The 288,358-nt window shown below is 46.0% G+C and overlaps 2 protein-coding genes across 4 annotated transcripts; both read right to left on the bottom strand.

Moving 5' to 3' along the window:
- Window positions 1-5,098: 5,098 nt before the first annotated feature.
- LOC147710416 (myosin light chain 3, skeletal muscle isoform-like) lies at window positions 5,099-25,166 on the bottom strand. Of its 3 annotated transcripts, XM_086921098.1 has the most exons (6): window positions 25,124-25,166; window positions 19,002-19,191; window positions 12,880-13,070; window positions 9,813-9,986; window positions 8,253-8,348; window positions 5,099-5,705 (listed from the first exon to the last, which is right to left on the bottom strand). In XM_086921098.1, the coding sequence occupies exons 3-6, from the start codon at window positions 12,899-12,901 to the stop codon at window positions 5,701-5,703; spliced, it is 297 nt and encodes a 98-aa protein (XP_086777224.1). In that variant the 5' UTR covers window positions 12,902-13,070; window positions 19,002-19,191; window positions 25,124-25,166; the 3' UTR covers window positions 5,099-5,700. The 3 variants fall into 3 exon arrangements, with proteins under 3 accessions (XP_086777224.1, XP_086777223.1, XP_086777225.1); XM_086921097.1 differs by lacking the exon at window positions 12,880-13,070; XM_086921099.1 differs by lacking the exons at window positions 8,253-8,348; window positions 12,880-13,070.
- A 33,682-nt stretch (window positions 25,167-58,848) lies between these two features.
- On the bottom strand, window positions 58,849-261,955 carry LOC147710415 (uncharacterized). The gene is made up of 2 exons (XM_086919995.1): window positions 259,910-261,955; window positions 58,849-59,954 (listed from the first exon to the last, which is right to left on the bottom strand). The coding sequence occupies exon 1, from the start codon at window positions 261,874-261,876 to the stop codon at window positions 260,182-260,184; it is 1,695 nt and encodes a 564-aa protein (XP_086776121.1). The 5' UTR covers window positions 261,877-261,955; the 3' UTR covers window positions 58,849-59,954; window positions 259,910-260,181.
- Window positions 261,956-288,358: the final 26,403 nt, after the last annotated feature.

Raw genomic sequence — 288,358 nt, 5'->3', positions numbered from 1 at the left:
TTGTTTGGGATCCATTTCACTGTCGAAGCAACTAAACGCTGGATGGTGCCTGGTTGCCCAGGGTGGTCACTCCTTGGCCACAAGGGAGAGTCTTCAGTCTTCAGCTCAGGTGAATGTCGAAGGGCAAGGGACTGAAGGGCAAGGGACTGTGGGAAGTAGTGCTGTCAGAACCATTCGGGAACATGAAATGCCCCGTGTAGATAATCCAACCCTCTACAGTGCGTGGGCACAAGATAACATTTTACCTGGTAGTACTCATGCCCACGCTCTGATACCCACAGATCAGCCTGATCCGATTTCAATATCTTCTGCCTCACATAATCAGGAACTAACACAATCACAAGGCTCCTCTGTTGCGCAAGTGGTCACTCATCACGCTAAAATTAGGTCATTGGCCTCCAAATCTAAAACTCTACCCCTGCCCCCACCACATCTTCAACAGAGCCGCCAACACCATCGCACCCATGCTCCGCCAAACCATCAACCGCTCCCTGGCGATCGTCTCGTTCCCCGACGACTGGAAACACGCCGAGGTCAACCCCCTCCTAAAGAAACCCTCAGCGGACCCCTCCGACCTCAAAAACTACAGACCCATCTCCCTGCTCCCGTTCCCAGCGAAAGTCATCGAGAAAGCCATCAACAGCCAACTTGCCACATTCATTGAAGAACACAACATCCTCGACTCCTCCCAATCCGGCTTCAGAAAAAACCACAGTACGGAAACCGCCCTCCTCGCCGCAACAGACGACATCCGCACCTTACTGGACAAAGGAGAAACAGTAGCCCTCATCCTCCTCGACCTATCAGCGGCGTTCGACACAGTCTCCCACCGCACCCTAATACGCAGACTCTACGTTGCAGGAATCCAGGACAAGGCCCTCGACTGGATCTGCTCCTTCCTCTCCGGCAGGACGCAGCGGGTCAGACTCCCCCCTTTCCTCTCGGACCCCACACCGATCACCTGCGGAGTCCCCCAGGGCTCCTCCCTCAGCCCGACGCTCTTCAACGTCTACATGGCTCCACTTGCTCCCATCATCAGAACCTACGGACTCAACATCGTGTCATATGCAGACTACACCCAGCTCATCCTCTCCCTATCCAACGAGCCCAACACCGCCAGACGCAACTTTCGAGAAGGCATGGAAGCCGTCGCCAAATGGATGAAAAACAGCTGCCTTCAACTAAACACCAACAAAACAGAAGTACTCATCATGGGCCCAAACCCCGACGCCTGGAGCGACACCTGGTGGCCCACCGCCCTCGGAAACCCGCCAACCCCCACAGACCACGCACGCAACCTGGGAATCATCCTGGACTCCGAGCTCAAAATGGACCGCCAGATCAACTTTGTCTCATCTTCCTGCTTCCACACCCTCCGTAAGACCTTCAAATGGATCCCCCTCGAACACCGAAAGACAGTCACTCACGCCCTGGTCACCAGCAGACTCGACTATGGAAACGCACTCTACGCCGGAATAAACAAAAACCTCATCCGCAAGCTACAGAACATCCAGAACGCCGCCGCAAGACTGGTCCTCAACCTGCCAAAACACTGCCACATCTCCCAGCACCTGCGCACACTCCACTGGCTCCCCGTTGAGGCGAGAATCACCTTTAAGATGCTCACCCACGCACACAAGGCCCTCCACGGCACCGGACCAGCATACCTGAACAGCAGACTCAAATTCCACGCACCACAAAGGACCCTACGATCAGCCCAGCTTTCCTACGCCGTGGTCCCCCGCACCAGAAAGACCAGATCGGGAGGCCGCTCCTTCTCCTTCCTCGCGGCCAAAGCATGGAACGCCCTTCCGCTCCACCTCAGACAGACAACATCGCTCCCCATCTTCGCAAGAAACCTCAAAACCTGGCTCTTCGACAGACCCCCTCCTTGATGGAATGGAACCTGCACCCCCCCCACCCACCCCTAGCGCCTTGAGACCCTTACGGGTGAGTAGTCGCGCTTTAACAAACTCCTGATTGATTGATATGGGTGGGACCAGGAAGGGCGGTGGTTACACCCCCTTTCCTTCGTCCAGTTTTGGCGCCAGAGCTGGGGCTATGCATGGAGCACCTAGTTTGCTCCAGGCAGTGTCTGTTTCTTGTCAACCCTCCTTGTCCCAATACAGAAAGTCCAGTCTGGGGTGGTGCTCCCACCTCTCCAGGCAGGAATCCTATTGTCCAGGCCTCCCTTGCACTCACCCCCTCACTTTGTTTCTCTCTGCCTCTCCCTAACGCTTATCTCTCTTGCTCTACTCCACTTTTCAGTTTCTCTGTCTTTGCTTATCTGGCTGTCTCTCTGCCTTCTCTCATGTTCTTGTTCTTTCTCTGCCCCTATCCCTCTACCTCGGTTATTGGCTACTTGACTTGATTTGTTCTGTATTGCAGAATTAATGTAGCACTTTATACCACTAGCGATGATGTAAGATGCCCTCTGATTGCCAACACGGTCTAGGGAGGCTCTTTCTGTGTGCATGGCTGAAAGAATGTGGGATGTAATCTGGCTTTTACGGGAAGTACTGAGCGTGATTTGTGTGAGAATCAGAGACATTGTAAAATCATTGTGCGGCAAATATGTACCTGCCCTTAAATCTGAAATTCTGGAGAAAGATGTGAGTACAGATAGGGTCGTGCATGCAACTGCACAGGGACGTACCTTCAGGAGGAGGGGTGTTTGTGGTGCTACAGCTCCCTAATAAATGCATTTTCTGGTAAATAGTTGGGTACAGATGCTTTAAGTCTGGTATGGTGAGGTGTCGGTCGGATTTCACCAGGAATGTTTGCATACATGCAGACAAACAATACACTGTCTCCCTCTCTGTTTTAAAAGTCTTCATAAATGTTGGTTATTTTACAAAATATTGTGTTTTCTCTCCCTTAGTACCGCTACCCATCCTCATTTGTCTCCCTTTCCACTGCCACTTTAGCCCCTCTCATGCACCCTGCTTGTTGTATAATGTATTATAACATTAAATGCCAGCGCAATTGTTGGGAAATCTGAAGCTCACACCCCCAATCTTACTGACCAAACTACACCTCTGTGACTGAAAACCCGTGCCCCCTGTGCTTCAGCAGCATGCTGTCTCACAGCTTCAAGGAACTTTAACACCATCGATGCTAGTGTTATTTTCCTCCTGTGCTGAGTTATATTGGATCCCATTGTTCATGACGAGCTCAGCTCGTCATGAGTGTATGGAGGTGTACACCATGACGAGCTGAGCTCGTCATGAGCGTCGAAGGAGATAAACAGCCAGGTTTGAAGGCTTTCACAATTTGAGGTGGTTGTCAATTCTTCTTGCAAGAATTGAGTTTCAGAGGTGCCGCCCTGGACTGAGGAGCTTGCAGCAGTGCAGGACATCCTGAAGGAAGTCATCCTGTGTGAAGTTTATACATTTGTGGGTGGGGGGGTGTGAACTAGACCTGAAGGCATCAGAGCGCTTTACATGAGCACCAGTTGTGTTACAGACGAACACATTAATTGTTAGGTCTCGCTAAACCAATGCGTAAGCATTGTTCGGCGAGATTATAGTAAGGCTTCCGAAAAGTCTCCCCAAACTGCGGATTCAATTCAGTTCATGTGAGCCAGGCGCGTGCGCATCGCCAGCCACATCCCACACCATGCCTCGGCATCAGACTTGAAAGGAAGCCGCTCCCCCGCCCCACTCCGCGCAATGCCAGAGCTAGTTTTTCTCGCTTTTTTTTTGGTGTTCTTTGCGGCCCATGCTTCATTCCACCTACCACTTTACACCGACTTGTTCACTTTCCTCCCATTTCTATCTCCTTCTCTCAGTCTCCTCCTTCATGTATTCCTCTGTCAATCTCCCTGTCTCCCATTCTTCATCTTCGATGCATCTCTTATTTTCTTACATGCTTTGGTGTACTTTCTCCTTTCTTCCCCTTCCTCCATATTTTCTACAACTTCATCACCTGTATTCTCATATCTTCTTTATTACTGCCTTCCGTATTTGATTTCCTCTTCTTCATTCCACCTTCCTTGTTCTCGCTCCGGTTTTCTCTTTCTTACCTCATTCCTCGTTCTTTCCAACATTGCCCCATCCTCTTCAGTCTCTTTCTCTGTCCGTCTGCCTTTCTCCATCTCTACTTCTGCTCATTATTTCTTCTGTCCCCAATGTGCAGCTTCCAGTCTTTATTCCTTCCATTCTCTTCGTTCTATCCTGTTGATCTTTCCCCTCTACTCCTTCCACCCTGCATGCCCGCCTCTACTGCTTCCTTCGTTTTCGCGCTTTACTTCCGTAGTCTTTATTCTGTCAATCCACTTCTGTTCTCCTCCCTCATAACCCCCTCCTTCGTTTATCCCTGTCTTCGCCCCTCTTCCTTCTTCCTTATCATATTATTTTCTTCCTCCTCTCCTTTCCTCCCTCGTCTTCCCCGCTCTTTCTTGCTTCCTTGGTTCCTCCGTTCCTGTGTGTCCAGCCCCCTCTCCCTGGCACCTCTGACCTTTCCTGCTGCTTCCGGACCACCCTGACATTCGGGAGCTGGTGCCTGTGGGTGCAGAGTCTGGCTCGGCGTGATTTATGCCATTGGTATAACAGCAGACACACTGCAGTCCATCACTGCAGTCCCCCCTGATTAAAATTCAGCTCCGGCCCCGACTGCAGCACTCCACAAATGGAATATTCTACATAATTTCCGAAAATGCTTGTTTTTCTTGTTTAAAAAGTGACCTTGTGTGATGTAAGTAGTGTTCATTTAAAGCGCTGCAATACCTTCAGATAGAGTTCGCGCTAAATAAAAGTGCAGAAAAAACACAAGACAAATCGAACGCTTTAAAGCAAGAAAGGAACACCTCGGTGGGTGAATCACCCAGCTGGTGTCACAAGGCCCCCATAGGCAGAGCGGATGTTTCTTGCCATTCCCACCTCTGCTGATTATCTAGAGGCTACCAGGCCTTACAGTGACACCTCGTCACCCAGAATACCCTCGGCACCCTCTCCAATCTCACACCTCAGCAAAGAGCCTTTGATCAGCATTAAACAGGCGAGTGCTCCCCCCTGGGGCGCTACCTCCGGGCATAAAACACCACCTTGAGTGTACCCGTTCTTTGAGGTAGACAGTACCATATAGGAGAGGTGCAAAATAAGTGTATAATCTTGTTGTAAGCCTTTATTACTGCAGGACATAATCAGGGTTTCTTTGCTACAACAGCTTGAATTATATACAACACTACATTGGGCGCTAAAAACTGGAAAAATTCACATTGGAATGTTTAGAACTCCAACTGCTCAAAATTACTCAAAACGTAACCATGAACAAATCAATTTACACTGGAAGAATACTGAAGCATTTGCTGTGCGTAATATACTAAAAAAACAAAACATAAAACCGGTTTGCCCATAGGCAATTAAAACAGAAGTGGAATGCATGCAGGGTGAACGAACTGCTCAACTTTGCGGAAAATTGTTCTTTAAGTCCACCAATGCAGTGTGCTAAAGTGTTTGGTCTTTCAGGGCAGTTTCTCAACTAGTTTTCATCAGTGGTGGTTAAGTCCCCAGAGTAATCATTTGGGTCAGCAGCATCATCCGCATCTGCACTTTCTGCCTCCACATTATCTGCTCCTCATTTTCATCGTTTTCACCATCAATGTCCTCCTTTTCGTTTTGCTCATTGTCTTCATCATTCGCATCAGTTGTTTCCTCAACTACCGATTCTCCTGTTTGTTCAACGATTTCAAAGGGATTCTCACCCTAAAAGTAAACACAAGTTTTAAACCATCTTTAGCAGAATTTTGCAGAACAAATGCACACTAACTATTACAAAAGTAACAGCAAAAGTCTTGTGTACAGTGCAAGTAAAGAACTCAGATTTCATATCACAAAAAAGCAGAAAGAATGTATTATTAGAAAACGCATCTTACAACGGGGAGAACATATGCAGGACTTCTAAATTTTAGAGTATGTCCAGACAGGCCATAGGATGGAAAAATCCATGCCAGGTCTATGAACGCCCATGAGCTCCGAGGAGTCCTTGTACAGAGGGGGCGATGACTGGAATATTGAGGGTGGGCATCACATTTCCAAGAAATTAATTTCCTGCGAAACTACAATTTTTTTGGTGAAACTCAGTACGGAAGAAGTGTTATTTGCAAAGCTGAGTTAGGAGTAAACAGATCTGAACATTCAATATGCAGTGTGAGCCCTGGAGGCAGGAAGGGTGGAAGTGCATCCACAGCATTACAGGCTGCAAGCTAATTGTTGATGGTAATTAACTTATCAGTTTGCAGCATGTGTACCTGTTTGATTTAATTAATGATTTTATTTAATTTGTATAGCTCTTGAATCACCCCAGGGGGGTATCTCAGCGCTTGGAAGCACAGCATAGGTCATGGGTACTCACAAACGTTCTCTCAGGGGCCAAATTTACACTGTGGTTTGTGTCCGAGGGCCGCACCAGTGGGGGCGGGGTCAGTGGGGGAGGTGGCAGGGCTAGAGCAACAAAAAAAAACAACTGACCATGAGGTTGATCACTGGTCCCTGCAGCGGACACCTTCGTCCACTCAGCCACCAGACCCGGGATACACACATCTCTTGCTCTCTCTTTGTCTCCCTCCCTCACTCTCCCTACCTCTCCCATACTCTGTTCCCCTCCCTCTGTCTTCCTCCCCCTGTCTCCCTTTCCCTCTCTCACTCCCTCCCCCCTTTCCCTCTCACTCTGTCTCCCTTTCCCTCTCTCACTCCCTCACTCTGTCTCCCTTTCCCTCACTCACTTTCCCTCCCTTCCTTTCCCTCTCACTGTCTCCCTTTCCCCCTGTCACTCCCTCACTCTGTCACTCCTTTTCCCTCCTTTCCCTCTCACTCCCTCACTGTCTCCCTTTCCCACTCTCACTCCCTCACTCTGTCAGGGCAGTTTTCAGGAGTCTTCCGAATTTAAGATGGTCCAGACACTGTCTTAGGGCCAGCTGTAGTTGATTCCAGATGAAGGGTGCGAGAAGGACTTGCCTCCGGGTCTAGCCTTTTTTATGTTGGGGCTTTTGAGGAGCGATTGGGAGCTGGCGCGCAGAGTCCGAGCCGGGTAATAGCGGCGAAGTTTCTCTACTACATCGGGAGGGCCATTGCTCCAGATAGCTTTGTGTGTGAGACAGCAGATCTAGAATTTCACGCGCTGTCGTATGGGCAGCCAGTGTAGCTGATGAGGGAGGGGAGAGGAAGCTGATCTGGGGGGAGCATTCAGAACCGTGCAGGCGGCTGTGTTTGGTATCATTTGCAATTGGTTTAAGGAGGACTCATTTGCTGCAATCAATAGGGCGTTGCAATAGTCCAGCTTGCTTGGTATCAGGGCCTGTGTTAGGGTTTTCCTTGTTGTGTCGGGGACATAAGTAAAAGCTTTCCTTAGTAAGCCATGGGTGTGGAAGCAGGATCAGACTGTGTGAGTAACGTGTTTCTTCATGTTTAGGGACTGTTGAAGGTGAACACAGAGGTTTTTGACTGTGGTTGCCGGGGTCGGGGGTGTGCCTAGTTCTGGGGGCCACCAGGAAGGTGACCAGAGGAGGGGGCATCTCCAAAGAGCAGAACCTCAGTTTTTGCAGCGTTCAGCTGGAGGAAATTGCTTTCCATCCAGTGAGATTTCCAGCATTCCTAAAGAGAAGGTAGATTGGGCAGATTGAGAAGTTTTATTGAAAGAGAAGGTAAGCTGTTGATGCTTTTATGCCTGTGGCTGAAGGGTTACCCATGTGTGGTGTGAAATTCGCTTTTAAGTAGAACTGCAGAATGGCCATATTTCTGGTTGAATACAAGACTGCAACAGAAATATACTTACTAGAAATACCAATAAAGAATTTGCTGGATTACATTTATATTTAAAGCAGACATCTCCAACGGATAGCTCTGAATCTACTGGCAGCTCACCAATACCCTGGAAGATTGGGGGTTTGACAGTGTGAAAACACGAGTCAGGATACAGGTATCCTGAACCTATAGGACACATGGAGGGACCCCCTCATGGGCAATTGCTTTTTTTAAAAAACCTATTAAAATTTTAAGTGCTGACTTTTCTATGGTTGTGTGGGTAAAAATGAAACTAACGCCCCTGGAACCGTTGGCATTTTCAGTGGGTTGTAAAACTTTAATTGTGACAGACATCTGAGTAGTCAGAACAATAATTCTGGAAGGCATGGTCACTCACCATTGTGGTAACTCTCATAGAAAAAGTTGGACTGCCGATTTAACTGGCCAAGCAATTATTCAACTTGAGTCAATAGGTTCTATGTCTTCAGATATGGCTCCTAAAAATCTTACCGTTGCATACTGTTCGTACCGGGACTTGACTGTTGGGTTGTTTAGGATACTTGTAGCAGTGAGTACGCTCTCCCTTTTTATTTGTTCCTTGTAAGCCTGGAATTTTTTTTAGATAAATAAACGTTAATTTATACACATACTGCTAGTTCAACTACAATAACTTGGTTGGAACCTAGAAGAGAAGGCATTCAATGTGGACAGAAACCCTTTTGAAACTACTCTGCCACCAGGGTGTGCCAGGTAAGCGTTTAAAAAATACCAGGGACTCTTATTAGGGAATGACCCGCAATCTCGCTCCCTCCACAAGCAAGCAATCAAACCCCACCAAGCAGGCCGTGACCTGAAACCCCCAAGGGGAAAAGAGCACAGCCAAGAGACCAGGCGAGCAGATAATGTGCTTTAATGTAAGCTGGGACTCCGATGTCTGTGCTCTTTTCAGGACATGCCCTTTGAAGGACACAGATTGGTCAATGAGAGAGCCCAAGGATTTGGAAAAAAATGAAATAGGGAGAAGAGGCCATCCAATTTCAAAGACATGCCCTTCACATTGACAAAGCCTTTATTTGAGATACCCATAATTAATATTATAACCACCACACTGCCCAATTATTTCAACTATCAAACCAATGCCAAGGTGTTGGCGATGTGAAGGTCTGTAATTGTTAATGACGTGATGGGTTGCACTGACATTCATATAGAGCCACTCTCACACAGACAGAGCCACCCACACACAGAGCCGACAAAAGAAGCTATCCACACAGAGCGCTACACACAGAGCGCTATGCGCCACACACAGACAGAGAGCCACACACAGACAGAGCGCCACACACACACAGACAGACAGAGCGCCACACACACACAGACAGAGCGCCACACACACACACACAGACAGAGCGCCACACACACACACACAGACAGAGCGCCACACACACACAGACAGACAGAGCGCCACACACACACAGACAGAGCGCCACACACACAGACAGAGCAACACACACAGACAGATCTTCTCACCTGCACAAAGGAAAGGACAAAAATGCACACAGGCTTCGATCAAACACCTTCCAGATTAACTGCCAAGAATGCAGCAGCACGCACAGCTTCAGACCCAGCACTTACCCACCAAATACACTTCCGCCACAGAAGCAGCACTGGCTGGTGAGACTAGCCAGCCACCAGGGTAAAACCAGACAGAGCAGATGTTCTGAAGAGGCAGCTACCCACAAGACAAGGGCGCCACCAATTTCCAGGACATGGCTCACCAAGACTAACTATTAGTCAGTCAAAGCTCTAGCCTGTAGAATGGGCAATCCAAAAACCACTTGTAACCCAACCATGTCCCCGTCCTCCCTCGCCCCAAAAGAATGTACAGTTAAATGAGATTGATAGGACACTTTGTAAGGCTGAAACAGGGCACATTAACTGTAATATCCAGACGCGGGTAGAAATCTAAGCTCGGAATCAGAAAGGGGGGCCCTGAATACTGCAGGGGGGCTGGGGAGTTCAGCAGTCAATTACTCTCTGCCTTGAAAATAGTACTGTGCCAAAATGGCCTCTTACCCAGAGTGACTAGTACATGTCGCAGCTCAGCGCCCATCACAGAGCCATTGGCTTCTTTGTCGAAGACCCTCAGCCCCTCCACAAAGTCATCGTAGGTACCCTGGTCCTTGTTCTTCGCAATTGTCTGCAGCATGGGCAAGAACTCGTCAAAGCCAAGCTTCTTGGTGTTAAGCTCTGGGAAGGAGAGAAGAGTTCAGAGGAGCAGTCACCGGCTGCAGCAGCGTGCCAGGCTGGAGAGTACACATTAACAGTGACAATGTGATCGTCCAAGTTCCCCAAAAAACCCCAACCACCTCCAGTCAGGTTTTTGTCCCATCCCAGACTGCCAATGAATATTACTGATATGGTCCATCTAGCAACTGTGAACGAGGCAGAGATCTCCAATTCAATGTGTGGCACAGGGCAGGGTCAGAGCTGAGGGCACAGGGGTAAGAGCTGAGGGCACAGAGGTAAGAGCTGAGGGCACAGGGGTAAGAGCTGAGGGCACAGGGGTAAGAGCTGAGGGCACAGGGGTAAGAGCTGAGGGCACAGGGGTAAGAGCTGAGGGCAAAGGGGTAAGAGCTGAGGGCAAAGGGGTAAGAGCTGAGGGCAAAGGGGTAAGAGCTGAGGGTGAAAGGTGAGTAGAAATCTGGCGTGTTGGGAATGAGTAGAGCACAGGATACAGATTGCTTAGTGGGTGTGTGTGTGTATTCAAAGGATAAGAAGTATGTGCGGACTTCTGTGAGCTCCCCATTCCTATCGCAATACATAATGCCTTACATACTAGAGTCACATTTTCTACAGCGTGTTCCTCCTGTCACAAATCAATATTTCAACTATTTATTAAACAATTATTGCTTGAAATAGCCTGGAGGTAGGACAGCAAACGCGCATATATACCTAATTTACGAGACGGTTTCCAGTTTCCCTTTGCTGCTGGGGGGGAAGAGTTGCATCATAAATACCAGAAATCATGTTTCCACAATTTAATCGCCAGTAACTCCTGAAATATTTAACAATGTTAATACCAGATCTGCCACGATTGTCACATTTTATGTAATATCCTAAATCAGATACAAGCAACACGTTGCGTCCAAGTGAAAGAGGCCCATTAGACTCTAATGCAAGCCTAAGGTTTAGTAATAATAGCCAACGAGGATATAGTGAGCACTTCTGACTTGCCCCCTAGGTTCAATGCACCACAGACATAATGAGCCCCTGGGTCTCATCGTAACAGACTGTGCACTCTGAAATACACCTTAAAATGTAGCTCCTTCAGATTCACCCAAGTTAATTTTCAACTGGGGGGTGCTCTGGTCCACGGATGAGTGGCGTATGCTCAGATCCAGGGGTGAGTGGCGGGTGCTCTGGTCCAGGGGTGAGTAGCGGGTGCTCAGATCTAGGGGTGAGTAGGGGTGCTCTGGTCCAGGGGTGAGAGGCAGTTGCTCAGGTTTAGGGGTGAGTGGCGGGTGCTCTGGTCCAGGGGTGAGTAGCGGGTGCTCAGATCTAGGGGTGAGTAGGGGTACTCTGGTCCAGGGGTGAGAGGCAGGTGCTCTGGTCCAGGGGTGAGTGGCGGGTGCTCAGATCTAGGGGTGAGTAGGGGTACTCTGGTCCAGGGGTGAGAGGCAGGTGCTCTGGTCCAGGGGGTGAGTGGCGCGTGCTCTGGTCCAGGGGTAAGTGGTGGGTGTTCTGGTCCAGGGGTGAGTGGCGGGTGCTCTGGTCCAGGGGTGAGTGGCGGGTGCTCTGGTCCAGGGGCGAGTAGCAGGTGCTCAGATCCAGGGGTGAGTGGGGGTGTTCAGATCCAGTGTTTAGTGGCGGGAGGCAGACACGGTGTAGTTGTGAGTGATTCCTGCAGAGGTCCTGTGGTGATGGCAATGTCCAGTGTAGGGGTGAATGACTGGTGCCGAGGACCAGTGTGGGGGTGAATAACATGCGCGGGGGTGCATAACGTGTGCGGGGGTGCATAACGTGTGCGGGGGTGAATGAGGGGTGCTCGGGTCCAGTGTGAGTGACGGGTGCCGTTATCCAGTGTGAGTGACGGGTGTGGAGGTCCAGTGCAGGGTGAGAGATTCAGGTTCATCCCAGCCACTCGTTCGTCTAAACCTCGCTCTCATCCAGCACCGACTCCGCTTCTCACCCGCCCAGTATTACAAAATAATCCAGCGCCCACCTGTTCGTGAGCCGAAGGGGTGGCAGCGAGGGGGTGAGCTCTCCGTCCGCCATATCCCGGCTCAGGACGCCTCCGACAGACAAACACTCACTGAGTAATTACAACACCTGACTGCTGCGCTCCATCACAACAAACTTCGCCCAACCGGAAGTTGCATTCTGAAGGAATCCGAGCTCGGAGCCGGCCCGGCCGGGTCTGGCTCCTCTGGAATGCGGCTCCACCGGCGCAGCCTCGGCCCAGGCCTCGGGGGGATGGATGCGGGCGGGCCACGGGCGCCTGCTCTGGGCACCAGGTTCAGGCAGAAAAGGGAATGGCTGGTTCCGTCTGAACTCAACAGGAGGCAGTTCAGAGAGCAGCCGCTGGGCGGCGTGCCTGGCGTTTACAAGAGAGCGCCAACCTGCCAACCACTCCCAAAAGACAATGAGGCATTGCCCTGGCTGCCGTAGCCTGCCAGGGAGAAGAGCGCAGAAGAGCATGGCAGGCAGGGGGTGCACAATAATAGAGTGAAAGCCACAGACGTATGCCAGCTGCACCCTGGCCATCAGACCCCATCTCTGCCCGCCAGCGACATAATCTTCGAACGTCGCCCTCTGGTAGCAGCGCACACACCCGGTCTACCCAGCCCGTCATCATCCCAGGCTGTGCGCCTCACCCATCGGTGCCATAGATAGAGGTAGGGCCATAGATAGAGGGAGGGAGGGCGATAGATAGATAGAGGGCGATAGATAGAAGGAGGGCAATAACAGACAGATGTCCCTTCCAATGGCTAGCCTCCATTTACGGAGCTAGCCAATGGAAGAGCAGGCGGGACAAAGCACCCATACTGCTAAACAAAAGGTTTCGCCTGCGCGAACGCTGCTGCGCAGCAGATCGCCAGGCGAAACCTAAAAAACAGAAGCTGTCTATCTAGAAACATACCTTTTTTTGACCGCATTGCCATTTGATCCAGGTTTTCTCAATTTAGGTTTTTTGCCGACAAACGCCCCTCCAATGGGTTTATTAAGCGATTGCATCATCTTTCTTTTCATCCACCTTCCAGCAGGCCCACCAAATACTAGACTTTTCTGGTAGTCGACAACAATTCCAGGTCTCTGCATACCGCCATAATCCTGCAAATTGATAACATAAAATTAGCAGAGAGTATGCAGATAAGGCAAGTTACATGGTGTGCAAAAATGTGTTAACAGTTTTATAATAATGGCAGGCATAATCCAAGAACCAATGTTGGGTGGTCAAGGAATTCGTAGGCTAAGCAGCAGTTGTTGCCATTCTGGTAGGTGTAGATACTTCTTGGGTACAATTATGAAAACTGCAGTAAGGACACTGCTGTACAGGTTTTCATTTGCATTAGTGAGTTGAGAAATAAAGAAGATAAAATGCTTATAAACATGTGTGTGGTTGGGTCTGGTAGCGCGTGTGGTTTGGTTGTGTGTGGTGTGGTTGTGTGTGAGAGAACGGAGTTAGAGAAGGAGGCGGGGTGAAAGAACAGCAGATCAGCACAGTAAAAGAACAGGGAGTTAAAGAAGGAGGTAGGGTGGAAGAGAGCAGCAGATCAGCACGAGAGAAGACAAGAGAACAGGGAGTTAGAGGAGGAGGTAGGGTGGAAGAGAGCAGCAGATCAGCACGTGAGAAGACAAGAGAACAGGGAGTTAGAGAAGGAGGCAGGGTGGAAGAGAGCAGCAGATCAGCACGTGAGAAGAGAAGAGAACAGGGCGATAAATAGAGGGAGGGCGATAGATAGAGGGAGGGAGGGCGATAGATAGAGGGAGGGAGGGCGATAGAGTAAGGGAGGGGCGATAGAGTAAGGGAGGGGCGATAGAGTAAGGGAGGGGCGATAGAGTAAGGGAGGGGCGATAGAGTAAGGGAGGGGCGATAGAGTAAGGGAGGGGCGATAGAGTAAGGGAGGGCAATAGAGTAAGGGAGGGCAATAGAGTAAGGGAGGGCAATAGAGTAAGGGAGGGCAATAGAGTAAGGGAGTGCGATAGATAGAGGGAGTGCGATAGATAGAGGGAGTGCGATAGATAGAGAGAGGGAGGGTGATAGATAGAGAGGGAGGGCGATAGATAGATACAGAGGGAGGGCGATAGATAGATAGAGTGAAGGAGGGCGATAGAGGGAGTGTGATAGATAGAGGGAGTGCGATAGATAGAGGGAGTGCGATAGATAGAGAGAGGGAGGGCGATAGATAGAGAGAGGGAGGGCGATAGATAGAGAGAGGGAGGGCGATAGATAGAGAGAGGGAGGGCGATAGATAGAGAGAGGGAGGGCGATAGATAGAGGGAGTGCGATAGATAGAGGGAGGGAGGGAGGGCGATAGATAGAGAGAGGGAAGGCGATAGATAGAGAGAGGGAAGGCGATAGAGAGAGGGAAGGCGATAGATAGAGAGAGGGAAGGCGATCGATAGAGAGAGGGAAGGCGATCGATAGAGAGAGGGAAGGCGATCGATAGAGAGAGGGAGGGCGATAGAGGGAGAGAGGGAGGGCGATAGATAGAGAGAGGGAGGGCGATAGATAGAGAGAGGGAGGGCGATAGATAGAGAGAGGGAGGGCGATAGATAGAGGGAGTGCGATAGATAGAGGGAGGGAGGGCGATAGATAGAGAGAGGGAGGGCGATAGATAGAGAGAGGGAGGGCGATAGATAGAGAGAGGGAGTGCGAGAGATTGAGGGAGGGAGTGCGAGAGATAGAGGGAGGGAGTGCGAGAGATAGAGGGAGGGAAGGCGATAGAGAGAGGGAAGGCGATAGATAGAGAGAGGGAGGGCGATAGATAGAGGGAGTGCGATAGATAGAGGGAGGGAGGGAGGGCGATAGATAGAGAGAGGGAAGGCGATAGATAGAGAGAGGGAAGGCGATAGAGAGAGGGAAGGCGATAGATAGAGAGAGGGAAGGCGATCGATAGAGAGAGGGAAGGCGATCGATAGAGAGAGGGAAGGCGATCGATAGAGAGAGGGAGGGCGATAGAGGGAGAGAGGGAGGGCGATAGATAGAGAGAGGGAGGGCGATAGATAGAGAGAGGGAGGGCGATAGATAGAGAGAGGGAGGGCGATAGATAGAGGGAGTGCGATAGATAGAGGGAGGGAGGGCGATAGATAGAGAGAGGGAGGGCGATAGATAGAGAGAGGGAGGGCGATAGATAGAGAGAGGGAGTGCGAGAGATTGAGGGAGGGAGTGCGAGAGATAGAGGGAGGGAGTGCGAGAGATAGAGGGAGGGAAGGCGATAGAGAGAGGGAAGGCGATAGATAGAGAGAGGGAGGGCGATAGATAGAGGGAGTGCGATAGATAGAGGGAGGGAGGGAGGGCGATAGATAGAGAGAGGGAAGGCGATAGATAGAGAGAGGGAAGGCGATAGAGAGAGGGAAGGCGAGAGATAGAGGGAGGGAGTGCGAGAGATAGAGGGAGGGAGTGCGAGAGATAGAGGGAGGGAGTGCGAGAGATAGAGGGAGGGAGTGCGAGAGATAGAGGGAAGAAGGCGATAGATAGAGGGAGGGCGATAGATAGAGGGAGGGAAGGCGATAGATAGAGGGAGGGAGTGCGATAGATAGAGGGAGGGAGTGCGATAGATAGAGGGAGTGCGATAGATAGAGGGAGTGCGATAGATAGAGGGAGGGAGGGCGATAGATAGAGAGAGGGAGGGCGATAGATAGAGAGAGGGAGTGCGAGAGATTGAGGGAGGGAGTGCGAGAGATAGAGGGAGGGAGTGCGAGAGATAGAGGGAGGGAGTGCGAGAGATAGAGGGAGGGAGTGCGAGAGATAGAGGGAGGGAAGGCGAGAGATAGAGGGAGGGAAGGCGATAGATAGAGGGAGGGCGATAGATAGAGGGAGGGAAGGCGATAGATAGAGGGAGGGAGTGCGATAGATAGAGGGAGTGCGATAGATAGAGGGAGTGCGATAGATAGAGGGAGTGCGATAGATAGATAGAGAGAGGGAAGGCGATAGATAGAGAGAGGGAAGGCGATAGAGGGAGGGAGGGCGATAGATAGAGGGAGGGAGGGCGATAGATAGAGGGAGGGCGATAGATAGAGGGAGGGAGGGCGATAGATAGAGGGAGGGCGATAGATAGAGGGAGGGAAGGCGATAGATAGAGAGAGGGAAGGCGATAGATAGAGAGAGGGAAGGCGATAGAGAGAGGGAAGGCGATAGATAGAGAGAGGGAAGGCGATAGATAGAGAGAGGGAAGGCGATAGATAGAGAGAGGGAAGGCGATAGATAGAGAGAGGGAAGGCGATAGAGAGAGGGAAGAGGGAAGGCGATAGAGAGAGGGAAGGCGATAGAGGGAGTGCGATAGATAGAGGGAGGGCGATAGATAGAGAGAGGGAGGGCGATAGATAGAGAGAGGGAGGGCGATAGATAGAGAGAGGGAGGGCGATAGAGAGAGGGAGTGCGATAGATAGAGGGAGTGCGATAGATAGAGGGAGGGAGGGAGGGCGATAGATAGAGAGAGGGAGGGCGATAGATAGAGAGAGGGAGTGCGAGAGATTGAGGGAGGGAGTGCGAGAGATAGAGGGAGGGAGTGCGAGAGATAGAGGGAGGGAGTGCGAGAGATAGAGGGAGGGAAGGCGATAGAGAGAGGGAAGGCGATAGATAGAGAGAGGGAGTGCGAGAGATAGAGGGAGGGAGTGCGAGAGATAGAGGGAGGGAGTGCGAGAGATAGAGGGAGGGAAGGCGATAGAGAGAGGGAGGGCGATAGATAGAGAGAGGGAGTGCGAGAGATTGAGGGAGGGAGTGCGAGAGATAGAGGGAGGGAGTGCGAGAGATAGAGGGAGGGAAGGCGAGAGATAGAGGGAGGGAAGGCGATAGATAGAGGGAAGGCGATAGATAGAGGGAGGGCGATAGATAGAGGGAGGGAAGGCGATAGATAGAGGGAGGGAGGGAGTGCGATAGATAGAGGGAGTGCGATAGATAGAGGGAGTGCGATAGATAGAGGGAGGGAGGGAGGGCGATAGATAGAGAGAGGGAAGGCGATAGATAGAGAGAGGGAAGGCGATAGATAGAGAGAGGGAAGGCGATAGATAGAGAGAGGGAGGGCGATAGAGGGAGGGAGGGCGATAGATAGAGGGAGGGCGATAGATAGAGGGAGGGAAGGCGATAGATAGAGAGAGGGAAGGCGATAGATAGAGAGAGGGAAGGCGATAGAGAGAGGGAAGGCGATAGATAGAGAGAGGGAAGGCGATAGAGAGAGGGAAGGCGATAGATAGAGAGAGGGAAGGCGATAGATAGAGAGAGGGAAGGCGATAGAGAGAGGGAAGAGGGAAGGCGATAGAGAGAGGGAAGGCGATAGAGAGAGGGAGGGCGATAGAGGGAGTGCGATAGATAGAGAGAGGGAGGGCGATAGATAGAGAGAGGGAGGGCGATAGATAGAGAGAGGGAGGGCGATAGATAGAGAGAGGGAGGGCGATAGATAGAGAGAGGGAGGGCGATAGAGAGAGGGAGTGCGATAGATAGAGGGAGTGCGATAGATAGAGGGAGGGAGGGAGGGCGATAGATAGAGAGAGGGAGGGCGATAGATAGAGAGAGGGAGGGCGATAGATAGAGAGAGGGAGTGCGAGAGATTGAGGGAGGGAGTGCGAGAGATAGAGGGAGGGAGTGCGAGAGATAGAGGGAGGGAGTGCGAGAGATAGAGGGAGGGAGTGCGAGAGATAGAGGGAGGGAGTGCGAGAGATAGAGGGAGGGAGTGCGAGAGATAGAGGGAGGGAAGGCGATAGATAGAGGGAGGGCGATAGATAGAGAGAGGGAGGGCGATAGATAGAGAGAGGGAGTGCGAGAGATAGAGGGAGGGAGTGCGAGAGATAGAGGGAGGGAGTGCGAGAGATAGAGGGAGGGAGTGCGAGAGATAGAGGGAGGGAGTGCGAGAGATAGAGGGAGGGAGTGCGAGAGATAGAGGGAGGGAAGGCGATAGATAGAGGGAGGGCGATAGATAGAGGGAGGGAAGGCGATAGATAGAGGGAGGGAGTGCGATAGATAGAGGGAGTGCGATAGATAGAGGGAGTGCGATAGATAGAGGGAGTGCGATAGATAGAGGGAGTGCGATAGATAGAGGGAGGGAGGGAGGGCGATAGATAGAGAGAGGGAGGGCGATAGATAGAGAGAGGGAGGGCGATAGATAGAGAGAGGGAGGGCGATAGATAGAGAGAGGGAGGGCGATAGATAGAGAGAGGGAGGGCGATAGATAGAGAGAGGGAAGGCGATAGATAGAGAGAGGGAAGGCGATAGATAGAGAGAGGGAGTGCGATAGATAGAGGGAGGGAGGGAGGGCGATAGATAGAGAGAGGGAGGGCGATAGATAGAGAGAGGGAGTGCGAGAGATTGAGGGAGGGAGTGCGAGAGATAGAGGGAGGGAAGGCGAGAGATAGAGGGAGGGAAGGCGAGAGATAGAGGGAGGGAGTGCGAGAGATAGAGGGAGGGAGTGCGAGAGATAGAGGGAGGGAGTGCGAGAGATGGAGGGAGTGCGATAGATAGAGGGAGGGAAGGCGATAGATAGAGGGAGGGCGATAGATAGATAGAGGGAGGGCGATAGATAGATAGAGGGAGGGAAGGCGATAGATAGAGGGAGGGAGTGCGATAGATAGACGGAGTGCGATAGATAGAGGGAGGGCGATAGATAGAGAGAGGGAGGGCGATAGATAGAGAGAGGGAGGGCGATAGATAGAGGGAGGGCGATAGATAGAGAGAGGGCGATAGATAGAGGGAGGGCGATAGATAGAGGGAGGGCGATAGATAGAGGGAGGGAGTGCGAGAGATAGATTGAGGGAGTGCGAGAGATAGATTGAGGGAGTGCGAGAGATAGAGGGAGGGAGTGCGAGAGATAGAGGGAGGGAGTGCGAGAGATAGAGGGAGGGAGTGCGAGAGATAGATTGGAGGGCAATAACAGACAGATGTCCCTTTCAATGGCTAGCCTCCATTTATGGAGCTAGCCAATGGAAGAGCAGGCGGGACAAAGCACCCATACTGCTAAACAAAAGTTTTCGCCTGCGCGAACACTGCTATCCAGCGGATCGCCAGGCGAAACCTAAAAAACAGAAGCTGTCTATCTAGAAACATACCTTCTTTGACCGCATTGCCATTTGATCCAGGTTTTCTCAATTTAGGTTTTTTGCCGACAAACGCCCCTCCAATGGGTTTATTAAGCGATTGCATCATCTTTCTTTTCATCCACCTTCCAGCAGGCCCACCAAATACCAGACTTTTCTGGTAGTCGACAACAATTCCAGGTCTCTGAATACCGCCATAATCCTGCAAATTGATAACATAAAATTAGCAGAGAGTATGCAGATAAGGCAAGTTACATGGTGTCCAAAAATGTGTTAACAGTTTTATAATAATGGCAGGCATAATCCAAGAACCAATGTTGGGTGGTCAAGGAATTCGTAGGCTAAGCAGCAGTTGTTGCCATTCTGGTAGGTGTAGATACTTCTTGGGTACAATTATGAAAACTGCAGCAAGGACACTGCTGTACAGGTTTTCATTTGCATTAGTGAGTTGAGAAATAAAGAAGATAAAATGCTTATAAACATGTGCGTGGTTGGGTCTGGTTGTGCGTGTGGTTTGGTTGTGTGTGGTGTGGTTGTGTGTGAGAGAACAGGGAGTTAGAGAAGGAGGCGGGGTGAAAGAACAGCAGATCAGCACAGTAAAAGAACAGGGAGTTAAAGAAGGAGGTGGGGTGGAAGAGAGCAGCAGATCAGCACGTGAGAAGAGAAGAGAACAGGGCGATAAATAGAGGGAGGGCGATAGATAGAGTGAGGGCGATAGATAAGATAGGGAAGGAGGGCGATAGAGTAAGGAAGGACTTTATTTTTCTGACACCGAATCCGACATTGAATTTCCTGCCACCCCTGGGGACGGGAGCGATTAAGGTACACATGAAAACACCCAGCGAGCGGACCGTTCTGTTCCTTCATCCAGACCTGCAGGCGCAAGGCGCAGACTACCTGTCGTTCCAACCCATGACGGGGCGAGACCGGTGGACATTAGCAGGACCGGCAGACTGTTAGGACCGCCAGCTAAACTTAAGGACTACATTTGTGGATAGTGGAACCTTATGTTCTCTATCTGTTTCTACTGTTCCCATCACCCCCAAAGGAGGGGGATGTGTTGTGTTTATAATACTTGTGTCCCTCCTAGGACACCTTACTAGACGTGCTTCCCAGTGTCCCTGCGAGGACACCGTTTAGCAGTGAGGTCACCAGCTGATAACTGTCACATATGACAGTTACCAGCTGATCGCCGAGCTGACTGCCGCTTCGCTCCATGTTAGGAGCAAACGTGTTGGTCGGAATAAAGAAGTTAAGAACACTCAATAGTTTTGTATTCTTAACACACTTTGCCAGGGCCGGTTCTGGTTCCCAGTCCGGCCCTGCAAGAGCATCGCCAATACCTGCTTAAAATATGCACTAGATGCAGTGGAAACATCAGACCGACATTATGATAGGAATCACTGAGAGAGCTATGCCTCGTTAAGAATTTCAGGTTTTAAGTTCTTAGGCGCTAGGTGGTACACTGGTGAATGGCCGCCATTAAGTTAGGCTCTCACCGTCCGGAGATCTAAATCCAGCATTTATCCTTTCAAATCGGAGTATGCTTGCTTTGTCATGGGCAGGAGAGCATCAGAGCAGTACCACCGTTGAGGAGTATGTATCCTCCTGGGCGCGAGAATGTCTGGGCAATAGTACTATCGAAGAGTATGCAGCCTGCTAGTGGGAGAACATCTGGTACTACTGCTATTGACGAGTGTGCAATTTAATGGGCAGGGGCATGTTCTCGCAGTACCACCATTGAAGAGTATACATCTGTTAAGGTGGGACAGCATCTGAGCAGTATAAATCCTCATGGACACGAGAGCAGTAACAGGGTACCACGGGTGGTTATGCGTGTGTCCCTCCCCAATCCCACTTGCATCGCTACTATTTTCTTGAATGTCTCCCCAATTCCTAGGTATTATAAGTTGAGAGCAGTAGAGGTGGGATCAAATGCCTCCTTTAAAAAACAGAGCAAATGCTCATTAACCACATCAGATGAGACTTGCCTTTTTAATACGCAAATCTTTACCCATGTGGACAGCAGACTCCTTAATCCAAGTATATGCAGGGACAGATGGACAGTGACCTGGGCATGACCTGGGCAGCCCTCTGGGCCTGGTAGATGGACCAAGGGCTGAGTGGAGCATTATCGGGGAGTGTTTATATCAGGGAGGGATGTAAGAAATGGCGACAGGCTCAGTGGTTCTCGCAAGGTACTAAAATGGACGGCCTTGCAACCGACCGAGCAAAGAGACTTATGATTGACTGAGGAGCAGAGTGTGGACCCTAATACCCTGGTCTTCATTGCTTGAATTTGCTCGCGAGAAAGAGTGGCCGAATCGTGTCACTCATAATTACACTGAAATTTAAAAAAATTCACACATAAGCATTCTGAAACTTGGCATCTATCTGATGTAAATATTATTTCTCTCTGGTCTCACAGTCGTCCCTGGCATCCCAAATTCGAAGGCGAATTGCGACGCGATATCACAGAGAAGAAGGTGGTGGCCTCTGTCTGATGTCGTCGTAGGTATTGTGTTTCACCACTGCGGCGCACGCACGGTCTCCGCGACCTCAGTCCACTCCCTGGAGGGCGCGTGACCGCGCTGTGATGAGTCAGAGAGCAGGTGCCTTTCTCTTGAGCTTCAATTGCAACACCGTTCACCGCTCAGATTCCATATCATTTACCGCCCGCCTTGTAGCAGTAGCTCTTCGTTTATAGAAGATCTCAAAGACTTCATCAGCTACCAATAATCTCAAAGTGACAATCAGACCATCGTGGGTGACTTCAATCTCCACTGGGGCGCACCACAAGACTCCTCTGCGAACTCACTGGCCACCTTCCTCTCGGCAAATGATCTTATTCAACACTGCACTGAACCAACCCACTCTAAGGGCGCAATCCTGGACCTTGTTATTTCTAAAGCAGGCATGCTTTCTACTACTACCCCTATTCATGTAGATTGGTCTGACCACCACCTCATCCCATTCTCTCTTCAACTTTCACACTCTATAACTCTTGGCCAACCCAAGAGGGCCATCTCCTGGTTCTGTGATGCCAAAAACATTGATGTCGGTCCCCTCTGTGAATCAGCTTTGCTTTCACTTCCAAGGCTAGACCCGAACATAGCTGTTGACGATCTCACCTCCCAATGCCTCACAGTTCTTGAAGCTGAAATTAATAACGTCGCTCCACTCAAAAGCAAAAGGATAAGGCCCACTCCCTCAGCACCTTGGTTCAACAAATCCCTTTATGAGGAAAGGAAGCAGCTAAGATTCCTGGAGAAGCAATGGAGGCAATTGCCTTCCACTGACAATTTAGCCTTGCTTCGCACAGCAAGATCCAAATACCACAAGCACATCTTCCTTGAGAAAGCGACGCACTTCAAAACCCTCCTTGATTCCGCCAAAAATAGACCCAAAAAACTATTCGATCTCATCAAGACTCCGAGCTGCTCTCCCCCAACCTCCAAGGTGGAGGATTCTACAAAGAGAGCAGCGGATTTCGCTACTTTCTTCGATGGAAAGGTGAAATCACTTGTGGATCAGGTTGCTCATCCTACACCTCCAGAGGAGCGCAAATCCTTAGCCATTTGGCAGAGCTTTGACCCCATATCTGAAGATGCCCTTCTCAAATGCATACGCGAAACAAAGCCCTCCAACCACTCGCTTGACCCTATCCCCAGTGCCATTGCCTTTGACTTCTATGCCCATTCCCTCCCCTGTTGGACCACTCTGATCAACCTCTCCCTCTGGCAAGGCTCCCTTCCTGTCCCCTTCAAAACTGGGCAGGTCACCCCTCTGCTGAAAAAGCCCACTGCTGATGCGAATGACCTTTACTACCTCATGTATTGGTTGCATCATTCTTAAAATGCGTAATCAAATGAAGAAAAGCTATTTGTATATGAATTGTGTAAAGTAAACTGGTCGTAACTGTCTTAATAGCCTTTTTTAACCTAAATTTGTATAATTGAACATCTTATAATTAATATTAACTATGTACTGTATATGTGTTTTTAACTGTACACTTTTATGTTTTTTTCATGCAAAAATCGAATAAAGCTTAATTGAGTTGAATACACTTTGTACAAAAGATTACCAATTGTGGGGCAGATATGGAGATTTGCTAAATGATAGAAAGATTCACATTTGTAAGATGCAGATGATTTGCCAGCTTGTTATTTGAAACAATACCTGGATTTGGTGTTTTGCCCTACAGGCATTTTCATTTTTTAGCAAGAGTTATTGGCCCCAATTCATAAACTGCATTTTGTTAAAAGTAAAGTAGTACTACTTACTACAATGCAATTCTCAAACCTGCGAGTAGAGATCTTCACCTCTTCCGGCTTTTTCTGTGGAGAGATCTCCACACATGTAAGATTACTACTTGGTAGTAAATGTGGGAGGGATGGGGTGGGTGGGAAGATGGGGATTAACTACCGCAAAAATGTAAATAAGGGGTTTGGGGGCAGGCTACTTCAAACAGTCACCCACATAAGAGTAAACCCACTGCTGTTCAGAAACGACACATCTAAAGTTACTACTAAATAGTATTAAATGTACTCTGACACAGCCTTGTAGCAAGTCAAATACCACACATGCCATTCACAGGTATTGTTTCACACTCCCTTAGAAAATAACAGGCTGGGACTTAAAATAACACCCAATAGAAATAATGTTAACTAGATAAAATTTATTTGATTTTTAAAATGTATGTATATTTTGTTTAACGTTAAACAACTCTAGCCTAAATCTGTGGCCATCAAGAGAGCCAGATATGCATTAAAGGTTGCAAACCCTGGTGGGAGGATTACAGGTGGATATGTTGCTTTAAGTCCATTAGTAATGCCAAGTGTACTATATAATTCACCACACATTATGTCAAAGACTATCTGATATCTGCAAAATAAAAAACAAATGTTGTGGAATATTCCACTTTAAAGGCTTATATACAGATCTGACAAAGGGAAATGCTGAATGGAGCAATTAGCTTTGTGAAGGAAGTCTGGGAATCACTGCCCATGTGTGTGTAGAATAGTTTCCTCTCTTAGTGTGCAGAGTTGTAGTTGTGAGAGTAGATATTGTCACTGTAGGCCGAACACAAGTGGCACTATGGAGAATTCAACAATAGGTAATACAGACAAAAAGGTGGCGTTGTCTGTCAGACGTAAATAATCACAAGGTTAGTGAATATCAGGAGGCAGCAGGTGGCACTGCCGGAAGTGAAAGTGTGCATACATACGCACTTAAGGCCACCAGAGAAGATAACAGGTGGTTGCTAGAGGCGTGCCTTATACAGGTTCCTTTAACTTAAGGATTACTAATTGAATGTCAAATTGCAAAATATGGTATAGCTAACCGTAACTATTAATTGATGTCCATACTCTGACGTGTAATTGGGAATGTTTCAAAGCATGATAGATTGGCCCCAGACATAAACTACTCGTCTCTTCTGTACCACCTAGGGACGCATTTTAATGCTCTGGTCCAAATCTAATATTTACAAACCCAGGGATCCCATGAAGGCACAAGACAGTAGTTTGTTAGTTGAAATCTGTAATTTTAATGAGGCACAACAGGTTTACAAAGCATACCGCCATCAGCCGGGGAACCCAGTGACTACAAAACCTGTATCTGCCAATCCCAAAATAGTGATCTGCGCTGATGCAGCGGAGTTCTCTGATGTGTGAGCCTCACATAACACAATTCACCACAAAATGTGGCAAGCGCAAATGGGGTGGAGGTATATCCAGCAGAAAAAAAGTTGTTTTTGCACAGTGCGGTGTTCGCATGACTTGTAAGGGCTGACCACAGTATCTTCCCCAGTTCATTGGCCTCACCTGTTTTGTAAAGTCCGCGCTATATAAAAATGCATAAATAAATTTAGGACATCTAAGTAACTAGCTCCGCACCCCCGCACCACCCTAGTGACGCCACTGTGGCGTCTTCCCACGGAGCGCGACCTGCGAGCCTGTCGGATCTGCCACCCACGAGAGGCACCCCCGCACCACCCTAGTGACGCCACTGTGGCGTCTTCCCACGGAGCGCGACCTGCGAGCCTGTTGGATCTGCCACCCACGAGAGGCCGCGGCACTGCCTAGGGAAACGGGCCGCATAAGTACAAGGCCTGGAGGGGAGACCATCCTTACCTAGGCTGCCGCATTCACGGAGGAGCGTCCACCTCCTGGCAACGTAGAAAATGAATGTGCGCATGCGCATGTGCGCACAAACCTTAATGTGCGCATGCGCATGTGCGCACAAACCGGGGGTGCAGTCCCTGATGGGCGGGGTATTGAAACGTCATGAAACGTCATAAAATTAATGTGCGCATGCGCACCATTGGTGCGCATGCGCACAATGACAAGGGGGGCGCTCAGTCATGGGAGCAGCGGATTATAGAACACCGGTATTAGATCCAATAATGTTGACACTGTCACAATATTTGACTTCTATCTCTTAGCCCTTTTCTGATTCAACAACATTATGTCTATAGTGCTACAACTGCTCTACAACGCTAGCATGACCTGCCAGTTCCCTAATGGCCATCCACCATCAGCTGTACAGCCCTGGTCCTCCAGACCACTCATGGACAACAGCAATGGCTCAGACACCAGTTCATTGTAACAGACCGCATGTGCCGCAGGTTAGTGAGGAGGTCCAGAGTTTCCTTTCACCAGATCTCATTTGTCACCTCTCATTTCTGATGGCCTAACACAGAGGTAACCAGGCCGATCCAGTACTTGCTCCGCTTCTTCCTACTGCCTCCCTATTTTTTCAGGGATGGCAGGTGGCACTACTGGTTGCCTCTCTTTTGTTTGTTGTCATCTGCTTAGATTGTGAGGACCCACCAGATATGCCTGGCCCAGAAGTTAAAACCCCTATATGTAGGGTCCCACTCAGTGCCGGCTGCATGGTGCACGCTTACTGCTGACTGCCATTGCTGATACATTTCTACTACTCTTAGGGGGAGTAGAAATCATATTTCTTTGGCTGCCCCTTCACAAGCATCCATAATGCTGAGTATCCCCACCTCTATGGTATAGCACCTCCACTAACCAAATGCTGGCAGTGCGCTCCAAAAGAATAATGTTGACTGTTAGAAATGGGGGTCTCTAGTTGGCAGAGCTAGGTACCTTTGTCCAAATAGGGACCCTTGCTTCTAGTCAGGGTGAGGAGGATACACTCTTTGGATAACCCCTGCTCACCCCCTTGGTAGCTTGGCACGAGCAGACAAGCTTATCCCAAAGGCAATGGGTAAAGTATTTGTACCAACGCTCACAGCAGCACAGTGAAAACAACACAAATGTACACCACACCAGTATAGAAAAGTAAAATATCTTTATCTAAACCAAACAAAAATCCAACATACAAAAACTCAGTAAAATGTCTTTAGACAGGTTGTTGCAAAAATCAACTTGTAGATGATGCAATGCGACACTTTAGTCACAAAGTACCAGGGATGCGTAACGCAAAACAAACAAAAGGGTCGCAGAGAAGGCGGTTTGTCGATTATTCCTACGCTTCGGTTCCGATGTGACAAGATGGTGCCTCGATGCGTTGTGACGATCCGGTGCGATGCGAGAAAATGGCATCTTTACTGCAATGCGACAAAGTAGAGGTGATGCGTGCAAGCCCGACAGCCGTGCGGCGAACTCAGTGGTTTTCTGAGCCGCGACAGGCTCAGCGACACGCTTCTCCAGGGATGCAACGATACCCTCGGTGACTGAGACACGCTTCTCTAGTGGTGCGGCGGCGCTCAGCGGCAGTGCGACGGCCCTGCGACACGCTTCACCGGTGATGTGACGTGAACAGCGGCGACACGCTTCCTCTATGATGTGACAGCGGCTGTTAACCACACTAGAACATGTCCTACCTTTCATATACACTGCACCCTGCCAAGGGGGGTACCTTGGGCCTACCCCAGGGGTATCCAATGTGTAAGGAAAATGGAAGGACCAGGCCTGGCAAGTGTGTACACTGGCCAGGACAACATGGAAGTTAACAAAATGCTCACAGGCACTGCGGTGGCAGGCCTGAGACTTCTTTTCAGCGCTACTCATGTGAGTGGCAGAATCAGTGCTGCAAGCCCACTAGTAGCATTTGGATTACCAGCCCTGGCACTGAGGTTCCGTGACGATCGTAAGTGGTGTTTTGGACTCGCACGAATATGGTAGAGTCTGGTATCTATGAACCGCAAATGACAAGTTTGTTGGGTGTACGCGTTTTCGCTGTGCTAGCCTAAACCATTCGTTTGTTTCGTGGGTTTCTACATCTGAGCCCACGGGTTCCATCTTAGATGCGGCATCCATTTTGTCTCTTGCCCTCAAGTAGCCAGCGAACGGACTGTCCGCTTCGCGACCCTGGGATTCCCAAGACTCTTGCGGAAGACACGTTTCCTTTGAAAGTGTCTTTATGATGAGGGGGATGACACTGTAAGGCAGATGGCTCCGCTCGAGACTCAGCTTGCCGTGCCGCTCTATTGTCTCAGCCGTGCATCTCATTAGGCACGTCCCTTTGATGCCTGTAGCTCGTGTTTTCCGATACCACCCCTTTTACACCCTTTCCGATCTCCCCACTGTTTCTGTCTTCCTCTACACCTGTTTCTGTTCCTTCTTCGATCTGTTTACTGCCGATTGGAATGTACTAATGGTGGGAAGATGGGTTTTTACAGTTGGGAACCACCAAACGTTTTCGTACTTATGTTCCGGGCCTTGAATACATGAAAGCAACCCCTTATGGTTTTTATGATGGGAACCGAGTTATAAACCTTTGTGTACCATGTTAACCTATGAGGAAAAACTGTATAAAAGGAGCGACCCACAGTAGCAATTCGAATCAGGCTCCGTGAACTTACATGATATGTACTTCTCGTGACTTCTGTGTTCCCTGCAGTAATAAACCTCGAATCTTTGACGCCGAAGGAAGTGTCCCGTGTCTCTGTTATTTGTATGCCGGAACAGGTTACCCACGAAGGTTTTAGGTGTTATCCCTGGCACCGCTGGGTCTTAGCAGAACCCAGTCCTTTAGTTGGCGCCCAACGTAGGGCTGCATCAGTGGTACCGGTCCAAGCCCGACGATCGTGAGGAACTTCGTGTGAAATCTCCGAGGGAAGGTGCACCCCGCTTCATCGATCCTGTTGTCGAAACAAGTGGCCCGACGACTTTTCCCGCGAAGATCCCCGCCTCCTGACGGCTGCGACGGACTGCTGCCCTGACTGTAGACCTGTTTTGGCGCCTGGCGTAGACCTTGGTACAGCGAGACGATAGACGGGCCTTCCTGGTGACGCCATCGATCTTTGAGTTAAGTATTTGTGGGTCGCTCCCAGAGTCCTTAGTTGTGGGTGCTTAGTTGTTGCATGGTTCCATTGCATTTGTGGTTCTTAGTACTTGGTTCTTTGTTGTGATATTTGATGTCTGCAGTCGCCAAAAACCGAGGGTTTTTGCTCTTTGCAGGGACATTGTTAATCCTATAACCCTTGAAGTTTGTGAAACTCGGTTAGTGTGCAAGATGCCTGGCCGTAGTACTTTGTTCAGTTGTTTTAGACGTTGTGGTGCGGATTCCCAATTGGAGGACTCGCGTCCGATACCTCCGATTGGAACTCCAAATTATGAATTGTATAGCAAGCACGGGTTAGGTCCGATTACATTCAATGAGTGTTGGGTTCGCTATACTAAAAATGATGGTGCCCTTAGTTGGCCACCTCATGGTAGTTTTGAGACCCCGATTCTAGATAATCTTGAAGCCAAGTTGTTTCAGAAAAAATCAAGGCCGGCCATGTTTGATTCCTTTCGGTTGTGGCGTAAAGAAGCCAAACAGAAAGAAATCAAACAAATTAAACGTAATAAGAGGGAAGGAATTGTGACTACGGTAAGAAACGCAGAGCAGTTCCAGCGAGATAAGGAGGAAAAGGACGTTTTTGATAGATTGCAGCGTATGTCTATAGATAAGTGCTATCCCGCTTTACCAGCGGATACGGATAAAAAGGAGGAAGGTACAGAGGACCCTTTAATGTCTTATCTCATGAAGTCACCACCTCCGTATGTACAGGGTACCACTGCTCCTGTGGTCCCCCTGTCCCTGTTCCCCAACCAGCTCCTGTTCCTGTACTTCCAGCTGTTCCTGCTCCTCTACCTGCTTCCATCCCTACTGCTCCTCCGCTCGTACTTCCTCATACTCCTGCTCCCGCTGCCTCTACTGTTCTGATTTCTCCTGCTGTTCCCTCTGTTTCTGGTACTTCTCTTGTCACCCCATTAGGTTACTCTACTACCCCGTCTACTGGACGACGTGTCCCTTCTGTTGCTGCTAACTTCTTCAATTCTCTTGGTCCGATTCTTGAGACCGCTGATACCGATGGTCCTCAGAGACGAAGTCAACTTCCCGGTAGTCGGGAACGTGACTGTCTATATAATATGGCGATGGCTTGGATGAAATATCCTCTTAGGAATCCACCACGTGTGGTAATTGACACGTTCTCAGTTCAATATACCGACACAGAGGTTTGTCTTTGAGGAAATGTGCAAGGTTTTGCGAGACCAAATATCAGTTGATGTATCTGCAGAAACGATGTCTGCTCTGACTGACCTCCAGCTTCAGTTCTCGAGCGGAATGGTAGTGGGTAGCAATGTTCGACGTGCTGTCGAGCAGTTGCTGTCTTTTCGTCCTTCTATAATGCCTCGAGCATTGTTCGTAGAGGACATTGAGGGACCGCTAGAAGCGCCTGGTCAGTACCCCATGCGTGAGGTTCCACCAGTGTGGATGCCGGGTGATGCTACTCAAGCTACGCCGATCTTGCCACACTTTCAGAGAGTATGGTTACATCTTCCATGGAAACGATCGGAAGTTTTGCAGGTAAAACAATCTTTGCCTGACCCTCGCAAAAATCCTGCAGGGTACTATAAAGAATTATCGCAGCTTGTGGATGCTACGATAATGAATCTTGCCGATATCGATATGCTGTTTGGTAATGTCGTGCCGCAACCGGTATGGGCAAAGATTTGTCAGGAAAACCATGTGGCAGAATTAGGTGGTGATTGGGCTGCTCTTATAGCGGCGGAAACCCGTCAAATTGGTGGGGCTAAGCCTGAACAGTTGATTACAGCCTTACCTCAGAGAATTATCACTCTGATGAAAACACTTATGCCAGCTATGAAGGTGAATTGGGACAAACTGTCCGCTTGCAAGCAAAAGAAGGACGAGAGTGTCTCTGATTTCTTTACGAGATTTGAGGAGGCATTCATCGATCATAGTGGTCAGGATATGGGTACTGAGGGAGGACAGCGATTGTTTGTGGATAAGTTTGTCTCAAATTTGCTGCCTGACTTAAGCAACAAATTGCGTAATTCAGAAAGTGCTTGGGCTGTTTCTACTTCTGCTCAAATATTGGCCACAGCACAATATTATGAGAACAGAGAGAAAGAAGAAAATGATCGTGCTGATAAGAAGACGAAAGAGCTCAAAACGAAAGTGTTGTTGCAGCAAGCGTATCCTCCACGTTCGAATCAGGACGATTCGCAACAGCGAAATAGGCCGCAGTCTCAGTCGAGCAGATCGCAATCTCAAAATGACTCCTCTTCTGACAGATCTTCATTGGGGTACAATCAGTGTGCCTATTGTCGGAACGAGGGTCATCTGAAATTCGATTGTCCGGTTTTGCGTGATCGAAACAGCGGTAATTCTTCTAGAGGAGGTCGTAGCGGCCCCCAACAAGCATCACGTGGTAGAGGTCGTGGTGTTCAAACTGATCATTCCAATAATTCTTCCGATTCTAACAACTGTTTTGATCAACGTGGATTATCACAAAGCAGATCTGCTCAGTACAATGTAGACGATTATTACGTTGATCACAATATCGACGATAGTAATTACTAGGACAGCCATGTACAAAGAGAGGGAGTAGTATCAGTTCCGGTTGATCAGAGAGGGCCTTACGTCGCAGTTGCCACCTCGGGCGTTGTTGAGCCTTTTCTGTTGGACACTGGTGCAGCGAAAAGTTCTATCATGCATTCGAAACTCCCTGGCGCACCTTTGTCTGGCTTAACAAATGTTTCCGTTGGATTCTCTGGCGCCCCTGTTAGCAATCCGGTTTCGTGCCCTTTGCCCCTTACAATTGGGCCTCGTGAGCTGCAAGCTCCGTTGATTTTGACCACTGGTTGGGGTGAAAATGTTTTGGGACTGGATTTGCTAAAACGTCGGTATGCGACTTTGTATTGTTCTCCTGCGGGAGTAAAGCTTACGTTGGGTGAGAGAGTTGTCTCTCCTATGTACTTGTCTCTCGATAAGCTTCCACCGGAATTGAGTTCTCTTCCTGCATCTTTGTGGGTAACAGGTCCCAATGACGTGGGCCTGCTTGACATCTCCCCTTATGTTGTTCACTTGAAATCTAATGTGCGTTTGCCACGTATTCCCCAGTATCGTATCTCCCTTGATGGTGAACGGGCATTGTTAGCTATCATCTACGATTTGATTGAGAAAGACGTTATTGAGGAGACTCGGGGAAACGTGTGCAATAGCCCTGTACTGCCCATTTTGAAGCGCACTGATCCATCAAAACCCCCTGTTTATCGTTTTGTTATCGATTTACGGGAGGTGAATAAAATTGTGATTCCTCAGTTCCCTGTGGTGCCCGACATCACGGCGCTACTCACTCTGATTCCAGCCTCTGCATCTTGGTTCTCAGTGATCGATCTGAAAAATGCGTTCTTCAGCATTCCGATTGCTGAGGAAAGTAGAGATCTTTTCGGTTTCTCTCTTGGTGGCCACAGCTTCAGGTTTAAACGTGCTCCTCAGGGCTACTGTGAAAGTCCATCGATATACAGTCAAGCCTTGAAGAGTCAACTTGATGCGTTTGTGTTGCCGGCCGGTGCGGCCTTAATCCAATATGTCGATGACTTATTGGTGGCTGCAGACACTCAGGACATTTGCAGAATTGCTACGGTGTCGTTGTTGCAACATCTCTGTGACTTACATCACAAGGTGTCACCTTCTAAACTACAATATTGTTGTCAAGAAGTAACCTATCTAGGTCACTTATTGTCAAAGGAGGGAAGAAGGTTGACCCCAGAGAGAATCGCAGCGATTGCCCGAATGACTGTGCCAACAACTCAGAGAGATGTGCGTGCCTTTTTAGGTATCACGTCATACTGCAGGCAATGGATTCCAAATTTTTCATTGCTAGCGAAACCTTTGGTGGCTCTTACATGCAAGGATGTTCCAACTCCTTTGCCATGGACGGAAGAATGTCAGAAAAGTTTTTCTGAACTGCGTGACGCATTGTGTTCGGCTCCTGTGTTAGGTACCCCTGACTACAGTAAGCCGTTTACACTATACGTTCACGAGAGGGAAGGTTGTGCTTTGAGTGTTTTGACGCAACAATTCGGCGGTAAGCAGCGTCCATGTGCATATTTTTCCTCGACCTTGGACCCGGTAGCAAGAGCATTGCCGAGTTGTCTGAGGGCAACAGCGGCAGCTGCGGTGTCCATCCGACAATCTGCAGGGTTGGTCATGGATAATATGCTTACGGTGATGGTTCCGCATGCAGTTGACACTCTCTTGAATCGTACGAAAACTCAGCACTTGACGAGTGCAAGGTTGTCTGGTTATGAGTTGACGCTTTTGGCAAGTCATATTCAAATAAAACGCTGTAATGTCCTGAACCCGGCGACTTTGTTGCCAATCAGTATGGAATCAGATGAAGTAGCAGCTCATGACTGCTACCTACGAACTGAGGAGGAAACCAAAGGTCGCGTGGACCTGAAAAATACTCCTTTGGAAAATCCCAATGGGACTTTGTATGTGGATGGGTCGTGTTTTAAGTTGCCGAATGGTGATGTAACGACCGCGTATGCTGTAGTGACATTAAGTACGGTTGTGGAAGCTGCGAGATTGAATCAGAATTCTGCCCAGGCGGCAGAGCTGATTGCCTTGACTAGAGCGTGTGTGTTGTCGAAAGGGAAACGGGTGAATGTGTTTACCGACAGCCAATATGCTTTTGGCGTCGCACATAGTTTTGGACGATTGTGGCGAGAGAGAGGTTTTATGACGTCGCATGGCACTAAGATTCAGCATGGACAGCTTGTGAATGATCTTCTGGATGCACTTACATTGCCTGAGCAGGTGGCGATTGTTAAATGTAGTGCGCATCGTAAGGTGACGGATGATGTTGGCCGTGGGAATGCGTTTGCGGATGAGACGGCTAAGGAGACTGCCCGGAACCTTAGCACGAGAATGTATGTGACGAGTTCAGTAAGGTGGCCTGCAGAAACTGGTATGTGTGAGGACACTATTGAGAGTGTGAAAGCGATTCAGAACGAGGCCACCGAGACTGAAAAGACGAAGTGGAAAGAGAGTACGGGAAAGTTAGATGCGAATGGTTGTTGGATTGATTTGTCGGAGCATAAGAGATGGATGTTGCCAGATGCGTATGTACGGGCTGTTGTGACGATGGCACACGGCTTAGCACATATTAGTGCGAAAGGTATCTGCAAGTTGTTGTCCCCTGTATGGAAGAATGACGGTATTACTAAATGTGCTGAGAGACTGGTTAAGAATTGTATGATATGTATGATGTACAATCCTGGAAAAGGAACCCCTACACCTCCTGGCCATTTTGCTCCCCCTTCATGTCCCTTTGAAGTAATTCAGCTAGACTTCATCCATATGGAGCGATGCAATAACCTGAAATACGTTTTAGTTGTGGTTTGCGCATTCTCCCGATGGATTGAAGCCTACCCTCTCAAAGATAACACTGCTTTGTCCACTGCAAAAATCCTACTGAAGGAATACTTTCCTCGGTATGGAATGCCACGGATTGTATGGTCTGATAACGGAAGTGAGTTTGTGGGGAGTGTGATGAAGAATGTGTGTAAGGGCCTTGGAATTACTCAAAAGTTCCATAGCGCCAATCATCCTCAGTCAGCGGGTTTGGTTGAGGGTTACAATGGCACGCTCAAATTAAAGCTGGCGAAGATTCAGGCTACAACTGGTCTTTCATGGCCTGACGCTTTGCCTCTAGCTCTGTTGTCAACTAGGGCGACTGTACACTCCCGAGTAGGGCTCAGTCCCTATGAAATAGTGTTCGGCCGTCCTGCAAATGTTTGGGGGGTCCCTAGACCGAGTGTGTTCTCTGATCTTGAGTACCCAATGTTGATCGATTATCTTCATGATCTGACTGCTAAACTGAGGTTAATTCACCAACAGGTCTTTGAAGCACTGCCGACGCAGACGGAGGGTCCAGGCCACCAGCTCCAGCCCGGAGACTGGGTGGTGACTCGTAATTTTGGAAGAAAAAGAAATCTCGAACCCCGATTTACTGGACCCTACCAAGTGTTATTTGCCACGAGGACTGCAGTTCGTTTGGAAGGACGTAAACACTGGGTGCATGCCACCCACACCAAAAAGGTACCTATACCTTTATCAGCAGACTCGTGGGTGAGGAAAGGCATTGCTTCATCGGAAACAGAAGCTGCACAGACTTTCGTCCCTTTTAGCGACGCTCAACTTGTTGGAGAGCCCTCAGTGCAGCAGAAAGACATTGTTGAACCCTTACCATCGAAAAACTCAAGATCTGATCAATTGACTGATCAGCAGAACTCTGTCTCACCATCGGATCAGTTGTTTGATGAACAGACACGTCCCGGGAGAAGCCGATACTTTCTGCGATCCAATCCCAAGGACAAATAAAAAAAAAAAGCTTTTGCTTTCCCTTTTTGACATCCACATTACCCCATTGATACCATTCAGTCTGAACACACTCGTATGATTTCGGTTTTTGTAAATATTATGAGTTTGTTTCCACATGTGTTTTTGCTTCCACAGCTAGGAGATTTTGTATATACTTGTATATAAAATACCTTGCATTCGGGTGAGCCGTAGGGCCGCGCGTGTACTTCCTTCTGGTTAGTAGGTCTTGACACTAGGTCGAAGGCCGTCGGTTCCTGGGAACTCCTGGGGATTGACTACAGCTACACAGAACGAAGTGCGTCAAGAAACGTTGTGGACGGTTTTAGAGGATGCCGTTCTCTAAGCTAGTGGATTTGGAAAAAGCTCAGGCCCAAAGATTCAAGTTGCAGCAAATTACTCGTACTAAATGCTTCATGTTTCAAGTGTTCCTTCTGTTCTTAACTGTTTCTTCGCTATTGGTGGGTGGGGTTTATTATCTGATATTGACGTTCTTGCCTTTTGCCTCACCTACCCCTTCTCCTGAGCCTAAAATTACCTCTACTGTTTCTCCTCATTCCTTCCATATCTTACCCCAACACGAGCAGGCTAGAAGTGCGGAATTTATGAACAATTCCTTAATTCAGCTCCTTCATCAACATCAGTTGGTGGTTAACACTACCAATTGTTGGGTGTGTGGGTTGATGCCACATACCACCGATAAGGGAATTCCGTACTTGGTCCTTCCTTATAGTTCCCAGGGTTCAGCTCGAGCATTCCAAACAATGTTTCGAAGTGCACTAGATTCCTACCCCAATCGAGAGCCACGTCCTCCGCACTTTGGTCCCGGTCCGTACCACAAGCCTTTGGCTATAGCGATCGCTGATTTAGATAGGGATATCTATGAGCCGTCGCTCATCCCAGAGGAAGAGGTGCGAGCCTATAGGGATCTGAGTGAGGCTGAGTATAGTGCGCTCGTGGGTGAAAGACAGCTTAGAAGCTCGTCTCCAATATGGATCGTACCCCACCTTGGTAATTTCTGTCTAAAAGGTCGTGGCCGAAGACCGAGAGCGCATCTTGGAGAGAGTGCTTGCTCCGAGACGTATGTCTTACCGATGCTCTCTTCCCCTGTGTTTCTGACTGCCAAGGGTACGTACTTTGTTTGTCGTACACGTGGTTGCCCTCCGACTTTGCGGGCACATGTTACATTGCAAATTTGTTGCCACCGACTTTTACAGTCGCCTCCGATTACCACAAGACTCGAATTGTGAGGGGCGTGATTAGCGAAGAGGACACTGCCGGTCAAGAGGCAGGAGACTTTTTCAAGGGTTTCTTTCCGTTTTGGGGACCTATGGTCAATAGTAGGAACCTGAGACAGTTGACCCGAGTGGTGGAATCGACAGCTAATATCACTGCCAGTGCCCTTGGCAACATTACAGCAGAACTTCAGGCGGATAGGCTTATGACGTTACAAAACCGTATGGTTTTAGACGTTGTTTTAGCAGATCGAGGTGGAGTATGTAAGGTGATCCATTCGAGCTGCTGTATTTTCATTCCAGATAACGCTCCGACTGTCTATCAAGCCATTTCAAAGTTGCATAAGATCTCCGAGTCCATACACATGGACGTAGGGGATTGGACGCTACTTGGGTGGTTTTGGGGCCTAATGTCGACTTGGGGTTGGAAGATTCTGATGATCATCGGGGTTGTTGTAGCATTCCTGTTCACGTGTTGCTTTTGTGTGCAGTGTGGTCCTGCCTTATGTGGCCTCTGTGCTACAACGTATATAAGACAGCCGCCTGTTACCAAAGGAGCTCGGTTGGATAGAATTATGTTGCAGCAACATCTAGATGGTCTGATAAATATCGAGTATGATTCCGACTAGTGCTTGCCTACATGAGGGCAAAAGGAGCGTCTGAGGTTCCGTGACGATCGTAAGTGGTGTTTTGGACTCGCACGAATATGGTCGAGTCTGGTATCTATGAACCGCAAATGACGAGTTTAGTGGGTGTTCGCGTTTTCGCTGTGCTAGCCTAAACCGTTCGTTTGTTTCGTGGGTTTCTACATCCGAGCCCACGGGTTCCATCTTAGATGCAGCATCCATTTTGTCTCTTGCCCTCAAGTAGCCAGCGAACGGACTGTCCGCTTCGCGACCCTGGGATTCCCAAGACTCTTGCGGAAGACACGTTTCCTTTGAAAGTGTCTTTATGATGAGGGGGATGACACTGTAAGGCAGATGGCTCCGCTCGAGGCTCATCTTGCCGTGCCGCTCTATTGTCTCAGCCGTGCATCTCATTAGGCACGTCCCTTTGATGCCTGTAGCTCGTGTTTTCCGATACCACCCCTTTTACACCCTTTCCGATCTCCCCACTGTTTCTGTCTTCCTCTACACCTGTTTCTGTTCCTTCTTCGATCTGTTTACTGCCGATTGGAATGTACTAATGGTGGGAAGATGGGTTTTTACAGTTGGGAACCACCAAACGTTTCCGTACTTATGTTCCGGGCCTTGAATACATGAAAGCAACCCCTTATGGTTTTTATGATGGGAACCGAGTTATAAACCTTTGTGTACCATGTTAACCTATGAGGAAAAACTGTATAAAAGGAGCGACCCACAGTAGCAATTCGAATCAGGCTCCGTGAACTTACATGATATGTACTTCTCGTGACTTCTGTGTTCCCTGCAGTAATAAACCTCGAATCTTTGACGCCGAAGGAAGTGTCCCGTGTCTCTGTTATTTGTATGCCGGAACAGGTTACCCACGAAGGTTTTAGGTGTTATCCCTGGCACCACTGGGTCTTAGCAGAACCCAGTCCTTCAGTACACTCAGTGCACTTTATTAGGGACCTATTAGTAAAACAAATACACCAATCTTGGATAACCAATCACAATAACAATTTACACAGGGAGCACTTGCACTTTGGCACTGATCAACAGTGGCAAAGTGCCCAAAGCATCTAAAACAGCAAAAACGAAATCCAGCACTGTGTCAAAAATACAAGAGGTAGAGGCAAAAAGTCAGGGGAAACCACGCCAAGGATGCCAGGTCTAACATTGACACAAATACATCCAATCATTCATCTACCCATTCACAAACACATCCACCCATTGACTGATCTCTTCTTCAAATCATCTACCTGAGTAACAGCCCACTCACCGAGACATCCATCTACCCACTCACCTACCCATCTAGATGATTTCACACATCCATCCACCAACCCATTCCACCATCTGCCCACTCAGTTATTGACTTGCCTACTCACCAGCCATGCAGTCATCCTTTTAGGCACTCACTATGGTATTGGTATATTCACTCACTCATCCGCCTATCTATCCAAAGAGGCATCCACTCCCTCCCTACCTCCCTCCCTCCATCCATCCATCCAACCATAAACCCACTTACACGTTTGCAGACGGACCTATCCACCATCCACTCTCTTAGGAATCCAAACGTTAATCCAGTCAGTTGCCAGTCGCCTCTGACTCATACATCAACTGTTTTCCATGCAATCATCCATCAAGCTATCCACTTTAATTCATGCAGCCATTCATCCATCTGACAAATGCATATCTCAGCCAGTCATACACCAGTCCCCTCAGGCATTCACACCTAGACATACACACAAACTCACCCATAAGTATACACTTTCATTTAAACAATGACCCTGACCTACAGCCTTTGCCAATGTTTGATTGATAATGTAGTAAGTATGAGAGTGTAGAGCACTGTGTGAATTGTATATAGTGAATGAGTAAGCCGAACACAGAGGTAGCAAAGTGCCACCTGCCCACAAACAATTATAAGATACATCTGAAGTCATTAGAGATAAGTAAACAAAATCTAAAAGTCAATGGGAAGTAATGAACAGAATTGGATGTTACAGACCTCCTCCTCAATCAATCAGTATTTTTATAAAGCACGACTACTCATCCGTAAGAGTCTCAAGGCGCTGAGTGTGGCAGAGGGGTGGATCTGCAATTCAGTAGAAAAGCCAGGTCTTGAAGTCCTACCTGAATTGCAGTAATGATGGTGATTGCCTGAGCCGCAGAAGCTGAGAGTTCCAGGTCTTCGCAGTGAGGTAGGGGAATAATCTTCCTCCAGCAGTGGTCTTGCTGATTCGTGGGATGTTGGTCTTGGCCAGTTGGGCAGAGCGGAGATGTGTGGTCGGAGTGTAGAAGGAGAGGTGGTGGCTGAGGTATGCAGGTCCGGCATTGTGGAGGGCTTTGTAGGTGTGTGTGAGGAGCTTGAAGGTAATTCTTTTGTTGATAGGTAGCCAGTCAAGGTCTCTCAGGTGACTGGTGATGTGGCGTGGGATGTTCATTATGATTCTAGAAGAGGCATTCTGGATGTTCTGTAGTTTCTTTTTGAGTGTCTGGGTGGTGCTGGTGTAGAGTTCATTGATGTAGTTGAGTCTGCTGCTGACGAACACAGAGGTGACGGTTTTCCTGGACTCTGTGCAAATCCACTTGAAGCTTTTACGAAGTAGGCAGAGCATGTGGAAGAAGAGGGACGAAACAGCATTGGTTTAGTGGTTCATTGAGAGCAAGGAGTCCAGGATGATGCCAAGATATCGTGCCTGGTCTGTGGCTGTATGGGGGGTTCCAAGCACTGCTGGCCACCCAGAGTCATTCCAGGTGGAAGGGGTGGAGCCCAGGATGAGGGTTTTGTCTGAGTTAAGCTTTAAGCAGGTGTCCTTCATCCAGGTGGTGATTTCCTTCATCCCGTTGTGGACGTTATATTGGCAGCTATGTGAGAGAGAGAATCAGCTGGGTGTCATCAGCGTAGACTATGTTGAGTCTGTGGCTTCTGTAGATTGCTGCAAGCAGGCCATGTAGTTGTTGAAGAAGGTGGGGCTAACTGAGGAGCCCTGAGTCACTCCACAGCTGATCACTGTGGGTTTTTAGTTGAATGGAGGAAGACTGACTCTCTGTGTTTGGCCGGTGAAGAAGGAGCGGATCCATTCCAGGGCTGTGTCGCGGTTGCCAGTGTTGTGGAGTCTTGCACAGAGGGTGTGGTGAGCAACAGTATTGAAGGCGGCTGACAGGTCCAGGAGGATGAGGGCAGCCGTTTCGCCTCAGGTGAGTAGGGAAAGACACACAATTGATGGACGGAATGCAGAACAAATCAAAACATTCACCCCCCAGGTCAAAAGATCTAGGTTAAATCCATAATTCTTTTGCTCACCATGCCACCCCAGTTTAGACCTGGCCAAGTGTAAATCAGTCTTGACCCTTTGCCTCATGGGAACAGTCCAGCCCAAACTGCCAAGCCAGGTCCTCCCTGGACCAGAAACAAGCATCCTAGGACTGATTTCAGGGTTTCACCCCTCTTTAGCCAGGATAGCTTGATTCCAGTGGCCCATGAGCCCAGGACCCACGTCTGGACATACCTGGTGCACATAGGGCAAGAAAGCAAAAGACAAACAATTGATAGACGGAATGCAGAACAAATCAAAACATTCACCCCCAGCCAAGAGATCTGGGTTAAATCCATCATTCTTTTGCTCACCATGCCACCCCAATTTAGAACTGGCCATATGCAAATCAGTCTTGACCCTGTGCCTCATGGGAAAAGTTCAGCCCAAACTGCCAAGCCAGGTCCTCCCTGGACCGAAAACAAGAATCCTAGGACCGGTTTCGGGATTGCACCCCTCTTCAGCCAAGATAGCTTGATTCCAGTAGCACAGTGAGCCCAGGACCCACGTCTGAGTATACCTGGCGGACTTAGGGCGATAAAGCAAAAGACACACAATTCATGGACGGAATGCAGAACAAATCAAAACATTCACCCCCAGTCAAGATATCTGGGTTAAATCCATCATTCTTTTGATCACCATGCCACCCCAGTTTAGATCTGGCCACATGCAAATCAGTCTTGACCCTGTGTCTCATGGGAACAGTCCAGCCCGGACTGCCAAGCCAGGTCCTTCCTGGACCAGAAACAAGCATCCTAGTACCGGTTTCAGGGTTTTACCCCTCTTCAGCCAGGATAGCTTGATTCCAGTGGCACAGTGAGCCCAGGACCCACGTCTGGGCATACCTGGCGTACTTTGGGCGAGAAAGCTAAAGGCAAACAATTGATGGACGGAATGCAGAACAAATTAAATCATTCACCCCAAGTCAAGAGATCTGGGTTAAATCCATCATTCTTTTGCTCACCATGCCACCCCAGTTTAGACCTGGCCATATGCAAATTAGTTTTGACCCTGTGCCTCATGGGAACAGTCCAGCCCGAACTGCCAAGCCAGGTCCTCCCTGGACCGGAAACATTGTTCTTCATTCTGTCCATTAATAGTTATTTTTGCATTTGTCACCCCGAGTGGGACGGGTATGCCTAGACGTGGGTCCCGTGCTCTCCATGCCACTGGAGTCAAGCTATCCTGGCTGATGAGGGCTGACAGTCCGAAACCGGTCCTAGGATGCTTGTTTCCAGTCCAGGGAGGGCCTGGCCTGGCAGTTTGGGCTGGACTGTTACCATTGGGCACAGGGTCAAGACTGATTTGCATGTGGCTGGGTCCAAACTGGAATGGCATGGTGAGCAAACAAACAATGGATTTAGGCCCAGATCTCTGTACAGGGGTGACTGTACAACATTGTTCTGCATTCTGTTCATCAATTGTTCTTTTTGCATCAGGTGAGTAGGGTGCGGATGCCATTTGTAGAGGTGAGGAGAGTGGTTTCGGTGCCATGGTTGCTTCTGAAATCCGATTGGGAGAGGTCCAGGATGTAGTTCCTTTAGATGAACTTGGAGAGTTGGGCGTTGATGGCTTTCTCAATGACTTTGACTGGTAAGGGGAGCAGAGAGATGGGTCTGTAGTTCTTTAGGTTCGTTAGGTCGGCAGACGGTTTCTTCATTATTTGCTTGATCTCTGTGTACTTCCAGTCTTCAGGAAAGGTGACAGACTTGATGAAGCAGCTGATGGTCCCATCCATCCCCCAAGGATACAAGATCTACAGGAAGGACCGCCCCAGCCACCCAGGAGGAGGAATCGCCATCGTCCACAAATCCAGCCTCCGCCTGAGCACACTCCCTGATGAGTCCACAGAACTGATGGAACACCTTCACTTCAAGATACTGGCCAGCCCCACTGCCGCCCTCCGAGGAACCCTCATCTACCGACCCCCTGGACCCCGCGGACCCTTCGCCAACTCCATCACGACATTATCTCCCCGCAGGCCATCGCATCCACCAACTACACCCTGCTGGGAGACCTCAACTTCCACCTCAACAATCAACTGGACCCCAACACCACATGCCTCCTGGACAACCTCCAGAACATTGGACTCTGCCATATCGTGACCGAGCCCACGCACTCAGCAGGACACACCCTCGACCCCCTCTTCACTACAGGAAACTCCATCACCTTCAGCCACACCACCGAACTCCCATGGACCGACCATCGTTGCGTCCACTTCACCTTCAGAACACCCACCATCCACAGACCCCAGCACCTGCTTCAACAAAGACACTGGACCAAAATCACTGACGACCAGCTCATCTCCTCACTCAACAACTCCACCCCAACCATCGCGGAAAACGGCGACCCCAACACCGCAGCCCGAACCCTGCATAGATGGATCTCGGACAGCACCAACACCATAGCCCCCCTCAAGAAAAACAACAATACCCGTGCCAAGAAACCCAGATGGTTTACCACCGAACTTCGAGAGTCCAGGCGCACATGCCGCCGCCTCGAAAAGGCCTGGAGAAACACCAAATCCACAGAAGCCCACAACAACTTCAGAGCCGCCACCAACGCTCACCATCAACTCATCAGAGAAACGAGGAAAAAAGCGATTGAAGACAGAATCTCCACCCACGCACACAACAGCAAGGAACTCTTCAGCATCATCAAGGAGTTCGCCCAACCCACCAGCGAGTCTACCGGCATCCCTCCCTCACAAGACCTCTGCGACAAACTCAGCACCTTTTTCCACCACAAAATCAAGAGCATCTACGACAACTTCGACGAAGACAACCAACACACTGAACCCTCACCAACCACCCCCGACACCCGGAAACCAGCGATTGATGACTGGACAGCCCTCACCACCAAAGACACACTGAAGACAATGAAGTCAATCCACTCAGGGGCCCCCACGGACCCCTGCCCCCACCACATCTTCAACAGAGCCGCTGACACCATCGCACCCATGCTCTGCCACACCATCAACCTCTCCCTGGCGACCGCCTCGTTCCCCGACGACTGGAAACACGCCAAGGTCAACCCCCTCCTGAAGAAACCCTCAGAGGACCCCACTGACCTCAAAAACTACAGACCCATCTCCCTGCTCCCTTTCCCAGCGAAAGTCATCGAGAAAGCCATCAACAGCCAACTCGCCACATTCTTTGAAGAACACAACATCCTCGACTCCTCCCAATCCGGCTTCAGAAAAAAACACAGTACGGAAACCGCCCTCTCGCCGCAACAGACGACATCCGCACCCTACTGGACAAAGGAGAAACAGTAGCCCTCATCCTCCTATACCTATCAGCGGCGTTCGACACAGTCTCCCACCGCACCCTAATACGCAGACTCTATGACGCAGGAATCCAGGACAAGGCCCTCGACTGGATCTGCTCCTTCCTCTCCGGCAGGACGCAACGGGTCAGACTCCCCCCTTTCCTCTCAGACCCCACACCTACCACCTGCGGAGTCCCCCAGGGCTCCTCCCTCAGCCTGACGCTCTTCAACGTCTACATGGCTCCACTTGCCCCCATCGTCAGAACCTACGGACTCAACATTGTGTCATACGCAGACGACACCCAGCTCATCCTCTCCCTATCTAACGAGCCCAACACTGCCAGACGCAACTTTCGAGAAGGCATGGAAGCCGTCGCCAAATGGATGAAAAACAGCTGCCTACAACTAAACACCAACAAAACAGAAGTACTCATCATGGGCCCAAACCCCGACACCTGGAGCGACACCTGGTGGCTCACCGCCCTTGGAAACCCGCCAACCCCCACAGACCACGCACGCAACCTGGGAATCATCCTGGACTCCGAGCTCAAAATGGACCGCCAGATCAACTCTGTCTCATCTTCCTGCTTCCACACCCTACGCCTCCTTCGTAAGACTTTCAAATGGATCCCCCTCGAACACCGAAAGACAGTCACTCACGCCCTGGTCACCAGCAGACTTAACTACGGCAACGCACTCTACGCCAGAATAAACAAAAACCTCATCCGCAAGCTACAGAACATCCAGAACGCCGCAAGACTGGTCCTCAACCTGCCAAAACACTGCCACATCTCCCAGCACCTGCGCACACTCCACTGGCTCCCCGTCGAGGCGAGAATCCCCTTTAAGATGCTCATCCACGCACACAAGGCCCTCCACGGCACCGGACCAGCATACCTGAACAGCCGGCTCAAATTCCACGCACCCCAAAGGACCCTACGATCAGCCCAGCTCTCCTACGCCGAGGTCCCCCACACCAGAAAGACCAGATCGGGAGGCCGCTCCTTTTCCTTCCTCGCGGCCAAAGCATGGAACGCCCTTCTGCTCCACCTCAGACAGACAACATCCCTCCCCATCTTCACAAGAAACCTCAAAACCTGGGTCTTCGACAGACCCCCTCCTTGATGAAATGGAACCTGCACCCCCCCCCACCCCTAGCGCCTTGAGACCCTTACGGGTGAGTAATTGCGCTTAAACAAACTGCTGATTGATTGATTGATGGTGGGGCAGATTTTGGGTATGATGGAGGTCCTGGCTCTGTTAAAGAAGTGGTGAGGGCAGGGATCTGAGGGGGTTCCGGAGTGAATGCTTTTCATGATCCTGAGGGTGTCATCAGTGGTAAGGGTAGTCCAGTTGGGCAAGGTCTGCTGGGGTCTGGAGCCATTGGGGGTGGTGGTTGTGGGTGAAGTGGGTGGGTCTTATGTAGTGAAGACGTCATAGATCTCCTTGATCTTGCGATGGAAGAAGGTAGCCAGGCTGTTGTAGAGGTCTTGAGAGGGGGGAATGTCTGCTGTCTCTTAGCTGAGTTTGCCAAATTCTTTGACCGCGTCAAAGAGTTCTTTTCTATTGTGTGAGTTGGCGTTGATACGTTCCCGTATGGCAGCTTTCTTTGTAGTTCTGATGAGGTGGTGGTGTGTGGTGATGGCAGTTTTGAAAGCTATGTGGTCTGCCACGATCTTCATGCTCCTCCATCTTTCTCGAGCCTTCTCAAGGGATGTTTGTGCTTCTTCTCTCTATAGTGTCAATTTAGGCTCAGTTCCCTGTTTTCAAAAGCTAACTGGAGCTTACTTCAATCTAACTTGGTCTCTAAACTTCACTTCCTCCTACTTCCCTATTTAGAACAAGACATTATGCAGAAGGTGTTCACACCCACTGAGCCTCAATGTACCTGGCTGTTGCCCCTCCCCTATTACCACACTGCTTGACACAACATGCTGCTCACTTTCGGGGATGGTATAAACGCAGCAATGGCATGCGCAACAGAAGCCAAATGTTTGCTAGTGGCTGCTGCATCTTAAGCATAGGGCACAATATTATACAGTTCACTTAACGCTCTCTCATTCACTTAATAAGCAGATAGATTTTATTTTTTGCAAGTGGGATGCTAATATGTATTTATAAATCGTGCAAAATGGCCCCAATGCACATTATGAGCAGCCGCCACTGGCAGAACACCAACACAAGTCCCATCTACCGAAAGGATCTGAGAGTGATAAGCGAGTTTGTTGTCAATCCAGACTCCAAGATTCTAAGCTATAGAAGTTGGTTACAGTCTTCGGCCACAATTTGTACATTTCCTGGTCACCCATTTGCCCAAAGAGAAGAATCTCTGTTTTATCAGCATTGCATTGTAAATTGCTCGCTTGTAGCCAGATTAGTGAATTTGCAGGCATGAATGAACAGTGAGTGGATCCTATGTCTGCCGAATTGGGCTCAAATGTCAAGAGTGGCTTTGTATGATCCACAAGAGAGGTAATATTCACCCCAAAGGATTCAGTAAGTTTGGCAATGGGTGCCATATAGATGTTGAATAAATTGTGGCTTAGCGACAAGTCTTGAGGCACCCCAAACCTCAATTGCTTGCAGCCTAACTTGTAGGGTTGCAGCAATATATTCTGCTCTCTTTTGTTAAAAAAGGATTTAATCCACCTTCCGGCTGCCCTGTGATTGCAGCTCATCTACCCGCAAAAGAAGAATTACATGGGAGACAGTATCAAATGCTGCAGATAAATCAAGCAATATAAGTGTAGCGCCTTTTCTACCTCAGTAAAGTTGTCTCTGTAGTATGATGTGGATGATAGCCCGATTGAGTGTTAGCACAGGCCGGGAGAAGCAAACTAGGGATGACATTTGATAAGATCAAGGGTTCCGCTGATTCTTTTTTCAGTATGGGAAATACTTTTGCTCTTTTCTATCTAGGTGGCATCACCGCCGAGTCAACAGAGCTATAACAAAACTTAATGAGGAAAAGCAGACTAACTTCAGCTGAAGAGGCAGCAAAGCAGATTGTTATGGGTCACGTGGCGAGCCTGATTTGTGCTGTCTTAGAACTAGTTCAGTTTTAAGGTAGTGAATGGACCAAATTTGTGTAAACTGACTCCAGCCTTCCCGGCTGGTTCGGGCGCCATGTACCATAAAGGCAACGTGGCGAACTTCCAATCCTGCTGCAGCCCAGTGTGGATTTTTATCATCGAAAAAAGTGGCACATTTTTCGCTAAGTTCCACTGAGGCTGGTATGCTTGGAGTAATAGCGATGGGATTCATAAACAAGCATTGAAAATGCAACAGGTCTCGCCTTTGGTTAAGTTAAAGCCATTTGCTTTGCTAATGGTATTGCGGGGAATGAGATTTTAATATCTTTTATGATCAATTTTGATAACTTATCTCATTCGTAAATTTTGGATCGGTTGTTATCTGTCATTGAGTAAAAGACAACCCCTGCATAGATTAGATAAACCCCATAAACTGACGCAACTCTGAAGAACCACTTACAACTGATGAAGTTTAAAAGTTTTAATATAAAATTAAGAAAAGTTGCAAATACAATCCTCTCAGGATAAAATTCAGCAAATATACAGGAACTAGAAGGAACATATATTCCCTAAAGAACCTCAATCTACAAACGAATACAATTAAAGTCAGTTCCAGAATCATTAAATTAAAAAGCATAGATATGATGTGGTTCCGTTGCGTCATCTACAAAAGGAAAGAATACAAGTTAAATCTGTCCCGACTCTATACTAGGTGACATCCCTACTTCGCAAGTTTCTAGTACCCTAAAAAGGTGTCAGCAGTTTGACTCCCTAAGAAGTTCAAACTCTCTTAACCTCTAAAGGTAACTTAAGTTTAAGAAGCAGTACCCTCTCTGCCTACCCATCCGATCTCTAAGGGTCCTCGGCCTACTGCTCTCTTGCGCTCTGATCTCTCTCAGCGCATCTGCTCAAGTCATCTGCTCTTTCTAACTTGCCTCTCGCTGTTCTCGCTGAGCTCTTGCCATCTTCTCCCCGGGGTGCTGTCCCTAAAATACACAATCACAGTGTGGGTGGAACGCCCCTTCGACGCCCACCACGGACTTTCCCCCATGATGTCATTTTCTAGCTCTTTCCATGGCTTCGTCTCCTCGCGTCGTCCGTTAAGTTGACCTTTCTCCTTAGACGCCATCTTCGTCTTCTTACTGGTGACTTCATTTGACTTTACCTTTGACACTTTCGGAGCAAAATCTATCACCTTATCAGAACTTTACTCTTTACGACTATATACGTAACCTTTCTTGGTCTTGTGAATGGTCATTTCAAAACAAGACTCAAATTCCAATCGTCTCCTCTCATGTTTAGGCAATAAACTTCGTCCGACATTGTCACCTTAAATCTAACAAGAACTAGACTCTTCGGCTCGCACATTCAAGTGAAGGCTATTCACGACTCCTATGAGCCCACTAAATTACCAACAGCGGACTACACTCCTGCAAACCCTTGGTCAGTCAGGTTATAATCACAAATGACCTAAAACTCTTCTAACATTCCTACAACTTCTTCTACACAGTATAACCTTTAACACACATTTATATATGATCGCATTTAGCAAATCCCTTGCTTATAAGTGAATACATTTTACATAGAATATAAATTACATAGAATATAACTTTATATTCTCATTTGTTACATCGTTATATATATATGCTCTCTGCACATTTCTCCATGTTACACTTCTCGCCGTTTCTGCATTTAAAGTTACACACGTACATGAATTCTGCTTTGCACGTTCTTCTGTTCGTGAGCATTTCTACACATTTCTACATTAGCCCACTACGTATACGGGCCTTCTAAATCTAATACATTCTAAAGTGAATACAGAATACATTTCCTATATTACTTTGGTCACATCTGTTAAATTTATGCTATAAGGGTCAACTTCACGTTCGATATACATTTCATTCCTACGTTTATACGATATGCTTGTAAATATGACTCGGATATACATTTTATTCAAATTGCGCTCTCTCAGTTCCCCCCTTTGATGACTTTTAGGAGTCATCACTAAATGCAATTTGAATAGCACCTTTAAACAGAACTAGTTACATCATTTCCTCTTTTCATCATTTCAAGTGCTCTCAAACTTTTATACTGTTGATCTTGTAAAGCAGCTAATCTCCTTTCTTGTTCTCTCATAGATCTTTGTAACCGGTTCGTCCTATACCATTTATATAGTTTCACAAATCCTAACAATGTGATTATACAAATTAATACTATTAATACAGGTTTTAATATATACCATACAATGCTTTTACCAAGGTTGGCAAACCAACTTCCAACCTTTCCTACTCCATGACCTACTTTTTCCCAAACATTTATTTTTGTCAAATCTTCGATTTCTTGATGTATCTGTGTAATGTTTCTTATGACCTTCTCAAGTGGTTTTGAATTATCAGGAATATAAGTACAACATTCCTGGACCTTCAAAGCCTTGCAAACTCCGCCTTCTTTTGCTAATAGCACATCAAGAGCAAGTCGATTCTGAAGAACCATTGCTCTAATCGATTGCATCTCACCTTCTACTAGCATTAATGACCTTGCAGTACTTGCAGATAATCTATCTACGACTGTAGCTAGTCTCCTGATCTTAACATCGTTAAGTATTAAACCTAACATAGGAAACATCGCTCCAAATACGTCTCCTACTACTTCTGCATCTCCTACTTCTCTTTTCGTTCTTGTCGAAGCCTTGCCTTCTATGATCGCTAAATCCTTTGCATGATATATTTTGGGGAAGACAATTGCCAAGTAACACGAACCATACCAATTGTCAGGCAGTTTTACATAGGCATTTCTTCCGCATACAAAATATACATTAGGAATCACTTGCATCTCCTTCATGAAATCTTTCGTGTAGTACTCTAATCTAAAAGCATGTTCGCAATTAACTTCACCTACAAATACGTTCTCATAATATGTCTTGCTTCGAGTTAAACATAACTTTCCTTTCTGCGTTCTATCCAAAGCTATTGGACCATTACTCCCTTTCTTTTTATGTGCCTTCTCTTCTTCGGTCCAGTCAGTTTTCCACTGTCCTGACATTTTCAGAATCTTCTGCCTTCTGTATCGGTCATCTACTTGTCCTATGAACTTTTTCTCAACTCTGACACTTTGCAAGTCAGATTATTTCTGCGTGCGTATGATGTATCTAATGTATCCCAAGGAAGAAAGAATTTGGCTAGTCTATCCTCCTTTTTATAATAGTCCCACTTATTCATTTGTTTATAATTCGGAACTTCAGGCAGTACCGAATCATAATTCGAAAAGTAGTACTCAAATCCTTCTCTACCATAAAATATACTAAGCAGTAAACTACATGTTATCCCATAAGTCAGTGGGAGATGATGATATCGGATGCCCTCATCTACAGAAGCCGGCAATTGCATACATACATAGCAATCTTTGGCCTCCATGGCATCGATATATTCATATAATAGTTTGGCATATGCATTTGACCTAAAGTTTCCCTGTGACTCGTCTACGTGTAACCTACGAGCTTCATCTGCCAGTAACGCTTTTTCACGGATAACATTGCTCTCCTCCTTCTTCCCATCAAGAGCAGGTTTCAAAGTCGTTACAGGTTTTACATCCGCTATTTCTTTATCAGTTTCATGTCCTATTATGTATGATATTGTCACTACTGTAATTATGAGAAAAATTACTACTGCTATTAGTGTACCTATTATGCATTTGGCTTTTCGGTTTGGGTTGCCGTTCTCCATGTTACCAAAACAGCGTAGCTCCTTCTTTTGCGAAAAAGTTTTCTTTTCCTTTCCAGTCTTTGCTTTATTTGCTTTATTTTCTTCTCAGTTTGTAAAGTGCTCTTTATCAACAAAGTCTCTTTTTCGCAACAATGTCTCTTTATCTTTAACAACAGACAACCCTAACCCTTCTCCGTCCTCTAAATGTAATCCCTAATTTTATTCTTCTTTCCACTCGGCGCTAGGTTATCTTCTTCTTTATAACTTAACAAAGTCTTTACGCATCAACAATTATTCTCGTACCTGCAGCTTTCACAACAAGTTCCAATAGTTCAAAACGAATGACTTTTTCTTCTTCTTCCGGAATTTGATGACCAAAAGTTGGAAACTGTAATCGATTTAGCACTAGATCTTTGATCCGACTCAAGTATGGGGGTATGGGAAGTGTGAAAGTCAGTAACCCCTCAGTCTCGAGTCCAGGCGTCAACATCCATATCTCCACTGCCACAAATGGATCGAGATCGATTACTTTCACTTCTCTCACTCTCCCAGATTTCTGTCCCCAAGACATCTGCTAGATAAGTCCACTCTGGGGTGGCGTACCTTCTGCAGGGCACACGTACCCTTTTCGATCTTCTCGGACTCTCAGTTCCTGAGTCTGTAGTTTCCTCCTCTTGATCCGACTCTTCAGAGATTGGGACAAGAGTTTTCTCCTGTTGTGCCTTTAAGCTTGGCCTTCTCCTTCTCTCTGGCCAACTAGCTTCGTCACTCCTTGTCCTCCTGCTCCTTGTTCTTGGACTTGTCTCTTGGTCACTCTCAGCTTGTTCAGTATCTGATTCGATCTCCCAGTTACTTTCTTCTCCTGAGGCGACTTCGGTCTCACTGGTGTCCTGACCTTCATCGACCTGTTCTGACACAGATTCAGCCTCTTCGATCACCTCCACAGCTTGGCTTTCCCCCTCTGTGGCTTCTCCGTTTTCCGCTGGATTCTCATCCGAGAGAGGAGCTGTTTCTTCTAGAGGTGTCGGCACTCTTTGAGTGTGTGAAGCATGTATCCAATTTGGCAGGCCTCCACACTTCACTGCAGTGTTCGTGACAAGTATGACTTGAAATGGTCCTCGCCAGCGCACGTCTAAGCAGTTCTTCCTGACATGCTTTTTCACCAAGACCCAGTCCCCCGGACTCAGGTCATGGCACAAGTCTTGTGCTGATGGAACCTCTGCAGCCTGGACCTGAAGGGACACAGAATTAATGGCATCAGATAGTCCCTTGCAGTAGTCCAAGATCAAGTCGTCTGTGATGTTCAACAATGCTGCCGTCGGAACCGATGGCAATCTCATAGCTCTCCCCATTAGCACTTCATGTGGAGAGAGACCTGTTTTTCTATCTGGTGTGCTACGTATGCTCATAAGAACCACTGGTAGTGCGTCTGGCCAACTCAGGGATGTTGATGAACAAACTTTGGCAAGTCTGGACTTGATTGTGCCGTTGATTTGCTCTACAATCCCTGAAGCTTCTGGTCGATAACTGCAATGGAGCTTCTGATCGATACTCAAAGCTGAACATAGCATCTTCACTATTTCGCTGTTGAAATGAGTTCCTCTGTCCGATTCCAAAGAGGATGGCACCCCAAACCTCGGTATTAACTCTCTAAGTAATAGTTTTGCTACTGTAAGTGTATCGCATCTACGTGTAGGGTAAGCTTCAACCCATCTAGAAAATATACAGACAATCACTAAAACGTATCTGAGTCTGTTGCATTTAGGCATTTCTATGAAATCAAGCTGCATCCTATTGAAAGGCCCCCCAGACCTCCCAATGTGACTCAATGTGACTGGTGTTCTCTTTCCTACATTTAGTTGCTGACAGATCGCACATCGCTGACATACTGCTTCTGCCGCTACTCTAAATTTAGGGTTAAACCACGTTTGTCTGAATACTCTCACCATGGCATCTCTACCTATGTGTGCTGATCCATGCAATTTCCTTGCCATTGGACTAACAAGTTCATTTGGTAAAACTGCTCTCCCATCTGCAGAAATCCAGAAATTCATTTCGCTCTTTATACACCCAGCTGTTTCCCAGCCCTTTTTCTCCTCATCTGGTGCATTCTCCTGAACACTCTTTAGCTCATCCCACGTATCTACAGTGTCTAACAACATTGTCAATTCAGTTCTTTCTTGGATTCCCCCCACTTTCACATCAGTGTGAGAATATCCTTGTTCTGCGCAGTAACGCGCTACCTCGTCGGCATAGCGATTGCCCTGCGACACAAAGTCTACATTCTTCGTGTGCGCAGCACATTTGACAACCGCAATAGCTGTCGGACCTTGCAATGCATCTAACAATAGTCTTACGAATTCTCCATTCCTAATGGGAGAACCCGAGGAGGTCATGTAACCTCTCTGAGACCATAACTGCCCGTAATCGTGAACTACCCCGAAACCATACTGGCTATCGGTGTATATGGTGACTCGAATTTTGTTACCTGCTAAACAGGCACGCGTCAAAGCAATAATTTCAGCTACCTGAGCGGAATGTACTCCTTCCAGGCAAGCGGCTTCTACAACTCTGGTGATTGTACAAACTGCATAAGCTGCTCTCAGCTGACCGATATCGTCTCTTACGCATGAACCATCAACAAAGAAAATTTCATCGGGGTCAGTTAATGGCTCATCTACGATATCTGGTCTCGGTTTGGTGCATAGTTCAGTCACATCAGGGCAGTCGTGATCTGTACAAATTTCATCATCCACATCATTTGGAAGTGGCATCAAAGTTGCAGGATTCAAGACGGAGCATCTTTTTAGGGTCACATTCTCGGCAGCCAATATGACCTGTTCGTAGCGTGTGAGCCTGCTATTCGTCAGATGCTGAGTCTTAGTCCTGGTCATTAACAATTCCACAGAATGCGGTACATACACCACTAACTGATGTCCCATTACCACGCTTTCAGAACGTTCAATGCTGACACCCGTTGCAGCAACGGATTTGAGACATCCGGGCAACGCTGCGGCTACTGGATCTAATGTAGCCGAAAAATACGCAACTGGCCTACGCGCATCTCCATGTATCTGGGCCAAAACTGCTAAAGCGCATCCCTCTCTTTCGCAGCAGTAAAGCAAAAATGGTTTTGTGTAATCAGGCATTCCTAAAGCCGGGGCGCGACATAAGTCCTCCCTCAGCTGTAAAAACGCCATCAAACAATCTTTGTCCCATGGTACCGGATCACTCACTCCTTTGTGCGTCAGCTGTAATAACGGCTTTGCCTTCAGTGAGAAGTTGGCTATCCACTGTCGACAATAACCGACCATGCCTAGAAACATCCTGACTTCTCTCTGTGTTTTAGGCGCGTTCATTTTCATAATCGCCTCTATTCTGTCTGGAGACACCTTCCGTTTCCCCTTTTCAATCCTGTGGCCCAAGTATTGCACTTCGGTAAGACAATATTGCAATTTACTTGGAGACACCTTGTGCCCGTTCTCGGCCAAGTGATTTAGTAAGGTGATGGTGTCTACTCTGCAAGCTTCCTCAGTTTCTGACGCAACTAGGAGGTCGTCTATGTACTGGACCAGAACCGAATTCTTGGGCAGTACTAGACTTTCAAGATTTTTCTTCAATAGCTGGTTAAAAATCGATGGGCTTTCTGTATACCCCTGAGGGATACGACACCATGTTAAAACGCGATTTTCCAGCTTAAAAGCGAAAAGATACTGGCTATCTTCATCTAAAGGAATCGAAAAGAAAGCCTGGCACAAATCTATCACTGTAAACCATTCAGCTTGGAACGGTATCTGAAACAATATTACTGATGGATTCGGTACCACTGGACAACATGAGACAACAATATTATTAATCTTTCGAAGGTCCTGCACTATTCTATATTTTCCACTAGGCTTCTGCAAACCCATAATCGGGGAGTTACATGGACTACCCACGATCTCCTTCAGTATTCCCTGTTTAATCATGGATTCGATCACAGGCTTTATTCCTGCAATCGTCTCCGGTGTCAACTTCTATTGTGGTGTTCTTGGATACTCGGCATTGGGTCTTACCATGATCTTCACTGGTTCTACCCCTTTAATCAATCCTATTTCTTCTCCAGTAAAATCCCACACCTCAGCTGACACTTTCTCCCTCAAATCCTGTGGAAGTTCCTCCACTGTTAAGGTAGGATATAGATCCACGCATTCCTGCGAGTTTACAACCTTGAAATCGGCATCCTCATCGTTGGTCTGCACTTCTACTCCTTCAGGTGTGCAATGTATTGTGCAATTCAGTTTACACAACAGATCTCTTCCTAGTAAACACACCGGGCTAGAATCACAGATCACAAACTGATGTTCGTCACTGTAATTCCCTATCTTCACTGACACTGGTTCCGTCAGAGGATTCGTCATCCTCTTGTTTGCGACTCCTACCACCTGAATCATCTCTCCTGATATCGGCAGACCTGGGACTACCGCTGATCTCAACGTGGATCTAGTGGCTCCCGTATCCACCAAAAAGGTCGTAGGACATCCAGCTACTTCGGCTTCTTCGTATGGTCCTCTCTGATCTACTTCCAGGGCTGCTCCTAGAGTACAGTCTTCTTCCCTATTCACTCGTTGCCCTGTAAGAGGATCAACGTAGTAGCATTCTTCTCCTCCTACAAACAATGGCATTTGTCTATAGGTTTTCCCTCCATTTGCAATGCGAGGCGGTTGAGGAAACGGGGCTCGAGGAGTCTGAGTCCCCCCTTTGATAAACTTTCCCTTCGGGACTGTTGCTCCCTTAACCACGTTGTTCTGTACCTCTTCCTCCTCCTGTTCTAATTCCCCTGTCTCGGTATTATACGGACACTCGCGTCTCCAATGTCCCACCTCGTTACACTGATGACACCTGGTTGTCCTTTTCAGTGTTGCGATATCTATTCTCGGTCTCGGTCTTTCTTCCTCATCTCTGCTCTGATTATTCTGTTTCTTTGCTGGCGTTCCTTGTTGCCGCTGTCCACCCTTTCCAGCTGCTTGCATCTGTACTAACATCAGCTTTTCCTTAAGCTTCTTTGCCTTTGAATCTATCTCATCGCTACAGTATCTTGCATACCTCAGAATCTCATCTAAAGGTTTGTTCTGCCAGCAGATCAAATGCTGTTGAATCATCAGGCTTATGTCTGGTCTCAATCCGAGAACAAACTTCGACACAAACTGTCCTATGTCTTTAGGATCCATTACGTCCAATCCACTGTATTGTTTGAATGCTTTCAGTAATCTCTCATAGAACTCGTGAACGGTCTCTTTAGGCTCCTGAGTTGTTCGATCTATCTTAACCCAATCTATGTCCTGCACCGGTACTTTCTCTTTTAGCCATGTTATTACTCTCTCGTATTTTTCCATGACTCTGTCTGATGGACCGTTTGTCTGGGTATCTCTCGGAGGCTCACAAGTGGGCCATTCAATACTAAGTTTGCATGCCGTCCACAAATCTCCGGGTACCACGATATCGAACAAAGTGTTCAAATCGATCCACAGTACCTTAGAGATTTTCACGAATCTCTCTACCTGCTTGTACCACTCCACGGGGTTCTCTCTAAGTTTTGGGAAAGAATTAGTGAATGCCGCTAAATCCCCCCTACTCCAGGGTACATGAACGTAGTTTCCGTTCGCGATTTCTCGCAAAGGGAAAGCTTCCTTTCGCATTAGGTCTGTATCCTGGGACTTCACAAGTGTACTCCGTCTGACAGATCCCCTCTTGGACCATTTTTCCTCCCATCTATCCAGATCTCTCCATATTCTAATACACATGATTAGTTCCCTTATGTGTACTCTTAGCCCAATCGTTCTACGCTCATCTAGATCCCGATCCGTGCAATTCAGCCTATGGTTGGCCTGTAAGGCTTTTGTTCGTGACATGTCTATCATATACTTTTCTGCTAATTCGGATAACTTTTCATGAGCTGCCCTTGCTTTTCGAGTAACATCCTTAGATAAAAACAGTATTTCATCTGGATCGTACAGCTCTAACCTTTCTATTGCCACTGTGCCATCAATTATTTCATCCAAGTCTGATTTTAAACTCATTACATCTATGCGTCTTGCTTTTATTTCAGCTCTCAGTACGTCAGACCTAGGTTGTTCTCTTGCATCCCTCTCACCTCCACTATGCGCCCTACGCCTAAGCACAGGTGAGTTATGAGGAATTTTTCTTCCATCTCTTTGTTCCCACCTCTCTAGATCCCAAGCCTTTCCATCTTCCCTTGGGGTATGGTGGAACAATGCTCCATCCCTCAACCCTACATTCCGTCTTTTCGGCTCGGTTTCTCCAGATACGAGATAGGATCCTCCGTGCTGTTCTAATCCACTGTAACTTGCTTGCTGTCTAGTGTCACTCAACAAACGATAAGGACCTTCATGGCCCTCCATGCTCCCTCGATCTCGTTCGTGATCACCGGATGTATGGCGAGACGTTTCGCGACTCCCTATATTCTCATGACTTCGTTCTTGATCACCGGACGCATGGCGAGACCCTTCACGACTCTCTATGTTCCCGTGATTCCAATGTTGCATATTTTCATCCGGGGTATGGTGTGTGCATCTGAAAGTATTTCGGTACTCCTGCGTCCTTCGTTCTCCCTCACTAAAGGTGACGCGAGGCACTTCCCCACACCCTGCACTCCTGTCGTTGCACGTTTGCCTATTGCCACTAGTAGTAGGGCAAGTATCTCCCCTGCTTCCTTGACTCCCTCTCTCCCACTCCGGGCTGCTTTCGCCAGCTCCACAATGAGAGAGGATCTTGTTATCCTGGTCTCTCCACTCTGCTCCTATTTCTAAACTTTTACTCCGAGCCTCTTCGGCAGTATCCCATTCTTTCAGATATTCCCTTAATTCCTTATAGGATTTCGGTTTCGGTCCCCTCAAATCCATTGATCCTCTTTGACCCCCTTGTTCTATCCAGGGACCCGTTGCGGAATCTAATGGGGTACTCCGACTCACTGGTGCTAGTATCTGCCTCTGAGGATTTATCGTGTTATTCCTATTCTCCATCTCTGCCCTTTCCCTGTCCCATCTTGCCTGTTCCTCCTGCTGGACCCCCTCTGGGTTATAGATTGGCACTATAGGGCCTATGGTAACAGGTACTTGTAGAGCGTCTGGCATTTGGTACGATTGTGCATGCTGTATTTCTGGCACCTTCTGGACCACGAATCTTCCTACTACTCTCTGTTCGGAACTAGATTGAAGTACTTCCTCACCTTTCTTGGTATCCCACTCTGTTACTGGGATCGATTTATATTCCCCCCATCTAGCTCCGTCCTCTTGCTGTAGTACGGGGCTTGCAACTTCGCTGTTGTACGGAGGTGGTCTATCTGTTAGTAGTCTCTCTATCAGATCCTCCTCTGTCTCGCTATCCTCATCTTCTTCCAGAGGTTTCTTTTCTCCCGTAGCTTCTATCATGGTGAACAGTTTGTCTGCTTCTATCTTTTGCACTCTCCACTTCTTAGCTTCCTCATCCCATTTCGCATCCTGCACTGCCTTTACTGATCGTCTCACTCTTTCTTGGCGCCTCTTTAAATTTCTTTCGTGTGCTGCTCTAAACCATGCACTAAGTGCTTCGAACTGTGTTGGCCTCGGTAGAGGTCTCGCTGCAAGCATTACTGCTTTCAGTTGGTTCAACACTTCTAACTTAAATGTTCCGAATCTCGGAAACGTCAGTTCCTTATTCCCTTCTGTTAGCCTATTCCACTCGGAGATCCACATTATCGAGTGTAAGCCTACATTTACTGCCATATGATAAGCTGGTGTGCCTTCTGGTGGAGCTTCTTCTCCGGCATATAAGTTTCTTCTATTTCTCTTAAAGATTGCCTTTAAACTCTTAAAGCACTTCATTTTTGATAATCTACGATTTTTCTTATCAATTCTCTTCCTTATTTACGTCCCGATGACAAACCACCAATCCCTGTGCGACTCTCGCTAATCAGCCTATCCCAACGCGGTTCTATGCCAACCGACCAATCTCAGCGCGGCTCTACGCTGACGTCACTTGTCCCCTCTGCAGCAGTTCCCCTCCTTTCTCAACTCGTCTCGCGGTCTTGCATGCGTTTCATTCATACGCCGAAAAATGACTACTTCCGTCCAAGCGATTACTTTTCTCTGACTGTACGGCCACAGTCTAACTGTAATTGTCACCTCAACTGGCGAGACGTCTTCCTCTTACGGTCAGACGCTCACCTTAACTGATAGGTTACTTACACACAGTAAACGTACGACCAGCGTCCGTTACTCATACACTCACTCAAACGCTCCCCCTATCATCGGTCTGCGGGCGATCAATGGTACCTCATGACCCCCTTTAAATGGTAGACAAATTACTCTGGGTGTTCGATACACCCGAACCACTTAAGCCCTCTCTGGACATAAGATTTTATCCGGTTGCGCGCGCTCACAACCTTCCCCCAATCACACTACAGGCATTCAACTCCGCTTGACATTACAACACAGGAACAACATAAAACACCGCAATCTTACAACGCATGACCCTTATACTCACTCTCGACCGACTCTGCTGCTTTTCTCTCGACGCACAGTCAGCACCTTCTTCGGCAGGGATTCTTCTTCTGGTCGTCGATGACTAGGGACCTTGGGGTAATCTAACCTAACCTAGGTTGTCTTCCTCAAGAAGAAAACCATCTTTCTCTGCTACCAACTGCGGGGAATGAGATTTTAATATCTTTTATGATCAATTTTGATAACTTATCTCATTCGTAAATTTTGGATCGGTTGTTATCTGTCATTGAGTAAAAGACAACCCCTGCATAGATTAGATAAACCCCATAAACTGACGCAACTCTGAAGAACCACTTACAACTGATGAAGTTTAAAAGTTTTAATATAAAATTAAGAAAAGTTGCAAATACAATCCTCTCAGGATAAAATTCAGCAAATATACAGGAACTAGAAGGAACATATATTCCCTAAAGAACCTCAATCTACAAACGAATACAATTAAAGTCAGTTCCAGAATCATTAAATTAAAAAGCATAGATATGATGTGGTTCCGTTGCGTCATCTACAAAAGGAAAGAATACAAGTTAAATCTGTCCCTACTCTATACTAGGTGACATCCCTACTTCGCAAGTTTCTAGTACCCTAAAAAGGTGTCAGCAGTTTGACTCCCTAAGAAGTTCAAACTCTCTTAACCTCTAAAGGTAACTTAAGTTTAAGAAGCAGTACCCTCTCTGCCTACCCATCCGATCTCTAAGGGTCCTCGGCCTACTGCTCTCTTGCGCTCTGATCTCTCTCAGCGCATCTGCTCAAGTCATCTGCTCTTTCTAACTTGCCTCTCGCTGTTCTCGCTGAGCTCTTGCCATCTTCTCCCCGGGGTGCTGTCCCTAAAATACACAATCACAGTGTGGGTGGAACGCCCCTTCGACGCCCACCACGGACTTTCCCCCATGATGTCATTTTCTAGCTCTTTCCATGGCTTCGTCTCCTCGCGTCGTCCGTTAAGTTGACCTTTCTCCTTAGACGCCATCTTCGTCTTCTTGCTGGTGACTTCATTTGACTTTACCTTTGACACTTTCGGAGCAAAATCTATCACCTTATCAGAACTTTACTCTTTACGACTATATACGTAACCTTTCTTGGTCTTGTGAATGGTCATTTCAAAACAAGACTCAAATTCCAATCGTCTCCTCTCATGTTTAGGCAATAAACTTCGTCCGACATTGTCACCTTAAATCTAACAAGAACTAGACTCTTCGGCTCGCACATTCAAGTGAAGGCTATTCACGACTCCTATGAGCCCACTAAATTACCAACAGCGGACTACACTCCTGCGAACCCTTGGTCAGTCAGGTTATAATCACAAATGACCTAAAACTCTTCTAACATTCCTACAACTTCTTCTACACAGTATAACCTTTAACACACATTTATATATGATCGCATTTAGCAAATCCCTTGCTTATAAGTGAATACATTTTACATAGAATATAAATTACATAGAATATAACTTTATATTCTCATTTGTTACATCGTTATATATATATGCTCTCTGCACATTCTCCATGTTACACTTCTCGCCGTTTCTGCATTTAAAGTTACACACGTACATGAATTCTGCTTTGCACGTTCTTCTGTTCGTGAGCATTTCTACACATTTCTACATTAGCCCACTACGTATACGGGCCTTCTAAATCTAATACATTCTAAAGTGAATACAGAATACATTTCCTATATTACTTTGGTCACATCTGTTAAATTTATGCTATAAGCGTCAACTTCACGTTCGATATACATTTCATTCCTACGTTTATACGATATGCTTGTAAATATGACTCGGATATACATTTTATTCAAATTGCGCTCTCTCAGTATTGTATAGCAAAGCGAATGGCTTTAACTTAAGAAAAGGCGACACCTATTGCATTTGTAATGCTTGTTAAGAACCTGCAGCAGTGCATGGCAAATAAAACTCTGCAACTACCTGTTTGAACTAATAGGAAAGTTACAGCAACTGCATTTAAATAACCCTTTCAGTCTACCATTATATATCTTGCTGGACAGTATTATCTGTTTAGTTATTCGCTAACTTTAATTTATTTTAGGAAAAGGTATGCAATTACTGTAGTTTCTCCCTCTTTCGGGGGTAAAGAGATATATTCTAATGCACTCTGGTTTGGTCATTTTGAAATGTGAATGACTAGCAGGATGGAAATGCAACTGTGCCTGAATGCTGGCTGCTAAGGAATGTAACAAAGTAGTGGGTTGTCCTAAAGGAGCTAGTTGGTCAATAAAATAAACATCCATAAACCCCACAAACATTTTCCATTGTCCAAAAGTATTTTACCTTCAGCCTTTTCCAGCTAAAAAGGTACCACTTCTCTGGAACAGGAAGAGGCATGACTGCTTATTTAAAATTCATATCTAATGCAGGAACCCAGGGAAGGATCACTAATCTCTTGCTGTTCTGGTCGACTAAAGAACGGTTTAGCGAACCCGAAGCAAATAGCATTGCTAAAGTCCAGACGGGACTGGATAATTTAAATGCCACAACTACCCTATGGGCAAAAGAGAAATAAGCATTAACAAAAGCATGCAATAAAGTCACATTTAAAAGTAGACAGCTGCCAGACTGCACTCAGACTTTCTCTCATTACAGCTCAGAGGGTTAGCACCTGCTGCACAGAACCTGCAGGCCACACGTGTTTATCACAGGGACTGGACATGTGTTTCATCATTCCAATGTTGCCAAAAGCAGTTTCCTTGATTTGGGCAGTGCTAGTAGCACCTGTGCTTTGCGTGAGAAATCGCTATAAAGGGTATGTTACGAATTGTAAAGTGCTTGTTACGGTAATTACTAGCCGAACACCTGTCTGCTTTTAACCAAACTGCAAATCACTCGCCAACACAGCGCCCGTGCATTGATACCCGCAACAGAAACGGCCCATCACACTAAATAGAAACAGAGTAAAAGTCTGACCTTGAGATGAGCCCTGCAGATGCCCCAACTGAAGCTCCCCGCACTGTGCTCGTGCTGCACTTACCATGTCAGCACTGCCCAAGGTGTGAACTGTTGTGAAAGTGCTTTTGCTTCGGCCTTGCACGTGCCCCCCAGAGCCGTGTCATCTGCAGTGGGGTCTCTGCTGGCCACCGGGACCATGCTGCCCTCCCCACCCCCGTCGCAACCACCCGCCACTGCTGGCGACAAAACAGGTGTGAGGGTTGACCATCTGCCCCTGGGCACAAGGCAGGGCCTTATTTAAAGACCCACAAGCGTTTGTGCGAAGGCAACGAGGCTGCAAATTGTCATGTTAAAGGCCTGCTACCTGCGCTTTGTTAACATGACAGGTATAGTTGTAGAGCGCCATAGCCTCAAGGCGCTATTGAGATATAACAGATCGGCCCTCATGGTTAGGGACACAGGGCCCGATTCACAGAACTAACTTAAGACAAAATCCTAAACATACTACTTTTGGTATTCACAGAAGTTAGGATTTTGTCTTAAGTTTGTCTTAAGACAGACTTAAAACAGACTTAAGTTAGGATTTTGTCTTAAGTCTGTCTTAAGTCTGTCTTAAGACAAACTTAAGACAAAATCCTAACTTCTGTGAATACCAAAATTAGTAAGTTTAGGATTTTGTCTTAAGTTAGTTCTGTGAATCGGGCCCATCGAGTAGAGAAACGGGGCCCAGTTCAGAGTGGAAGGTTAAAAAAAGTAATCCGATTTCGGAGGGGAAGTGGTACATCCTCAGAGTCTGCCAGCGGGATATCTGATAGAAACAAGACCAAGTACAGAGAATGCAATTATACTATGCTTTTATCTAACGTTTCGGAACATGTTGCAAATAATACGCTTGTCCTTGCAGAAATTGGATGTCAAATACATTGTTCTATTACAAACCTGAAAATGCACAGACTAATCGCTGATACTATGATGTTGGATTGTAATGACTAGGGGCCAGATGTAGGTAAATTAGATTTACCGATTTTTAATTATCGAATTTTACCGATTCGGTAATTAAAAATCGGTAATTCTGAAGGGTGGATATGTAGGTATTTCCAGATGTGGAAATACCGAATCTGTAACAATCGGTATTTACCTTTGAAGCCCATAGGAATCAATGGGAAATACTGATTCTGTTTTTACAGAATCGGTAAATATCGAATTTTGCAAGGGTGCAGGGGGTGTCACTTTGACACCCTCTGGCACCCCACAAATAGGCATGTGCGCCATGTGGCACACAGACATGCCCTGTCTGTCACATGGCTAGGTGTGCATGCACACATGTGCATGCACACCTGAATTCGGTATTTTACCACACAATAGGATTGTGTGGTAAAATACCGATTTTGTAGGGCCTTTGGGACTCAGAAGAGTCCCACCTACATCGGAGATTTACCAAATCGGTAAAAATACTAATTCGGTATTTTACAGAATCAGTAAATTTACTGATTCGGTAAATTTACTGATTCTGTAAAATTGTGCCCCTACATGCCAATTCTTGAATACCGGTCGGTAACGGCCGAAAATACCGATTTTCGGCCGTTACCGACCGACCTACATCGGGCCCTAGGCATTGTAAACCCCTTAACTAACACAGGGGCATATTATCAAGGGGGTTTATCTCCGTTTTTTTGGCTTTTAAAGCCAATAAAGCGGAGATAAAATTATCTCCCTATTACATAGCTGTTGCTAGCACCAGTTAGCGACAGCTAGTAGGAGATAGCGACCATCTTGGGCCCCACTTTGCATGTCAGAGAAATTTATCACTAATGACATGCACAGTGGGCGTGCCAAGATGTTAGCGACTGGAAACAGTCGCTAACATCGCTATCTCCTATGGCAACAAAGGACAGGGTTTTAGGTGTGAGGGAAATACTGGGCGCACTGCTTGGGTTGACGCACAGGAGAATGCAGTGAGGCAAGGGTGCATACAGGTGAGGGGCAAGTCCCTGCAACCCCTCCAAGTGTGTCTGGAGGACACACTATAAACAAATAGAAACAAAACCAGTTGCACATTAAAAAATAAAGTTTAAAGCAATAAGATGTCTCAATGGACATAAAGTTCATGTGTTAAAGGCAAAGGATTCGATCATCAGTGTTTCAGATTTTCTTTTATTGATTCCAGAAAGCCAGCCGACATGTGTTTCGTCGCAAGAAAAACACACTTTTCCGCGACTCCTCAGGGCTGGGGAGGATACAAAATAATGGATGGAGTACATGGTGTATACAACAGCATGAGGTCAATTGTGACTGTTTATGGTGACTGGTGAGGGTAAGTGACTGGTGAACATGGGGAACAAAAACATATGAGGGGATGCACAAAACACCACCCTGGTACCTGTGATACAAATCTTGATACTTGTGGGGGGGGTAAAAAAGGGATGTGGGTCGGCAGTGATAATAAATGTGAGGAGTAAACTAGTACCTAATAAAGGTAAGGTATAAAACTGGTACTTTATGCATAATTAACAAATAAGCGTGTCGCAATAGGAAGGAGGGAAGTGACATTAGGAAAATCACAGAAAAGAGTAGTGGGATAGAAATAGCAGGAGGAGAGTAAGGCTAACAGGAAGGTGGTAGCAGTCGCTATAAGAGGGGGTGAAGTCGGAAGAATTGATGTGTAAGGAAGAGAGTAATCTCGCTTGTGGACCAGGTACAAGGTTTAAGAAGGGAAGTGCGCATCCTACCTGTAGATTAGAGAATTATAACTACAGGTCTGTAGTGCCACAAAAGGAAAAAGGGGAGAAAAAGAGACAAAGGTAGGGACTATAGAATGGAGTCCTACTGGAGATAAATACAAAATCACGTCTAATGTGACCCAGACTCAAGAGGGCACATTGGGTCACACGTAAGGATGAAAAAATACAAAAAAGGGCGAATGATAAGGGGGTAATCTCACTGCGGTGCCGGTGATAATTCCGACCCGGCTCCGCTCGAGACCGGGTTGTCAGTATCTGTAGGGTAACGAATCGTTGTTTCAATTGAGGTTCTCTCACATATGTGGTGGGGATCCTGTGAAACAAGAATTGATCTTTAAGAACCTTAGAGCGTTAGAATTACGTAGAAGGTACTGAGTTAGAAAAGCCTAATAGGGCTGGTGGTAGGATAGCATGTGACTCACCTCTACTCAGTAGTCATGCTGAGTTATTATGAAGCCTCGGGGTTTAGGAGACTGTATAGAATCCTCATATTTTAGTATGGAGGTAGTGTAGCGATTTTCGTAATAGAAAAGAAGAATTCCTGAGGACGTCATCGTGGTGTCGCAAAGAGAGTCCACGTAGTGGTGCATATAAGGAAAATGAAGGGGAGAGAGAAAAGGGGCCGAAATATCAGTTATGCGGCCTTCACGCATGTTAAAATGAAAGAAGTGGTATCTGACACTGAAAAATAAGTACTAGCCAGGATGGAAGAACAATATCTTTCCTGGCTGGAACTTGTGTATGAGCATAAGGAAAAGGATATTGAGACTCAGCGGATCGCCGTGATGTCCCAGTTTCACTAAGTCCAGTTAGAGAACTGTTTATTATTATTTATTCTTTTTGATACCTCGACTGTGACGATAGTTGGAGCCGAAAGGTAGTCGGCACTCGCAGTCGGGTTCGTGCTGTTAAATTTAAAAAAACAGGCAAAGAGAAACTAGTCCCCTCGAGGTGCCAAAAAACACTAAGTGATGAGAGTCTCAGGTTGGGTATATTTATATGTTGCAAGTGGTGGCCTGCGTATAAGACGCTAGTTGTTAAGTGCCATGTGCAAAAGTATCGGAGCCCACAATACAGAAGTCCCTCAGCTAATGTCGGGGTGGATCGCAACGCTATACGGGCAGAGGCGAGATAACAAGTGCCATGTGCAAAAGCATCGGTGCCCACAATTACATACGTCCCTCTGCTAATGTCGGGGTAGATCGCAACGCTACAAGGGCAGAGGCGAGATAACATGGGCGACAAACTTACCCGTAATGCGGGGAGTTGTTCGGCGGTGGTGCCGTTCAGATTTGCGTTCTGGTTCCGGGTGCGGTCACGTGTTTACTGCACCCGGAAGTAGGTTAAGTACTGCCTTCCTAAGACCCGGATTAAGGAAACTAGGAAGCTAACCTGTAGTTCCATGTTCCATTGTTTGAAGAGTATAGTGAAGCGTAAATGCGATAAGAGTTTAGTGGGTAGTATTGAGAAAAAGAAACTCGTGGAGAATTTCTAGATACAGGAATAAGAAAATATCCTTAAATCATGCACAAGAATAAAAACAATCAAACAATATATTGCAGATAACCACGTAATCCTGAAGAGTAATTTGATACATTGGTTAACAAACAGTTTTAGAGCTGTTACCACATTTTTAAGTTAGAAAGTTGAATTGCATTGTGATACTATTGATCTTGTTCCATGTTATTTGTGGTGGGTTGTCTACTAGTATTGATCTATGTTACTTGTAGTGGACTATCTTTGTAGGTCAAGTGGGAACATAAAAACAGCGATGTTGCCCATCAGGACCTGTTCAGTTGTGGAAGGTAGAGCGGATAAATGAGAACTGATGTTATTCATTGGGAACAAAGCCTCATGTAGATCTCATATGGAGTCCTGACTGTAAATCATTTTATGTTTCTATGGTTTCTGTGATTTACTGTAGACTAATCCAAAGTTCTCAGGTTGAGGGCAAAAGGAGGGGCCAGGATCAAGGCAACAGTAACCTAGTCGCCTAAAAAGTACTGCATTTCTTGATCAAAGTTCAAGCCGTGGTCTACACTCCGAAGGCGGAGAATCCACGTGGCTTCTAAACGTCTGAGTTTGAGTTCTTTGTTACCACCTCTTATTCCCGGCGGAACAGTGTCTATCCCATAAAAAGATACCTTTTTGTCCAAGCTCTGGTCACAGCATGCGGCCGCATGCAACGCCACTGGATATCTAGGATCCTGTTTGTGAATAGCTCTGATGTGTTCCGCTATTCTATCTTTCAGGGGGCGAATGGTACTGCCCACATATACTTTTTTACAAACACATTCAATAATGTAAACTACAAAACGTGTCATGCAGTTGATATTAGTCCTAATATTGTATTTGGTTCCTTTGGCGTCATAAAATTCTTTGGTTTTGTGTTTTGCCCAACGACACATGGAGCAGAATCCACATTTGAAGAAGCCAATGTTTTTTACTGTAAGCCAAATGTCAGTGAGTGTCTCTCGTGGTATTGTGGGACTGAGCCTGTTGCGTAGAGTCCTTCCTCTTTTATATGTAATTAAAGGATGTTCTCCTATGTACTCTTGAATGTTTTTATCAGCTTTTAGTATATTCCAGTGCTTAGTGAAGCTCCTGCGAAGTGTTCTGTTTTGGCTGCTGTAGTACGTGATCATACGAATTTTGGGAGATACGGTTGTTGTGTTTGTATGTTTACTCTTTAATGTATCTATTCCAGTGATATTCTTGACCCGAATAGATGCTTTATGTAGTAATTCATCAGAGTATCCTCTTTTCTTGAAGCGTGAGTTCATGTCCCTCAAATTGAGAACAAAGTCTTTGTCATCGCTGCAATTTCTGCGTGCTCTTAGAAATTCCCCATAAGGAATGGTGTTGATCTGGTGTGGTGGATGGGCACTGTCTGCGTGTAGAATAGCATTGCAAGATGTGCTTTTTCTGAAAAGTCTACTATTGAGTTTGTTGTTGGAAATGTATATTTCCAAATCAAGAAATTCTACTCTATCAAGACTTGCTTCTATGGTGAAACTCATGTCCCATGTGTTGTGATTCAAGTATTTGTGGAAATTCATCAAGTGTTCATGTGTACCTGACCATATTAAAAAGCAGTCATCAATATATCTTACCCAAAAGACTATGGAGTCAATAAAGGTAGCACCTTTGGGACCCCAAATAAGATCTTTTTCTAATGCGCCCATGAATAAATTTGCAAAAGAGGGGGAAAATTTAGACCCCATGGCTACACCTTTGGTCTGTTTGTACCAGGAATTATTAAACATGAACACATTGTTTTCGAGAATGAGTTTCATCATGAAAACCAGCATGTTTATATGTTGCCACATGGTGGCTGGTCGGTTCTGTAAGATTTTGGTCAGCGTTTCTAAACCTAATAATGGTTTGATGCTCGTGTAAAGTGCCACCACATCCATGGTTACAAGGATGTTACCTGGTTGCCACTGTAGGTCGGAGAGAAGACTGAGAATATGTTTTGTGTCCTGAATGAAGGAGGGAAGATTGCGTTCAAGAGGCCCTAAGAACAAGTCAACATACTCAGATAGTTTTTCAGTAGGCCCCCCTATGTCAGAAATGATGGGTCTGCCGGGGGGAAAAGGAAGGTTCTTGTGGACCTTTGGAAGTGTATAAAGCCATGGGTAGGAGGGTTTGTAGATTTTCAAATATAGGTATTCGTCTTCATTAAGAAGACCTTCTTCTTTTCATGTTAAAAGAAATTTGTTGATGATAGTGGTTAAAGAGGGGATGGGATTGTAGTCTAATGATTCGTAACACGTGGTATCATGTAGTTGACCTAGTATCTCTTCATTGTAATCGGTTTTGTTCATGACCACAATATTCCCACCCTTGTCTGCCTCCCAAATGATAATGTCATGGTCTTTGGTGAGGGAGTTTAAGGCTGCCCGTTCACCCGATGTTAAGTTGTCTTTGTATCTAAATGCTTGTTGGTCTTTCGTGGGGTCAAGTCTGTCTATGTCTTCCAAAACTCTTTTGTGGAAGTTGTCGATCGAATTCCCTCCTGGTAAGGTGGGAATCCATTTTGATTTAGATTTGAGTCCACTAACAATACTGAAATCTGACTCAATATTGAGTTCTTCCAGTAGTTTCTCCATATCGTAAGGCGTGTGTTCCTGGTCTGTTAGGGATAGAAGAAGCTGAGTAGTTTGAATGTCATTAATTGTCAAAACACCTGGTTCAAAGCGGGTTGGAATATTGGTAGAACTTTTATTAGAGTTATCACGATTTGAAAAATGCTTTTTTAATTTCAAATTACGTACAAATTTGAATATGTCAATCTTCAATTTACAGACATCAGTATTAGTGTAAGGATTAAAGTTCAAACCTTTACTGAGGAGGGAGATCATATTGGGAGAAAGTGTTTTAGATGATAAGTTGATAACTTGTACTTCCCGATCTTCTTTGTCACTCATTTCTGGTTGTTCCCTGACCTGAGTTTTCTCCTGTACTCTTCTACGTTTCCCCCTCCTGCCCCTGCGGGTTTTGGATCTTGTATACGGTTGCCTCTCCTGATCCGTTGTATCTCGCATAAAAAAGGATTCGTTTCACTGTCGGTTCTATTAGTCTCATCTTCACTTACACTGACTGTGCTAAGAGAAGTGGTGCTTGAAGAAGCTGAACTAGCATCTGTTTCATTAGGTTTATCTTTCTTTTTCGAAAAGGTTTTTTAATCATAAAATCATATTTTTTGGCATAAGTGAATATTCTGCCCTCGGTGTAGTCAGCCTCGTCTCTTTTAAGTTGTCTTGCCTTACGGTTTTTGATCTCGTTCTGGTGTTTGAGCAAGATTTCGTCTAATATGGTGTAGTTCTTTATAGTGGATTCAGGACGATTCAGATCTTTAATCTCCTGTTCTAGAGTGGCAATTTCAGCTTGAAGTTTGGACACTTTGCGACGAAACACGTGTCGGCTGGCTTCCTGGAATCAATAAAAGAAAATCTGAAACACTGATGATCGAATCCTTTGCCTTTAACACATGAACTTTATGTCCATTGAGACATCTTATTGCTTTAAACTTTATTTTTTAGTGTGCAACAGGTTTTGTTTCTAATCGCTATTTCCTATTACCAACTTTTGGAGATATTCACACTAAGCGCGAATATCTCCAAAAGCTAACACCTGCCCTGAGAAGTTCTTAGTCATGTTATCCAATGAGAGGTGGATAATTATCGCTATTGCTTGGTAATATGCCCCATAGTTCCTAATTGTTCAGCATGACTTGACCCTGCATAAACTCATTCACTACTGCACATCTATACTATTAGTGCAAATAAGAGTCTTATCATGCTAAACTCCTATGATACTCATTTTTTTCTGTCACTTCTTTTTTGCTAGAATAAGTTCTCATAGTTTTTTTCTTCTTTTTCAATTTGCCCTTCTTTTCCCTTTTCCCTTCTTTCTGAAGAAAAAGCATTCACATGGAAATGGTGATTCACGCTTGGCTCACTCCTCTTCTATTTTTGGTTTTAGGTAAACTCCTCTTAAAACTCTTAATCCAAAGGCACATTCTTTGTCTCTTTAAATTAATCAAATTCGTAAATTCCACGAGAAATACTCTCTCCCTTCTATCTTTTTCCATCACTTTGCACACCCTTCTGATGTCCCCCTTTCTTTTCTCTGGGGAACCCTTTGTTCTATCATTTAACATTCTCTTCTCTCTTTTCCAATGCTGCCTTGAGAAAGCCCTGGCCCTACCTGCCACATAGTGTGAAACACGTGTCGGCTGTTCATTTTCCCTCACATTTTACTTTATGAAAAATTACTAATGAGTGAAACGGACACAACAATGTAGTGAATAAAAAGAATCATCTTCACTCAAACCTACCTGGATTATTGTGTTGATTTAAAGCAAGGAATTATCCTTTTGATAAGAATATAACGCTGGAAAGGAGGAACACTTGCTCGCAACCCCTCCTACAAACCTGATCCCTGTATCTGACCCACGCTCCATCATGGTCAGCCTGAACTTGTGACTTTACTATGGTCCAGTGCGGCCAGATAACCACGAATGGTGCTGTTAGAAATGGGGGTCTCTAGTTGGCAATGGTGTGCACCTTTGTTCAGGTACAGACCCTTCTTCCTAGTCAGGGTAACGGGGATACACTTTTAAAATAACCTCTGCTCACCCCCTTGGTGGCTTGGCATGAGCATAGAGCCTTATCTCAGAGGCAGTGTGTAAAACATGTGTGTACATTAACAGCCACATGCATCAAAGGAAATTGCATTCGCAAACGTTGCGAATCGCAAATTTCGGCCGTTTGCGAATGCAATTCCCATTTTTGGGATGCATTAATATTTTTGTAATTTTCCCAATTTAAGAAATCGCAAAATTGCGATTTCTTAAATTGCGATTACATTTAAGGAATCTCAAATTGAGATTCCTTAAATGCAATGCATCAAACTCTAAAAATTTGCGAATTCGCAAATAAGGGGAGCAAATTACCATGAAGTTGACCTTCATGGTAATTTGCGAAACTTTGAAAAATGCACTAAAGTGCATTTTTCAAAGTTCCAAAATGCAAAATGCAAAATGTACTTGTAATGTACTTGTAAGCAGATTTCAGGGGTGCAACAGGGTGTCCTTTGGACACCCCTGCACCCTTGAAATTGCATTCTTAATTTGCGAATTTCTAATGGTGAAGTGCAAATTAAGAATGTCTTTCCATTCATTCCTATGGGCCTCTAGGCCCATAGGAATGCATGGGGAGTATTCCTTAATTGCGATTCTCAATTAGAGAATCGCAATTAAGGAATTTTAAGAAATCGCTATTTTTATAGCGATTTCTTGATGCATTGCAGTTTGCAATTCCTTAATTGCGATTCCTTATTTTTCGCAATTAAGGAATCGCAAAATGCAATATTGATGCATGTGCCCTATACAGTAATACAGTGCAAACACTACAAATGGACACCACACCAGTTTAGAAAAATAAGTAATCTTTATCTAACCCAAAGAAGACTAAAACGACACAATCAACAATACAGTATTAAAAATATGACTTTCAAATGGTAGAAATAGCTCAGTTCAAAGCACATTGCAGATTTCACACAAAGTACCGTGGATGCGTCACGCACATAAACAAAAAGGGTCGAAGGGAAGGTGATGCGTTGGTTCCTTACATTCAGGGAACGTGATGTGTTGGTTCCTTGCTCCGGGAGAGGTGATGCGTAGTTTACTTACTGCTGCGCAGGGGAGGAGATATGTTGGTTCCTTACAGGAAAGGAAGTGATGTGTTAGTTTCCTACTGCGTGGGGAGGTGATGCATCGGTTTCCTACTGGGTCCCCCAACGATGCAGCAGACCTGGCACCTCGAGGAGATGCGATGAGGGGACAATGTGTGGATTCTTGAAGCCACACAGCAGGGCTTGCGTCAGAATCGGTACGATGATCTCGGACTTTGGAGACAGGTGCACTTGGTGCGGCGATTTCTCGAGCCGCGGGCAGTCGCTGCTTCGATTTCTTTGGCGATGCATTGGAAACAAGTATGGATACGTCAGGCTTCTCATCATTGCGTTGCCCAGAACAGGTACAGGTCCCTCTTGGCAGGTCAGAACTCCCAGCAAGGAAGTTCAAGGGAGGTTGGGGTAAAGTCTTTGTGTCCTGGAGACTTCAGAACAGGAGGAAAGCTCTTCTTCAAGCCCTTGGAGATCTTCCTCAAGCAGGGGACGCCAGCAAACAACAAAGTATTTTTCCCTTTCCTTGGCAAAAAGTAGCCACTGCAGGCCTACCCCAGACAGCAAACAGCACAGGGGCAGTATTCCTCCTCAGTTTCTTCAGCTCTTTTCCTTGGCAAAGGTTCCTCTTGATTCCCAGAAGTGATCTAAACGTCTGGGGTCTGGGCCCCTCTTTTAATAATCCAAAATCTTTGTTCTCTGCGGCAGAGAAGCTCTTTGCCCAGTCAAAACCAGTTCTGTCATCTCTGGTGCACCTTCTTGGCAGGAGGTGGAGACAGCATTGAAGGAGAAAAGCCAGGACCATTCCGGTGAAAGGAAATCTCCTCCCCCTACTCCTAATGTAGCCATAGTTCTATTTAGCCCAGCCCTGACTCATCCAGTCTCTCTGGAGCCACTGCACATCCCCAGCCCCTGTCAGTCCAAAGCCAGTCAGTCAATACACATCCAAGCAGAGGCACACTGGATGGCTAAGCCGGAAAATAGTTCATTCATACTAAACATTATTTTCCTATCTTGTTCCCAGGGGCAGTAATACTAATAGGATGTTATGGGACAGATAGCCTTACAATAGTGAAAAACTGAGCTTTCTGAACATCTTGCAGAAGGTTCAGAATGCTGCAGCTCGGCTAATTCTGAATATCCCTAGACAGGCCTCGGTAGGGGCTTCCTTGAGGAAATTACACTGACACCCTATACAGGCTAGAGTCACCTTTAAGGCCCTGTTTTTTAGCCATAGGATCCTCAACGAGAAAGGGCCAAGATTTCTGCGCCCCCTTCTCACCGTATATAGGCCTGCTTGGAACCTGATGTCATTGGGCACGGCGAAGAGGATTGTGCCTAAAGTGCGGAAGTTACGGGCAGGAGGCAGCTCCTTTGGCTTCCTTGCGACTAAGGCCTGGAATGACCTACCTGTGGATTTAAGGACTTGCCCATCGGCGACTTTGTCCCAGGAAAATCTAAAAACCTGACTCTTCCAGTAGGCCTCTTACTTCTTAGGGCCATAGGCTAGGGAGAGTGGGGTGGATCAGGGCCAGTTGCTGTGGTTTTAATGATGTTCTAGTGCAGGGACACTCTGTTGGAGTAACCAGGCGCTCTACTAGCTTAATAATATTAATAATAATAATAAAAACGAAATTGGTAGTATTTCACTATGAGGACATTCAACACACATCAGGGCAGGTCATACCTTTCACAAACACTGTACCCTGCTGAAAGAGGTACCTTGGGCCTCCCTTAGGGGTGACTTACATGTATGAAAAAGGGAAGGTTAGGGCTGTACAAGTGGGTGCACTTGCCAGGTCGACATGGCACTACGAGACTGCACACAGGCACCGTAAGGACAGGCCACAGACCTTGTTGCAAGGCTGCATATGTAGGTGGCACAATCAATGCTGCAAGCCTACTAGCAACATTTGGTTTACAGGCCCTGAGCACACACAGTGCACTGTACTAGGGACATACAGTAAACTAAATAGACCCATCATGGAAACACAAATCCATATCAACAATTGACAAAGGGAGCACTTGCACTTTGGCACTAAACAGCAGTGGCGAATTGCACAAAGCATCTAGACAAGCAAAACGAAGTCCAACACACAGCAAAAACACAGGAGGCAAGGGCAAACATACAGGGGAAACCCACAACAATGATGCCAGGTCTAACACACGCTTTGTGCTTTTTTGCGCTACTTTTAAAATTCATATCTCCAGTTCGACTGATTGAATTTTTGTCGTGTTGTTGTCATTTTGCTTAGTAAAATTAACTCTATTTTTCTAAATTGGTTTGGGATTGTTTGGTGGTGTGTTTTCACTTTATTACTGTTTGAGTGCTGTATAAGTACTTTACACATTGCCTCTAAGTTAAGCCTACCTCCTTTTGTGTCATGCTTCCAGAAGGTTAAGTACATGTTTATTTAGTGACTTTTCAGGTTAGCCCTGACAGGGACTGTGTTTATCATTTCAGTGAGGCTTCCACCACTCTCAACTAATAACCTAATTCCATACAGTAGCCTATCTATATCATTGAGAAACAAATGGTAAAGGGTAGCTAATATGCAGAGGAAGGATCTTCGGCAGCTTGTTCATATTGTATTTCGTCCTTTCGGGAAAAATATGAGACATACAATCAGACTTATTCACCAACTAGAAGAAGATGTAGATGTTAAGAGGTGTTAAGAGTATTGCAATACAAATATTTATAATTACTTCCTTCTATAATACGACAGTTGAACAATCAAATTATCAGGATATAGTGTGCAAATGGAAAAACTTAAAGGGCAATTCAAAATGGTTAATTTAGGTTTTGAAGGAAAATAGATAATGCCTCATGTCATATGATACTAGAGTAGAAGAGTAAAGAAATCGCTACCAACCAATCCCATTAACTAAAGAAGGGTCAGTCAAAATTGATTAATCTTTTGATTTAACTATCATTATATATGTCCAAGGGATCTCACCATTAACGCTTGTGCGTAATCTAATATACACCCATCTCTGATCTTGGGTGAATGCATGTTGTTTGTGTTTCCCACCTGGTATGTTTGGTGTTGTACATTGGTACATATAGGTGTGACACTGACTCCTTTTTAGGTCGAGCCTAGCGGCAGCGCGGATGCACTGCTCCCTCTGCAAGGCATGGAGTAGTCGATTATGCTGTGGAAGCCTCGCCTTCTCTCTGCCCATATTTTTGATTGACTGGTGTCATTCTCCTTGGTAAATGCTGGCTTCCGATTTATAATGATACTTGTTAGTACCTCCTTGTTACCGGCATTTGTTACCTCCCATGAGGATTGGACCTTTTACTTGTGGCATTACACTGTCACCTTCATAAGTCGGAAAGCACAATTCTTTTATTTTTGCATCGCAGTCCACTTTTACTTTAGTGGCCACGCTTGTTTATTTAATTATTTTGCTGCATGGGTACTCACTAATCTAACAAGCATTTGCAATGCAATAGGTCTCGCATTTACTCGAATTTGAGCTATTGACATTGCCAATAACAATGCCTTTTATTTTTGTTAAATAAAAGGCATTGTCATTTACAATGCCAATAGATAAAACTCGCGTACATGCAAGACCTATTGCATTGCATATGCTTGTTTTTTATTTTAGCAGGAAATAACTGAATGCTATCATCTTTAACAGTGAGTATTTATGGTTGTTCTTTGCGATTGCTTTACTATCCTTTCTACTATGTACAACATATAGTTTAGGTAGGGAGGTTAACAGTCAGGGATCCCAATTCTAGAGGAAGGCCACCGACCCGTCTGAACTTCAATGTTGGTTGAAAGATTACAATTCTTTAGATGTGAGAATAATTATAATTCCTTTGCATCCCACGTATATGGTTTTTAATCAAATCAGGGCATCCCCAATAAATTTCAATTGGGTGACCCATAAGATAATTTTACTTGTATGTCTCTATATCCCTCAGACTATCTATAAATATAAATGTAAATGTTCGTTTGTTCAAAATCGCAAATCTCCGAAAGTGCTTCACCGATTGCGTTGACATTTTGACACAACGTTGGATTCGAATACATGTGTGTTTTTATATACACAACTTTGGATTCCAAAACGGGCGTGTCGAATACGCGAGTGTTTTTAGTCGAAAGCCCAAACAGACACAGAAAAATGTCAATGTTCGTTTGTTCAAAAATCTTAAATCTCCGAAAGTTCTTCACATATTGCTTGGAAATTTTGACACAACGTTGGATTCGATTAAGCGCATGTTTATATATACACAATGTTGGATTCGAATACGTTTGTGTCCAATACGCACAGGTTTTTAATCGAAAAGGCCGAACAGACCCTATCGATTTGGTTGCTGCACAACAACTACATGGAGCGCATAGAGACAATAGTCTACATATATTAGGATGGACAGTTGGTGTCAGGTTGGCAGACTGGGAAGTGGGTGGAGGGAGGGGGAGGAGTTGGTTCACTTTGCAACATTAAGAAAGGACGCACAGAGACAATAGTCTACATATATTAGGATGGACAGTTGGTGTCACGATGACAGACCGGGAAGTGGGTGGAGGGAGGGGGGAGGAGTTGGTTCACTTTGCAACATTAGTGCGCGTTTATAGATACACAACTTTGGTTTCGAACACGCGCGTGTACAATACGCACGTGTTTTTAATCGAAAGTCCTAACAGACCCTATCGATTTGCTTGCTGCGCAACAACTACAAGGGAGGCATAGAGACAATAGTCACAAAATCATATTGTATACCCACAAGCTTTGTGAAATTAAACATATTAGAAACGTGCGCTTACTCTTTTCTTTCTCTCCCATTTAACAAGACTGAGCCACAGCAACGCGTGGCCGGGTACAGCTAGTGTATTATAAATATATAAGAGCTCCCAATGTAGGTTGTGTCCACTCAGACAATGAGTCCCTAGTGTTGACTGGACATGATGATAAAGTAAGCCACAAAGTGTGGTTGAGGGTTATTTCTCCAAATATCTTTTGCTCTTATCCGGATGCATGCGACACTTGTCATGTTTTTCCTCTAGTTTGCTATACTTTTGTAAGTTGGCCATATAATGAGGGAGTGCGTAGCAGCAAAGCATTAATCTCTCGCTGCCCCTCCTCTGTTGTGAGCGGCAGCGTATCACTAGGAATATCTGTAGGCAGTGCTAGCAAGTATAGCAACATAAAAAGCTGTAATATATGTTTTGATCTCTCTTTTGTGTTGAGATAGGGACCCTAGCTGTATATCCGTTGCAAACAGAATGAAGAGACTGACCTAAGAACGGAGAAGCCAGAATTATTTTACCATGTTTCTGCTGCATACACTATATTATGTAGAGGAAAACAGTCAGAATGCACCGAGTGTCCAAGCACACAGTATGTAAGCTCAAACACACCACAAATAAAACGTGTTACATGACATGAATTTCCCCACATATGCAAGGGAAGTGGAGAGCTCCATTTAAAAGGCACTAATTGAATTTTACATCGAAAGACCATCGTCCATCAGGAGTAGTTAAAAAAGCCTCTAAAACTTCAACTGCCAAAGCCAGTCAATTCACTTACAGGCATGTAAGAGGGTGGTAGCCTTCCTTCACCTTTGGTGTGGCTACTCTTTCGGTGCATCCTCTGACCAACATTTGCCTGTCTGGGGATGGAATGACAGATGGGGCCCGTGATACACCTCTATTCATCCTGCCTTGTCCTCGCCTCATGCCAGGAGGCCGCCTCCTGCCTGGCAGCGATGCAGAAAAACAAGCCAGAAACAAACACTGTGGCACACACATTAATATGTACAAGTACTTTTCACCGCAAAGCAGCATTTGTTTAAGCTAATACGAGTCTAGATGTTTGCTTAAAATATTTACTTTGTATGTTGTATATCTGTACACGCACATAGAGACCGCCATAAAAATACCAGCTTCACAAATACCCGTCCCGCTGAAAGGTCGCCTCACCAATTTTGATCCATTATGTGCCCCTAAAAATCACTTCTAAGGACACCACTGCTTCCCAACAGAAACGTTTGCTCCTATGATGAAATATTTAAAAAAAAAACAGGGAATACCCTCTGTGGGATACCAGGGGCCTTATTTATGAAGGACTTGCGCCGCCGGTGCGTCACTTTTTCCCATGTTAAAAGTGACGCACGGGCGGCGCAGGTCCTTCATAAATAAGGCCCCAGATGATTAAGTACAATGAAGAACACAAAATAATTTAGGCAGGGCAGGAAAAAGTGAAAAAATGTAACGTGGCATTTTTGTCCCTAAACCTTACTCCGAGAATGGGCTGGCATCAAATGCCTGGATTAATTGGAGTTTTAATAAAACACAGACTAAAGACAGGGGCCAGGGCCATCTTGTTTGTGGCTCGGAGCTCGGCCTTCAAAGAAAGTTCTTAATGCACAGTAGTCAGGGGGAGTCGCGTTGGTCCTTCATCACTTTTGGCTGAATGAGTTCCAGTAAACTCATGAACTGAGTGATTGGAAGGCAATGAATTACCATTCGCTGATACCCACTGACATCATGTGCAGAAGAGACATTGATTCATTTCCTTCAATGATGGGAGAGGCACTAAAAGTGACTATCAGCACTGCACTGTGTGCTCATATGATTAAGGGTCAATATCTCACCACCTGCAGTACAGCCTGTGCTCCTTTGCCCGCTCAGCATTGTGCCCCCCTTCCTTCTATGGCACTTTTTTCAAATATAAGCTAGTCAAGTAGAAAGAACTACGCTATTTTGAGCCAGTTGAGAAATGTGATGCACACTCCTGGGAAGTAAGGGGTGCGTTATTTTAAAATAGTGTGTAACAATGGTTTAGCAGGCATTGTTCATTACTTCAAATAAGTGTCCTGTACATGATAATAAGGTATGTTGGCTTAGTGTCATTAAGAAGTCATTGAGCAAGCATGTCTTGATGCAATTCCTTCACTTTCTCTGGCCGGGGTCAGGCTTAATGTTGTATTTTAAAAACATATGAAACAGTTTCAACAAAAGGCAAGTTGCAGGTGTAAAGGTATGTGTGTCGTATGTATATAGGTAGTTTTAAAGAGCACTGAACTGCAAACAGGAGCCTTGGGACCCGATTCAGGGTATGTATGATATGTAGGTTCATATCGTGTAGGGAGGTCTTTACATCCATCATCTTTGTGCTTGCTCTAATTTTTATTTGCTAAGGATGCAAGTGCTCAGCATCTGGTATGTAAGGCAACAATGTCTTAACCGGTAGTCACTTAAAAAGGCAAATATCATATTTAACAGATCAATGTCAAGCACATAGAGAAGGGAGACCACAATACATTTTCAGCACTACATTACATTATTTATATGGTAACCCAAGGCACACTGTGCACAAAAGTGCTTGTGGAAAGGTGAACGGCACAAGTGACAAGTGCAAAGGAGAGATAACAGCGAAAAACGGCGCAAAGGGGACAATAATAATAAATGGTTACAAAAACAGTAGAAGAAAAAAACAGTAGATAGGACATTCTTACAGGATTTTCACTGTTTTTTGGAACCATGATGGCGCCTAGAGAAGCGCTCAATAGCCGACGGCGTTTCGACCCGGATGGGACAGGATTACTTAAAGTTGTATGGTGCTAAAGTGCGGGTAACCCGAATAACTTGGCACAAAGGCAATTTACAAATGGAAGAAATCCAGAACTCGAAGAAGTCTAGGTAGGTTTGGGTCAGTAGAATGCGGTAATCCACAGGCCCGGTATCGAGTAAATCCTGGGGCTCTAGGAAGCGGGATCATGTCAGAGTGGGCGAGGAAGAATATCAGTGTTTTCGGATTTCGTAGTAATCCAAGGAAAGGGAGTATCAATCATTCCCAGTAAATGGAGGTGGAGTAGGACCGATCTGTAGATCAAGTGAATTGAGATCCACACTACCTTTGTGGTGGAATGAATCCAGGTGGGCCGTGGAACCGGTCGCCTGAGTGCTCAACATCCGGCTGCTGGTCCAAATGTGATATCATCTTTCTTGGGTTATTTAACTGACATATAATGTGTAACCCTTAAAGGGCTGCATGTTCATGAATGTAGCCAGAGCGAGTGCAAGGTGGAGTTTGAACAAATCTCTGGGTCATTTGCTTCAGTATTGAAGATGTTGAGGGGCATATTTACAAGAACTTAACGCCGCCGTAGCGTACATTTTTTGACGTTACAGCAGCTTTTTTTATTGCCTTATTTACAAGTTGCCGCTAACTCCAGCTAGTGGCAATTTCCCGGCCTAAACTTGAATTTTCAAGATCGCCTCTGCTGTTAGCGGTACATGACAAAAATGAGATGCTAGGTAGGCATTCCCATGAAAAAAATGACGCTGAACACACAACGCAACATTTACAAGGAAATCCCAGTTCGTCAATAACCTTACAAACTGCCACTAAGTCCAAATAGAGGCAGTTTTTTAAGGCCAGAAAATAACTGGTCTTAAAATTGGAGAAAACATTTGGGCCCACATATAAGATGTCTGGGTGCTGGACAGTGCTCCAAGGACTATTGCTGCGCTGTCCTGCGCCAAAACAAAAGAATGTGAATGGGCGCTTTCCTTGGCCCCATTCACTTTGATAAAACAGAGATTGGACACTTTTCACTGCGTCCTCCTGGCGACACCATGTCTTCTCTGTATTTACTGTATGGAGCACCATGTCGAAATCAATGACAGATACATCTGGAATCCTGACGTATCTGTCAGCACTAAAGTCACGCATTGCTGAAGTTGTGTTGCAAGCATGTCGGAAATCCAGCAATGCATGGGGCCAGCCTATCCCTATGGCACTGCGTCACCCTTACTCCTACCATGAGGCAGGCGTAAGGTTTTGATGCAGTGGTGTCTTTGAAATGTGGCAGTGAAATATGATAGATTTCACTGTGCCACTCCTGAGAGGCTTTGTTGTGTAGGAATGCCCACCTTGCATACATCATACCTAACGCAAGTATGATGTCTCACAGGACTTCACAGGGTCAGGCATATACCTAGATGCGTCAATTTGTAAATACGGCGCAACATGGTGCAAAATTCCTGCTGCAAGTACGTCAAGAAAATGACGCACCAGCGGCGTTAAATTGTAGGAAGGGGCTCATGAATAAGCCCCCCTGTATTTTTCCCCTACGTTGACGCACAATGGCTGCCATGCGCCAATGCAGGCACTCTTGCGACATGGTGCAAGGATGACTGTGTTGCGAAGTTCATTGATGTTGTGCAGGAAGGGAAACCCACCTGCACAAAACCTATAATTCCAGGGTATTTCCTCTTTCGCTGTGTGCTGCAGAATGCTGCACACATAGAAAAAGTGAAAAAAAGCAGAGAAATGAAAACATGTATTCTCGTAGCACCTCCCAAACGTCACCCTTGGGGTTGTATTAGATTCTGATGCATTCCGAAGGTTTACGGTTTCTTATAAACATGGGAATGCTTCAGATTCCATTGGTTTGGCGTGGGAAAGCCCACAGCAGCACACATTGAACTTCCCTTTCACAAATTAAACAGTACAGTAAAGTGGCTTGTGTGGCCTTGTAAACATGCTGTGGCACATTGCGCAACATGAACGTCAAACATGTGATTACACACAGCGTTGCAGGAGTGTAGGTAGGGCCTCATAAATGAGGTCCTTGGATAATAGAACTCCCACAATTCATCCTTGGCAAGGTCAACAACGCTATGGACCTCCTGTCATTGCAGCTCGGAGCATCAAGGACACCACCATACCTGACATTCATCGCTCACCTGAATAACTGCTCCCTTCCCTTTGGGTGACAACTGGACCAGATCCTCTCTAAGTGCTGACATCTGTACACCAGAATTTCAGCAACAGGAAGCTGGAGACCAGGAACCTCAAAAAACCAGAGACTCTCTGGAGCTGTCTGTAACCATGGAAGACGGAGAGATGTATAACCAGTCAACATTAAATTAGGTTATCTGCCATCTGAGGAGTCACATCTGGGAGCTGTATGGACTCTGCACCGGATGACCAAGTCACTAGGGGAGCATTCAGGAGAAGTTTGTATAACCTGCTGCAGATTGGGGGAGGCTTGTAGTTGTGGCAGGGAAGCCTGCTCCTCCTATGCCTTCCAGTACGACTGGCTCCACAAATGACAGCTTGTTGCTCATTTCCTTCACTCCCTGTCCGAAGCACCAGGCAACCAGTAGATTGCAGCCAGGTCCTGACCTGTTCAGCAGTGTCAATGATTTGAGTGTCAACATGTGAGATCACTTGCAGCCTTTACGGGTAGAGGTGAGAGTATTTGATGCCCAACTCTCGGAGGCATCGCTTAACCACTAGAGACAAGCCCCTCGGCCTCTGCACCCCGTGGCGTAGTCAGGGAAGAAATTAACTGTGGTATTATCCACTTTCCCCTCCCTCAGCTTGCATACCTCCCTCAGGACAGCGTCATTATACCTATAGGAGGCCGAAGAGATAGGGTCTATGACCAGTCCCCAGCAGCGGACGGCTCACTGGCACTCAATGGACCTGCTCCACAACAAAGAATTGGGAGAGTGCACCTGCTGGCAGTAGGTCATGGAACCAAGTCTCGGTGTATGCCACTGCATCAGCCCCTTCTGCTCCATCAGGAATATGCAACACTCTCACATTGTTATGCTAGGAGCGGCCCTCGACATCCTGCGCTGTTCTTGCCAGTGTCTTCACATGTGCCATTAGCTGCTTTCAGGGCACTCGGGCGGACTTTAGCCAGTTCTTGCTCAATGCCATGTACCTTGTCAGTCAGCTTTAGATGATCTCTGCACTCCTGGATGATGTCGGCTGTGATTTTGTTTATGCTGCCCTCATAGGAAGTGCCCTGTTTGTTGGAGGGAGGTACCGAGTCTAGTTTGGAGTCCAAGCTGTCTGCTGTCACCCAGCAGAGCAGGCAGTGATCACCAGCTGCACAGTTCACTGACATGTAGGAGCAGCCAAATGTCGATGCCACTCCTGTCGGCAGCTGGGCCATTGTTGTGCCAGATGCCCAGGCACTATCTATGACATAAGTTGCAGTGCAGTGTGGCCAGCCGGCCCCTCTCCTCCAGTCAGGAGTATACTAGCCAAGAATCTTCGTTCGGGCGACACCAATGGAAATCCCCCTTACACTGAAGAGCTCACTGCCACGGGGTGAGGAAAGGCAGCACCACCCGGTCGCCTCCTCCCATCTGATAGTGGTGACCAAATTGCGTGTACCCAAGTGCCACAGTGAGAGATGGCTGATAACGTTGCATGCCCAATGGCCTGGGTCTGATCCGCCCCCGTACTGTTGGCACCTGCCGCCACCAAAAGCTGATATCAGCAACTAGAGCCAGTTAGTGGAGTCCCCCACCAGTCTTGTGGGTGCCCTCGGTGATGGTGGTCAGCCGCAGAGCAGGGACTGCTCAGGACACGGTGTGTGCTACTTACAGGCAGTAGGCCTGGGCCCGACTCGACTCCTGGGCCTGCTCCGCTCTGCGTCCCACCTTATCCACACCTGGACATCAACACCGGTGCTCAATCCGCTGTGCTCTCTCCAAATCTGTGACTCAGCCATCAGGAGCCTCAGCCAGGTGGGATTTCACAAGCCTAGATACAGCAGTCACCGGCAAGTCCGCTAGGGAACCACCCGATGCAGGTGATGCAACAGGGCCCCCGTAGGCTTGAAGTTGCAGCACTCCCATCACACAAGTTTAGTGCAGCTCCGGGGCCTCATCCTCCACAGCGTCCGGGCAGCCCCACATCATCCGGCCTTTGAGGCAGAGAGCCATGGCCCACCATGGCCAATCTCCTCCATGCACGCATCTTAGGCAATGCAGACCTTCCTACGTTGGTGCACAGGAGCACCTCTGCCGATCACAGCTCCAAGGGCCATCAGGCGGTTTTCTCACACTGATCAGCAATGTGTCTCAATGCAACCTGCCAGACTTCGCCACCAGGAAATGGCGATCGCTGATGCCTCAATGTCTACCACCACAGACCACAGGCTTAGGTCCGACGTGGACCGCCTCCACCAGCAGGCCGCAGTAAGTCCACAGCACCACGTCCTCCCACTCCGGGTCTCAGACACAGACCCAGCAAGGCCTCCGGGCCCCAGAGACGATACGCATTTCCTGGCATCAGCTGCCATGGTGTCGCAAGGATAGCACTATGCAAAATATTGCATCACTTTTTTACCTAGTGATGTGCCTCTTTTCATAAATGGGGCCCTGAATCTGCATTTCGTCTTCCCCTGGGACTCTGGCTGGTCACCCTGGCTGTTGGGGGGTTTGGTAGGTTTGTTGACCTGTGCTGAACTTGGCCCTGGCTGCTCCATTCAGCATTCCATTCTTTTTATTTTATTTTTTTAATTCGAGGTGTATTCATAGGCTATTTTTTACAGGCTGAAAAGTGACGTTGGGCTGACTAAAGTGAATCTTTTTGCCGCTAATTGGCGTTTCTTGACTTTTCTCTCGCTAACGTAAAATATTTTATCGCCTTGACGCTAGTGTTAGTGGCAGTTTTTGCCGCGGCTAGCTGATACTATCGCAATGTAACAACGTATTGTAAATACGTCGAAAACAGGGCGATAGTTGTCAGCGATAGTCAGCGTTGAGAAAATTGCTGCTAACTAACACAGCTGCAATTCTTGTAAATATACCCCTGAGTGTAATAATATCACACTTGTCCACCAAATACCTTTTACTATTACTGAAGGACATAATGAACCACACAATACTGGAGTGCCACAAAAATGTTATGAGCGCTAAAAGGCTGACTGTTCGTGCACGCGGGGGGGGCTTCTTTTTCATTGGGTACTTTCAGTAATTTTCTGGAAAACAGAGTAAACCAGTGAGTACAAAAGGCCCCAATTAAATTTAGATGGTAATATGGAAATCCATCATATTTCAGAGAAAGTGCTAAATTACGTCTGAAAATAAATCAGCTTAATTTATGAGACCATAGCGACATTATGAAGGAGGATATTCGACTTAAGATTTTGCCTCAGAATTCACACGATTTTCCTGAAGCTTCTTGCTCCAAATCAGGACCTGAAATGGTAGTGTTTGAGTATTTGTCCGTAAAAAATAAAAAACTGTGACTAAAATCATGATCTCCAGTAGACAAGAGTACTGACACGGATATTAAAATATCGAAAGATCTGGCCTTTGTCATGCTGGTTATTGACTTACTGAATGAAACAAAGGCTTCAATTTAGATACTTTTGGTTTGTTCACATTGTGCTAAGGATTGTATGAAGTTGCCTGTGGTACTGGGGCTAGGGAGCTGGCGTGAGACGAACACGAGTGAAGGAAAATGGTGGTTTTAGAAAATTATGGGGAAGTGAATTCTTTTGTAGGACATACCAAACAGAACAACAAATATAATGGAGAAACGATGAAGCTCCAGAAATAATATGCAATAATATATACAGTGTGTGCAGCTTAGACGTTTATAGGCTTAAGCCAGTGAAAACATGTCAATATCAGTAACACAGAATGAGAGTAAAAGTTAAATGGCACCGTGCCTTTGCCTAATTAATATCAACTAGCACGAGCTGGCACCGGGCTTCAGAAAAAAGTAGGTACCTATTCGCGTACTAGAAGCTGCATAGGAAGGCTTTGTTTTGTAAAAACAAAAAACATGCATGGTCCCAACACATTTTCTTAGGACACTGTGCTGTTGAATTCCTGGAATGCTGAATACCAATGCTGCCTTGTCTTGATTCTACCTCATGCCTACCTCCTTCACCACCCTACACTTCCTGGCCCTTCATATTGCTCCAGCAGCTTTTTTATCCATTCTTTCTCTCTTTTTCTTTGTTTTCCTATCTTCCTCGTTCCTCTTCTTTTTACATTTTCTGCATGTTTCTCTTTTGCTCCTGGTCAAAGTTTAATAATGAAAAATACGACCCTTCTCATAAAAGCAGTGCTGGTACCAGCCACCTGTAACCTCTAGCATACTGTAAGTGCTGGAGACATGTATGAAGCATACAAGATGCATTTCACGAAAAAAGCTACATATCTTACAAAGCGTCATTCATTTCATTGGAATATTCACATGAATCCATTACCCCATTGTTGGTTCATTCACAGTTCCTGCATATTGGACCCTTGACCACTGTAAGAGGAAACTGCTTAAAAGACTAGCCAATGTCTTGACCACGAAGAACTTCTGGGGGCATATTACCAACAGTTAGCGATATTTATCGCTAACTGAGCTTAGCGTTAGTTTTTTTAACGCAGCGCTTCGCCCAATATTATCGCTGAGATAACGTCCTATTACCAACGTTTATCTCAAAAGCGATAATATTGCAGGCGTTGGCGTGAATATCGCTGGAAAACCAGCGGTGTTCACGCATTAGCGTGCAAATGCTGTTAGCCATGTTATCCACCTCCCATTGGATAACATGGCTAAGAACTGCTCAGGGCAGGTGTTAGCGTTTGGCGATATTCGCGCCTAGCGCGAATATTTCCATTGCTGCGCCTTTCTTGGTAATAGGCGATAGCGATGTTAGCGACTTCTGTTTGTCGCTAACGGGTTGGGTACGCCCACTTTGCATGTCATTAGCGATAAATATCGCTGACATGCAAAGCGGTCACCAAACCGCTCGCTATCGCCTACAAGCTGTCGCTAACTGGTGTTAGTGACAGCTTGGTAATAGGGCGATGGAATTATCGTCGCTTAGCAGCCAAAAACGGCCGCTAAAGCGGCGATAATTCAATATCGCCACCCTTGGTAATATGCCCCTTAGTGTCTATTTCAGCACTCTTTTTTCCAGCACACCAAAGGAGGTCAATAACTGTGAACCCTTGATAACATTGATGTCACCAATAGCTAAGCACGCTCAATAGGATTTAGGTTTTACTGATAAACCGTGGTTATGCCATGAACCCGCTATATTTGTCCTATGAAGCACTCCCTCACATCATTTGCTGCATTTGCAAATGACAAAAATGCTTAGTGCAATTGGATCACCAGTTGCTAAAAATCACAATGAAAGTCAGAGACAGCCCTACAAAGATCAGTGCGCTCATACTGGTGACCTCCTCAAAAGTGTATCCCGCAGAACATCACTGGCAGACTTAAGTGGAAGGGAACAGATGTTCACCCCACATGGGGGTTATGTATCTGATAGCAACTTTCTCTGTAACAGCCTGAGTGATAACAAGAACTCTCTAGTGCTCTGTAAATCCCACATCTTTGGCAACATCTCTTCAAATTGTGTATTCAAGGCAAGGGTCGTGGCCACGGCCAAACTTTGTGCAGAAGTCGAATGTGCTACGAGATTCTTTAACGTATTCTACAATAAATTAGTAATATCAATGAGCAGTGATTCATGCAAACAGAAGTGCATACACAGTAACCACAGGCGAAATTCTAAGTAGAAATCAAATCAAAAGTTATCTAAGAAATCCAGTTTAGACCCTTCGGTGATGGTTGACTTTCACACTGCTCTACAAAGAGCTTGAACGTGTAGTAACATCTCACCTTCAGTGCCATCTTTAGTTGAATAGGAGTCTTGTTCCTCTGAAGTCATGTCTTGAACAGGGATTTGGGCCACAAAATAACTGACAAGGTGTATGGCATTTTAATGATCCTTGTCAGAAAGCAGTTTATTTAATCGGGAAGGAGTGACCCTAGCAACTAATAAAACACAACCATGCTAGATTACAAGACAGTCTAGTTAGAAAATTCTGTTCAATCTTTGGTACCTATGGTACCTATGGAAAAAGCAGTAGGCTTTTTCCAAGAGTAATGTATGATAGGTTCAAGTGCTCCTAAAAACACTAAAGCCAAGAACACAACACAATATACGGTTTTAACCAATTCAGAAATCAGGAAGAAATTTCTACACAAAATGTAACAAAAATGCTTTTAAAGAAAATGTCCCTAGTCACCTGGAACAACAGTAGGGTGTAAAAGTCTCTGCCTGTCCATCTTAATTACCGAAAATGGCCCCAGGGGTAGGGGTGGGTGATAAATTCCACTCCCCCGGTGGAGCTGGCAGAGTTTTGGCTGCTCCAAATTCCACATGTAATGTGGAGTTCCAACCAAATCCGCCAACGACCGTGTGGCGGAGTTTTTTCTCATGCATGGTTCGGCAATGGTAAGTTTGAGGGCGCAAGCGAGATTTGGAGTTTGCTAGCGTGATTTTCGATGTCTAGTAAGGCACCCTTAAAATATCTCAATCACAGGCAGTCACTGACAGTTGTGACCGTTCATGGTCAGAAAGCTGCCATTCAAGCAAAATAAACTCGAGAAGCAGCACCCTGCCGTGAATCTAATAGGCCCTGTGCACAAATGCTTCCATGTTGACATTTTCACATTTAAACTTGACATCTCTTTAGAATATTACTTTTAGCACATATTTGCTTGCATACTTGTACATGAAAGTGTACTCAGAAAGGGTTTGCCTTCAAATATATTTTCTTCGTAGACGCATTATGATATCCTCGTACATTTTGTCCAAGGCCCAAGTACACTGCACAAATTGCCCTTGTTTTCTATTCGGTGACAGTTTTGGGTGGGTAGAATCAACAATGACAGCCAGACCAGGGGGGAGTGTCCAAGGCTGCTAAAATGGCAACTTAGCTTTCTAATGCTCCGCCATCAATCCCCCGTAATCCGTAAATTATCCGGGATTGATTGGAACTGGACACGCAAAGAATGCTCCGCTGTGTAGGGTCCAGCACTGCAAGACAAACAGACTCGGCCGAGGTGATGAGACCGCCCTACGCCAAGATCTGTGCCGAAGTTGGGCCGGTCCTTGGAGGTGCTGCACGGGCCAGACAGTGAGTGCAAGCACTGAATCAGAGCTGTAGAAAACAGCACCAGAGTCGGACTGGGACCGGTTACAAGCCCCCATGGTAAGTGACCGGCAAGATGGTGCTAACTGTGCCAAGTGAGAGGGATCCAGCTGCGGTGAAGGAAAACAAAAAGGTGCTGCACATCCAAGACTGTGAGGGGCCGGCACTACCGGATGCCAGCGAGCGGTCGCTACAGTATGTGGTGGTTGCGTGTGGCAAGCTGGATACAGGCTTGGCTATGGCCTAGTCACATGCGCGGGGGCAGGACGCGCAGGAGGCAGCGACTCAGGCTCACACGTAAGGCCAGTCGGAAGTGACGTGCACGAGCACACGCCTCCCTTTTATTTAGCCCCGCAGGCCACGCCTAGCCTGCGGATGAGGGGATGCGTGTACGTGCATCAACTAGACTGTAGACAGCACTACATCCCTATCCAACTATATCAACTTTGCACAAAGTCCCAAAATTTTGGCACAACAGGATTATCAGTTCACAACATGACGCTCTGTACTTGCGTGACCCTTGGTGGTCGCTTCAAGGCCTCAGCTGAAAGGCGTAGTCTTTTAGTCTTTGACTTGGAGGTGGGTTGGGCCGCAGGTTATACCTCGGGGCGTCACCTCGGCCTCGCTCTATGGTGCGGGGCAGGTTCCTGGTGGGAGTTGACGTGGCGGGGGATCCGCACCCTGGCTCGGACACCGCCTCCTGTGTCCCAGCCGGTGAATTGTTCTCCCTCTCCGGTGTGATGGCTCTAGGCAACACGCTGTCTCCATCGGTGGCCTCTGGGTTTTGTCTCGGGCCAGGGGATATCACCTTGAACCAGGACGTGTTCCTCGATACCTCTTCCCCCTCTTTTCTTGCAGTTACCATGGTACCTTTCGTGGCTGTCACGGTCCACGGACCCGGTTCATAGTAGGTCTGGAATTTTCCCCCAGGACGTCGGTTTCGCATGACCACTTGAGCTCCCGGACACAAACGCCTTGGAGTAGCTCTCCGGCGCCGGCTTGCTCGCTGGTTGTTTTGTTGTCTTCGCTCCTGGGCGTCGTCCATGTTGTTCACATCCGGTACCGCCCCTGGTACGGCGGGAAGGAGGTCTCTGCGCTGGCCTTGGAACATGAGAGCCCAAGGACTCCGCTGGGTGGTGCAGTGAGGGGTTCCTCTGTACTCCCGTAGAAAGTCATGTAGTCTTTGTTCAGGGTCAGCATGCTCGACCACCGCTATCCGGAACATCTTATTGAGTGTTCGCATAAACCTCTCCGCCTCCCCGTTGGCTTGTGGCCATTGAGGTGTGATGCGACGGTGTGTAATTCCCCGGATTTTCAAGAAGGTGGCAAACTCTGCTCCCTGGAACGGTGGTCCGTTATCGCTCCCTATCTCCTCGGGGTACCCAAACATGGAGAACATCTTCTCTAGCACCGGCCCTACATGCGTGAAGGCCGTGGAAGGGACTATCTCAACTAGCGGGTACTTGGAATATGAATCGATGGCCACAAGAGTATGTCCTTCCCCCGGGAAGCTCCCAAAGTCTATGCTGACTTTAGTCCACGGGGTCGTACAGGCTTCCTCTGTGATAATCGGGGCCGTTCGCTCGGGATCACTCGTTAACTGGCAGGACATGCAGCTCTTCACATAGTCTTCTACCATTGTTTCTAGTTCAGGGAACCATACCTTCTCCCGCATGCGCGCTTTCATTTTCATAGCTCCTTGGTGGCCACCATGAGCAAGTTGTGTAGCGTGGTATTTGAGGCTCTGCGGTATCACCAGGCGTGACCCCCTCAACAGCACGCCCTCTTCCGTGGCGCTGAGTTCGTGCCGGACATGCCAGAACTTTGTGAGGGCCTCTTTGTCTGCAGCGTTCCAGGTGTTTGGGGGGTGTAGGTAGTTGGCCCAAGATCCTTCCTGAACGGCCTGTAGTGACCTCGTGTAGATGTTGTCCTCGGCGGCCGCTTCCTTGATCTCGTCAATCGTCATGCACTGGGGACAAGATGTCAGTGCTACCCATCGGGCGTACTCTTCACAGTCGTCATCTGTGGGCATCGGCTCTTGTGGTAACGGATGACGCGACAGGTAATCGGCAGGATTCTTGGCCCCTGGTCGGTATACCACCTCCATTCCATACGACTGAAGTTGAATCACCCATCTTTCAATGCGTGGCGGTGGATGCGGGGCGGTCCCTTTGAAGAGGGGCACCAGAGGCTGGTGGTCTGTGACCATGACGAAGGAGTGGCCTTGCAGGTATAAGTGGAAGTGGCCGCAGGCCCACTTGATTGCCAGAGCTTCTCGCTCAATTTGAGCATACCTGGTCTCGGTTGGGGTCAGGGCTTTGCTGGCAAAAGCTAGTGCTGTCCATTGGCCGGGTTCGTGCTCCAGGGTCAGGACCGCTCCCAGGCCCACCGGGCTGGCGTCCACGATCACCTCGGTGCGTTTTGCAGGGTCAAAGTAGGATAGTGTGGCATTTTCCAGAAGAGCATCCTTTATCCCCTGGAAGGCTTCGTTTTCTTTTGGGCCCCACTGCCACGTGGCGTCCGTCTTGGTTAGCGCACGGAGAGGTTCGCTTCGGGTGGCTAGGCCTGGTATGAACCGGCCACAGTAGGTCGCCATCCCGAGGAAGCTCCTCCCCTCCGTTGGTGATTTTGGGGCTGGGGCGTCCTTTATGGATATGGACTTCCTCGGGTCAATCTGAATTCCTTCCTGGTTAAAAACGTTACCGAAGAATTCAATGGAGGACTGAAAGAATTGACATTTGTCCTTGTGGAGTGTCGCTCCATATGTGCTCAGTCTTTTCAGGACGTCTCGGAGGTGTATGTAGTGCTCGGACGCGGTGGCAGAGTGAATTAAGATGTCATCACTGACATTGATTACGCCCAGCAGTCCAGATAGGAGTTCTCTGATCGTATTTTGGAACACCTCAGCCGCTGAGGAAATACCAAAGTTGAGGCGTTTGTAGCGCAGGAGGCCAAGATGAGTGCTCAATGTAGTAATAAAACGGCTTTCCTCAGCAAGGGGTAGCTGATGATATCCAGCGTTGAGATCGATTTTCGAGAACCATTTCGATCCGTTTACGTCAGCCACTATGTCGTCCATTGTGGGCATTAGGTGTCTTTCCCTCCTGATAGCCGTGTTTGGCAGTCGCATGTCGATACACAAGCGAATTTCGCCCGGTTGTTTGGGCTTTTCCACGATGACCATGGGTGAGACCCACGGAGTGGGTCCCGTCACCTTTTCAATAACACCAAGGTTCTCAAGTTTTTCAAGTTCTTTCTCCACCAGCGGCGGAGGTGGAAAGGTATCCTGCGGTGGCGCAGTGCTGTGGGGGAAACGGATTTATCGATGTGGAGTTTAATGGGTTCGCATTTTATACATCCCAATCCTTTGAATAGTTCAGGAAAACGCTCCAGCAATTCATCCACTTGGTGAGCACGGATGCGATTGGCAAATGCTATTAATTTTAAGTCTTCCGCCGTGTGGCTGCTTAGCAGGGTGTCAACTTCCCGGTCGATTATGTGGACTGTTGCCATGAGATCCGACTCATCCGCCCTGATAGGTATTACGATTTTTCCCTTGAGTGGTAGCAGAGTGTCTGCCCCATAAGCAAAAATTCTTGTTTTGGATTTGAGGACCTCAGGCCGTGGACGTAGCTTGTTGAATTGTTGCAGTCCCATGACGTTAACAGTGGCACCCGTATCAATGATGGCCTTTACTTCGTTTTGCCCCATTTTTACCACACATGTTGGTTGTGGCCGTCGTCTTTGCTTAAGTTCTCGGGCAAAAGAGATGACGTATGCCTCCTCATCTTCCGAGTCGGAATCATCATAGATCGTGGGTAGGTGTCTTTCTGTTTTCTCCGGGGGTGGGTCAGTCAGTGATAACTGGCGGACAGCTTTGGTGGGTGTCCACGCCTTCCTGGTGTTCTTGGGCTGGTTTTTCCTGCGGCAAACCGACGCGAAATGGTTTGGGATCCCACAGTTCGCACATGTCTGTCCCTGGGCCGGGCAGTCCTTGGCCGCATGTGGTTCATGGCCGCAGTACCCACACCGGGCTTGAGGTGAGTTTCTCCGGTATCCTTTCTGTGCCTGCCCTCGTGGTCGGGGTCGCACGGCGTCTGCGCGTTCCACTTTGACGGTTTCCGTTTTGACAGGGGCTTTGTGTAAAGCCTGTTCCATGGCCGTCGCTCTAACGTCTGAGAGCTCGTGGTTTCTGGCCAGGATGGGGATGTCTTCTAGAGAGATCCCTGGTTTGCGTAGGATATGTCCTCTTAGCGTTTTATCCCGACATCCCTGGATAAGTTGTTTCCTTATGGCCCTCGGTTGGTCTTCGTCGGTGGAACTGGCTAGTTCCCTGACACGGGTGTGGAATTGGTCCATTGACTCTCCATCGCGTTGGCGTGCTTGCCCCAACTTGAACACCTCAAAGTCTACATTTAATTGGGGATCAAAATGTCCGTTGAGGGCGGCCACGGCTGCCGTGTAGCTTTCGGCCGCTCCTGTGTTAGGAAGGTGTTTGAACAGTCTAAAGATCTCATCCCCTGCGTAATGGAGTAGTAACGACCTTTTCACAGCTTCATCCGTCTCCCTCGTAACCACGAAGTAGTTCTCCAATCTTTCCAGCCAAATTTTCCAGCGTGGTGAGGCCGTGGACGGGTCTATGGCTTCGCTGAAAGGCGGCAGCACCCCAGCTGCCGCGTGTTGGAACGGGATATTAATGACAGGCGCTGGTGCATCACCGTCCCCCATGGCGTTATTCCTCTACAGGTGGGGATGTAAGGCGCTTAGTTCAGATTGTCCCCTCCCAGTCAGCGGTAGCGCGTGTACCTTGGTGTCTGAAGTTCACCTTCCTTCCTTCTTTTGTAGCACCCCCGTGGCAGTAATGCGACGTCTCTCACGTGCACCTCGTGACTCGCGGCCAGACAGATGTAGAGAGAGGACTTGTGGCCCCTCCTAGACCACCTGCCAGCGTCCTCGTGTCCCAGCAGATGTCAATCCAGCAGTGGGAGGTGATTGCAGGACCCCAGCAGGCCGAAAAACGCGTTGCACGCGAGATGCATGGTATTTGTCAGGGTGCCGTTCCCGCCGCACACGCGAGATACGTGTAAAACAGCAGGGTGCAGCCGAATCGCGGGACACGCGGGATGCGTGTTAAACGGCACCTCGTCGCTGTTGCCGGTAAGGAGGTGCGGCGATGACGCGCTGATGACCAGCAGTGGTGAAGACGACCCCACGGAGTGGCAGAGGGGATGATCGTCAGGCCCCAGCAGGGGTGTGATGGAATGGAGCACGCCGGCTCCGATGAGGCAAAGCAGCACCCAGGACATGCGCGGTAGGCACCGCGGATACGAGCAGGCTGCTCCGTCGGGTCCCAGGTTCGCGGGCGAGGGTTGGGCCCCCTCCGCTCGTCGCCAATGTGGTGGTTGCGTGTGGCAAGCTGGATACAGGCTTGGCTATGGCCTAGTCGCGTGCGCAGAGGCAGGACACGCAGGAGGCAGCGACTCAGGCTCACACGTAAAGCCAGTCGGAAGTGACGTGCACGAGCACACGCCTCCCTTTTATTTAGCCCCGCAGGCCACGCCTGGCCTGCGGATGAGGGGATGCGTGTACGTGCATCAACTAGACTGTAGACAGCACTACACAGTATATGGATCTGAAGAACGGCGCTCAAAGGAGTGTAATCCTGCTGGTGGGCTGATTCCCATTGGGACCACATGAGCGAGGAGGCCGCATACCTAATGCTGCTGCGACCCCAGGCCTGAATAGCTGCAAAGTGCACGTAGTGGCAGCGGAATAAAGAGAATGGACCAGAAGCGTCAAAAGAAATAGGCGCAGGGTGGTGGTTGTGCATCACAAACAAATTCGTGCTGCAAGCAGAGAAAAATGAGCCAGTCCATGTAGGGACATGCCGGGAGAGCGCATAATCTGGGGAAAGCTGGAACCAGGAGGCAGAGACCTGGCCCCAGGAGGCTCAAGGATGTGAGAGGGAGTAAACATATGATGCAGCAAAGTGCAAGCAAACTGGAGACCTGCATGGCCCCCCACAACATGTCGGGATAAACAGGATGAATAGGTGAGATCACCGGAAAGGTGTTAATACCCTGTTTTCCACTGAGCTGGCCCGCCCATGTTACTATACCTTGTACAGCTCATACGTGCTGAAACTACACAATAAGACATAGAGCAAAATAACACAACAGTTAAACGGTAAAGTGAGACACAATAAGACGCACATCGCTCTGTCGTAAATATGCATTATGCTGTCACACGCCACTACTAGCATCAATGGCCTACTGCCTCTACTGGGCAGCTGCACAGCAAAACCACATGCACTGAGGAGATATAACAGTACTGTAGCCCCCTCCCCTTTAAGACACCTTTAGGTGTTGACAACCCTGAGTCGGAGCCTCCTCACACACCTGAGCTATGGTGGTCTCTACGAGGGGAAAAAAGGACTGGCACAACAGAGCCTGCAGACAAAACCATACAGAGGACATTTTTAGGCAAAGAAAGTTCAGGCGTCCATGTCAGGTACAATCGGTCACCTGCGCTCTGGCACTGAAGGCCACCTGGTCAGCCACAACCCACCCGAATCCCGCTAGATAAGCCAGCGGATACACTGCCCACCGATTCAATGAGCAGCAAACTGGATGCAGTACTCACAGTAGAAAAATTGTGGGCATCACTTGAGCAGATATGATCCTCACTGGGGAGCAAAATAGATGCAGTAGTAACAGACCTCAACGTACTAAATGCAGACCACCGTAAATTTGCAGATAAAACCCGCTCAACGGAAGACACCCTAGAGGAAATGACCCCAAAGACTCGTGAAGCAGAGATAATGCTGAGAGAATTAACGACCCAGGTACGCACAATCGAACGCAGGGCTGAAGATGCGGAGGGGCGCTCCAGATGAAATAACATACGAGTGGTGGGATTCCCGGAAGGAAAGGTGGGGAAAGACGCCACCGACTATGTGGAGAAATGGATCCAAGATATGGTCCCATCAGAGAAACTGTTGCAGCATTTCTCCATGGACAAGGCACACAGGGTTCTAGCGAGGGTCCCCCTCCAGGATCAAGTCCCAGGCTTTTTCTGTTTCGTGTCTTACACTACAAGGACAGATACACAATACTCCTGGAAGCTAGAAAGCTCCAGTCCATACAAGACGACAATGCACAGTTTATGTTCTTCCTAGATTACACAGTCGCAGTACAGAAACAAAGAAACTTATTTCTGAAAGTGAATCGCCATCTACGCAGTCTGGACCTTAAGTACTCCTTGATATTTCCTGCATGTTTACGAATCGTGGCAAAGGGGAAAATACACTTCTTTGACACACCCATAGCTGCTTGGTAATGGCTGGATTTAGCAAACTTGACTTGAATACCTGCATCCACAGGGGCACGAGGAGATGGACCGTGTGCAATGCCACGAGGGTACCTCTGCGGGAAAAGATGCAGGAGAACCATGAGGGAAAATCAGGACATGCGCCTGATATTGAGCAAATTATACAAGATTAACAAAGAGCACTACTGACAGCGGCTGCACTGGGGGGGGGGTCCCAGAGGGAGTCGGACTCTGGTGACAGTCCATCATATCGAGGTAGGTACGATGAATCTGTAGACGCTGCCTCCTCCTTTCCGGACTACCCCGCACCACCTGAAGTTACCCCGCAAAAAGCAGAGGATATCATATGAACAAAAAGAGACTTTGCGATAAGCTGTGTATAATCAACTGGACTCTGAAAACACACAAGTAGTAGAATTAGTGCATATTAGTGTAAATTTAGTAATGAAGTGTGTACTTAATATGTTCCGCACCACTTGGTATGTGTATCCCATATATAATGAAGTCCCCTAAAGTAACAGTTGGAAAATTGCCTTCAAAATGACACAGAAGTGGCACTGTGGTGGGGTGTATGTGGCGCACAGTCTTGCTCAATGCAGCATAAATGGGGGACTCCATTACCTGACCCACAACCCCCTGATACAAACAAGGCATGCCCCTACTATCCAACGGAGGCGTAGTGAACTGATTGATGGTTTCGACGGATACATGTTGCACACCCGCCCTTATGGGATTAGAAGAGTCAGTTGACTATTCGTAATGTTAAAATACGTTCTTTTGCTATGTAATGTGCATGAGTTCACACTCAAGTGAGGCCCCCTACACACTGGCATGGGATACCATGGTTATTGGGAGGTGAATTCAAATGCGTGATTGACCAAGCCCTTGACCGCTCCTTTCCACCGCTTCTACGAGTGAGAACAGTGCTGACTGCAAGAGAAATGAGAACAGTGTTAGAGCACTAGCAACTGGTAGACATCAGGCGACAGTGCCACCCCACTGACAGAATATACTCCTACTACTCGTAATACCCCCTTAAATATACAGCGATACTTCCGAGTTCAGATACATGCACCGCATGCCTGGACCCGATATGGATGCCTGGTGTTGGATCTCAAGAAGGCCTTCGATTCACTGGAATGACCATTCTTATTTACGACACTCCACAAATACGGTTTAGGGACACGCTTCATGCAACTGGTGCGACTGTTATACACGGAACCTCTCATTAGGGTGCGCACTGGGCAGTTAATATCTGAGTCTATACCAATAGGCAGAGGTACCCGACAGGTGTGCCCCCTTTCTCCCCATCTATTTTTGATGGCGATTGAACCACCAGCTTCAGAACTTCATAGAAAGGGGACGGACTGGGGCATTTGGCAGGAGGATGGCTTACATGTGGTATCTTTGTATGCAGATGATCTACTGTTATACCTTAGGGACATACACAATGTGCTCTGTCACATTGCTGAAACGGTACACCAATTTGTGAGTGTATCAGAACAAAGGGGCCGATTAGGATGGCGGAGAATCCGCATCCTCCAGGCCGGCGGAAGCCACCGCCAGCCTGGAGGATGTGGATTCACCGCCGCGGACATTGGAAACACCCATCGCCACATTAGGATGGCGGTGGGATCAGCGGCGGACGGCAAGTCCGTCCGCCGCTGATCCCCGGTGTATGCAGGCAAATATGGTGGCGGTGTCTGCAAGACACCGGCAGCCATATTAGGATGCAGGCTGAAACATGCTTTTCCGCCGTGGAAAAGCATGTGGTCTTTTGTGTTTGGGGGCCCGTTGCGGGCCCCAGGGTGTTGGGGGGTTTGGGGGTGCACAAAGCGGCAGGCACCGCTCGGTGCCTGCCGCTTTGTGAATGTAAATGCAAAGCATGCATTTTTTACCTTGCGGCGGGTGCTGCTTCAAGCCGCACCCGCTGCATGGGTAAAGATACGGGATATGACAGCCAGGGTGGCGGTTACATCCTAATTGGTATGGAGGGACCGCCGCTGCCCCTGCGGACAGTCCCTCCACCTCGGGGGTGGCGGACGGACGCAGGTCCGTCCGACATCCTAATAGGCCTCTATGAGTGAACTAGAGGAAATCCTCTCTATTCCCCTTCGGTCTGGACTTCCAAGACCCAGGTCCAGTCCCTAATAGCCCTGGCAGCCGACATTGTTTCGATACCTGGGTATCCGCATGTACCATTCTACAAATAACATACTTGATGGCAATCTCATGCGAGCAATATCTTCCATCCGGTCTCAAATGAGAGTTTGGAAAACATTACCGATATCAGTCTTGGGCCGTATTGCTCTATTAAAGATGGTGGTTCTAGCTAGATTACATTTCTCAAATTTGCCCACCTATGTCACATTTAAAATATTCCACGATTTTGAACAAACAACATGTTACTTTATCTGGAATAAGGGGTGCAACAGAGTAGCTTTATGGAAATTATATGCACCAATGAACAAGGAGGGTTGGGAGCTCCAAACATGGAAATGTACTACATGGCAGCACAATTGAAATGGGTGATCGAGTGGCTGGTAGGACTACCCTTGTCTGATATGGCCACCACGCTGCCGTCCTGGACAATGACCAACATTCACCACTTATTTCCCCTGATCACTGATGTTGCTGCACAAAGGTCCAAAGTATTGGCCCTAGCGTACTTCTGTTACAGGTGGAGCCTACACCTCATAAGATCGATGACCCCATATGCGCCTGCTTTGCCACTGCTTGGTACACCTAGGCATAGAACCATCACAACAGTAGTGGAACTTGTATCCTTGCATGCAGCCGGGCTGCATACACTGAGTGACCTGCACAGACAGTCAGGAGCTACACACATGGGAGGAGGGCGTACTAGCACTGTTTCCTATGCCTAGAAAACATAAAGTTACCTCCAGATTCATAGATCCAGGTCTTATAACCTCCAAGGGACTAATAACCCTGTGGTGGAAGAATCCAAACCCCCCTTTAACTAAGGCCTGGCAGCAGTCACTCTTGGAGTTAGCCCAGACGGAAAGCACAGCATTGCACAGAGAAGACATTAGGGCTGAGAAAATACCAAGTAGCACAAAGCTGGGATACCATACGTGTAGAACTTTAACTCACAATGCAAACCCCTGAAGAAGACACACATAAATGAGACTAGGGCCATAGCTATGGAGACATATACACATAATATGTCAAACACATGAGCACCAGGAGCAGGTATTCTGGTGGGATAGGGGGTGTGAACATGGTGGAGTGGCAACCCTTGTGCAAGCATGACCTAAAAATAAAAGTAAAGATATCGAGGGACTGGGGGGGACAAGGGGGGAGTCTAGGGCACAACACCACAATTGGCGCAAACTTAGCACAGTAGCAACGGTGAAGATTTTTTTCCTTTGTTAACCGAAAAGAATCAGGCTCGTTTTTTTGTACTGAACAAGATGTGGTCAATGATATCTACACTATCTGTACCTAAAATGCGGGGCTGTCCTGGGCACCAAGCAAACAACAACCTTTAAAGATACTGGCTCTATTTAGTATAGGTCATCAGTCATTTATTATGACGGAAATGTATATATAGTCGCAAAAAAAACAAATGACTGCTAATTATCTGTATTGTTATATGAACAGTAAATGCATGAAAATAAGATAACATTCAAGAAAAGAGATTAATAAAATTAATGCCAGCCAGAGCCACAGTACGAATTGATCCAATTTTATCACAGAAACTGTACCGCCTCTTTTTTCGACAGAGAAGCATTTTGATGGATGGTCGCGGTAGCCTCATGCCTGAATTCTAGCCTAGCTGAATCCCATCATTATCCTGAGAGCTACGTCCACCCGTTCTACACCAGACTGGCTACCAGGTGACACACAAGCAGGTAAATGTGGAGTTAGAGACAAGGTATTCTTGCAGAATTGCACACCCTATGCTTTCTAGGATAGGCAGCGCAAGTAGGAGTACAATTATATATATTCACATAATCAAATGCAAAGATATAATGGTTAAATTATTAATCTTTTTCACCATTCTTGAAATGCTGGTTGCAATCCTTTGATTCTTTCTATTAATCATTGCATTGTACATATTTTAATCAAGCTTCTGATTGCTTCAATAAATATTTGAAATGCCAATTTGTGTACTTATTGAGTCTCCCTTTTGGGCATGCCTGAGTTAATAAAGAAAGGGTAGATCTATTTCCACAAATTCCTTGGGGGAATTAGGGTTGTCATATTCTGAGGTTGCAGACACTATCAGGTACCCTGTATGGTTTAGGGGTCTAGATGTTGCACTGTGAGCTAGCACTGTGCACTGTGAACTAGGCAGGTACATATTATGATATTATGAGCGGATGTAGTCCCCATAGTTTTGATGCTTATGTTGCCCAAATGCACAGTTTTACTAAATTATTAGGAACCGTGCGACAGCCGTCTGGTTGGGTGTGGTGCAGTTTACATGGATTTTTTAGCGTGGAACGATCTCCCATCACTTAAAAGTCAGCACAACGTACCTAATTCCGCTCATTCATGGAACGCCATGGAATCTTGTGGAATTCCACAGAGTGAAACTCTGTGACAGCAGTTGTTCCTCCACTATGGTGGAGGCGCCTCGCCCCACTGCTGGAGCCAGCAGATGAAAGCATGTAAAATAAAATTATAATAAAGCAATTTAATTATCCTTATATTTTTCATGACGGAGGGAGCCTAAGTCTTGGGGCAGGGCCATTCTCTGACAACAGCAAGCTGGAGGAGTGATGTGCACTGCAAGTGTGCATAACGGTTTAGCTGACTGCCTTAGGATGGTCAAGCCGTCATGCGTACTGAGATCTCTCCAGGCTGCTGTGGGGAGAACAGAAGGCACAGGATCCGTACTGCAGGCACAAGCTCCCAGTACCTGTGCGAGTGTAAAACTAGCCCGCTCTGCCCAATGCCGGCACTTCTTGCTAGCTGGATATTACCAGCAGAAGAATAGCCTCTGGTTTGGTGCAGCAGAGTCTGTGAGCCTGTGTATCCGGAGCAGAAGACCACCGAGGTGGCTGACTGCAGGTAAGTGTCCTTTTATTTTTAGGTCTCGCTATAGCCATTGCATTAGCAAGGCTTGGCGAGGTATAAAGTAAGGGCTTTGAAAAGTGCTCCTAAAGTGCGGATTGGGTACAGTGCATGTTAGCACAACCACGCGCATTGTGCACAGCTTCCATTTGCCACCAGACACTTCGTGAGCGCGTGCCGCGCTCCGCCTCTGCTGCCACACGCATTCAGCTCACCAGGCTGCACACCCCCTCATCCCCCATATGCTCGCTCGCCAATGTCCCTCCCACCCTTCCTTTGATGTCTGCTTTTCTTTGAACTTTCAGCGTGAGTTCTCACAGGCTCCTCTCCGCCCAGTTCCTTTAATGGCCCTCCCCCTCTCCCAGCACGGAGCGCGCATCGCTTGTTTTTAATGGCCACACATTTTCTTTCTCAAGCGCCATCCTAATAAGCATCTACCTTGCTGCTCCCGCCAGTCTTTGTTTGGTGAAAACCACACATATCTCTGCCAGAACACATCCAGCCCCCCTCCCCGCAGCATGCCCTGCTCTTACAGGGCACACGGTTTCTACTCCACGCACCGTCTCTCTCCACTCTGCTCTCCCGTATCTCACACTCCTCCACTGCCTCACCTGTCTTTGAAGGAACCTGCCTTTCTAGCTCACCTGCCTTTTCTACTTCATCTCACCACTTACTTTTCTGTCCTCTCACTGCCCTCGCCCCCTCTCATCTATCACTGCTTCCCGCTCCCTCTCTCTTCTCTACACTCTGCATCTTCCCTACTGTCCCGGTCCACTGTTCCTCTCAGAGTTCCTTCTCCTTGTTTGTCTGCTCTTCTCCTGTCATGTAAGTACCAGCTCCTTCTTCCCTTCTGTCCAGCATGGTCCATTCTACCCTCAGTGCCTCTGCTCTCCTCTGTCTTTTTCCCTTTTTCCCACTATGCCGATTTTCCTACCCTCTCCTCTTAATTGCCTTCCTTCTCCTTTTCTTCTCGGTTTCTGTCGCTCTTTTACTTTTCTCTCTCTCCTTTCGTGGTTCTGTCCCTCGCATCCTCTCTCTACCTCATCGCCTCTCTCCTCATCCCTGGTCTTCGCCAGGCTCTCATTTCATGTTCTGGGTGTGTGAATATGGCGGGGGCCAGAGTACACGTGCTGTGACTCATGAAGCACACTATGTACATGACACGATTAATCAACTGGCGAAGTACCAGTACAAAGCACTGCTTGGCTTGCCATGGTAACCTGGTCTGTGCACTCCTGGGCATCAGGAAGACCAAGCTGCAGCCACGCAGGAAACGGAGCAGCATTCCAGGGCTGCAGTCACTCGATAAGGCAGAGCAGGGCGTGCACCGGAAGGGGCCAGCAACGGCTGAGGGGCTTGGTCAAAGGTCAACAAACCATTTGTGAAACATGATTCTGCTGAGGAGGTCCGTGATCTGCTTAAGTGAGTACTGTTCTCCACGGTCGGTGACTAAAGGAGATGGTTTCATGAAAGCGGGACTGGTGGCAGCCTCTAGAGGCAGGCAAGTGGCCCAGTGGGTGGAACGCTCGCTGCTGCTAGAGTTTTCCATGCACACATATTACAGAGGTGCAGTCATGCTCTGGATTTAAAGTTGCCACCACGCTCAATAGGAAATAGAATGCATCGTATCTGCATTAACCTTAGAGAAAATATTGTACACCTGTGCTGGGAAACAAATGTACCCTGCGTGAGGGGCATTTGTGTCGCCTGCTCTGTAAACCCAAACTGCACACCTGCGATCCTGTTTTTTAAAAACCATTTAGGTCATGCCACATACTAATATCATGTGGGTGTGTGTTGACCTAGCCCTGATCTTTTGACAATGGTAAGTTCTGGACCTAGTCCTGAACCAGGAGAGATACACCAATCACACTCTCACAGTGACTCACGAGACTGCCAACCTTAATGCGGGTTTCATGCCTGGAAGGTGGTGGTGGCAGAGTATCATGGTTGGTGAGTTATAGTGGCAGGCTTTTTTCTTAGAGACATAAATGTGCACTTCCAGGCCCATTCATATAAAGTTCCACTGCTCATGATGATCCCAGAATCCTGAAAGCGACATGCCATGCATTGTACATGTGCATGTGTGCTAAACGTGATAGTCTGTTGTGCATGAGTGATACAGGCCTGCATGTTCCATTTTGAAAGCCCACAACCTGGACCTGAATAGAAGATGGAGAAGAGATTGCTTTCTGCAGGCCGCAGCATATGTGTTTTGCTGGCATCTCCTAGATGGAAGGGGAAGCACTAGGCGCCAACCCCCCACACACACAAAACCCCACACACTTACACAACCCCCCACACACACAACCCCCCACACACACAACCCCAGACACACACAACCCCCCTCACACACACACAACCACACACACACTCAATCACACAACCACACACACAACCCCACACACAACCCCCAAACACAACACACACAACCCCAAACACAACACACACAACCACACACACAACCCCACACACACAGCCCCCCACACACAACCCCCACGCTCAACCCCACACACACAACCACACACACACACACAACCACACACACTCAACCACACACACACAACCACACACACAACAACACACAACCACACACACAACTACAAACACACACAACCTTCTATCTAACTATCTATCTATCTATCTATCTATCTATCTATCTATCTATCTATCTATCTATCTATCTATCTATCACTCTCACTCTATCTATCTACCTATCTATCACCCTCACTCTATCTATCTGTTGCCCTCACTCTATCTATCTATCACCCACACACACTCAATCACATAACCACACACACAACCCCACACACAACCCTAAACACAACACACACAACCCCAAACATAACACACACAACTACACACGCAACCCCACACACAGCCCCCACACACAACCCCCACACTCAACCCCACACACACAACCACACACACACACACACAACCACACACACACAACCAAACACACAACCACAACAACACACAACCACACACACAACTACAAACACACACAACCATCTATCTATCTATCTATCTATCTATCTATCTATCTATCTATCTATCTATCTATCTATCTATCTATCTATCTATCTATCTATCTATCACTCTCACTCTATCTATCTACCTATCTATCGCCCTCACTCTATCTATCTATTGCCCTCACTCTATCTATCTATCTATTGCACTCACTCTATCTATCTATCTATCTATCTATCTATCTATCTATCTATCTATCTATCTATCGCCCTCACTCTATCTATCGCCCTCACTCTATCTATCTATCGCCCTCCCTCTATCTATCGCCCTCCCTCTATCTATCGCCCTCCCTCTATCTATCTATCACTCTCCCTCTATCTATCTATCCCCCTCCCTCTATCTATCTATCGCACTCACTCACTCTATCTATCGCATCACCACAGCATCACTCAGCACCACCACAGCATCCCTCAGGGGCACCACAACATCACTATGCGCTACCACAGCATCCCTGAATGCCACAGCATCACTCGTCACCACCACAACATCACTCAGCGCCACCACAGCCTCAATCTGTGCAACCATTCAACATCAACTGGTTCAAATGTGTTCTTTCAATGTTTCAAGCTTTATCACAAAATGTCACAAAAAGATGTTAATATTTCACTTCTGTTTCTTCACAATAAAATACACTGAACATAATCTTCAAAAAAGTTATTTACAAAAGATTAAGCTATTGCCACTATAAATTACAAAAACTTTCATTTAAGTATTAATTATTAAAAAATAAAAAATAAAAGCCATTGTTATTTGTAATATCAATACATCTAAGTCACGTAAATACAACACACATTGCATTATAAATGCTGTAGGTGTCACATTTGCGAAAGTTATAACTATTGCCATTGTAAATACAAAGCTATTAATTTCGCTATTTTCAAAACCAACACATAAATTAAAAATGTGTCATTTACAATACCTCAAACTTTCCTAATGCAAGACCTATTGCATTGCAAATGCATGTTTTTATATTCTCCTCGCACTGTGTGCCAGCCAAGGCAACCTGTAGGCAAACCGGGCTCATACCTGAGAGCATGTGGTGCCGTTTGTTGTTTGTTTACTTTTAGCCTCATGGCTGGATCCCAACATCTACGGATCCAGCCTTGAGCCCGAATGCAAACAAGAGCAGCATTTCAGCAAAATGCTCTTACTTGTGTTAACAAAGTCATTAACACATGTAAGAGCGCCTTGAAATATGTACATTCAGTATAGGCGCGGTATAAAAAGAAACCTTTTTGTACGGAACACATCTTGCCGGTCGCCTATTTCAAGACACCCTCATATATGCTAATGAAATTATTGGTGCACAGTCAAAATATCGATTCCTAATTATCGACCTACATTAAGATCGAGTTGAAAATATCGAAGGCGAAGAATATCAAGGTCAAGAATATCGTTGGACAGAATATCGACCCTAAGGAGGGTAATATCTATTTTTTTTAAATCGATGTAAGTAATATCGAAGTTAGTCATATCGATATCAATTATATCGATGTTACTAATTTCGCTGTTACTAATATCGAAATTTGTTTGTTGTTATGAATTTTATTATGTATTTTATTTGTATGTGTTATATGTTTTTTTAAAGTATTTTATTTGTTTTAAATTATAAGTGTACTATTCTTTGAATATAAACATTTTATTTTTAATTTAGTTTTAGTACTGGAACGAGTTGTGGGTTTATAGGGGAATAGGGTGGGAAGTAATTTAATTATAATAAAGTAATTATTCATTTTTAGTAATTGTAAATTAATTTTAATTAATTTTTGCGTTCAAGTTCTGTAGCGGGTTGTGGGTTTATAGGGGAATTAGGTGGGAAGTAATGTAATTGTAATTAAGTAGTTATTTATTTTTTATTGGTATTGATAATTATTTTATTTCTAATTAATTATTAATTGGTAATTAATTATTTGAATTGCTAATTAATTTTTTAAATTGGTAATTAAGGTTTGTAATTGGAAATTACATTTTGTAATTGGCAATTAATTGGTAATTAAGGTTTGTAATAGGTAATTTCATTTTATGATTTGCAATTCATTTTATTTAATTGGTAATTAATTTTTTACAAGTGGTAATTGATATATTTTATTGTTAATTACTTTTTATTAATTGGAAATATATTTTATTAATTGGTAGTTAAGCTTTTCATAAAAAAAATTGTTTATCTAAAAATACATTTATTGTTTACCATTTTAGAATTGTTAATCAATTTTTAATTATCAATATGTTTTTTGATTTGAAAAATATTTTAGTGTTCAATATTTATTATTTGGTAATTTATATATATTAATTAATATTTATTGGTATTTATTGTTAATTTATTGTTAATTATTTATTCAATTGTAATTATGTTTTTAGTAATTATTAATGGGTATTTGCAAATGATAAAGAGTTATTTAAAAATTAAAATTTTTATTATTTTATTTACAACAATTATTTATAAGTATGTTATATTTAACTTCTACGCTATCCAATGCTTTCCCTACTGTTGCACTCTCTGAAGTGGGCGTAGTCATTTTTACCCCCACGCTATCCAATGTCTTCCCTACTGTTGCACTCTCTGGAGTGGGAATAGTAATTTTTACCCCTACGCTATCCAACGCTTTCCCTACTGTTGCACTCTTTGGAGTGGGAATAGTAATTTTTACCCCACGCTATCCAACGCTTTCCCTACTATTGCACTCTCTGGAGTGGGAATAGTAATTTTTACCCCCACACTATACAACGCATTTCCCTACTGTTGTACTCTTTGGAGTGGGAATAGTAATTTTTACCCCTACGCAATCCAACGCTTTCTCTACTGTTACAGTCTCTGGAGTGGGAATAATAATTGTTACCCCTACGCTATCCAACGCTTTCCTAACTGTTGCACTCTCTGGAGTTGGAATAGTAATTTTTACCCCCTACGCTATCCAACGTTTTCCCTACTGTTGCACTCTCTGGAGTTTGAATAGTAATTTTTACCCCTACGTTATCCAACGGTTTCCCTACTGTTGCAATTTTTGGAGTTGGAATAGTAATTTTTACCCCTACGCTATCCGACGCTTTCCCTACTGTTGCACTCTCTGGAGTTGGAATAGTAATTTTTACCCCTACGATATCCAATGTTTTCCCTACTGCTGCACTCTCTGGAGTTGGGATAGTAATTTTTACCCCTACGCTATCCAACGCTTTCCCTATTGTTGCACTCTCTGGAGTTGGAATAGTAATTTTTACCCCTACGCTATATCCAACGCTTTCCCTACTGTTGCACTTTTTGGAGTTGGAATAGTCTTTTTTACCCCTACTCTATCCAACGCTTTCCCTACTGTTGCACTTTTTGGAGTTGGAATAGTAACTTTTACCTCTAGGCTAAAAACGGTTTCTCTACTGTTGTGCTCTCTGGAGCGGGAATGGTAATTTTAAGTTCTATGCTAACCAACATTTTTATTACTGTATTGTTTTTTAATTATAGATTTTGAATAGTATTTTTATTTATTTAACTATTAATTTTTTTTATAAATTTAGATAATATAGTAAATAATTAATTTTAAAAATTTTAAAGGTATATTTCTTTTTTTAAATGTATTAAACGTAATTCTTTGCTTTTTATTTATTTTTTGTTTTATGTTTGTAAATGTATTTGTAATTTATAATTTTTTTAATTAATTTATAAATTATTAAAATAATTATTGCAACTTATTAAGTACGTATAGGTTATTTATTTTCTGTATATGTTTAATTAAATTATTATTAAATATATATGTATTATTTATTAATTTTAAACATTATTAGAAATTTTTTATTATGTTTATTTTATTTATTAGTGTTATTTACTTTATTTTACATTTATATTTTTACAGGAAAAAAACGATATTTTCAACATCGATATTTTACATTTATATTTTTACAGGAAAAAAAACGATATTTTTAACATCAATATTTTTAACATCAATATTTTTTTTCTTGATATTTTTTTACTTACCATGTTGTAGATAGGATGTCGATATTCTTGCTTTCAATATTTCTGCATCAATATTCCTGTAGTTCGATATTTTCTAGGTCGATATTTTGTCAGTGATCCGAAATTATTAGCACGCATGAGAGTGCCTTGAAATACGTGAGAGCAGGACAGGCTCTGTACAAAAGGTAAACCTTTTGATATGAAGCGTATACTGAGGTACAGGGCTTTAAGGGGGCCGGATCTCACCGGTGTTGAGCACCACCAGTTATTTAAAGGGGGCCTCGAAATGGGTCTCTATTGGACTCTGCATTATGCCCTGGCACAGGTGGTCCATGTTTTTTCCGAACTGCAGTGATAGCAGGCACATCGATGTGCAAGTGGTCACACTGCTCACTTCTCTCTAGTGGAGGTTACAACATGAGGTCATGCCAGGTGAGCGTTATAGGGGAAGGGAAATCCTTTAAAGAGAGTCATTTTCTCACTGGATTGCCCTTCTCTTTTTGAAACTCAGGAGCAGCAACATTGTTGTGGTGTCACCAGGGCTTTAAGTGGAAGCTTTTTCAATATTATTTACAATAAGCCGTAGTTGCTGCTTACTTATCTTCTGCAACTAACAACCATTGACAAAGCCAATAGTCCTGACTTGTACGTATGATGTTACTTGTATCATATTTCTGGATGCAATGACAGAAACAGCAAAATACATGTCGAGCGGCACACTGTGCTAAGCACAGATTTTTAGCTTACATGTTTTTAAGCCACGTCCTTAATAACATTGACCACGCCCCTTTGAGAGACCCCCCCAGTTTTTTCATCCTACTTAAAGCCATGCTGAGCTCACGTATTTCAAGACGCTCTCATATGAGCTAATGTCCTCATTTGCACACATGAGAGCGCCTTGAAATACGAAATCTCAGGATGGGCTCTGTACAAAAGTGCACAGTCTGGGCTCATGTTTTTCAAGGTGCCTCACCCCTTTCAAAGTACACCAGCCGCCAAAGCTCTGTGAGTTCCACCTACCTAGAGGGCGCACTAGGTAGGTATGAACAAAAAGTCCGGAAACTTTTCTGCCTCAAGGTAGCTGGAAGTTCAGATGCAGAGAAAACTTCCTTCCACACTGGTGCGCTCAAATGCTTTCCTTTGCCTGTGCTCTTCTGGGTGACTACAGCCACATTTCTAAGCATGAGACAGACCTCTCAGCCACTGCTTTGTGCTACAACTAACAAGTCACAATTTCAAGAGAATGCTGATAAAATCACTCCTGTCACAATTTTCCAAATAAGAGTAGATGTCTTTCCCAGCAAGGGCTTTTATTGGGTCAAGTGCAGTCGACTCCTAAGCGTGGCAACTTGTTCTTCACACAAGTTGGAGCACTTGTTTATCCCTCTGTGTTAGTGGTTAATTTATAAAAAAATAAGTGCTGACGCTCCCCGGTCAGGAGGTAGCTTGCACCAGCCCATTTCTCCTGTTGGCACCGCCTAAAACAACTACTAACCATGAAAGTGGGGAGAGGTTGTGGGTAATGTCCAGAGCTGCAGACTTTGGAGCTGGGGAACCAGGCTCACCTCTCGAAGTCAGCTCAACATCCTGTGATTCTGGGCAAATCACTTAAACTCCTTATGCCTACCATACATGAATGTGTCCTTAACTAGTGCTCATGAAAAGCGCCGGTGCTGATGATTAAGTGCTGGTGCTGACCAACGGAAACCACCAGCTCAAATCAAGCACAGCTTTGTGTTCCTGAAGGAGCTACCAGGAGAGTAGTCAGCTGACTCCTGGACAGAAGTTTCATTTAATGGATAAAAGAGGAGAACAAAAGTCCTCCAGTTAAGTTTCAAATAATTTCAAGTCATTCCATGTAAATTTGCATAATTATGTGAATTTTGCGCACCGCTAAAATTGACAAATGTTTATGAGATCTCTCAGGATCTCTCTGGGTGAAATTACTTGGTATACACCTGTTACAACGCATTTGTTACAACGCACTACTGTTACAACGCGACTTTTACAACGCATACCATTACAACGCATTGCGCTGGGGGGCGCTCTAGGATAGGGAATAAGTATAATTTACTATCCAACACCTTCCCTAGGGTCCACGGGGACTGGAGTTAGAATAGTAAATTATACTTACCACTATCCAGCACCTCAAAGCGCTATGCGTTGTAATGGTATGCGTTGTAATGGTCGAGTTGTAACAGTAGGTAGTTGTAATAGTATGCGTTGTAACATGGTACATCCAATTACTTTTAATTGCCTTTCAGGTGCTCTGGTTCTTTCTGTTGTTTTATGTTTCTGTCTCCTTCCAAATATCTCATCTCAGCAAAGTGATTCAGTATTTGCTACAAAACCGTTGTTGAGGCTTTCGATGTTGGTAGATTGTTCTTTTGCAGCACAGTATCCAAATATGATTAGGAATCTTATTACTTTTATTGAAGGAAAGGTACAACTGGTTTATATCTGCCTGGTTTCCATACTGCACTGTGTATACAGTTTAAAAAAATTAATTTTCCACTACTGTTATCAACTATGTACAGTCAACACTTAATTCGATTTTGATTACTTAGTAAAAAGAAGTTTTAAACAAATTTGTATAATTTATCAGAATTTAAACAAAAATGTCTTTTATTCACAGTCAGGTTCTCTCAAACGAAAATGCAGTTTTACCTTTACATTGACAAGCAACATTTGGGAGCTGGTCACCAAAGAGGCATCCTTTTCATTTGTATATAGCATGTCCTACCTTTATATAATAAACATTCAAGGTCGGTGGCTTACTTAGGAATGACGAGTTATTTATGTGGAAGAGCACTTTCTCTATCATGTTACTGCACGGTTATATACTGTAGCTAGTCAAAACACAATGCATGTCCCTGGAGCTTAACATTTTTAGTCATACAAGTGGCATTATAAAAATGGGACCTCTTTAAAAACCAAACTGCATGTAGTACCTTAATAGTACTACGAAAATACTATTAAAGAAGGACAAAATCCTATTCACAAACCTAAAAGGGTAAATCACCACCTCTGCTATCTTTTGGATAGGGAGATCCTAACACATGTAAGTTTATTACTTAGGGGTCGATTCCGATGTCGTTCAGAACACAGGCTCCCATTGAAGTCAAGGGGAGCCCGACCGAATCGTATCCGGAAGCATTCAGATGTATCGTACTCGCTTGGTCAGACTCCCCCGATCTGAGTTGTCAGGAAATCATTCCTTAACCAATTCAGTCGGACTGCTTTCCTAAAGAGATCGGAATCAGGGCCTTAGTAGTAAATGTGGAAGGACTGGGGGAGTGCCTAGAAAAGGGGCACACTAAATGGAAGGGGTTGAGGGAGGAGCAAGAAGGAGCTTAGGGAAGGTTTGTAGTAGGGAGGCAATCCTACTACAACATAATGTACCCATGTTAGTTAGAATATTTTGTAGGACTGACAAGTCACACCTGGTGTTTATTTGAATAATTAGTACAAAAGAAGGTTGGACTGGGCTATATGATCTTTGCACAAGAAGTTAACTTGTATCCCACTGTGCTTCAAAACAATTTAATACCCGAATTATGAGAACCCATACTGTATGTACACTACATTTTATTGGTAAATTGATTCAGAAAGGAGGTTCTATTAAGGGCTTTGTTTCTTTTTTTAAACATGGATTGTAATACCACAAAAATGTAAAACCTAATACAAATATGTTTAGAAATATTTATTAAAAAAATAAGTTAGTAGTACTGTACCATTTATATTTTTTTCTACATTGAAAATAAATAAAACTATTTACAATAAGGTTCAACAAGACCCTCAAGGGTATGATCGTCGGACTTCCAGAAAAGCTTAAGAGAAAATTGGATGTCTTACCACCCTGCCTTCTCTTTGTCTACAGAGAGGTTCCTCAGAAGTGGGTTGGCTACAGACCATTTGAGCTTCTGTTTGAACATCCAATTAAGGGTCCATTGTGTCTAGTGAAGGAGGGTTGGGAACAGCCTCTCAAACCTCCTAAACTGTAGTAAGGTTTATGGGCTTTTTTCTGCGTGCATGTTAAGTTAGCATGGCTTATTAGAAGTTTAAACGCCATTTTCCTTTTTGCTGCTTTTTGCACACGACAATGCTTGTCTGTTTTTGCTGAGTTAGCTTTCACGAAAGTCTATACTTGAGAAAAGGGGTGTTTTTCAACATCTCTAGACATACATCATGTCCCCAGTCTGTACAGTGAGTGCTAAGCCGCCAAGGTTATCATAACGTGCGAGCCTGTTTATCGCGTGTCCGTATAACACATTCTAGACACAACAATTTTGCAGCTGGAAGACAAGTAGGATTCTGGTGCCTTTATCATAGCACACTTGCCAGAATTGAAGACACTTGGAAGATTCCAGGTATGCAGAGAGACTAACCGATCCTGATGTAATTTACACTTACTGAGCGGACAGGTAAATGGGGTCCCTCTAAAAAAACTCAAGAGACCTTCTATAGTTTTATAATACATAGTTCCTAGATAGGGAGGGTGCTTTAAATTGGCGCTTTTATCACCTGTTTGCACTATCATTGTAATATGATTCCTCCTTATTATTATCCATATGTATGCTGATGTTGATTAAAATACTGCGCTTGAGATCATATCGTTAAAATAAACGTTTTAACCTTACAGTGTCTCTATTTTACTTCTGTTGTGGACTGGTATGAACGTATAACAAAAGAGTGTTCTCACTTCCCACCATTCCTGAGATGGTCCTAAGTTGCATGTTCTAGGTTGTCTAATCATTGGTTTCTTTGCTATAGGATGAAGAGCTAATGTAACACTGATTGCTAGTCTGGTAGGGGATTTTGGGTAGTAAGGTGAGTTTTGGCACACCCTAATTCACTGAGGTCCAAAGTCTCTGTGCACAGTTCTGTGTTTGCGCAGAATCCCTGTTACAAAGCAGGACATTGAGGACTATGTCCTTGGCCTGAGTTCATGCATGGCTGAGTACAGGAAGAAGGCCAGCAAAAACCTGGAAGCCAGCCAAGAACGTCAAAAGGATTGGCATGACCAAAAGGCTGTCTTGACTGTTTACCAGCCTGGCCATAAAGTGTGGGTGTTGGAACCCGAGGCCCAGGCAGCCCTCTAAGATAAATGGAGTGTCCCCTACACTATACTTAAACAAAAAGGTGAAGTCACCTACTTGGTGGATGTAGGTACGCCAAGGAGTCCCCATAGGGTACTTCATGTGAACTGTCTGACACCATTTGTGGACATGGCTGACATGGTCTTACTCATGGCAAATGATGAAGAACAGGAGGAAGAGAGTGACCCTCTCCCTGATCTCCTCTCTCAGAACCCTGCTGATGGGTCAGTAGATGAAGTACCCTTGGCAGGCAGCCTCACTGACCAACAGCAAACTGATTGTAGGCAAGTCCTTAATCACTAGAGACATGTTCTCCCTGACACCCAGTTAAATCACCTGATGTAACCATTATGTGTACACAGGTGCCAGCCTGCCTGTTAAGAGTAAAATCTACAGACAGCCTGACCATGTCAGGGTTTGTATCAGGACAGAGGTCCAACAGATGAATGAGTTGGGGGTAATTGAGCCTTCAGATATCTTCTGGGCTAGTCTAGTCGTCCTTGTGCCAAAACCTCACACCAAGGGTGGAAAAAGAGAGATGAGGTTTTGTGTGGACTATAGAGGTCTCAATACAGCCACTAGGACTGATGCTCATTCAATTCCCAAGGCAGATGAACTAATTGATACTTTGTCCTCAACCAAGTTTCTGAGTACATTTGACCTGACTGCTGGCTACTGACAACTCAGACTAGCTGAGAATGCCAAGCTAAAAACAGCATTTTCAACCCCTAGTGGACATTATCAACGTATTGTCAATCAATCAAGCAAGTTGTAAAGCGCACTACTTACCCGTGAGGTTCTCAAGGCGCTGGGGGAGGGGGGGGGGGATGCTGCTACTGTTCGTAGAGCCAGGTCTTGAGGAGTCTTCTGAAGGTGAGCAGGTCTTGTGTCTGCCAGAGGTGGGTAGGGAGGGTGGTCCAGGTCTTTGCGTCGCGGAAGGAGAAGGATCTGCCTCCGGAGGTCGTTCGTTGGATGCGGGGGCCAGCGGCGAGGGCGAGGCTGGTGGAACGGAGCTGGTGGTAGGGGTGTAGAAGTTGAGTCTGCAGTTCAGGTAGGCTGGTCTGGTGTTATGAAGTGCCTTGTGTGCGTGGGTGAGGAGCTTGAAGGTGATCCTCTTGACTATGGGGAGCCAGTGTAGGTCTCTCAGGTGGAGGTGATGTGGCTGAGGTGTAGTCATCGCAGGTGTTTGGCCAGGATTCCTGCGTAAAAGTGTGTTGCTGTAGTCCAGCCTGCTGCTGACAAGGGCCTGTGTTAATGTTCTTCTCGTTTCGGTAGGGATCCATTTGTAGATCCTGCGGAGCATGTGAAGGGTGTTGCAGCAGGATGAGGAGATGGCGTTGACCTGCTTCGACATGGAGAGGGAGGAGTCGAGGATGATTCCGAGGTTGCGTCCGTGGTCAGTGGGTGTTGGTGCTGTTCCCAGCATGGTCGGCCACCAGGAGTTGTCCCAGGCTGAGGGGGTCGGTCCGAGGATGAGGACCTCCGTCTTGTCGGAGTTCAGTTTCAGTTGGCTGCTCCTCATCCATTCGGCGACGGCCTTCATTCCCTCGTGGAGGTTGGTTTTGGTGCTGTGCTGGTCCTTGGTGAGGGAGAGGATGAGCTGGGTGTTGTTGACGTAGGAGATGATGTTGAGGCCATGCTGGCGGACCACTTGTGCGAGGGGGGCCTTGTAGATATTGAACAGCGTTGGGCTGAGGGATGAGCCTTGGGGTACACCGCATATGATATCAGTGGCTTCGGATCGAAGGGTGGGAGGTGGACGCTCTGGGCTCTGCCAAGGAGGAAGGACATGGTCTAGTCAAGGGCCTTCTCTTGGATTCCGGCTTCTTGAAAGCGTGTCTTTAGTGTGCGGTGGCAGACCGTGTCAAAGGCGGCTGATAGGTCCAGGAGGATGAGGGCTGGTGTATTGCCATTTTCTAGTTGGCCCCTGATGTCGTCTGTGGCGCTGATGAGGGCTGTCTCGGTGCTGTGGTTTCTTCTGAAACCGGACTGGGAAGGGTCTAAGATGTTGTTGTCCTCGAGGTGGTGGGTCAGTTGCATGTTGAGGATTTTCTCGATGACCTTCGCCGGGAATGGGAGCAGGGAGATGGGCCGGAAGTTCTTGAGGTCCTTGTGGTCTGCCATGGGCTTCTTGAGAAGGGTCGTTGATTTTGGCGGGCTTCCAGCTTTCCGGGAATGTGGCTGTCTCGAAGGAGATGTTGATAACCTTCCGTAGTTGGGGTGGGATGGCTGCATCTGCTTTGTTGAATACGTGATGCGGGCAGGGGTCCGACGGTGATCCTGAGTGGATGGAGTTCATGACCTTGCATGTCTTGTCGTCATTTTCATTGGTCCAGGAGGTCAGGCCGTTGATGCGGGTGGTGTTCGTCGGGCAGGTGGGGACTGGCATTGTCGGGGTGGTCGAGGTGATGAAGCTGTCGTGGATGTCAATGATCTTGCAGTGGAGAAGTGTGGCTCAATGGTTAGAGCGGCAGACCCTGATGCAGAGGTCTTGCCCGGGACCAGGGTTCAATTCCCCGCCTCAGTGGGTCTTGGGCTCAAAATTCCACGGACCTGATAATTCTCTCCTCGGTGCCTATTCTAATCATAAAGTCCCACTCTGCAACTCTGGGCAATAGCTTGCTTAATCTCCACAACGGCCCCCACAATGCTAAGGATGCCTGGCCTTCACCCTGGGGGTGCCCAGGAGTGGACGCCTCACAGGGAAAGCCAGGACAGGTTCCACAGCGGTATTCGTACAAGCGCCTTGAAACCCTTGCGGTCGAGTAGTGCGCTATACAAGTATCAATTTACAATTTACAGTTCTTGTGAGGGAGTGATGTCATTGGTGTTGGCGCTGGGGTTGGAGAGTTCCTTCACGATGCTGAAGAGCTCCTTGCTGTTGTGTGTGTTGTTCTCCAGGCGGGTTTTGAAGGAAGATCTCTTGGCTAGTCTGATGAGGTGGTGATGTCTGTGGGTGGCATTCTTGTGTGCTGTGTGGCTGTCTGGTGTTTGTTCGTGGAGCCATTTCTTCTCCAGTTTCCGGCATGCTCGTTTGGAGGTCTGGAGCTCTTCGGTGAAGCAGGTGGCTTTCTTGCTCGTGCAGCTGTTGGAGGGTTTTTTGAGCGGGGAGACGGTGTTGGCGCAGTCATTGATCCACTGTTTGGGTTGCGGGCAGTGGCGTCTGGGTCGGTGGGGTCGGTGGGTGGGTTTTGGGTGAGGGTGGTGGTCAGCTGGTCTTCAGTGACTTTGCTCCAGCAGCGGTGGGGCAGCTGTTGGGTGCGGTGGTGCATGGTGGGTTTTTTAAAGGTGAAGTGGATGCAGTGGTGGTCGGTCCAGTGGAGTTCTGCGGTGTGGTCGAAGGAGACGATGGGAGCTTGTGGAGAAAATGGGGTCAAGCATGTGGCCGGCTGCGTGGGTGGGTGCAGTGACGAGTTGTCTCAGGCCGAGGTTGGCGCGGTTGTCGATCAGGGTTGCAGAGTGGGTGTCGTTGTTGTTCTCGAAGTAGAAGTTCAGGTCCCCGAGGAGGATGTAGTCCGTGGAGGCGGGTGCGTGACTGCTGGCGAGGTTGGCGATGACGTTGCTGAATTGTGCCCGTGGTCCGGGGGGTCTGTAGACGAGTGTTACTCTGAGGGTGGTGTTGGGGTAGGTGTGGATCTGGAAGTGCAGGTGTCCGGCGGCGTTGAGGGTGTCATCTGAGTGGGTGGAGACCTTGAAGGTGGATTTGTGGACGATGGCTATTCCTCCTCAGATTCCGTTGTGCGGTCCCTGCGGGTGATCTTGTAGCCGTCCGGGACGGCTATGGCGATGTCGGGAGCTGAGAGGTCATTCCACCAGGTCTCGTTCAGAAAAGCAACGTCTGGGGCCGAGGTGTCGAGCAGGTCCCAGAGCTCGACGGCGTGTTTGAGTGCGGGCCTGGTGTTCAGGAGTAAGCAGCAGAGGTGGTTGGAATTGGTTCTAGGAGGTTTGGAGGTTCTGACACAGGTGAAGCTCAGGTGTAGCAGGAGAAGGGTCCATGGGTGCGTTTCGGGGCAGCCTGGAAGCAGCTGTGGTTTTGGCTGGTGATGAGTGCGTGGAGAGTGCTGGCGTCTTAGCAGAGTCTGGCGTTATTGTGGTTGTGGGTTTACAGTGGTTCTGGTGCTGGCTGCGGTCCTGAAGCGGATGGGCGTAGACGGGCTTGCCTCTGGCGCCAGGGGAGCGCCCACGCAGCGGCCGCCATTTAAGGCGAGGTGGGAGGGAGGAGCAGCTGGGAGGCGGGAGCGAGGCGGGGAATGGGCGTTGGGAGCATGATACAGAAGGCAAAGAAGGGGGCGGCCACAGGGGAGCATCCGGTGGGAACGGGAAACAAACAGCGAGGGGTACAGAAGGCAAAAAAGGCAAAAAAGGGGGGAAACTGGGATACGGGGAGAATAAAAGAAAATCAGGCAATGGACCGTGAACAATGACACAGTTACACAATTGTATTGTGGATTCCGGAGTTGGGAGCACACCGCTGACCTCTTCCGCCGTATCGCCCCACTGCATCATGGTCTGTGCAGTTCAAGTATTTTCAAGAACAGTTCTAAGTTCAAATTTCCAAAGTATTTCACCTCAATCGGTGCAAGTAAGTACTTGTATTATGATCATCTCTAGACACGAGCCTAGCTCGTGTTTCGGGATTGATTCCCTCATCAGTAGACATAGTTCTGGGGTTGCAGAACAGGTCGCTAAATATCCGTCACGGGCCTCGTTGCCCCTCTGGCGCGCAGGTGCATCTCCAACAAGCTTGTCACCTTACATGGCTACCGGGAGCCAAGAAAAAGGGGATTCCGGAGTTGGGAGCACACCGCTGACCTCTTCCGCCGTATCGCCCCACTGCATCATGGTCTGTGCAGTTCAAGTATTTTCAAGAACAGTTCAAAATTCAAATTTCCAAAGTATTTCACCTCAATCAGTGCAAGTAAGTACTTGTATTATGATCATCTCTAGACACGAGCCTAGCTCGTGTTTCAGGATTGATTCCCTCATCAGTAGAGATAGTTCCGGGGTTGCAGAACAGGTCGCCAAACATCCGTCACGGGCCTCGTTGCCCCTCTGGCGCGCAGGTGCATCTCCAACAAGCTCGTCAGCTTACATGGCTACCGGGAGCCAAGAAAAAGGGGATTCCGGAGTTGGGAGCACACCGCTGACCTCTTCCTCCATAACGCCCCACTGCATCATGGTCTGTGCAGTTCAAGTATTTTCAAGAACAGTTCAAAGTTCAAATTTCCAAAGTATTTCACCTCAATCGGTGCAAGTAAGTACTTGTATTATGATCATCTCTAGACACGAGCCTAGCTCGTGTTTCGGGATTGATTCCCTCATCAGTAGAGATAGTTCCGGGGTTGCAGAACAGGTCGCCAAACATCCGTCACGGGCCTCGTTGCCCCTCTGGCGCGCAGGTGCATCTCCAACAAGCTCGTCAGCTTACATGGCTACCGGGAGCCAAGAAAAAGGGGATTTCGGAGTTGGGAGCACACCGCTGACCTCTTCCACCGTATCGCCCCACTGCATCATGGTCTGTGCAGTTCAAGTATTTTCAAGAACAGTTCCAAGTTCAAATTTCCAAAGTATTTCACCTCAATCGGTGCAAGTAAGTACTTGTATTATGATTTTCTTGGCTCCCGGTAGCCATGTAAGCTGACGAGCTTGTTGGAGATGCACCTGCGCGCCAGAGGGGCAACGTGGCCCGTGACGGATATTTGGCGACCTGTTCTGCAACCCCGGAACTATCTCTACTGATGAGGGAATCAATCCCGAAACACGAGTTAGGCTCGTGTCTAGAGATGATCATAATACAAGTACTTACTTGCACCGATTGAGGTGAAATACTTTGGAAATTTGAACTTTGAACTGTTCTTGAAAATACTTGAACTGCACAGACCATGATGCAGTGGGGCGATACGGCGGAAGAGGTCAGCGGTGTGCTCCCAACTCCAGAATCCCCTTTTTCTTGGCATCCGGTAGCCATGTAAGCTGACGAGCTTGTTGGAGATGCACCTGCGCGCCAGAGGGGCAACGAGGCCCGTGACGGATGTTTGGCGACCTGTTCTGCAACCCCGGAACTATCTCTACTGATGAGGGAATCAATCCCGAAACACGAGCTAGGCTCATGTCTAGAGATGATCATAATACAAGTACTTACTTGCACCGATTGAGGTGAAATACTTTGGAAATTTGAACTTTGAACTGTTCTTGAAAATACTTGAACTGCACAGACCATGATGCAGTGGGGCGATACGGCGGAAGAGGTCAGCGGTGTGCTCCCAACTCCGGAATCCCCTTTTTCTTGGCTCCCGGTAGCCATGTAAGCTGACGAGCTTGTTGGAGATGCACCTGCGCGCCAGAGGGGCAACGAGGCCCGTGACGGATGTTTGGCGACCTGTTCTGCAACCCCGGAACTATCTCTACTGATGAGGGAATCAATCCCGAAACACGAGCTTGGCTCGTGTCTAGAGATGATCATAATACAAGTACTTACTTGCACCGATTGAGGTGAAATACTTTGGAAATTTGAACTTTGAACTGTTCTTGAAAATACTTGAACTGCACAGACCATGATGCAGTGGGGCGATACGGCGGAAGAGGTCAGCGGTGTGCTCCTAACTCCGGAATACACAATTGTATTGTAATGCCCTTTGGTCTGAAAAATGCACCTGCCACATTTCAGAGGCTGGTGAACAAAGTTCTCACAGGCCTGGAAAGCTACAGAGCAGCATATATTGATGATATAGCCATCTTTAGCTCCACCTGGGAGGATCACCTGGTCCACCTCAGAAATGTTCTAGTGGCCCTGCAAGAGGCAGGCCTCACTATCAAGGCCACTAAGGGCCAGATAATGCAGAGTAAGCTTGTATACTTGGGCCACCTGGTAGGCGGAGGCCAGGCTCAACCATTGGTGAGCAAAATCCAGACCATTGTGGACTGGATTGCTTCCACTACCCAGACTTAGGTCAGAGCTTTCTTGGGCCTGACTGAATACTACCGAAGATTTGTAAAGAAATATGGGTCTATTGTGGCTCACCTAAATGATCTTACATCAAAGAAAATGCCCAAGAAAGTTCAGTCAACAGTAAGCTGTCAAAAGGCATTTGATGACCTGAAGCAGGCCATATGCAGTGCCCCCATCCTGCAAAGTCCTGACCACTCCAAAACTTTCATTGTTCAGACAGGTGCATCTGAGATAGGGGTAGGGGCTGTGTTGTCACAACTTAATACAGAGGGCCAGGATCAACCAGTAACTTTTATCAGAGGAGGGTTGATCCCCAATGAGAAACTTTGGTCAGCCATTGAGAGGGAAGGCTTTGCTGAGGTCTGGGCCTTGAAGAAGCAGAGGCCATACCTGTTTGGCACTCTCTTTATTGTTCAGACAGATCACAAGCCTCTCTTATAGATTAAACAGATGAAGGGTGAAAACCCCAAACTTTTGAGGAGGTCCATTTCCCCTACAGGGAATGGAATATACAGTGGAACATAGTCCTGGGAGTAACCATGCCAATGTAGATGGACTCTCTATATATCTCCACTTAGAAAATTAAGACTCAACTGGGCAAGGTTAGTCTCATCTCCTTACGTTTTGGGGCTGGTTGTGTAGGAAAGTAGAATCTGCTTTTATGGTTACCCCCACTTTTTGCCTGGTGCTATGCTGTTTCTGACTAGTCTGACTGGGATCCTGCTAATCTGGACCCCAGTCTCTGTGCTTTCCCCCCTAAATTGGTATGGTGAGTACTTGGGTACATCCTAGATTGGACACTGGTGTACCCTTGACGGTCCCTAGTATATGGTACTGAGGTACTCAGGGCATTGGTACACCAGGAGATTCGTTGTGAGAAAAGATTATTTCAAGACACCACTTCTTTTTCAAATGTCTGGGCACTCTGGACTTTGAACTGGGCATCAAGGCTCCAGGGCCTGTGGGCATCCAAGACACCTGAAGGAATCTCTCTTGAAGTGAAGGAGTCACTTCCCTGCATCTGCAGGCACAGCAACTGAGCTGACCGGTCGGGTGATCCTGGGCTCCCATGGACTCTGAAAGGCTCAGCAACACAGGTGGTGGTACTTCACATCACTTGAGGCCTGCCCTGTCCTCTCACCAAGTTTGAGGCCAGTATCCCTCGTCAGAGCCGCAGGAACCAAACCCCCGTGCACAGCATTGACGTGCCTTTGCAAAGGCTGGTTGGCTTCCTTCCAACAAGATCTTCAGTTTCCAAGTATCCCCCCCCGTTCAAGCATCTCCTGGGACCAAGATCTTTGATCTCACCGCATCACTTGCCCTGTGGGCCTGCATCTTTGGTGGGCTACTCGAGGTCCTCTCGTGACTCCAGTTTCTCCGGCATGTGGGACCACTTGAGGGTCTCCTTTAATTTCTGTGTGCTCCCCTGATTGCTCGGGGCTTGCCCTGACTCCCCTGTTTGTGGTGAGTCACCTGGACCTTGCTGGTCCCGACACTGCATCTTCTTCTCTTTTCACTTTATTTGCAGTTGCCAAGGCTTGTTGGTGCTCCTAATGTACATCGACCCTTCAGCTCTCAACATCTTTTTATTTATTTATTTATTTATTGGAGTTTTATATAGTGCTGGCTTTACCCAAGGGTATCAGAGCGCTTTACATTGTAGGTATGATAGTTGAAAGAATACAGGACAAATGAATCTAAAAGAAAAAACAAAAGCAAACAAGTATAGTACACAATAATAACATAATGAGCGGAATGGGTATTGGAGAGATCAGATAAGGAAAGATCAGCAAGAAGATATAACATTAAGAGGATGTTGTAACATTATTATACTATACACATTCAGCTAGGTTAATTTAACAGACTCAGGCTGGCAGGTATGGTGCATGAATAAGGTGAGATGGGAGTTGAGTTGGGAAGATTAGGGTCAGGGTTATAAGGGGGGAGTTGGGATGGGAGGAGAGAGGTAGAGTTGGGAGGGGTTTTCTCGTAAGTTTATTTTGCCAGGTATATGTGGATTGGGGCGAGGGACTAGGATATGGGGTAGAAGGGGGAGAAGGAGGGTTATGGGGTGAGAGGGAGAAAGAGAAAAATTGGGGAGTGGGTGGGTGTAGTAAGTGCAGTACTCAAGATCCTACGAGCCCCAGTATTTGTAGAGCATATGTGTTTTGAGGTCCTTTTTGAAGTTGAGATAGGAGGGGTTTTCTCGTAGATTTTTAGGCAGGGCATTCCAGATGCTGGGGGCCTTTCCAGAGAAGGAGCGGGATTTTGAGGTTTGTTTTTGTTGAGTTTACTGGAGAGGTAAGGTGGGGTTTTTTGGTAGAGGGTATTATGCGTAACGCAGGCTATTTTATAGGAGGAACATTCTTCAATAGGAAGCCATTTAAGGGCCTTGAGGGCAGGTGAAATGTGATCGAAGCGTTTGCAGTCCGTTGTGAGCCTAGCCACGAAGTTGAGGACGGATTTGAGGGGGGTAAGGTGAATTTTGGGAGTTCCGGCGACTAAAGCATTTTCGTAGTCGATTTTAGAAAGGACTAAAGATTGGACAATCAATTTGAAATCTTCAGTAGGGATAAACGGTTTGATTTTTTTAGCTGCCGGAGTGTGAGAAGTGCCCCCTTAGCCGAGTTTTTTATATAGGGATTGAGGGTTAGTTCTTTGTTGATGGTGAGGCCAAGAGATTTAACTGATTCAGCAAGGGATAGAGAGCAGTTGAGGGCATTAAGGTCAGTGATCCAAGACTGAATGGGGAGAGGATTGTTTTTAGGAGTGAAGAGGATGATTTTAGTCTTGCTGGGGTTAAGTTTAAGGGGATTGGAGTAGAACCAAGCTTGAATCTTGATTAGGGCAGAGTTGAGGTTGAGAATATTGGCGTGTGATTTAATTTTATAGTACAGTTGGGTGTCATCAGCATACCGGTGGTAATTTATTCCGGCTTGTTTGAGTATGAGGGTCAGGGGTTCCATAAAGAGGTTAAAAAGTGCGAGAGATAATTGATCCTTGGGGGCCACCAAGGGAGACCGGTGTGGGGTAGGAGAGGTGGTTTTGTATTTTAACTTGTTGGGTTCTGTGTTGGAAGTAGGAGGTAAACCAGTTAAGGACAGTGCCATTTATGCCGAAACGATCTTGGAGCACCTGAAGTAAGGTTGAGTGGTTCACTGTGTCAAATGCAGCAATAAGATCGAGAAGAATGAGTATGCAGGATTATCCCTTATCCAGGGCGAGGTGGATATCATCTACTATATTAAGCAATGCTGTTTCTGTGTTGTAGCCTTTGCGAAAACCGGATTGAAGAGTGTCGAGTAGGTTGATGGAGTCAATGTGTTAAACTATTTGGAGAAGGGCACGTTTTTCTAGGGCTTTGGAGAGAAAGGGAAGGTTAGAGATGGGGCGGAGGTTATTAGGGTAATTAGGGTCGGCTTTGGGGTTTTTAGGGATGGGTGTAATTTGTCCTAGTTGGAGGGAAACTGGAACGCACCTTGTGGAGAGTGAGGAATTGATGATATTGGTCCAGTAGGGGAGATGTTATGCTTTAGTTCAAGGACGAGAGAAGATGGCGGTGGATCTTTTGTATGAAAAGATGATTTAAGTTTGGATACGATGTTAAAGACTTCAAGTTCTGATAAAGGGATTGAAATTATGCCAAGAGGCATTGTTTTTTAGCTGAGGTTTAGTGGGGCTAGCTTCAGGAGTGGTGGGTGAGGGGAGGAAAAGGGACGGTGTGAAGGAAGGTAGTGGGAGGGAGAGCGTTAGGGTCACGTCAGGAGAACATTGGGAGGTTGGGGCGCTGAGTAATCAGGAAGGACTTATCAGTTTTGGTAATTTTTTCGCTAAAAAAGCATGCAATTTCATTGCATTTGTTGGTGGAAGCCAAAAGGTTGGGGGAATGGGAGCGTGGATTTGGTTTCTAACAATGTTGAATAGTTCTCTGGGTCGATTTTTTAGCCGGGAGAATTGTGCACGGAAGAAAAAAGCCTTTTCAGAGAAAATTTGTTTTTTGAAGAAGCTCTAGCGTTTCTACGGAGGATTAAATGGGCAGGGGAGGGGTGATGTCTCCATGTTCTTTCAGCAAGTCTTAGTGAGCGTCTTTCATTGTTGAGGTCAGAGGTAAACCAGGATTTGGAGGGAATACTTTTCAGTGTTTTAGTTGTGAGAGGGGCAAGTTGGTCTAGGACCTCAGAGGCTGATAAGTTGTAGAGCTCTGTGAGTTCATTTGCATTGAGAGAGGGTGGGGTGAGGCGGAATTGTGCTTCGAGTTTCGACTCCAGTGTACCTGGAGGGATTTGCTTAAAATTTCTAGTCACAATCATGGTGTTGTTGTTTTTAGTCAGGGCGGGAGGGGTAGGCGGGGAGATTTTGAACAATATGAGGTGGTGGTCAGACCAATCAGCGGGGATGATGTTGGATAGGGAGGCTAAGTCCTCATTTGGGATGATAGCGTCAAAGGTAGCCCCTTTGGTGTGTGTCGGGGAGTGGCAGAGTTGCTTGAGGTCACTAATCTCCAGAAGATTAGAAAGAAGGTTGATTGTGGGATCGTCTGGTTCATTCCAGTGAAGGGTAAAGTCACAAAGAAATTGATTTTTGGAGTTTGAAAGTAGAGGTTCACCAGGAGGGTGGTAGATATTGTGTAGTCGTATTGGGGGGGAGCCCTTTAAATTAAGTTCTGCTCCAAGATATTCAAAGGTTGTGTAGTCAGTAATCTTGGATTGGGAGATTTGGAGTTCTTTTTTACAAATAATTGCTAGACCACCTCCTATTGATCAGATCTGTCTTTCCTTATAATGGAGTAACCCAGGGGGTAAGTAAGTCTAGGATAGGGGTTGAGTGGTCCTTGAGCCACGCTTCTGTGAGGAAGGCGATGTTGTTATCTTCGCAAAGGATGGTTTCGGATATTTCAGTCGCGTGTCTAACAGCTGAGCGGCAGTTCATGAGCATGCAGGACAGGGGGAAAGAGTTGGGGGAGGGCAAGGAGGGATGGTGGTGAGTTGGGGGGTCTAGGCGATTCGGGGGCTGAGTGGGTTCTGCTGATTCCTATAATAACAGGGATGTTAGATTGAGGTAAGGTAGGATCCTTGCAAGAGGGTTTATTAGGGTAAGGGACATAGATGTCATCTAGGTTGGATTCAGGAGAGGTGTGGTTTCTGCTGATCCCTATAATAACAGGGATGTTTGATTGAGGGAAGGAAGAATCCTTGGGGGTGGGATTATTACGGTATGTGTCATAGATGTCAGCAAGGTTGGAAGCGGAGTAGTGATTTAAGGTGCAAAGAGGTCTGTGTTAGCGGTTGAGAAGAGGGGTGGATTTCCATCATTTGGGGTACAGGTATTTGCTAGGGCCATAGTATAAAGATGCCCATGAGGGGGTTCTATGTTTTTGGGAGTTGAAGTTTTGGAACTCTTCCCTAAGTCTGACAAATTCGGTAGTCAAGATGGAGATATGGTGTTCAATGTTGCGAACAGTCTGGGTAAAGAAAGAGAGGTAGGGGCCGGGGGAGTGGGGGGAGAATGGTCATAATTAGTTGGGGTGGTAGGTTTGGGGTCGGGAGAGGGTGAGGGAACAGGGGGGGTGGTGTAGGGGCAAGAGAAAGGGAAGGGGTGAGGTGAGAGTTGTCTGTGGGAGGCGGAATGGAGGTCAGAGAGGGCGAAGGATGGGGGGTGGGGGATAGGGGTGATATTGAGCCTGAGGAGGCGAAGGGCTGATGAGGGGGTGTGGAGGATTGTGGGAGAGGGGAACTAGAAAGAGGGTTAGGGGTTGGAGTGGGATTCAGTGAGGAAGGAGAAGGGGAAGGAGGGGGTGTAGAAGCTAAGGGGGTGAGCGGGATGCTGTATGTTGGGATTGCGGAAGGACTGAGATGGGGATCATAGTTGGGGCTAGGGGTGGAGTTAGGGGGGTGTGAGATTGTGTGTGTTGAGATGGAGACAGGGTTGAAGTGGGGGTCAAGGATGGAGCTAGGGGCAGAGCTGGGGGGAGAGGGGAAGGTTAGGATACGAACAGGGGTTAAGGGGAGATGCGTATTAGTGGACAAGGTGATAAGAGGAGTGGTCATTTATTTAGGTGAGATGTGTGGGGTGAGGACAGGAGAGGGGGGAAGCATGGTGCTCGGGGGAGGGGTATTTCATTGAGGTTTGGAGTAGCTGTGTGGAGGTTTGGAGTAGACGTGTGGTGGGAGTTGATGTTGGGAAGTCAGGGGAGAGCCCTGAGTGGTCTTGGGGTTAGGCAAGTGAGGGAAGTGGAGTATGTATGGACATCTGGTGAGAGAGGGAGTTGAAATGATGTTCAAAAATAGTGAGGAGGTGTTCAGAGGCTTGTCTCAAGATGTTACCTGTTTTGAAAATGTAAATGATAATTTCACCAAGGAAAAGTGGAGAAGGGGTGGTGGATAGTTTAAATCCATAAGGAATCTTACACGATTTAGATATAGGGAGGTGGTGTAGGAAGGTGCTTTTACATTTGGATGGGCGTTTGGAGTAGAAGATATCATTTGTGTTAATGGGGGAGGTGAGGCTGTGGTAGTTGTCAACAATAAGGGTTTCAGGGTGCTGGATAAGAAGTTTATGTTTAAGCTTTTTCTTGGCATTTTTGGTAAGATTGGGGGGGTAAGGAATGGCCCAAGAGTTGGGGTCGTGTTTGGAGAGGGAGGGGTGTTTAGAGGAGAGAGAGGGAAGGAGGAGGAAAGTAGGAGCATGATTGTGGGAGGACATGATAGGTCAAGTAGTCGAAGGAGGAGTCTGAGTAAATAGGGGTGTGTGTGGAGGCGTAGTGGGCGCAGGTGGGTGTGGTGGGAGAGGTCATGAAGGATGGGGGTCTTGGGAAGTAAGAATAGTAGGCCTAGTTGTGAAACAGTGGAACTAAAGTATAGTTAGAGTGAAAGCATTCAGGCAACAGAACGAAGCAGCACAGGATTATACAAAGTGCATAACGGCCAAGTTAAATAGCATTAGGAGGTAACATAAATATCAGTCGTAGCATATTTTAGTTAGAGGTTGAGGCCTAGAGGTGAGAGGAGTAGAGCTAGAATAAAATTAAAGTGGAAGCATTCAGGCATAAAAAAGAATAGTACAGGTTGTCAAGTGCAAGCAGGTCAAATTAAACATTTAAGTAAAAAGTATTCAGGCAACAGAACGAAAACAGTACCGGGATTAAACAAAGTGCATAAAGACCAAATTAAATTAAATAGCATATAGGAGATAACATAAATATCAGTTGTAGCATATTTTAGCTAAATGATTAGGCCTAGTAGTGTGAGCAGTGGAGCTAAAATATAATTTAAGTGGATGTATTCAGGCATCAATATGAGCAGTACAGGTTATTTGAAGTGCAAGCAGGTCAAATTGAAATCAGTTAGGTAGTGTCTTCAAATAAACAATAATAGCGTATTTTAATTAAAGGTCTAAGTCTAAAGGCAGTAGATAGGTGGCAATCATAGTAGCGAAATTAAAGCTAAAATAAGGCGATTTGAGGGGTCAGAGGAGATGCAATAACGGCCACTAGATCGGGAGGTTCAAACTAGGCGTGATATATATATATATATATATATATATATATATATATATATATATATATATATATATATATATATATATATATATATATATATATATATATATATATATGTGTTGGAGTAATTCTACGCCACATTGGGTGAGCTGGACTTCCGGATCTACCCCTGCTTAACGCTTTGCTGTGACTCGGTGGGGGTGCGGTTTGGGGAGCGGAGGAGACGCCGGCATTGTAATTAATTGATGCCAGTATCCCGCAAAAGAGTTCATCACTTACCCTCGCAGATTTCCCAGAGCAGTCCACAGCATTCTGGGACATGGAGTACAGATGCATGGGGCGTCCTCCATGTTAATCAGCTAAGAACACGAACTATTGCTGCTTGAGGGGGCGGAGGTTACTGACATCATGCAGGAGGGGCCAGCGGCATTAAAACCTTGACCAACGCCCAGCTCCTGCTCAAACCATTTGGCGCTGAAGAAGGCGCCAGAGATCGCCGAAATGCATTCGCCTCAGAGATGAATTTGGTTTACCTGCAATAAAGGACGCCTCCACTGCCTCCCCTGTTGTGGTCTCTTCTTCTTGCCTGTGGAGAAGGTTCTTGCATATATATATATATATATATATATATATATATATATATATATATATATATATATATATGTGTGTGTGTATATATATATATATGTATATATATATATGTGTGTATATATATATATATATGTGTAAATCACGCCTAGTTTGATTTACATATATATATATATACATATATATATATATATATATATATATATATATATATATATATATATCACGCCTAGTTTGAACCTCCCGATCTAGTGGCCGTCATTGTATATATATATATATATATATATATATGTATATATATATATATATATATATATATATATGTATTACCTACTGGCGGTCGCCAGTAGGTAGTTATAGTTAGGATTATTTTGTATAGGGAATTCGCAACATTCTATTGGGAATAACTTTGGCGCCAGTTGAGGAATCTGCCTGAAATTTTCCTCAAATTTGCCTCGCGAAGCTCAGCTCCTTCCTTGAAAGTTTGGGGGGGATTCGTCAAGCGGGGGCCTGAGATAAAAGGGGGGTCCCAAAACGTGTTTTCCCCATGTTAATTTCCATAGGGCGGTCAAACTCACTTTTAGCCCGAACTGCTGAATGGATTTCCACCAAACTTGGCAAAATTGTAGGCACTGGTAGCCCGATGTGCCTTTGCTATGTCTCAAGATATGTGCTCCAGTGGATTGTGAGTAATTTAGGTTAAAAAAAATATATATATCTATAAGGGAGCCGCGGTACGCGCACCGGGGCGCAAACCAGCGCGCTACGTAAGTTCGTGCGCGGAAAGCTGATTGGCTATCGGGTGTCTTTCAACATTCCAAACAGTCGGGAGCGGCCGCCATCTTGTGTCTCGGTAGGATCGAGACACAAGAGGTGGCAAAAACAAAGGGGGAAATGAGCAAAAGGGGCAGAGTAGACCCCCCCTGACCTCCTAGGTTTGATGTGGGGGCCATAAAAGGGCCCCGCGGGGCAAAATATATATATATTTTTTTTCGATTTGCGCGGGGGAGCGCCCGGTACATGCACCGGGGAGCGTACCGGGGAGCGTACCATGGGGAAAAAGGAATGACAGAGTTCTAAAAAAATTTAGCTTTTTTTATAAATTGGAGGTAGTTCTAAAAAGAACTGTTTTTTTTCTTCTTTTTGTTGTTTTATATTTTTTTATTGTTTTTTTGAACATTTTGTACTTTTTTTGGCTTTTATGAACAATTTTATATTTTTTTGTTATTTTTATGGGGAGAAACATAAAACAGGGAATTGTAAACGGCTCAACTGGAGCAAAAAAAAACCTGGAAAAATTAACCACATGGCTGCTAGGCGTTTTCCCGTCCTGCGCTGAAGAACCAATATAACCATTATTCATGACGAGCTGGCCTTGTCATGAGCGCACGGCAGGTAAGCGCCATGACGAGCCCAGCTCGTCATTAGCTTCGAAGGGGTTAAGGTTTTTTGGGGCAATTGTGGTTGTCACCAGCACAGTTGATGAGCTTTATGCTTTGCTCACCATAGGTAATTGTTTTATCACAAAATATACAAGTGATCTTGTATTGCCCAAACTGGGGTTGTATGTTTGGGACCATCTCCCTTGTTTCTGGACCCGATGGAGTGGGTTGCTCTCTTTTGTAGGTGCTGGGTGAAGATTGGGGAGGGTTTCTGGCCAGTTCTCAGACCTCTGCCGCAGCATAGTTGTTAGGATGCCGGCGTTGCATGTGGCGAATCATGGTGTTATTGCCAAAAGAGTACTTCTTGTTAGGGTTCCCCCTTGAAAGTTCAGTGCCAGAGATTAGGCAAGTAACCAAGTTGCGCATTCACTTTTTGAGGTCCTTTGGGATGGAAAAAAACTTCCAGATAATGTGCTGCTTTGGCCTATATGGGGTATTATCTTCTGGCAGGAACGTCCTCCTCCCCTCCTCCTCCTCCTCCTCCTCTTCTTCATCTCCACCAATGTGGTGTTGTGGTGGTCCTCTTGGTAGGGGTGGCGGTGCCGGTGGTGGTGGCTGAGATGCTCCTGCTGCTGCTGCTACTGAATCCATTTTTCAGTCCAAAAAGGTACAGAGAGGTCTTTCAACAGGTCTTCTTCACTCAAAGTACAAAGTGAGAATGAGGAAAAAAGGTGGGGGCTTTCATCATTAGGAAAAAAAACCTGTCCTGAACCAATGAAAAGTGTTACTTTCAGGTCACATGACCAGGGCTTTCATCATTTGGAGACCAAAACTGTCCTGAACCAATAAAAAGTGTTATTTTTAGGTCACATGACCCGACGCGCTTATGCAGGGGCGCGCCCAGGCCACGTCGCGTAAGCGCGTCGGATGCTAACATTGCGTGATCGTATGTGCTCGAGTGCTTCCGGGTGCGTTTGCGCCGTGCGTATCATGTGGACGCGGCTACGCTATACGTCACGATGATGTTTTCGTTCGCGGCAATAGTGGTAACAGGACGCTCACCGGTACGCGCCCTGGGGTGCGCCGCAAGACTGCCCTTACCGGTGCGCTCACCGGGAAGCGCACCGGGAGCGCTCCAGGGCAAAAAAAAAAAAAAACATGAACAATATACATAACAAAAATAGTATTACATAAATATACAATATAGGATTCATTATAAAAAATATTACATTTCATAGCTGTAGAAATTTGCTATTAAAAAACCTTTGAAATTCACTGAAAAAACCATAGGTTTCACACCAGGTATAGTTAGGAATTAGCATTTAAAAACCCTATGAAATTCACTGAAAAAAACAGAGGTTTCACACCAGTTATAGTTAGGAATTAGCATTTAAAAAAACCTATTAAATTCACTGAAAAAAACATAGGTTTTACACCAGTTATAGTTAGCTGGAAATTTTACTGACATAAAACCATTGAAATTCCCACGTTATAGTTAGTTGGACTCACTATAACTTGCGCGCCTGCAATGCACTGCTGATGACGTCACATATTACATCACTCATTACATGGTCAGTGACATCACTCATGACATCACTGATGACACCATCCTTGTGACAGACTGACAGACCTCCTTTCAGTGTAATGTAACCCTTGAAACACATATTCAAAAATAGAAACTAACATTTTCAAAAAAATGGAGATACCCATACCAGTTACAACAACCAATTCAGTAATTCCAGCATCTATATAAACATCCTCTCATTCAGCAACAGTTCTATATAGTCACTCATACATATACTCACTCATCATATGTAGTGATACACATATACATCCTGTTACACACCGACAGTCATCCAAAAGTTACTCACACACATACTCACACATGCAAATAAACTATTGAACATCCATGTATTTGCATATACAGCTATACACACACTAGCACATTACTTCTAAGGAAACGTACACATACTTACTCTCTTAAACAATCACTTATAGAAACACATACTTATTTAAACAGGAACTCTTTCAATCTCTCACTCTCACATATACTCACTCATATTCATCAATACTCACATATACTAGATTAAAACATATGTAGTTACTCATAAAGACACTAGTGAGGCAGGCATTCACTCACTAACACACACATATATACACTCTTCCACCCATACAGTCCTGCACATATGCTGTCTTCAAAACACATACAAAGAGTGAGTCAGTCACCAACCCATGCAGCCACTTATACACAAAGTGAAACACTGATACATATATTTAAATATTTAAAAATTACTCGCTACTATATGTATTCACTAAGATACACTTTATAAGCCACTTAACCAATCAATATTTTATTAAAAAAACATCCATTTACACACTTATTTAAACATTTATTTGTCCATCGACCTTTACAAATACATATATAAAACATATTTATTTTTCAGAAAGACACTCATTCACTGGATGGTGTCATCAGTGATGTCATGAGTGAAGTCACTGACCATGTCATGAGTGATGTAATATGTGACGTCATCAGCAGTGCATTGCAGGCGCGCAAGTTATAGTGAGTCCAACTAACTATAACGTGGGAATTTCAATGGTTTTATGTCAGTAAAATTTCCAGCTAACTATAACTGTTGTGAAACCTATGGTTTTTTCAGTGAATATATAAATATATTCACTGAAAAAACCATAGGTTTCACTTCCGTTATAGTTAGAAATTAGAATTTAAAAAACCTATTAAATTCACTGAAAAAAACATAGGTTTCACACCAGTTATAGTTAGCTGGAAATGTTACTGACATAAAACCATTGAAATTCCCACGTTATAGTTAGTTGGACTCACTATAACTTGCGGGCCTGCAATGCACTGCTGATGACGTCACATAGTACATCACTCATGACATGGTCACTGACATCACTCATGACATCACTGATGACACCATCCAGTGAATGGGTGTTTTTACTGAAATATCAATATGTTTTATATATGTATATGAAAAAGGACGATGGAAGAATAAATGTTTAAATAAGTGTCTTAATGGATTTTTTTTAAAAAAATTGATTGGTTAACTGGCTTATTGTTAGCGAGTATTGTTTAAATATTTAAATGTTTGTATCAGTGTTTCACTTTGTGTATAAGTGGCTGCATGGGTTGGTGAGTAGCTACATGTGTGTGTATATGGGTTATTAGATTTTTTTTAGTATCAGTATGAGTGTCTGTATGGTTTGGTGGGGGTGTTACTTAACACATAGATGCATCAATGATTGACTCACTGTTTCTATGTCTTTTGAAGAAAGCATATGTGCAGGACTGTATGGGTGGATGTGTGTGTATATGTGTGTGTTAGTGAGTTAATGACTGTCTCACTAGTGTCTTTATCAGTAACTACATATGTTTTAATCTAGTATATGTGAGTATTGATGTATATAAGTGAGTATATGTGAGAGTGAGAGAATGTAAGAGTTCCTGTTTAAATAAGTATGTGTTTCTATAAGTGATTGTTTAAGAGAGTAAGTATGTGTAAGTTTCCTTAGAAGTAAGGTGGTAGTGTGTATAGCTGTATATGCAAATACATGGATGTTCAATAGTTTATTTGCATGTGTGATTATGTGTGTGAGTAACTTTTGGATGACTGTCGGTGTGTAACAGGATGTATAGGTGTATCACTACATATGATGAGTGAGTATATGTATGAGTGACTATATAGAACTGTTGGTAAATAAGTGGATGTGTATCTAGATGGTGGAATTACTGAATTGGTTGTTGTATCTTGTATGGGTATCTCCATTTTTATGAAAATGTTTGTTTCTATTTTTGAATATGTGTTTCAAGGGTTACATTACACTGAAAGGAGGTCTCTCACTCTGCCACAAGGATGGTGTCATCAGTGATGTCATGAGTGATGTCACTGACCATGTCATGAGTGATGTAATATGTGACGTCATCAGCAGTGCATTGCAGGCGCGCAAGTTATAGTGAATCCAACTAACTATAACGTGGCAATTTCAATGGTTTTATGTCAGTAAAATTTCCAGCTAACTATAACTGGTGTGAAACCTATGGTTTTTTCAGTGAATTTAATAGGTCTTTTAAATCCTAATTCCTAACTATAACGGATGTGAAACCTATGGTTTTTTCAGTGAATTTTATAGGTTTTTTAAATGCTAATTCCTAACTATAACTGGTTTGAAACCTATGGTTTTGTTCAGTGAATTTCATAGGTTTTTTAAATGCTAAATCCTAACTATATATAAGGCCCCAAACCTATGTTTTTTTCTTTGAATTTCAAAATGTTGTTAATAGCAAATGTCTATAGCTATGAAATGTAATATTTTTTAATATGAATGAATCCTATATTTTATTTGTTTTGAAAACAATTTTTTTAATGTATATTCTTTTTTTTTTTTTTTTATTTTTACCCTGGAGCGCTCCCGGGGCGCGCCCCGGTGAGCGCCCCGGAAAGCGTAGTCTTTTGAAGCGCCCCAGGGCATGCTCCGGAGAGCGTCCTGTTAGCGCTATTGCCGCAAACGAAAACATCATCGTGATGTATCGCGTAGCCGCGTCCACGTGATACGCACGGCGTAAGCGCACCCGGAAGTACTCAAGCGAAAACAATCGCGCAACGTAAACATCCGACGCGCTTACGCGACGCGACCCGGGGCGCGCCGCGTAAGCGCGTTGGTCATGTGACCTAAAAATAACACTTTTTATTGGTGCAGAACAGTTTTGGTTTCATAATGATGAAATCCCTGGTCTTGTGACCTGAAAATAACACTTCTCATTGGTTCAGGCCTTTTTGTTTTCCAAATGATGAAAGACCCCACCTTTTTTTCTTATTCTGACTTTGTCCTTTGACTTAGGAAGACCTGTTTTGCAATCTTTGAGGTATATTTTGTACTTTGAAATGGCTACAGTAGCAGCAGCAGCTGGAACATCTGCACCACCACCACCACCACAACCACCGAGAGGACCACCACAAGATTACATTGGTGGTCAACAAGAGGAGGAGGAGGAGGAGGAGGATGAGGAGGGGAGGAGAAGATGGCTGCAAGAACACAATACCCCATACCAGCCAAGACCACACATTGTATGGGAGTTTTTTTCGATCCCAGAGGGCAAGAAAAAAGTCAATGCGGCCAAGGTGACTTGCCTAATCTGTGGCATGGAACTTTCAAGGGGGAAAACTAATAAAAAATACTCTTTTGGAAACAACACCATGATTCGCCATATGCAGCGCAGGCATCCGATTAACTATTCTGCTGCAGAGATGAGGGAACTGGTCAGTAACCCTCCCCAATCTTTAAGCACCACATCCAAAAGAAAGCAACCCAGTCCATCGGGACCAGAGGCAAGGGAGACGATCCCTTGCATTCAGCCACGGTTTGGGGATTTCTGAATAACATGCATTCATTGTGGTAAGACCATCTCCTATGGTGAACTGAGCATAAAGCTCACCGTCCTTGCTGGGGACAACCACAAACGCCCCAAAAAACCCTCATTTTTTCTTTTTTTTTTTTTTGCTCCAGTTGAGCCATTTTCAATTCCCTGTTTTTTCGTTTCTCCCCATAAAAATAACAAAAAAAATATAAAATAGTTCATAAAGCCAAAAAAAGTACAAAATGTTCCAAAACACTAAAAAAATATAAAACAACAAAAAGAAGAAAAAAAACTGTTCTTTTTAGAACTACCTCCAATTTATAAAAAAAGGCTTTTTTTTTTAAAACTCTGTCATTCTTCTTTCCCGATGGGCCGCTCCCCGGTCCGCTCCCCGGTGCCCGTACTGGGCGCTCCCCCGCGCAAATCAAAAAAATATATATTATTTTGCACCGCGTGGCCCTTTTTTAGCCCCCACATCAAACCTAGGTGGTCAGGGGGGTCTACCTGCCCCCTTATGGTCATTTCCCCCTTTTTTTTATCCACCTCTTGTGTCTCTATCCTACCGAGACACAAAATGGCGGCCGGTCCGGAATGTTTCGAATGTTTACAGACACCCGAGAGCCAATCAGCTTTCCATGCGCACCTCGCGTGTCGCGCCCGCTGCGCTCCCCGGTGCGCGTACCGGGGGCGCGGCCATAGAAATATATATTTTTTTTAACCTAGATTACTCAAAATCCACTGGAGCACATATCTTGAGACATAGCAAAGGCACATCGGGCTACCAGTCCCTACAATTTTGCCAAGTTTGGTGGAAATCCATTCAGCCGTTCGGGCTAAAAGTGAGTTCGACCGCCCTATGGAAATTAACATGGGGAAAACACATTTTGGACCCCCCTTTTATCTCGGCCCCCGCTTGACAAATCCCCCCCAAACTTTCAAGGAAGGACCGGAGCTCCGCGAGGCAAATTTGAGGAGATTTTCAGGCAGATTCATCAACCGGCGCCAAAGTTATTCCAAATAGAATTTTGAGATTTTGCATTGAAAAAAATCCTAACTATCACTACCTACTGGCGACCGCCAGTAGGATATATATATATATATATATATATATATATATATATATATATATATATATATATATATATATATATATATATATATATATACATACATATATATATATATATACATTCAAGCTCCTGAACACCAGTACCACGAGTCACTCAGATAGCGGGTGCTGTTTCCGCGGCGGTGTCCCGCAGTAACAATATCAGCTCCAAATCTCCCACAATACCCAGCCGGGTTAGAAGAATACAGCATCCACGGGGTTTCAGCTTCAGCAAGGGTTTATTGCAAGAACAAACGCGTTTCGGGAAAGAATCCCTTTGTCAGTGTTTACAACCGAACGCACAGAGCGGCGCCATCATGTGGATTCACTAAGGGTCATTGAAACAAACATAGGACTGCAGCAAACATTCATGTTTGCGCGCCATCTTTAAGTGTGCATTTCATCTTTAACGAAAACATTTTCAAAATGTGCATTTTAAATCATGATTTTCTCACGACTAATCACACGTGATTCTACATAATGGCGCCGCGCTGTGCGTTCGGTTGTAAACACTGACGAAGAGATTCTTTCCCGAAACACGTTTGTTCTTGCAATAAACCTTTGCTGAATCTGAAACCCTGTGAGTGCTGTATTCTTCTAAACCGGCTGGGTACTGTGGGAGAATTGCAGCTGATATATATATATATATTCATATATATATATACGAACGGAATCTTCATATCAGCAAACTCCTGCAATGAAGACACGGACCCACAGCTGCAGTAAGGGAGATTTTATTCAACCTCTCAGGCGACGCGTTTTGAGCAACTTGTGCTCTTGATCACACACCATACACCTGGTCAGCAAACATTTAAATACATTTTTTTAGTACGTGATGCTCCACCTCCTTAGTGAATCACATGGTGCATAGACATAGATGAAATACTCATCCACACATCGAATAGGTGCAAACCCATATAAACTTAAAGGGCACGAAAAACAATATAACTGCATGAAAGCATAGTCCATTTCTCCATCATACTAGATATTGAATTCTGAAGTCATGAAAATAACATCATTATAAAAATAATCCAGCAAAAAATTGAAACAATGTATATACAGGTAAAAAAAAAATATATATATATATACACATATTTCTTATATACACAAATTTACATATAATATATCTATATACATTAGTAATCAAAATTTAAATATTTGACCATCCAAATTTCATAACTTTGTATCAATATACTCAACAATTATATCTATACTGGATTTCAAAATTCATGTATGAGAACGTAATTGATATTCATGTTCAATGCATCAAAAGTGCTTCAAGTGCCCATAATGCTTATCTAACCCTTAGTGATTACTAAAAGAAAATGTTTAAATGTGATAATGTGAAAAAAAGTGAAAGCAGAAAAACCTTTTTGTTATTTACAAAAAGTTAATACTCATCAATATGTACATGGTATTTTTGTGAGAGTCTAACAATTACGGATCATAATATCAGCTTTATTTTTCATCTTAGTTGAATTTTTCAACTGGTTCACCCATGGTGCAACTTGATGCAATCAGATTTTCTATATTTCATACGAAGTTTATAGTTCTGGAAGACCTTAAAGAATAGATGAAAGAAACATAAAGGTTTATTTTGTATCTACCTTTGATGTAGCCTGTAATATACACAAAATGAATTCATATCATGCGAATAATTATAACAAATGATGTAAATCTTCTGTGGTGTTAAGTCCATTAGGATATTTACTGTCAAGCTCCACTATATACTCTGTTTCTTTCTTCCTCAGTAATCTCTCTCTGTCTCCTCCCCGTTTAAGAGGAGCCACCACATCTATGACAAAATATGTCAAATTTGACAGGTCATTGTTGTGAGTTGACCTGAAGTGGCGCGCTACCGGGTATGTGTTGTCATTATTTACTATTGCCCGTAAGTGTTGCAGAATCCTGACATGCACCTGTAGTTTGGTACTGCCTATGTATCGTAGGCCACAGGTGCATGTCAGGACATATACTGCAAAATCACTATGACAATTGTAATTACCCCGGATAGCTTTTCTGATGGAACTGAAGGGTGTGCTGTAGTGTGGGGTATTTACACCAAATTTGCACGCCTACTTTGAACCTCCCGATCTAGTGGCCATCATTGCATCTCCTCTGACCCCTCAAATCGCCTTATTTTTAGCTTATATATATATATATATATAACTCCTCGTTCTCCCCCATTGTAGAGAGTGAATGAGCCACACTCGCTACACAGTTGCTTCCAGCATTTTATTTCTAGCAGTATGAGGCACGTGACGCGTTTCGTTTTTTCCCAAAAACTTTTTCAAAGGTCAGCCCCGGTCAGTGAGAGTTATGAGTGGGTCACAAAGATTGTTCTTATGCAATACCAGCCCTCTAGTGGACATCAACGATATGGCGATAGCTCAGCATGCTGGTCTTTGTGGTTCCACGTTTTGCTGTTAATATTAAAACCCTCCGTGAGGCAATGTCAAATTTCTTGCTGTCTCCAAGGAACGATGAAGTTTCCAGTTGTGTAGCTCCTGTTGCTGCCCTTAATTTTGGTGGGCTGCAGAGGGACCATACCAAACTCCAGTGTTTGGTGGCAGCCTGTTTCCCCAAAGTTCGTTTTGCCGAGTATTCAATGTTGGTCCGGGTCGGGGAAACATGGCGCTCTGGCTGGCGGTGTGTGAACTCTGCGACAGGACCAAGTCACTATGTATAACTCCTCGTTCTCCCCCATTGTAGAGAGTCAATGAGCCTCACTCGCTACACAGTTGATTCCAGCAATTTATTTCTATCAGTATGAGGCACCTGACGCATTTTGTTTTTTCCCAAAAACCTTTTCAAAGGTCAGCCCCGGTCAGTGAGAGTTTCGAGTAGGTCACAAAGATTGTTCTTATGCAATACCAGCCCTCTAGTGGACACCAACGATATGGTGATAGCTCAGCATGATGGTCTTTGTGGTTCCACGTTTAGCTGTTAATTTTAAAACCCTCCATGAGACGATGTCAAATTTCTTGCTGTCTCCCAGGAACAATGAAGTTTCCAGTTGTGTAGCTCCAGTTGCTGCCCTTAATTTTGGTGGGCTGCAGAGGGACCATACCAAACTCCAGTGTTTGGTGGCAGCCTGTTTCCCCAAAGTTCGTTTTGCCGAGTATTCAATGTTGGTCCGGGTCGGGGAAACATGGCACTCTGGCTGGCGGTGCGTGAACTCGGCACAGGACCAAGTCGCTATGTATAACTTCTCGTTCTCCCCCATTGTAGAGAGTAAATGAGCCGCACTCGCTACACAGTTGCTTCTAGCAGTATGAGGCACCTGACACGTTTCGTTTTTTCCCAAAAACTATTTCAAAGGTCAGCCCCGGTCAGTGAGAGTTACGAGTGGGTCATAAAGATATATATATATTTATATATATATATATATTTTTTTTTTATTAGTTGAAGAGGAGGTACAAAATGGGCGCCAGTCTCAGGGACAAAAAAAAATGGGGGTGAGTCATGCAACAAACATTTTCGAATATTTAACGAGTGCGAGAAACAGTCCAGTATACCTCATTGATGGGATGTTGGGAGTGTGTCTCCATTGGTAATTAGTCCTGACTCATCTTGCTAACTTAGGGGCCGATTAGGATGGCGATGAATCCGCATCTTCCGGGCTGGCGGAAGCCACCGCCGGGCTGGAGGATGCGGATTCACTGCCACGGACATTGGAAACACCCACCGCCACATTAGGATGGCAGTGGGATCAGCGGTGGATGGCAAGTCCGTCCGCCGCTGATCCGCGGTGTATGCAGGCAAATATGGTGACGGTGTCTGCAAGACACCGCCAGCCAAATTAGGATGCAGGCTGAAACATGCTTTTCCACGGCGGCTTTTCTGCCATGGAAAAGCATGTGGTCTTTTGTGTTTGGGGGCCCGTTGCGGAAGCCCAGGGTGTCGGGGGAAGGGGGTGCACATGGGGGGTACCTATGGTATCCCCCTGCATTTGCATGCACAAAGCGGCAGGCACCGCGCAGGGCCTGCCGCTTTGTGCATGTAAATGCAAAGCATGCATTTTTAACCTTGCGGCGGGTGCTGCTTCAAAAGCTACGGGATGTGACCGCCAGGCGGTCACATCCTAATTGGTATGGAGGGACCGCCGCTGCCCCTTCGGACAGTCCCTCCACCTCGAGGCATCTTAGTGCTGCGAGGGGGAGGTGGTATCGCCAGGAAAGGCTCCTGGTCTTCCGCAGCATCGCCTGGTCCTCACAGCTGCAGCTCCAAGGCCACTGTCATCTCTTCTGCAACACCTGACTTCGATGAGCTTTCGTCTTCCAGGTCGCCTGGTCACTTCCAAGTGGCATAGACTATGTCCGCTCTGCTTTCACGTGCTTCTCAACTTGAATACACCTTTGGGTTCCACCTGACTTGTTCACCTGCTCCAGCAGTTGCATCGTCCTGAAGACCTCCATTGAGTTTGAAGGCGGTTTCTGATGCAACTACACACCTATGCCCCGACTTCCCTGGTGCAGGAACATTGGTTCCTAAGGTATCCACAGGTGGGATGGCTCTCCATCCTTCTATCGTCCACAAGGTTACTTCAGGGTATACTGGGAAGGGTCCTTCTGCTTTAAAATTGTAACTGCGACTTACCCATCAACTTGCATTGAACTTGCGGTCGTGTTCCCACTCTGCAAACGACCTCTGAGGGCTCCTGGTTACTTACTTCGGTCGTTCCTTGGGTCCCAGGCACTTCTACATCTTCTGGGTATAGTCTTGTTTTGAGTCGTTGTTCTCATACCACTTTTTTTAGTATACGGTTTGGTCCCCTGGTGACCACTGTGCATTTCGTGCTACTTACCTGTTTCTTGTTAATAGTATTGTGTGTTTTGTGTATTTATTTGTCTAGGAGATATCTGTATGTATTAGTGAGTGTCTTATAATAAATACATATTTTTATAAATACACTGGGTGGTCTTTTACGCGTAATCTATATCAATAAGATTATGTTCTGGTATAACTAACTGCTTTACACTATTTCTGGAATAAGCCTGAAGACTGCTCTCCACGGCAACCACTTAGAGAGCTTTCTAAGGTTTGTTTAAGACTAACACAATCACCATAAGAGTTGTCTGGATTGGTGCAAGGTTCCCACTTACATAAGTGTACACCATGTACAAAGCCATCTTCTCACCTTTTACCTCCTCCTCCTAGGTCCAAACTTTACTAAGTACACATCAATCTTTTCTCACTCAACGCCCCTCTCTATTTCTTGCTTTCACCTACTCTCTAAAGTGAAAGCAACTTTACATTCTCTATCATCACTTCCACCACTTTCAACAGCCAAGGGCAATTTAGATGATTCACTAGCCAGTCTATTGGTAAAACATATTACTCAACGGTTTTATGTTTCTGCCTATTGTAAATGTTGTCCCTCACACATACACTCTAAAACAGTGCTTCCTAACTTGTGGTCTGGGAAAGCTGTGGCCCGTGAAGCCTACTCAGAGGGTATGCAACTTCTTTAGAAAATTAAGTAATATTAACAGAATAATAAAGTGCATATAAATAAAAGAGCAAAATGTAGAATTAAAAATTTGAAAGCGTTCTTTACATATGAATACATTTCAAATTGCAGACTAAAAATTACGTTAGTATCCTCAAATTGATTTGTGGGAGCAGTAGAAGTGAATCAAACAGAATACAGTATGGACGTTAAGTGGCCTCGATTCAATTTAGAAAAGCTACAACCTTCTTATTAAAATTAACATTTTAGATTTGTTCGTAAAATAAAGGAAATATTTCATTATTTGTTTCAGGAATGCTTATGACTGTATTTTTTGTGTATAGTGTTTTGGTTCAAATCATTGAAAGTGCTTAGGGATGGGTCCCTAGCTTCTAGTAATGACCACGTTGGGGTCCCTGTATTCCAATAATGATTCACCAGGGGTTTCCAGAAGTCAAAGGGTTAACAACCACTTTTCTAAAATGTTTAGATTCTTAGCACATGCTCATATTAAATTATGGAATAGTTTCTCTCTGCCAGTAACACCCACAAGGAAGGCCAGAAGTTCATATCTTGCACCTCGTGCTTATTGTTAGTTCGGATGCCTGTCCTCAAAATACGCTGGTGATAGCATAGTGGATGAGGGCAGTGAGGCAGTCCATACCTATCACCCACAGTTTGATGTGGCTGGCTAAAACCTTTGTGGAGATGTTGTGTAGAAAAGAAGATAGGTTCAGATTATGTCCAAATGTTGCACACCATGCTCTATGTTCCAGATGAGTGACTGAAGCCTTGAACAGTGGTGGTCTGGTTGCAAGAGGAATGGGCACAGGCATGTATGTGCACTTCTCACAAAAGGAATGTGTACAGAGAATTGCTATACACTTCTTTCTGTTTTGGTAGGTTTGGTGGATGGTGTCGAGGCGTGGTCAAAGATTACTCTTGTTCCCCTGATGCTACTGTGCACAGATATATGCAGCATGCTCTGGTGGTAGCAAGTTTGGTTACATGGCATAGCCAAAGGCCTTACACAACTGATATTTCACGCAGAGGACAAGGCATAGTAGAAAAAAAATCACTAAAATGTAACAAGTTACTTACCTTTGGTAACGCCTTATCTGGTAGAGACTCTATCTAGCTGCATATTCCTTACCTTAGAGTATTTCCCAGTTATCAGACTGGATCCTGAAATTTTTCTGAGCAATCCCATTTGTGCGCCAGTAGGTGGAGCCAATCAGCTCTGCGTCTGCGTAAAAAAGGCATTGCCTGCTCCAGAAGTGACATGCCTGGTCCCTATGTAGGTGCTAAACTAGTATGCTGACCTCAGTATCACAACTACTTTCCTACGCCAAAAGTACAGAACCATACTGAGGTAATGTGACCAGTGTGCCAAAGTGAGGTCCTCAAGAAGCTCTTTAAAAGGAACCCACATTTCGCAGAGCGGGAAGATGGTAGGTTCAGTAAAGAATCTGCAGCTACACAGAGTCTCTATCCCACAAGGCATTACCAAAGGTAAGTAACTTGTTCATCTGATCAAGACTTCGAGCTACAGATTCCTTACCTTAGAATAGATGCCTAAGCAATGCCTCCCTGATGGATGGGTCTGTAATCTGGTTAAACTAGAAAGTACTGCAGTACCAAACGGGCACAATGCACATCATGCCACACCTACGTATCTAGGAAATAGCACTATTTAAATGTGTGCAGTGATGTTTACGTGGCTGCCTGACCAAGAATGGGAACTCCTCGAGCTAACGCAGTCTTCGCAGTCTTGGCTCTTGTAGAATAAGCCTAAAAACCTTTAGGGCACAGCTTTCCAAACTGTGTGGCGCGACACGTTACTGTGTCGCGCCCCATGCGTAGGTCTGTCGCGCGATCAGCATGCTGAATAGATCACCCCCGTGGGCCTTCCAGCAACATGCAGAGTGGCGCTGCAGGGGCTCTAATATGAATAACAACAAAGCCTCATTAGCACGTTAAATGGTCTTTTAAAGACCTGTGATGTGCTCGGGTGCAGCTGTGTGTGTGCCCGGGAGCCGTCTGAGCCGGGGCTGACACACACGACAGAGGGGGGCCGGGGGTAGGGATTCATTTGTGGATAGTCCGTTTGGCAAAGTACCCTTCAATAGGTGAATACGGTGGGTTATTGGGTTCAGGGGGTTGGCCTGGGGTTTAGAGCAGCCCCGGGATCATGGTGCATTGGAAAGAAAAGCTGCCAAGAAGCTCTATAGAAGCTTTCACATTTACATCATTCTGCACGCTGCAGCTTGTAACCTTACGAAATCAAAAAAATGCCCTTGTGAGCCATGAACATGGAGGAATGCGGGGGAGGGAGTGGGGAGGGGCTCTGCGCACCTGCGCACCACCAATACAAGAAAATATTTTAAAAAATTAAGAATGAAGCAACATTTTTTCCTCTTTGTCACAGACCCTTATGGAACCCACAGAATATGTTGGTCAGGGGGAGGGGGAGGGAGTGAGACAGAGAAGGAGGGAATGAGACAGAGAGGGAGGAAGACAGAGAGAGAGTGAGACAGAGGGAGACAGACAGGGAGGGAAGCAGAGAGAGTGAGATAGACAGAGGGAGATGGAGGGAGAGATAGTGAGACGGAGGGAGACAGTCAGAGGGAGAGGGAGTGAGACAGAGAGGGAGGGAGGGAGTGAGACAGAGAGAGAGGAAGACAGAGAGAGAGAGTAAGACAGAGGGAGATGGACAGGGAGGGAGACAGAGAGAGTGAGACAGAGGGAGACAGACAGGGACGAAGGCAGAGAGAGTGAGACAGACAGAGGGAGATGGAGGGAGAGGGAGGGAGACTGAGGGAGACGGAGGGAGACAGTCAGAGGGAGAGGGAGTGAGACAGAGAGGGAGGGAGGGAGACAGAGGGAGGGGGACAGTCGGAGGGAGAGGGAGTGAGACAGAGGTAGGAAGACAGACAGGCAGGGAGACAGAGAGGGATTGAGACAGAGAGGGATGGAGGGAGACAGTTGGAGGGAGACAGATGGAGGGAAAGGCCACCTCCGCCACTGATTCCCTCACTAGTACCCTTTAACAGTGCCCCTCAAGTTTCTATATCCACTGTCTCTCATATTTCTATATCTGACAGCTGTCGAGTAGTCCTACTTTTATGTCGATGGTTAGTGCAAACCGTAGTCCTACTTCTATGTGGCAAGAATAGGCTTGAGTGTTGTGTGGAAAAGCAAACCTAGCTGAAGCCAGGATACTAGATCAAAAGTGTGGCCATGAAGAGCAGAGTTTTACGAGACAGAATTCCTCCAAGAACATGCAACATTTTGGGATTCTAGATCACAGAGATTTAGTTTAGTGCCAAAACTGGTGACCTAGTGATCTGGAACTTTTGGTTTCAATTCCAGCCCTGGCACTTGACTTTAAAATGTGTGATTTTGGGCAAATTATTTGACCTCACTGTGCATAAAATTGTAAATATGTGTGGAATGTAACGTGATTGTAAATATATAAAATGTAATATCACAAATGTGCAAATCTCCTGTTCATGCTCTGTTAACAACCTTGTGGGTTTTCTTCAGATCCATAGAAACATATGTACATTACCTGGGGGTGGATGTGTGTGGGGGTGGATGTCTGTGGGGGTGTGTGTGTGAGGAAGTGTGTGGGGGGGTTGTGTGTGGTTTTGTGTGGGTGTGTGTGTGGGGGGTGTGTGTGGGGGTGTGTGTGGGGTTGTGTGTGTGTGTGGGGGTGTGTGTGGGGGGTTGTGTGGGTGGGGTGGGTTGTGGGGGTGTGTGGGTGTGTGTGTGGGGTTGTGTGTGTGGGTTGTGGGCGGAGTTGTGGGTGGTTCGGGCTAGCTCGCTGCGCTCACTCGTATTACCGTGTCCCTGAAAAGAAATTCACAAAAAGGTGTGTCACCAACATGAAAAGTTTGGAAAGCTGTGCTTTAGGGGGTTGCATCTTGGCCAGGGCATAGCCGATCTTAATGCAGAGTACAACAATTTCATCTTGAGATGGATTGCTTCTTCACCACTTTGCCTTTTTAGCTTCTGCAAACCCAACAAAGAGTTAATAATCCACCTGGATCTCTCATGTAAGGTCAATGTAGAATGATAATGCTCTTTTACAATCAAGATGGAAGGGTGGAGTGGAGTAAAGAAGGTTGGTAGCTTGATGTTCTGACTGATGTCGAAGGATATTACTACTTTTGGAAGAAAGGAAGCTCGGGTATAAAGTACACGTTTGTCTGGAAAAAAATAGTGTGCAGTAGGGTTAACAGAGAGCACACATAGTTTGCTAATCATCCTGGCCAATGTTAGAGCCACCAAGAAGACAATTTGTAGGACAGCTATGCATGGGTTCAAAGGGGGAAGACATAACCAAAGTAAGGGCTAAATATATATCCCACTGGGGCATAATAATGGAGTATGGGGAAACAAATGTTGAAGGCCTTTGAGGAACCATTTCACAAAAGGTGAACAGGGAGGGTTGATCCAGGAATCACAAGAATGCTGAAAGGTACCCTTTAACTGTGTCCAAAGTAAGACTTTGTCATGATTGGTCAGCCTCAGCCCTCAGGCATTTCCCTCCTGTGACCAGAGCAGTAATGGTTTGTTACCATCATACGCATGAGCACCATGGCTCTATGGAATCTGTGTGCTTAAACTGTATTGCTTTAAATGACCACAAGACAATTGAGCTCTGCTGTGTTCTTGCACCTTTGTTTGGTTACCAGACAAAATGCATGAGCTCTGCTTGTATAGGAACAATTGCCTCATAGTTTAAGACCAATGACAGGAAATCCTAATGATACCTGTGCTGTGCAAGTGAGAGCACTGTTTACCCTCCACTAACTGTCTTGTTTGCATTCTAGCTTTTAATGCAGGACTGCGTGGCTCAGCGTTACGTGCAAATACACAACAGCCATATTGGGTGTGATCACAGCAGCAGTGTATAAAAATTTGCCCTGCCCATGTACAAGCGCTCGTGATTAGCGCTGATCCTGGGAGCAGCAGCAGCTCCTGTTTTCTAATGAAGACAACTGAATCGCGGTAGGACCCTGTGCATGCACCGCCCTCAAGTTACCAGACTTAGAGGACCCTCACTGAGAGATTCTTTTGACCAACCACGTTCTTTCTTAAAGACAGCATTTGAGAATGTTATATATGTGAGATTGGTTCTGATTAATGATGCAGATGCACCAAAACAGCAGAAAGCCTGAATGATAGCCCTTATTGAAAGTATGCACCAAAACAGTAGAAAATCTTAAAGGATTGCCATTATTGAAAGCGCAATATGACAGTTGAAAGAAAGGACATCATGCACATAATGTTGTTCTATTGCAGTGAAGCACTTTATGATTAAGCAGTATAAGGGCATGAACTCTGAAGGTGGCATATCTTCTTTATGGAATACAAAAGTCAAAAAGGCATGAAATCTCTGAAAACCTGCTCAAGTGGGCCGTGTATAAACTGTGAAATAGCACGATAGTCGTGATGTGAACTTTTAACCCAGAGAACAGTCCAAATACATTTATTGACAGAGTGTGAATCGTATTACTTGTGCTCATGACGGTGTGTGAGATTAACACCTTTGAATCCATACAGGTAAGAGGGGATGTTTAGTACTACAGATATTTTATATTGACACTAATCATTGTTTCTTTGCCATTTCAACTCAGCATTAATCATTGGTCATCATTGTTCAAGGTCTCCCTCCTCGCGCTACCCTCCCCAAAAATCCTTTCCCTCATCCAGCCACACAGATCCGCTAGTGTCTCTAATCACAGAGTCGGTGCTGCCAGAAGGTGGGCATTGAAGGATCCAGCTCCTGAGGAACACACTTCTGACAGAATCACAGGCCAAAAGGTATTTTGTTCCTCCTGAGCAGTATCATCATAATGTTGTCCTTAGACGATGTGTGTAGAATCCTGGCCTCAGTACAGAAAGAGCTCCCTGATAATCGGCTAGAGAAAGCAGCATTAGCCAGCCATGTAACGCAGTAACAGGGAAAGGTACCGGTGTCATCATCCCCATATACCAAGGCTACCACTTTAGCTCCAGATCAATCAGTTGAGTCAGTCACTCCTGACACCAGTCCCCTTGGCCCCACCTAAACAGTTCACTGGGGATATTACCAAGGGTCAAACATTCCTAACTCAAGTTTAACTCCATTTCATGGTGAGGCCCACTGCATTGCCCGATGCTGAATCCCGAATAGACTTTCTTATATCATATTTAAGTGGGTATGCAGCCGAGTGGGTGGTTCCACTAGTTAATTATGATAATCACTTGTTATATCACTGGAGAAATTTCAAGGCAGAATTTGAGAAGATATTTGACTGTATAACCATCACTGGATCTGCAGACGAGATCTCCTAGAACTAAGGCAGGGACACCAAGACCTAGTCACGTACTTAACACAATTCAACTGCCTGGTATTTGAAACCAATTGGCCCGAGGAAAAGTGAGCAGCTCTCTTTCACCAAGGCCTAAAGGACAAGTGAAAGACTTGATAGCCCAAGTCGATCTTGAACCACAAACAAGTGAAGACTTAATAGCTCACACCTTGCTTCTAGACCTTAGACTTTTGGAGTGCAAGGGGGATAAGAAAAGACCAGAGTTCCGCAACTATGTGCGAACCAGGGATAAGGGACCAGCTGGGGCTCTGGGTTTCAGTGAACCAATGGAGATAGGTGTAGTGAAAAAGCCCTTACCCAAGAAGAGCAAAAAGCATGACATAAGGGAAGTCTATCCCTTTACTGTCGGAAGAAAGGACATTTTGCCCAGGAGTGTCCAGTTCGCCCTACGACTGCAGGAAGCTGAGTGTTCTCTTTACAGATCCATACCAAGGAATTGGGAAACTAGCAGGCTCGAAGAAGACAAAGGAGGTTTCCCCAAGAATCCATGAATAACCTCCTGTGAGGGCTGATCACCCAAAGTTCAAGAAATCAGCAGCAAATACCTTGCAATGTTCAGTTCCTTACTTGATCTTGAAAGCACAAATACTCATGGACTTTAGTACCAAGGAAGGTGTCTTGAAGACTGATCATGGGGCAACGGGCAACTGTATTGACATCAATTATTGCACCAAACTAAAGATTCCAAGTGCACCAAAGGAAAAACCTGAAGTGTGTGAGCAGTGAATAGGACCCCCTTATTTCAGGCCTTATCACACATCACACAAGTATTGTGACCCTAGAGTGTCTTCAGGGTACTTTTGCACATCAAGAACAGATCAGATGCAATGTGATAGTGACCCCATACTTTTGGATCATTTTAGGAATGCCCTGGCTCACTCAAGATTCGGCCAAATGGAATGGTACATTTGACTCAGAATGGTGTGTCCAAATGTGTCTTTCTTTTGAGCAAACAAGTAAAAAACAGTTTAAGCTAAGCCGTTTTATAGTGTTCGCTGCTGCAAAAAAGAACCTGAGTCATACCCACGGTAAAACCAGAGAAGCAGCAGCAGAGTAAGAAACAAAACTTACCAAAGAGTATGCTGATTTTCTAGATGGCTTTAGTGCTACCACTGTGAAAAAACCCTACCTCCACATACCAATTATGATTGCCAAATTGATCTAGTGCTTGGATGTAAAATCCTGTGCAGAAGGATTATGCCCTCACTGAACAAGAAAACTAGCACGTACGAGAATACATGGATGAGTATTTACATAATGGTTTTATCCGCCCATCGAAATCGCCAGCTGCATCACCTCTCTTTTTCGTGCCAAAGACAAATAGCGAGTTAAGAACTTGCCTCAATTATCAGGCATTAAATAACATCACCATAAAAAACAAATACCCATTATCACTCATCCCTGTCCTCCTTGATCAGGTACGGTTGGCTAGTATTTACACCAAGCTGGATCTCAGTGGCATGTACCACCTGCTGCGTGTCCAACCAGGCGATGAGTGGAAGACCGCATTTGGAACACGTCATGAGTTACTTGAGTATTGCTTAATGCTCTTTGGTCTTTGCAACGCCCCTGGGGTTTTTCCATTTCTTCCCCAATTACATCTTGCAAGAATATCTGTATCTGGACAGATATCTGGACAGGTTTGTGATAGTGTATATCAATGACATACTAATTTATTCTTCCTCCCAATAAGAGCATGTAAGACACATACAAACGATTCTAGGCACCCTGCAACAAAATGGGTTGTGCTGTAAGCTCACCAAGTGTGAGGTCCACATCACACAGGTTGAATATCTAGGATTTATTCTTACGCCCCTAGTAGTCAATATGGCACACAGGAATATTCAAGCCATCAAGGACTGGCCAGCCCCTCAAAATGTGAACGAAATCTAGCAATTCCTGGGATTTGTGGACTTTTATCTCAGGTTTATAGCTGGCTTTTCTTTGATCAAGTTGCTATGCAAAGGAGTCCCTTTCCAATGGACGTCAGAAACTGATCAAGCTTTTCAGTTCCTCAAGGAAGTCTTAATTACAGCTTCAGTCTTACAACATACTAACACCACACAGCCCTTCCTTGTAGAAGTGGACACTTCTGAATATGTAGTAGGAGCAGTTATATCCCAAAGAGATGTAGACACAGGCCAAGTCCATCCAATGGCATATCTTTCCAAAACAATGATACCAGTGGAATTGAATTATTGTATGGCCGAGAAAGAGCTGCTAGCCATCTGTCTAGTGTGTAAGGAATGGTGCCATTATCTACTTGGAGCAAGACACACAATAACTGTGTTCACCAACCATTGCAACTTGTAGTTTTTATGATGCAACCAGGCCCTAACACACATTTTTTTTTTCAGAGTTTTATATAGCGCGAACTTGCCCCAAACCGAATAGGGTATCAGAGCGCTTTACATAGCACCAGTTACGTTACTTAAGGACACACATTCATTTTTGTTAGGCACGGGGAGATTAAGTGATTTACCCAGAGTCACAGGATGTTTGGCGTCGTTACCGAGTCTCGAACCCAGATCCCCAGGTCTGAGGTCGAGCGCTGGACTCTGTTCTTTGCAGAGTTCAACTACACTATCACTTATAATGCAGGGAGCTGATGCTCTCTCAAGACAGGAACCTGTGACATCTGAGATGGAGAGGCCACCTGTCTCCATGATACCACCAACACAATAATATGTGTACCTGCAACAGACAATTTTCTAGATAAAATAAAACCAAACACGTCTGCTAAAAGAATGGAACAATGTCAAGCATGAGAACCAACAAGACAAATGAAAGATGGATTGCCGTTTCAGGGTGACAGACTCTATGTGCCCTCAAAAAGATTGCCATGATTACCCCATGGCTAGCTATCCAGGCCAAACACGCACTTTAGACTAACTCAGTAGGAACTTCTGGTGGCAAAGCTGTGATAAGTGAAGTTGAGCCAAAAACGGACAGATGCAAGAAAGGATGATTATTGCAACCACTCCCTATTCCTCTTCGACATTGAGAAAATGTATCCCATGACCTAATCACAACACTTCCAAAGGACTAGGGGAAAGATGCCATTTTAGTGCTAATGGTTTGGCTGTCAAAAATGGCACATTTTGTAGCATGTTCTGGTACCCCAACAGCCTGCAGAGTGGGTGACTCTGTTTCTGACTAACATTGTCCGACTCCACAGCCTTCCAAAGACCATCATATCTGACCAAGAACCGCAGATAACATCCAGGTTCTGGAAAGCCTGGTGTTATGCATTGCAGAGTCAAAGTCATTTGTCCACCAGCTTCCATCCCGAAACAGACGGACAGATGGAGAGGGTTAACTCGGACTTGAAGCAATATCAGGGATGCTACTTATCAAACTCTCCAGGTTCATGAGTATACCTCCTCCGGGAAGTGGAATTTGCATATAACAATTGACAGCATACATCCACACAGATGTAGGTGGTTTTGTTTGCTAATTACGGCATTCTCCCACATTATCTGCCCTTCTCGACACCACAAGTGGAGAAAGATCTCTCAGCTCTCTCCCAGAGATTGCAGCAGATAGCCACACTAGCACAAAGGTTGCAGCCCATGTTCATATAACCCTTTCTTAAGACATTATCAATCCAGTTGCTATGTGACTTGTTCTTCCTCCATCTATGAAGATACACCCAGTGTTTCATTCTTTGCTGCTTAAACATGCCTCTGTCAAACTGCAGTACAACCCCACACCAGTGCTTGAATATAAGGATCAGGTGATTAAAGGAGTGCAATGCAGCAAGGGGAAGTTTTGATTTCTGGTTTCATGGAAGGGCTATGGTCCTGAGGAGGATTCTAGGGAACCCTTGCATTCGATCCATAGATCACACTTCCTCAGGCCAGTACCTTGAATCTGACTTCGTACTTAGCCTTGGGGGGAGGAAGGAGGGTATCATTGGTAATTGGTCAGCCTCAGCCCTTGGGCATTTCCCTCCTTTGACCAGAGCAGTGAGAGTTTGTTGTCATCGTGGGCCCAAGAACCTTGGCTCTATTGTATGTTTGTGCTTCAACTATATTGCTTCAAATGACAACCAGACAATTGAGCTCTGCTCTGTTCTTGCACCTCTATTTGGTTACCAGATCAGAGGCATAAGCTCTGCTTGTATGGGAATGATTGCATCAGAGCATATGACCAATGACAGGAAATCCTAATGATAGCCGAGCTGTGCACGTGAGAGCACCGTTTACCCCTGCCAACTGTATTGTTTGCATTCTATCTGCTCATGCAAGACTTTGTGGCCCAGCGTTACGCAGCAGTAGTGTATAGAAACGGCCCTCCTGCAGGCAAGTGCTCATGATAAGTGTTGATCCTGGCTGCAGCAGCTGCTCTTGTTTCCTGACGAAGAAGTCTGAATCACGGTAGGACCTTGTGCACGCACTGCGCTGCAGATATCAGACTTAGAGGACCCTCCCTGAGGGAATCCATTGACAACGCACACTCCTTCTTAAAGACAGCCTTCGAGAATGTTACAAATGTGAGAATAGTTCTGATCAGTGACGCAGATGCACCAATACAACAGTAAACCTGAATGACAGCCCTTATTAAATTATGCACCAAAACAGTAGAAAATCTTAAAGGATTGCCATTATTGAATGTTGAAAGAAAGGACATTGCAGACATAAAATTGCTCTATTGCAGTAAAACGCTTCCTAAATAAGCAGTATAAGGGGCTTCTTTAAGGAATACAAAAGTCAAAAAAGACTTCCGTATATTAAAAGGATATTACAAGTGACATCGGAGTTCTGTGACCTTCTGCCTTGTGCCTCTATGGTCATGTAACTCCTCGGAAACATTACATATTTTTATAATGTACGACAGGGGTACATTATCAGATACATTTTACAAGAAATAAACAACTTCATCTGTTGTAAACACAATAGTGTATGCACAAAAGTTACTAGTGAAAAATTATGGGACAGATTTATATTTTTTGCACAATGCCGCAAGGAAAGTTGCTGTGTGCTTTGCGCAAAAGGGAGAACATTGTGCAGAGTCATATTTATTAACCCTGGCCTGTGGCTCTTCTCATTCATTTCAAAGGAGGCCTAGAACTACACACAACCTTTACACACATTGTTCAGAGATGTGTGTGATGTCTAGTATAGCATTTGTATGGGAAACATGCCCTTAAAGTTCAAAATCCAATTCATAGACAAATTCGGAAACATTTCACACTTTGGATGTGTACCATAGAGTGCAACACATGTGGAATATGTGGAATGTTTAGAGAAGTGAAATTATTTCTCGAAGTTAGTAACCTGCTTCAAATAGACTCCCAATTGAAATTAGACTAGTAGCAAACTAAATGAGGTTCAGTGAGTTGTTAAAAACCTGGATGTTCACACAAGCTTACTGTCAATAACCTGATCAATCAATCAATCAATCAATCAATCAGGGGTTGGTAGAGCGCAACTACTCACCTGAAGGGGTCTCAAGACGCTGGCAGGGGTGCGCAGCTCCAGGAAGTTCATGGTGATTCGTCGAAGAGCCAGGTCTTGAGGTCCTTCATGAACTTGGCGAGTGTTGGTATCTGTTGGAGGTGGAGAGGGAGGGTGTTCCATGCCTGGCTGCAAGGAGGGAGAAGGATCAACCTCCTGTTCATGTCTGCTTGATGCGTGGCACCATAGCAAAGGAGAGCTGGGCTGAGCGGAGGGATCTTTGGCATGCGTCGAACTAGAGGCAGTAGTTTAGGTAGGTAGGTCTGGTGTTCAGAGAGGGCTTTGTGGGCGTGGATGAAAAGTTTGAAGGTGATTCTCTTCTTGACGGGAAGCCAATGAAGTGTTCAGAGGTGTTGGGTGGTGTGGTTGGTTGAGGCTAGTCTGGCAGAGGCGTTCTGGACGTTCTGGAGTTTGCAGTGATGTTCTTGTTGATCCCGGCGTAGATTTGTTGCTGTAGTCCAGTCTGCTGCTGACGAGGGCGTGGGTGACGGTTTTCCTGTGCTCGAGGGGATACAGTTGAAGGTCTTTCGTAGGAGATGGAGGTTGTGGAAACAGGAGCAGTAGACGGCGTTGATTTGGCGGTCCATTTTAAGTTCGGAGTCCAGAATGATTCTGAGGTTGCGTGCATGGTCATTTGGGGAGGGAGGGTTCCCAAGGGTGGGGGGGGCAACCAGGTGTTGTTCCAGGCATCGGGTGTGGGCCCATTATGATTACTTCGGTTTTGTCCGTGTTGAGTTGTAGGCAGCTGTTCTTCATCCACCTAGCAACAGCTTCCATTTGTTCTTGAAAGTTATGTTTGGAGAATTGGGGTTTGTTGGATAGAGAGAGAATGAGTTGAGTGGCGTCAGAGTAGGATACAATGCTGAGTCTGGGGGATTTGACGATGGGTGCAAGAGGGGCATGTAGATGTAGAACAGGGTGGGGCTGATGGAGGATCCTTGGGGGACTCCACATGTGGTCGTCAATGTGGGATCCAAGAGGAAGGGTGGGAGTCGGGCCTGCTGCATTCTGCCAGATAGGACTGAGCGGATCCAGTCAAGGGCCATGTTCCAGATTCCTGCGTCATGTAGTCTGTGGGTTAGGGTGCGGTGAGAGACTGTGTTGAAGGCTGCAGAGAGGTCCAGGAGGATGAGGGCCACAGTCTCTCCTCTGTCTAGGAGAAAGCAGATAATGTAATTTGCAGAAGAAAGGCGGTTTCGGTGCTGTGGTTTCTCCTGAAACCAGATTTGGTGGAGTTGTGGATGTTGTTTTCCTCTATGAAGGAGGTGAACTGGCTGTTGACAGCTTTTTTGATGATTTTCACTGGGTACAGGAGTAAGGAGATCAGTCAGAAGTTTTTGAGGTCGGTGGGACCCACCAAGGGTTTTTTCAGGAGAGGGTTGATCGCAGTGTGTTTCCAGTTGTCCGGGAGGAGGTGGTTAAGAAGGAGTGGTTGATGATCCGTCGATGCTCGGGGCGATAATGTCAGCGGCTCTGTGGTAGATGTGGTGAGGGCAGGGGTCTGTGGGGGCCCCGGAGTGGGTTAACTTCATAGTCTTCAGGGTGTCTTCGATGGTGAGGGTGGACCAGCTGTCAAGTGCATGCTGCGTGGTGTGGGGAATAGTAGGAGTAGGTTCCTCATGTAGGTTGTTGTTGAAGTTGTCATAGATGGTCTTGATCTTGTGATGGAAGAAGGCGCTGAGTCTGTCGCAGAGGTCCTGGGAGGGGGGATGTCAATTGTCTTGCTGTTGGGTTGGGCGAGCCCTTTGATGATGCAGAAGAGGTCCTTGCTGTTGTGTGCGTGGCCGGAGATTCTGGCCTTGAGTGCTTTCTTACTAGAGTATCTTATGAGCTTGTGGTGGGAGGCGGTGGCTGCTTTGAAGCTGTCAAGGTCTGTTGTGGTTTTGGAGTTCCTCCATATCTTTTTGAGGCGTCTGCAGGTTCGTCTTGATTTTCGGAGTTTGGTGGAGAAGCAGCTGGCTCTCTTAGTGTGTGGGTTGGTAGATTATGCGAGGGGGGCGATGGTGTTGGTGCAGTCGGTGATCCAGTATTGCTGAGTTCGGGTGGCGGTGGTTGGGTTGTCGTCCATTGAGGGGGAGCTGAGCTACTGAAGGAGGCGGTGAGCTGGTCGTCGGAGATCTTGTTCCAATTCCTGCGCTGGAACTGGTGTGGGCGTTTCCGGGTGATTTTCATTTTGAAGGTAAAATGGACTCAATGGTGGTCCTTCCATGGGAGTTAAGAGGTGTGGCTGAAGGTGATGGAATTTCCTGCTGTTAGATGGGGTAGAGGGTGTAGCCTGCTGAGTGCATGGGGTTTGGTACGAATCTGGTTGAGTCCGATGTTGAGGAAGTTGTCGAGGAGGTAGGAGGAGTTGGGGTCTTTGAGGTTGTTGATTTGGAAGTTGAGGCCTCCCAGCAAGGAGCAATCGGTGGAGGGGATGGCTTGCGGGGTTATGATTTTGGTGATGGAGTCGGAGAAAGGTGTGCTGGGTCTGGGGGTCTGTAGATGAGGGTGCCTCGGAGGGTGGTGGTCAGGTTGGTCTGTATCTTGAAGTGAAGGTGTTCCATCAGGTCCGTGGGTCCATCAGTGTAAGAGCTCAGTCGGAGGTTGGATTTGTGAGTGATGGCGATGCCTCCTCCAGAGAGACATGGGTCTGGTACACAAAAAATAGTGGAGTTTTTAGATGGCCCCAGAATGGTAGCTTTGATCCTGCTATATTAGATAATTTGGAAATGATTCTGTTTGGAAGAAAAGCCTGGCCGGCTATGTTTGACTCCTTTCGCCTTTGGCGTAAAGAGCCAAACAGAAAGAAATCAAACAAGCAAAAAAGGATAAGAAAGCACAAGACATGTCAATTTTACAGGCTGCTCAGCAGTTTAAAGACAACGAAGTAGATGATGCGAAGGAGGTATTAGAGAGACAACATCGTATGGCGATAGATAGATGCTCTCCGATGTTGCCTACTTCCTCTTCAGATAAAAGTAAGGAATTAGAAGAAGATTCCTTAATGTCTTGTTTATTGAATTCACCTCCGCCCTATGTTCAGAATGCTAATGCACCTCCGTTACCCCCTCCCGTCGCTCAACATGTGGTTGCTCAAATACCGATTGTCTAGCAACCGGCTCAGCCTCTTAATGCTTCTTTGCCTGCTTCTGCTCCGTCCTCGCAGCTTGTAATTCAGCCCACACCTTCTCCCGCTCCTACTCTTCAGTCTGCTACGTTTCAGTCTCCGTTGCCTTCTACGTCTGTAATACCTCCTATCCTCTCGAGGGATTCTCCTATTTCACAGAGGAGGATAGCAGATGCTGTTTCAAGTTTCTTTTCTCCTTTTGTTAGGTCTATAAAAATGTCTCCAGCTTTCTCTAGACGACAATCTCGTTGTCAACTTCCCCTTGCGGACGAGAAAGTAGTTTTGGGTTCTCTCGCTCGTAAATGGATTCAGCATGGACCAGAATATAGTACTGAAGATATCATGAGTTGCTTTCATCAATGGGGGGAGCCCACGCAGAGATACGTTTTCAACATTATGTGTCAAACTCTTATTAGAGGTTGGGAATATATGGAGTTAGATACAGTTCCTTCTGAACTACTGAAATTACAAGCTGATTTTGATAAGGGTTTTATTGTAGTACATCGAGTGGAAGAGGCAGTGAATAGACTCATTGAGTTTCGAACAATGTTTTTGTCCCTGTCTTTTTCCGAGGCTGATCCCGCCAATAAACAAGGTAGCAAGAATTATCCGATGCCTGAAGTTCCTCCCCTATGGAGAGAAGCGGTGCTTGGTCCACCTGCTGTCCCTGCTCATTTCCAGCGTAAATGGGTTCACGAACCTTGGAAAAGGTCTGAAGTATTGGCGCTTAAGCAAACTCTTCCCGACCCCCGTAAAAATCTTGCTGGATATTACAAAGAATTGTCCCAAACAGTTGACGCTTGCATTATGAATTTGGCCGACATTGATATGTTATTTGGAAATGTTGTTCCGCAAGGTATATGGGCACGGATTCGAAGGGAAAATCATTTGGCTGAATTGGATGGTGATTGGGCTGCTATTAGAGCTGCGGATGCGAATCAGGTGGGTGGTGCAAAACCCGAGGATTTGATTACGGCTCTTCCAGGTAGAATAATTGAATTGATGAAGACAATGATGCCTGCGGTACGAGTAAATTGGGATAAGCTGGCCGCATGCAAGCAAAAGAAAGATGAAAGCGTCTCGGATTTCTTCACCCGCTTTGAAGAAACGTTTATAGACCATAGTGGTCAGGATTTGAGTGTAGAGGGTGGTCAGCGATTGTTTGTGGACAAGTTTGTATATAATTTGCTTCCCGAGTTATCGAATAAACTAAAGAGTTCTGAAAGTGCATGGGCTGTCTCTTCTCCTGCTAAAATATTGGCTACTGCACAGTATTTCGAGAATAGGGATAAGGAGGAGAAGGAGAAGCAAGAGAAGAAAAATAAGGATTTGAAAACAAAAGTTCTTTTACAGCAGGCGTATCCGCCTCGCTCGAATCAGCATCAGCAAAACTCTCAGTTTCAGCAGCCTCCACAGTTTCAGAGACTGTTACAGAAGCCTGAGTATTTCACGCCGCAACCTTTATTAGGTCCTAATCAATGTGCATATTGTAGGGAAGAAGGACATTTCAAGAATAGTTGTCCGGTCTTATTACAGCGTAATAACGGGATGTCTGTTCCCGAGGTCGTGGTAATTTTCAGACAGGATCTAGAGGTAGAGGACCAAGTGCGTCCTCTCAGGAGCAGCGTTCTCTTACCCCATCTACTTCGAATTACTTTGATCAGCAGACAGTTCCGTCTACGCAGTATTACAATGATGATTACTACATTGAAGAGAGGGCAGACAATTTTCAGACTGAATAGGACAGCCATGGACGAAGTGAGGGAGTTGTGTCGATTCCAGTAGATCAAAATGGGCCTATGTCACTGTCAATACAATGGGTGTTTCAGAACCATTTCTTTTGGATACTGGTGCGATGAGAAGTTCTATCATTCATTCTAAACTCCCTGGGGCACCTTTGTCTGGCTTAATGAATACCTCTGTGGGATTTTCTGGTGCTCCAGTCCGTAATCCGGTTTCTTGCCCCCTGCCTGTCTCGATTGGTCCTTATGATTTGGAAGCTCCACTTATCCTAACAACTGGTTGTGGTGAGAATTTACTGGGTTTCGATCTGTTGAAAAGACTGCATGCAACATTGTATTGTTCTCCTTCTGGTGTGCATCTTACATTGGGAAAAAGATTGATGTCCCCCATGTATTTATCACAGGACCAGTTTTCACCTGAGTTACTTTCTCTCCCAGAAAGCCTTTGGGCCACGGGCCCGAATGACGTGGGTCATCTTGCGATCCCACCGTATGTTTTCACAGTTAAAGATAATGTTAGAATGCCACGCATTCCTCAATATCGTATTTCTAGTGACGGAGAGAGAGCACTGTTGGCTATTGTTGATGATTTTATTCAGAAAGGTGTGATTGAAGAGACCAGAGGCAATGTTTGTAACAGTCCTGTTCTTCCAATCCTTAAGAGGATGGATCCTTCACAGCCTCCTGTCTATAGATTTGTTATTGACCTAAGGGAAGTCAATAAAATAGTGGTACCACTGTTCCCTGTTGTTCCGGACAATACAGCTTTAGTGATAATGATTCCTGCTTCGGCGGCTTGGTTTTCGGTGATAGACCTTAAGAACGCTTTTTTTAGCATTCCTATTGCTGAAGAAAGTAGGGATATCTTTGGTTTCTCTTTGGGTGGCCGAAGTTTCCGATTTAAAAGAGCTTCTCAAGGCTATTGTGAAAGTCCCTCTATTTATAGCAAAGCTCTTAAATGTCAACTTGATACTTTCTCTTTGCCTCCAGGTGCTACGCTAGTTCAGTATGTGGAGGATTTACTGGTGGCTGCTGATACGGAAGATGTGTGTAGGGATGTGACTGTTGCGTTGTTGCATTATTTGGCTGTTTTGAATCATAAAGTATCGCCCTCCAAGTTGCAGTATGTCCGACAAGAAGTGACCTATTTAGGTCATCTCTTGTCGAAGGAGGGAAGGCAATTGACCCCAGAACGTATTCATGCTATTTCACAGATGTCTGTACCGACCACATAGAGAGAAGTGCTTGCCTTTTTGGGTATCACTTCCTACTGTAGACAATGGATTCCCAATTTTTCACTTTTGGCGAAACCATTGGTGGCATTAACGTTGAAAGATACTCCCCATCCGCTCCCTTGGACGGATGAATGTCAAAAAAGTTTTGTTGATTTACGTACCGCCCTGTGTTCCGCTCCAGTGTTGGGCACCCCAGATTATAGCAAGAACTTTACATTGTATGTTCACGAGAGAGAAGGTTGCGAGTTGTCAGTCTTGACACAGCAATTCAGAGATAAGCAAAGGCCATGTGCCTATTTCTCTGCTACACTAGACCCAGTAGCTAAACCTTTGCCCAGTTGTCTCAGAGCTACGGTAGCTGCCGCAATTTCTATTAGACAGTCTGCCGGATTAGTATTGGATAACACACTTATTGTTATGGATACTTTACTAAATAGAACCAAGACGCAGCATCTCACGAGTGCTCGTTTGTCTGGTTACGAGCTGACACTTCTAGCGGGCCATATACATATCAAAAGATGTAACACGTTAAATCCAGCTACACTGTTGCCACTCCCAGATGAGAAAGACGAACAGGAAAAGCATGATTGTTTTCTTCGAACAGAAGAAGAAACGAAGGGAAGGATTGATTTAAAAGACACTCCACTCAACGACCCGGATGGGATCCTATGGGTGGACGGTTCTTGTTTTAAGCTTCCAAATGGAGAAACCACATCTGCCTATGCTTCACCACCGTATGCACAATTGTTGAGACGGCACGTATTGGACATAATTCAGCCCAAGCAGCTGAATTTATAGCTTTGACTAGAGCGTGTGTGCTGTCGAAGGGAAAGAGAGTGAATGTGTACACGATAGTCAGTACGCCTTCGGTGTTGCGCATAGTTTCGCAAAGCTGTGGAGGGAGAGAGGATTCTTTACCTCCCACGGGACAAAGATTCAGCATGGTCAGTTAGTGACTGATCTTCTTGAGTCACTTACCTTACCTGCACAGATAGCGATCATAAAGTGCAGTGCACATAAGAAAGTCACAGATGATGTGGGCCGTGAAAATGCGTGTACAGACGAGGTAGCGAAAACTACAGCTAGAAACACCACTAGTCGAGTGTATGTGGCAGGTCCTGCAAACTGGGTGAGGGAAATTGGAATGTGTGAAGACATGATTGAGAGTGTGAAAACGATTCAGGGAGAGGCTACTGAGAAAGAATTGAGTACGTGGAAAGAAAGGACAGGAATGTTAGATTCAACGGGTTTTTGCACAGAGTTGTCGGAACATCAGTGATGGTTGTTACCGGACGCTTATGTGTTGCCGGTTGTGACTATGGCAAATGGTCCAGCTCACATTAGTGCAAAAGGCATATGTAAGCTCTTGGCTCCGGTATGGCAGAATGAAGGAATCCCGAAATGTGCAGAAAATGTGGTTAAGCATTGCATTGTTTGTTTAATGCATAACCCAGGAAAGGGCACCCCAACCCCAGCAGGTCATTTTGCTCCCCCGTCATATCCCCTTGAAGTGTTGCAGATCGATTACATTCACATGGATCGCTGCAACAACCTCAAGTATGTTCTGGTGGTGGTATGTGCCTTTTCCCATTGGATTGAGGCCTACCCCTTGAAAGATAACACTGCTTTTTCAACTGCTAAAATATTGATTAAGGAATTATTTCCTAGATTTGGTTTGCCGCGCATTGTCTGGAGTGACAATGGAAGTGAATTTGTGGGCCAGATTATGCAGAAAGTGTGTTCTGGTTTTGGTATTAGACAAAAATTCCATGCGGCAAACCATCCACAGTCAGCGGGTTTGGTTGAGTGTTACAATGGTACACTCAAGCTTAAGCTGGCGAAGATTCAAGCCAGTACAGGTCTTGCATGGCCTGATGCTTTGCCCCCAGCTCTTTTGTCAACCAGAACTACTGTGCACTCTCGTATGGGACTTAGCCCATATGAGGTAGTATTTGGACGCCCAGCTAATGTTTGGGGCGTCCCCCGCCCCAAAAGATACTCAGATATACCATACCCTCTGTTAATTGATTATTTACATGATTTGACTACTAAATTAAGTGTTATTCGTCAACAGGTACAAAGTGTTCTGCAGGAGGCCTCCACAGACCCAGGTCACACCATCTTGCCCGGTGACTGGGTCTGCGTCAAAAATTTTCAACGGACTAAGAATTTGGAGCCTCGCTGGTCTACGCCCACGCAAGTTCTGCTCGTCACTCGCACGGCTGTGAAAGTGGTTGGCAAGCGTAACTGGGTGCATGGAGTGCACTGTAAAAAGATGCCACTTCCATTACCCTTTGATCAGTGGATTCGCAGTGGTGTAAGGGAATCGGACACTGCAGCGGTTCCTTGTTTTGTTCCTTTTAGTGATGCTCAGATTTATGGGACTCAGTCTGAAAAAGCAGATGATGATATTCTTCATGCTGCTGTGCCTGTACATCGTCGAATAGACACCACCAACCCAGAAACTCTGTTCAAGGATCAGACCGTGCAGAGCAAAAAACGTTACAACTTAAGACCAAGAGCCAATGAATAGAACTGAATATTTTTTCTTGAACACTTTTTTATTATTTAAAGACATTCCTTTTTGGGTCCTTTTTGTCCCTTTTTAGTATGATATTAGTATTAGATGTGCCATCTATCTCCGTCGTGGGGTCACGGTAGGAGACTCAGACTGTAACCTGATTTTGTTCTTTTAGTAAGTGGCTAGTGCCTCAGGATATACAGAAGTGACTAGCTGAGTGATTAAGGAAGAGTGCCGTGAGCGACATTTTTTTTTAGATAAAGATGGATGGTACAACAATTGTAGGTAGGGAAAATAGGAAACAGGAAATGAGATCAAAATATTGTAAATTACTGCGTAGTCGATTTGGCATAACTTTGTGTGTTCTTATGTTTTTGTGTATTTTATTAGCTTGCACAGGTTGGATCGTGCATGTCTTGCAATCAAGAAATGTTGCTAATTCTACGACTTCTTTGCCTTCTCGTCTTTCTGACTTTTCACACAAAATGCATACTCTACCCCCCCATGAACAGATAAGGAGAGCCGAGTATATGAATAATACGTTTATTCAGTTCTTGCACCAACATCAGTTGGCCATTTATATGATTGATTGTTGGGTGTGCGGACTCATGCCACACAATACACAAAAGGGAATGCCATATTTGGTTCTTCCTTTCTCATACGAAGGTTCAGCTTGGGCCTATTTGACAATGTTTTCAGCCGCATACCACAACAGACTTAGAAGCCCTGTGAGAACTTCTGGGAATGGACTAGATTTTAGCCACAGCTCCTTGATTAAAGGTATAGTGGTAATGGCCAAGATTATAGAGAAGAGTAAGATTCCATTAGATGAGAAGAAAGCTTATGATGGATGGAATGTTACCCACTATGTCTCTATTCTTGGTGAGAAAACTAAAAAGGGTGAGTCTTCCCCAGTGTGGACTGTGCCCCATAAAGGTAATTTTTGTCTCCAAATCAACAGCAAGAAAGCCGACGTCAATCAGAAATGTACATACACATACATTTTCTCGTCCCTTGATTTCCCTCAGTTAGTTCCGTCTCAAGGAACATATTTTGTTTGTAACGATCGAGCTTATACTTGGCTACCTTCCAACTTTTCGGGAACCTGTTACATAGCTTTCTTCCTTCCCCCTATATATACTGCTTTGTCAGACCATCACAGAGTTAGACATAGCAGGGGTGTATTTGATGCCAAAGACACGGCAGAACAAGAGGGAGGAGATTTCCTTAAAGGATTCCTTCCCTTTTGGGGCCCGATGGTCAACAGCAGACACATCAGGCAATTGGTTCGAGTGGTTGAGACCACTATTAATGTTACTGCAGGTGCGATAGGTAACATTACAGCAGTACTTCAAGCTGATCGTCTTATGACGCTGCAAAATCGAATTGCGCTAGATGTGATCTTAGCAGACCGAGGAGGTGTCTGTAGATTGATCGGATCTAGTTGCTGCATTTATATTCCAGATGACGCTCCGGCAGTATACCAAGCCATTTCCAAATTGCATACTGTCTCCGAGTCAATTCATCAGGACGAAGGAGATTGGTCTTTTATGGGATGGTTTTGGGGAATATTGTCAACTTGGGGATGAAAGATCTTAACGTTCCTTGGAGCAATTTTAGCCATCATATTCTCTTGTTGCCTATGCATTCAGTGAGGTCCTGCAGTCTGTGGCCTGTTGGCTACTTTATGTGTTCCACGATCTGCTGCTCAGAAGACAGAGAGTATTAGAATGATGGTGCAGCAACAGCTTGAAGATCTCATGAACATCAGTGTTGATTCTGACTCAGATTAGCATGAGTTGGTTTGTTTTTGCCTGAATAATGGCAAAAGGAGGCTCTGAGGTTCTATAAATTACGAATTTGTTCGTGCTCAGCCTCCATTTTGTGATCGCCACCATTTTATGTTGCCCTCACTCAGGCAGCTCGGTGAACGCAATGTTTTTGTTGTTTCTGCTTTGCGTGTAAGGTGGCTTCCTCGCCTATGTTTACTAACAAGTGTCAGGGTCTGGCCGAGGACACTAATTCCTGTCTGAGCTGATTAATCCCCGTTCGGACTATGTGTCATTTCAAACCAGCAGGCATACCCAGAAGCAGAGGTCAGACCCGGGACAAGGGTTCAATTCCCGACGCGGCAGGGTCTTTAGCTCAAATGTCCATGGACTCGATAATTCTCGCTTCGGTGCCTGACCTAATCATGGGTTCACACTCTGCAACTCTGGGCATTAAGCTTGCTTAATCTCCACAACGGCCCCCCCGCGGCGGGATGCCTGGCTTTCACCTTGGGGATGCCCTGTAGGGGCTATCTCACAGGGAAAAGCCAGGACGGGTTCCCAAGGCAAGCGCGGAGATACCCCTTCGGGGGTCGATTCTGGCGCTATATAAGAAACATAATAATAATAATAATAATGACCATTGTTTCCTTTAAGTTATCTTATCTGCTGTCCTTCGCTACATGTCTCATGCATTCTCCTGTTTCACGACTGACCTTCTACAACATGCAGCTGTGTTTTCTCTGCTTGTAAATCAAATTGTGTGGATTCATTTGTGATTTACTTAAGGGGTCGAATGACAAACAGAACCGGGAACTTGAGTTGCTTTGGTCTATAAACATTGTCTATAACGTTTACCTATAGCTCATGCTCTTGTGTGATTGCATTTTGCATTGTATTGTATCGTATATAAACCTGTGCACCACGGAGTTAAGTGGCAGTCTCTTTTGAACCTCGTTGTACCGATGACTTCTAAGACCACTGTACTAGCTGCAGCTAATAAATACCATCTTCTACGCCAGACGAAGAGTCTGTGTCTCTGTTTTTGACAAGGCAGGTGAATCCCGGGTATTTCAGGCATACCCTGCGCCGCGGGGCCTTAAGGCTGCGGTTCTCCAGTAGTCGTAGCCTTGTAGTTGGAGTATCCATTTTTCTATCCCTGGGGGGGGGGGGGCTTCGAGGCGGACCCTTGGAAGATGGGAATTAGAGGCTTGTGGTCGGTGGACACTGTGAATGGGTGCCCATATACGTAGATATGAAAGTGCCGACAGGCCCAATGCATGGCTATCGCCTCTATTTCAATCTGTGAGTAGCCCTGCTCGGTGTCCGTCAGGGACTGGGTCGCATAGGCTACGGGGGCCCATTCTTTGTTGCGTTGCTGTTGGGTGAGCACAGCGCCTAGGCCGTAGGGACTGGCATCTACAGCAATGTTGGTGGGCCGTACTGGGTCAAAATACACAGCTTAGTGTCTGTCGAGAGGGCTGCTTTGGTGTCCCTGAAGGCTTGTTCTTGGTCAGGTCCCCATTGCCATGATTTTGCAGCTTTCATCACTTCTCAGAGTGGTTTTATGACGTTGGTCAAATCGGGGATGAAGCGGCCACAGAAATTGACCATCCCCAGGAAACTTTGAATGTCTGATATGTTAGTGGGAGCCGGGGTGTCTTGAATGTCGCAGACTTTGTCCGGGTCGGGGGCTACTCTTTTGTCTGAGAACGTGTACCCAAAGAAACTGATTTTCTTTTGTAGGAACTGACACTTCTCCCTATGCAGGGTGAGGCCGGCGTCTCGGATCCATTAAAACACATTGCAAAGCCTTCTATGGTGATCTTCTAGTGAAGTAGCATAGACCAGGATGTCTTCGCTGATCTTTAGGACTCCTGGGAGCCCGCTCAGGGCCTCTCTAATGGTGTTCTGAAACACCTCGGTGGCACTTGAAATCCTGAAGTTCAGCCTTTTGTATCTTCTCAGACCTTCATGGGTAAAGAAGGTGGTTATGTATATGGATTAGGGATGTAGGAGCAACTGGTGGTATCCTGATCGTAAGTGTATTTTTGAGAACCAGACAGCACCATTTAACTCACTGAGGATGTTGTCTATGGTGGGGGTTAAGTGGCGTTCCCTCTTGATGGCCACATTTGGCAGGCGCATGTCTATGCAGATGCGCACTTGGCCTGATTGCTTCGGCTTTCTGCCCACTACGATTGGAGATACCCAGGGAGTGGGCCCGCTGACCTTTTCTATAATGCTTTGCCGTTCCAGCGCCTCTAGTTCCTCTTCCATTTTTTGCCTTAGGTGGAAAGCTATGTGTCTGTGTCTCAGCGCCATTGGTTGGCCTGATTGGTCGATGTGGAGGGAGACCTCTTTACCCTTTAGAGACCCTATCCCTTGCAAGACGTCGTCAAACTCTTCCAAGATGGCCGCCAACTCTTCTTCTCGGATAGCGAGGGCGAAGGAGATTAGTCGCAGCTCTTCCTCTGCGTAGCCACTGACCAGCATGCCGCTTCCCTCTTCTGTCACGTATACCATGGTGGGGATGCTCAGACCTTGATGTCAAAGTTCAGTTTTGTAGCATCCCATCAGTGGGATGGGCGTCTCCTGCCCATACGCAAACACGCAGATTTTGGCTTCTCTTAGCTGTGGGCGTGGATTGAGGCTCTGTAAGCGTTTGTGGCCATTAGCTCTCTGGACAAGCCGGTGTCTACGGTGGCTCGCACTTCTTGGCCGTGGATCCTTATGCGGCATCTTGGAAGTTTGCACCTTTTCTTCTACATGTGGTCTACTGCGAGTAGGTAGTGGACAGAGTAGTCTCTGTCCACTACCTGCATACGTCCGTGAAGTGGTTTACCATGGCGCAGGCAGTACATTTTTATCCTTTAGCTGGGCAGTCCTGCATGCGGTGGGGCATGCCTCTGCAATATCCACATTCCTTTATTTTGCTTTGTGTGCGTTTGCCAGGTGATCGACTGGATTTGGCTTTCACCAAGTTCGCTTGCTCAACCTTTATGGGGCGGTGGAGTGCAGCTTCTATGTGCGATGCCCGGGCCTTTGATAACTCCTTCAAAATTCCCAGTGTGAAAATGTCAGATAAGGATTTGCTGGACTCCTGGAGAATGGTTTCTCTTAGCTTCTAGGAAAAGCAGCCTTGGATGATTTGGGCTCTGATTTCTTCTTGTTCATCCTGGAAACCGCACAAGCTGGCCAGTTCCTTCAGGTGACCATGGAATGTGTCTAACGCTTCCTCCTCTTCTTGTTTAGCTTGGCGGAAGATGACTCACTCATAGTCCTTGTTCGCCATAGGCTCGAAGTGTGCCTCTAGGGTGTTCAACAACGTCACATACGTCTTGGGTGTGGCCTCCACCATAGTCTTGCAGATGCAATGAATGTCCTTATGTCCTCGGTATAGGAGTAGAGCTCTGTGCCGTTCGCGGGTGATGCCTGCCCCTTCGAAGTAGAGCTGAAGGCTTTCTGTCCAGTCCTTCCATTTCGGGCGAGCGACGAGTGTGCGCCATCTACCGCAAAGGGTTTGATCGCCGGGATTGCCGCCATCAGGACGTTGCTGGAGTACACCACGCAGAACAAGGACTGCCACACCACAGCAGAAACAGCAGACACCTGACTGAGGGCAAATATGACCGGATAGCGCGCAGGCCAGACCTCTCAGTCAATACCTGTCAGTGCAGGCTGTGGACGTCCATCAGGGGCAGCGGGGGATCTGTAGCCACTTGGCAGGGGTGCCCCTTGGGCTGGGCAGGCACAGGTGGAGCGAAGTGGGGGTGGAAGAACCTCAGGGCCGGCCCCAGGAGGCATGTGGAGGCTTGGCACACTTCACTTCGCGATAGCGTGTGAATGTTACCGCCTTCGGCGCCAGTGTGATAACGCTCAGCTGGGGGGCTACGCGTGCGCACTGCGAGCGCTAATTAAATGAGGGACACAAGCGTTATGATTCTCAACGCGGTCCCGACTACCGCCGCCGGGCCCCGCCTTCTTTATTTATCCAGTCGCATTACGTCATGCCCCTGTGCGTACCGTGCGGCTCAGTGCGGCAGTGGACTAAAACACCACCCCGCACTGAGAACACTACACTAGTGGCTTTGCCAATGCAGGTTGCTATTGTTGCACCACATAGAAACATTAAAAAATAACTTAAGCAGAAGAAAGAGCGGCACAATTACATGACCACTGATGCTGATTGTCTCACTATGTAGGCATGTACGTGCATTACCACACATGTTCGCACCTACAGAATGATTTGAGCACCAAAAATGTAAAATACGAATAAAAACGTATTGCACAATGGGGGAACGACGGAGGAGCTTATGGGGTAGAGGGGGAGGGAGAAGGGGAAGAGCAGCACATGAAGACGATAGCAACACTTCCCTCCTTCCTGAGGGACCGCACCCAGGCAGTTCGCCTGGGTGACTTTACTGCGGACTTTCGGAAAGTTCAGTGCGGGGTTCCCCAAGGCTCCTCCCTTTCCCCTCTTTTTTTTAATCTTTATATCGCCCCTCTTATCTTTTCACTGCAGCAAATTGAGGTCGCCGTATTTAATTATGCGGACGACCTCCAGCTCGTCTTCAATCTGTCCTCTTCTCCCACTTCTGTTCTTAATTTCAAATCTATCATGATCCATATCCAGGACTGGATGAACCACAACCATCTGAAACTCAACCCAGACAAGACCGAGCTGGTGTTGACGGGTGGTTCATCCAGCCCCTGGTCTTCTTTATTTTGGCCCCCCTCCCTAGGCTCTCCACCTGTTCCCTCTACCTCAGTCAAAACATTAGGCATTAAACTCAACTCTCAACTCACCCTTCACTCCCAGGTTAGTTCTGTGGTTTCTTCCTCCTTTCTTTCACTGCGCACTATACGCAAGGTGTCCCGTTTTTTTTCCTTTGATGCTTTGAAATTGATCACCCTGGCTATGGTCGTCTCCCGCCTGGATTATGGCAATGCCCTATATGCAGGTATACCTGCATATAGTCTACGGCGTCTGCAGCAGATCCAAAACCAGGCGGCACGCCTGGTGTTCAAGCTCCCAAAGTCTCACCACATCACTCCCCTCCTAAAGTCTTTACATTGGCTCCCTGTTCACGCCCGTGTCCAGTTTAAGCTCGCTTCCATCACCTTTCAAGCACGACTGGGCACGGCACCGGCTTTCATCTCATCTGAGATCACCCCCTATGTTCCCTCCAGGGAACTGCGTTCTTCTACTCAGTCCCTTCTCACAGTCCCACGGTTCCGGAGAAAGAAATGGGGAGGCTCAAATTTGCGACCCTTGCCCCGCTCCTCTGGAACTCCCTGCCTCTTGAGCTCAGAGCCTTAACCCTGTATCCACAATTCCGGAAGCAGCTCAAAGCTCATCTGTTCACCAAATCCTTCAATTAGTCCATTAGCAGTTTGTTTTTCCTTTACTCAGCTCCAGCTCTTTCGCCCAGACCTCTGTTAGTTGTAGCGCCATGAAACCGCTGGTGTACGTGCGCTTTATAAATAATTTGATGGAAAGAACTCCAGAGTTCAGAAGGGTGGTTTTAGAATTGGGCAAGCGAAAAAGTACAGTAAAGGGAAAGCGAGCACAACACAAAGGAGAGAGTAAAACAGAAGCTGGGGAGAATCGTACAAGGGAGAGAGCAACATGGAGCATGGGGGCAGGTATTTTGCGGGTGGAGAAGCACACAAAAGAGACAGCTTGGAAATACATGCGCTCACATTGAGGGGCATATTTACAAGAACAGGCACATCCCTGCATATCGGCAGGGATGCGCCAGTTATTGTGCGTCAAGGCTCCGCCATCATGTATGCGCCGCATTTACAATGCGGCCCACCATGGGGCAAAAACGGCACAGATGCGTGACGCATCTCTGCGCAAAAGTGGTGCATTGCTGGAGTTGCGTCGCAAGCGCGACGCGGCTCCGGAATGCTCTGAGGGCCCTATCCAGTTAATGCTGCGTCAATCCTTACGCCTGCTTCAGGCAGGTGCAGGGTTTTGACGCAGCATGGGCCTAAAAGTGACTGAGTGAAATCTTGTAGATTTCATTCAGCCACTTTTAGGGGGCGTTCCTGCGCCGGAGCGCACCCCCCCCTGCCCAGGAACGCCTACATGTGGCGCAGGGCTTTACAACGTGACGCATCTCCCAGATGCGTCACGTTGTAAGTACCCCGCACCATGGCGCAGCACTTGCGCCGCCGCTGCGTCACAAAAGTGACACAACGGCGGCGTAAATAAGGCTCAAGGGGCTTGTAAATCTGCCCCCTAGTGCTTAACAAAAACTAAAAAAATAGTTTCTTAAAAGTGGGCAATGGATGGATACAAGTCAGCCAATCAAAAGGATAGTAAATAGGGTATGTTCCTGAGGATGGACAAACACAAGAAGAAGAAGGCAAATCATCGAATAAGAAGCAAGTAAATGAGAGGGACCATAAAACCAACCAATGATAAGCCATGGGTGGGCTGTAAAGGCACTGAAAGTTTACAAGCGATATTTAGCACCAGGTGAGATGTAAAAAGCCTAAGTACTGAAGTAATGTGCTTCTCATGGAATAATTTGTGATTAACTGTGCTTCTGAATTTTGTATCCGCTGCATGCACTTTCAAATATTTCTTTGAGTAGCAAGATAGATTGCATTGCTACCATCCAGACACAGCGGAACTAGTCTGTTAATCGAATGGATACACCACTATTGTTCAATGAAAGCAAGCACTTTCCTCAGGGCCTTAACTGAAGAAAAAATGTGTTCTCCGAGTTGGCAAATTCAGTGACTAGCAGACAATTTGAAGTCCACGTAGTTTCCCAGATTCTGGACTGATTTCGAGGGTAATGGTAGGGGACCCATGATTAGTGGCCAGGCCAGTTTTTCGAAGATGCAAACTTCTTAATTTTAGGCATCTATTATCAAGGGGGTTTATCTCCGCTTTTTTGGCTTTAAAAGCCAAGAAAGCGGAGATAAAATTATCTCCCTATTACCTAGCTGTCGCTAACACCAGTTAGCGACAGCTAGTAGGAGATAGCGACCATCTTGTGCCCCGCTTTGCATGTCAGTGAAATTTATCACTAATGGCATGCAAAGTGGGCGTGCCAAGATGTTAGCGACTGGAAACAGTCGCTAACATCGCTATCTCCTATTACCAACTTTTGGAGATATTCGCGCTAAGCGCGAATATCTCCAAAAGCTAACACCTGCCCCTGAGCTGTTCTTAGCCATGTTATCCAATGGTAGGTGGATAACATGGCTAAGAGCATTAGCTCGGTAATGCATGAATATCGCTGACTTTTCAGCGATATTCATGCATTTCGGCTGATTTTTATCGCTTAGGAGATAAACCTTGATAATAGCAAGGGGGCATATTACCAACAACTAGCGATAAATATCGCTATGTTGGCTTAGCGGCAATATTTTTATCGCCGAGCTGCGGCGATTTTTATCGCTTAGGAACCTTGCTATTATCAAGCTTTATCTCCTAAGCTATAAAAATCGGCCGAAATGCATGAATTTCGCTGAAAAGTCAGCGATATTCATGCATTACCGAGCTAATGCTCTTAGCCATGTTATCCACCTGCCATTGGATAACATGGCTAAGAACAGCACAGGGGCAGGTGTTAGCTTTTGGAGATATTCGGCTTAGCGCGAATATCTCCAAAAGTTGGTAATAGGAGATAGCGATGTTAGCGACTGTTTCCAGTCGCTAACATCTTGGCACGCCAACTTTGCATGTCATTAGTGATAAATTTCACTGACATGCAAAGCGGGGCCCAAGATGGTCGCTATCTCCTACTAGCTGTCGCTAACTGGTGTTAGCGACAGCGAGGTAATAGGGAGATAATTTTATCTCCGCTTTCTTGGCTTTTAAAGCCAAAAATGCGGAGATAAACCCCCTTGATAATAGATGCCAAGGTTCCTAAGCGATAAAAATCGCCGCAGCTCGGCGATAAAAATATTGCCGCTAAGCCAACATAGCGATAATTATCGCTAGTTGTTGGTAATATGCCCCCTTGAGTTTAAGAATGTTCGATGCCCAATTAAATGTGAAGGAAGTTTACATTTAAAAAGAGCTGTCATAGTGGTAAGGCAAATGGGGACTTAGGAAGTGCTCAATGTTGATCAGGGGAAAGAAATATGCCATGGACACAGGAATTCTGGTCTGTCCCCTGCCCTTGGGAGGACTGCTAAATTATACAATTATTTAAAGAACACATGCAGTCTAGTGCCTTCTTTTCTGCTTGCAATTAAACATAGGAAATTTCGACCATTGTTTCTACCTTCTATCCGGAGACGTCTCTCTCTGCCTTAGTTTTTGAATTGCTCATCCACTGCGCGTTTTTTTTTTTAAAAGAACACTAATGTGGGATTGTGTGAGTCATGCTCTCTTCTGAACCGCTGCCAATAAAACTGTCAACATGTTAAAATAAAATAGATTTATAGAGCAGACAGCAGTCAGAACCTAAAAATGGAAGGTCTGCTTCTGTTTGGATGTAGCCAAGTAGTGAATGGAAAGCTACATCCGTTGCTGAATGTTTCTTGACCTTCCTCTTGACTCAGAGCACAGTAGGTGGATAATTGTTGTTCTGCTTTAAATGCCTGATGTGTTTGTTGGGTTTGTGTTTTCTGGACAGGATGGCCAGTGGGCAGTGTTGGCAAAGGCTAAAACAAGAAGCATCTAAATCAGGTAGTTTATTTTTCTTCTGTAAGCAGTTGACCACTCAGCATAAGAACTATACAAACGGACTCGAGGGCTCATGGTGGATTCATGCAGTGTGATGCATGTGTGCAATACGTACACTCTACTCTTGAACTGTCTGAATTATGTGCCTGTTATGTTTGCTGGTTACGTGGTTAGGTCAAATTAGAGAGCTTTAGAAGAGTCAGGCTGTGTATGAAATATTATTAATTCAGAAAGCCAGAAACACTGTTTCACATTGTAACTCACATCTAATTCGATAACTCCAAAATGTTGTTTCAAATCTTACCAACTCCAGTAAACAGGGGCACAACATTGCCACCCATGGTCATCTGATCCCAATGCCGAGGCAGTGATAACCCCTGCAGCAATACACTGCATTGTGGCCAAGTAGGACGCCTGAATAAAACTGATCATGCAATACACAAGCTCATAAAATCAGATATGTACCACAGTGACTAGCCACATGTAACAGACTTAATTGGTCAGGGCATGGTGCTTGTAACACCTAGGTACTTGCAATGCCTGACTTGCCAAGTTACTGTGCATGCACTACCTGACATTCAGCAATTGCTGAAATAAAAAGCATATATGTTTGACACCACTCCATGTTAGATGCGGGGTAACTCAATACGGTATACCTGATGGGTTAAATTACATAAAGTAGAAGAGACCTGTGGGAAGTCTCACACTGAGTGCCCAGGGGTCAAACAGGCATGTGCAGCAGCTTTATGTGCCACCGGGGTCTTGGGAGCACTTTAGTATTAGACAGTGCTCCAGATGCTTGTGAAACCCCTTCTGTCATGCAGATTGGGCAAGCACTTGGGGGCAGATTTACAAGCCCCATGCGCCAAATTCACGCCACCGTTGCGTCACTTCCGTGACGCAGCGGCGGCGTAAACCAAGCACCACGTTGCGCCTTATTTACAACGTGACGCATCTAGGGAGATGAGTTATGTTGTAGAACCTGCATTAAGTTTCATGTGGGCGTTCCGGCGCAGGGTGGGCGTCCCGGCGCAGGAACGTCTCGTAAAAGTGACGCAGTGAAATCTACAAGATTTCACTAAGTCACTTTTACATCCATGCTGCATCAAAACCCTGCGCCTGCTTGAAGCAGGTGTAAGGAGTGATGTAGCATGCTAGGCCTAGGGCGCCCCTGAGCATTGCTGGAGCTGCGTTGCTCTTGCGACACGACTCCAGCAATGCAACACCCTTACGCCACAAGATGCACTACGGTGCGCCGCATTGTAAATACGACGCATTCGTGGTGGCGCAGGGAGGGAATTGCGTGTCACATCTGTCCTGGCACATTCCTGCTGATTTGCAGAGATGCACCAGAACTCGTAAATCTGCCCCTATGTGTGTGCCTGCACAACTTTAAAGGGTGGTTCCCTTATTTGCAGGGTGCGCTTGTGCCGTATTATAGATGCTACAAGCAACATAGAAGCTTAGCAACAGGGGATGTCCCCAAAGCAAGAACATACGATGTTCCATTGGAGTTTGGAAACCTGACCACATCCCCGCAAGTTGGGGGTCTGGGGGTAAGTGACCTGCACAATGACCAGGAAGTCTCTGCAGAGTCTCAGGATACATAGAGTTTCTCGTTCAAAACCCCAAATGATTTAGATCATTATACGCAGCATTTACTCCAAGAGAGAAAAATTGAAAGGTAACAACGTCTGGTGGTCCCACATAGACAAAATAGAACCACCCTGAAGATCTCTACCCTATATTTCTCCATTATTTCCCGACTTTGCATGCGTGCGGCACTGCGCAGCACACATACAGAGTAGGAAAAGCTTTGAAGTGTGTCTAGACATTGGGGCCTGATATAGAACTTGGAACCAGTTGCTCAGTCACAACGGTGACGGATATCTCATCCACTGAAATATATATCTCATTACATCCTATGGGATTTATATTTCGGCGGGCAGGATATCCGTCACTGTTGTGGGAGAATAACCCGTCCGCCGAGTTATAAATCAGGCCCATAATATTTTTTACAGGAAGGGTATATTTCCTGTACAAATCCTTTGCTAGACTCGGGCACACAGCCTAGCACTTTGGCTCTCAGGTGTGTGCCTTGCGCACAGCAGCTGAAATCGATGCCAGCGCTATGCAGATGAGAGGAGAGTGCCATATCTCTGTGAATATGGCACTATCTGGCTCTCTCCCTGTCACGCAACACAGCCTCTTTGGGGGCTGTGCTGCATTCTGTGATAGTTTTCAGAATCTGGGCCTGCCACCCAAAAATTCCAGCTCTGGTCAATCACATCTAGGATTCTGTAGAATTCTCTTAATGCCTGCTAAATGATAGAGCTAATGTAAGCCTTTCCCAGTTGAACACGAAATGTACAGGTTAGTAACAAAGTACACCATAGTCTCTCCAGCCACTGAGCCACTTCCCCAGGCTGATGAATTACAGATTGAAGGCAATGTTTAGCTTATTTTCCTACCAAGAGATATTTCCTTGCCATTGGGGATTTTAAGGATGTCAGATAGCTACGTAAAGGGTTTTCATCAGCAGATATCTTTAAGGGGCAGACTTGGCACTAGATAGCAGCCAGTTCTTTATTTTAGCATTTCCAGTTTCTCTCTCATGATGTGGCCTTTGATCGTGTTGGATTTCAAGAGAAGACAAAGTTTTGCAATTCAAGTCAGCCCACCTATTTTTCATGCCTTTTGATGTCTGTAAACCACAAGTACCTACAGGCCACCCAAAACATTCCCAATAGGAGGGACATTTATTTAATCATTTCCAGTTTTTGATATCATAGATTAAGCTCTGAGTGTTACAGAGCTCTTCATATAAAACCAACCTATCAGTTAACAATGTAAAGGTGTAGAATCTCATAAAATACCAAAATCCTGAGGGCCTCATTTATGAGGCTGTGCGTCACTTTTACGCCGCCGGTGCGCCACATTTTGTGACACACCAGTGGCGTAAAAAATGTGCCTTGTTGCGCCATATTTACAAAGTGACGCATATAGGTAGATGCGTCACTTTGTAAACCCTGGTGCCACATTATACCTGCGCCATGCAAGGGGGCGTATTGACGCAAGAAATGGAAATGGAAGTGACGCAGTGAAATCTAAGAGATTTCACTGCGCCACTTCTAGGACAAAAAATGCGTCAAAATCTTACGCCTGCCTCACAGCAGGCGTAAGACTGACACAGGCCCTTTCACATGGGGCTTGCACCATGTGAAAGGACACATTGCTGGAGTGGCGTCACTTTTGTGACACACTCCAGCAATGTGTAACTTTTGCGCTGTACAGATACGTCAGAAATACTGACGTTGTGGTTCTGTGGTTCCGAATTGGGTTCGAAAGTTCCGAAACCCGATTTATAAAGATCGTCGGAAATGGACGATTTTGGTCTCTACAGACCGCAAATGGCGAGTGTAACGTGTCTGAGTGTTTTCGTATGAATCGATATAGGAGAACACTCTGCATTTGAGGATTTAGTCTGACCCTCCGGGTTCCATTTTGTATGGGGCAGCCATTTTGTGTGGTTGCCCTAACATAGGCCCGATGACTGAGGCCGAGAAAGTCCTTGACACGTACGCCTTAGCTGACTTCTGGTTGACCTGGCCGAACTGACTCCTCGCCTGGGGCGAATCCCGCTGAGCCAGTTCCTTGTGCAGCAGCTGGCCTGATAAAGATCAAAGGACAGGACGTGTCAGAGTTTATGGTACACCGTTCCCACCTCTCTATCTCCTTTCCATCTGTTTCTGCCTTTCCTTTACAACATGTTCATCGATCTGGGTTGAAGGGTTTATGATAGGTTTGTCCGGCCTGATCGAACATGAAACCAAACATGTGTGCGATCGTTTTTGGTGGGCTGGACAACGGAAAAGGGGATTATCTTTGCCTGACGTCATTTGCTATTTTTGAAATGCTACGTGGTCATTGGTCAGTTTGTATGCACCAAATGTAAGTTGTAATGTTGCCAGAGGCGTAATTTTCGGCATAAAAGACCGTGTTCCGTTTATCGAAGTGTGCAGTCTCTGACAAACTACCCGTGTGTACTTCGTAGATCTCTGTCCCTGGTTGCAACCAATAAACTTTGGTCTTTGACGTCATCAAGAAGTAACCCGTGTCTCTGTTTGCCAAAACAGGGGAATCCGGGGTCTTTGGGTGTTGCCCTGACACCGCTGGGTTACCGGATTAGTACCGGTTCTGAAAAACCAAGCACCTCAATTGGCGCCCACGTGGGGTGACTTCAGCGGTACCGGTCCAAGCCAGAGGTTCGTGAGAAGCTTTGTGAGAAAATTCTGGAGGAAGGCCAGCCACTTCATCGACCCCTGTATGTCGTCGTAGTCTGAAAGTCTTTGCTGCGAGGTTTCCCGCTTTCCGACGGCTACGAAAGACTGCTGCCCTGACTGTCGCCCTGTTTTGGAGGCCTTGACGTTTGTAGAACAAAACGATTGACGGGTCTTCTGGTGACGCCATCGACATTTCAGTTAAGTATAAACGGAGCGTCTCCTAGTCCTTAGTTTGGTTTGTATCTTTTAGTGGATAGCTTTGATTTGGTACCTGCAGGCCCCAAAGCCAAGGGATTCATGTATTCACGAGATTATCGTTTTAGATTCCCCTTGTTGTTTGAAGATAGACTAGTGAGCAAGATGCCTGGTTTTAGCAGTCTTAGACATTTGTTCAGTTGTGGTACTTTGAGGGATTCCCGGTTAGAGGATTCATGTCCGGTTCCTCCGATCGGAACTCCTACATACGAACTGTATGTGAAACATGGTGTGGGTCCTATTAGCTACAATGAGATTTGGGTAAAATACACGAAGAGTGACGGTGTCCTACAGTGGCCCCGTTACGGTAGTTTCGAGACAGAAATCCTAGATAACCTAGAAGTGAAGTTGTTCAAGAAGAAAGCCCGGCCGGCGATGTTTGACTCTTTCCGCATATGGCGCAAAGAAGCCAAACAGAAAGAAATTAAGTTAGGGAAAAAAAATAGAAAGGGTATGTCAATGGTGCAAGCTGCCGTTGCATACAGAGATAATGAAGAAGAGCAAGAAAATGTAAATGTATAGGCATTTATATAGCGCACTACTTACCCGGAGGGTCCCAAGGCGCTTCGACCGCTGCAAAACCCTTCCTGGCTTCCCTGAGAGATGGTCCCTTAATGGGTATCTCCAGGGTGAGACCAGGCATCCCCGGCGGTCTGGTGGGGCCGTTAGTGAGGATGAGGCAAGCTAATGCCCAGAGTTGCCGAGTGTGATCGCTGATCAGAGTAGGCACCGAGGCGAGAGAATTATCGAGTCCGCTGACCCTGGTCCAGAAACCTGCCGCGCCGGGAATCGAACCCTGGTCCCGGGCCGTCCTCTGCTCTCGGGTCTGCCGCCTCTAACCAGTGAGCCACACTACCTCACCAAGAAAGTGAGCAGATGCTTAGAGTGAAGAAGCTAGCGGTAGACCGATGCTACCCGATATTGCCATCTAAAGAGCAGAAAGATGAGAAGGATCTTACAAAAGATCCCTTAATGTTGCATCTGTTAACTTCACCACCACCTTATGTGCAGAATGCTACGGCACCACCGCCACCGGTTGTGGCTGTGCAAGTGCCGGTTGCTTTGCCTCCTGTTATTCCTCCACAGCCAGCTCCTTCGTTGGCTATTGTTCCCTATGCGCAGCCTCCTCAGGGGTTGCCGACTTTGCCTTTTCCTGCTACTACTGTATCTATGCCTGTTCCGACTATGGATTCTTCTGCTACTGTCTCGTCTCCTCTTGTCCTTCCGACTACTCCTTCTCCTAGACAGCGGATGACTGCTGCCTTTTCTAGTCTTCTAACTCCTTGGTTGGGACAAATGTATATGTCTCCTGCTAGTGAGCGTAGACAGTTGCGTAGTCAACTGCCTGATACAGATGAGCGAGTGGTTTTGGATCATATGGCGCGAAGATGGGTGACGTATAAGTCCCAGTACGATCTCGAGGGTATCATGGATGTTTTCCGACAATGGGAAGCACCAAAGCAAAGTTATGTTTTTGAGCTTATGTGTGCGTTCCTCCATGAACAATGGACGGACGAAGTGGGTAGAGTTCCTGCGGAATTGTTTCGATTGCGGTCCGAGTTTGCTAAAGGGACGATTGTGAGTTTACACGACATCGAGAAAGCGGTGTCGACGTTATTGTCGCTTCGAAGTGATGTTCCTACTGAACGGCTGTTTGAGCCAGATTCGTCAGTTCGGAGACATGCGCGTCAGTATCCGATGCGAGAGGTTCCTCCGGTATGGAGACCTGCTGATCCTAATGCCAATCCACCTGTTGATGCGCACTTTCAGCGAGTGTGGGTTCATGTCCCATGGAAACGTGCAGAAGTTTTAGCGCTTAAACAGACTTTACCTGATCCGCGGAAGAATCCGGCAGGATATTATAAAGAGCTTACGCAGACTGTGAGTTCGTGCGTCATGAATTTGGCGGACATAGACATGTTGTTCGGGAATGTAGTTCCACAGCCCATCTGGAATGTCATTCGACATACGGATCATGATAATGAATTGGGTGATTCGTGGGCGAATCTTGTTGCTGCAAACGATAGACAAGTTGGAGGTGCTAAACCTGACAATATCATTACTGAACTTCCTGGTAGAATAATCACGTTCATGAAGACCTTGATGCCCGAGGTCCGTATTAATTGGGAGAAATTGTCTGCTTGTAAGCAGAAGAAAGATGAGACTGTGTCAGATTTTTTCTCGCGTTTCGAGGAAACGTTTGTAGACCATAGTGGTCAGGATATGGCTACCGAGGGTGGCCAGAGATTATTCGTTGATAAATTTGTGCACAATCTTCTTCCTGAGTTGTGTACTAAGTTGAAGGATTCCGAGAGTGCTTGGCCCGTTTCTACATCGGCGCAGATTCTTGCTACGGCTCAGTACTATGAGAATAGGCGTAAGGAGTTAGAGAAAGCGGATAAGAAGACTAAGGAATTGAAGACTAAAGTTCTTCTACAACAAGCTTATCCACCCGTGTTAATAATCAGCGCGATTATCAGTAGCCTCAACAGTATTCGAGGAACTCGCAACGAGACGAGACTCCTCAACAGCGTATTTAGTATGGGCCTAATCACTGTGCGTATTGTAGAGAAGAGGGTCATTATAAGAATAGTTGTCCAGTTTTGTTGCAACGTGCAAATAGTGCTCCTGGTGTGAGAGGTAGAGGTGCTCAACAAACGCCTAGAGGTAGAGGTCGCGGACAGAACGCGCGCCCTTTGCCTCCGCAGAATTCAATGAATAGCTTTGACCAACAGCAGAATTCGTCTGGTAGGTCTACACAGTACTACGTGGATGATTATTATGTTGAAGGTGATGAAGCGCAAGGCAATGATTGCTAGGACAGCCATGGACAAAGAGAGGGAGTTGTTTCGATTAAAGTAGATCAGAGTGGACCCTACGTGGAAGTGATTGCATTAGGTGTGTCAGAGCCTTTTCTGCTAGACACTGGTGCTACGAAGAGTTCTATTATGTGTTCTAAGCTCCCTGGCGCACCTTTGTCTGGCTTTAATAATGTTTCTATAGGTTTTTCTGGCGCCCCCGTTACGAATCCGATGTTTGTTCCATTGCCTCTTTCTGTTGGTCCTCGTAGGTTTGAAGCACCCCTTCTTTTGACTACAGGTTGTAATGAGAACTTGCTAGGCCTTGATTTGTTGAAGAGATTGTATGCGACTTTGTAATGTTTGGGAGTACATCTTACTTTGGGTAAGAATGTGATCTCTCCCATATATCGAAGGATTGTCTCCCACCTGAATTGTCTTCGTTACCAGATTCATTGTGGGCTGCGGGTCCGAATGATGTGGGCCTGTTAGATATTCCCCCATATGTTGTGATGTTGAAGGCGAATGCTAAGTTACCGCGCATTCCACAATATCGTATTTCAAGTGATGGTGAGCGTGCACTTTTGGCGATCATTTATGATCTGATTGACAAAGGTGTTGTTGAAGAGACTCGAGGTAATGTGTGTAATAGTCCGGTTTTGCCTGTCTTGAAGAGAACTGATCCTTCACAGCCTCCTGTGTATAGATTTGTTATCGACCTCCGTGAAGTGAACAAAATTGTTGTTCCACAATTTCCTGTTGTGCCTGACATTACTGCATTATTGACATTGATTCCAGCTTCTGCCACTTGGTTTTCGGTAATTGACTTGAAGAATGCTTTCTTCAGCATTCCGATTGCTATGGAGAGTAGAGATATTTTTGGATTCTCTTTAGGAGGGCGAAGTTTCCGCTTTAAACGCGCTCCTCAAGGCTATTGCGAGAGTCCATCTATCTACAGTCAAGCTCTGAAGACACAACTTGACTCGTTAGTTTTTCCTGACGGTGCAGCCCTTATCCAGTATGTTGACGATTTGTTGGTTGCTGCTGATACCGAAGACATTTGTAAGGATGCCACTGTGTCCTTGTTGTCTCATTTATCTGATTGCCATCATAAAGTTTCTCTCTCGAAATTACAATTCTGTCGCCAAGAAGTTACCTATTTAGGTCACCTCTTATCGAAGGAGGGAAGGAAACTGACCCCAGAAAGAATTCAGACTATTGCGAGAATGAGTGTCCCTACGACACAGAGAGAAGTATGCGCGTTTTTGAGTATTACGTCGTACTGTAGACAGTGGATCCCTAATTATTCTCTTCTAGCGAAGCCTTTGATAGCCCTTACAGTTAAGGATACTCCAAATCCTATTCCTTGGACTGAGGAATGTCAAAAGAGCTTTTCTGAATTACGCAATGCGCTGTGTTCGGCTCCTGTGTTGGGTACACCCGACTACAGCAAGCCTTTCACATTGTATGTCCATGAGAGAGAGGGATGTGCATTATCGGTTTTGACTCAGCAGTTTGGCGGTAGGCAACGCCCATGTGCGTACTTTTCGTCGACTTTAGATCCTGTAGCCAGAGCGTTGCCGAGTTGCTTGAGAGCCACAGCGGCAGCGGCTGTTTTGATTCGACAATCTGCGGGTTTGGTTATGGATAATACATTAGTGGTTATGGTTCCACATGCAGTGGATACCTTGCTGAATCGTACGAAGACACAGCACTTAACTAGTGCTCGGTTGTCAGGTTATGAGCTTACGTTGTTAGCGAGCCATGTGCACATCAAGAGGTGCAATACTTTAAACCTGGCTACATTGTTGCCGATTTCGCTTGAGACAGACGATGATAGCGAAGTGCAACACGATTGTTTTTTGAGAACCGAAGAAGAGACGAAAGGGAGAATAGATTTGAAGGATACTCCTCTTCCTGACTGTGATGATGCTTTGTGGGTTGATGGTTCGTGTTTTAAATTACCGAACGGTGATACGACTGCAGCATATGCTGTGACGACTTTGCATACAGTTGTCGAAGCTGCACGTATCCCACATAATTCCGCACAAGCGGCTGAACTGATTGCACTTACGAGAGCATGTGTGTTGGCGAAAGGAAAACGAGTGAATGTGTATACAGATAGCCAGTATGCGTTTGGTGTGGGCCATAGTTTTGGACGATTGTGGCATGAACGTGGATTTTTGACATCGCATGGGATGAAAATCCAGCATGGACAACTGGTGAATGAACTTCTTGAATCTCTTACGTGACCTTTGCAAGTAGCGATTGTGAAATGCAGTGCCCATAAAAAGGTTACGGATGATGTTGGTCGTGGTAATGCGTTTGCGGATGAAGTTGCGAAAGAAACTGCTAGAAATGTGATGAGTCGAATGTATGTTGCGGGTCTGGCGAGATGGGTTCCAGAGAAGGGTATGTGTGAAGACACCATTGAAAGCGTGAAAGTTATTCAGAGTGAGGCCACAGAGAAAGAGTTGGATGAATGGAGAGAAAGTAAGGGTAGGTTGGACTCGAATGGGTGTTGGACTGATTTGTCTGAATATCAGAGATGGTTGTTGCCTAACGCGTATGTGCTTCCAGTCGTTACAATGGCACATGGAGTGGCACACATTAGTGTGAAAGGGATTTGCAGGTTGTTGGCTCCGGGTTGGCAGAATATAGGAATTCTCAGATGTGCGGAGAATTTAGTTAAGAACTGTATGGTGTGTTTGATGCATAATCTTGGTAAAGGAACTCCGACACCAGCTGGTCATTTTGCTCCTCCTACGTATCCGTTCGAGGCTTTGCAGCTAGATTTTATCCATATGGAGAGATGCAACAACTTGAAGTATGTGTTAGTGGTTGTTTGCTCTTTTTCTAGATGGGTAGAAGCTTACCCCCTGTCTTGACAGGGTTTTTGGCTCTATTTAGCAGTGATATAGACTTTAATCTTGCTCACATCTAGGATGTGTATTCCTAGCTTGTGTTGGCCCTTTTAAGCCCTTTTTTCTAGACCTAGAAGAGGATAGCTGTTTAATATGATGATAGATCCCTTATTCTTGACTCTAATCTGTCTATTGCCTATTGGCTTTGACATACTTGCTTATAGTAGAGGTTGGATCCTGTGGTCCTGACTTTATATTAAACATTGGTATGGTTTATGTAGGTACTCTGACAGAGCTAAGGGTTATTTCATCCTTCTTAGGCCTATAAGGCTCAGAACTAGAGAGACTCCATCTTGATGGAGCTGAGAGGCTTGCAGAGTAAAGGTAAAGTTTATAGTTAAAGCTGTTGTTCGCTTGGAGAGAACCGGCTCAGGCTGGCCCTTATCGAAGGAATGTATTTTTCTCCACTCCGAAGACACAACTTCAGGCTGGCCAGCTGGGAACGTGTCCTTGGTACGGGGAGGTACAAGAATTTGGTGGGCGGCAGGTTACTGGCCGTAACTTTCCATGAAAGGACAAGCTTCCATATTAGCGAGCTACAGGAGAGGAGGAGTGTTCAGTCCAGCTTGTGTGCAGCTCAGCTTGGAGGTCAGTTCAGCTTGGAGTCAGAGCAGAGTGGTTCTTGCAGAGGAGAGAACAGGATGTCTGCTGGAGCTGCAGAATAGAGTGCAGTTCTGGAATGGAGAAAGAAGGCAGATGATTGCTGAAGATGAAGAGAGAGAGAGCAGTGCAGAGTGCATCAAAGAAGGCTGTCAGCTGGAGCAATTGAACCAGAGGCGTGGTGATGTGGTGACGGAGGGAGAGACAGAGAGAGCCCTGATCCCACCAGAGTCAGAGAGAAATCTTCCTTCTAATAGGTGAGGTAGTCTGAACTAGTCCCCTGTACACTTACATCTTAATCTTGTCTTTATTCCCTAGGCTTTTGTATTGCTAATCCTTTTCCTTGCAGCGGTGTGTTCTATCTATAGTCTCTGTCAGTTACATGTGGATGTGTCCATTATAATACAGATCTGTGTATGTGTCTATATTGTATATTAAAAGATACCCCATTTAATTAGTGAACTAGTGTGCATGAGTTTTTTCATGATAAAGCTAGCCTGTCTTCTAACCAGTTGCTGTTGAGCCACTGACGGATCAGAAGGGAGTAGGAGCGCTTAAATCAGGGAATAACTCAATCACATAGTGTGTATATCCTTTGTCCCCATACAGTGGAGGTAACCTCATTTCCTAGTCAGGTATTACTGTTTGAACAGATGTTACCCCTGATCAGGTAAGTAATAGTGAATAATTAGGGAGATAGGAGACCTGCAACTAAGGGATAAGGTTTATACTCCATCCCATAATCCTGTAAACAGCGTCTTCTGTTCCAGAGCATAGGTAACCTTTTTCCTTCTAGTCAGATGTTACAGCCAGAACAGATGCTGCCCCTGATCCGGTAAGTCTGAATAAATAGGGAGAACAAGGAGCCCTTGAGCTAGGGAATTGTTGACACTAAGTAATTCGGTCATCCCATAATATTATTGTAGTAGCGAACCCTTAGTGAATAGGGAGAGAGACTTCCCAACATATAGAGAGAAAACTGAAGGTATTCATAGGAAAGTGGTCGTCATTGGTAAGTGGCGTTAATGAGAGCGTTGGGGAGGAGACCAGCGTGGAGGCCTGCCGGATTGCGGGCCGTGTGTAAATGAGAGCGTTGGGGAGGAGACCAGCGTGGAGGTCTGCCAGATTGCGGACCGTGTGTAAATGAGAGCACTGGGGCTGCAGACCCATGTGTGTAGACACACCGGATTGTGTGTCACATCTGCCCCAGGGTAGATTAGTCTGGGTCTGAGTGGCCGCGAGACTAGCTGATATGAATAGGATATGGTAGAAAACCTATGCATGTTTATTGCTATTTCCCCATCCTTAGGTACGAAATGTACATATATGTATCCATACCCATTGTAAATACGTTCTAAGGAGGCAGGTGATTACATTCTGGCTGGGTTAGAAGGGCCCCTAGGGGCTGATCCCATCTAAGCGGAAAATCCGGTCATTACACCCCCTTAAGGACAACACTGCCTTTTCCACTGCAAAAGTTTTGATAAAAGAGTTTTTCCCGAGATTTGGAATGCCGAGAATCATTTGGAGTGATAACGGAAGTGAGTTTGTGGGTCAAGTTATGAAGAGAGTGTGTGATGGTTCTCGGGATTAGGCAGAAATTCCACGCTGCAAATCATCCCCAATCAGCTGGTTTAGTCGAGTGCTACAATGGCACCCTTAAGCTGAAGTTAGCCAAGATTCAGGAAAGCACTGGTTTACAATGGCCAGATGCTCTGCCATTAGCACTTGTGTCCACCCGAATGACTGTGCATTCAAGAATGGGTTTGAATCCATATGAGGTAGTGTTTGGTCGCCCGGCGAATGTTTGGGGCGTACCAAGACTGACGAGGTTCAGCGACCTCGAACACCCTGTTTTGCTTGATTATTTGCGTGAATTGACAACTAAAATGAGTGTTTTACGCCAACAGGTATACGACAGTCTTCCTCAAGCGACAGAGGATCCAGGCCACGCTATTGAACGCGGTGCCTGGGTCTTCGTCCGAAACTTCCAGCGAACAAAGAACGAGCAGCCCCGCTGGACTGGGCCCTACCAGGTCCTGTTGTCTACAAGATCTGTGGTGCGAGTGCGTGGAAAACGCAACTGGATCCACGGCTCGCATACCAAAAAAGCACCTTTGCCTTTGCCCTATGACAAGTGGGTCCAGGAGGGTCTCGCGGACTCTGAGACTGAGACAATCCCGAAGTTCATACCGTTCAGCGATGCTCGTCTGAGTGGAACTAGTTCTGAAAAGGAGAGCGATCGACTTTTGCAAGCATCAGTACCTCCTGCAGAGCGGTTGGACACTATCGAGCCTCATTTTTTGTTCGCTGATCAAGAACTACCTGGAAGGAACCGATACAATTTGAGACCGAGAATTAAGGACAAATAAAAGTGTTGATAAAGTTGATTTTTTTTTACTGTTTGCAGGTTAACTCTCCACCAAGGATCTACTCATTTTTGTTTTTCTTGAACTGCCATCCGGTTCTCGCTGCTAGGGTCGCGGTTGCTACCAGTCTTGGGAGTGTAAGCCTGAGACACTAGGTCGAGGGTTCTGTTGGCCCGAGGCAGCCTTCCTGGGTGCAGCAGAGGCACTCTCAAGCAGAATCAACCAACCACTGCGGGCAGCACCTTTAATTTAGGATGGATTTCTTTGAGCTGGAGAGACCTGTGCAGACATTGACTTTTAGAAAACGTATATGCAAAATAATGTCGAAGAAATGCTTTTTGATACCATGTATATTTTTGCTACTAAGCGTCATGATATTTAAAGCTGGTTATGTAGCATTTGTTTTTAAAATGACGTCTAATTCCACTTTGCAACCTACACCTTCACCTACTATTTCTTCTCATTCTTTCCACCCTTTGCCTGAACATGAGGTAGTCAGACGTTTGGAATTCTCTAATAATTCTTTCATTCAACTTTTGCACCAGCATCAGTTAGTGATCAATACAACGAACTGCTGGATTTGTGGTTTGATGCCTCATACAACCGATAAGGGTATTCCTTATCTGGTTTTGCCCTTCAGTTTAAATGGTTCGATTCGAGATTACAGAACCATGTTTATCTATGCCCACAGCGTTCACCCCCTACGTTCACCGAAAGATAATCCGAAGAATAGTCCTCTAGCTAGAGGCATAGTCGACATGATTAAAGGGACTAATGCAGTAGAGACTATTCCGAAAGATGAGAGGCAACCATATAGTGGTTGGAACGTTACTGGATATGGAGTTAGTCTGAGTATTAACCAGCGAGCGAAAAGTTCTCCACCGATCTGGATAGTGCCCCATAAGGGCTACTATTGTCTGCAGGGCAATGGTAAGAATCCGAAGGCTCAGTTAGGGAAGAGCGTTTGTGCTGAGACCTATGTGTTTTCGTCTCAGTCTTCTCCAGCGTTCTTAGCTGCTAAGGGTACCTACTTTGTTTGCTACGACAAAGCTTACACATGGTTGCCCCCGACTTTTCAGGCACATGTTTTGTTTCCTTTCTGTTACCCCCCACTTTTACAGCTGCAGCAGATTACCACAAGACGAGAATTGCTAGAGGTGTCTTTAGCCAAAAAGACACTGCAGGTCAAGACTTGGGAAATTTCGTTAAGGGTTTTCTGCCGTTCTGGGGACCTATGGCTAACAGTAGGAATATTCGTCAGCTAACAAGAGTGGTCGAGTCCACTATAGTTGAAACTACCGGTGCCCTTGGTAACCTGACTGCTGAGCTCCAGTCGGATAGACTTATGACACTTCAGAATAGAGTTCCCCTTGATGTTATCCTGGCAGATCGAGGTGGAGTTTGTAGATTGATTCAATCAAGCTGCTGTGTTTTTATTCCAGACAACGCTCCATCAGTCTTCCAGGCCATTTCCAAATTGCTCAAAATCTCCGATTCTGTCCATCTGGACAAAGGAGACTGGTCTTTGATGGGATGGTTATGGGGATTGATATCCACTTGGGGTTTGAAGATTCTGATGGTCATTGGGATGGTCTTAGCAATCCTGTTCATGTTCTGGCTCTGTGTACAGTGTGCTCCTGCTATTTGTGGCCTTTGTGCTACTTTGTGCGTACGGAAACCTGTCCAGAGAAAGATGCTTAGTAATAGGATGATGCTACAGCAGCATATCGATGATCTGATGAATATAGATCCGGATTCAGATTAAAATGGGTCTGGGTTTATAGCCTATGATAGGGCAAAAGGAGGGTCTGTGGTTCTGTGGTTCCGAATTGGGTTAGAAAGTTCCGAAACCCGATTTACAAAGATCGTCGGAAATGGACGATTTTGGTCTCTACAGACCGCAAATGGCGAGTGTAACGTGTCTGAGTGTTTTCGTATGAATCGATATAGGAGAACACTCTGCATTTGAGGATTTAGTCTGAACCTCCGGGTTCCATTTTGTATGTGGCAGCCATTTTGTGTGGTTGCCCTAACATAGGCCCGATGACTGAGGCCGAGAAAGTCCTTGACACGTACGCCTTAGCTGACTTCTGGTTGACCTGGCCGAACTGACTCCTCGCCTGGGGCGAATCCCGCTGAGCCAGTTCCTTGTGCAGCAGCTGGCCTGATAAAGATCAAAGGACAGGACGTGTCCGAGTTTATGGTACACCGTTGCCACCTCTCTATCTCCTTTCCATCTGTTTCTGCCTTTCCTTTACGACATGTTCATCGATCTGGGTTGAAGGGTTTATGATGGGTTTGTCCAGCCTGATCGAACAGGAAACCAAACATGTGTGCAATCGTTTTTGGTGGGCTGGACAACGGAAAAGGGGATTATCTTTGCCTGTCGTCATTTGCTACTTTTGAAATGCTACGTGGTCATTGGTCAGTTTGTATGCACCAAATGTAAATTGTAATGTTGCCAGAGGCGTAATTTTCGGCATAAAAGACAGTGTTCCGTTTATCGAAGTGTGCAGTCTCTGACGAACTACCCGTGTGTACTTCGTAGATCTCTGTCCCTGGTTGCAACCAATAAACTTTGGTCTTTGACGTCATCAAGAAGTATCCTGTGTCTCTGTTTGCCAAGACAGGGGAATCCGGGGTCTTTGGGTGTTGCCCTGACACCGCTGGGTTACCGGATTAGTACCGGTTCTGAAAAACCCAGTACCTCAACGTATCTGTAACTCCTTGCGCCATGGTGCATCATATTGTAAATATGACGCATCATTGGTCTCGCAAAGAGGGCGCAGTGAAAAGTGACGCATTGCTGTTTTCACGCAGCGATGCGTCACTTTTCATAAATGAGGCCCTGGGTGTTTGAGGAAATCACTTAAACTAGATGCATACATTGAATATGGTGACAACTCCTCAATGCAACATACAACATTATGTATACTCCAGCGAGTATATGCTAATAATAAGGTTTAAATACTATATACAATGTAGCACAGAATAAACAACATTGCTGGGACATTACTTACCATTAGCTGGCTTCATCAACACTTTCATTTCCTTGCTTCTGTTTAGTCAGCTCGTGCTGGCTTCACTTGCTCTTCATCTGTTTTCTCTTCCCTGGAGCATAGCCTGAGTACTGCTTCTTTGCCGTGCCAAGTGTCCTTTAACTTTTAGTTGTAATGCTCCTGAACAGTGCATCTGTTTGCAGCTCGTCTCCCCCTCTCCCATCCAGCTCCTTGTTGTGGCTTGCCCCTTTGCACCCTCCCATCCTTTTCCATGAGATATGAAATGGGTGTTGGAAACAACCACATCATGTGCGGTTTGTGGCAGCCAAGCTTGCACATAATGTAATTTTGTCGTTGCTCAGGTCAGACAGAAGAGGATTATTTTCGTGAGTGAGTGCTCCAGAGGCACATGTGACAGCCCTAAAGTAGACCACTGTCTCCTAGGTACGATTTCCCAATCCCCAACCACGTGTGTGCCCCTGCCTGTAGCTGCCAAGTGGGAATATAACATGTGTGAGCCCTTGAAACAGAACTGCCCTTTCAATAAGTGGCACTTTGTTTCCTCAAATGTGGAATTGATCACTGAAAAGGTGAAAGCGAGACTACAAGTACCACAATGCAATGTACTGCTGATGTAAGTTGGTGGGGATCGGTCTCATGAGGCAAAAGTGGTGTGAGATAAACACCTAGGGGCAGATTTACAAGCCCCTTGCGCTTCTTTTACACCGCCGTTGCATCACTTTTGTGATGCAGCAGCAGCGCAAAAGATGCGCCATGGTGCGGGGGATTTACAACGTGACGCATCTGGGAGATGAGTCACATTGTAAAGCCCTGCGCCATAAGGCGACGTTCCGGCGCAGGGGGGGCGTTCCTGCGCGAAAACACCTCCTTAAAGTGGCTGAGTGAAATCGACTTGAAGCAGGCGTAAGGCTTGACGCAGCATTGGACAGATAGGGCCCCCCAGAGCATTCATGGAGCTGCGTCGCGCTTGCAATGCAACTCCAGCAATGCGCCGCCTTTACGGCACAGCTGCGTCACGCATCAGTGCCGTTTTTGCCCCATGGTGCGCTGCATTGTAGTTTAGTCTGCCCTGTTCCCATGATGCACTGGGCCAGGGACAGACTGATTTGCATATAGCCAGGTTCTGAACTGGGATGGTGCAGTGAGATAAATAACGGTGATGGATCAAGCCCTGATCTTTGGGATGGGTAAGAGAGGTCTGCTTAATTCAGACACTCTGTTCATCACCACCTCCTTTTCTGAATCGTTTTTGGCCACTATAGGTGTGGCAGGGTATACTCAGACATGAGTCCCTTTCTCACTGCACCATCAGGATTCAAGCAAGCTGGGCCGACGACGGCTGAAATGCCAGAAACCGGTCCCCGGTAGCTTGTCTCCTTTCTGGTGAAAAATTGGCTTGGTAGTATAGTCTGCCCTGTTCCCATGATGCACTGGGCCAGGGGCAGACTGATTTGCATATAGCCAGGTTCTGAACTGGGATGGTGCAGTGAGATAAATAACGGTGATGGATCAAGCCCTGATCTTTGGACTGGGTAAGAGTGGTCTGCTTAATTCAGACACTCTGTTCATCACCACCCCCTTTTCTGAATCGTTTTTGGCCACTATAGGTGTGGCAGGGTATACTCAGACATGAGTCCCTTTCTCACTGTGCCATCAGGATTCAAGCAACCCGGGCCGACTATGGCTGAAATGCCAGAAACCGGTCCCGGTAGCTTGTCTCCTTTCTGGTGAAGAATTGGCTTGGTAGTTTAGTCTGCCCTGTTCCCATGATGCACTGGGCCAATGTCAGACTGATTTGCATATAGCCAGGTTCTGAACTGGGATGGTGCAGTGAGATAAATAACAGTGATGGATCAAGTCCTGATCTTTGGACTGGGTAAGAGTGGTCTGCTTAATTCAGACACTCTGTTCATCACCACCCCCTTTTCTGAATCGTTTTTGGCCACTATAGGTGTGGCAGGGTATACTCAGACATAAGTCCCTTTCTCACTGCACCATCAGGATTTAAGCAAGCCGGGCCGACGACGGCTGAAATGCCAGAAACTGGTCCCCGGTAGCTTGTCTCCTTTCTGGTGAAGAATTGGCTTGGTAGTTTAGTCTGCCCTGTTCCCATGATGCACTGGGCCAGGGACAGACTGATTTGCATATAGCCAGGTTCTGAACTGGGATGGTGCAGTGAGATAAATAATGGTGATGGATCAAGCCCTGTTCTTTGGACTGGGTAAGAGTGGTCTGCTTAATTCAGACACTCTGTTCATCACCACCCCCTTTTCTGAATCGTTTTTGGCCACTATAGGTGTGGCAGGGTATACTCAGACATGAGTCCCTTTCTCACTGCACCATCAGAATTCAAGCAAGCCGGGCCGACGACGGCTGAAATGCCAGAAACCTGTTCCCCGGTAGCTTGTCTCCTTTCTGGTGAAGAATTGGCTTGGTAGTTTAGTCTGCCCTGTTCCCATGATGCACTGGGCCAGGGACAGACTGATTTGCATATAGCCAGGTTCTGAACTGGGATGGTGCAGTGAGATAAATAATGGTGATGGATCAAGCCCTGTTCTTTGGACTGGGTAAGAGTGGTCTGCTTAATTCAGACACTCTATTCATCACCACCCCCTTTTCTGAATCGTTTTTGGCCACTATAGGTGTGGCAGGGTATACTCAGACATGAGTCCCTTTCTCACTGCACCATCAGGATTCAAGCAAGCCGGGCCGACGACAGCTGAAATGCCAGAGACCGGTCCCCGGTAGCTTGTCTCCTTTCTGGTGAAGAATTGGCTTGGTGGTTTAGTCTGCCCTGTTCCCATGATGCACTGGGCCAGGGACAGACTGATTTGCATATAGCCAGGTTCTGAACTGGGATGGTGCAGTGAGATAAATAACGGTGATTGATCAAGCCCTGATCTCCGGACTGGGTAAGAGTGGTCTGCTTAATTCAGAAACTCTGTTCATCACCACCCCCTTTTCTGAATCGTTTTTGGCCACTATAGGTGTGGCAGGGTATACTCAGTATTGTTCAAAGCATCGTTATGCAAGCATTCAAAATCCTTCCAAGAGAAATGGAACGCAGTATTGAACAAATGCAGCTTAGACTTGATTTTGTTTATTATTCAGGAACTATCGAACATTTTAACTGAATTGAACAAGGAGATCAAAGAAGTAGAAAATGAATTATCTAACATGACTACCACTGAGGAATGGAGCAAGATTCTGGAAGATATAAAGGTACAGATTGACAAACACTCTCGAGAAATTAACGACAGGAAAATCAGAAAATTTAGAAGGAACACCCAAGATTATAAATTGGGAGAGGTATATACGTGGGCTGATGTATATGCCCAACGTAGAAGAAACAAACCACCTAATTCACAAACTGACATGTCCTCCTCTGAAAGCGATACCTCTAACCGCCCACTCAGAAAGACTCCTATTCCATCGAACCTGCCAACTGAATCCACCACAAGTACGGAAACTCAGAGTCAACAACCAGGTTCCTCTACTGCGGTGCCTTTTTTAGCCGAGGGCAGAGACATTATAAACGACCCAGGCGGGGTCTTAGAAAAGGAAAGAGAAAAAGAGAAAGAACCTGCTCACCCGAGCACTCGGAGCACAAAGAAGGACAACAAGAAAAAGAACACTTGATTATCAATATTTCTGACATTCCCCTCAACAAACATGAACTGAATTTATTATCTAAAGGCACATCATTTGTACCAACATACAGGACTAATCCATTGGAACTACAGGTCAATACGTACAAGTTTGTCAGGAAACTCAAACTACGACACTACTTTGATCATGTATTACCTCCATTACCAAACAAACAAGATCAACTGTTGGGCCTCAGACCAGCCAGTACATTTGAAGCACCTATAAGCCATAAGAGTATTGATTTATTCGAAAACTTGGTAAATCAAGACATTATGAAGTTGAACTACAACAAGAAAAAACAAAGAAACATCACACAGAAGGATCATGACACCTTAAGAAAATTATCTGAGAACAAAGAAATAAAATGCATCAAAGCTGACAAGGGCGTTGCCCTGGTGGTAATGAATTCATCCATGTACAATCGCAAGATACAAGAGCACATTCAAGATGAACTCACATACATGAAACTGCCTGGCAATCCCACCACACAATTCAAAGAAATACTAACCAACATTGTGCAAAAAGCTCATGAATGTGGAACTATTGATGACAGGACAAAGAAATACCTACTCAAACCTTTTCCAAAAAGCCCCATCATCTACCTTATACCTAAAATCCACAAATGCCTAGAGGATCATCCTTTCAGGCCGATAGTCTCCACCAAGGGTTCACTACATGAACCCGTCGGCAAGTTTATAGACCGGTACTTACAACACACCGTCAAACAGATGAATAGCTACATCCAAGACACCACAGATTTCCTTCAGAAACTGGCCTGTGTGAACATCACAGAAGGAGAATGCATAGTACTATGCACAGCGGATGTCCGCTCGCTATACACTTCTATCCCCCATGCTGGAGGTATTGAAGCCATGGAAAAATCTATTTTAGAGAGCAACCTTGAACCTGACATGCAACAATTCCTCATGGAGTTAACCATGTTTACTCTATACCAAAGCTACTTCCAACTAGACAACGATTGGTATCTACAGCTGTCTGGAACCTCTATGGGTAATTGCGCGGCGCCCACCTACGCTAATATTTATATGAAACATTTTGAACAGACACATATTTACGAAAACCCAACCTGGACAAACAACATGAAAATGTACGCACGGTACATAGACAATGTTTTCATTGTGTGGAGAAACACGAAAGAATCCTTATCACAAGTCTTAACCTCATTGAATCAAGCAAATGAACGTATCCAGTTCACCTGGGAGATCGACAGCAAAACTATCACCTTTCTTGACGTCAAGATCACAGTCACCACTACAGGTTTTGAGACGGATTTATTTCGTAAAAAAACTGATCGTAACAATGCACTACATTTTTCCAGCCACCACCAAGGATCTTTAAAAACTCACCTACCCGCATCACAAATGCTGAGAATCAGAAGAATCACCTCTAACCCTGATCAAACTCAAATCAGATTACAGGAGATGGGAGAAAGGTTCCTAGCCAGAGGATATCCTCCAACCCTCATAGAAAGCGCAAAGAAGAAAGCCATTGACACCCCAAGGGAAACATTGTTTTCTAAGACTCCTCAAAAACAAACTAACAGGATGGTACTAGTTTCCAAATTTTCCAACATGAGTTCATTACACAAACGAATAATTCTAAAGCATTGGCCGATCATGAGCATTGAACCAGATTTTGGCACTACCTTTAAGGAACCACCTCTTTTTGCCTATACCCGCAGTGCTAACTTAAAAGAAATTTTGACAATGAAACACCAGGAGAGATTGCCTTCCAAAGGCACTAGGCCATGTAGACATTGCGGAAATTGTAACAACATCATCACGGGAACTGTAGTGAACCACCCCATGAAAGGAACTCCTATAAAACTGTTTGTGAATGCCACATGCGACTCAACCAATGTTGTATATTTAATAAAATGTCCTTGCGGAAAAAGTTACATAGGAAAGACGGAGAGAGAAATAAAGACTCGTATTAACGAGCATAAATCCAATATCAGACTCAAAAACGCAAAGTCCAATGTGGCGACACATTTCAACGAAAATCGACATAACGTCTCCCAACTTAAGTTTTTGATTCTAGAATAGGTGCGGAAAATCGAAGGGATGGACAATAATAAACACCTACTTCAGAGAGAAATGGCTTGGAGTTATCGTATGCAGACCATGAAACCAATCGGTCTTAATGACCGTCTAGAATTCTCATGTTTTGTTTAGATCATTGACATTGTTTCCTGACATGCGATTGATTATTGTCATATTTGTTTAAGTTCATTTACTTTTCTTAAGTCCCACTGCTTTGTTCACCACTTGGGTAACCTTTCCAAGATGGCCACTTTCCTCGGACACTCCCGTTAGTCCGTTTTTGGTCTTCACTATCTCTGGTAAATTCACAGCACTTCCCGTTTACACTGAAACCGACGTCCGTAGCAATCGACCACACTACCTCGAGTAAGTAAGTTTTCCATAGACTAAATCCGTTTTCCGGTATGCTTGTGACCTGTAGTCAACTTAGTACTCTAGTAACTTTACATTCACGTTACTGTCGAACTTATAGTCAAACGCTACCCGCGTAGACCGCATGTTATTCACTTGCACTCCAGGCTCACTTAGCGTCTTAACACTGGATATGACCCGCGCCTCTTCACATCGAGCGACCTTTGTTTTTATTAAGTTGCATGCAGCTACTGACTTAATGTTTCACACTAGCCACAACCGGCTGTTCTCCGCGTTTCCTTCACATTGACTATTTCGTAAACCCCTCACTTTGAGTAATTTCACCTTCGTTTTTTTTTCACCCTGACCGTCTCACGAGCACTAAACTTTAAAGAGCTATGATTACTAGCATGCTACCTGTTTTTTCACGTTGCTCTGCTCAGTTTATTTGGATAATATGATGGGACTCCGTTCTTATTGCTATGTCTCGTTTAATTGCAGAGGCTCCCCGATGAAGGGCTTTTTCTGCCTGAAATGCATTGGAGCATTTGGATGTATTTACTTGGATGTATTTACTTTGTGGAAATTCGATTGACATAATTTGAACTGATTTAGACAAAGTACTCATGAAAACAAAGATGAACGATTAAAATTCTTCTTAACAACATTTGGAGTCTCGTCTTTATGAGAACCAAAGGAGTGCCCGACATTCAGGGATGACATCATGGCTTCATGGTGACACATGATTTATTGCAGGGTATACTCAGACATGAGTCCCTTTCTCACTGCACCATCAGGATTCAAGCAAGCCGGGCCGACGACGGCTGAAATGCCAGAAACCGGTCCCCGGTAGCTTGTCTCCTTTCTGGTGAAGAATTGGCTTGGTAGTTTAGTCTGCCCTGTTCCCATTATGCACTGGGCCAGGGACAGACTGATTTGCATATAGCCAGGTTCTGAACTGGGATGGTGCAGTGAGATAAATAACGGTGATGGATCAAGCCCTGATCTTTGGACTGGGTAAGAGTGGTCTGCTTAATTCAGACACTCTGTTCATCACCACCCCCTTTTCTGAATCGTTTTTGGCCACTATAGGTGTGGCAGGGTATACTCAGACATGAGTCCCTTTCTCACTGCACCATCAGGATTCAAGCAAGCTGGGCCGACGACGGCTGAAATGCCAGAAACCGGTCCCCGGTAGCTTGTCTCCTTTCTGGTGAAGAATTGGCTTGGTAGTTTAGTCTGCCCTGTTCCCATGATGCACTGGGCCAGGGACAGACTGATTTGCATATAGCCAGGTTCTGAACTGGGATGGTGCAGTGAGATAAATAACGGTGATGGATCAAGCCCTGATCTTTGGACTGGGTAAGAGTGGTCTGCTTAATTCAGACACTCTGTGCATCACCACCCCCTTTTCTGAATCGCATTGTAAATGTGGCGCACCATGGGTGGCGGAGCTGCGGCGCACAGTAACTGGCGCATCCCTGGGGATGCGCCAGTTATTGTACATCTGCCCCTTAGCCCTGAAATAAATAGATGTTCGCAGGTCTTGGCTGGTGATTTTCATCACTTTCCTTTATTGTATTGCTCGAAAGGATGCAGCCAACACATTTTACTGTAAAAAAGGCTTCCTCAGCGATTGAGATCTTAACCACTCCAGAAGAAACATTTCTTCCGAGCACAATCAGCCGTGTGATAATCTTTCACTAGTCAGTTCGTGGATCAAAGCTTAAAACCTATTCTGAGGACGTAGGCAAATTTCATCCATGCGTAAACGGTCACAATCCCATAATAATTGAAAATGCAAGTCACTTCTCTTGACAGGTTGACATCCGGGCCACGAAAGTATCAGTAGGGATTGTCGATCGTCAAATGAGAGGTTCCTATTCATAAACCCTCTCGATCTCTATACATTGGGCCTAATTTATGGGACTGTGCGTCACTTTTACGCCGCTGGTGCGTCACTTTTTGTGACGCACCAGTGGTGTAAAATATGCACCTTGTTGCGACATATTTACAAAGTGACGCATCTAGGTAGATGCATCGCTTTGTAAACCCCTGCGCCACATTATACCTGTGCCAGGTATAATGTATGCAAGGGGGGTGTATTGACGCATGAAAGGGTCATGGAAGTGACGCAGTGAAATCTATTAGATTTCACTGCACCACTTCTAGGACTCAAATGCGTCAAAATCTTACGCCTGCCTCACAGCAGGCGTAAGACTGACGCAGGCCCTTTCACATGGGACTTGCCCAACGTGAAAGGACACATTGCTGGAGTTGCGTCACTTTTGTGACACACTTCAGCAATGCATCACTTTTGCGCCTACAGATACGTCAGAAATACTGACGTATCTGTAACTCCTTGCGACATGATGCGTCATACTGTAAATATGACGCATCATTGGTGTCGCAAGGAGGGCACAATGAAAAGTGGCGCATCGCTGTTTTCGCACAGCGATGCGTCACTTTTCATAAATGAGGCCCATTATACCTGGCGCAGGTATAATGTGGCGCAGGGGTTTACAAAGTGACGCATCTACCTAGATGTGTCACTTTGTAAATATGGCACAACAAGGTGCATATTTTACACCACTGGTGACACACAGTCTCATAGATGAGGCCCCTTGAGGTAAGCCTTGCTCTGGTTATTTTCGGGGTTCCGTTAGGAGATGGGTCACAGATAAAACTTATAAAAAGGCACGCACAATTGTAATTTATTTTAATATTATGGGGAAGAAGGGACATTTGTTTGAATTGGGTATACACCCCACCACCAGAATATTTGGATTGGATCAGGTCCATAAATAGAGTAAACTACCTAGATCGTAGCTGCTCTATATAGAAAAAAGAGCAGGAATCTAGGTGTCTTGAGAAGATTGGGTTAAAAATAATCACCAGATAACACCTATATAAGGTCCAATAGTTATGAAATAAGTACAACCATGGCAGGGAGGAGGAGTAACACCCAGGTCGATAAAAATCCTCTGTTCGCATGGTTTATAAGAGGCTGGTACTTCGGAAATTACGAGATGTTGGAACTCCTGATCCAAAAAGAAACTCCTCGTTTGGAACTTTACCTGAGCTCATACCTCTCAAATAATTACTTATTTATGAATGAGGACAAAAAATATGTTGGGAGGACCAATAACATTGGATACATCAGGATAAAGGAAGAGACTTAAGTGAAGAGATCTCTTCACGATCTTGCAAGAATGGCACTGGTCCCCTGGGCATATTATTGTCAATAGGGTTATGCTGGAGAAGCAAACAAACTGGACCAGGTATCTCACATATTTTATGGCACTGCATTAAAATACAACCGTTTGGGCAGCAAATATGGAAGCAATTTAACAATTGTGACTTCACCAAAACTACAGGGGCGTAGCTAGAGCTTGTGGCGCCCGGGGCTATCCCTCAGATAGGGGGTGCTGGTGAAAAAGGACGGTGAACACTTGAAAGATGTCAGAGAGACACATAGTATTGCTGCTAATAGTTACCTTGATCATGCAAGTTACATGCATATACATGACACGGTCAAAGGCTACACAGTTGAATACAACGGTGACTGGCAGTACAAAAGGCACACTAGGCAGAACAGCCAGGGCGAGTAACCACAAAACCCCACGCAGCAAAATGGAAAAAAAGACAGGGGAATAAAAGCACACAGGTAAAGATGATCAAGACATGCAAACCAACAGGCCCGCCCCAGCAAACATTATGTTACAAGACAGGAAGGCCAACCTCCCCATCCTTAAGCATGGCAAAACGGACTACTGTGTCCAGGTTCCGACGCACTCCCTCCCAACCCTGGTTCTCTCCCAAGTTGAGGGAGCTGAAACTAGGATGTAAAAAGCTGGAGCGAGCATGGAGACTTGGGTATAGTTCGAAGTCAAAGCTCGTCTTACGCACAGCCCAAAAAGACTACTATGCCGCTATTAAGATAGCTAAAGGGAGCTACTACGCAGGGACAATTGCTAAAGCAGAAAATGATAGTAAAGAGATCTTCCCTATCGTTAAAAGTTTTGTATCCCCTGCTGCTGATACTGCCATTCTGCCCTCCTCTGCGCAATGGTGCGAGGACTTGTCTAGTTTTTTTATTAACAAAACCAGGATTCAACAGGACCTACTTTCTGCGCTACCAGCGGATTGCCCAGTGGCTGGCCCTTTTTTTACGCCATGCCCCGCCATGTCCCTGCAATTCGGACCAGTTTACGGACTTATCGCTGGTTGCGGATTGTGATGTACTGCCTCTCCTCCAATCTCTTAAATCGGGCTTTCCCTCTGACCCTTGTCCTGCCCGGGTGCTTTCGGAAGTGGCAGGCATTGTCTGTAGTGAGGTTACTCACATAGTGAATCTCTCACTATCCTCAGCTGAGGTTCCTCTTAGCTGGAAGCGGGCAAAGCTTCTGCCGCTTTTGAAAAAACCTGGGTTGGATGCTACTGTTCTTGGGAATTATCGTCCCATATCCCTTTTGCCAGCACTGGCAAAAATATGTGAGAAAGTGGTCTTTCGTCAACTGGAGAGCTTTGTTGAGACCTCTAATGCTCTTCATCCAGCTCAATCAGGCTTTAGGGTGGCCTATAGCACGGAGACAGCTCTGGTTGAGATGGCGGAGTCGATTCGGGAATGTTTGGACGGAGGCGGCAGAGCGGTCCTGATTTTACTGGACCTCTCTGCCACGTTCGATACTGTTCCTTATGAGCTCCTCCTCGCCAGGCTGTCTGCTGTTGGCATCGGTGGAGGTGCCCTGGCCTGGTTGTCCTCATTTCTATCAGACAGGACACAACAGGTCTGGATGCCGCCCCATGCCTCAGAGCCTAAACCACTCCTCACGGGGGTCCCACAGGGATCTACCCTTCGTCCCCTACTGTTCAATATTTTCATCACCCCCCTGGTATATTTAGCGGAACAGTATGGGGCTAAGAATATAGGGTATGCTGACGATACTCAGCTGCTGTTTACTTGGCCAGATGATCATCTGGATACTTGGATACTACAGCAGTCCAACTGTGTTTGTCCTGAGTCTTTCGCTGGTTAACTATGGCCCAGCTGAAATGCAATGAGGACAAATCCGAGGTGCTCTTCTATGGCTCTTTCCCTTCCAATTTCAGGAATTCGCTGTGGCCCCCGAACATTCCCAGCCCCAAGGTGATGGGAGGCCCCACGAAAAATCTTGGCATATGGTTTGGGGAGGACCTAAGATTTGAGGACCACATAAAGAAGCTATCTGGGACATGCTTTGCCACGCTGAGAATGTTACGAAGATTCTTTCCACTGCTCCCTACAGAAGCTAAGGAGACTGTCGCTCGTGCTCTCATCCTGGCAAGGTTGGATTATGCGAACGCCCTGTTTAGCGGCATTCCAGCTTACTTGGTTAAATGCTTGTAAGTCATTCAGAATGCCGCTGTCCGTCTCTTATTCAACGTTCCGAGATGGAAGAGTGTTCGCTCTGATTTGTGTAATCTTCACTGGCTGCCTGTATCCCAGCGCATCCTGTTTAAATCCTTGGTGCTTTCGTTTAGAGCAACCCACGACCAAGGACCTGCCTATCTGAAGAAGAGATTCACCTTTTATGCTCCCACTCGAGCTCTCAGATCATCCACTTTGTTTAAAATGTCTCTCCCTCGCTTCAAGCGAACTAGACTAGGGGGCCAGTCCATAGTTGTAGTCGCTGCTCGTGCCTGGAATGCGCTCCCTTTTCACCTGCGCTCCACTCACTGTGTTGCCCAGTTCAAGAAAAATCTGAAAACCCATTTGTTTAGGAGTGTGACATAAGTTGAGTTCCGTCTGTTTTTCCTCTGCTTCTTCCCAATCGCGCCAGGATACTCCCAAGTAATGGAGCACGTTATAAAACGGTTTATACATACATACATACAAAGAAGCAAAACATTAGCACCAGGTAATCCGATTCGATCATTGAAACAAACATTTGAATACTTCATCGACGCACTGGAAGAAATGACACAAAGATAATCAAATATCTATAATACCTAGCAGGAGATGGGGTCAAAGGGGCATTCAAGAAGTTCCCAAAGGAGGAAGTAGCCACATACCAGATGGCAAATGACGCACTCCCCAAGAAGTTTGATCTGACAACCAATTTGCACTATGAAAGGAACACTTATAGCAAAGCAAGCAAGACAACAGCCAGCCCAGGACAAATGATGCATGAATTTGCAAAGAGGATGGAAACCCTTAAAGACCCACAGTGACCATCTGCAGTGTCACTGTGTCTGTCTGTGGTCTTGTGGTATTAATCTACGGAGTCATGATGTCCTTGTGCGCAGCATCATGGCATCCATTCTTGTAGGCTAGGAGAGATTAAGTGATTTGCCTAGAATTGCAGGATATTCAACCAATGCCAAGACACTCACCTGGTTCCCAAAATTCTAAATCGGCAGCTCTGGCCATTAAGCTACATCTCCTCCCAATGTATAACGCTGTTAATCTTACCTCGTTTTCCCATTACTTGGATGTGTGTGACACTTTGGCATCTAGTGTCAACCGATCTGCCCATTTCAAGTGTGTTCAAGACTCCCACACACCAGTGGCATAAAGCAAAATGACCCCTGCCCCACCCTACAAAGTGGGCCCCGGAATCTTCAATATCTCACATATCTACATAGGCTTTTGGCTGAATGGTTGCCCAACGCGCTGCTGTCCCTGTGTCCCACACTCCCGAATTGAACATTTGCGTTCCCATAGCTATTCGTCTGATGTTCAACATTCCTGGCTTTAAACATCACACTGTCGCATATCTGTAATAATCTGAGGCCAGCAATTGGGAACAGAAAAGATGATTCACTCAAACGGATTATGCTTAACAGAAACCAAATTTAAAAAAACTCACACTTTGATATAAACCACAGTAAAAGAGGAGGAAAGAGACTAGCAGGAGGCTAAATTCTAAATTAATACGAAGCTAGACGGTGTGCTTTCCAATGTTGTACAAGCAACAGCTGAAGAACATACAGGCTGTAGCGATGGTCAAGAACTGCAAGAGGACAGTCTGCTCTGAGTGTGCCATTCTTACTGCAGTCTCGTGCTTCTCTGCTTCAGCTTCTCGCGCCCTCTCTCGCGCTGTCTTTTTGTCTCCTGTGAGTGTTAGGAGCTCCTCTTCCCCTATTCCTGCTCGAGGAGTTCTCGACTACCCAGCTTGGAAGCCGTCAGACGTCATCAATAAATAATCTCCCTGAACTCCGAGTGAGGCTGGGGCGTGGCCAACAACGGTCGGAGCGACTGTCTGGACTCGGAGCGGGACGTCACTAATGGGCCGCGTTGCACTGCAACCTGCACTCCTGATCTGCGGTAACTGCAGCAGGCAGGCACAGCTGCACAGTGCAAATGCGGGACTTTCAATTAAATTGCCAAAACTAAGTCCCGCGTTTGTGTGCTCTGTGCATGCAGCAGCAGCCTGCAGTTACCGAAGCTGAAACAGGTCACCCGGGTCTGGTCACGTCACAGAACTTCTAGGCCGCCGTGGCCGCAACGGGCCTCCAGACAGTGCCAGCCCCTGCGGCCGCCTCCAAAATGGTGCCGCCTGGGGCGGAACACCCTCCCCCATAGCTACGCCACTGCAAAACTAGCAATGCTCTATGACACTTTAGGCATGACAAGAATGACAAATCCTAGCAAAACATGAGATGGCACACCACTGGCATTTGTGAAACTTTGCATCCTCTTGCTGCCTTTGTAATGCAACCCCCTGCCACTCCTGTATCAGGAACAGGACCCCTTCTTGTCCCTCCTCCTTTTTGGCCGGAAGACAGGTGGGAAAAATTAGAACAGCCCAGAAGGTGTGCCCACCTCTGCCAACTCCACCCATCAGGTGTGGGAGGCGAGGTGAAGCCTACTCTTCAGTGCCCGCCCTCTTGCAGATGGCAGGGCACTCTACAATCACTGTTATGGATTGTGCCCATTCCCCCACATGGGGTGAGTACACTAAGTGTGTAGTCACCCTAAGGTCAGTAGCCCATTGGCTACTGACCTTGAAACCCCTAAAATGCCCCCTATATACAGTATTTAGGGGGCAGCCCTGAACCAAGAAGGCAGATTTCTGCAACCTACGAAGAAAAAGGGAGAAAGAAGATGCTCACCAGAGGAGCCTGCAGAGAAGAACTGACTTAGCCCCAGCCCTACCGGCCTGTCTGCAGTTTTCAGAGATCCTGCACTAAAAGTCGGCTTGTCCTGCAGCCAGTCACCTCCAGAACCACTGGGAGGACTGACTACCTTCCACAAAGAACAGATCTCCTTTGAACAGCCCTTCTGTTCAAAAGAAACTCCCAAGACAGACTCTGAGCCTGCTTTGGACGAAGAAACCTGACTATTGGAACCACCACTGCACCGTATGCCTACAGCCCAACTTCGAGTGGGCCACCAGTCCCAGCAAGGTCTCCCAGTGCACCAGAGTCTGAGTCCACCATGGGTTGACCCCTCCAGGACTCCCCGATTTTGCCTGCAGCCTCTGCACGGAGACCCCCCCAACCACGAGTGGCCCAGTAATGTGAAATCTGACCCCAAAAGGCACCCCTGCACCCAGCCGGCCTGCACCCTGGAGAAGAGAACCTGAGGTGCACCTATATCCCTGAACCCTGCAACTTCACTGCCCAGCTGTTGGTTCCTCACAAAAGTCTTCCTAGACCGAGCCTGCAGCCAAAATACAAAACCGGCAACTCCCTTTGAAAATAACAGGGCACCCGACGTCAAATCAGCACTCTGCACCCGCTGCCCCTGTGCCGCTGTGGGTGAACTTTGTGTGCTAACTCTGATCCCCCTTTGCCTTGAGCTAAACCCCAGGAGCTTTGCTCCCACAACCTTGTGGTCTGCTCATGAGCAGCCACCAACCTGAGGCCCCCGAACCCACATTGGATAACATTGGGATTCAGCATTCTGCACCCGGCCGCCCTTGTGCCGCCGAAGGTGCTTTGATAGTGCATCCTTGAACCTGGGGGACCCTGGTTCTAATCCCAGAAAACCAACTCGCAAACCTAAGTACTTACAGTTAAGTCATTAACATTGTTTTCTCCCTTAGGACTGGATTGAATTGCTTTCTTGTGAAACATTTTCTAAGTGTGGAGTTGGTTTATATGAACCCTTGAAAAACTGCAAATATACAAAAACGGAATTACTTACCTTTTGTCTAGGAAATGTCCCAGTGTGATATCTAGGCATATCACACTAATTAGCAAAAGTAACTTAAAAAGTAATCCAAGAAGTAACGTGTACACTAATCTTCAAAGTTACTGAAAAGTAATTTTGACTGTTGACTTACCTGTAAATCAACCAACTGTATTTTAACTTACATTCAACTGTAATTCACTGCATAAATCTTGCAAAGTATTATTTCACTTATCTGCACCAGGCCTGGTTTGGTTTTAGAAATAAAAAAAATAAATAATATGTTTATACAAACAAATTGGTTCAGTCTTTGAGTGTGTGACATAATTTCTTGGTTAGGTGTGTAAATAAATGCTTAACATTACCCTCTGATAAAGCTTTACTGCCCGCCCACACTACCACAAATAGAGAGTAAGGTATTATTAGGCTGTGGGGTTTTAGGTTTAAACCTATAATAACTGATAAAACCCCACAGAAAGAGAAATAGCCCTCACCAGTGAAAACATATAAACACTGAAAAAACACGTGCACAACCACAAACTAAATGCCATTCAAAGAAAGGAAAAAGAGAGTGAAAGTAATTTGTTTTCCTTTCTACCGGGGCCAATACAATGCAACTTTGTTATACAGGGTAGCAGTAAGAAAGACTAGGCTAACATTATTCTGCTTGAGTTTTGTTGTTAAGGGATGCCCCTAAAATATTGTGCCTTCTTCCTTCTGCTTTTTTTCAGTTTTGTGGTCTTTGGTCTAAAGATGCAGGGTTCAGAAGCATGTATTAGGTTTGTTTAATTGTTTTATAAACTGTAGAGAATGAGGAAATATCAAAATCATATTTGATATTTTAGCTGCGTTTGATTCTTTCACTGATAGGTAAAATGGCTTGTTCCATAACAATCTTTCCTAATATGTGTCATCACATTTACCCACAGAGACTGGGTAAAAACCCTTAATATATCAGCTCACAGTTTCTAGTGGGTCAGTATTGATAGTTGGTAAATTGCCAATGCCTCAGGCTTTAAACTTTCAATGCAAGGTATAGTGGCAAGTATATGTAAAAAGAGCGCTTTCACCAAGCATCTGGGATAGTGGTGAAAACATGAAACCAGACTTTTGGAAAATATGGAACGCATTGTTACTTGGAATGTGCTGCAAAAAAGGTTATTTCTAAGTTCAACAAAGATTGGAGTGATATTGTTTGTATTTGCAGTGATTCAGGTACGTATGTGAAAAAGTTGTGTGATACCCTGTCTAAATCGATACCTGAGCTGAAGCACTTCCCTGTAAGAGATCCTTGCCACTTGTTAGAGGGTATGGTGAAAACACTTTTACAATCTTCAGAGTTAATGAGGGATGCTATTGACTTTTTAGTTCATTCTGGTGCATTGTTTTCTTATGCACAGGAATTAAAACACAAATATTTATCATTTCGTTCTTTGTGTGGCTTGCAATGATGCATAGAAATGTCCGTTCACCACCAATTTTATTTATTTATTTATTTAGCGATTTGTATAGCGCCTGGTGACCCAAGGGCATCCCCGCGCTGTAAGGAGATTGTTATCCTATAAGGAGAGGGAGGGAGGAGGAACGATTATTTCGGGAATAGGTGCGTTTTCAGTTTTTTGCGAAAGGCCAGGTAGCTGGCTTCCAGCCTGAGGGTGCGTGGGAGGGTGTTCCATCTCACGGCAGCTTGCACAGAGAATCGTCGGCCTCCGGTGCGTGTCCTTTTGAATTTGGGGATGTTGGTCAAGTGCTCACTGTCTGAACGGAGGGATCTGGATGCTTTGTAGGGGGTGACCAGGCTGCTGAGGATAGCAGGGCCAGATCCGTTGATAAGTTTGTGTGTTGTACACATGGCTTTGAATTCCACCCTTTGGCGAACAGGGAGCCAGTGCAGGGCCTTGAGGGCTGGTTTTGCTGACACTCTCGAAGGAAGGTTCGTGAGCAGACGGGCCGCAGCGTTCTGTGTCCGCTGTAGTCTCGTCAGGGTGGCCTCTGGACCACCCAGGTAGACCATATTGCTATAGTCTAGACGGGACAATACTAGCCCCTGGATAAGGAGTTTCCTAGAGGCAGGTGGTAGTAATGGGAGAATCTTACGGGTAGTGCGCATGAGCCCAAAACAGGTGCCCGCAGTTTTGGCCGCTTGCGTCTTCATGGTGAGCTCAGGTTCGAGCCATACTCCAAGGGTTTTAATTTCACGCTTCGGGGAAGGGATTTCTCCGAATACGTCAGGCCAGACTGTTGGGGGGATGGTTGCCCATTGTTTTCCTAGGAGCATCACTTCGGTCTTAGACCCATTTAATTTTAGTGATGAATCACTCATCCAGCTGTGTATTGGGGTGAGACAGTTCGCCAGTTTCTCTGGGTGGTCGACTAGTTGGGATAGAGAGACGACCAGTTGAGTGTCATCAGCGTAGCTAACCATTTTTATGTCAAATGGTGTCACCACGTCTTCCAGGGGAGCCATATATGCGTTAAAAGCGTCGGGCTCAGGGAAGATCCTTGAGGGACCCCGCTTGTGAGGGGGAGGGTGGATGAGTGGTAGTTGCCGTCCCATACCTGGAACGTGCGTCCGGTGAGGAAGGATTCTATCCAGCTGAGTGCTGTCCCGGTGATCCCTGCTGCCGCGAGCCGATGGAGAAGGACACGGTGGTTGACTGTGTCGAAGGCTGCGCTGAGATCCAGGAGGATCACTGCCACTGACCCTCCTGAATCCAGTATGCGCCTTGCCTCCTCGATGACGGCGAGGAGGGCAGTATCTGTGCCATGGCCCGGGCGGAAACCAGTTTGGGATTCCCGTAGGATGTTGTTTTTTCAAAGAACTGGGACAATTGTCCGTTAACCAGTTTCTCAGCTAGCTTGCTGATTGCCGGAAGGAGAGAAATTGGGTGATAGTTTCCCATGTCTGCTGGATCGAGCTGTGGTTTTTTAAGGAGTGCTTTTACCACCGCTCTCTTCCAGCTGGCAGGGACAGATCCCTGGGTAAGTGAGCTATTAATGAGCTCCGTGACCGTGGGACCGATGACAGGGGCCACGGTTTTGAGGAATCTGATGGGAGCCGCATCCAGTGGTGAACCGCTTCTCATTTTGGTCAAGGTTCGCTCGACCTCCAGGCATGTTACTGGCCTGAACGTCTCAAGTTGAGGACGGGGATTACTTTCGGTTTGACTGGGGGGTGTTGGATTGTCCAAGTGGCTGGTGGACCCAGGAGGGGGGAGGGAAACTAGAATACGGGCGATTTTGTCGTTGAAGTACGTGGCTAGATCATTACTTCGGTCCACCGAGGGGACACTGGAGGACGGGGAGTTGGGTACTTTGAGCAGCTCCTTTACGATTATGAAGGATTCCCTGGCAGAATTAGAAGATTCTGTAATCCGCGTGTCATAGTGGGAGGCTTTGGCGTGTCTGATGGCATCTTTGTAGAGTCTGACTGTATTGTGGGATCACTGAAATATTATCGACGGCCACATTATCGACTTACCAAAATATCGTTGACAAATTATCGACGACAAAAATATCGACTTACTATACTTATTACACAAACTACAAAAATATCGAGTAAAAAATATCGAGTACTAACTATATCGAATACATCAATATCGCTTAAAAAAATATCGACTACAATTATATCGTTGGACATGAAATTAGCCCTAACACTACAAAAATATCGACTACAAAAATATAGACTACCACAATATCGTTAAAAAAAAAATATCGAGTTCATGTTTGCACACTTTTCTTTCTAAAATACCATCTTTATCATCAATAAAAGTCATTTCTCACTAAAAAAAACTTTACACATATAATACCTGTTTCTTACATAAAATTACTATTAATCCACATTTGCTATACATTCTATTACATGCATTTTATCATTTTCTATTATTCTTTGCATTTAACTAACATTTTCATTACTTATTTTCACATTTAAATATATTTCATTTAAACACGAACCTGCTTTAATGCGGGAATAACCACATACCACCATTCTCACATCAACAAACACTCCAATTAACTTAAAAAAATTCAAACTAGCCTATACTATGCTTCCTTACATCCTACAACCAATCAAATCAAAGCACACATAACACATATACTATAAAAGGGATACATGCATTCTACCATTTGTTGCTGCTACCTCTCTGGAAAGTAGATGCCAACACTTTGAAGATTTTGTTGCAGAATAAACATCTTTAAAGATCCAGCTCACTAGCTAATTAATCAAGTAAGTAACACAGCATTTTTGTAGTAAACTAAATTAGAAGTGCACTATTTTCCTTACATCTCTTAAGTCTTACACTTATTTTATTTTCATGTCTTCCTACTTTTCTGATAGAAACTACTCCAACACAATTCCTATTACATGGTCATATTTCTTCACGTGCAAAATCAGATAGTAAGTATATAATAATTCTCTGTTACACACCAACTGCTGTTTTTAAACACTAATTTACAAGAGTATTTATTTTTCATTAACATTATATTTACAGATATACTGAAATTGTGCTATTTCTACAGCAAAAACGATAAAACTACCCTAATTACACATGTAAGTATAGATGTGTTTGTTATAAAACGGCCAATTTCATTAATGCACATTTTTAAACAACATATCTTGCTTTTTACATCTTCCCTATAGATCATTTAAAAGATCCAAGATCAACGATAGCAAAACACAAGAATACCCTTCAGAAAAATGTAAGTATAATTGTTAGTTGCTAAAATGTGGGCACAAAAAACGCTAACTATATTCTTAACACCATTCTATTTATTTTGAATTGCCTCTACAGATATTCATAAAACATCATACATCTATTCTACATATCATATGAAAACATCCTACACAAAATATACCAATATAGAAGAATAGCCTTGTAAAAAATGTAAGTATATTTGTCATTTCTCTAAAACTGCCGAAAATAACACAGACTATGTTCTTAACAACATCTTATCTATTTTATATTTCCTCTACAGATATTCTGAATACATCATACAGCTATTCTACCTACAACAAAGAAAACGACATATTTAGAAGTTAGTATACGTTTAAATCTGTTACATTTCCAAACGGTTCAGTATTAAAATTATAATATTTTGCTTTTATTTCTTCTATCTACTCTACAGATCATACCTGTACTAAATTGATGAACTCCAGCAATTACTACTATTCTACTATTTAAACAAGTAAGTATATGTAATGTTTACATCAAATGCACTAGTAGACAAAAATGACAACTGTTTTTGAGTAGGAAATACGTTTGTTATATATAAACATTAACGTTGCTTTTCTATATTTTCATACCAACAGCAAATAAAGACATAAATACAAGAACATCATTCGAAAGACATTTCTGCTTCTGTGACTACTACTTTGATTAACTGTAAGTATAAATGCATCACTAATGATGTTAGCACCACATAAGTAAAAAAATGTGTACTGATTTTGTTTCTTTCTACTCTTTCCTAGAACAAGTAAATCAAAATGACTGAAGGTGCAGAATTCGTCATGTCTCAGAAAAATAAATTACTATTATGCTACATGGGTTATGTGTATAATCAGGAGAGACAAAGTGGTAGAAAGGTTTTTTGGAAGTGTACAAAATATTACTCCAACAAATGTTATGGGAGGGCCACTACCGAGGAAAGTAATGTGCTATTTACTAGAGAACATAATCATCCCCCAAATGTCACAGAAATTGAAATTAGAGATGCTTTAGAAAGTATTAAAAGTGCTAGCACACAAAGTGACAAACCCACCACACAAATACTTAAAGAAGAACTGGTAAAAATCCCTGCCCATGCTTCAGGGCAACTACCCTCTATTGACTCCCTGAAACGCACAATTGCACGCACCAAACGACTCACTAGCACAACCCAACCGAACCCAACTTGTTTTGAAGAAATTATTATTTCACCCGAAATGGCCATCACACACAATAAAGATAAATTTATTCTTTTTGATAATGAAAGCAGTACAAACAGAATAATTATGTTTGCAACTGCAAGTAATTTACGCAAAATCCAACAGTGTCCCCAATGGATGATGGATGGAACATTTAAACCCTGCCCAAAACCTTTTTACCAACTGTATTCCATCCACGGTTTATACCATCATTCTAACATACCTTTCATTTACTGTTTGCTACCCAACAAACAGCAAACAACTTACACCGAAATTTTAAATGTTCTCAAAACGGAAATCAATAATTATTTTCCCGAAAAAATAATTATTGATTTCGAATTAGCTATGATAAATAGCATTTTGAGAACATTTCCCCACACAGCAATCCAGGGTTGCTATTATCATTTTAATCAGAGTATATAGAGGCATCTCCAAAAATCTACTTTAAGTGTACTATACTCTACAGATAGCACCTTTGCCTATCAAGTTAAAAAGTTAATAGCCCTGGCCTACGTCCCTGTTACAGATGTTGCTGAACATTACAATTTATTAATTGACAGCGCATATTATAAGAGGAATGAGGATAAACTAACACCATTGCTAGACTATTTTGAAGACACTTGGGTGGGAAGGTTGCACAGATCAGGACATCGACGCCAGCCCAAATTCCAAATCCCTTGGTGGAATGTCTATCTCAGTACTTTAAACCAAGAGGCTAAAACCAACAACAGTGTTGAAGGGTGGCATAATGCTTTCCAAGCAACTACAAACAGAGGCAAACCCACATTCCACAACCTTCTAGAAGCTTTGAAAAAAGAACAAAGCTATCAGGAACTAAGAATGGAACAATCAGTGTCACAAATAGGGCCCAAACTCACTAAACAAACCCAACAAATGTTCCGACTACTTCAAAGTCAAGTCACATTATACCCTACAACTAGAGGTTTAGAATACCTGGCAATAATAGCAAAAAGTCTACTATAAAAATGTCAAGTAAATATACGAATGTCTTCTTACAATACTAATAAAATTCACATGTCATAAACATATATAAAGAATTATAAATAAAACATATTTGTTTGACAAACTTTAAAAATTTATGTAAAAAAATTCGTAACAAATATGCAATGTTTATAATGTTTTATAACATACACATAACATTAGAAATCGACATTTCCCACCCAATCAAAATTGTAAAATAAATACTTACAATTTGTGGACTTGAGAGACGCAATCAAGGTAAAATCAATCCATACAATCCAATCCAATATCTTACTATTCCAATATGGGAAACCCTCAAAAACCCGAAAATAAATTGTAAAACGTAAAAAAACGCTCCAGGAAATCCCGAAAACAGTAGTGTGTACACGTTAGGATTTAAAGTTATATACACACTATTTTAAAAAAACGGTCACGCATATCAATGTATCAATCCGATTCGAAACCCTCCAAAAAACCCGAAAAAGGTTTAAAAAGTTAAAAAACCGCTCCTGGCAAACACGAAAAATAGGAGATAAAAGTCCAAATATAAGCATAATAACTTAAACATTTGTTTCTCCGTTAAAAAACACGCTTCCTTCCATGTAGTTTTCATGCGAGGAACCGAAACCTGTAAAATAACATACATAACGAAAGCCACCCACAAATACCCCCTTCACATTTGTAAATATACTAACAATTACCATTAACCATGTAAGAAGACATTTCCGAACACTTAAAATTAGACTTGAAGGAAAAAAAGCACGACACATCTATAACGGAGACTTTTCACCCAAACGCTACTTAAACTATTAATACATACACCAAAAACACACTACAGAGTTAGATTATACCCTCAAACATGACCACTTACTTATAATTTGTAGTTAAAAATAACCTTACCTCTCTCCACGCGAAGCAACTCCCAACCGCGAGCTTCTCCAGTCCTGAATGGAGCGCAATAACCTTACGCGGTAAAAAAGTAGTCCCCTTAACCCATTTGTGTTAAAGGATAATAGAATAAACAATGTCAAATGTAAAATATATAATACATACACATGTATAATGTAACAAATTAATACACTATACTCATGACATTTTTCCTTTATTAACAAAAAATAATATATTTAATATAAATTAATATATAATATGTATTATATATTAATAATATTAAATAATTATGTAAAACTTTGAATAAAAGATGTAAATATTTAGTTATTCAGTATATTTATATGAATAATTTTGTGTATAATTTTAATAAAACTTTATAATTGTTTATGGGAATAATTAATAATGATAAATAATATAACTTATTTATTGTTATTAATATAACAAGTAGAACCATTTAGTATATAAAGAATGGCCTGAAAAAAGTATCTATTTTATCTGTGAATGTATATATTTTTGTTAATAATAAATGAATGTTTATGTTTATTAATTAATAATAATAATAATAATTAATAAAATAATAATTATTTTTATTAATTATTAAAAAAGGTATATAATTATTTCTAACTATAACAAAATTATATAATTGCTTTACTAATATTTGATAAATACCAGATATTATAATTAAACATATTGTTTCCCTATACAATTATAAACTTTACAACCAAATCGATTTATATGTTTTATGTAAAAACAACATTGTGTGAAATATACACCAAGAAATTTTTTTTTTGTATTTCAATTTATCCTAACAAATGTAATAATAGTGATGTTACTTGTTAAAAAGAAATATGTATTATATATTTTATTATATTAATATTTAATATTAACATTATTAAATATTAATGTAAGAAATATATAACAAATCATTGTTTAATTTATTTCTATATAAATACTTTAAATTGTAAGTGACTGATGGGAATATGTTAAATTTACTGAAAGAATCTAGTAATCCAAATTATTTTTTACATTGACCACATGTATATAAATGTAAAGATGTTATTGTGTGAATAATAAAAGTCAAAAAAAATGTGATGTTATATTTGTTTGTGATTTTATTGTAGTACACAATAAAAAAATTAAAAATTGTTTAATAAACTTATTTGAAAACATCTATGTTGCATTAATTTTTATTATTAAAAAACAGTAATGAACAAATGTATACAAATGTGCTGCACACTGACCAATTTTATATGTATTGTTACTACTCCAGTCAATCTAAAATCATAGAAGCTGCAGGACACTAGCAAAAATTATTTTACTATTCCTACTACACTCAAGGTAATACCATAAAATGTGGTGGAGACTAACCAATGTATTTTTATTAATCCTACTCCAGTGTAGGTAATATTACTGATGGTGCTGGACACCAACCAATTAATAATTAGAATTCCAACTCCACTCTAGCTACTGTCTGGAAACATGCTAATACATACATTGTTTTGATCTAAATAAAGGGTACTGATGAAAAGTTATAATAATAGCTATTTTCGTGTAATAAATTTAATTTATCACTGTTAAATTAAACTATACATCAGCACTCTAAAATACCCAAAACTGTCCCAAAACACTAAAAAGACCCCTTCACCCTAAAGGCCAAAACTGACCCAGAACACTACAAATACCCCTTTATCAACAAACTGAAAACTGACCCTGAACCCTACAAATACCCCTTACCCACAAACTGAAAACTGACCCTGAACCCTACAAATACCCCTTTACCCACAAACTGAAAACTGACCCTGAACCCTACAAATACCCCTTTACCCACAAACTGAAAACTGACCCAGAACCCTACAAATACCCCTTTACCCACAAACTAAAAACTGACCCAGAACCCTACAAATACTCCTTTACCCACAAACTGAAAACTGACCCTGAACCCTACAAATACCCCTTACCCACAAACTGAAAACTGACCCTGAACCCTACAAATACCCCTTTACCCACAAACTGAAAACTGACCCTGAACCCTACAAATACCCCTTTACCCACAAACTGAAAACTGACCCTGAACCCTACAAATACCCCTACACCCACAAACTGAAAACTAACCCTGAACCCTACAAATACTCCTTTCCCAACAAACTGAAAACTGACCCTGAACCCTACAAATACCCCTTTACCCACAAACTGAAAACTGACCCTGAACCCTACAAATACCCCTACACCCACAAACTGAAAACTGACCCTGAACCCTACAAATACTCCTTTACCAACAAACTGAAAACTGACCCTGAACCCTACAAATACCCCTTTACCCACAAACTGAAAACTGACCCTGAACCCTACAAATACCCCTATACCCACAAACTGAAAACTGACCCTGAACCCTACAAATACTCCTTTCCCAACAAACTGAAAACTGACCCTGAACCCTACAAATACCCCTTTACCCACAAACTGAAAACTGACCCTGAACCCTACAAATACCCCTTTACCCACAAACTGAAAACTGATCCTGAACCCTACAAATAGCCCTTCACCCACAAACTGAAAACTGACCCTGAACCCTACAAATACTCCTTTTCCCACAAACTGAAAACTGACCCTGAACCCTACAAATACCCCTTTACCCACAAACTGAAAACTGACCCTGAACCCTACAAATACCCCTACACCCACAAACTGTAAACTGACCCTGAACCTCCAAAAAACTCCTTTACCCACAAACTGAAAACTGACCCTGAACCCTACAAATACCCCTTTACCCACAAACTGAAAACTGACCCTGAACTCTACAAATAGCCCTTTACACAAGAACTGAAAACTGACCCTCAACTTCAAAAATACCCATTTACCCACAAACTTAAAATTTCCCAAATCCCACTAAATACACCTTTACTCACGACTAGAAAAATGACCCAGAACCCTAAAAAATTAACCTATAACAAAAACTATGAAACTGAGCCAGAACACTATAAATAATAATGAACACAACATTAAACATAAATATTTAAAAAAAAAAAAATTATTTTAAAAAAACTATTATAAAATATATTTTCACATTAGCTATAATAATAATTTAGATTAATTAATATTGTTTAATTCCAATTAATTAATTAACATCAACATAAATTAACACATTACATTAAAATGTATCCAATTAATGTAATTAAGTCATTATTATAAATTAATTACCAATTAATTTATTTAAATGATATGCAATATATTAATTACATCATTAACTAATTATAATTAATGTGTTAGCAATTAATAAATGTAAATAATATACTAATTCTTAATACAATAAATCACTAATTATTATTAATTAATAACCAATGTATCAATTAAAATCATATACAAATTAATTATTAAGAATAATAATTATTAATAATCAATTAATCAATTAAATTATATGCTAATTAATCAATTAAACAATTAACTAATTAATATTAATTAATTACCAATTAAAATCTAATTAAAACAATTACCAAACATATATTAACTAATTAATTATTATTAAATTACTTCCCACCCTATTCCCCTATAAACCCACAACCCGCTCCTAAACATTAGGTACTATTTATTTATATATTATATATGTTTATTTTATAAAATCAATATTTTCTAACATTTTCTCGATATTTTTTACTTTCACTATATTTCGATATTTTGTCTAGTCGATATTTTTGAGTCAATATTTTTGTATTCAATATTTTTGGGTCATTTTTACAGTCGATATTTTTTTCTACGATATTCCTATAGTCGATATTTTGGTAATGTCGATATTTTTCCGTCGATATTTTGTCCATTCGATATTATGTAGTCGATATTATGTCCAGTTACCGTATTGTGGTATGCTTCCTTGCTGGTGTGCTGCCAGTCTTTCCTCCAGAGCCGTTCGGCTCTTTTACAGTTTTTACGGAGGAGTCGGAGGTCAGAGGTATACTACGTGGCGGACCCAGGTTTTCCGTTTTTATCCTCCCTAGTTCTTAGTGGGAGTACGGAGTCCAGGGAGTTGGTGATCCACTCTCTGAAATTGCTGTCGGCGACAGCCGGGTCGTCTGCGCGTGCCGGGCTGGTGTTTTTAAGAATGCTGGCCCACTCTTCGGTAGGAAGTCTGGACCCGGTCCTGTCCCTGATGTAGGTGGGCGATTTTTGAGGTTTCCTGAAAGAACCTGGCAGTAGGAAGGAGATTAGGAAATGGTCTGTCCAGGGTAAGGGAGAGGCATCCTTCACTTGCATCGATGGAGTGTTAGTGAACACTGGATCCAGCAGGTGACCCTTGGTATGAGTGGGTCCGGAATTAAGGAGGTGGATGTCAAGTGCTGTCAGATCAGCGATCAGGTCAGCTGCTGTCTGGTCAGTGGGGTCATCAAGATGGATGTTTAGATCTCCTATTATCAGGAAATTTGATATGGAGTGGGCCTGGGTTGCTACAGTGTCCAGGAGAGCGCTCGCGAAAGGGCCTGGATGCCCGGGAGGGCGGTAGACAAGGACTCCTGTCAGAGAGTTGGTCGGGTCTAGTTTGATTGTAAATTGCAGGCTTTCAATGGCATTTGAAGTCAATGAAACCTCACTGTGGTACTCTGTACAAGTTCTAGATCCCTTCAGTAAAGGGGACTTTCCTCCGTAGTTTCAAAAGTGCTGCTTAATTTTTGACCGCTTCAATAACTCTGAGGACATAAGGGCCCAGCTCAAAGCAAATGTTGCAGAACCTGCCATGAGAATCGCAATTTTAAAGTGCCCCAGTCTTGGTATGAAAAGCTATGTTTGTGGCCAGAGTTAACAAATTGTGTACTGGCTGTATTGGCGTTGCCCATCCCAAGTGCCAATGTTGAGAGGGCCTTTTCACAGACGTTTACATGGGAAAGAAAGAGCAGCCCACATGACCAAAGACTCACTGAAGAAGTATTGTATGGTGTTCTACAATAAGTTTAATTTGCAAAAATCTATTTGGAACTCATATCCACTATATGTACACTGTCTGTATACCATGTGCTATCAGTGCAGGAGGCAAGCAATAATAAAAGCAAAACGTTCCATAAACACAGGAAAAACACTTTTCCGTTGTTTTTAGTGGTGCGAAAATGTATAACCACTGATAACAACAGTTTTTTTAAGGTATTTAAATCACTTGAAAACACTGGAAAAAACCCCACCAGAATTTACCAGAAATAGAAACTGAAAACAGGAAAGCCTAGGTATTATCTACTTTTACCTCTGCCTACCTTTGGGGTTCCACTGGACTCTGTGCACACCATACCTTACCTTGGTATAGTATATACAGAGCCAGCTTCCTACAACCAAGAAACATTAGGACCTCAGAAGAGAGTAAGGCACTCATGGTAAACGAGACCCTGGGCAAAAGAGGATCAAATTCAAGGAGTGGAAGTTATAGGCAGAGTGAAAAAGACTGAGAGAACCTGAGACCCAAGTGAAAGGTGAGTGCAGACAAAGGAAAGAAACAGAGAGGCCCAGTGTAGAGATGACTATCTAGAGGTCACTAGAATTCACCCTCAATGCCAACTTTGCTATAAAAAAGCACAGTGCCAAAAAATCCAATACGGCATACCTGAAACTCTGACTCGTGAAATAGGTGAAGTACTGCCTCTATATAATAGCGCCGAGACGCCCACGGGTAATTGTACGCGCTCTATAAATGTCATCAAATAAATAAATAAATAAATAATTAACTTCAGAACAACAGTCCAAGCCTTAGTCCTCTTGAACCTGGACTGAGTCAACCCCTACATCTGCGCTCATTCCAAAACCAAAGTAGACATACTGAAAGCATTCAACATGCAGCTGCACATCTCATTAAAAGCCATTTAAATGTAAACCATGGGGCCCGTGGCCAAGATGGCGAGTGGATAGGACATGTGTTGCTGCGTCTCCCCGCCTGCCGAAGCCCAGTTCAGGCCCAAAATAGCAACTAATACCCCCAGAAGCGGCCACAAGGTAGCAGAACTGCCCCCCCCGCAAACGCGACGCATAGCTGAGGTGACTTAGTGGTTGGGGGCTGCATACTGACTCTTAGCTGTGACGGACGGCTGGCGGAGCCCGATGGAGCCTAAGATGGCGGCCGGATACTGAGCGCTGCTGGAGCTCAAGCGTAGATCCGTCGTGCCGGAGCTCGGCCATAACCCTGCTGGGAAGCATCAAGCCCACCCCTGACGACACCGGCAAGTGGTGCATCTTTGGCGGACCACAGGCGGGCCCCCAGAGTGACTCCTGGGACAGTGGGCGGTGGACGGGTCCAACGACGCAGCACTGCCACTGGAGGGACGCCCTGAGGGCAGCGAATGGCCATAACATTCAGGCCTGACTGGTCCGTGGCGGGTAGCTGGGACCCTTTGCCGTGGTGTAACGGAAGGTGTCCTGGATCTGTGGCTGCATCCTGCCCAGAAACCCCTCCTGACTGTTGTCGGCCCTGAAGGCATTACCCCGCAGAGTGGAAAGGACCGGGAGAGCGGAGGGTGCATCGCAGAACGGCAGTGAGCTGTTAGCCCGGAGTGACAGCGGTAAGCAGAGGCCGATGCCAAGCGGGGGACTCTGACTGTGGCTACTGCCTGGGAAGCGACAGCACACCACAGGCCTGAGGGAGTGCTCGAGGCAGCGGCCTGGTGCAAGCGAAGGTGGGACGGAGAAAGGAGGCGTGACAAGGAGCATCGGTCAGGGCAGGTCCGCTAGCGCTTCAGGAGTGATACGATACGCACTGGTCACTGATCCTCCCTCAACAGTCTCTGCAGAGAAGGTGCATGTAGGCCTGGAGGGGCCCTGATCTGCCATGTAGATAGAGCGTCCTGCACCGGAGACGCCACGCATTTCCTAGAAATACACCAGGGGGCATAGCGCACGCAGTGAAGGTTCTTGGCACATTCCCCTAGTTGGCATCACCTTGGGGGCTCGCTGCGCCTCGCCAGCCCTGTATTGCGCCTGAGAACTGCAACATTGCTTCAGGAGCCCCCTGCAATTTCTTCATGGCACTGCCCTCCTTGGCTGGGGTGAACACAGCGACATGTCCAACTAAAGGGGACGGAAGGAGCGCACGTTCAAGGAGATGCTGGCTAAACATTCCCAGGCTAGAGCTGGCCAGGATGACGAGGACACTCCTATCACCAAATCTTTTCTGGAGACACTTTTTAATACCCTTCGTGAGCCTTTCACACTCTGGATGGCGAGGTAGCGGGGGAGGTGCGCGAGCTTCGGAGGGAAGTGGACACTCTCGGAGATAGTGTTGCGGCTATCGAGGACCAAGAGCAGTCCAAAGAGGAGGAAGTCACACAGCTACAGCAAGTGGTGATCCAATTGAAGGAACAACTGCTTAACCTGCAGGCTCATGCAGAGAGCCTCGAAAACCGCTCTCAGCGGAACAATATTCAGGTCCCCGGGGTGCCATCGGACCCAGAAGGGACTGACATCACAGCCTTCCTGCAGGGCATATTCCGTGACATTCTAGCTGGCCCTCCGGAGATGGAGTTCCACATCGATAGGGCACACCGGGTGGGCCTACGGCAGAGGGCCAATGCACGGCCACCCGACATACTGGCTTTCCTCCCAGATTACCCACTAAAGGAGCGCATCATACGGGAAGCCAGATTGAAACATCTCATTCGGTACCAAGGCCTCACTATCACCCTATAGCAGGATCTAGCGGCTAGCACCTTACAGAAACGACGAGAATTTAAGAAGGTTGTGTCACTCCTGCGAGAAGCCGACATAGCATACTCCTTGGGACACACTTTTTGGATCATATTTAAGTGGAATGGCAGACTGCACCAAATATGCTCCCTTTCCAAAGCAAACAAACTCTTGGGCCTCACACACTGGCACCCGGAAACAGAGAGTCCACCCAGTGAAAGCCAATCCCCAGCACGCTGGCAAACGGTAGGGGGCAAAAGCTTAGTGGGAGCTACCAGAAGGCCCGACCCGAAGACACTGGCACAGGAGAGCGGTGATCGACGCAGTTACCAATGACAGGTCCTCACAGGATGAGTCCTGAGAGGGCTGAAGGAGGCTTTGAGGCTGCTTGAGATGTCAGGCCGGCAGGGATGCGGGCGGGAGATGGAAGGTCTTGCCACTTAGACTTCGCCACTAGATGATCTGGACTGTCTTGCGTCATCACGGGTACACTGCTTGGATCAGTGTGCATGGGACTAAGTGGCGGGGATGGGTTTGGGAGTTGAGGTTAGGGAGGGGAGGGAGGGGAACTGGTGTGCTCATGAAGGGACTATGATTTCACAAGATGGTGCTTTGATAGGGGGGAATGTTTTGGGAGTTTGAGTTTGAGTTGGGGTTAGGGGGAGGGAACTGGTGTGCTGTGGTGGGGTTTTTGCGTTTCTTAGGTTGCGGTTTCAGGAATCACACCCACACGGGTGGGGCCCGGGATTTACTTCACCAGCTGGCAACGCAAGCTTGGGAGCGCTCTGTGCAACTACCCAAATATGCGGGACACTGAACTAACCATCCTCACACTTAACGTTAAAGGCCTCAATTGCCCCAATAAGAGACAAGCCATATTATCCTACTTAGAGAATACAGGTGCGGATATCTGCCTACTGCAGGAAACGCACCTGCTAGCATGTGACTGGCATTGGTTGAAGTCCAGGGCATTCCCTTATCAATATCTCTCCTCCACAAATGATAAGAGGGCAGGGCGTTGCGATCCTGGAAGCTAGGAAGATTTGAGGGTTGGTGGGAGTCAAGGTAGCCGAAATTAAGGGACTGCTACTGGCATATCGCTTTTGGATTAAAGGCCTTGCTCTAACTATTGGAACTATATATGCCCCGAATGTGGGCCAGGAGATGTTCCTCAGAACAGCCCTTTTGAAAGTTTTAGAACCACAAGACCGCTACATTCTGGTGGGAAGGTGACCTGAACTTAGTCATGGACATAGTAGAGGACAGATCTGGCAGCCGAAAGTCCAAGGGGGGAGGTCTCGGGAGAGGGCAAGAGATGGCTGGAAGAGAGGGGCTTGATAGATCTACGGTGGGCATCTCATCCTCGGGCCTCCCAATTTTCCTATTATTCACACGTACATCGCACCTACGCAAGATTAGACCACTTTTTGGGCTCAGTGGAGGTGCAAGCCATGATTAAAGATATCTATATTACGGCGGCGGCCCTGTCAGACCATGAAGCAGTGGTGATCACAGTGGGGGTCCCAGGCATAAACTGGCCTGCGGGGAGCTGGAGGTTGCGAGAGACCATACTTTACAAACCGGCAGCTCAGGAGCAAATCCTTGAGTGTATCAACTACCTGCAGATTAATGATATCTCAGACACTTCCATGGCTACACTTTGGGGGGCGCTCAAGGCTGTTGTGAGGGGTGAACTGATCGCTCTGTCAGCGGCAGAAAATAGGGAGCGCAAACCAAGTGGAAAGAACTTACAGCCCAAGTGCTTGAGCTGGAGAGAGCCCACAGCCGAACAGGAGCACCTCGGATTTGGCGACAATTGAAGAATGCGTGAGCCCGGCTGGCGGGGCTCGACCTAGACAAAGAACAATATGCAGCTCTTCACTTAAAGCATTCTTATTATATAGGAGTGGATAAAACAGGCCGGATGTTATCTAGTAGGTTGAGGGCGAAGACAAAGCAGGGCAAGGTTGAGGAGATCACCGGCCCAGAGGGAGGCCAGATCACTGATGATATAGGAATAGAACAGGCCTTTCGGGATTTTTATGCAGCTCTATACGAGGGGGAGTCACCGTCCACCCCTCAGATAGATGCCTACCTTCGACAGGCACACTCAACAGCGCTAAACCAGTCTAATGGTGAAGCGCTCGATGATCCCATACTCATTGAGGAAGTGGTGGGAGCTACCTTCTGCCTTAAACGCATGAAAGCCCCTTGTCCGGATGGATTTTCAGCTGGGTTTTATATGAGGTTCTGTGCCGTCATAGCCCCAGTACTTACCAGACTTTTCAATTCCTTCACGGGTCCAGGTACGATCCCCCGGGAGATGTTATTGGCCTCAATTGTGGTACTGCCCAAACTGGGTAAGGACGCTTCCAAGTGCAGCTCCTACCGGCCCATTTCATTGCTTATTGTCGCTCTAAAATTGTTCACAGGGATACTAGCAGCACGCCTGGGTCCTCTTATGCCAGGCGTTATTGACCCAGACCAGTCTGGTTTTTTATAGGCCCAGCAGTGTAGTGACAACACAAAATGTATATTTCATCTTATAGATAAAGCTCACCGCACCAAAATGGACGCTCTCCTTTTATCGGTGGACGCCGAGATCACGTTCGATCGGGTGGATTGGTGCTTCTTGGACAAAACCCGGATACATTTTGACTTTGGGGACATATTCCGGGCGTGGATTTCGTGCTGCTATACTAACCCCAAGGCTGTGCTAAGGGTGAATGGAGTAGCTTCCATACTTTTGGAGATACAACGGGGAACCAGGCAAGGGTGCCCGATTAGGGACAATCCAGAGATAAAGGGCATCCCATTTGGGGGAGAACAACATACCGTTAGTCTATATGCCGATTATATCATTGGCTCCCTATAGTGATCGTCTCGCTCGGTCCCTGCCTTCTTACAGGAATTGGAGTACTTTGGCCAGATTTCGGGCCTGTGAGTTAATATTGGGAAGTCCTCGATCCTCTGGTTCTGGGAGGAGGGTCCAGCTCCCTCATCTGCTACTAGACCATACGCGGGCATACCTATTTACCCTTCTATCCCCTATTTGGGCATAGAGCTTGCAGCGTCTGTGTCCCACACGGTTCATCTTAATTACTCTAAATTCTTACAGCGCACTGCGAAAGATCTGAATGAGTGGAAACGTCACTCGCTCTCCCTGCTGGGCAGGGTAGCAGCAGTCAAGAAGTCTCTCCTGCCCCGAGCATTGTACATCTTTCAAACTATTCCTGTCTGGCCACCCCCGGGCACACTACAAGCTCTGCAGAGAGCTATCAATCAATTCATATGGGGGGAAGAGACCTTGGCTATGCAAGAACCTGGGATATCTGAGACTGGACGAAGGGGAATTGGGCAATCCTGGGGCCTCATTTATGAAAAGTGACGCATCGCTGCGTGAAAACAGCGATGAGTCACTTTTCACTGCGCACGCCTTACGACATTCCTGATGCATCATATTTAATGTATGACGCATCATGTCGCAAGGAGTTACAGATATGTCAGTATTTCTGACGTATCTGTAAGCGCAATAGTGATGCATTGCTGGAGTGTGTCACAAAAGTGACGCAACTCCAGCAATGCGTCCTTTCACATGGGGAAAGCCCCATGTGAAAGGGCTTGCGTCAGTCTTATGCCTGCTGTGAGGCAGGCGCAAGATTTTGACGCAACAGCGTCCTAAAAGTGACGCAGTGAAATCTCATAGATTTCACTGCGTCACTATTACGAGGCTTTTTGCGGGGGAACGCCCCCTCAGCATACATTATACCTGACGCAGGTATAATGTGGCGCAGGAGTTTAAAAAGTGATGCATCTACTTAGATGCGTCACTTTTTAAATATGGCGCAACAAGGCGCATTTTTTACACCGCTGGCGCGTCACAAAAAGTGACGCACCGGCAGCGCAAAACTGACGCAAGGCCTTCATAAATAAGGCCCCTAATGTTTTAGAATATTTTCATGCGGAACAACTGAGATATCCAGTGAAGTGGAAATGTACCAAATCTGAGAAAAGCTGGCTTTTCCAAGATAGGTCAATAGCCCAACAGGTTCTCTTGAAGGTCCCCTTTCTTAGCCGGACTCACAGACCCCCTGCCTCTGGGTCTCCCCTGTCACAAAGACTATGCTGAGAGTGTGGGATGGGTTGGCGGTTAGACAGGCGTGATGACATTCCCTTCTACCATGACACCTCATTTTGATAATAAGGAGTTTTCCCAAGGTATGGAAGTCAGGGCTTTTTCTGTTTGAAATGGCATCTGATTGCCAGTCGGCAGGCCATTTATTTGACTTCGAGAGCATCATCCCCTTTCAGGACCTCAAGAGCGATTATGGGCTTCCACACACAAAGCACTTCCACTATTTCCAGCTCAGACACTGGCTCCTCCACACTGAACTTCGCCCTAAGGTAGCTAGGAAGCTAACTAAGTTTGAGAAGTGGTTATACACCAAAAATACGCACAAAGCCATGATAACTGACATTTATGACATGCTTAGAGAGGGGGACCCCGCGGAGCCAACTGCACGCCAGAGGAGGCGGGAGAAGGGAACTAGGGAGAGATCTAACGAGTAAAGAGTGGGTGGACATCTATTAGCGCGCGAACCACACAGCGCGTTACGCGGCTAGCAGGAAAGCTGCTGTTAAGGTGGCCATGTATTGGCATCTGACCCCGGCCCGCTTGCACAGGGGGAATCCAGCACATAGTCCGCTGTGCTGGCGCAGCTGCGGGGAGGATGGCACTCTGATGGGAATGTGGAGAGCTTCAGAATTACTGGAAAGAGGTTCTAGATGATATCAATAGCCAATTTGATACTGAGATTCCAGGTTTCCCTGCTTATGTGATTTTGGGACTGCCCAACCCAATAACATATCCACTCAAGTTCAGGCGGGGCAGATTAATGGGGATAGCTTTAGGATCTGCTACGTAGAACATCTTATCACACTGGGGCTCACCTATGAGACCAATTCGCCTGGGGTGGCTACATAAACAATGGTATACCTTAGGAATATAACGCTACAGGCCTCCCTATCCAACACTATGGCCAGCTTCACAGATGCCTGGCAGCCATTACTTGCTCTTCTGTCGATGGAGATGAATGAGATTACATGGCCTAAATATCTATGCCTTCTCCGGCTCATAAGCTTGGCTCGCACACCATAACATACGGAGATTTACCCACGACTTTCCCTTTCAACAAAGCACACCTTGCTACACCAGGAAGGCACACCAGTTCGAGTGGGAGAGGGAGTTGGGGAATGGGGGGGGGGGGGCACTTCTTTATTTTTTCTCAAAAACCTTAATTGATAATTTCAGCAGATACATAATACACTGAAGTATCAGATTTGAGCATTGCAAGCAGCAGGACATAAATCAATTCTCATAGAAAGCATGAAATTACACTTATACACAACCTGATATTGTGCAGCACGACTATGGCACCATAAACAACCCAATGCGAAAGGAGACAATGTCACCACTGTAAAGGTGGCGACAGGCACTGTCAAAGGGGAAGGCAGGGACAAGGAGGGGAGCACTCACTGACCAGCATCGGCGGCCGCAGGTGAGGTCGGGCATGGAGGTACGTCACTAGGGGGCCCCATATGTCAATTGGACGAGATCGCGCAGGCAGTAAGTCCCAAAATTCGGATAGCAAAGTCTGACACCTCAAAGCGTCCTCAAGCCAGTGAGCGAATTGGGGTGCTGGTCTACGATCCCAACACATGGACACCATACGCCTAGCCAGGATGATCAGTATTGAGATCAGGCATCAAGACGAGTCCAAACATAATTTAACAAAGCCCAACAGGCACAACGGTGGGTCCGGCTGTATCGGGGCAGAGACAATCTCAAAGATAGCAGTGTATACCGCCATCCAGAACTCCAACACCTTAGGGTACAACCACGCTAAATTAATAAAATCCACAGCAGAAGCAGCGCAGCGCATGCAACAGTCGGTAGGAATGAGTCCCAATCTATGGAGTTGAACAGGGGTGCGGTATAGCCTATGCAAATATTTAAAATGTATAAGACGGAGCCGATAATTAGGTGATAATTTCTTCGTCTGATTGCAGCAATAGAGCCAGTCAGCCTAAGCAATATCCATGCCCAAATCCTCACTCCAGGCCAGGCGGGCATGATCAGTAGAGATGGAGGTGGACGATAACGTAAGAGCATATCATTTAGTCACCAGCTTACAGGGAGAAGGGGATGTGTAAAGGAATTCAAGGGCAGACATCGAAGGCAGAGGCTGAGGAAACGTCGAGTGCAGCTCCCTGCAAATGTCCCGCAGCTGATAAAAAAGCAATGTGTCCATCGGGCCAGAGGAAGCAGGGAGAGAATAGAACATGTCACCGGGATAAAGATTCACCAAGGTCATCAGCCCCAAGCAAGCGGCATGTTTAGATATACAAGTCGGCTGGAGAGGAGGGAAAGCAGGGTGGCGAACAATCGGCATGGAGCTGGACGATAACGTCGGAACATTGGAGAGACGGCACAGTCCGGACCAGGCCCAGCGCAGGGTCTCGACCGTGTCCACCTCAGCATGCGGGAGACTCACCGGGGCGAATAGAGCAGTGGTCAATGGCCAGGGCGCCGCAATGTCGGCCTCAGCCGTCACGTGTGGCTGATAGGGAGAGGGGTGAATCCAAAAATGTAAGAAACTGGCCTGTGCACTTAACGCATAAAGTTTAAAATCAGGAGGGCCCATGCCGCCCACCGCCATCGGCAAGGTGAGGATGTCATACGCAACCCTGGACTGCTTGCCAGCCCAGACGAGGGAGATAATCAGGGAGCAAAGTTTACGAGAAAAAAATGAGCAGTGAGAAGAATGGGGGTATTTAAAAAAAGATACAAGTATTTCAGAAGGACCACCATCTTAGCAATGGCTATGCCGCCAGCAAAGGACAGTGGGAGTCTGTTCCAATGAGGTATCTTAGACTCCAGACAGTCGACCTCACACCAAAGTTGGCTCTTCAGAGGTCATCCAGGTCCCTACTCAGCCAAATACCCAGATAGTGGGTGGGGCCTGAGGCCCAAGAAAAGGAAAATCTGGCGTGAAAGGTTTAGTTGTGTCAGTAAGAGAGAACAACACAGATTTGCTCCAGTTCACCTGTACGCAGGATAGTCTGCCAAATCGAATTATCTCATGCACAAGAGGGCTGAGGTTGTCTTGGGGATGGCGTACATACAGTGTGATATCGTCAGCATACATGGAGACCGGGAGGGAGCGGGCAAAAAAGCCTATGCCCTTCTGAGTGGGTGTTGCCGGAGTCTGGCCACAAGGGTCTCTATTGCGACGGCGAAGAGCATGTGGAACAGCGGGCATCCCTGCCGGGTGTCTTGCTCAATCGAAATGGGATCCGATATCTGACCGTTAATATGAAGATGGGCAGAGGGGCGAGTGTAAAGAAGAGATATCTTGCGTACAAACATAGGGCTAAATCCAAGAGGTGGTAGCAGAAAAAATAAAAACGGCCACTCCAATGTTTCAAACGCCTTGGTGGCGTCGAGTAGGGCGGCCACAGCGGGTAGGCTGGGATTAATTTGATGAAGAACCGAAAAAATGGTTCTGAGGTTGTGAGAGATAGTACAGCCGGGGATAAAGCCAGACTGATCTGGGAGAGCAATGAGAGGCATGAGGGGAAGAAGGCGGGAGGCCAGTAACGGCCAGTAACTTAGCGAAAATGTTGTTGTCAATGTTAATGAGAGAGAGGGGGGCGATAGGAATCGCTGCAATCAGCTGGTTTGTCCGGCTTGAGGAGAAGCGTAATCATTGCCTCATGAAGTGACTGCGGCAAAAGACCGGTATCAAATGAGTCATTATACATTGTAGCCAGATGTGGTTCTAGGAGCGAGTTGAAAGTTTTATAGAAAAAGACCGTAAGGGCCTTATCACTGGGTAGGCTATTTAGAGCAGCAAGTATCTCTTTCTTAGTAAAGGGCACGTCCAGATATTTACAATGGCTGTCCTCCAGCCAAACCAACTCGAGAGTATCAAAATATTGTTCAGAGGCCTCATGCGGGGAGAGGAACCGGCAGTATAAAGTTGCGAATAGAAGTCCATGAAGTGCGACTTGATTTCACCATGGGAGGTGGTTCTAGTGAGACCGCGATCTCAGAGAGCTGTGACATGTGATGCAGCCCGGGGGCGGGAGCGTAGCAGGTTGGACAAGGTCTTTCCTGGCCGATTACCCTCCCAAAGCAGCGGGCTCTGGCCTCTCTACTGAGTAAAGACAGTTCCCTGTCGGCCTCTTCAGCAATTCAGTGTGCTTTTCTCGCAAACGTGTAAGTGTTTCAGGCCCAAGGTGGGCCGCCTGAGCGGCATCCAGAGCCTTAATTTCGGACTCCAACTTGTACAGTGTGGAGCGGATAGATTGAAGGACTCTGAATTGTTTGGAGATGCACTCGACACGTATTACAGTTTTGAATCCTTCCCACAAGATGGACGCCGAATCCACCGAGCCGACATTTAGATCATGATAATTGGTAATCACTATTTGAATCTCATCACAAAAGACGGAGTCACGGAGAGCATTTGGAGGGAGCCTCCATATAAAAGCGCACTGTGGGGAAGGAGGGGGCGAAGACAGAGTTGGACTGGAGCATGATCCGAAAATGTGTGTGCCATGTGAGTCGCGGAGGTGAGCCAAGTAATAATGCCAGGAGAGGCGATCCACAGTGAAGCAAGTGCCCTCAGGGGCCTCCGGCCGCATGTGGTGCCATACAGTGAATTGTCCGCTCGTATGGATCGAAGAAGGGCAGCGACACGCGAGTGAGAGAAGTGGGGGCCAGAGCGGTCCAGGGTTGCAGAAAGGGTGACATGAAAATCACCCCCTGAGAAGGGCCGCTGTGAAAAAGGACAAAACGAGGTGCCAGATGTGAGTGAAAAAGTAAGGATCATGTAGAATAATGTACCGTCCATCAGGATCTGTAAAAGCCTGAACAGTTTGCCAAGAAAGCCCCCAGCATATCAGAATGGACACCCCCTAGAATAAGAGGCGTAGAAAGAAGAGTGCGATTCACCCCAATGTCACGACTGAAGTCTGGAGGCGGACCCAGGCAACAAGTGGGTCTCCTGCAAGAGACAAATGTCTACTTTGTGCCGTTGCATGTGGGAATGGATTAGTCTGGCCCTACGGTGATCATTATGTCCATGGATATTCCAGGTTCAGAAAATGGTGTCAGACATGATGTGTAATGATTTGGAGAAGTGAGACGCAAAGAAGACTGCCATATAGCAGAGATAGCCAATGGGAGCGCTGTGGCATTAAGGGGCAGATTAAGCAGGGGCGGGACAGGCACCAATGGCAGGTAGTGGGTCTAGCAGGTAGCCCACAGTGCCAGGAAGCCCAGTTATGGGGAGAATTTTCAGGGCACAAGGAACGCAAAGGGGGGGGGGGGGGGGGGGGGGGAATAGGAATGGGGAGAAAGTGGTGCCCGGTCTTGCTGTGATAGACAAGGTTAGCGATGCAGAGATGTAATCTGATTGAAAACATAATATAAGGAAAAAGAAACAACAATGAAATCACCCTAAAATGATGTACAAACCCAAGGAACCCCCCGCCCGACCCCATCCAAACCCCAGCACAGTCAAAGATCCGAAAACCAAATCCTGGCAGAGGAAAAACAAATAGAATACAGGCAACGGCAGCTCAACAAGCCTCCCGCCCAATGCAACGCAGTGTAGCCCCTCATCCAGATCCATCCTTTCTATCTGCATACTATGCGCTAGGAAACCTAGAATTTTGAAAAGACAGTAATGCTTCAAATGACATTAAAAGCATTCACCAAACAACAACCCTCCCACCACCCCACCCTTGCAACCAAGAAAACAATACCAAAAGAACCCCCAACCCTGCACCCACTCCAACCCCCCAATTAGGCTGAGACACCACCCCGACCCACCTCAGGGACCTCCAACTAGAAAAAGGGGGAACAACATCAAGAAAGGGAATTATCCCATGAGGGCATGGCAGGGCTCGGCGTACACCCCTGCAATAAAGCAGGGTGGCCAAGCTAAAGTAACATCAGACTACCAGCAAAGAAGAAAATATCACTCAAATTACAGCATTTCAATCATAGTCACTGAGGTGACCTGTTGTGGCTAGCTGAGAGCTAGACAGAGAAGAGCGTGATGCTTTTTCGAGCTTCTTGACTTTTGCGAGGGCGTCTCTGGGATCAGGGAATATAAGTGTTTTTGCGCCCTGCCTGACTCTCAGCTTTGCCGGGTAGGCCAAGGAATAGGAAACTTCATGTTTTTGCAGAATGCGCTACGCTGGAAGAAATTTGCGCCGGGCAGCCTGAACAGTGACAGTGTCGTTCGGATAGAACAAGAGGGAGTTACCCTGGTGAGTGATATTGCCCACGTCCCGTGCTGCTCGAAGAATGGCGTCCCCATCCCTAAAGTTAAGGATTTGTGTAAAGATGGGGCAAGGAGGTAATCCTGGACCAGGACGTGGGCCACAGGTGGGATGTGTGCGTTTAACAAATAAAAACTGAGGAGAGAACTTTGCTGAAAAGTTCCTTGACCAGTTGCTCCACAAAGTCCTCCATGTGGGAAATATTGGTGGATTCTGGAACACCCGTTATGCGGAGATTGCTCCTAAGAGAGCGTGCTTCCAACCCGGATAATAGCTAGGATTTTGTCCATTTGCAGACATTTTTGATGGTCCTGGGTGGCGGCATCCTCGACGTCTGAGTCCCTGGATTCGATGTGGTGTAGGCGATTGTCATGCAAATCCACTCAGGCATTTACTGTGTCCACCTGGGTGGAGAGTTGGTCCAACTGGGTAGCAATCCCAGTGACCGTTGCCTTAACATACAGCATGATTGCTTTCAGGTCATCGTCACGGGCAGGAGGCGTGTCCATGGTGTCAGCGGAGTCGCTACCGTCCACACCAATGCCGTCCTGGCTCGTCGATCTGCGCTGGTCAAAGGCGATTTTAGGCTGCTTTGGGTCAGTTCTACCCATGTCGGTGTAAACCAGACAGGGAGTGGGAGTGGGGTAAAGTGGCCACTGGAAGCTGCAGCAAAGGTTACCGCAGGCAGACATCCTCCTCTCAGCAAGCGCAGCACGGCCAGGCCAGCTTGAGTATCCCAGACGGCTGATAGCCAGAAACCGGTCCTAGGATGCTTGATTCCGGTCCAGGGAAGACATGGCTTGGCAGTTCAGGCTGGACTGTTCCCATGAGGCACAGGATCAAGCTGATTTGCATATTTCCATGTCTGAACTGGGGTGGTGGGGTGAGCAAAAAAACTATGGATTTAGGCCCAGATCTCTGTAATGGGGTGAATGTTTGACATTGTTCTTCATTCTGTCCATCAACTGCTGTTTTTGCAATTGTCACCCAGAGTGAGACGCGTATGCTCAGACGTGAGTCCTGTGCTCTCCACGCCACTGGAGCCAAGCTATCCTGGCTGAAGATGGCTGATAGCCAGAAACCGTTCCTAGGATGCTTGATTCCAGTCCAGGGAAGACATGGCTTGGCAGTTCGGGCTGGACTGTTCCAATGAGGCACAGGGTGAAGGCTGATTTGCATATGGCCATGTCTGAACTGGGGTGGTGTGGTGAGCAAAAAAACGATGGATTAAGGCCCAGATCTATGTACTGGGGTGAATTTATGACATTGTTCTGCATTCTGTCCATCAACTGTTGTTTTTGTAGGGGTAGAATAGGAGGCCTAGATGAGAAGGAAAGCCGCAACGATGGATTTTGGCCCAGATCTTTTGACTGGGGGAGTGTGTGACATTGATCCACATTCAGTCCATCACTTGTTGTTTTTGCAATTGCCACCCTAAGTGCGCTGGGGATGCCCAGACATGGGTCCCAGGCACTCCACACCACTTGGAGTCAAGCTAGCCGGGCTGATGAGAGGTGTTACCTCGAAACCGGTCCGGTCCTCGGATGCTTGATTCCGTTCTGGGAAGGACATGGCTTTTGTAGTTCGGACTGGACTGTTCCCATGGGGCAACAGGGTCAGAGCTGATTTGCATATCGCCATTGTCTAACCCAGGGTGGTGTGGAGTGCAAAAAAACGATGGATTTTGGCCCAGATCTTTTGACTGGGGGAGTGTGTGACATTGATCCACATTCAGTCCATCACTTGTTGTTTTTGCAATTGCCGCCCTAAGTGCGCTGGGGATGCCCAGACGTGGGTCCCAGGCACTCCACACCACTTGGAGTCAAGCTAGCCGGGCTGATGAGAGGTGTTACCTCGAAACCGGTCCGGTCCTCGGATGCTTGATTCCGTTCTGGGAAGGACATGGCTTTTGTAGTTCGGACTGGACTGTTCCCATGGGGCAACAGGGTCAGAGCTGATTTGCATATCGCCATTGTCTAACCCAGGGTGGTGTGGAGTGCAAAAAAACGATGGATTTTGGCCCAGATCTTTTGACTGGGGGAGTGTGTGACATTGATCCACATTCAGTCCATCACTTGTTGTTTTTGCAATTGCCGCCCTAAGTGCGCTGGGGATGCCCAGACGTGGGTCCCAGGCACTCCACACCACTTGGAGTCAAGCTAGCCGGGCTGATGAGAGGTGTTACCTCGAAACCGGTCCGGTCCTCGGATGCTTGATTCCGTTCTGGGAAGGACATGGCTTTTGTAGTTCGGACTGGACTGTTCCCATGGGGCAACAGGGTCAGAGCTGATTTGCATATCGCCATTGTCTAACCCAGGGTGGTGTGGAGTGCAAAAAAACGATGGATTTTGGCCCAGATCTTTTGACTGGGGGAGTGTGTGACATTGATCCACATTCAGTCCATCACTTGTTGTTTTTGCAATTGCCGCCCTAAGTGCGCTGGGGATGCCCAGACGTGGGTCCCAGGCACTCCACACCACTTGGAGTCAAGCTAGCCGGGCTGATGAGAGGTGTTACCTCGAAACCGGTCCGGTCCTCGGATGCTTGATTCCGTTCTGGGAAGGACATGGCTTTTGTAGTTCGGACTGGACTGTTCCCATGGGGCAACAGGGTCAGAGCTGATTTGCATATCGCCATTGTCTAACCCAGGGTGGTGTGGAGTGCAAAAAAACGATGGATTTTGGCCCAGATCTTTTGACTGGGGGAGTGTGTGACATTGATCCACATTCAGTCCATCACTTGTTGTTTTTGCAATTGCCGCCCTAAGTGCGCTGGGGATGCCCAGACGTGGGTCCCAGGCACTCCACACCACTTGGAGTCAAGCTAGCCGGGCTGATGAGAGGTGTTACCTCGAAACCGGTCCGGTCCTCGGATGCTTGATTCCGTTCTGGGAAGGACATGGCTTTTGTAGTTCGGACTGGACTGTTCCCATGGGGCAACAGGGTCAGAGCTGATTTGCATATCGCCATTGTCTAACCCAGGGTGGTGTGGAGTGCAAAAAAACGATGGATTTTGGCCCAGATCTTTTGACTGGGGGAGTGTGTGACATTGATCCACATTCAGTCCATCACTTGTTGTTTTTGCAATTGCCGCCCTAAGTGCGCTGGGGATGCCCAGACGTGGGTCCCAGGCACTCCACACCACTTGGAGTCAAGCTAGCCGGGCTGATGAGAGGTGTTACCTCGAAACCGGTCCGGTCCTCGGATGCTTGATTCCGTTCTGGGAAGGACATGGCTTTTGTAGTTCGGACTGGACTGTTCCCATGGGGCAACAGGGTCAGAGCTGATTTGCATATCGCCATTGTCTAACCCAGGGTGGTGTGGAGTGCAAAAAAACGATGGATTTTGGCCCAGATCTTTTGACTGGGGGAGTGTGTGACATTGATCCACATTCAGTCCATCACTTGTTGTTTTTGCAGAGATGCCTGCAGCACAGCAAGGGCCTCTGATGAAGAAGTGGGGCGTGCAGTGAGAAAGGGGTAGGTGCTCTGAAAATAGGGGCTGCTGGAAAGAGCCTGCAGCATGCAGAGCAGGTGACCAGGGGCCACAGAAGTCGAAATCAAGTTCAGGCAGCCAAGGTTTCCAGGCGGTAGTAGGGGATAGTAGGGACAGGACAATGGAGGTCTACGGGCCAAGGGTCAGCGGAGAGCCACAGGTGGAGATGAGGGCCACATCCCCTCTCCGATTGGAGGCTGGCCCGCAGGTAGTGTGCTGCTTCATCACAAGGGGTCACCGGAACAGCGCTGGTAGCAGATAGAATTGGGGGCCTAAGGACAGGCACCTCTGATCTGCCGGCAGGGCACCGATCGCCAGTGTCGGCGAGGCCTGGGAACGCCGAGCCTCAATCAGCCAGAGCTTGGGGGAGACGCAGGCACTCTGCTCCGCAGGATGGGTGGGGGCCCAGGGGGTACACGCCAGTTTTAGGCCTCAAACAGTGGGGAAGCGCGGGGGCCTACCTCTCCCGCCACAGGGCCCAGGCACCCGTGGCAGCCACAGGATGCAAGCGGACCCCCTACTCGGCCAGGGACACCCACAGCGGTTGCACCACTCACAAGCCCAGCAGCAGTCAGGTCAACAGCATCCCGCCGGCGATGCGGACCTCCAGGAGCCCAGCATTGCAGGAGAGGGAGGCAGCCAATCCAGGTGGCCCGATGCGCAGGCACTGCGCTATCGTCTGGCTGTGGTTCTCGGCCTCAGGGCGTCACCGGAGGTCAGGGATGGGAACAATTGATGCCTCAAAATTCACAGAGTCTGGAAATGCCGATCAAATACAAGTAGCCTGAAGATGTCTGCAGGGTTATGCCGGATTATGTAGCTTGGCCGGCAGAGCCCACTCAGAGTGCGGCCATTTTGCAGCCAACCAAGCCACGCCACCCAGGGTTCTTCTTTATTCCCTTAAAAGGCAATATATCAATATTCCTTAACATTCGTCTGCTTGCACGGCAGTTAGTGTGGTAGTGATGGTGGTTTTTTTGAGGCGGCTATATGGTTCATAGATTTTGGCCATCAGGAGGGGGCTTATTTCAGACTTGATATGCACGAACTACATGTATGTCCTCATTGGAAATGTTGACGCAAATGCCAATAGAACAAAGTTAAACCTACAAATGTAAACCATATCATATTACTCTAACATTTGAGGGCTATTACTGCACTGGCTCCCCCTCCAAACCTTCATCCTTTTCAAGACCTGTTGCAGCACATACATGGCAATCAGAAATGCCACTCTTAGCAAGGCTGAGAAAATGACCTGTAACATTATGTTAATTTCTACCTTTTGATAAAATGTAAGAGAGAGAGAAAACCCCATAGCATACTAGACACAATTTTCTTTAAAAAGTAGGTGAAATGCAAAAAAAGTTTGGATTTGTTTGGTTCCAGAAGTGTTTGTAAAATAGCCTTCTATTTAAATGCTATGCCCTATGAAGGCACAGGAAAACACCACTTTGCTCTGAGATTCTTAAGTTCAAAAACAGCCAGCGAGCCCAACTTTGCATAAAAGGAAACAAAAAAATGACAATGGTGGCAACAACTATGTTTTAGCACCATGCTTCCTAATAGGACTTCTAACTCTGACAAATGCATTTTAAGAATTATGTAATGGTTAGTTCCTTCATCTTTTAAATAAAGTTGTTCTAATTTTTAGGCAGATCCTTTTTTATTTTTAGAATTTGACATGACGCAGTTGTTTGGTTCCGCACCCATAAACAACTGATCTTCCTAAAACACTGAATACTTTATCCATTATTAATGTGGCGATTTCTGTTGGAATTTAGATCTGTGTGAACTGCCAAGACTCTCTGGGGAGACAGTTGTCACTTTGGAGGATAGCTGACAGCATTGATAATCATATCTTCCTATACTTGAGAAATGAAGCAATTTATATCCAACAAAAGTGTGATGTCATCTCCACAGTGGCACTTTGGATGAGAAGCCAGACATGGTAAATCAAGTCAATGATTACTTAGTGAAGAAGTACCCTAAGGTGATCTCAGATAAGTTAGGCAAACTTATGAATTTTATACACAAGGTTGTCCTCTAATTGGATGCCAAAGCTTGTGGAAGTAAGACCAGGAAAGTATATTTGGCTCAAGAGAAACATTCAAGGAAGAGTTAAAAAAAATAGTGTGAAATGGATGTAATAGAGGAGATTGAGAGTTCAAATGGTTGGCTCCTGTAGTTTTGGTATGCAAACCAGATAACATATTGAGAGTATGTGTCAATTTGCAATAACATAACAAGAACACTATGGTAGATCGCCAACCCTTGCCTCATATTACTGAAATGCTGGTGACTTTAAGAGACACTGTCATATTCTCAACTCTGGATATGTTGGCAGCTTACCATCCTATAGAACGGATGTATGACGTTACAACGCATCATTTTACAACGCATACCTTTACAACACATTTTTTACAACGCATCATCCATTACAACGCATTCCATTACAACGCATGCCATTACAAAGAATTTTTAAAAACCACCTTTACAACGCATTCCATTACAACGCATGCTACTTTTACAAGGCATACCATTACAACGCATACCATTACATTGCATGTATGGTAAGTATTTCATAGTGTAGGGGTAAAATTTCCTATTCTAACTCCAGGGGGGTGCAACAGTAGGGTAAGTGTTGGATAGTGTAGGGGTAAAAATTTACATTCTAACTCCAGGGGGTGCAACAATAGGGTAAGTGTTGGATAGTGTAGGGGTAAAAATTACTATTCTAACTCCAGGGGGTGCAACAGTAGGGTAAGTGTTGGATAGTGTAAGGGTACTATGCGCTGTGATGGTATGCGTTGTAATGGTATGCATTGTAATGACTGCGTTGTAATGACATGCGTTGTAGTGGTATGCGTTGTAGTGTCATGCGTTGTAATGGTTGCGTTGTAATGGCATGCGATGTAATGGATCTTGCATTGTAAAAGTTTCGTTGTAATGGTAGTGTGTTGTAAAAGTTGCGTTGTAAAGGTTGTTTCCCTATAGAACTTCATCAAAAGTCCAGACATTTGGCATCTTTTGTCACCCCTGAATCGGCATGTGATTATAAGTGCATGCCTTTTGGATTGGCTTTTAAAACCAAAGGGCAAGATGTTGAAGATCTTCCTTAACCTTGCAACAAGGATCAGTTGAAGGCTTTTCTTGGTCACACAGAATATTATTCATGCTTTGTACCAAGTCTTGATACTAAGGTTACACCTCGATCGTCACTTTTGAAGAGTGAAACCTATGTATGAGGTGAGAATTGAGCATGTGCATTTAAGCGTATAAAAGAAGATATAGTAAGTATCAAACAAGTGAAACCTTATGATGTAAGTGATACCAATATAATCGCCTTCCTGGGCACTGAAACAAAATACTCTGTCAAAGAGAAGTGTGCCTGTTATAATCAAAAATGTCTTGTAGACAGTTCTTGTAGTTAGTGGTTTATTCTCCAAGTTACATCTTAATAGTATTCTCAACCTGCAAGGAAGGATATGTTCTTTCATCTGGGCTACAAAATCTCCCAGGATTGCTTGGAAGAAGCTGAGGAGAGGATTAAAACTTGGTGGTTTGGCACTTCCAGACTTACTTCTTTATTGCTATGCCTTCCAATTCAAACATTTTAGACTTCTAGCCAATAAGCAGGATTTTACTTCTCACGGCAGACTTTTCCAGGCTATGCTATTAGACCTTCCGCATAGTGCAGATTTCTTTTTGTTTAAGTTTGGTGATCAAATATTTTTCTAAAAAGTTCGCCTGAAGCTTTTGAAGACAGCCCTAGATAATTGGCAACAGATCCGTAAAATATTAGGTATTCATTACTATCACTCTCGAGCCCCAATTTGGGACTCCCCTGGAATGTTTGATGGTTCAATTAGCTCTTCCATTAAGGAGAGACGGTCTCTCAAAATGGGGGGACCTTTGTGACACTTCGACATTATTAAACTGGGAAGCCCTAGTGAGTTTAACCGGGGGTACCCTCACGAGATTTAAGTTCTACCAACTGTCTGCCTGGTGGGGGAGTCAAAATTGGAATACAGAAGATGAGAGCCCCTTGTTGTAACTAATAAGCAGTAATACGGGAAGGAAGGGGGAGACTGCTCAGTGGTATAAAATCTTATTGGGAAGTAAGGATAATTTGGAAGCAGAAATCATTCAATTATGGGATCCCTCCACAGTTCAGATTTCAGATAATTTAGTGGAACTTTGGACAGATTCCTTTATGATGTCTCAAAAAATTATTAAACCTTCAAACCTGAGAAGAAATCACTTATTCACAATGTACAGGGCTTATTGGACTCCAGCGAAACTATCTAAAATGTCAACGGTACAATATTCTTGTCCTAGATGTAAGCTTCTAGAAGCTAATGATACACATATGTTTGTCGAATGTCCCGAAATAGGTAACTATTGGAGACAAGTGTGTGGTTTCCTGGAAGAGGTACTGTTATCTCCATTTATATGTACTCCCAGATTAGTCTTCTTTGGTCTCCAATTTGATTATGATATTAACAGCTATATATCACAGTTTATTTTTATGTGGTAGTCATTGCCAGAAGAGAGATCTGTAAATAGTGGAAGTCGGAACTCCCTCCAAAATTTGCTGATTGCCTTAGAAACATCATGGCGGTGAGTAGATTTGATACACTATGTGGAGGGGAGAAGTCTGTTAATCTTTGGTCTGCCTTGAATGCATGGAGTAAGAAATAAAAACTAATAGTCCAATGATTATGCCAGAGGTTATGTGGTCCTGTCCTCCCTATGTAGCAAGAATCATCGTGAGAGGGAGTTAGACGGGTAACAACCCTACCTCTGGGCAATCTTAATCGGCTATCCACAAACATAAGGGTTGGAAAGGAAGGTTTGTGTCACTAGCCTGAAGAACGCCTATTTAGAGCTAACATCTACTGGTGGCATATATGAGGACACAAAGAAAAAAAAAAAGAAAGAAAAAAAAAAGTTACATCTTAGTAAGTTACAATATATGCCCCACCAGGAGCAGCCTCCTGGCTGCTCAGCTCATCTTCTCCAATTGCTATCTCACCAGTACAAACATTCCTCACATTCCAAATGACATCAATCAGTTAATATTACAATGACATCATATTGTTAGAGCATCAGGCAGAGAATAAAGGGCAGGGAAGGTGCATTATTTAACAAGCAAATTACTACAGAGCCCATACCTTATGATGGGGTGGTCAACATTTTATGAATGCATGAAACTGCTTTTGAATTACAAACTGATCAAATGCCTGTAGTTGATTTGTTCTGCACCAAAAGAGGAGGTTGTGTTACACCACATATTAACAACTGACAGTTTTGCCTACAGGAATACCAACATATTTTGGTATTTGCGCGTGGTTAAAAACATTTGCAGTAGATTATCTTATTTGCCCATAGTGGGAGATGAACGTGAGATTGAAGATGATACAGAAGACTGTGGCAAGTCTTTTGAGTGAAGTATTGGAGGGGGCCTTGATGGAGTACAGGTAGAACAAGTGAATTCATATTCATTAATGACATTTTGACAGTGCGTATGGTATATGCTAGAAAAGGTTGGACAGCTCTCAACAGTTTGTCTAGTTGGATAGTAGCATAGAGTAAAGCAGTTAATATGTTATGATTTTATAAAGGTGTGGTGAAAGTAGTTGATTTACTAGTTGTGCCTGCAGGGTTACGGGAATTAAAAGTCTTCAGATGACGCACATAAATCACACAGCATTCGGGCCTCCAAATGAGGGATACATGAAGATTTTCAGAGGCCTGAAGTGGCAGAGATATTGAATATTTCTATCAGGAATTGTGGTCTGTGTGTGCTTAGTGAAAAATCATAAAGTCTCCTAAATATCACATAAAGACTATAGAAGTGCCTATGCTAGCATGCCGTAAGTTACCATTAGATATTTCAGGACCATTTGGGATGTTGGGTTACATACCCAAATATGCCCTGGTCATGATAAAGTAAGCCACAAAATGGCCTGAAGTCAGGTTGGTAGTAAATGTAAATTCCAGGGAGGTGATTGTGTTTATGGTGGATGTATTCAATATAGACGGTATCCCTGAAGAGTTAGTAATAGACAATGGTCCTCAGGTTGTGTCATTGGAGTTTCAGGACTGAATCAAAATATAAGATCTTCATTATATCAGCCAAAGAATAATGGATTTGTGGAACGTCTGAATAGAGTGGTCAAAGAGAGAATGCATTTGGCTCTTGTCAATAGATTGCAATGAAAGCATGTGATAAGTTATTTACTTTATGCATTGGGTACTATTCCCCATTATTTTACCAGAAAGCTAGGAAGGAGACAATTAGAAGTGGCAAAGACGTACAACTATCTGGGTAGCGTCTTATCTCAGACATTAGATTTTAATTCCCATTTCCAGCACTTGGAGTTTAAGGCTGCAGCTCAGCTAAGTGTGATAAAGAGATTTTATCTATCCTCAGGAAATAGGCACTTTTATCTACTCCTTGAAATTTATTGCGGTAAGATCCACAGATCTTAATTTATGCATTAGAATATTTATCTCTATAAAGAAATGGTCTTACCTAAACCTTAACGAAGGGAAGTTTTTATGTAAGATTACAAGCATGAGCCAATCCATGCCTGTTCAAATGCTACGCCTTGAATTATCAGTAGTTAGTTCATATACTAGATCTCTGGCGAATATTATTAGATGGGCGTTCAATCTTCTACATACTCTCTACGGCTCCTTAAGAGCTTTTCTATACCAGAAAACCTTTATGGATAATATAAGTCAGTTTACTTTTAAAGAAAATCTTGATATAGCTCTGGGGCACATTCAATGCTTAATTAATATTTTGCAGTCTCGGTCACAGGCATTATTGATGTTTAAAAAAAAATGTAAAAAAGATTAGGTTTTGAATTAGATAAGGAACGCTGCTCTCAGTTATCTCATTACTAGCCTTTTGCAGCCAAAATCGAATATAAAATTAGTCAAAAATATCTCAGATTTTCACTTATCCATAGAGTCAAGCGATACATATTTATACTTCGCCTAGGGAATCTCCTTTTCAATGCTTTTACCAAACATTTGGGGGAAATGACTGAAACAACTGATGAATTGGGTTCTTGTGACTTTTGTAATAGAGGCATCCAAGATTTAGCAGACGTTTTATTTATCAGCCCAAGTAAACTATTGGTTCATGTTCCACATCTTTTAAAAAACCACCATGTCTCAGATATTTTTTTAGAATCAACGATTTTATCAGCTTAGTTCGAATACCACCGAGTGAATTTGTTTGTTATAATCTGTTAAAAAAATGTAAGACTTTTTACCATAATTTTATTGTTATCTTTTAATAATGGAATTTATTGTATACATTTATATCGTAGATCTCAGAAGAGGTCTCAAATAATAAAAACGTTTAGTTGAGTTGCTATTCCCCATATCAGCAGAGGAATTTCTCCTTTCATTTTTTGATGGATAGAATTCCAGGTTCTGAGTTAAATAAAGACTGGATGAACAGAAAAGAGACTGTTTTAGAAAAACTTTGTAAGGTGGAGGACATTTGACAAGTGTTGCAAGCAAAATATGATTCTACTCTTGGAACCTGTAAGTTATTAAAAGTGAGTGTTGGTGATGTTGTAAGGGTTACAAAGGATCATTTTAACTGTAAGTGTTCATCATGTTTCTCTTATAAAAAAAATAAAAGTGGGAAAAGTGAAAAATGATATGATTTTCAATGACGGTAAAGCATGGAACAAGACCAAAGGGGTTGTCATATCACAGAATGTACTCACTTATGTGTTTGTAAAAAACTAGGATCACAATAAAGTAGGTTGGATGATGACAAGGAAGTGGCTATGGAAAGTAGAGGCAAGTGTATGAAATGTCAGAGGTCACTAAATGTTATTAGTAAACCTTGGTATTTGAAGGGTTTTGTGGAGTAAGACTATGTTCCAGTTTCCACAACCACTCAGAGGAATAGTTTGTAGCATTTGCGCACAGCACCTGCATGAATAGTTTGTAGTATTTGTCACTTGACTAGTCAAAGCAGAGGCTTGCTGTTCAACCAAGGAAGTTCCCAAAGATTCCGACATAACTGAAAAGTTCAGTCTAGATGTATGCCTCAGGTGATTAGCCCCCTGTTCAAAAGAAACATGCACCTTTGTAGTACCAATTAAAGGTTTAGCTAAGTAGCCTGCTTAGGGAACTGTTTGTTTCACATGTTTATGGCCCAGGTTAACATAGAGTTATTGGGGATCCCCCGTTTTCAGTTTTGTAGCCCTGGGGGTTGTCAAGCGCTTTAAAAAAGGGCAAAACCATACATTATTATGATGAGCAGACGCATGCAACATCAAACGTACTGTTCGAAACAGGTGGTTCGAATTTGCTTCATACGCGCCCAAAAAAGGTAAAAAGAAGGTTCAATAGTGCATGGCAGGGTGAAGTCTCTTACTCATGCTGTAGCCCCAGAGTAACATCATGCAGCTAATCAGACCTGAGCAAAAGATACTGCCAAAACGTGAAATGTTTGCTGTTTTGGGAATTCTTCTGTTTAGTGGAGGCTTGGATGCTTCACAATCCATCACAAGTGATAAAACATTCACGAAATTTCGTGTTATATTGAAAACATTTGCCACTTTTTCCCCCTCTGGATGAATATGGAAGCAAAAATCTGCAAACCGTGGTTAGTTTGCAAAATTCATTCTACAAAAAAAACAAAAATCAGCATTGGCGAATGCATTACGTATGCCGTTAGCCCCAAGCCGTCTTTCAATGACTGTTTTGTCATGGTTTGTGAAAGGGCAGCATGCCTAGTAGCTTAGTAAAGGCAGCTAAAGTCTGAAGTGGGCTGATACATTGTACCTTAATGCATGTTGGAGTGGGTGGAACAAAAATGTGAATGACACCACCCACAGATTAATGGATGATACCTGGCTAAAAGCCCTGTACGTAACTATGTTACACACATAACTTTAGTAAAAATCAAAAGGTCTTAACTAAACGTAAAAATCCAATCGGTCTGGAATTGGCTGCAAGCCTCTTGCCTTTCAGAAAAAAGAAAGAAAGAAAGAAAGAAAGAAAGAAAGAAAGAAAGAAAGAAAGAAAGAAACCATGTTAAAGAGAAAGAAAAGAAAGAAGGAAGAAAGGAAAGAGGACGAGACAAAGAAAGAGAATGGAAGAGAAAGAGAAAAGGAAAGAATGAAAGAAGGCACAATAGAAAGAAGGAAATAGAAAAAAAAGAACGAAGCAAATACATTTGATAAAAATGAAAGAAAGTAAGGAGAGAAAGAAAAGAAGTAAAAAGAGTATAACTTAATTCAGAATAGTTTTAAATTAACACAATCTGGTATGCTGTGAAATAGCGATAGTTAGGCAAGCAAAACACTATACAAGGAAGTTACAACAAACAGTATTGACAGGTGATGGGATCTGATAAAGATGGAACATCAGGCTCTAGACACAAACACCACACTAAACTAATTATAAAGTAAAAACAAAGGGGCAGATTTACAATTACTGGTGCATCCCTGCATATCGGCAGGGATGCGCCAGTAATTGTGCGCCGCAGCTACGCCACCCTTGATGCGCCGCATTTACAATGTGGCGCACCATGAGGCAAAAACGGCACATATGCATCACACATCTGTGCCATAAAAGTGGCGCATTGCTGGAGTTGCGTCGCAAGCGCGACGCAGCTCCAGCAATGATAAGGGGGCCCTATGTGCACAATGCTGTGTCAATCCTTATGCCTGCTTCTAGCAGACGCAGGGTTTTGACGCAGCATGGGCCCAAAAGTGTCTGAGTAAAATCTTGTGGATTTTACTCTGCCACTTTTGGGAGGCGTTCCTGCGCCGGAACGCCTCACCCTGCGATAGTACGCCTCTTCTGGCGCAGGGCTTTACAACGTGACGCATCTGGGAGATGCGTCACGTTGAAAATACCCTGCACCATGGCGCGTCTTTTGCGCCGCCGCTGCGTCACAAAAGTGACGCAACATCGGCGTAAAAGAGGCGCAAGGGGCTTGTAAATCTGCCCCAAAATCTCTGACACTGAAGGAAACTAGCTTGTGTGTGGATGTGCTCCTTGTAAGAGAGCAAAATGCAGTCACTCAAAGCAGAGTTAACTAGTGGCTTAAGTTGGCTGGTCCACTGCCCCATGCTATATGTTGTAGTGGGTGTAAACAAAATGTGTATGACACAACATATCAATACAGTCCAAGAAAAGGAAGGGGACCAGGAGCTATTCACTCTCCAATGCCCATGCTCCGCAAACATGATATATAAACCAACTAGATGACACTGTTCCTGCGGCAGGGGTGCAAAGTGTCACCCAGACGCCCAACAGAGATAAAGAAAGGGAAAAGAATGCTAGGTAAACGGGCCCACCAGTGAGGGGAAAGAACAACTCTTGCCTCATGTTGCCCTCACACACCCCAAAGGGTGTCATGCTTCATCATCGGGCATTTGCTCCTCGTAGGGCCGGCGCTGCAATCCCCTACGGGTCCCCGGAAGGGTCACTTTGACGGAGATCTTTTTAGCAATGCCGGCTGGTGCCTGCGGGTGTGTGGGGCGGGGTTTTTTTCTTCAAAAGAGGGTGAAAAAGTGCGTGCAAGGTGAATTAAAACTGAAGAGGGGTCACTATACTCAGGTAAAAACTGGGAGTGAAACCCTCAATCAAAAGTCATGGGAATAGAAACCCAAGGGTGAAGGATTTAACCCCCAGGTAAAGTTTTCCTGGGTATAAACTGCCGACATGTTTCGCGCCCTTGTTGCCACAGGGGTCGTTGTCGCTTCTTCAGAACCAGACATAACATACAGGAGTGAAGTGCACTTGACAGTGAAATAAATAAATACCCTCAAAATGAGTCAGGGCGGGCCAATTGGCATATGGTTGTAGACTGCTCCTGAATGAAACCCTCAAAATGAGTCAGGGCGGGCCTTGGCTGGAGCACGGACGGGATAGGTGAACGGGAAGAGGCACCTGCAATGCAATCACTGCAAGATGCAGAGTCCTGTCCCTCCGATCTACTGGAGCATTTCCCTAACAGCAAGGGGTTTCATTCAGGAGCAGTCTACAACCATATGACATATGCCAATTGGCCTGCCCTGACTCATTTTGAGGGTTTCATCAGGAGCAGTCACCAATTTAGCTAGGGTGTTGCCATGGTTATCGATAGTAGGGATGTTATCCACACCACTTATGGGGGTGCATTGGCAGGCGTAGCAGAGAGTGACACTGTAGAAAAGGCAAAGAGGATGGTGGCATATTTGGACATTACAGGTGACAAGGCATGCTAGGCCAGGCAGGAGAGGTTAGCACACCTGCATCAGTGACTGGGGGTTCTGCAATGGCCACTGAGGTTCACAGGGGTCAGTGGTTGCTGGTACTCCACTCACAGGTATTGTGGCACAGCCTGTACAGGCGGCAATCGGGACACAACCCTTCCCAAGGAATCTAAACCAGCAGGTACGGTTGCGCCAGTGCTGAGCATTGGTTTGGGGGTTGTGTGTCCGTAGCAGAATCAGTTGGGCAGGCACGTGCTGACTGGGGTGAAAGAGAAGATTTGGAAGGACAATTATGTTGATATATGTGAAATTATTTCCAATAGGCCAGAGCAGGAGGAGTGCAAACAGAGTAAGGAGTGTTAGCATTCTGGGGACTGAGGGCATTGGACTTACAGGAAGAAGGTTGAAGAAACATTGTTGGATTGGGCCAAGAGGAACATTGGTGAGTGATTTTCGTGTGCAATTGGCGTGCTATCAGAATAGGATAATATGTGTGAATGATGAGTTTGGGGGTAAGGCTTGGGGGGATAGTGAAAAGGAATTTGGGAGTAAAAGGGCTACTAGACCCACGCTAGGATGTTATCAGATAGATGTGAATACTTGGAAGCCTGATGCCTATCCAAGTCAGCCCTTTCTGGTGATCTCGGGGGCAACTAACCATATTGGGGGGGGGGAGGTGAGAAAGGGGTCATGGTGGGACTTTAACAAGAGATCGTGTTCCAGAGCTCCAGGGATGTGCAAATTTAAGCATTGCTGTTCATTCTGTGGCCTACCCTCACACCTAGAGTCCAAATATTTTAAAAACTCAATTGATAGGGGTCCCAAAAACCAGGAATAAATAGCATCTACTGTTCAAGACCCCTTTCCCTGTTAACTGGCAGGCAATGGTGACATGGTTGAATGCTTACAGCAACCCAGTGGTGGCACAATCAGTGTATCAGGGCTTTAAGAATGGTTTTAAAATCCTGGCAGAGGGCTGTGTGTCGAAAGTGAGCCCATATTACTATCGATGCCCGGGCGGCTGGCGCAAGACGCCTCTTAGTTCCCATTCTGAATAGTTACCGAATAAAGAGACGGGCGCTGGAAACAGGAATCACAAGAACAGGATTTATTACTCATGAGGAGAGCCTGTCATTTCGGACACGAAACACAGTGTCTTTCGGGAGGTGCTCTAACAAGTTCTCTGAGACATCGCCTTTTATACCTTACAAAACATTCCTGATTACAATAACGACATTGTGAAACAAGGAAAAGACATCCCCGTAATCCTCGTGTCAATCCCACCCCACATATATCCACAATAGAGGCCTTTAACCTGCCGATAAGAGGAGGGGGCAATCACGCAGCTGAGTGTTCTGCCGATTCTTAGGATGTGTGCGCCTGATCGTACCCCAGGGGGTGGGGAGGCCAGGATCAATAGTGGGTCCTTTGAAGAGGGGTGACTCCATACAATAAGGGGCAGTAAACAGTATCTCCCGACTTAGGCGATGGCTTCGGACCTGTGTGGACAGTCAATCGCAGAGGGAGGGTTTACCAACAGAGGGGTTATTCATGAAAGGAAAGGAGGTGTTGGTCAGGCGCGGCCGTGACTCCCAAGGACAGGGTCATGCGGACCTGTGCATGTGAGGGAGGGGGCAGCCAGGGTGCGCGGAGGGAGAGGGTCATTTGAGAGTGGGGGGGTGTTCAAATGCGCGCAGGAGGGAAGCCGGGGATTTCAATGAGCGGGCAAAGAGGCCATGGTGCCTAAAATGGCTGTCAGGTACATGCGGGCACGGGCCTTTACTGGCGGAGTGGTGCGGTCAACGTCTCACGACATTCGTGGTGCGTCCAGGGAGGGGAATGGGAAAAGACAAATGAACGCCGCTTATGTACATCAATTTTGTGAATTTCCACAGTCGCCGCTTTTTACACACATAGGAAATTGCATTTGTTAGGTTCCTAACGTTCAAACGTACTACATAGCATAAATGCTTCGGACTTTCTCAAAAAATGTGACCAATGAACATTTTGACCAAGTAGTTGAGGGAGGAATTCAGTCCAATACATAAGATCTCTTCGTCACAGTGTCTTTTTAGCAGTGAGCCATCACTGGTAGGCTCTAGTCCGTGTCCTTTCGTTGGCGCTGTTGAGCACCGGCGGTGGAGCTATAGGTCCAGCTCGGATTTAACCTTTCGCGTGGCAAGGTGCGGTCTGTCCTCTGCTGTTAGACCACAGTCCTGTTCCCTAACCAATCCTTTTAGTGGTGCCTTATGCTCGGCACCTATATTTCCGGGGCATAACCCCATTTCCACCTAAATGCTGTTCTTCCTTTCGGCAAAAAGTCACGTGGAAAAGAGGGTGTGTGGTTCAATAGTCGATGGGAGAGAGAGCGGAGTGGGGTCAGATTTCCTGGGACACACCAAAGGGACCAAGGGAGCAAAGGATAACAAGCAAGCAGGCCCATCAATCGGGCTTGAAAAGGGGGGACGGAGGCTTCAGGCACACGTGGGTTAGCGGACAGAGAGCTTCCAGGCAGCCCTTCATCCTTTCGTTTACCGCGTTCGAGAGTGCTGCCTCGTCCCGTATCTTGTTGCGCTGCGGCTCCACCTTTGGTCGAGGTCGCATGTGTCTCATGATCTGCAGCCAGGCTGTGAGTCACGTCCGACCCTTCTCCTCCGGTGATCGTATATCTTTGAATGGGTAAAAACAAGTTTTAGAGAACTGACAGGAGAAGAGATTTTTACATTTGAATTCCACTCGCAATCCTAGCACCTGGGGGTTATGCTCATTGGTCATAGTCAGAAGTCTATTACCATGAAGTAAGTAGGTGGGTATTTCTACTGTGTTCGCACCAAGTCTAATCGGCGTTCATTCATGACACATATGGACAGAGGTCAGACTCCTATCACTTGCGTATTTCATAAAAAATTCCAAAATTGGCAACATTCAGGGGAGACTCATCCTTCTAACCTGAGCCTTAACAGTCTTACATTTCCCTTTAGAGCTGGCTAACTCTTTCAAACAGAGCGGGGGTGCAATCATCGAAAGACAGGGTTAAACAGGTTTTTCTCGAGGGGCGACAGTTACTCATGGTCATCAGTTATATATCGGGGACAGCAGCTGGGGTCAATCAAGTGGGGCGGGGACGCTTCGGGCATTCGCGCTTGAGTGCAAAGGGGTGGGGCAATCTGGGCATTGGGGGTCAATCTGGACGTTGGCGCTTGTCTCTAACGAACTGAAAAATAGGGTGCCATCGACATATAGTTCCCCTATAAAAGGCCAGATTAGGGGACCTTAGTCGTCTTACCTGTCCTTTCTTCCTTAGCCAATTTGAGTTCATTCATTTTGCAGAAAGGAGAGGTAGTAATATGGCAAGTTACAATCGTTTTAGTTTCTGTCAATTTCGCTGAACACCTTCGTGTTCAATAAGTATCCAATCAGACTGGTGACAGCGGGGCACAATTTTACCACAAAAAGGAAGATGGAACAGGGGGACTCTCGTAGAGAGTGAGAGTCGTCCGCAACCTAAACGAGCCATTCGGTACACGTATGACATGTAGGGAGAGAGAGAGAGATAGATAGAGGGGGAGAGAGAGAGAGAGAAAGAGAGACGTGTACGGAAATAGGTCATTTAGTGCGCTCACAACACAGAACAGCAGGGGTCAGGTAACAAAGAGACGCGAACAGAGGGGAGACATAAACCCATACAGTACATACACACAAACTCAGACGAAGGAAGACAGTACATGTATTACATACAAAGAGATTCACGACAAAACATAGAACAGTTATTGGCCAAAAAAGATCTCTTTTTGCATGCTGCGTATCTTTAATATCCTATTTATCTACGGGCTGAGCTCTTTTTACCTTTTCCTCCTTTTTCCTCTCGCTTGCTATTTTTGCGAGCGTTCTTGATTGCTAATACTTACACCTCGGTCAGCCGGTCAGAAATTAACCTGGTCGGGCTATTGCCCACGGTTGGATCTTAAACCACTTTTGAGTTTTTTCTTTTGGTGAGAAGTTCTCCAGGCTGAGGCAACGGAGGGTATTGATCGGGAGAACAGTTGGACAGCTTGGCTATATCTATAAGAGTGCGAGAAGGAGGTGGTACATTTTGAACATCAACAACATTCCTACTTTCCCAGACGGGTGGTGCCTGGGTAACCCTTACCCCGGGACTTTTCCTTGTCCTTTCCCTATCTAGTTAAACGTCATAGTTGCACTATCTGGCGTGCTGGTTCGAGTCAAATTCCGTCATACAGTACTAACCCGTCAAGTTTCTATGTCAGTCCATCCTCCCAGTCGCTATGTTCTAAGGAGGAACAGTCATATCTAAGTCTACGTCTTTCAAAACTCGTTAGCATAAGTACTATGCTCAGATCCCCTCCTTCCCCTTTCGTCGGTCGTTCGATCATCACTCCTCCATACTTCAGCCGATGTTCCGGCGCAACCTGCAGAAGGGAGGAGAAAGAAGGGGGTGGGGGCAGCATTCAAAACACATCAACGCGCATAAATCCGAAAATGTTTTTACCTACCACATACTCGACCTATCTTCCACGGGGTGCATTCTCTACCATCTCGGCGTTTAAGCCCAGAGGGACCAGTAGTGTTAGATAGATAATCGTCGATGGTCTGCGTATCTACATGAATCACTTGATCGTGGCCTTTTAGGTCATGTGCAAAGGTGGTGGTCAAGTGGCATTTCTTTGGTATCGCTTAGGGGCGTCTAAAACACTTTTCCGGCTGCCTGTGACACATAATGTAGCTGCTAAGTATCGGGCCTTTTTACCCTTCAACCTTAATGAGGCTGCTTATTTTTCGCTTATGTTGGAGACAGTAGTAACACATTCGAAACTTATTAATGCAATCGCTACAATTATACTTTCCTTTTCAATAAACCTTTAATTAAAAAATGTTGGCGCACAAATATGGGCCTACAACCCAGTGGGCCGGCCACGGAGCAGACTGGAACCGTGCATAAGAGGAACGAAGTCGGTGGCCATTCATTTCAAAAAGTGCAGCAGTGCAATAAAATCGTACCGAGCTTTCTTACGGGGTGAGTAGAATGCGTGTCAAGAATTCAAGCTTTCAATAATATCATCTCATTGTCCAACTATTTACTCAATACCTAACGTATATCAATTCATTGTCCACATGCTCAATCAGTGCCTATTTTATACCAATTCATTGCTTCCAAACATAATTAGTACCCACCCTAAATCAGTTCACTGTCCCAACACATAATCAATATCCATCTTATATCGCTTTCTTTTCCAAGCACATAATCAATATCCATCTTATCTACTTTCATTGTCCAAAAACTGCATCATTTTGTATCGGCGCCATTTTGGGCGTGGTCAAGCAGGTCCCAGTATAGTCAGAATGCCTCCACCGACTCGTGGTTGGACCAGAACCTCTTTTGGCAGTTCAAAAAGTTTTTCGCAATAGGGTAACAGACTAGCAATATGGACCATCAGTCAAAAGTGGGGAGGGAGGCAACAATCTTTCCTACCGGGTCATTCTGGTGTTCCACCGGAACTGAACAAATCTGTATCTTTGCAGGATTTTAGTCATTTCCAAACTGAGGCTAGCGCCGGCAGGAGTGCGCCGACGTCTCGTGGCTCCATCGGAGGACGGGGGCGGGAGGGCGCCTCGTGGAGAGGTCGGCCCCCCCGGCTCTTTTAGAATCTTCAAGGTTGAGGAGCACAGGGCGTGTGCCCGTCCCGGGCAAGAAAAACCCGCTTTTTGATATGGACCCTCTTCAAGCAGGAGCGTTGGGGTGTCGCTGGAAGCCTCCACCTGGAGGGAGGTGGGGGAGGCTCGTTCGCGCCGCCTCCCCCTTCCAGCGACCCCGCGCCGTTCTTCGGCTCCAGCACTTTGGTATGGCCGTGCCAGGCAAAGAAGATGGGGGGGGGGTCGGAGGCAGCAAGACATCCCCCCCCCTCATGTGGCGGGACTACCTGCAACTCAAGTGTTGCCGCTGAAGGGCCTACCTGCAACTTTCCAGAGTTATCGCTGCGGAGCTACCTGCTTTGGCTCCGGTTTTGCTGACGGCCGGAGCTGGCGATAGAGAGGGGGGGGGGGTCGGTGACTGAGGCAAGACATCCCCCCGTGGCCCGCAGGGCAGACGGAAAGAAGGGAATGGGGAGACCATAACAACCTTCGGGCCGTCCGCCCCACGGTCTCCCCTTCCAATGGCGGCCAGCCGAGCCCTGCTCTGCACGCATCGAGGCCTCGCCTTCCGGATGGGCGTAACCGCGGACCTGTTGCACTTCGGGAGCTTCCGGAATGGGGGTAGGTATCTATTGATTTGTATCTATTTCATGTTACCGTTATTTGGGCGTGGTGGGCAATGAGGCAGACATGTTTGGAGCAGGAATAGGCAGCAGAGCCTAGCTACCTCGTGGCTGTCTTGCTGTCAAGCTTTCGCCATTTTATATTTCTTATTACGAACTATTCCTAATGTTTCTTATTTTTAGTGAATTCGAAAGCTCATCAGGGGGTTACTGACTTAGCCCGATTTCTTTTATTTTTCCTTCCTTTCCTTAGCGTGTTTCAAGCTAAAGTTTCTGTTAACAGGGTACGGTGATCACTTCATATTTTTATATGTCCTTTTCATTAGGGGTACTCCTGGACGGACCAGATGAGTTACCTCCAATAAATGGTCCGGGTGGAACTAGATTATCAATCAGTGGGGAACAAATGTCCCTTCATTAGGGTATCATCCTGGATGGACCAAATGATGTATCTCCAATTACTAGGGTAGCCTCCTGGACGGACCAGATGGCCTACCTCCAATAAATGGTCAATGAGTGGGGAGCATATGTCCCTCCTTTAGGGTAGCCTCCTGGGCGGACCAGGTGAGCTACCCCCAATAAATAGTCAATCAGTGGGGAGTGGGTAGGCCTGACGAATCATAAAGGGGCATAACCTACCCTTTACTACTTGCAAAGACTAGACAGAATATTTCTATTCCACGTTATTTGCAAACAGAAAATACCTCAAACAAACAATTCCTTGGACAACAATGTCCAGTCAATCAATCAATCAGTGGGGAGAAAAACAGGCATGACGGATTACAACGGGGACAAACGTCTGCATTACCTGCCCTTCGCTATCTGCAAAGGGAGACAGAATATTCCTATTCGTCTCTGTTTGTGGACAGGGAAGATCTCAAAGAGCAACAATCGATTATTAATCGATATCAAACAATCAGTGGGGAGAAAGGTAGGCATGACGAATCATAAAGGGGCATTACCTACCCTTCTCCATCTGCAAAGGGAGACGGAATATTCCTATTCCTCTTGTTTGCAGACAGAGAATATCTCAAAGAGCAACAATCGATGAAAATCGATAACAAACAATCAGTGGGGAGAAAGGTAGGCATGACGAATCATAAAGGGGCATTACCTACCCTTCTCCATCTGCAAAGAGAGACGAACGTTCCTATTCGCCGCTGTTTGCAAACAGAGAATGTCTCGTTCTCAAGAAGAGAACCAATATTTCAAGTAGCAACCAAAGCTAAATGAACCAATAACAACGATATCAGTATTTAAATACCGATTCCAATACAATCAATCAATCAATCAGATGGATAAAACCATCCTACCAATCAGGCGTAAAAACGCCCTACTTAATCTTACCCGGACCGGACCATGCGGACAGTTCTTCGTCTTCCCCCTCCAGCGCCCGATCGTTCTCTTACTCTGTGCAGCATTCCTGTGGGATTCCAGTCAGGACAATAGGTCACTCGAGAGAGGTCCATTCAGAATCGGGGAAGTTCATTCAATCGGCAGCCGGACGAGGGCCCTCTCAAGGCAGGTATACTCCAATCATTTAGATGTTCACCTCATCGTCTGGATCTCTCTTACTGGACCTTATGTCACTGATGGACCCCGCGTTGGGACGCCAATTGTCGAAAGTGAGCCCATATTACTATCGATGCCCGGGCGGCTGGCGCAAGACGCCTCTTAGTTCCCATTCTGAATAGTTACCGAATAAAGAGACGGGCGCTGGAAACAGGAATCATAAGAACAGGATTTATTACTCATGAGGAGAGCCTGTCATTTCGGCCACGAAACACAGTGTCTTTCGGGAGGTGCTCTAACAAGTTCTCTGAGACATCGCCTTTTATACCTTACAAAACATTCCTGATTACAATAACGACATTGTGAAACAAGGAAAAGACATCCCCGTAATCCTCATGTCAATCCCACCCCACATATATCCACAATAGAGGCCTTTAACCTGCCGATAAGAGGAGGGGGCAATCACGCAGCTGAGTGTTCCGCCGATTCTTAGGATGTGTGCGCCTGATCGTACCCCAGGGGGTGGGGAGGACAGGATCAATAGTGGGTCCTTTGAAGAGGGGTGACTCCATACAATAAGGGGCAGTAAACAGTATCTCGCCGCTTAGGCGATGGCTTCGGACCTGTGTGGACAGTCAATCGCGGAGGGAGGGTTTACCAACAGAGGGGTTATTCATGAAAGGAAAGGAGGTGTTGGTCAGGCGCGGCCGTGACTCCCAAGGACAGGGTCATGCGGACCTGTGCATGTGAGGGAGGGGGCAGCCAGGGTGCGCGGAGGGAGAGGGTCATTTGAGAGTGGGGGGGGGGGTGTTCAAATGCGCGCAGGAGGGAAGCCGGGGATTTCAATGAGCGGGCAAAGAGGCTATGGTGCCTAAAATGGCTGTCAGGTACATGCGGGCACGGGCCTTTACTGGCAGAGTGATGCGGTCAACGTCTCACGACATTCGTGGTGCGTACAGGGAGGGGAATGGGAAAAGACAAAAGAACGCCGCTTATGTACATCAATTTTGTGAATTTCCACATGTGTGGAGTGACATATTGCAAAAATCAGCAGTTGCTGTGAGCTAATCCTAGCATTGACAGGAATAAGATCATGAAAGAAAGGAATATGGGGAGGGTCGCAGGTCCTTCAATTCTATCCCGCTAACTAATTTTGTGTGTTCTTCTTTAGGGGTGATCCAGAAGAAAGATCCAGGGGAGTACCGCTTGATCCATAATTTGTTAGCATCTAGAGGTCTGACAGTGAATGAAGCTGTTGATAGGGCACTATGCTCAGTTAAGTATGCCTTGTTAGATCAGGTGATTGCAATGCTCCAGGAACTGGGTCTTAGGTCATTGCTAGCAAAAGCAGATATAGAATACGGATCACTGAAATAATATCGAGGGACAAAATATTGACGTGCCAAAATATCGTGGACAAAATATCGACAGTCAAAATATCGAGTTTGTATCTACAAACAGGTAAGTACAAAAATATCGAGTACAAAATATCGTTAACAATAATATAGATGTAAAAAATATCGACTTTATTAAAAACAGTGTTAAATTAAATTAATATTAAATTTTAATTACTAAAATATACTTACAAATACTTAAATTAAATTATAATAATTAAATAATAAATGAAAATAATAAAAATAATTTTTTACAATCTTATTTGTTGACCCTGAACCCTAAAAATACCCCTTTACCCCAAAACCCAAAACTGACCCTGAACCCTAAAAATACCCCTTTACCCAAAAACTGAAAACTGACCCTGAACCCTAAAAATGCCCCTTTACCCAAAAATTGAAAACTGACCCTGAACCCTAAAAATACCCCTTTACCCAAGAACTGAAAACTGACCCTGAACCCTAAAAATAGCCCTTTACCCATGAACTGAAAACTGACCCTGAACCCTAAAAATACCCCTTTACCCATGAACTGAAAACTGACCCTGAACCATAAAAATACCCCTTTACCCTAAAACTGAAAACTGACCCTGAACCCTAAAAATGCCCCTTTACCCAAAAACTGAAAACTGACCCTGAACCCCAAAAATACCCCTTTACCCTAAAACTGAAAACTGACCCTGAACCCTAAAAATGCTCCTTTACCCAAAATGTATCAATATTATTTAATTGCCAATTAATTATTAATTAACAAAGTAAATATATTAGCACATTAGCTGTAATTATTTTAATAATTAATATTATTTTTTCCAAATTAATTACTTAAAAATAACACAAAATTATATATATTAAAAATTTACTCTAATTAATGTAATTAACTAATTACAATTAATTAATTACCAATTAATTACTAATACAAAATATGTTCAAAATTATATTAATTAATTAACTAATTAATATTAATTAATTATCAATTAATTATTAATTAAAAATATTAACAAACATATATTAATTAATTAATTATTATTAAATTACTTCCCACCCTATTCCCCTATAAACCCACAACCCGCTACAGAATTACATTACGCAATTATTATAAAAACAAAATTCATTTAATAAAATATTTTATAACATTAAGACACACTTTTTACACATATTATTACATAAAAATACACTATAAAATATTATATATTATTAAAAATTCGATATTTTTGCTATCTATATTTTATACAGTCGATATTACTTCACTTACCTGAAAAACGATATTTTTGTAGTCGATATTATGTCCAGTCGATATTTTGTCCAGTCTATATTTAAAACTCGATATTATGTCCAGTCGATATTTTGGAGTCGATATTTTGTCTGTACACCATAGAATACGCTTTTAGGCTGCTACTGGTGCACCCTGATGATTTCCATTTACTGGGTTTCCCATTTGAGGGCGCTTTCTACCTTGACAACATGTATGCCTATGGGCTGACTACGAGGAAGAAGGACAGATTTGTTTGCGGCGTTGAGGAATCCCTCTTTTCTACTTATTACATATATGGGTTACAGTGCAATACTGTACCATATGAAGACTCTTTTGGAACATTTCTTGGTGATGCAAAGAAATTATAGAGGCACTCCATTCCAATTCCATCACCTTTCCAATTGACCTTTGCTTCTGTGAAGGTGTATGATTTTCGTCATACTGACTCAAGTCACCATCCATCCTTGGAGTGTCCTGAGTGATCATAACAGCTAATACCTGGTCTTTTACTTTCTCCGTGGGGTCACCATGTCAGGGTTGATTCCCTTTACCAGATATCCAATGGAAGTTCTTTCTGTCTCAAACAGCTAATACCTTATCGTTGATCTTTTCCCGCGGGCCGCTTCACCATATTTGGACCCCCTTTTCCCAGATATCCAGTGGAAGTTTTTCCTGTTGTATACAGGATTACATGGGAGTAGATTGCTCTATGTGAAGAGTCACCAACTTTAAAACAACTATCATTAACAACTATTTGCTGACATCCTTTTGGAAGTGTAGTGTACACGTGACATATTGTTTTCCCTAAGGAAGTTCCCTATATGGGAATGAAACGCGTTGACTGGATTGTCTATACTCAATGAATTTTAAAAGAATTTTGGGAATAAAGAAGTTATTTTTCTAACTACACTGGCCTATTGGACGTCTTGAGCTACAACACCCCCATTTGTTGCATTATTCTCTGATCTGGAGCACAGTGTAGCCACTCAACAGCTGGCTTAGGGGTAGCTTGCACAGCGAGCGTACATATAGGAATGGCACGAGGTGCGGCACAGGAGGTCCACCATTGTTGCTTTGGAACATGTATGTCTAAGGGCTGTTTGATCTCTTCTGCTTACTTCGAGAGGTTTAGCACCTTCATGGAGTGAGTTTTTCAGCAAAGGTCAGCTTACCAGTAGGTACTGCATTATCTCAATTATTTTCTGTTTCTGGGTGCCCCAGGCACAGTCAATAGTGGCATTACCGGAACTGGTGGGAATATTTGGGGTACCGCTAGCGCAGGCAAAGACATGTGGTCCAGCTACAACAATCAAATTCCTCGAGAAAGAATGAATTCCAAGGCAGGCATGTCCAGACGTCCCCAGAAGAAAGTCAGGGCATTTACAAGGGCACTGAAGGACTAACTGGGGGACGAAAAATTGACATTGCATCAATTACAAGTTGTGGTGGGGCAGTTGAATTTTCCTTGCGAATCATACCCATGGGCCGCCCATTTTCCAGGTCAATTTTGCATGCAGTGTCTGGCCTGAAGTTGAGACACCATCACACTAGGCTGTCAAGTAAAGTGCGACAGGACATGAGAATTTGGAAGGCATTTTGAGGAATTTCAACGGTTCAGTGGTATAGCCAAGCACCACTAAGACCAACAGAGATTTAGGTCAGTTTACAGATCCTGCAGGCAGCATGGATTTTAGCACCATTTTCTGCGCCTCTTGGTGTTCCCAACGCTGTCCAAGATATTGGGTTGAATCTGGGTTGGTGCCAAACATTGGTTTCTAAGAGCTCTTTCCCATCTGGGTGTCCCTCACAATTTGTCAAGAGCAGTTCTGCAATCAATCAGTGATATTCTAGTCAGATACCATGACTGTAGTCAAATGTATTAACCAACAAGTGGCCAAATATAAGATGATATTGAGACTGTTGAAGGAAATCATAATCCTATGTTGAGGCAAATGTACATTTTAAATCCAAATATGTGTCTGTTAAAAAATGCAGCAAATTTCCTGTCTCATTTTAAGATGCAGGCCTTCAGAGTATCACCACCCTGAAGCAGCGGAGTCTCCTTCATTGTTCCCGAACCTACTCTGCCGGCTTGGTGCACCAGCCTACCAGACTTCGCGGCTGCCAGTTTAGCGCCAAGAACAAGGTGTGCGTATGAGGGGGCAATTTGCCCGTACTGCAGGTGTCAGGGATGCAAGGGGGTGGGGGATATGTTTTCACCAGAGTCAGTAATTGCATTCTTAGAGGCCTTGACAGGGGAAGGGTGGCCGATGTTGTCTGCTCAGCAGCACCCCACAGCTATTTACTTCTTCACAAAGATGCTGTAACATGCTGATGGGACTAAACTTATCCATGTACAAAGGGGGCTGAAAGGTTGGCAGAGATTGGAAGGGTAAAAGCAAGATTCCAGACTAGCTAATACTGGATAGGATCATGCCCAGCCTTGAGAAGGTGAGCAGATGACTAGCTGAGGTTCATCTTTTTAGGGCAGCTTTTTCCCTGGCATTCTATGGGGCGTTAAGGGAAGGAGAGTTAGTGGCAAATAACAAGAAGGACAATTGTGGTGGCTTGCAGTTAGGGGATATTCAATGGGGAAATGGTCCCATGCGGTCACCATCATTCGCTCCAAGACCGACCGAATAGGTAGGGGGGAACATATACAGCTGCCAGGGCACTGGAGAATGAGTGTTGCCTGTTGGGCAATTTGGAGGTTTTTATGCCTCGCCTCACATAAGGGCACTCTGTTGGTAAACAAGGATGGGACGCCACTCACAAAGTTCCAGTTTGCCAAGGTCCTCAGTATGGCCCTGGTGGCAGTCGGGTTAGACCCTGCAAAGTATAGCTCTTATTTATTTAGGATTGGTGCAGCTACTACAGCGGCAGGCATGGGACTGGGAGGAAAATCGGTCCAAAGGATAAGCAGGTGGAAATTGGATTGCTACAAGCACTATGCGAGAATGAACATGTGATGTTCTGACATTAATATTTCCCATTGCTTTACCGTATTCTTCAGTCAACGCAGGTGTAAGGCATAATAAGGAGATGCGGCTGCTTGATACTTCATTGGATCCTGTCAACGCGGGAGATTGAGGTGTTAAAGAAATACTGGTGTTAGGCCATTCATACGTGAGGCATTCAAAGGTCTTTCAAGCAGCAGGGGAACTATACGATGTGGGCAAGAAGGGCCGGTTACCAGCTGACCTTCTGGAGTCGGTGGGGGCTGCACCTAGTCTACTTGAGAATGGCATTGGACAGAATGCTGCCCTGTGGCTTTTGCTGCCAAGGTGTTAATCATGCATTTAGAAGGCAATGACTTGGACGAGCTAGAGTGCAAGGACTTATTTTAACAGATGGTCTCTGAAATGTAATAATTTATCCCAAAGCATCACCCAATTTCACAATCTTGGTCTGTCAAATCGACAGGTCCAAACACTAGTTTACACACACAGAACAGAAATTAGATTTGTACAAAATATAGTCAAGGTTCAAATATGAGAAGTCCTTTGTCTGGGGTAGCAAATATTTTAATTTTCAGGGATGAACAATCTGGATTGTAGTCCACATATGAGCAAAACGAAAGATGAGTACAGCCCACACGATTTGACAGACCAAGATTGTGAAATTGGATGGTGCTTTGGGACAATGACTATTAAGTATTTGGAGTTTTCTGATACTTTTCAACACTAGGCGGGTGATATAGTGTAACTGGTTCCTGTATAGCACACATGTTCCTCCTGATTTGTTTCTTTTACTTGCCCCTATTTGTGATGTGCGAGATTAATTCTGTGATCACTACCACCCAATCTTGATTACATAATTGTCTCTGAAATGTGTTAGCTCTCAAAGAGGTTCCCTGGAGCCATAATGGCATGGTCCCACAATGTCCTGTGAATGAACTGGAGAGCTGGTGAGTTGGTCAGGGCCCTCAATGAGTCGACAAAACAGTTAAACAAGAAGGTTGGTAAGTTAGTGAACACAGCAAGTTTATCATCTACTCCTCATAGGTGTATCAAGGGTGAACAATTTTCTTGCAGGATGGCGTATACTTATCACATGAAGGTAATTCAATGTTTTTGGAAAACTTGCTTTCTTTGCTGGGCCAAAACAGTTGGTACAGGGAAGATAGTAGGGGAACTATGCTGGCCTGTGGCGGGTGAGGTCATGATTGGGCGGGGGGGACATTTAGAGTTCGCTATGGCATCTTTTTATACAAAAACAACATCAGCATCACTGGACCAGCGCAAGGGGTTGGAGTGGTCACTGACATGCAATCCTTACCTGTCAACCAACTGTGCAGGCGCAGTTGGCACAAACTAGCACAGGCTCTTTGGTGGAAGAAAAACTTGGGTGCAGGAGGTCCCCGAGGTAGGTATCCTAAGGGCAGCCGGGTCTCCTGCACCAGAGCTTCCGGTTCGGAGAGCTCCCGGTGCAGGAGTGGGAAGGTAAGGAGGGTCCCATTCTCTAGATAGGGATTTTAAGAGTGCGGGGAATGAGATTTTAATATCTTTTATGATCAATTTGATAACATCTCATTCGTCAATTTTGGATCGCTTGTTTTCTGTCATTGAGTAAAAGACAACCCCTGCATAGGTTAGATGAACCCCATAAACTGACGCAACTCTGAAGAACCACTTACAACTGATGAAGTTTAAAAGATTTAATATAAAATTAAGAAAAGTTCCAAATACAATCCTCTCAGGATAAAATTCAGCAAATATACAGGAACTAGAAGGAACATATATTCCCTAAATAACCTCAATCTACAAACGAATATAATTAAAGTCAGTTCCAGAATCAACAAATTAAAAAGCATAGATATGATGTGGTTCCGTTGCGTCATCTACAAAAGAAAAGAATACAAGTTAAATCTGTCCCTACTCTATACTAGGTGACATCCCTACTTCGTAAGTTCCTAGTACCCTAAAAAGGTGTCAGCAGTTTGACTCCCTAAGAAGTTCAAACTCTCTTAACCTCTAAAGGTAACTTAAGTTTAAGAAGCAGTACCCTCTCTGCCTACCCATCCGCTCTCTAAGGGTCCTCGGCCTACTGCTCTCTTGCGCTCTGATCTCTCTCAGCGCATCTGCTCAAGTCATCTGCGCTTCCTAACTTGTCTCTCGCTGTTCTCGCTGAGCTCTTGCCATCTTCTCCCCGGGGTGCTGTCCCTAAAATACACAATCACAGTGTGGGTGGAACGCCCCTTCGACGCCCACCACGGACTTTCCCCCATGATGTCATTTTCAGCTCTCTCCATGGCTTCGTCTCTTCGCGTCGTCCGTTAAGTTGACCTTTCTCCTTAGACGCCATCTTCGTCTTCTTGCTGGTGACTTCATTTGACTTTACCTTTGACACTTTCGGAGCAAAATCTATCACCTCATCAGAACTTTACTCTTTACGACTATATACGTAACCTTTCTTGGTCTTGTGAATGGTCATTTCAAAACAAGACTCAAATTCCAAGCGTCTCCTCTCATGTTTAGGCAATAAACTTCGTCCAGCATTGTCACCTTAAATCTAACAAGAACTAGACTCCTTGGCTCGCACGTTCACATCAAGGCTATTCACGACTCCTGTGAGCCCACTAAATTACCAACAGCGGACTACACTCCTGCGAACCCTTGGTCAGTCAGGTTATAATCACAAATGACCTAAAACTCTTCTAACATTCCTACAAACTTCTTCTACTCAGTATAACCTTTAACACACATTTATATATGATCGCATTTAGCAAATCCTCTGCTTATAAGTGAATACATTTTACATAGAATATAAACCTTGATACATAGAATATAATTTTATATTCTCATTGGTTACATCGTTATATATGCTCTCTGCACATTTCTCCATGTTACATTTCTCGCCGTTTCTGCATTTAAAGTTACACATGTACATGAATTCTACTTTGCACGTTCTACAGTTTGTAAACATTTCTACACATTTCTACATTAGCCCACTACGTATACGGCCTTCTAAATCTAATGCATTTTCAAGAGTAAATACAGTTATGTTTCCTATATTACTTTGGTCACATCTGTTAACTTTATGCTATAAGCGTCAACTTCACGTTCGATATACATTTCATTCCTACGTTTATACGATATGCTTGTAAATATGACTCGGATATACGTTTTATTCAAATTGCGCTCTCTCAGTTCCCCCCTTTGATGACTTTTAGGAGTCATCACTAAATACAATTTGAATAGCACCTTTACACAGAACTAGTTACATCATTCCCTCTTTTCATCATTTCAAGTGCTCTCAAACTTTTATACTGTTGATCTTGTAAAGCAGCTAATCTCCTTTCTTGTTCTCTCATGGATCTTTGTAACCGGTTCGTCCTATACCATTTATATAGTTTCACAAATCCTAACAATGTGATTATACAAATTAATACTATTAATACAGGTTTTAATATATACCATACAATGCTTTTACCAAGATTGGCAAACCAACTTCCGACCTTTCCTACTCCATGACCTACTTTTTCCCAAACATTTATTTTTGTCAAATCTTCGATTTCTTGATGAATCTGTGTAATGTTTCTTATGACCTTCTCAAGTGGTTTTGAATTATCAGGAATATAAGTACAACATTCCTGAACCTTCAAAGCCTTGCAAACTCCGCCTTCTTTTGCTAATAGTACATCAAGAGCAAGTCGATTCTGAAGAACCATTGCTCTAATCGATTGCATCTCGCCTTCTATTAACATTAATGACCTTGCAGTACTTGCAGACAATCTATCTACGACTGTAGCTAGTCTCCTGATCTTAACATCGTTAAGTATTAAACCTAACATAGGAAACATCGCTCCAAATACGTCTCCTACTACTTCTGCATCTCCTACTTCTCTTTTCGTTCTTATCGAAGCCTTTCCTTCTATGATCGCTAAATCCTTTGCATGATATATTTTGGGGAAGACAATTGCCAAGTAACACGAACCATACCAATTGTCAGGCAGTTTTACATAAGCATTTCTTCCGCATACAAAATATACATTAGGAATCACCTGCATCTCCTTCATGAAATCTTTCGTGTAGTACTCTAATCGAAAAGCATGTTCGCAATTAACTTCACCTACAAATACACTCTCATAATATGTCTTGCTTCGAGTTAAACATAACTTTCCTTTCTGCATTCTATCCAAAGCTATTGGACCATTGCTACCTTTCTTTTTATGTGCCTTCTCTTCTTCGGTCCAATCAGTTTTCCACTGTCCTGACATTTTTAGAATCTTCTGCCTTCTGTATCGGTCATCTACTTGTCCTATGAACTTTTTCTCAATCTCTGACACTTTGCAAGTCAGATTATTTCTGCGTGCGTATGATGTATCTAATGTATCCCAAGGAAGGAAGAATTTGGCTAGTCTATCCTCCTTTTTGTAATAGTCCCACTTATTCATTTGTTTATAATTCGGAACTTCAGGCAGTACCGAATCATAATTTGAAAAGTAGTACTCAAACCCTTCTCTACCATAAAATATACTAAGCAGTAAACTACATGTTATCCCATAAGTCAGTGGGAGATGATGATATCTGATGCCCTCATCTACAGAAGCCGGCAATTGCATACATACATAGCAATCTTTGGCCTCCATGGCATCGATATATTCGTATAATAGTTTGGCATATGCATTTGACCTAAAGTTTCCCTGTGACTCGTCTATGTGTAATCTACGAGCTTCATCTGCCAGTAACGCTTTTTCACGAATTACATTGCTCTCCTCCTTCTTCCCATCAGGAGCAGGTTTCAAAGTCGTTACAGGCTTTACATCCGCTATTTCTTTATCAGTTTCATGTCCTATTATGTATGATATTGTCACTACTGTAATTATGAGAAAAATTACTACTGCTATAAGTGTACCTATTATGCATTTAGCTTTTCGGTTTGGGTTGCCGTTCTCCATGTTGTCAAACAGCGTAACTCCTTCTTTTGCGAAAAAGTTTTTCTTTTCTTTTCCAGTCTTTGCTTTATTTGCTTTATTTTCTTTCTCAGTTTGTAAAGTGCTCTTTATCAACCAAAGTCTCTGTTTCGCAACAATGTCTCTTTATCTTTATCAACCGACAACCCTAACCCTTCTCCGTCCTCTAAATGTAATCCCTAATTTTATTCTTCTTTCCACTCGGCGCTAGGTTATCTTCTTCTTTATAACTTATATACAAAAAGTCTTTATACATCAACAATTATTCTCGTACCTGCAGCTTTCACAACAAGTTCCAATAGTTCAAAACGAATGACTTTTTCTTCTTCTTCCGGGATTTGATGACCAAAAGTCGGAAACTGTAATCGATTTAGCACTAGATCTTTGATCCGACTCAAGTATGGGGGTATGGGAAGTGTGAAAGTCAGTAATCCCTCAGTCTCGAGTCCAGGAGTCAACATCCATATCTCCACTGCCACAAGTGGATCGTGATCGATTACTTTCACTTCCTTCACTCTCCCAGATTTCTGTCCCCAAGACATCTGCTAGATAAGTCCACTCTGGGGTGGCGTACCTTCTGCAGGGCACACGTACCCTTCTCGATCTTCTTGGACTCTCAGTGCCTGAGTCTGTAGTTTCCTCTTCTTGATCCGACTCTTCAGAGATTGGGACAAGAATTTTCTCCTGTTGTGCCTTTAAGCTTGGCCTTTTCCTTCTCTCTGGCCAACTAGCTTCGTCACTCCTTGTCCTCCTGCTCCTTGTTCTTGGACTTGTCTCTTGGTCACTCTCAGCTTGTTCAGTATCTGATTCGATCTCCCAGTTACTTTCTTCTCCTGAGGCGACTTCGGTCTCACTGGTGTCCTGACCTTCGTCGACCTGTTCCGACACAGGTTCAGCCTCTTCGATCACCTCTACAGCTTGGCTTTCCCCCTCTGTGGCTTCTCCACTTTCCGCTGGATTTTCATCCGAGAGAGGAGCTGTTTCTTCTAGAGGTGTTGGCACTCTTCGAGTGTGTGAGGCATGTATCCAATTCGGCAGGCCTCCACACTTCACTGCAGTGTTCGTAACAAGTATGACTTGAAACGGTCTTCGCCAGGCAACGTCTAAGCAGTTCTTCCTGACATGCTTTTTCACCAAAACCCAGTCCCCCGGACTCAGGTCATGGCACAAGTCCTGTGCTGATGGAACCTCTGCAGCCTGGACCTGGAGGGACACAGAATTAATGGCATCAGATAGTCCCTTGCAGTAGTCCAAGATCAAATCGTCTGTGATGTTCAACAATGCTGCAGTCGGAACCGATGGCAATCTCATAGCTCTCCCCATTAGCACTTCATGTGGAGAGAGACCTGTTTTTCTATCTGGTGTGCTACGTATGCTCATAAGAACCACTGGAAGTGCGTCTGGCCAACTCAGGGATGTTGATGAACAAACTTTGACAAGTCTGGATTTTATTGTTCTGTTGATTTGTTCTACTATCCCTGAAGCTTCTGGTCGATAACTGCAATGGAGCTTCTGATCGATACTCAAAGCTGAGCATAGCATCTTCACTATTTCGCTGTTGAAATGAGTTCCTCTGTCCGATTCCAAAGAGGATGGCACCCCAAACCTCGGTATCAACTCTCTAAGTAACAGTTTTGCTACTGTAAGTGTATCGCATCTACGTGTAGGGTAAGCTTCAACCCATCTAGAAAATATACAGACAATCACTAAAACGTATCTGAGTCTGTTGCATTTAGGCATTTCTATGAAATCAAGCTGCATTCTATTGAAAGGCCCCCCAGACCTCCCAATGTGACTCAGTGTGACTGGTGTTCTCTTTCCTACATTTAGTTGCTGACAGATCGCACATCGCTGATATACTGCTTCTGCCGCTACTCTGAATTTTGGGTTAAACCACGTTTGTCTGAATACTCTCACCATAGCATCTCTACCTATGTGTGCTGATCCATGCAATTTCCTTGCCATTGGACTAACAAGTTCATTTGGTAAAACTGCTCTCCCATCTGCAGAGATCCAAAAATTCATTTCACTTTTTGTACACCCAGCTGTTTCCCAGCCCTTTTTCTCATCATCTGGTGCATTCTCCTGAACACTCTTTAGCTCATCCCACGTATCTACAGTGTCTAACAACATTGTCAATTCAGTTCTTTCTTGGATTCCCCCCACTTTCACATCAGTGTGAGAATATCCTTGTTCTGCGCAGTAACGCGCTACCTCGTCGGCATAGCGATTGCCCTGCGACACAAAGTCTACATTCTTCGTGTGCGCAGCACATTTGACAACCGCTATGGCTGTCGGTCCTTGCAATGCATCTAACAGTAGTCTCACGAATTCTCCATTCCTAATGGGAGAACCCGAGGAGGTCATGTAACCTCTTTGAGACCATAACTGCCCGTAATCGTGAACTACCCTGAAACCATACTGGCTATCGGTGTATATGGTGACTCGAAGTTTGTTACCTGCTAAACAGGCACGCGTCAAAGCAATAATTTCAGCTACCTGAGCGGAGTGTACTCCTTCCAGGCAAGCGGCTTCTATAACTCTGGTAATTGTACAAACTGCATAAGCTGCTCTCAGCTGACCAATATCGTCTCTTACGCATGAACCATCAACAAAGAAAATTTCATCGGGGTCAGTCAATGGCTCATCTACGATATCTGGTCTCGGTTTGGTGCATAGTTCAGTCACATCAAGGCAGTCATGATCTGTACAAATTTCATCATCCACATCATTTGGAAGTGGCATCAAAGTTGCAGGATTCAAGACGGAGCATCTTTTTAGGGTCACATTCTCGGCAGCCAATATGACCTGCTCGTAGCGTGTGAGCCTGCTATTCGTCAGATGCTGAGTCTTAGTCCTGGTCATTAACAATTCCACAGAATGCGGTACGTACACCACTAACTGATGTCCCATTACCACGCTTTCAGAACGTTCAATGCTGACACCCGTTGCAGCAACGGATTTAAGATATCCGGGCAACGCTGCGGCTACTGGATCTAATGTAGCCGAAAAATACGCAACTGGCCTACGCGCATCTCCATGTATCTGGGCCAAAACTGCTAAAGCGCATCCCTCTCTTTCGCAGCAGTAAAGCAAAAATGGTTTTGTGTAATCCGGCATTCCTAAAGCCGGGGCGCGACATAAGTCCTCCCTCAGCTGCAAAAACGCCATCAAACAATCTTTGTCCCATGGTACCGGATCACTCACTCCCTTGTGCGTCAGTTGTAATAACGGCTTTGCCTTCAGTGAGAAGTTGGCTATCCACTGTCGACAATAACCGACCATGCCTAGAAACATCCTGACTTCTCTCTGTGTTTTAGGCGCGTTCATTTTCATGATCGCCTCTATTCTGTCTGGAGACACCTTCCGTTTTCCCTTTTCAATTCTATGGCCCAAGTATTGCACTTCAGTAAGACAATATTGCAATTTACTTGGAGACACCTTGTGCCCGTTCTCGGCCAAGTGATTTAACAAGGTGATGGTGTCTACTCTGCAAGCTTCCTCTGTTTCTGACGCAACTAGGAGGTCGTCTATGTACTGGACCAGAACTGAGTTCTTGGGCAGCACTAGACTTTCAAGATTTTTCTTCAGTAGCTGATTAAAAATCGATGGGCTTTCTGTATACCCCTGAGGGATACGACACCATGTTAAAACGCGATCTTCCAGCTTAAAAGCGAAAAGATACTGGCTATCTTCGTCCAAAGGAATCGAAAAGAAAGCCTGGCACAAATCTATCACTGTAAACCATTCAGCTTGGAATGGTATCTGAAACAATATCACTGATGGATTCGGTACCACTGGACAACATGAGACAACAATATTATTAATCTTTCGAAGGTCCTGCACTATTCTATATTTTCCACTAGGCTTCTGTAAACCCATAATCGGAGAGTTACATGGACTACCCACGATCTCCTTCAGTATTCCCTGTTTAATCATGGATTCGATCACAGGCTTTATTCCTGCAATCGTCTCCGGTGTCAACTTATATTGTGGTGTTCTTGGGTACTCGGCATTGGGTCTTACCATGATCTTTACTGGTTCTACCCCTTTGATCAATCCTATTTCTTCTCCAGTAAAATCCCACACCTCAGCTGACACTTTCTCCCTCAAATCCTGTGGAAGTTCCTCCACTGTTAAGGTAGGATATAGTTCCACGCATTCCTGCGAGTTTACAACCTTGAAATCGGCATCTTCATCGTTGGTCTGCACTTCTACTCCTTCAGGTGTGCAATGTATTGTGCAATTCAGTTTACACAACAGATCTCTTCCTAGTAAACACACCGGGCTAGAATCACAGATCACAAACTGATGTTCGTCACTGTAATTCCCTATCTTCACTGACACTGGTTCCGTCAGAGGGTTCGTCATCCTCTTGTTTGCGACTCCTACCACCTGAATCATCTCTCCTGATATCGGCAGACCTGGGACTACCGCTGATCTCAACGTGGATCGAGTGGCCCCCGTATCCACCAAAAAGCTCGCAGGACATCCAGCTACTTCAGCCTCTACGTATGGTCCTCTCTGATCTACTTCCAGGGCTGCTCCTAAAGTACAGTCTTCTTCCCTATTCACTCGTTGCCCTGTAAGAGGATCAACGTAGAAGCATTCTTCTCCTCCTACGAACAATGGCATTTGTCTATAGGTTTTCCCTCCATTTGCAATGCGAGGCGGTTGAGGAAACGGGGCTCGAGGAGTCTGAGTCCCCCCTTTGATAAACTTTCCCTTCGGGACCGTTGCTCCCTTAACCACGTTGTTCTGTACCTCTTCCTCCTCCTGTTCTAATTCGCCTGTCTCGACATTATAAGGACACTCGCGTCTCCAATGTCCCACCTCGTTACACTGATGGCACCTGGTTGTCCTTTTCAGTGTTGTGATATCTATTCTCGGTCTCGGTCTTTCTTCCTCATCTCTGCTCTGGTTATTCTGTTTCTTTGCTGGCGTTCCTGTTCCCTGTTGCCGCTGTCCACCCTTTCCAGCTGATTGCATCTGTACTAACATCAGCTTTTCCTTGAGCTTCTTTGCCTTTGAATCTATCTCATCGCTACAGTACCTTGCATACCTCAGAATCTCATCCAAAGGTTTGTTCTGCCAGCAGATCAAATGCTGTTGAATCATCAGGCTTATGTCTGGTCTCAAACCAAGAACAAACTTCGACACAAACTGTCCTATGTCTTTAGGATCCATTACGTCCAACCCACTGTACTGTTTAAATGCTTTCAGTAATCTCTCATAGTACTCATGAACGGTCTCTTTAGGCTCCTGAGTTGTTCGATCTATCTTAACCCAATCTATGTCCTGCACCGGCACTTTCTCTTTTAGCCATGTTATTACTCTCTCGTATTTTTCCATAACTCTGTCTGATGGACCATTTGTCTGGGTATCTCTCGGAGGCTCACAAGTGGGCCATTCAATACTAAGTTTGCATGCCGTCCACAAATCTCCGGGTACCACGATATCGAACAAAGTGTTCAAATCGATCCACAGCACCTTAGAGATCTTCACGAATCTCTCTACCTGCTTGTACCACTCCACGGGGTTCTCTCTAAGTTTTGGGAAAGAATTAGTGAATGCCGCTAAATCCCCCCTACTCCAGGGTACATGCACGTAGTTTCCGTTCGCGATTTCTCGCAAAGGAAAAGCTTCCATTCGCATTAGGTCTGTATCCTGGGACTTTACAAGTGTACTCCTTCTGACAGATCCCCTCTTGGACCATTTTTCCTCCCATCTATCCAGATCTCTCCATATTCTAATACACATGATTAGTTCCCTTATGTGTACTCTTAGCCCAATCGTTCTACGTTCATCTAGATCCCGATCCGTGCAATTCAGCCTATGATTGGCCTGTAAGGCTTTTGTTCGTGAGATGTCTATCATATACTTTTCTGCTAATTCAGATAATTTTTCATGAGCTGCCCTTGCTTTTCGAGTAACATCCTTAGATAAAAACAGTATTTCATCTGGATCGTACAACTCTAACCTTTCTATTGCCACTGTGCCATCAATTATTTCATCCAAGTCTGATTTTAAACTCATTACATCTATGCGTCTTGCTTTTATTTCAGCTCTCAGTACGTCAGTCCTAGGTTGTTCTCTTACATCCCTCTCACCTCCACTATGCGCCCGACGCCTAAGCACAGGTGAGTTATGAGGAATTTTTCTTCCATCTCTTTGTTCCCACCTCTCTAGATCCCAAGCTTTTCCATCTTCCCTTGGGGTATGGTGGAACAATGCTCCATTCCCCAACCCTACATTCCGTCTTTTCGGCTCGGTTTCTCCAGATACGAGATAGGATCCTCCGTGCTGTTCTAAACCGCTGTAACTCGCTTGCTGTCTGGTGTCACTCAACAAACGATAAGGACCTTCATGGCCCTCCATGCTCCCGCGATCTCGTTCGTGATCACCGGATGTATGGCGAGACGTTTCGCGACTCCCTATATTCTCATGACTTCGTTCTTGATCACCGGACGCATGGCGAGACCCTTCACGACTCTCCATGTTCCCGTGATTCCAATGTTGCACATTTTCATCCGGGGTACGGTGTGTGCATCTGAAAGTATTTCGGTACTCCTGCGTCCTTCGTTCTCCCTCACTAAAGGTGACGCGAGGCACTTCCCCACACCCTGCATTCCTGTCGTTGCACATTTGCCTATTGCCACTGGTAGTAGGGCAAGTATCTCCCCTGCTTCCTTGACTCCCTCTCTCCCACTCCGGGCTGCTTTTGCCAGCTCCACAATGAGAGAGGATCTTGTTATCCTGGTCTCTCCACTCTGCTCCTGTTTCTAAACTTTTATTCCGAGTCTCTTCGGCAGTATCCCATTCTCTCAGGTATTCCCTTAATTCCTTATAGGATTTCGGTTTCGGTCCCCTCAAATCCATTGATCCTCTTTGATCCCCTTGTTCTATCCTGGGACCCGTTGTGGAATCTAATGGGGTACTCCGACTCACTGGTGCTAGTATCTGCCTCTGAGGATTTATCGCGTTATTCCTAATCTCCATCTCTGCCCTTTCCCTGTCCCATCGTGCCTGTTCCTCCTGCTGGACCCCCTCTGGGTTGTAGATTGACACTATAGGGCCTATGGTAACAGGTACTTGCAAAGCATCTGGCATTTGATACGATCTTGCATGCTGTGTTTCTGGGACCTTCTGGACCACGAATCTTCCTACTACTCTCTGTTCGGAACTAGATTGAAGTACTTCCTCACCTTTCTTGGTATCCCACTCTGTTACTGGGATCGATTTATATTCCCCCCATCTAGCTCCGTCCCCTTGCTGTAGTACGGGACTTGCGACTTCGCTGTTGTACGGAGGTGGTCTATCTGTTAATAGCCTCTCTATCAGATCGTCATCTGGTTCACTATCCTCATCTTCTTCTAGAGGTTTCTTTTCTCCCGTAGTCTCTATCATAGTGAACAGTTTGTCTGCTTCTATCTTTTGCACTCTCCACTTCTTAGCTTCCTCATCCCACTTTGCATCCTGCACTGCTTTTACCGATCGTCTCACTCTTTCTTGACGTCTCTTTAAGCTCCTTTCGTGTGCTGCTCTAAACCATGCACTAAGTGCTTCGAACTGTGTTGGCCTCGGTAGAGGTCTCGTTGCAAGCATTACTGCTTTCAGTTGGTTCAACACTTCTAACTTAAACGTTCCGAATCTCGGAAACGTCAGTTCCTTATTCCCTTCTGTTAGCTTATTCCACTCGGAGATCCATAGTATCGAGTGTAAGCCCACATTTACTGCCATATGATAAGCTGGTGTGCCTTCTGGTGGAGCTTCTTCTCCGGCATATAAGTTTCTTCTATTTCTATTAAAGATTGCCCTTAAACTCTTAAAGCACTTCATTTTTGATAATCTACGATTTTCCTTATTAATTCTCTTCCTTATTTACGTCCCGATGACAACTACCAATCCCTGTGCGACTCTCGCTAATCAGCCTATCTCAACGCGGTTCTACGCTAACTGACCAATCTCAGCGCGACTCTACGCTGACGTCACTTGTCCCCTCTGCAGCAGTTCCCCTCCTTTCTCAACTCGTCTCGCGGTCTCGCATGCGTTTCATTCATACGCCGAAAAATGACTACTTCCGTCCAAGCGATCACTTTTCTCTGACTGTACTGCCACAGTCTAACTGTAATTGCTACCTCAACTGGCAAAACGTCTTCCCTCTGACGGTCAGACGCTTGCCTCAACTGATAGGTTACTTACACACAGTAAACGTACGACCAGCGTCCGTTACTCATACACTCACTCAAACGCTCCCCCTATCATCGGTCTGCGGGCGATCAATGGTACCTCATGACCCCCTTTAAATGGTAGACAAATTACTCTGGGTGTTCGATACACCCGAACCACTTAAGCCCTCTCTGGACATAAGATTTTATCCGGTTGCGCACGCTCACAACCTTCCCTCAATCACACTACAGGCATTCAACTCCGCTTGACATTACAACACAGGAACAACATAAAACACCGCAATCTCACAACGCATGACCCTTATACTCACTCTCGACCGACTCTGCTGCTTTTCTCTCAACGCACCGTCAGCACCTTCTTCGGCAGGGATTCTTCTTCTGGTCGTCGATGACTAGGGACCTTGGGGTAATCTAGACCTGACCTAGGTTGTCTTCCTCAAGAAGAAAACCATCCTCTGCTACCAACTGCGGGGAATGAGATTTTAATATCTTTTATGATGATCAATTTGATAACATCTCATTCATCAATTTCAGATCGCTTGTTTTCTGTCATTGAGTAAAAGACAACCCCTGCATAGGTTAGATGAACCCCATAAACTGACGCAACTCTGAAGAACCACTTACAACTGATGAAGTTTAAAAGATTTAATATAAAATTAAGAAAAGTTCCAAATACAATCCTCTCAGGATAAAATTCAGCAAATATACAGGAACTAGAAGGAACATATATTCCCTAAAGAACCTCAATCTACAAACGAATATAATTAAAGTCAGTTCCAGAATCAACAAATTAAAAAGCATAGATATGATGTGGTTCCGTTGCGTCATCTACAAAAGAAAAGAATACAAGTTAAATCTGTCCCTACTCTATACTAGGTGACATCCCTACTTCGTAAGTTCCTAGTACCCTAAAAAGGTGTCAGCAGTTTGACTCCCTAAGAAGTTCAAACTCTCTTAACCTCTAAAGGTAACTTAAGTTTAAGAAGCAGTACCCTCTCTGCCTACCCATCCGCTCTCTAAGGGTCCTCGGCCTACTGCTCTCTTGCGCTCTGATCTCTCTCAGCGCATCTGCTCAAGTCATCTGCGCTTCCTAACTTGCCTCTCGCTGTTCTCGCTGAGCTCTTGCCATCTTCTCCCCGGGGTGCTGTCCCTAAAATACACAATCACAGTGTGGGTGGAACGCCCCTTCGACGCCCACCACGGACTTTCCCCCATGATGTCATTTTCAGCTCTCTCCATGGCTTCGTCTCTTCGCGTCGTCCGTTAAGTTGACCTTTCTCCTTAGACGCCATCTTCGTCTTCTTGCTGGTGACTTCATTTGACTTTACCTTTGACACTTTCGGAGCAAAATCTATCACCTCATCAGAACTTTACTCTTTACGACTAAATACGTAACCTTTCTTGGTCTTGTGAATGGTCATTTCAAAACAAGACTCAAATTCCAAGCGTCTCCTCTCATGTTTAGGCAATAAACTTCGTCCAGCATTGTCACCTTAAATCTAACAAGAACTAGACTCCTTGGCTCGCACGTTCACATCAAGGCTATTCACGACTCCTGTGAGCCCACTAAATTACCAACAGCGGACTACACTCCTGCGAACCCTTGGTCAGTCAGGTTATAATCACAAATGACCTAAAACTCTTCTAACATTCCTACAAACTTCTTCTACTCAGTATAACCTTTAACACACATTTATATATGATCGCATTTAGCAAATCCTCTGCTTATAAGTGAATACATTTTACATAGAATATAAACCTTGATACATAGAATATAATTTTATATTCTCATTGGTTACATCGTTATATATGCTCTCTGCACATTTCTCCATGTTACATTTCTCGCCGTTTCTGCATTTAAAGTTACACATGTACATGAATTCTACTTTGCACGTTCTACAGTTTGTAAACATTTCTACACATTTCTACATTAGCCCACTACGTATACGGGCCTTCTAAATCTAATGCATTTTCAAGAGTAAATACAGTTATGTTTCCTATATTACTTTGGTCACATCTGTTAACTTTATGCTATAAGCGTCAACTTCACGTTCGATATACATTTCATTCCTACGTTTATACGATATGCTTGTAAATATGACTCGGATATACGTTTTATTCAAATTGCGCTCTCTCAAGAGGAAGGGTCACAGAATCAGTCACGATCTCACTCAGGAACAATTATGTTGTTGGTTGCACAGGAACAAACTAGCTATGGTTAGTTGACTCAATGTAGTAGAGTCTCTGTTAAGGTTAGGTTTTCACTTGTAAGCAATATGTAAATAATGTGGTCAATGTGCAAATTTTGATGTCGGGAAAAAATGTTTGTGGGTGTCAAATAAATACAGCCCAAGATCTTACGAACTCGAATTCAAAGAGTGTGCCTCGGGCCTGGTCATTGATGGGCGGTGCCTGTCGGGGAGCGGAGTTTGTGAGGTTGGACTACAAAGGGAAATCGGCACCTCACTGGCCATATCGCTAAATTCCCTTTTAAACCCTACTACATGTAATGAAAACTAACTGTAAAACAAATGCAAGAGCATCACACACAAAAAGTATTCACACATAGGTATCTTTTTTTCAAAGAATATCTGGCTTGGTGAACATCTGTAGTTACAGTTGGAGGCAGAACATTTCGAGACAGAAGGAGTCCTGGGTATTTACAAGTGGGTGTTGGAGTTAGCTTTCCAGGGGAAAGTTAAGCTTTACATAATGGTGGCATGCTGTCAATGAAAACAAACAACTTACTTCAACATAAATAGCTCAACCTTAAAGTATCTGTTTGTTGGGTGGGTCTACATTCTATTTGATGCCATTTGGGGAAGGCCAGAGTGGCTGAGTCACCAGGCTCCAGAAATCGGGAAGTGTCTGTATTTAGACCTGCTCTGCACTTCACTCACAGAAACCTCAGTCACCTCCTCCCTTTCATTTTCGGGAACCCACCTCTATTGTATTTTGCTGGAGGAGGGAAGAGAATACGAGAAGGAATTTCAAGGATTCCACGGCAGAAAAAAGTGCAAAGAATATAGGTTGAATGGGGCGCGTTTTATGGAGAAAATTGCTGTACCCATGCTTTTCTTTTGTTCGATTTGGAAAAAAAAACAGTTCCCATACATTTTTTTTAAAAACAAAAAAAAAAGACGCATAACTCCATCGGAATAGACTAATGGGACAGTTGAGAAGCCTTGGCTGAAAAGGAAAATGAAAATGAGGAGGGTCTCCAGTGCTAGGCAGCTAAGGGAAGTCTAAAGAAAAAAGTGAGCCTTTTCTCCAAGGGCTTGGCACCTGAAAGAAATGTAAATATGTGCATTTGGTTAATCAGCAAATGTAAAGGCTAAGTGGGAGCCAGTATTGATTTTAATTGATGAAGTCACTTGAAGCTTCAGGATGACAACGATCTATTCTTTTTGCCTGGTAAAGCAAAAATGCCGCCAGCTTTCTGGACTGTGTCCTTTTAATAGACAATAAAATATAGTTTCATTGTGTTGTATTTGTAATCGAAAATTTGAAAGCACTTGTTTTATCTTAAAGATAAATCTTTTGACACACTTTGGTGCAGCCTCTTCTATACAGTGTGCAATGCAATTTAAAAATCATGACTTACATATTCAGAGTGCTTTCTGTCACAGCCTGTTACCACGTAGCACTACAAATACACGGGCCACTATTCACCACAGCGCCAACTTAATAATTCATATCTGTGGCTCTCTCGTTACACACACACACACACACACCTGCAGCGATCACACTAACAAATAGAAGTTTTATTTCGTAAAACAGTGCATAACACACTGATTAATGAAGACTTGCACTTATTAGTGTGCGTTATTTTACATGCATCTGAAGATGAAAGACCATAAAAATACTTCCATAATATTTTTTTCCCTTTTACCCGTTTTTGACGCTGCTTCCTCACTCAATGACATGACCCCCAATGCACTCAGGTTTAGAGTGTCCATACTTTTTTAATGCATTTGGGGCCAGATGTAGGTAAGTAACATTTACCGATTCTTAATTACCGAAAATTACCGAATTTTACCGATTCGGTAATTAAGAATCGGTAAATGTGAGGGGTGGGTATGTAGGGAATCCAGATGTTCCCTTTTACCGAATCGGTAAAAGTCGGTATTTAACGATTCGGTAAATACCGAATCGGTAAAGCCTATTGATTCCTATGGGCTTCAAAGCCCATAGGAATCAATAGGCTTTACTGATTCGGTATTTACCGAATCGGTAAATACCGAATTTCACAAGGGTGCAGGGGGTGTCACTTTGACACCCCCTGGCACCCCCTAAACAGGATTGGGTGCCATGTGGCAGGCATACAAGCCCTAGGGGCAGGTCTGCCTGCCACATGGCATAGGTGTGCATGCACACATGTGCATGCTCACCGGAATCGGTATTTTACCATGAAGTTGGATTTCATGGTAAAATACCGATTCGTTAAGGCCTTTGGGACTCAGAAGAGTCCCACCTACATATGGAATTTACAGAATCGGTAAAATTACCGATTCAGTATTTTACCGAATCTGTAATTTTACCGATTCTGTAAATGTAGATTTACCTACATGTGGCCTTGGATTTAGGCCCCTACATACCGATTGGCCATTTACCGGTCGGTAACGGCCGAAATCGGCCGTTACCGGTCGGTAAATGGCCTGAAACGGCCACCTACATCGGGCCCTTGGTCCGCTGACAAAGAGAAAGAAATCCAAGCGCAAGCTACCCCAGATTTCTGTATCACTGCACTTAGAACAAGCATTTGCAATGTAATCGGTCTCGCATTAGGAAAGTTTGAGTTAATGGTATAGTAAATGAGACATTTTTTATTTATGTGTTGGTTTTGAAAATAGCGAAATTAATAGCTTAGTCATTTACAATACCAATAGTTTTAACTTTCGCAAATGTGACACCTATAGTATTTGTAATGCAATATGTGTTGGATTTACGTGACTTAGATGTATTGATATTACAAATAACAACGGCTTTTATTTTTTTTAAATAATTAATCTATACTACTATTATAAAGGAAGAACTTTGAGGCTTTGAGGCGGGTAAACTCGGGAACCACAGTGCCAATCCACACACCCGATGCATCGTTGTAATCCTCAGGGTGTGCAGATGGACATAGGCTATATAAAGTTAAAAAATACGTTATATTTAAAAAATTTACATTATAAAAAAAGTAGTCCCCACAAGGTAGCGCCGGCCGCAACCTGCGTGCTGACGTCAGGAGCGCGGGGAGATGCGGCGTCCAGGAGCACGAGGAGGAGCGGCGGACATGGCACGGGGAGGAGCGGTGACGAGCGGCGGACATGGCATGGGGGAGGAGGTGAGGACCAGCGGACCAGCGGGAGAAGCGGTGACCAGCGGCGAGGAGCGGTGAACTGAGAAGCGGCGGCTGAGGTAAGGCTCCGGTGGACAATGTCAGGCAGGCGGGGGTCGGGCAGGCGGGGGACGGGGATTTACACCAAAACAGAAGGAGGAGCGGTGAACTGAGGAGCGGCAGCTGAGGTAAGGCTCCGAGGGACAATGTCTGGCAGGGGGGTTCGGGGCAGGCGGGGGACGGGGACTTACACCAAAACAGAAGAATAGAATTAAGATCAGCTGAGGTAAGGCTCCAGGGGACAATGTCGGGCAGGCGGGGGTCGGGGCAGGCGGGGGACGGGGAGTTACAACAAAACAGAAGGGTACAATTTACATCGGCTGAGGAAGGCTCCGGGGGACAATGTCGGTGCAGGCGGGGGTCGGGGCAGGCGGGGGACAGGGATTTACAGCATCTGCCATGGAGATTTATGCAGAGTGCCTCAACACTGGGCCTTTGTGACATCTGGGGGACAATGTCGGGGCAGGCGGGGGTCGGGGCAGGCGGGGGACGGAGCGGCCGGGAGCCCGGGATGCTGGGAAATGTCAGGGCAGGCGGGGGTCAGGGAACCCTGATTGCTCCCGGACAAGGTCGGGACGGGCTGCTAGTACTTAAATAAAAGCTATTGTAATTTATAATGGCAATAGCTTAAACTTTTGTAAATAACTTTTGTGAAGATTATGTTCAGTGTATTTTATTGTGACGAAAATCCAAGAACAGAAGTAAAATATTAACATCTTTTTGTGACATTTGTAATAAAGCTTGAAACATTGAGAGAACATATTTGAACCAGTTGTTGTTGAATGGTTGCACAGATTGATGCTGAAGTGGCGCTGAGTGATGTTGTGGTGGCGACGATTGATGCTTTGGCGTTCAGTGATGCTGTGGTAGCACATAGTGATGGTGTGGTGCCCCTGAGTGATGCTGTGGTGGTGCTGAGTGATGCTATGGTGATGCGATAGATAGATCGAGTGAGTGCAATAGATAGACAGAGTGAGTGAAATAGATGGATAGAGTGAGGGCAATAGATAGATAGATAGACAGAGAGACAGACAGACAGACAGACAGACAGATAGATAGATAGATAGATAGATAGATAGATAGATAGATAGATAGATAGATAGATAGATAGATAGATAGATAGATAGATAGATAGATAGATAGATAGATAGATAGATAGATAGATAGATAGATAGATAGATAGATAGATAGATAGATAGATAGATAGATACATAGATACATAGATACATAGGTAGAGGGAGGGTGATAGATAGATAGATAGATAGATAGATAGATAAATAGATAGATAGATAGATAGATAGATAGATAGATAGATAGATAGATAGATAGATAGATAGATAGATAGATAGATAGATAGATAGATAGATAGAGTGAGGGCGATAGACAGATAGAGTGAGGGCGATAGATAGATAGAGTGAGGGCGATATATAGATAGACGGATAGATAGAGTGAGGGTGATCGATAGATAGAGTGGTGGCGATAGATAGAGTGAGTGCGATAGATAGCTAGATGGATAGATAGATAGAGTGAGGGCGATAGATAGAGTGAGGGCGATATATAGAGTGAGGGCGATAGATAGATAGACAGATAGAGTGAGGGCGATAGATAGAGTGAGGCGATAGATAGATAGAGTGAGGGCTATTGATAGAGTGAGGGCAATCAAAAGATAGAGTGAGGGCGATAGATAGAGTGAGGGCGATAGATAGATAGATAGAGTGAGGGCAATAGATAGATGGTGTGAGGGTGATAGATAGATAGAGTAAGGGCGATAGATAGAGTGAGGGCAATAGATAGATAGAGTGAGAGCGATAGATAGATAGATAGATAGATAGATAGATAGATAGATAGATAGATAGATAGATAGATAGATAGATAGATAGATAGATAGATAGATAGATAGATAGATAGATAGATAGATAGATAGATAGATAGATAGATAGATAGATAGATAGATAGAGTGAGGGCAATAGATAGAGTGAGGGCGATAGATAGAGTGAGGGTCATAGATAGATAGAGTGAGGGGCGATAGATAGAGTGAGGGGCAAAAGATAGAGTGAGGGCGATAGACAGATATAGTGAGGGCGATAGATAGATAGATACATACAGATCAATAGATAGATAGCTAGATAGATAGCTAGATAGATAGATAGATAGATAGATAGATAGATAGATAGATAGATAGATAGATAGATAGATAGATAGATAGATAGATAGATAGATAGATAGAAAGATAGATCGATCGATAGATAGATAGATAAATAGATGGATAGATAGATAGATAAATAGAGTTAGACGATAGCTAGATAGAGTGATGGTGATAGAGTGAGGGCGACAGATACATAGAGTGAGGGCGACAGATAGATAGAGTGAGGGCGATAGATAGAGAGAGTGATTTGGCCTTGTGGTGGACATGGTGGTGGCCATGGTGGAGGTGGTGGACGTGGTGGTGGTGGTGGGTGTGGTGGTGGATGTGGTGGTGTTGGTGGTGGACAATGTGGTGGTGGACATGGTGGAAGTGGTGGACATGGTGGTGGTGGATGTGGTGGTGGACATGGTAGTGGTGGACATGGTGGTGGTTGATGTGAAGGTGGTGGACGTGGTAGTGATGGACATGGTGGTGGCGGACGTGGTGGTGGTGGACGTGGTGGTGGACATGGTGGTGGTGGTGGACGCGGTTTTGGTGGATGTAGTGGTGGATGTGTTGGTGGACTTGGTGGTGGACATGGTGGTGGTAGTGGATGTGGTGGTGGTGGAGGTAGACCTGGTGGTGGTGGTGGACGTGATAGTGGCCTTGTGGTGGTAGTGGTGGTGGCCGTGGTAGTGGACATGGTGGTGGTGGACATGGTGGTGCTGGATGTAGTGGTGGATGTGGTGGACAGGGTGGTGGTGAACGTGGTGGTGGTGGTAGTGGTGGTGGACATGGTGGTGGTGGACGTGGTGGTGGTGGAGGACGGTGTGGTGGTGGTTTTGGTGGATGTGGTGGTGGGCGTGGTGTACATGGTGGTGGTGGACATGGTGGTGGTGGACATGGTGGTGGTGGACGTAGTGGTGGTGGACATGGTGGTGGTGGACATGGTGGTGGTGGACGTGGTGGATGTAGTGGTGGTGGACGTGAAGGTGGACATGGTGGTGGTGGACATGGTGGTGGTGGAAGCGGTGGATGTGGTGATGGTGGTGGTGGATGTGGTGGTGGTGGAGGACATGGTGGGCATGGTGGTGGAGGACATAGTGGTGGTGGATGTGGTGGATGTGGTGGTGGACATGGTGGTGGAGGTGGTGGTGGGTGTGGTGGTGGATGTGGTGGTGTTGGTGGTGGATATGGTGGTGGTGGTGGACGTGGTGGATGCGGTGGTGGTGGATGTGGTGGTGGTGGATGTGGTGGTGGTTAATGTTGTGGTGGTGGATGTGGTGGTGGTAGACGCGGTGGTGGTGGACGTGGTAGTGGTAGACGTGGTGGTGGTGGTGGACATGGTGGTGGTGGACGTGGTGGTGGTGGTGGACATGGTGGTGGTGGTGGATGTAGTGGTGGATGTGATGGTGGACTTGGTGGTGGACTTGGTGGTGAACATGGTGGTGGTAGTGGAGGTAGACATGGTGGTGGTGGAAATGGTAGTGGTGGATGTGGTGGAGGTGGGTGTGGTGGTGGTGGAGGTGGTCATGGTGGAGGCCGTGGTGGACATGGTGGTGGTGGACGTAGTGGTGGTGGATGTGGTGGTGGTGGACTTGGTGGTGGAGGTGGTGGTGGGTGTGGTGGTTAATGTGGGGGTGTTGGTGGTGGACATGGTGGTGGTGGTGGATGCGGTGGTGGTGGACACGGTGGTGGTGGATGTGGTGGTGGTGGACGTGGTGGTGGTGGAAGTGGTGGTGGTGGATGTGGTAGTGGTGGATTTGGGGGAGGTGGACATGGTGGTGGTGGACATGGTGGTGGTGAACGTGGTGGTGGTGGACGTGGTGGTGGTAGTGGTGTAGTGGTGGATTTGGTGGTGGACTTGGTGGTGGACATGGTGGTGGCAGTGGACATGGTGGTGGTGGTGGTGGTGGACGTGGTAGTGGCCTTGTGGTGGACCCAATGGTGGCAATGGTAGTGGACATGGTGGTGGATGTGGTGGACATGGTGGTGGTGGACGTAGTGGTGGTGGATGTGGTGGTGGTGGACTTGGTGGTGGAGGTGGTGGTGGGTGTGGTGGTTAATGTGGGGGTGTTGGTGGTGGACATGGTGGTGGTGGTGGATGCGGTGGTGGTGGACACGGTGGTGGTAAATGTGGTGGTGGTGGACGTGGTGGTGGTGGATGTGGTGGTGGTGGATGTGGTAGTGGTGGATTTGGGGGAGGTGGACATGGTGGTGGTGGACATGGTGGTGGTGGACGTGGTGGTGGTGGACGTGGTGGTGGTAGTGGTGTAGTGGTGGATTTGGTGGTGGACTTGGTGGTGGACATGGTGGTGGCAGTGGACATGGTGGTGGTGGTGGTGGACGTGGTAGTGGCCTTGTGGTGGACGCAATGGTGGCAATGGTAGTGGACATGGTGGTGGATGTGGTGGACGTGGTGGTGGTACTGGTGCTGGACGTGGTGGTGGACGTGGTGGATGTGGTGGTGGTGGACGTGTTGGTGGTGGTGGACGTGGTGGTGGTGGATGTAGTGGTGATGGAAGTGGTGGTGGTGGACGCGGTGGTGGTGAACGTGATGTTGGTGGATATGTAGGTGGACATAGTGGTGGTTGACATGGTGGTGGTGGACATGGTGGTGGTGGACATGGTGGTGGTGGACGTGGTAGTGGTGGACATGGTGGTGGTGCACGTGGAGGTGGGTGTGGTTATGGGGATGGTGGAGGACATGGTTGTGGTAGAATATGTGGTGGACATGGTGGTGGTGGACGTAGTGGTGGTGAATGTGGTGGTGGTGGATGTGATGAATGTGGAGGTGGTGGATGTGGTGGTGGACATGGTGGTGGTGGTTGACATGGTGGATGTGGTGGTGGTGGATGTGGTGGTGGTGGATGTGGTGGTGGTGGACGTGGTGGACGTGGTAGTGGTGGACATGGTGGTGGTGCACGTGGTGGTGATGGACGTGATGGTGGTGGTGGATGTAGTGGTGGATGTGGTGGTGGACTTGGTGGAGGACTTGGTGGTAGACATGGTGGTGTTAGTGGATGTGGTGGTTGTAAAGATAGACGTGGTGGTGGTGGTGGACGTGGTGGTGGCCTCGTGGTGGACGTGGTGGTGGCCGTGGTAGTGGACATGGTGGTGGTGGACATGGTGGTGGTGGATGTGGTGGTGGATAGGGTGGACAAGATGGTGTTGGACATGGTGGTGGTGGACGTGGTGGTGGTGGAGGTGGGTGTGGTGGTGGTGGTAGTGGACGTGGTGGTGGTGGTGGATGTGGTGGTGGTGGACATGGTGGTGGTGGATGTGGTGGTGGTGGACATGGTGGTGGTTGATATGGTGGTGGTGGACATAGTGGTAGTGGACATGGTGGTGGTGGACCTGGTGGTCGTGGTGGACGTGGGGGTAGTGGATGTAGTGGTGGTGGAAGTGGTGGTGGTGGACGTGGTGGTGCTGGTGGACATGGTGGTGGACGTGGTGGTGGTGGGCATGGTGGTGGACATAGTGTTGGTGGACTTAGTGGTGGTGGACGTGGTGGTGGTGGACATGGTGGTGGTGGACATGTTGGTGGTGGTGGACGTGGTGGTGGTGGATGTAGTGGTGATGGAAGTGGTGGTGGTGGACGTGGTGGTAGTGAATGTGGTGGTGGTGGATATGTAGGTGGACATAGTGGTGGTTGACATGGTGGTGGTGGACATGGTGGTGGTGGACATGGTGGTGGTGGATGTGGTAGTGGTGGACATGGTGGTGGTGCACGTGGAGGTGGGTGTGGTTATGGGGATGGTGGAGGACATGGTTGTGGTAGAATATGTGGTGGGCATGGTGGTGGTGGACGTAGTGGTGGTGAATGTGGTGGTGGCGGATGTGGTGAATGTGGAGGTGGTGGATGTGGTGGTGGACATGGTGGTGGTGGTTGACATGGTGGATGTGGTGGTGGTGTATGTGGTGGTGGTGGATGTGGTGGTGGTGGACGTGGTGGTGGTGGACGTGGTGGTGGTGGACATGGTGGTGGTGCACGTGGTGGTGGACATGGTGGTGATGGACGTGGTGGTGGTGGATGTAGTGGTGGATGTGGTGGTGGACTTGGTGGAGGACTTGGTGGTAGACATGGTGGTGTTAGTGGATGTGGTGGTTGTAAAGATAGACGTGGTGGTGGTGGTGGACGTGGTGGTGGCCTCGTGGTGGACGTGGTGGTTGCCGTGGTAGTGGACATGGTGGTGGTGGACATGGTGGTGGTGGATAGGGTGGACAAGATGGTGTTGGACATGGTGGTGGTGGACGTGGTGGTGGTGGAGGTGGGTGTGGTGGTGGTGGTAGTGGACGTGGTGGTGGTGGTGGAGGTGGTGGTGGTGGACATGGTGGTGGTTGATATGGTGGTGGTGGACATAGTGGTAGTGGACATCGTGGTGGTGGACCTGGTGGTCGTGGTGGACGTGGGGGTGGTGGATGTAGTGGTGGTGGAAGTGGTGGTGGTGGACGTGGTGGTGCTGGTGGACATGGTGGTGGACGTGGTGGTGGTGGACATGGTGGTGGTGGACATGGTGGTGGTGGAGGACATGGTGGACATGGTGGTGGTGGATGTAGTGGTGGTGGATGTGGTGGTGGTGGACGTGGTGGTGGAGTTGGTGGTGGAGGTGGTGGTGGATGTGGTGGTGTTGGTGGTAGACATGGTGGTAGACATGGTGGTGGTGGACGTGGTGGATGCAGTGGCCGTGGACGCCAGGGTGGTGGATGTGGTGGTGGTGGACACAGTGGTGGTGGACGAGGTGGTGGTGGATGTGGTAGTAGTGGACGTGGTGGTGGTGGACATGGTGGTGGACATGGTGGTGGACGTGATGGATGTAGTGGTGGATGTGGTGGTGGACTTGGTGGTGGACTTGGTGGTGGAAATGGTGGTGGTAGTGGATGTGGTGGTGATGGAGGTAGACCTAGTGGTGGTGGTGGATGTGGTAGTGGCCACATGGTGGACGTGGTGGTGGCCGTGGTAGTGGACAGGGCGGTGGTTGTGGTTTACATGGTGGTGGTGGACGTGGTGATGGATGTGGTGGATATGGTGGTGGTGGACCTGGTGATGGTGGTAGTGGTGGTGGACGTGGTAGTGGTGGTGGACATTGTGGTGGTGGAGTTGTATGTGTGGTGGTGGTGAACATGGTGGATGTGGTGGTGGTGGGCATGGTGGTGGACATGGTGGTGGTGGACTTAGTGGTGGTGGACGTGGTGGTGGTGGACATGGTGGTGGTGTACATGGTGGTGGTGGACATGGTGGTGGTGGACATGGTGGTGGTGGACATAGTGGTGGTGGACATGGTGGTGGTGGACGTGGTGGTGGTGGACGTGGTGGATGTAGTGGTGGTGGACGTGAAGGTGGACATGGTGGTGGTGGACATGGTGGTGGTGGAAGCGGTGGGTGTGGTGATGGTGGTGGTGGATGTGGTGGTGGTGGAGGACATGGTGGGCATGGTGGTGGAGGACATAGTGGTGGTGGATGTGGTGGATGTGGTGGTGGACATGGTGGTGGAGGTGGTGGTGGGTGTGGTGGTGGATGTGGTGGTGTTGGTGGTGGATATGGTGGTGGTGGTGGACGTGGTGGATGCGGTGGTGGTGGATGCGGTGGTGGTGGATGTGGTGGTGGTGGATGTTGTGGTGGTGGATGTGGTGGTGGTAGACGCGGTGGTGGTGGACGTGGTAGTGGTAGACGTAGTGGTGGTGAACATGGTGGTGGTGGACGTGGTGGTGGTGGTGGACATGGTGGTGGTGGTGGAGAACAAGTTACTTACCTTCGGTAACGATATATCTGTAAGAAACATTAGTTAGTGTTAGATTCCTTACCTTAGAATATCCCCAGGCGTCAGTCTGGATCCGGAAACTTTTGCGTAGCAGTACCCCTGCGCGTCGGTAGGCGTCGTCTGCAGGCGTCCCCTGCGGCTCCGCGTCCGTCGTTGGCGTCGTGCGCCGTGATGACGTCGCTGGAGTATATAGACGCCGCCTCCGCGCGCTGACGTCAGTTCTTTGTACACAGCTTTTCCGCGCCAGAAGACGCAGAGCCATGAGAGAACCAACACTGGTGCCTTTTGAAACTAGGGCCCTGAAAGGGATGACCTTAACCCTAGGTATCAGTTCGCAGAACGGGGAGGATGGGTGGGTTCGGTAAGGAATCTAACACTAACTAATGTTTCTTACAGATATATCGTTACCGAAGGTAAGTAACTTGTTCATCTGAAAGAAACACGTTAGTGTTAGATTCCTTACCTTAGAATACATACCCCAGCAATACCAACCCCGGTGGTGGGTCTGCGAACCAATACCATACTACACCAGAAAGTCCTGGAGGACAGAACGGCCAAAGAAGCCATCCCTCCGGACTTGACTGTCCAGGCAGTAGTGCCTCGCAAAGGTGTGCAGCGAGGCCCACGTAGCCGCTTGGCAAATGTCCTGCAAAGGGACTCCCCGGCCCAGGGCAGTAGTAGCCGCCGTGGCCCGAGTGGAATGGGCCCTCAGCCCAACAGGAGGCTCCTTCCGAGCCAAAGAGTAGCACGCTTTGATGCAGAGGACGACCCATCGAGAGATGGTACGTTTACAGACCGCCCGTCCCTTCTTCGCACCCACGTAGCCAACAAACAGTTGGTCATCCACCCGGAACTGGCATGTGCGATCCATGTAAAATGAAAGCGCACGTTTTGGGTCCAGACGATGGAGCCGCTCTTCATCCTTTGAAGGATGCGGAGGCGGGAAGAAGGAAGGGAGGGTGATGGACTGCCCGATGTGAAAGGCCGAAACAACCTTGGGCAGGAAAGAAGGTCTAGTCCTCAGAACCACCTTATCAGGATGAATGGACAGGAAAGGAGGTTGGACAGAAAGAGCCTGGAGCTCACTCACTCTCCTGGCAGAGGTGATGGCAACCAGGAAAGCCGTCTTTAAAGTCAGGAGACGGAGAGGACAAGAATGAAGGGGCTCAAAGGGAGCACACATTAGAAAGGTCAGAACCAGGTTCAAATCCCACTGAGGCATCACAAACGGAACAGGTGGAAACATGTGAGTGATGGCTTTCAAGAATCGAGTTACAATCGGGGATTTGAACAAAGAAGGCTGATCAGGAAGCCTCAAAAAGGCTGAAAGGGCAGAAAGGTAGCCCTTGATAGTGCCCAGAGCAGAGCCCTGCTGGGCAAGAGAAAGAAGAAACAGAAGAACCGCCGAAAGAGGGGCAGAAAGAGGATCCACAGCCTTTGCTGTGCACCATGCCACAAATCTGTTCCACCGACAGGCGTATACCGACTTAGTGGAGGGACGCCTGGCTGCCAGAATAACATCACAGACTTCAGGAGGCAAGTCAAATGGCCTCAACTGCCGCCGCTCAATCTCCAAGCATGGAGGTGGAGACTGGACAGGTTCGGGTGGAGGACCGTCCCCTGCTGCTGCGACAGAAGGTCCTCCTGAAGGGGCAGGCGGATCGGGGGACCGACTGACATGCTGAGTAGCTCGGGATACCAATACCTTCGAGCCCAGTCCGGAGCCACAAGGATAACTTGGGCCCGGTCGCGCCTGATCTTCTTCAGCACTCTGGGCAGAAGTGGTATAGGCGGAAAGGCGTATAACAGACCGCAACTCCACTCGCGCCGAAAGGCGTCGCCGTGCGAGTGCCGTCTTGGAAACTCCAACGCGCAGAACTGATGACATTGCGCGTTCTCTTCTGTGGCGAATAGATCTAACCAAGGCTCTCCCCATTGCAGAAAGATGCCTTGCGCCACGTCCGAGTTCAGAGCCATTCGTGATCCATCGAGCACCGACGGCTGAGTTTGTCCGCCCTGGCGTTCAGAGAACCTGCCAGGTGTTGAACCGTCAGAGTCACGCCCTGACGTTCCAGCCATTGCCAGAGGCGCAGAGCCTCCTGGCAAAGGGTCCACGACCCCACTCCGCCCTGTTTGTTGCAGTACCACATGGCGGTGGTGTTGTCGGTGAACACCTGCACTACACTCCCGTTGACAAAGGGGAGGAATGCCTTCAGTGCCAGACGAATCGCCCGCAGCTCCAACAGGTTGATATGGAGCCGGGACTCCGCCGGAGACCAGATGCCTCTGATCTCTGCCTCTCCCAAGTGGCCACCCCAGCCCTGGAGGGACGCGTCCGTCACGACAACGTGCTCCGGTTGGGGAAGGGAGAGGGACTTGCCCCTGACCCAATCGCGGTCCGTAAGCCACCACTGCAGTTGTCTCGCAGTGCCCTCCGAGATCAAGACGTGGTCGGACAAGTTGCCCTGATGCTGGGCCCACTGAAACTTCAGGTCCCACTGCAGAGCCCGCATCCGCCACCGGGCGTGATGCACCAGAAGGATGCAGGAAGCCATCAGTCCCAGCAGCCGCAGCGTCAACCTGACCGAAACTCGGGATAGCGGCTGAAAGATGGGAATCAAAGCCTGAATATCCCGAACCCGCCGTTCCGGAGGATAAACCCGAAACTGCGCCGAGTCCAGAACCGCTCCGATGAAAAGGAGCTTTTGAGAGGGACACAGGTGTGATTTCGGCACATTGATGGAGAACCCCAGGTCGTGCAAGAGGTCTGCCGTCATCTGAAGGTGGTGGACGACTGTCTGGGGCGAGCCCGCCTTCAACAACCAGTCGTCTAGGTAGGGGAAGACTGAAACCCCTAACCTGCGCAGATGGGCTGCGACCACCGCCATCACCTTTGTGAACACCCGTGGGGCGCTGGTAAGGCCGAAGGGAAGCACGATAAACTGAAAGTGCTCCAGGCCTACCGTGAACCGCAGGTAACGCCGGTGGGCCGGCAGGACGGGGATGTGAAAATAGGCGTCCTGCAAGTCCAACGCTACCATCCAGTCTTGTGGGTCTAGAGCAGCCAAGACCTGAGCTAACGTCAACATCTTGAACTTCTCCTTCCGGAGGAAGCCGTTGACGTTCCTTAGATCCAAGATAGGACGTAGGCCCCCCTTGTCCTTCTTGGGCACCAGAAAGTAGTGGGAATAACAACCACGCCCTACTTCTGGCCCAGGAACGCGCTCGATGGCCCCCTTGGCCAAGAGGGCCGTAACTTCCTCCTGCAGAAGTGTCAAGTGGTCCCCCGACACACAGTGGTTCTGCGGTGGCATGGCTGGAGGAGAGGTCTCGAAGGGGAGGGAGTAGCCCCTTCGGACAATTTGCAGCACCCACCTGTCCGAAGTGATCGTGCGCCAGTGAGCGTGGTGATGGCGAACCCTGCCACCCACTGGCGTCACATGGGGCCGAAAGCACGGACTAGGAGGATTTTGGGGTAGATGCTGCGGGGGAGGGTGTGGTCTGACCCCGCCGTTGTCCCGACCGCCGCCACAGCGGTTTCCACAGCCGCCACCGCGTTGAAAGGATTGTTGCGGTGCGTGGCTGGCAGCACGTGTGGGGGCGCCCCTTCCTTGGCCACGAAAGGGGCGAAACGAACCCGGTTGCTGACGCTGGGTCGAGAGACCCAAGGACTTGGCCGTAACCCTGGAGTCCTTGAAGCGTTCCAGCGCGTGGTCCGCCTTGTCACCGAACAGGTGACAGCCATCAAACGGCATGTCCATCAATGTACTCTGGACATCTGCCGAAAAATTGGCGGATCTCAGCCAGGCGTGGCGACGAATCGCCACCGTTGTTGACATAGCTCTGCCTAGCGAGTCGGTCGTATCAAGACCACACCGTATCGAATATTTCGCTGCATCTCGGCCCTCAGCCACAGCCTGACCGAGTTTTGCCCGCACCTCCATGGGGCATTCTGGCAGCAGTTCCGCGACCGTATCCCACACAGAGTGGGTGTAGCGGCCCAAGAGGCAGGCTGTGTTGCAAGACCGCAGGCCCAAACTAATGGACGAGAAGACCTTCTTGCCAAATTGGTCATACCTCTTGGATTCCCGGTCGGGTGGGGCCGACGGGAATGCGGACTGGGAGGTCGAGGCCTGGATCACCAGACTCTCAGGAGTGGGGTGGGTAGACAGGAACTTGGGGTCATCCGGACAAGGACGGTGGCGCCTGGCCACGTTCCGATCGACAGGCGCACGTGCCCAACAGAACGTCCGACAAGGCTTCATTAAACGGCAGCAGTGGCTCCTGTGGGCATGACTGCGGTTTGAAGACCTCGGTGAGGATGTTAGGCCTCACGGCCGCGACGGGGAGCTCAAGGTGTAAGGCCTTGGCAGCCCTCATCAGCACCACAGAATATGCAGCTCCCTCCACCGATGCCACGGAAGGAGGAGAGATCAGACCAGGGTTAGGAGAGTCGTCCAGACCACTGAAATCCCCCAAGTCACCTGTCCAGTCCGGGTCATACTGGCACTCGCGTGACAGAGGGTCCTCAGACCCCTCCCAACCTTCACCGAACTCTTCATCTTCTCCGTATTCGGAGTCAACGATGTAGACCGGCTCCTCGGGGTTCATGGGCCCCATCGGCGCCGGGACCGGCGTCGAGCGACGCCCGTCCGGCCCCGCGTCCGGCGTCGGTGAAGGTAAGGGGACGGCGCCGCCCGGAGCCGGCGCCGGAGCCCCAGTGCCGCCCCAAGCCGGCACCGAGGAACCGGCACCGCGCGGAGGCGGAGCCGTGGGCAACCCCGATGGAATCGGCGCCGGGTTGGATGGGCGTCCATCCGGCGCCGACCCTGAAGGCCCTAGCGGCGCCGGGATCGGCGCCGCCGGCGGCGCCGGAATCGGAGCATCCGACGGCATCGAGGTAGGGTCAGCAGAACCGCTAGGGCCCCCGGACGGGTTCACTGGGCCCGCAGGCGCCGTGGAACCCGCCGGAGGAGACAGGGCCCTCATGGCCATGAGGAACTCC

This window comes from Lissotriton vulgaris, chromosome 5 (assembly GCF_964263255.1).
Source record: "Lissotriton vulgaris chromosome 5, aLisVul1.2, whole genome shotgun sequence".
Taxonomy (NCBI): domain Eukaryota; kingdom Metazoa; phylum Chordata; class Amphibia; order Caudata; family Salamandridae; genus Lissotriton; species Lissotriton vulgaris.
This window is presented reverse-complemented; position numbering and strand designations above follow the sequence as displayed.

Coding starts and splice junctions, on each gene's coding strand:
- LOC147710416 (XM_086921097.1), bottom strand. CDS start 19,110: ATGAAAAGAAAGATGATGCAATCGCTTAATAAACCCATTGGAGGGGCG. Junction 9,987..19,001: donor TGGCAATGCGGTCAAAGAAG/GTATGTTTCTAG, acceptor TCTCCTTCCCAG/AGCTTAACACCAAGAAGCTT. Junction 8,349..9,812: donor ACATGTACTAGTCACTCTGG/GTAAGAGGCCAT, acceptor AAAAAATTCCAG/GCTTACAAGGAACAAATAAA.
- LOC147710415 (XM_086919995.1), bottom strand. CDS start 261,876: ATGGAGAACGGCAACCCAAACCGAAAAGCTAAATGCATAATAGGTACA.